The sequence below is a fragment of the Trichomycterus rosablanca genome, chromosome 13 (genome assembly GCF_030014385.1).
Source record: "Trichomycterus rosablanca isolate fTriRos1 chromosome 13, fTriRos1.hap1, whole genome shotgun sequence".
NCBI classification, from domain to species: domain Eukaryota; kingdom Metazoa; phylum Chordata; class Actinopteri; order Siluriformes; family Trichomycteridae; genus Trichomycterus; species Trichomycterus rosablanca.
In genome coordinates this window covers 3,723,322-4,011,679 of record NC_086000.1, presented here as the reverse complement: position 1 = coordinate 4,011,679, position 288,358 = coordinate 3,723,322, and the positions used below count along the sequence as shown (strand labels likewise).

Sequence of the window (288,358 nt, the reverse complement as noted above, 5' to 3'; positions counted from 1 at the left end):
TATTTTGAGGGAAGAATAAATTTACACTGTTATATAAGCTGCACACAGACTGCTTTTCATTGTGTCAAAGTGTCATTTTGTCAGTGTTGTCCCATGAAAAGATATACTTAAATATCTGCAGAAATGTGAGGGGTGTACTCACTTTTGTGATACACTGTATATATATATATATACGTATATATACAGTGTATCACAAAAGTGAGTACACCCCTCACATTTCTGCAAATATTTCATTATATCTTTTCATGGGACAACACTATAGACATGAAACTTGGATATAACTTAGAGTAGTCAGTGTACAGCTTGTATAGCAGTGTAGATTTACTGTCTTCTGAAAATAACTCAACACACAGCCATTAATGTCTAAATGGCTGGCAACATAAGTGAGTACACCCCACAGTGAACATGTCCAAATTGTGCCCAAATGTGTCGTTGTCCCTCCCTGGTGTCATGTGTCAAGGTCCCAGGTGTAAATGGGGAGCAGGGCTGTTAAATTTGGTGTTTTGGGTACAATTCTCTCATACTGGCCACTGGATATTCAACATGGCACCTCATGGCAAAGAACTCTCTGAGGATGTGAGAAATAGAATTGTTGCTCTCCACAAAGATGGCCTGGGCTATAAGAAGATTGCTAACACCCTGAAACTGAGCTACAGCATGGTGGCCAAGGTCATACAGCGGTTTTCCAGGACAGGTTCCACTCGAAACAGGCTTCGCCAGGGTCGACCAAAGAAGTTGAGTCCACGTGTTCGGCGTCATATCCAGAGGTTGGCTTTAAAAAATAGACACATGAGTGCTGCCAGCATTGCTGCAGAGGTTGAAGACGTGGGAGGTCAGCCTGTCAGTGCTCAGACCATACACCGCACACTGCATCAACTCAGTCTGCATTAGTCGTCATCCCAGAAGGAAGCTGACGCACAAGAAAGCCTGCAAACAGTTTGCTGAAAACAAGCAGTCCAAGAACATGGATTACTGGAATGCCCTGTGGTCTGACGAGACCAAGATAAACTTGTTTGGCTCAGATGGTGTCCAGCATGTGTGGCGGCGCCCTGGTGAGAAGTACCAAGACAACTGTATCTTGCCTACAGTCAAGCATGGTGGTGGTAGCATCATGGTCTTGGGCTGCATGAGTGTTGCTGGCACTGGGGAGCTGCGGTTCATTGAGGGAAACATGAATTCCAACATGTACTGTGACATTCTGAAACAGAGCATGATCCCCTCCCTTCAAAAACTGGGCCTCATGGCAGTTTTCCAACAGGATAACGACCCCAAACACAACCTCCAAGATGACAACTGCCTTGCTGAGGAAGCTGAAGGTAAAGGTGATGGACTAAACCCAATTGAGCACCTGTGGCGCATCCTCAAGTGGAAGGTGGAGGAGTTCAAGGTGTCTAACATCCACCAGCTCCGTGATGTCATCATGGAGGAGTGGAAGAGGATTCCAGTAGCAACCTGTGCAGCTCTGGTGAATTCCATGCCCAGGAGGGTTAAGGCAGTGCTGGATAATAATGGTGGTCACACAAAATATTGACACTTTGGGCACAATTTGGACATGTTCACTGTGGGGTGTACTCACTTATGTTGCCAGCCATTTAGACATTAATGGCTGTGTGTTGAGTTATTTTCAGAAGACAGTAAATCTTTACTGCTATACAAGTTGTACACTGACTACTCTAAGTTATATCCAAGTTTCATTTCTATAGTGTTGTCCCATGAAAAGATATAATAAAATATTTGCAGAAATGTGAGGGGTGTACTCACTTTTGTGATACACTGTATATATACAGTATATATATATATATATATATATATATACAGGGGTTGGACAAAATAACTGAAACACCTGGTTTTAGACCACAATAATTTATTAGTATGGTGTAGGGCCTCCTTTTGCGGCCAATACAGCGTCAATTGGTCTTGGAAATGACATATACAAGTCCTGCACAGTGGTCAGAGGGATTTTAAGCCATTCTTCTTGCAGGATAGTGGCCAGGTCACTACGTGATGCTGGTGGAGGAAAACATTTCCTGACTCGCTTCTCCAAAACACCCCAAAGTGGCTCAATAATATTTAGATCACTTTCATGTTCATTAAACCAATCTTTCACCAGTCTTGCTGTGTGTATTGGTGCATTGTCATCCTGATACACGGCACCACCTTCAGGATACAATGTTTGAACCATTGGATGCACATGGTCCTCCAGAATGGTTCGGTAGTCCTTGGCAGTGACGCGCCCATCTAGCACAAGTATTGGGCCAAGGGAATGCCATGATATGGCAGCCCAAACCATCACTGATCCACCCCCATGCTTCACTCTGGGCATGCAACAGTCTGGGTGGTACGCTTCTTTGGGGCTTCTCCACACCGTAACTCTCCCGGATGTGGGGAAAACAGTAAAGGTGGACTCATCAGAGAACAATACATGTTTCACATTGTCCACAGCCCAAGATTTGCGCTCCTTGCACCATTGAAACCGACGTTTGGCATTGGTACGAGTGACCAAAGGTTTGGCTATAGCAGCCCGGCCGTGTATATCGACCCTGTGGAGCTCCCGACGGACAGTTCTGGTGGAAACAGGAGAGTTGAGGTGCACATTTAATTCTGCCGTGATTTGGGCAGCCGTGGTTTTATGTTTTTTGGATACAATCCGGGTTAGCACCCGAACATCCCTTTCAGACAGCTTCCTCTTGCGTCCACAGTTAATCCTGGTGGATGTGGTTTGTCCTTCTTGGTGGTATGCTGACATTACCCTGGATACCGTGGCTCTTGATACATCACAAAGACTTGCTGTCTTGGTCACAGATGCGCCAGCAAGACGTGCACCAACAATTTGTCCTCTTTTGAACTCTGGTATGTCACCCATAATGTTGTGTGCATTGCAATATTTTGAGCAAAACTGTGCTCTTACCCTGCTAATTGAACCTTCACACTCTGCTCTTACTGGTGCAATGTGCAATTAATGAAGATTGGCCACCAGACTGGTCCAATTTAGCCATGAAACCTCCCACACTAAAATGACAGGTGTTTCAGTTATTTTGTCCAACCCCTGTATATATACTGTATATATATATATATATATATATATATATATATATATATATATATATATATATATATATATATATATACAGTGTATCACAAAAGTGAGTACACCCCTCACATTTCTGCAAATATTTCATTATATCTTTTCATGGGACAACACTATAGACATGAAACTTGGATATAACTTAGAGTAGTCAGTGTACAACTTGTATAGCAGTGTAGATTTACTGTCTTCTGAAAATAACTCAACACACAGCCATTAATGTCTAAATGGCTGGCAACATAAGTGAGTACACCCCACAGTGAACATGTCCAAATTGTGCCCAAAGTGTCAATATTTTGTGTGACCACCATTATTATCCAGCACTGCCTTAACCCTCCTGGGCATGGAATTCACCAGAGCTGCACAGGTTGCTACTGGAATCCTATTCCACTCCTCCATGATGACATCACGGAGCTGGTGGATGTTAGACACCTTGAACTCCTCCACCTTCCACTTGAGGATGCGCCACAGGTGCTCAATTGGGTTTAGTCCATCACCTTTACCTTCAGCTTCCTCAGCAAGGCAGTTGTCATCTTGGAGGTTGTGTTTGGGGTCGTTATCCTGTTGGAAAACTGCCATGAGGCCCAGTTTTCGAAGGGAGGGGATCATGCTCTGTTTCAGAATGTCACAGTACATGTTGGAATTCATGTTTCCCTCAATGAACTGCAGCTCCCCAGTGCCAGCAACACTCATGCAGCCCAAGACCATGATGCTACCACCACCATGCTTGACTGTAGGCAAGATACAGTTGTCTTGGTACTTCTCACCAGGGCGCCGCCACACATGCTGGACACCATCTGAGCCAAACAAGTTTATCTTGGTCTCGTCAGACCACAGGGCATTCCAGTAATCCATGTTCTTGGACTGCTTGTCTTCAGCAAACTGTTTGCGGGCTTTCTTGTGCGTCAGCTTCCTTCTGGGATGACGACCATGTAGACCGAGTTGATGCAGTGTGCGGCGTATGGTCTGAGCACTGACAGGCTGACCTCCCATGTCTTCAACCTCTGCAGCAATGCTGGCAGCACTCATGTGTCTATTTTTTAAAGCCAACCTCGGGATATGACGCCGAACACGTGGACTCAACTCCTTTGGTCGACCCTGGCGAAGCCTGTTCCGAGTGGAACCTGTCCTGGAAAACCGCTGTATGACCTTGGCCACCATGCTGTAGCTCAGTTTCAGGGTGTTAGCAATCTTCTTATAGCCCAGGCCATCTTTGTGGAGAGCAACAATTCTATTTCTCACATCCTCAGAGAGTTCTTTGCCATGAGGTGCCATGTTGAATATCCAGTGGCCAGTATGAGAGAATTGTACCCAAAACACCAAATTTAACAGCCCTGCTCCCCATTTACACCTGGGACCTTGACACATGACACCAGGGAGGGACAATGACACATTTGGGCACAATTTGGACATGTTCACTGTGGGGTGTACTCACTTATGTTGCCAGCTATTTAGACATTAATGGCTGTGTGTTGAGTTATTTTCAGAAGACAGTAAATCTACACTGCTATACAAGCTGTACACTGACTACTCTAAGTTATATCCAAGTTTCATGTCTATAGTGTTGTCCCATGAAAAGATATAATGAAATATTTGCAGAAATGTGAGGGGTGTACTCACTTTTGTGATACACTGTATATGTATGTATATATATATATATATATATATATATATATATATATATATATATATATATATATATATATATATATATATATATATATACTGTGTGTATATATATATATATATATATATATATATATATATATATATATATATATATATATATATATACACACAGTGTATCACAAAAGTGAGTACACCCCTCACATTTCTGCAGATATTTAAGTATATATTTTCATGGGACAACACTGACAAAATGACACTTTGACACAATGAAAAGTAGTCTGTGTGCAGCTTATATAACAGTGTAAATTTATTCTTCCTTCAAAATAACTCAATATACAGCCATTAATGTCTAAACCACCGGCAACAAAAGTGAGTACACCCCTTAGTGAAAGTTCCTGAAGTGTCAATATTTTGTGTGGCCACCATTATTTCCCAAAACTGCCTTAACTCTCCTGGGCATGGAGTTTACCAGAGCTTCACAGGTTGCCACTGGAATGCTTTTCCACTCCTCCATGACGACATCACGGAGCTGGCGGATATTCGAGACTTTGCGCTCCTCCACCTTCCGCTTGAGGATGCCTCAAAGATGTTCTATTGGGTTTAGGTCTGGAGACATGCTTGGCCAGTCCATCACCTTTACCCTCAGCATCTTCAATAAAGCAGTGGTCGTCTTAGAGGTGTGTTTGGGGTCATTATCATGCTGGAACACTGCCCTGCGACCCAGTTTCCGGAGGGAGGGGATCATGCTCTGCTTCAGTATTTCACAGTACATATTGGAGTTCATGTGTCCCTCAATGAAATGTAACTCCCCAACACCTGCTGCACTCATGCAGCCCCAGACCATGGCATTCCCACCACCATGCTTGACTGTAGGCATGACACACTTATCTTTGTACTCCTCACCTGATTGCCGCCGCACATGCTTGAGACCATCTGAACCAAACAAATTAATCTTGGTCTCATCAGACCATAGGACATGGTTCCAGTAATCCATGTCCTTTGTTGACATGTCTTCAGCAAACTGTTTGCGGGCTTTCTTGTGTAGAGACTTCAGAAGAGGCTTCCTTCTGGGGTGACAGCCATGCAGACCAATTTGATGTAGTGTGCGGCGTATGGTCTGAGCACTGACAGGCTGACCCCCCACCTTTTCAATCTCTGCAGCAATGCTGACAGCACTCCTGCGCCTATCTTTCAAAGACAGCAGTTGGATGTGACGCTGAGCACGTGCACTCAGCTTCTTTGGACGACCAACGCGAGGTCTGTTCTGAGTGGACCCTGCTCTTTTAAAATGCTAGATGATCTTGGCCACTGTGCTGCAGCTCAGTTTCAGGGTGTTGGCAATCTTCTTGTAGCCTTGGCCATCTTCATGTAGCGCAACAATTCGTCTTTTAAGATCCTCAGAGAGTTCTTTGCCATGAGGTGCCATGTTGGAACTTTCAGTGACCAGTATGAGAGAGTGTGAGAGCTGTACTACTAAATTGAACACACCTGCTCCCTATGCACACCTGAGACCTAGTAACACTAACAAATCACATGACATTTTGGAGGGAAAATGACAAGCAGTGCTCAATTTGGACATTTAGGGGTGTAGTCTCTTAGGGGTGTACTCACTTTTGTTGCCGGTGGTTTAGACATTAATGGCTGTGTATTGAGTTATTTTGAGGGAAGAATAAATTTACACTGTTATATAAGCTGCACACAGACTATTTTTCATTGTGTCAAAGTGTCATTTTGTCAGTGTTGTCCCATGAAAAGATATACTTAAATATCTGCAGAAATGTGAGGTGTGTACTCACTTTTGTGATACACTGTATATATACACACATATAAATGAACACACACACACACACACACACACACACATACAGTGTATCACAAAAGTGAGTACACCCCTCACATTTCTGCAGATATTTAAGTATATCTTTTCATGGGACAACACTGACAAAATGACACTTTGACACAATGAAAAGTAGTCTGTGTGCAGCTTATATAACAGTGTAAATTTATTCTTCCCTCAAAATAACTCAATATACAGCCATTAATGTCTAAACCACCGGCAACAAAAGTGAGTACACCCCTAAGAGACTACACCCCTAAATGTCCAAATTGAGCACTGCTTGTCATTTTCCCTGCAAAATGTCATGTGATTTGTTAGTGTTACTAGGTCTCAGGTGTGCATAGGGAGCAGGTGTGTTCAATTTAGTAGTACAGCTCTCACACTCTCTCATACTGGTCACTTGAAGTTCCAACATGGCACCTCATGGCAAAGAACTCTCTGAGGATCTTAAAAGACGAATTGTTGTGCTACATGAAGATGGCCAAGGCTACAAGAAGATTGCCAACACCCTGAAACTGAGCTGCAGCACAGTGGCCAAGATCATCCAGCGTTTTAAAAGAGCAGGGTCCACTCAGAACAGACCTCGCGTTGGTCGTCCAAAGAAGCTGAGTGCACGTGCTCAGCGTCACATCCAACTGCTGTCTTTGAAAGATAGGCGCAGGAGTGCTGTCAGCATTGCTGCAGAGATTGAAAAGGTGGGGGGTCAGCCTGTCAGTGCTCAGACCATACGTCGCACACTACATCAAATTGGTCTGCATGGCTGTCACCCCAGAAGGAAGCCTCTTCTGAAGTCTCTACACAAGAAAGCCCCCAAACAGTTTGCTGAAGACATGTCAACAAAGGACATGGATTACTGGAACCATGTCCTATGGTCTGATGGGACCAAGATTAATTTGTTTGGTTCAGATGGTCTCAAGCATGTGTGGCGGCAATCAGGTGAGGAGTACAAAGATAAGTGTGTCATGCCTACAGTCAAGCATGGTGGTGGGAATGCCATGGTCTGGGGCTGCATGAGTTCAGCAGGTGTTGGGGAGTTACATTTCATTGAGGGACACATGAACTCCAATATGTACTGTGAAATACTGAAGCAGAGCATGATCCCCTCCCTCCGGAAACTGGGTCGCAGGGCAGTGTTCCAGCATGATAATGACCCCAAACACACCTCTAAGACGACCACTGCTTTATTGAAGAGGCTGAGGGTAAAGGTGATGACTGGCCAAGCATGTCTCCAGACCTAAACCCAATAGAACATCTTTGGGGCATCCTCAAGCGGAAGGTGGAGGAGCGCAAAGTCTCGAATATCCGCCAGCTCCGTGATGTCGTCATGGAGGAGTGGAAAAGCATTCCAGTGGCAACCTGTGAAGCTCTGGTAAACTCCATGCCCAGGAGAGTTAAGGCAGTTCTGGGAAATAATGGTGGCCACACAAAATATTGACACTTCAGGAACTTTCACTAAGGGGTGTACTCACTTTTGTTGCCGGTGGTTTAGACATTAATGGCTGTATATTGAGTTATTTTGAGGGAAGAATAAATTTACACTGTTATATAAGCTGCACACAGACTACTTTTCATTGTGTCAAAGTGTCATTTTGTCAGTGTTGTCCCATGAAAAGATATAATAAAATATTTGCAGAAATGTGAGGGGTGTACTCACTTTTGTGATACACTGTATATATATATATATATATATATATATATATATATATATATATATACAGTGTATCACAAAAGTGAGTACACCCCTCACATTTCTGCAAATATTTCATTATATCTTTTCATGGGACAACACTATAGACATGAAACTTGGATATAACTTAGAGTAGTCAGTGTACAGCTTGTATAGCAGTGTAGATTTACTGTCTTCTGAAAATAACTCAACACACAGCCATTAATGTCTAAATGGCTGGCAACATAAGTGAGTACACCCCACAGTGAACATGTCCAAATTGTGCCCAAAGTGTCAATATTTTGTGTGACCACCATTATTATCCAGCACTGCCTTAACCCTCCTGGGCATGGAATTCACCAGAGCTGCACAGGTTGCTACTGGAATCCTCTTCCACTCCTCCATGATGACATCATGGAGCTGGTGGATGTTAGACACCTTGAACTCCTCCACCTTCCACTTGAGGATGCGCCACAGGTGCTCAATTGGGTTTAGTCCATCACCTTTACCTTCAGCTTCCTCAGCAAGGCAGTTGTCATCTTGGAGGTTGTGTTTGGGGTCGTTATCCTGTTGGAAAACTGCCATGAGTGCCAGTTTTCGAAGGGAGGGGATCATGCTCTGTTTCAGAATGTCACAGTACATGTTGGAATTCATGTTTCCCTCAATGAACCGCAGCTCCCCAGTGCCAGCAACACTCATGCAGCCCAAGACCATGATGCTACCACCACCATGCTTGACTGTAGGCAAGATACAGTTGTCTTGGTACTTCTCACCAGGGCGCCGCCACACATGCTGGACACCATCTGAGCCAAACAAGTTTATCTTGGTCTCGTCAGACCACAGGGCATTCCAGTAATCCATGTTCTCTGACTGCTTGTCTTCAGCAAACTGTTTGCGGGCTTTCTTGTGCGTCAGCTTCCTTCTGGGATGACGACCATGCAGACCGAGTTGATGCAGTGTGCGGCGTATGGTCTGAGCACTGACAGGCTGACCTCCCACGTCTTCAACCTCTGCAGCAATGCTGGCAGCACTCATGTGTCTATTTTTTAAAGCCAACCTCTGGATATGACGCCGAACACGTGGACTCAACTTCTTTGGTCAACCCTGGCGAAGCCTGTTCCGAGTGGAACCTGTCCTGGAAAACCGCTGTATGACCTTGGCCACCATGCTGTAGCTCAGTTTCAGGGTGTTAGCAATCTTCTTATAGCCCAGGCCATCTTTGTGGAGAGCAACAATTCTATTTCTCACATCCTCAGAGAGTTCTTTGCCATGAGGTGCCATGTTGAATTTCCAGTGGCCAGTATGAGAGAATTGTACCCAAAACACCAAATTTAACAGCCCTGCTCCCCATTTACACCTGGGACCTTGACACATGACACCAGGGAGGGACAACGACACATTTGGGCACAATTTGGACATGTTCACTGTGGGGTGTACTCACTTATGTTGCCAGCTATTTAGACATAAATGGCTGTGTGTTGAGTTATTTTCAGAAGACAGTAAATCTACACTGCTATACAAGCTGTACACTGACTACTCTAAGTTATATCCAAGTTTCATGTCTATAGTGTTGTCCCATGAAAAGATATAATGAAATATTTGCAGAAATGTGAGGGGTGTACTCACTTTTGTGATACACTGTATATATATATACAGTATATATATATATATATATATATATGCGTGTGTGTGTGTATATGTACAATATATGTATATATATATATGTGTGTGTGTGTGTATAGATGTAAATATATATATATATGTGTATTTTTTTTATATAGACACCCGTCTGTGTTCATCCAGACCGTGTCCCGGCAATTCGACCTGTGTTGAAACAGGCGAGGGTGGATTCCTCTGTATCTGTCCTCCCGGGTACACGGGCAAAAGCTGCCAGCTGAGGAACGGACCGTGCCTGACGAACGGGTAAAACGATCATGTTTTATTTTTTAATGTTTTATTTATTTTTTACTGTTTTTGCAGTAAATGAGGACCAAGTCCATACTAGTGCAGATGGTTTCTGACTTGTGGGATGAATTGGAATGTCGACTACAATTTAAATGCTATTTTTTGACTGAATGGGCTTCCCAAAAGAGTGGAGACTGTTTCAGCACTAAATGAGAACCAAGTTCATACTAATGCTGATTAAGGTTGTCAGATGCTAAGGTGTCCACATACTTCTGCACACATACTAAGACCATTTGGCCTGTCGACTCTCGTTTTCAGCTCCCCGTGTCAGAACGGCGGCACCTGCGTGGACCATAACGGCTCCGACGTTCGCCCGTCCTGCCGCTGTCCCCCCGGATTCACTGGAGATTTCTGCGAGATCGAAACAGACACGTGCGAGCCGAACCCGTGTCGGAACGGCGCCACGTGCAGGGATCACGGACGGACCTACACCTGCGTTTGCCCCCCTGCTTTCTCCGGCCCCGTGTGCAACGTCAGCCTGGTTTCATGCTCTGACAGGACCTGCGCCAACGGAGGCACCTGCTTAAACCAGACCGTCGGCCGGACCCGATGCGTCTGCCCGCCGGGCCTGACGGGACCCTGGTGCGACTTTCACGTCGTCAGGTTCAAACCTCCGAGCACCGGTCACCATCCCAAGCGGTACACTCTGCCGGCTCACGCCTTCGACAGGCTCCTGCGGTCCCCTCGGCGGGAGCTCCTGAAGGTCACCGTGAAGGAGACGGTGCATTCTTCCAGTCCGCTGATCACCCGCAGCCAGATCGTCTGCTTCGCCGTTCTGGGTCTGCTGACCTGCCTGGTGGTGTTGGGAACCACGGGCATCATCTTCTTCAATCGCTGCGAGTCTTGGCTGGCTAATGCCAAGTACAGCCAGCTGGTACGCCAGCAGAGGGACCTCCTAGGGGCCGAGGGTGGGGAGCGTCCCATAAACGTCATCCTGCCCGAGAAAATCAAGCTGAACAAATACGGGAAGCAGTACACCTCTATATAAGCCTGTTTATATGGAGATCCGTATCGTGCACGGAGTGTCATGCACCATTCAGCCAGCAGAGGTCGTTTTTTACACTGCTCCTGTCCCAACTTTTTTTTAACATGGTGTATTTATTACGTTAAGTGTGTGTGTGTGTGTGTGTGTGTGTGTGCAGAATCATTGCAGTTGGGGTTTGTAAGCAAACGATTCTTGACACGTCGGCTTTTGTATATAGAATCATACAAACTTCAGTTTCATAAAAGTTGGGACAGTGTGTAAGATGCTTATAAATATATAAACAGAAAGTAGGGATTTGAACATTTTACCCTCTGACACGTGTGCAGTAGCCGACCATATGATTCATATGGAGATCCGTATTGCGCGCTGATCAGCCAGCAGAGGTTGTATTTGCAGCATTTTTGAGGAATCTCTGGGAACTAGCCAATCATTCTCCCTTTAGTCGCCCAGCCTGCCGGTAGCAGAGCTGAAATTTGAACTCGCGAGTGTGCTAGTGTGTGCAGTAGTTGACCGCTTCTTCTTACTTGCATGAGGGGGGTTCATATGGAGATCCGTATCGTGTACGGAGAGTAATGCATCGATTTTTAGTCTTACTTCTCCCAACTTTTTTTAAACATGGCATGTTGTTTAATAATGCAAAACTTTAAACATGGTCTCTACAGTTATAATTAAATGAGGTTAAAAGGGATTTGTAAAGTATTTTGGGTTGTTTTATAAGAGTACTGTCCCAATTTGTTGTGGAATTGAGATTTATACAGTCCTGACAGCTCTGAATATAAATATAAACAGATGTGTTATCTATGGCAGAGCTGCCATTCATGAACCTTCTGTATGGAAGAACAGTATACCAAGATGCATCAGGTGGTGTAAGGAACACCAACCCTGGACCTCTGAGCAGCAAAGAAACGTAATACAATCTGATTATTTAGTTTCAGCTTGTCTTCTACATCTGGACAGATCTACGGACGCCTTCAGCGTGTTAAACATGAGGTCATTTTACAGGACAGGTGCACGGTGCAAACCTTTGTTCTTAATGAAGTTCTGTGTTGTAATTACCACAGCATGCACATTTAACTGTCAAGTTTATTTTGAGAAGCTATACAAATACCCAAGTCGGTTTGTTGAACATTACAAGGTGCGCAGTATAGCCAAAAGTATGTGGACACCTGATCAGAAGCTATTGGACGTCCTGTTTAAATCAAGCTTTGAAGCGTATCCCTGACTTATTATGACTGATGTATAAATTTGGTAGCAATGGGTGTGACAAACACCTGAACTTGAACCTGAATAATTACAAAGGGTGTCCAAATACTTTTGGTCATATAGTGTATATTTGGTTTGCTTTACTGGTTTGTATAGAGAAGGAAGAAATAAATATGGACATGAGAATTCCAGTAGGTGCATTGTGTATTTATGAAGAAACAGCCAGATGTTTTCCACAGCTGTAGCTGGAGGTTCAGACCATCTCCGAGACCTTGGTGATAGAAAGCTTGCTTGACTGTACACAGTCTTCAACATGCTCACGTCTTCTTTTTTTTGTTTGTTTCTTTTGTGTCTGGTGGGTTACCAATTAGAAGCTTGTGGGTTCATATCCCGGCTCTCTGGCATGCATTCACTGTTGGGCCCTTGAGCAAGGCCCTTTGTTGTCTCAGTTCCAGGGGACGTGACCATGCACGCTGACCTGGGGTCTTCCAAACAAGCTGGGATTTGCGAAGGAAGAATTTCAATGTGCTGTATGCTTATATATACTGTATGTATATATGACAAATGAAGGCGTTCCATCTGCCATGGGTTATCTTATTATTCTCCCTTGGTACATGGTAGAAAACCGCTGTTCCATGTACTTATTCCACTGTTCTGGTCTGCATTTAGGGATTTTTTGGGTTTGTTTTAATAGCGTTTGCAGCAAAATGATACTTTGCTGCCTCCTTGTGGCGCTGCTGGTGTGTCAACAAAAATACCTGATCATAAACCTGTTGGATATCCAATTCCTAAACCCTATTTTGCGTCCATATTTATATTAAATCACATTTATAAAAGCATTTAATTTTCTGCAAACGCTTTCTGCAATATTTTGGAATGTGTCTCTTGGAACTTGTGCTCATTCAGACCAAGGAGCGTTTGTAAAGTCATGTTATACTGTTAGAAGAAAGGCCTGGTTTGCAACCAACATTTCAATTCCAATGTACTGTGTTTAATGTTTCCCATTCAATTTTAAAACCTCCTTTTCCCAGCATACATCAGTGGATCATTTCTAAGCAAAATAAGTAATAAAGGATGTCACAAGGTTTGCAGGAGCAGCAACTGGACACGTTGATCATAGCTTTACCTGTGGGATGAAGATGGAAACCCTCTCTATCTACAAGTGACTGCTATGTCTACAGATCAGAACCCGTAGGTAAGCCTGGTAAGAAATGTTAGTAGGTCATCTGGCTGGGCTGGATGGCTACATGGACAACAATTGGCTGTTGTTCATACAGGGTGAGGAGCCGGGACCTCATAACCGATGCAATTACGACCTCTGCTGGCTGGGTGATGGCACCTGTACAGAGTCGAGGTATAATGCGTTGATCAGGGTGAGGCTCTCCGTACACAAAGCTGATCCGCATATGAACTCGGCCCTGTGCAGGTAAGAAGATAGTTTTGGGTCTTTTATGTAAATAAACACAAAAGGAGCTTAAATAAAATCACATTTTTGTAAAACATGGAGTGATTTGTTATCTATTATGCATCACACACATAAAAAAAAGTAATTCTACCTTTGCTTGGTCATTCAGTCCACCTGTTAACCAATTTTAATTGGTCTGGTGATGATACAGATGATGGCAGTTACAGGGTTGTAACAATTTCTGCCACTATTCTTTTCTGTGACTGAATTATTATCTGTTAACATGAACTACTGGAACAGTGCTCTCGTGCTAATCCAAAAACCAGGAGAAAACAAACTGCTGGAACAGAGCAGAAAGAGGCCTTTGCTCTGAAATGCCGACAGACATCAGCACATAATGCCAAGCTTGCTGGGCTGTAAACAGTGAATCCTGTGTTCCTGCAGCTTTTACTAAACAGCCGAGATGTGTTTGCTGTTTTTTGGATGACATCTGACCACCATCCAGACATAATTCCAGACAGGTGTGTTGTTTTTTAGTCTTGTGTTGTTAACAGCTGCTGGACAAGGAGAACTGACCATTTCTTTTCTCCGTCCAGCGACGGATTCCTACAGAGAGCTGAAACACGTACGGAGGATCACATCTTTCTTTCCTTTGACTAGAGATGTAACGATGCACCACAAGACAGTTAAAAATCAGTGCACATGTGACACGATTCGAATCGGTTATTCATTTCAGATGAATTGATATTCGGTTTAAACAGCAGAGGGCACTGGCGCTATATATATTTTTTTAAATAAAGGGACGTTCATTATTTAGATAAATAAAAGATGAGCACAAATACAATCTTTTATTTTATTTTAAAGAGAAATAATAAAAGGAAACTTTGTCATAATTTGTCTTCAATTTCATTTTGTTTAAAAAATCGGAGAAAAATTGTATCGTGAACCCAGTATCGTGAATTGTATCGCATCGTGGGTAGATGGTATCGATACATCCCAACCTTTGACACAGCCAGCAGTGTTAGCTGAGCACATGACCAGACTAACGGCTACTTAGTTACACTTGTTGTAGCCAGTGTAGCCTAGTGGTTAAGATACTGGACTAGTAATCCAAAGGTTGCTGGTTCAAGCCCCACCACTGCCAGGTTGCCACTGTTGGGCCCTTAAGCAAGGCCCTTAACCCTCAATTGCTTAGACAATATACTGTCACAGTAGTGTAAGTCTCTTTGGATAAAAGTGTCCGCTAAATGCTGAAAATGTAAATGTAAATATAACGGTTAACCCATCCTGGAGAACGTTAGCTGCTAAAAGGAAGTCGTATAGTGGTGGCTAATGTAGCTAAATGCTAAACCGCCTTCTTAAAACTGTTACACTTAAGTAAATCTCAAAAGTTTAGCTTTTTTTTTCTTCATAGCAATGCTAACTTAGCATTTCTAGCACCAAGGACAGGTCCAAATTCTATTGCATTCGATATTTGAGTCCCTAGATGGCGCAAGATATTAAAATTCGTTAATAAAAAAAACGTCCTCTCTTTAGCACTGACCTTAGCTAAACGTCTATCAAAAATGTTCTCGGTTTAGCCTTTCTGCTACATTTTTACCCATGTTTTCCTTCCAGATTTTGAAGTAGTTGGTTCAAAAGTGACCAAAATTGACCTTCATTCATTGTTTACCAGTGAAGTCCAGATTAAATTGAAGTGTTTACAGTCCAATTTTGAAGCTATTCATGGTGCTGCATCAAATTAGCCTTTTTTTTTTTTACCACTGTGCCTCAATAGTCTTTCTTTAATCTCAATGTAACCGTCGCCAATTCGAGTTTCACAGAGACCCGTACAGGTCTACTGTGCACTGAGAGCCACATTATGAATTTAATTCAATTCAGTTCAATTCAATTTGATCATTATGCTAGTACAGAGTTCTACAGAGTAATGAAATGCCGTCGAGCTGCTTCTCCAATACAGTGATAAAGAATTAAGAATATTCAAGACGTTTTAAGAAACTCAGAGACACAAAGACCACAGCCATGAATTTATTTATTTATTTATTAGGATTTTAACGTCATGTTTTACACTTTGGTTACATTCATGACAAAAAGGGTAGCTACTCATTACACAAGATTCATCAGTTCACAAGTTTAGTATTAAACACAGTCACGGACAGTTTTTGTGTCTCTAATTCACCTCACTTGCACACCTTGAACTGTGGGAGGAAACCGGAGCTCCCTGAGGAAACCCACGCGGACACGGAAAGAACATACAAACTCCACACAGAAAGGACTCAGACCACCCCACCTGGGGATCGAAACCAGGACCTTCTTGCTGTGAGGGGGCAATGCTACCCACTTAGCCACCATGTATAAGTTCCTCAAGAAGTCTGAAGGGTTTACTGAACATATATTAGTTCACAATACACACTTGTGGTGTAGAAAGCTCTTCAGTGTCATCTAACTTTGTTGATTTGATTGATAGCCATTGTCTTATCTATGCCCTTAGACATGGTTAGTTTGACCGCACACACTAAAAAATACATGGAAATGCGGTCTGTCTAAAATGCCCAGTTTTACATTAGAGAGAATCTGAATGGTGAGATGTTTTGTTTTGCATGATGTATGTGACACCGTCTAGAATCTAGCGAGCTTTACATTGGGCTGGTCGGTCTATGAGGTCATTAGAGAAAAGATTAAAGTGCTAGTAACCCACAGTGACCAGAGTCATTGAGGACCACTGTTATAACAGGGCCTTAGGTGGGACGCCCATATGTCCTTAACCGGCGAGAGTCAGGCTGCAAGCGTTCAGCCGCAGTGGTCGTGTAGGTTTGAAATCTGGAAAATAGTGGGCTTTCATATCCAGATACAAAGACTGAATAAAATCTGTTTGATTCCTTGATTGAATACTTCTTGATTGCAGTGTTTCTAAATTGTCCATGACTGTATATTTTGTATAATAAACTTGTGAACTGATGAATCTTGTGTAATGCGTTGCTACCGTTTCTGGCATGAATGTAACCAAAGTGTAAAACATTTTGTTAAAATCCTAGTAAATTAAATAAATAATTAATGTCTTGGATGACACACGATTCAACACAAGTCTCATCTTTTTAATTCCAGGATTTCAGCTTCAGATGGAGATGATGCTTCACTGATTCCTCACCCACGTGCTTCTACTTATGGACATATTTCTGCTCCAGCGTTCTCCGCACCATGTGGAAGAAGGTGAACACTCAACCCGCTTCAGGTCCTTGCTGAAATGTCTTCAGGAGTGTTTTAACTGTTGCACATGATTTTGGTTCAGTGTTGCTGCCCCCATACAGCCCTTAAATATCACATCCATGCTAGCCTTGTGTGTTAAGTTAATCCTATTCTTTTCTATTGTTTGATTTACTTCTTTTCTTTGCATAGCCCAAAATGTGACTGTAAAATGTGACTTAAATCTCTCAGTTGATTAATACACTACATGGCAAAAGTACATGGACTCAGTGCTAACAGGCTTTCCAGTATGTTTAAGCAGGACAGTGTTTTTAAAAACATGGTTTGATGAGTTTGATGTGGAGGAAGTCCAGTAGCCTGAAAAGAGACCTTAACTAGGGTGAACAGCCAATTGTGTTGTATTGGTAGTTTGTCCCATCAGGCCTGTTGGTTTCTCTCAAGACTTAAACCCACAACTACAACAGACTCGCTAAATAAACTGCTGCGCCAATCAGTTGCCCAATTTATGGTTACCCTTGCTTAGTATTTTCTAGTGGAGCCCCTGCAATGTGCATTCCTGCGGGCTGGTACGGGTGCCTACGCAGATTGGGGTGGGTCACGTGGACGTGGACAACTCCGTGTGGGAGCCCAACATTGGCAGGTGATAAGACACGGCTGGACACGTGTCAGAGGGGACGTGTTATGATCCGACTTTCCTTGATCACATGGGGTGTTATGCAAGCAGCACCGGATTCACAATCGGGAATCGGAAATGACTAGATTAAGGGATAAAGGAGGGGATATTGGAAAGAGAGTCAGAGACGATAGCTCATCTATTGCTGCTGTTTGAGTCGGTCATCTTCTAGACCTTCATCAGTGGTCACAGGATGCTGCCCACGTGGCGCTGTTGGCTGGGTATTTTTGGTTGGTGGACTATTCTCAGTCCAACAGTGACAGTGAGGTGTTTAAAAACTCCAGCAGTGCTGCTGTGTCTGATCCACTCATACCAGTACAACACACACTAACACACCACCACCATGTCAGTGTCACTGCAGTGCTGAGAATGATCCACCACCTAAATAATACCTGCTCTGTGGTGGTCCTGTAGGGGTCCTGACCATTAAAGAACAGCATGAAAGGCTAACATCATGCAGAGAAATAGATGAACTACAGTCAGTAATTGTAGAACTACAAAGTGCTTATATATGGGAAGTGAAGCTGATAAAATGGACAGTGAGTGTAGAAACAAGGAGGTGGTTTTAATGTTATGGCCGATCTGTGTATTTAAAGATCGGGAAATTCTGGAAAATGGAAACTTAAGTTATTAATGAAACCTGTAAAAAGAAAACCCAGACTGACCTCGTCCGCTCCGAAATGCGGTTAATTGTAGCAATCTGTGTCGGTGACCACCGGGGTCAAAACGTCCATCTGCTTTTAATCGCTTTTTGGAAAGTCTGTCAAATGTCACCCCCACTATCAGTGTTTCTCATAACAATGAACCCAGGTTGTGAGATCGGGTTACTCGTTTAGAGAAAAGAATTCAGGGTTTTCACCCCCAATGGAGCGTGATGTGCTGGGAAATGCTTACGAATAATGTAAAATAATCACTACGGGCCAGAAGTATGTTTTTTTTTCCAATTATTTTGGCAACGGGTCAATAAAGAATGCTTCCATGTTTCACTTCTCAGTGCCTCATTCAGCACTGTTTGAATGAATTGGAACGTTAACTGTACGTTTCTCAAATCTTGGTGCTTTATGAGAAGATTGGAGGCTGTTATAGCTGCAAAGAGGAGGGAAGGGGCCAAGTTCATACCAACACCATGGTTTTCGGAATAGGATTTTTAGTAAACTCATGGTCAGGTGTCTACATACTTTTGACATATAGTATACTGGACCCCCGCATCCCCCCCATTTATCTCCCAATCAATTCCAGTTCCTGATTGTGAATTCGCAGCCTCTTGCACAACCCCTGATCTGATCAAGGAGAACCGGATCACCACACGCCCTTTCCGATACATTTCCATTTGCAACCGCTTCTTGTCACCTACCAGTTTTGACTTAGCACACAAAGCTGTATTGCATATGGACAGCCTGGCTAAGCTCCATGTGATCCCTCTCCCCCCTTCCAATCTGCGCATTCACCTGGACCATCCTGGGAATTGCAAATCACAGGAGCAGAGGGAAAGGGCCCTGTTCCAGTTCGACCCTCCCTCCCTCAAGCACAGCCAACTGTGTGTGTGTGTGGATGCCCAGGCAGGTTGGTAGCTCTGCTGAGATTCGAACCCACAAGTTTGAACACTCCACAGTAGAGTGCTATCATGTTGCTGCTCCACACGAGCACCCGCTGCTATTCTACTACCTATGTCTCATACAAGAGTCTGCCATGTTTGCATTTGAGAGCAGTAAACACTGGACACGTATTGGTTACAGAATACTCTTGACTTTAGATTTTTGGAGCTCTGTTCTCCTCCTAGCATTGACGTTGAGTTGTTCTAAAGTCCCAACAACACTGCTGTACCTGCTACACTTCTAAAACACACTACCATATTAATATCACACTGGTGACAATGCAGTTCTGAGAGTGGTCCACAACCTAAACATTATCTGGTCAGTGGGGTCTTATGGGGGTCTTTTTTAACTGCTGAATGGGGTACTGGGAGTGGGAGTGGGAGTGACAGTGTACAGGGTAACAGATGGGCTACAGTTAGTAGTTCAAAACAACATTTAAAATAATGTAGCATTAATTAAAATGCATATATATATACACACACTGATCATTTGATCAGCTCCACTTACCATATAGAAGCACTTTGTAGTTCTACAATTACTGACTGTAGTCCATCTATTTCTTTACATACCTTTTAAGCCTGCTTTCATCCTGTTCTTCAATGGTCAGGACCACCACAGAGTAGGTATTATTTAGGTGGTGGATCATCCTCAGCACTGCAGTGACACTGACGTGGTGTTGGTGTGTTAGTGTGTGTTGTGCTGCTGGAGTTTTAAAAGAGTGTCCACTCACTGTCAACTCTATTAGACACTCCTACCTGGTTGGTCCACCTTGTAGATGTAAAGTCAGAGACGATCGCTCATCTATTGCTGCTGTTTGAGTTGGTCATCTTCTAGACCTTCATCAGTGGTCACAGGACGCTGCCCACAAATTGGTGTTGGCTGGGTATTTTAGGTTGGTGGACTATTCTCAGTCCAGCAGTGACAGTGAGGTGTTTATAAACTCCATCAGTGCTGCTGTGTCTGATCCACTCATACCAGCACAACACACACTAACACACCACCACCATGTCAGTGTCACTGCAGTGCTGAGAATCATCCTCCACCCAAATAATACCTGCTCTGTGGTGGTCCTGTGGGGGTCCTGTCCATTGAAGAAACAGAAACAAATGGACTACAGTCAGTAATTGTAGAACTACAAAGTGCTTCTATATGGTAAGTGGAGCTGATAAAATGGACAGTGAGCGTAGAAACAAGGAGGTGGTTTTAATGTTATGGCTGATCGGTGTATATATATAAATCGTTTGTATATTCTAGGTTGGCGTAGTCATTTTAAGATTCTTTCAAAGCCAAATACCATGAGAGAGCTCTGTGGGTATTAACATGATGGCGTGTTGATGGATGTGTTAACAAAGAAAACAGACAACCTTAACAGCAGCTCTCCTTTAAACAAAGATCCTTTATCAAACCTTCATGCTGCTACGCTAATGTTCACCTAAAGCTTTGATTATATGGGATAGTGCAAGCGTGTACAAGTTCACATACGCTTGAAAGGAACATGTAAGCTGATTAGCCAAAACATTAGGACCAACCACTGAAATACCTATTTAGTTCTATAGGGATTTGGTTTGAATTCACTTCACAGTGCCCTGTTCAGCACTGGTGGAATGAATTAGAATGTCAACTGTACGTTTCTCAAGTCTTGGAGCTTTACGAGAACATTGGATGCTGTTATAGCTGCAAAGAGAAGGGAAGGCGGCTAAACTAAAATGCCTATACACTCCTATCTGGTGCACATATTGATTATTTTAGGGCTACAGATATACTTTGTGGGTATACTGTTACTGACTGTAGCCCATCTGTTGCCCTGAACCCCATTCATCAGTTCAAAGGGACCCTCATGAGACCCCACTGACCAGATGATGTTTGAGTAGTCGACCAATCTTAGCACTGCAGTGACACCAGTTTGATAATAACATGGAAACCTATGGTTGTCTCTCAATGTAGTGTGTTTAAATGTAGCAGGTGCAGCTGTGTTGTTGGGATAATCGTTCCTACTAGAGATGGACGAGATGTCAGCGATTGCAAAGAACAAACTCAGTTTTCTCTAATGACGATGCTGCCGGTGCGAACGCAGGGCGATCAGCAATTCAGGCGACGCGAGGCAATAAATCGCTGCCAATCTGAGCATAGGGTAAGCCAATCCATCTTGTGACGTACAGACATTGAAGGACCTGCTGGTGACATCCTGGTACCAGATTTCACAGGACTTTATCAGATGTCTTGTAGAGTTCTACAATGTCATTTAACCTCATGGCATGGCCTCTGAATACCTTACTAGTAATTATGACTGACTGTAACTAACTGGTGACTTCTCTGTGCCCATATAAACATGGCTAGTTTGATAGGCTGCACCCATTACCAAGTACCAAGCCCAAAACATTATGACCACCTCCTTGTTTCTACACACACTGTCCATTTTATCAGCTCCACTTACCATATAGAAGCACTTTGTAGTTCTACAATTACTGACTGTAGTCCATCTGTTTCTCTACATGCTGTTCTTCAATGGTCAGGACCCCCACAGGACCACCACAGAGCAGGTATTATTTGGGTGGTGGATCATTCTCAGCACTGCAGTGACACTGACATGGTGGTGGTGTGTTAGTGTGTGTTGTGCTGGTATGAGTGGATCAGACACAGCAGCGCTGCTGGAGTTTTTTAAACACCTCACTGTCACTGCTGGACTGAGAATAGTCCACCAACCAAAAATATATCCAGCCAACAGAGGCCCGTGGGAAGCATCCTGTGACCACTGATGAAGGTCTAGAAGATGAACAACTCAAACAGCAGCAATAGATGAGCGATCGTCTCTGACTTTACATCTACAAGGTGGACCAACTAGGTAGGAGTGTCTAATAGAGTGAATAGTGAGTGGACATGGTATTTGAAAACTGCAGCAGCGCTGCTGTGTCTTGACTGTGGACGGTGTCACCCAAGTTTTCGCAGCTCCTAGTTTTTAATGGGAAGGTGGTTGTTGGTTGATCTGACCATCCAGACGGCTCTCAGCATACGGTGGTAGTTTGGGTTTTATCTCTGACCCTTAGGTGACCTGTTGCATGATACCTACACGGGGTAAATAAAAACGTAGAAGGCCGTAACTCAAAGTAAAGCCCGCAGGCTCGTGGTAATTACAGAAGAAGTGCTTCGCAGCGTGGGAGATCAACCCGAAGTGAGTGTGAGTAACATAGAGCAGTCGGGTTTCCGGCTGCTGGCTGACATCTGTCTCTGATTTACTCTCTCGGAATTTCGGACGCTGCTTGAGAACGAGTTTTCAGTTTTAGTGAGACACTATGTGGCTAAAAGTATGTGGATACGCTTCCAACTTTGTAGCAACTCATGTGAAGGTTTTCCTTTAGTAATTAGAAGAACAGTCTACATACTTTGATACCATAGGCTTGGTCTGTTTTCTTCAACAAAGGTCAGTCAGATTTGAAGCAGCTCTGGACAGTAACACCTCTGTCCTAAAAGAAAATCTCAAATCTGTGACGTCCATTGACCAAAGGTGTTGAGTTTCCAAAACAAGTGTCAATGTAGGGTCACTGAAGACATTCCTGTGTAAATAACTCATTTGTATGTAGCCCATGTTGACCCATTTAGCCTTTCCTGGCATTTCCCTGGCATTCTCTTGGCATTCAAGTTGGCTGGTTGAGCGTCTGCAGGGGCCGTATCTGGCAGGCATGGTAATGTGGTAGTACAGGGATTGAGCTGGCATTGCCATGAAGCTGAAGACCCACCAAGACTCAACAGGGGGCTTCATATTTTCACAGGGAGGTAATGAAATGGTAAAGGAAGCTGAAAACAAGGACCAGCAGGAACACAATAAGCGTTTTTACCCATTGGTACTGACCCATCGGCTTTTTTGTCCAGTATTGTTGCCTGACCATGTCGAATTCCATGTCTTGCTTCAAAATCTCTTCTTCACAATCGGACTATTTAGACTCCTTATTTGTCGCTTTGTGAAACCATTTACCATCAGTTACAGCTTCAAGTTCTCTGGATGGATCCCTACAAGCTTTGGACACTGATTTGGCAGTTTATCTCACTCTTCATGCCAGGATCTCTCAATCTCTCAGTGTCAGCTTGGATGGCAAGAGCCTGTGAACAGTCTTAAACTCCATCAACACCTGTAGAGAGACTTTCAGTCTAGGGGTCTCTTTGAAAACCTAGTGAGCTGCCTTGCTGCCTACTGCCTACGTAGTGAGATGCCTAAGTAGAGAGGATTGTTGGAGAAGTGAACAGGTGTTGGTTTTATTCATTGATAAATTGGCTTGTCAGTCCAATCTCGATGCCTGACCCCGTCTAAATTCCCACAGACATGCTTCAAAATCTCATGGAAAGCCTTAACACAAGGGTGTGATTGGGAGACCAACTCCATATTAATCCACATGGTTTTGGTCTTAATGTCCAGCCAGGTCAAGGTCAGAAGGTCAGGTGTCCACATACTTTTGGCTATGAGTGTCATTTCTCAGAACTGTGATCTCACCTCTGAAATACTGGGGCCGACTGAGGTAAAAATGGAGCGGAAGTCATTTCGGACCACAGGATCAGATAAGAAGAATCTGACATGTTTTCTCTTGGCGTGACATGCCGGTTGCTGCGATACAGGAACCCCGCTGCGCAGTTCATCCAAGGTAAACGGGAGTCGTGCACGGCTTTGATTTAGAAGAGGGTGGTGGTGGTGATGGGGTGGAGTGTTGCTGTTTAGCGTGATCGAGCTATCTAGGACTGTCTTGTAAAAAAATGTGACAGCCTTCACGGTGCTCCATCACTTGCGCTTCTGGATGTGTGCCATCCTAATAAGTATGCGGGAGGTGATCCACCCCCTCCAGCACCCAGCCTGGTCCTGCGCTGTCCTCGGATGAACCGCGCACGGCTGCCAAGAATGAAGCGCAGTTTATAGAGGCTAAATGGATTAGGAGTCATCCCTGAATTTCAGCAAGCAGAAAGAAGACTGTGGGGGGGCCCTAAAGGATGGTAAGCTTTTTTTTTTTTAATGGACTTCGCCTTGTGCTTCTGTGAGAAACTAAAATAAAGAGGAAAGGTACAAAGCCGGCAAAGAGTGGATAACGAGGAAAGCATATTAGGCAAGAGCGGATGGAAGGATTACTCGGTTGTGCGGGAGGAGTCCTCAGATGAACCCTGTGAGGGAGTGCGCTGGTGCTGACAGCTCGCAGTACATTCAGAATGTTGGACAAGCTAAAAGGATGCCAGGAGGTATGTTAGCGAAGTGGGAAAACATTTTCAGACGCTTCGTGTGCATGTGATGCGTCATCTGATGTGACCTAGTTCATAATTGCCATTTTTTACCCATAAATCTACCTTTATTACCCCATAATGATGAAATTTTCTCTTCACAAAAGCTGTAGCCTAGTGGTACAGGTACTTGATTAGTAATCCAAAGGTCACTGGTTCTAGCCCTACAACTGCCATTTTGCTGCTGTTGGGCCCTTGAGCAAGGCCCTCAACCCTCAATTGCTCAGACGGTATACCCTTTATTCAAGCTTTGGATCTCTCAGTGTCAGCTTGGTTCCTAAACTCAATCAACACCTGTAGAGAGGCTTTCATTCTAGGGGTCTGTCCGAAAACCTAGTGAGCTGCCTTGCTGCCTACTGCCCACCTGGGCAGCTGCCTAAGTAGAGAAGATTCTAATAAGACATCAAACTCATAAGGCAGATTATTTAGACGCACTAAAGATTACGTAATTGCAGTTTTCACTTACTAAGCTTAGACTGAGGTGACGGTTCAGTTAGCCGAGGCTAACTATATATACTATATATATATATATATATATATATATATATATATTGTTTATGCAATTTCTCCCCTTTTTCTCCCTTTTAGCGCATCCAATTGCGTCATGCTTCCTCTCCACCAATGCCGATCCCCGCTCTGATTGAGGAGAACGAAGCTAACCCACGCCCCCTCCAACACGTGGGCAGCAGCCGTATGCATTTTGTCACCTACACTTTTGACGAGTGCAATGCGGATCAGCACCATGTACGGAGAGACACACCCTGACAGCACTCTTTTCTCATCTCTGTGCAGGCGCCATCAATTAGCCAGCAGAGGTCGTAGTTGCATCAGTTATGACAGTGACCCTATCCGGCTTAATATCCCACCCCTATCTGAACAACAGGCCAATCGTTGTTCATGTGGCTGCCCTGCCCAGCCCAGCCGGCAGGCAGAATTGAGATTCGATACGATGTATTCAAGATCCCAGCTCTGGTGTTCAGCGTGTGTTTTACCACTGCACCACCTGAGCGGCCATATTTGTCATTTTTTGGTGAGAAAAGTCATGCCGCATTGAATGCTGGGATTGCCTTCACTGATAAGGAAGCATCGGACGCTCCATCGTTATTCAGTCAGATTAGAATAAGATTGCTTAGAATTAAGGCACCTCAGTAGGCAGCATTTTAAGGTATCTAAGAATTTAGACATGCCTTCTTCTCAGGAGTGTAGGATGACTAGGTTTTCGGACAGACCCGAGATCTTTGACCACTCACGGACTCCTAAAGCCACTCCAGTGTTATCGTGTTGAAAGGTGAACAGTCGTCTCAGTCTAAGCTTGAGTAAGCCCTAGTTTGCATTTAGGCTGCATTTCAGTCCTGCCACTAAGAATCAACCCCAGAACGTGATGCTGCCACCACCACATTTCACTCTAGACATGGTACTAGCCAGGTGATGTGCAAAGCCTAATACCATGATTTTTACTAGACAGAGTGCTTGCTCTTTGAGAGTCTTTGACATCCCTTGACGTGCCTTTCAGCAAACTCTGACTCAACGGTCGCTTCCGTCTTGTCTCTCTGCCACAAAGACCAGATTTACTGAGTGCTTCAGAGTCGCTTGTTCATCCGACAGGTTCTCCCATCTCTAGACTAATCCATCTCTAGCAGGAACAACAGTTACGCTTCAAACCACAAATTAATTAAATAAATAATTAATTAAAATGTGGATTTATTTTACAGAACTCACAAGCATATTGTTCTCTCAGTAATGGCAGATCTTGATGCAGCAAAGCTAATGAACCTAAATTAAACTACATCTGGCTGGGCAACTCCAAATAATACATTATTGAGTCTTTAGGTTGTGTTTCGTGATCACTTCTGTGGATCCTAAGGGTGGCCAAGTCTATAAAAAATATCCTTCTCATGTGGTAGATGCCATTCTTGAATATTTGACCATTTTGGTTTTTTCCATCTATTATATAAAAAAAAAAAAAACATATCTCAGGCGGTGCTTGTGACTTGGCCGGGTGTCCAGACAGACACAGTTGGTTGTGCTTGAGGGAGGGAGGTTGTTTGGTCTTCACTGCGTAAGTACAGTTGTGACCTTTTCTGTCTGGTTGAGGTGAATCCTACTGTTTGGTAGAGGAGTTGGCACAAGCAGCGGAGCAATACTTGGATATGGGATGTGTTGGCCTGCAGTTTTCATTGGGCAGGAGGTGGAGGTTAACAGTGCAATATGGGCGGTGGGGGGTTAAACATTTGAAGTGCACACAGCTTCATGTTTTAGAAATGACAACTAATAGGAGTCTAAATATAAAAAATACCAAATGTAACATATCAGTTCACAGATGTGAATTTAAATAATAGAATATTATTGAATGTGGTTTATTATTTGTTATTATGTGTGTTTATGATTTTCTGATTTGCCTAATGCCTTTAAGAGTAGAGCTTTTACTTCTCTACTTGAACAAAGCCAGTGGAACATGTTGGGGAAGTGGATTAATACTCAGAATCAGGAGCTCCATCTAGTGACCCATGTTGTTCTGGAGTGATACAAACGAAGTCAAAACTGTCTTTACACCTAAGGGACGTTTGGTAATAAGATTTTGCAAGAATCATTAAGATTTTAATGCAACACAGCCAACACTTTGCATAAAACAGTCTGGCTTATCTGTTTCATATGTGCATTGGGGGCCAAAAGTCTGAAACCACCATCGTTTTGCACTGTTCTTGAATTTCTCACTATTATTTTGTTTTCTCACAAATCTTAAAGCGCTGCAACATGTAAACTAAATAAAGGCCAAAGAAGACCTACACCCCACTGAGCATGCATTCATGGGTCATTAAAGACTGCACAAACTTGAGCGCATACTGTTATTACAGCAAAAGCAGTAACGTATCGAATACTAGAATAGAATGCCATATATACATATACGTATGTACAGTACAACGAAATTCTTTCTTTGCATATCCCAACAGTGGCTGCATGGCAGAGCTGGGATTGGAACTCTCAACTTTTCAGTTGATGGCTCAAAACCCTATCCATTAGGCTACCACTGCCCCAACATTAGGCTATCACTGTCCCCACATTAGACTATCACTGTCCCCACATTAGACTACCACTGTCCCAAAAGGGCAAGCCAAAGCCTAGAGGTTAAGGTACTGAACTAGTAATCGAAAGGTTGCTGGTTCAAGCCCCACTACTGCCAGGTTGCCACTGTTGAGCTCTTGAGCAAGGCCCTTAACCCTCAATTGCTTAAACAGTATACTGTCACAATACTGTAAGTCACTTTGGACAAAAGCGTCCGCTAAATGCCAAAAATGTAAACGTAAGATATATATTAGTTATGGATTATGGTGCACTATATGGCCAAAAGTATGTGGACGCCATTTGCTCGTTGGATTTCCCATCTTTCTTCTGGAAGGCTTTACCCAAGATGTTTGACTGTCTTTATCGGGAATTTGTGCCCATTTAGTCGAAAGAGAAATTGTGAGGTCAGTATACATAAACGTTGTCCATATATATTCTTGGCCCTTTGAGACGTCTACAGTAAGAAAGAATTTGCTTCTTGTACCATTGCTTAAGGCTCTCTTTCGTGACTAACTTCAAGGGACAGTTGGCTTCTCTCTTACATTTTTTATTAGGTTACTAAATTCTGCACTGCTCTGGTCTGCATTATCACTTGCCGATTATCAAACCCAATGCACTGACAGGAATGTCAGAAGCGTTTGTGTGGCTCTGTAGCTGTTTCACCTCAAGTGTTACTTTAAGCGTAACTGTTTTGCCTCTTTTGCTACTTGTAGTTCATTGTTGTTATACATATACACAATACAGAAAATACACAAACACATTTATGGTACAATGAGATGTTTTTCGGCTTATACAGCTGTATAGAGTGTTTGTTTTGAGTTTTTGTGCCGTTTCAGTGAGCTCAAACCAGTCAAGCCCTCTCCCCTTACCTTCAACTTATCAAATGGCTATTCCTGACCACAGAACTGCTGCTCACTAGATGTTTTTTGCACCATCGTGTGTTACATCATATTGATCCACTGGATTTTTCAGACCATGGTCTTTTGGAGTTTTGATCTAGGCCCATTCATATACCAGCTCAACAGGCACTAACAGCCACACCACTGTTAAAGTTACTCAGATCACTGAAGGTCCCAGTCTGTGGGTTTTTGCGTGGAGCTGCTGTCACATGCCCATCTGATTTGATAATTAGCTGCATGTTTAGTGATGTAGGCCTACCTTAGAAAGTAGACAATTTGTGTTGTATTTAATATGAATTTTTTTTTATTTTGGATAGAAAATGAGCGTACTAATAATGAAATCCTGTTCATGCTTTAATATATTTGAAATATGTAGGTTTGGGGGGGGGGGGGATGTTTTCTAGAATCCTTACCCCAAAACAGCCAGTGCGCATTTGATTATCCTAATGTTCATTAAGTGCGCACGCATTAGGATCCTTTTATTAAAGTAGTTTTATTCTGTCCATAAATGAAGAAATATTTGAGAATTGTTTTAATGGAATTTGTACAGTAATCTGGACTAAAGATGTGCGTAGTCGCTGCGGGGTCGGAGGCGGAGAAGAGGTTCATCCAAATCCTCTCGGGCGCGTATAAAAAGGCGAGTTCAGCGCGCTTCACATCCAGACATCCAGAGCTGGACTGATTCAGGAGAACAAACGCTCGATCGATCGATCGATTCGATCAGTTGTTCTGGCGGACCTGATGCACCATGGTCGACCTGATGAACACAATGATGGCGCTTAAAAACGCGGCGGTGTGCCTGGTTCTCCTGCCGCGCTTTCTATTCGCGGCGCTCATGCTGTGGCTGCTGGACTTCCAGTGCGTCAGGAACAAGCTTCTCCTCCGAACCCAGGATCCAAACCAGACTGACCAGGACGATCCACCTCTCTGCGTGTCCGACTCGAACCGCATGTTCAGCCTGGCGTCTCTCAAAGCCGTGTGGTACGGCTACAAGCTGGATCTGCTCAAATCGGCCCGAGTGGGACTCGAAGCTCCGAACAGCGAAGTGGTGCAGCTGGACGGATCGAAGCCCAGGCGCATCCTCGATTTCGCTAAAGACGCGCGGCCGCTTATTTTAAACTTCGGGAGCTGCACCTGACCCCCGTTCATGACGCGTCTCAAAGCGTTCCAGCGCGTTATTAAGCAGTACGTGGACATCGCAGACTCGTTACTGGTGTACATTGAGGAAGCTCACCCGTCTGACGGATGGGTGAGCACAGACGCGCCCTATCAGATTCCCAAGCACCGGTGTCTGGAGGATCGGCTGCGCGCCGCACAACTCATGAGCCAAGAAGTGCCCGAATGCGTGGTGGTCGCGGATAACATGGATAACTTGGCCAACGCAGCATACGGAGCTTATTTCGACCGACTTTACATCCTGCATGAGGGCAAGGTGGTGTACCAGGGTGGCAGGGGACCCGAGGGCTACCGGATCTCTGAGCTCAGGAACTGGCTCGATCAGTACAGAAACCAGATGAATGACGGTTCCTCTAATGTTATTATTCACATGTAATAATAGTTTTTAAATGCTGCTATGCCGAACGCGCAAAAACGCGTCTTTTATTTTCCAGATGCGCATTTATAAAATAGCACTCTAAAAAATGCCGGGGTAAATCAGATGGTTTTGGTTTACATTAGGGTGTTGATTTTGGGTTTATTAACTCCAGGCTGGGTTAAAAAAAACAATCTATGACCAACGGTGCACCAAACCACGGTTTCATCCAATTTGCGCATTTTTATCATTATACACAAACACATTAATGCATTAAAATTACGATTTACATCTCCTATAAGATGACATTTTTAAGACATAGAAAACTGAAAAAAGGACCACTCTAAAATATATTTTAATACATTTAATTAATACATATTTTTTCTTTAATATAGCCTACAAATAAATCAAGGCAAAACCCTTCCAAAAACAGTACACAAATAAAAAAAAGGAAAAATATATAAATACAAATATCTAAATATACAGACTTAATTTCTGTAGTGTTTATTTTATTTTATTTAATACACACCAAAAAACTAAGGCAAAAACCCCCCCATTTCATTACCCGCTAATTCCAATAGTTCAAAATCCTAAAATAACAAAGACAATTTTGTTAAACATCAGCTTCTAATCTAATATAATTTCTCTTAAAAATCAAAGACATTTTTGTGAGGTGTTTTGTAAAATGTATTCTTTTTTAATAACCGCGTTGTCCTGGCCAGGGTCGCGGCTACTCACGAACAATAGGTGCAAAGCAGTCCCTATACAGTATATTCACCCACTTGTATCCAGTGTTTACATTCCTCCGTAGATTCGGGAGGTGAAAGGAAACCCAAACAGATATAAAGAGAACATGCCCAAGTCCTGCAGGAATATATACATATATATAAATTTACAATCATTAATTACCCTAGAAATCGAATCCTAAGATAATGTGTGAGTGATGGACCATTCCCAACACGTCAATAACACTAACATAGTAATGACTGAGGAAGTGTTAGTTTTTTCTTTTGGTATGAGTGTAGCAGGTACAGCAGTGTTGTTGGGATTTTAAATACTGTTACTGTAAACTTCCTGGCCTTTTTATTAGAAACACATACCCTGAAGGACTTGTTGTATGTGTACTGTTAAGAGACCAGCTCATTGACACTGAGGTGTTCAAATCCTAACAACACTGCTGCACCTAACAGAACACTACATACTCTTTACTATGTCAATAATTTGTTTGTGTCATTGAGTGCTATGTAAGTAACATCTAGTCAAAGGGTCCAGTGGGGGTCACTTTTGAATGATTAAAAAGGGTACAGGGGGTGTAAAAGTGTAAAGAGCGACAGATGTCATTGTCAGTCGGTAATAAAGCTCATGTGTTGGTGTAGGTAGGTGTTGCTTATATGGCCTATGAAAATTAATATCAGACAAGTGTACCCAATAAAGTGCCCAGTACGTGTGTGTATTATGGCCATTCTTAATAGAATTCATTGGTAATGCTTGGAAAACTGTGAAGTAGCCCAGTTTGCACTGGTTTGTACTGGTCTAATTGACCTGCCCATGACTGATGGAATTAATATCAAGCAAATATTGAATATTACCCAGTTTGGTGTTTAATATTCCCCTCACCAGATACAGTGGGTTCTGGTTTTGGAAAAGCAACTTTAAAATTTACTTATTTTAGTGTGAACTGTCAATTTTATGTAGTTTTTGGAGGTTATTTTAGTCTATTTGTATTTGTTTTATTTTGTCTCTTTCTCTGTATTTTTATTTGGTTCTTACTTTTTTAATATAATGTTGTGTTATGTATGCTTTTCGATGTACAGCACTTTGGTCAACGTAAGTTGTTTTAAGAGTGCTTTATAAATAAAATTTACTTACTTACTTACTTACTAGCAAAATTCGATAGAGACATTAAACAATTAGCACAGATGCTAATAGCTCTGGGGGTATGTCCATATAAAAATAGCAGTAGGGATGTAAACAGGACTAATATTTATTTATTTTATTTTTTTAAATATATATGATCCATTGTCATTGATTCAGCAATTTAATTTCATCTAGTTCTCTCAATAATTCGGTCGTATTTTTAATTTTAAGTACTGCGCCTTTAAGGTCAATTGAGCTGAATTGTGCGGAACACTGTGACAGTACGAAATACAGCAAATTCACATTACACGTCTGTTTATGACAAAAATGTCATTCTAGAAGTTGAAGTTGAAGTTAAAATTAGATTATACGTAAATTACCCTCAATATTCGAGAAATAAAGAAACAAATCATGTTTAGTACTTCATACAAAAACGCAGCTTCACTTTAGGTACAATGGAACCTTCTAGAAAACTCCACAAGGTTCCTGGTCTCTTAATCTTAACAAACCAAATTCTCTGGTTACCGATTATTAACTTTAAATTTCATCATATCGACCCAACATGGCCCAACAAGCTGAACCCAGAAGCATTGCTATCAATACAATGTGACAAAAAGTAATCGGACACCTCTTCTTCTTTTCCTTGGCCTTTGTCCCGTTCGGTTGTGGGGTCGGCTCTTCGGCGTCGATTTGGCAAAATTTTTATGCCGGATGCCCTTCCTGACACAACCTTCCCTATTTTATCCAGGCTTGGGACCGGCACTACAATGCACTGGTTTGTGCATCTAGTGGCTAGGTATCTATAGGACAATTCAGTGTTTCCAATTAGCCTGGTGGCATGTTTTTGGACTGTGGGAGGAAACCGGAGCACCCGGAGGAAACCCACGCGGACCGCCCCACCTGGGGATCGAACCCAGGACCTTCTTGTTGTGAGGCGACAGTGCTACCCACTAAGCCACCATGCTAATAGGTGTACAAAATCAGTTCTGTAAAGTAATGGATATGCTTCCGAGGTCAGGACAACAGTTTGGGAATGACCCTTTCTTTGTCCAGCTTGACTGTTCCAGTGTGCTTTATGCAAGATCCGTAACAACATGGTTTCTTTTTAAAAAGAGCACAAATTTCATCAGCCTTCACAGACCAGTAAACTCCATTATACTGTAAAACCCACTGTCCAGTGGTCAAGTGTTTGCATACTTTACGCCCTATAGTGTTATAGTGTACATTTATAACAACCCAGCATTTTTTATTTTGATAATACACACCAAAAACTAGGGCAAAATAAATGTAATAACGTGCTATTTCTAATAGTATAAAGACAATAAAATATCCTAGAAAAAAGGCAACAAAGGCAATTTTTAAAAAAAAGCACAAATTCCAACAGACACACTCTTAAAGTGTTAAACAAAAAGCCTTCACAGACCAGTAAACTCCATTATACGGTAAATCCCACTGTCCAGTGGTCAAGTGTTCACATACTTTAGGCACTATAATGTTATAGTGTACATTAATAACAACCCAGCATTTTTTACTTTGATAATACACACCATAAACCAGGGCCGGCGCTAGGGGGGGGCTGAGGGGGGCATTGCCCCCCCAAATTGTGTCTTTGCCCCCCCAAGCACAATGCAAGCAACGGCTATTTTTAAAATTATCTCTGAACCAATCACAAAAATGCATTTTGTTTTACAGCGTGAAGATATTTCCTTGCTTATTCCTGATTGGCTCTTTGAGTCATATAAAAATCGGCAGACTGCCCCAAACAGTTCAGTTCGGCAGTATATGTTCTGTTAGTGTGAGCGAGAGGCAGGTATACTGGTAAACACTTTTTTTTTACAGAATTAGTATTCTTTTGTTTTCTTTATATTTTAATTTCCCAATAATATAAATATTCTCACTCATTCATATTTCCACGTTTGAATATTCTCAGTCTGTGTGTAGGTACATTTGTCAGCTTTGACTTAAATTTGTATTAAAGCCTTTCAAGAAATAGAGTTGTTCTATTAGTAATGGCAATTTAATTAAGGGGGCGTATTAAAATGAAATACAATTAGATAATCTTTTTTCTCCATTTACATAATCAACATGTATTTTTTAATCATTGGGTTTTAAGTTTAAGTTCGAAAACATGCATTTTTATTTCTTTACCTCATACATCACTTTAAGCCAGTATCAATAGCTTGGCTGTCATCATTCATGCACAAATCAAGCCTTGAATATATTTCTGGCTTCAAAAACATGACTATCAACATGCCCCCTCATTAGGTTTTACTGCCCCCTCCAAGCAAAGCAGTCCAGAACCGGGGCTGCCATAAACTAAGGCAAAAAAAAATAATTACGCACTATTTCTAATAGTACAACGACAACAAAACATCCTAGAAAAAAAGGCAACAAAGGCAAATTTTTTTTTTTTTAAAGCACAAATTCCAACAGACACACTGTTATAATGTTATACAGAAAGCCTGTACAGACCAGTACACGCCATTATATGGTAAAACCCACTGTCCAGTGGTCAAGTGTTCACATACTTTAGGCCATATGGTGTTATAGTGTACATTTATAACAACCCAGCATTTTTTAGAGTGAACACGTCTTTCTTTAATGTTGTTTTTTCCATGACAGTTTGTAGGGTTAATGTACCGTTGTTAATGTAACTGTTGCATATTTATTACGTTTAAGTGATGTGAATTAAATGTGTGTATTAACATTTGCGTCACGGTGTCGGTTACCGAGGTGGGTTCACTCTGTTCTCCTCTCGTATTATGGTGAAGGTCGGTTTTTAAAAGGTTCCTAACCAGAGAATCGACACTGATATTTGAAATACGGGAGGGAACAGAGGTGACACAGGTCCTCCAGAAATAATTTTGTAACTTATTCCTTTTTATCAAACACATTTTGTAATAAAAGTTATTGAGCTCTGTAGCATCCGGGATTTTTTTTTTTTTTTTTTGGTATTTGTCAAGTGAAAGTGAGTCAGTTTAAGACTGTGCTGTATATAATTATCACAATGGGGCAGTGGTTCAGTGGTTAAGGTGCTAGATTAGTGACCAGAAGGTTACTGGCTCAAGCTCTAAAGAAGCCATCGGCACTGTTGGGCCCCTGAGCAAGGTCCTTAGCTGTCAGTGGCTTGTATTTGGTCACAATTGTAAGTTGCACTAGGTAAAGCATGCCATAAATGTAACTCAGGGTTTGTTTATTTCTACTTTATCCAGTCATGTCCAATCGGAGAAAATCTGTCTTTCGTCACTACTGCCACCCCAACCCTGATCGAGGAGGGCCGAGGCTGTCACACACCCCTCTGACATTGGTCTTCTTTTTACCTGCTATAGGTGCACGTCTAACAGAGCACATTATTGCTTGCTGAGAGCCATGCACTTCTATCCATCCACCCCCGTTCTTCACCATTGTCCCTGTGCACAAAACAAGGTCAATAAAGACAATTGGACGAGTTTGGTGTAAAGAAACTATACAGACCACTGGCTGTTTTAACTCTGTTAAAGTGTTTTTCTGAATGGATAGGCATTATTTCCCACAGACACACTCCAAAATCTTGTGGAATGCCTTATGAAAAGAGTCAAGGCTGTCTTTACCTTAAAAACAGAGGGTGGTTATGCCACTATATTAGTGCCCATTGTTTTGGAATGCCGTGTCCACCTAGATCACTGTAAGGTCCGGATACGTCTGGCCCTATTGTGTGTGTGTCTGTGTCTGTGTGCGTGTTTGTGTGCGTGTGTGTGTGGTCTCAATCCTGGGTCTGACGTCTTACTCTGAACCCGTTTTCATCCATTTGAATTTAACTGTGTTATAAACAACAGAGGCCATAAATTTACCTGTGCAAGAAAACAATAATTAAACCACATAAGGTATTTATTTATAAGGATAACAAATATATTAAAATTAATATTGGAAAAAGTGTCGTCACTATATTAAAATGTTTTTATTGAATTTAAAGGTTACTATTAAATTAAATGAAAAATGTTGTATTGTACCTGGTTTAAAAAAATGCTGCCAACAAGCAGCAATCATGTTGATGGTAAAGGGGCTTCCCAATATTCTTATTAAACAACAGTAATGCATTTCTGCAAATTTCCCCCAAGCGTTAAGACAAATCAGAACAAACACTTTGAAATATGGTGGTGGGAGCATCATGATATGGGGGTCTCTTTGCAAACCACATGGTATTGGTGCATTATATGTCATTAAAGGAAAAAATAGAAGAAGCAGTGTAGCAGGACAGAGCTGAATTTCATCAGACGAGCTCTGGACGTTTTAACAAGACATTTAACACAAATGTAGAGCTGAAATAACCTTTTTTTGGAAATTGTTATAATGGGGCAAATTTAAGCTACAGTAGCTCGTCTGTTGGATCGTACCACACGGGCATCAATGAGCCGTGGCTGCCCATGACCCTGTCGCCGGTTTACCACTGTTCCTTCCTTGGACCACTTTTGATAGATACTGACCACTGCACACCGGGAACATCCCACAAGAGCTGCAGTTTTGGAGACGCTCTGACCCAGTCATCTAGCCATCACAGCTTGGCCCTTGTCAGACTCTCAAATCCTTACGCTTGTTAATTTTTCCTGCTTCTAACACATCAACTTTGATTATCTCTTTATCACAGCACCTGTTAGTAGTGGGTGGGATATATCAGGCAGCAAGTGAACATTTTATCCTCAGTGTTATTCATGTCACCCGTCAGTGGTCATAATGTTAGGCCTGGTCGGTGTATGTGTATATATATATATATATATATAATAAAAATAATTTTTGAGTTTGATGAAAGTGTTACTCATGGATTTTCTTGTGTACTGTAACAGTTGTCAGAACGATTACACGTGTTGATGCCGTTCAGTCTGTGTTTGTGTTTGTGCCGGGAACAGAACCTGAACCATTTTCGGATGCAGATGTCATTTCTCTAGGTGCACGAAGTGTGTGGTTTTTTTTCCCAGATTCACCACCGCACTTCACGGCTCTGTCTCACACCAAAACCTATCACTTTTCCCGTTGCCTGGTTACTGTTGGCCTGGTGAGGCTGAAAATCTTTTCTGACTCGCTGTTTCCTTTTCGGAGCCGACGAAGCTCCGGCAGCTATTCGTGTCTTTATAAAAAAGTATCAGGTTTTACTCATGATTTCATTCATATCACAGGTAGCAGGTTTATTTATACACGGTGTCCACCAGTCTCCAGCCACTTTCAGCCACTATACACTGATCAGCCATAACATTAAAACCACCTCCTTGTTTCTACACTCACTGTCCATTTCATCAGCTCCACTTACCATATAGAAGCACTTTGTAGACCTACAATTACTGACTGTAGTCCATCTGTTTCTCTGCTTACCTTTTTAGCCTGCTTTCACCCTGTTCTTCAATGGTCAGGACCCCCACAGGACCACTACAGAGCAGGTATTATTTAGGTGGTGGATCATTCTCAGCACTGCAGTGACACTGACATGGTGGTGGTGTGTTAGTGTGTGTTGTGCTGGTATGAGTGGATCAGACACAGCAGCGCTGCTGGAGTTTTTAAATACCGTGTCCACTCACTGTCAACTCTATTAGACACTCCTACCTAGTTGGTCCACCTTGTAGATGTAAAGTCAGAAACGATCGCTCATCTATTGCTGCTGTTTGAGTTGGTCATCTTCTAGATCTTCATCAGTGGTCACAGGACGCTGCCCACGGGGGGAGAATGATCCACCACTCAAATAATACCTGCTCTGTGGTGGTCCTGTGGGGGTCCTGACCATTGAAGAACAGCATGAAAGGGGGCTAACAAAGCATGCAGAGAAACAGATGGACTACAGTCAGTAATTGTAGAACTACAAAGTGGAGCTGATAAAATGGACAGTGAGTGTAGAAACAAGGTGGTTTTAATGTTATGGCTGATCTGTCTATATAATAGATCCTATACACCTGTAAGCAATGGGTGTGGCTAAAACACTTGAACTTGTAATAATTAGAAGAGCTATACATAAACTCTAGTCTATTTCTAATATATAGACTAGTCTACTGATGTTAGTCCATTAAGCTGTATACTTATTTGGTAAATGCTACTTGAAAACACTTTGTATAGTTTGAAGAGAGATCTAGTACAAGGGTTTTAAAATGTTCCGTGGCTCTGATAGGAGGCTCGGCGTCCGGTCGAGCTCTGATGCCGCAGCGCTGGCGTCATCACTGCCGATGCATTAATAACCATTGCTTCTCTGAGAACATCAAATCCGCTGCACTCGTTTTAGTGAAACCCAAAACATTCGCTCCCTTTGGCATTTACACCCGCTGAGTACAGAGAGTTTGGATTCTTAGGTGGATGGAACTGCTGCTTATGAGAGAAATGCTTTGATTGTGAGCTTTCTGGAGACTCTGAAATGACCAGAATACCCAAGAGATGTTATGTCCGAGGAAAAATGCCAAATATCTAGATTTAGATTCATTATTTAGGTTATACCTTAAATATATTATATAATTATTTTTTTTTCACAGTCAATAACTGAGAAACTGAATGCATGCTGGCCACCGAGGACCACAGACTAGCACGTGTGAAGCCACCTAGCTCTTCTTTTTAGTTGCACCACACAGAGGACCACGCTGTTTTCCAAATATTCCTTTACCGATTCAAGAATGTTGCCATGGCAATAAGGTGACACCACATTTCTTGCTCGAACAACCAATGCAACAAATGTGTTTCTAGCGTGCCCGGCCAGGCTTGGGCTAGTGCCCTAGACTTCTGTGCTGCTTGTAGTGCTTCTCTATCATAAAGATGTAAAAAGACAGAAATACTGCCACAATCCGCCCCTCTTCGCACAGTCACTGAGTTAAAAGACATGAATTAGTATGACTACTGTGACCCAAACAGTCACGTCATTCTGCATAGGTCTGTCGCTAAGGCTCAGGCTGTGATTGTTGATCTATGATATCTCACATATCTAATGTAATAAAACGACAGCGGATCTTTTTAGCCTGAATTCTAAGCCATACGGTGTCATAAATCTAACATTTATGTATATACACTGATCAGCCATAACATTAAAACCACCTCCTTGTTTCTACACTCACTGTCCACTTTATCAGCTCCACTTACCATATAGAAGCACTTTGTAGTTCTACAATTACTGACTGTAGTCCATCTGTTTCTCTACATGCTTTGTTAACCCCCTTTCACTCTGTTCTTCAATGGTCAGGACCCCCACAGGACCACCACAGAGCAGGTATTATTTAGGTGTGTTGGATGTTGGATCATTCTCAGCACTGCAGTGACACTGACATGGTGGTGGTGTGTTAGTGTGTGTTGTGCTGGTATGAGTGGATCAGACACAGCAGCGCTGCTGGAGTTTTTAAACACCTCACTGTCACTGCTGGACTGAGAATAGTCCACCGACCAAAAATATCCAGCCAACAGCGCCCCGTGGGCAGGGTCCTGTGACCACTGATGAAGGTCTAGAAGATGACCAACTCAAACAGCAGCAATAGATGAGCGATCGTCTCTGACTTTACATCTACAAGGTGGACCAACTAAGTAGGAGAGTCTGATAGAGTGGACAGTGAAAGGACACAGTGTTTAAAAACTCCAGCAGCGCTGCTGTGTCCGATCAACTCATACCAGCACAACACACACTAACACACCACCACCATGTCAGTGTCACTGCAGTGCTGAGAATGATCCACCACCTAAATAATACCTGCTCTGTGGTGGTCCTGTGGGGGTCCTGACCATTGAAGAACAGCATGAAAGGGGGCTAACAAAGCATGTAGAGAAACAGATGGACTACAGTCAGTAATTGTAGAACTACAAAGTGCTCCTATATGGTAAGTGGAGCTGATAAAAAATATTTATAAGGAGAAAGTTCATCTTTCTTGCTTGTTCCGCTTCACAAATTTAGTAGGTTTGGAAGAATTCACATCAAAAGCTCAAGTCGAACAGGATTAAAATCAGAGGTAGAGAAAATAAGCCTACATTGGTGTCGAATGAGGACACGGCACATCTCAACAGCTTGTTAGTTTGCAGGGTGGAGGGATGAGCAGGGATGAGCAGAGATGGGAGGCTGAATGTACCAGCTGATTTGATTCCTGTGTTGAGGCTGCAGGGAGGCTTTGCTTTGCCACCCAGACGCTCACCTCAGCTGAACCTGGTATCTAGAATCACCACAACACCACACTGCCCCCTGCAGACCAATCCCAGGCTCCTGGTCAAGAATAAATCTTAAAATAAAAGAAAACAACTGTTTTAACCCCCGTTAAAAAATTGAATACACATGGTTTTAGAACGGGGTGTCCAAAAACTAATGGTCACGTGTCCACATACTTCGGTCCATATAGCGTATGGAACTGTATGTACTCCAGAATCTTCTGGAAAGTCGTACAAGAGCAAAAAGGGTCATATTTGTTTACATGTACGTTCCAATTCATCCCAACAGGGTTCACTAATGTTCAACCACACTTAATTTATCAAACCATTGATGATTTAAAGGGTGTCTGCATACTTTTGACCATATACTATGTTTAGCTATGTAAAGTAGTCCTCTGGGATATCAAGCCATGTTAGGTTGACCACATCTCCCTGTTTTCATCTCTCTGTATTTCTTGATACCACACCCAACTCTACATGTGGGCATGAGACTCGAGCCACCTGGTCTCACGTAGCATCTGCCCACGGTTGCGGTCAGCATCAATCCTAACTTAGGAAGACCGGCTAAAATGTGGGCAGCGTTTAAAAAAGCATGACGAGACTCCAGAGGATTCTTACTTACTTACTTCATTTCTCTTCTAGGAGAGAGAGCAGCTTCTACCAAGCGTCAGATGTGTGGATGTACGAGGAACGCCAAGAACATGCGGGTTCATGATGGCAGCCACACCACGAAGGCTTCTCGCTGACCAGAAACCAAGCAGGTACCCAAAAACAAACACTTATTTATGTGGCATACCTTTATTTAGAGTTTTATCAATATGGAATCAAAATTAGAAAATGTACAGTGTAGTCAAAAGTATGTGGACACCCTGTGCATATGTTTTTTTTTATATATTATTTATTAGTGGGTAGGGCTTTGGGCTATTAACTGAAGGACTGAGAGTTCGAATCCTGGCTCTTGAGCAAGGCCCTTAACTCTCTCTGCTCCAGGGGCTCGGTACAATGGCTGACCCTGCGCTCTGACCCCAACTTCCACCAGCTTCGTCGTACTGTACAGCTGTATATGTATATACACTGATCAGCCATAACATTAAAACCACCTCCTTGTTTCTACACTCACTGTCCATTTTATCAGCTTCACTTACCATATAGAAGCACTTTGTAATTCTACAATTACTGATTGTAGTTCATCTATTTCTGTACATACCATTTTTAGCCTGCTTTCACCCTGTTCTTCAATGGTCAAGACCACCACAGGATCATCACAGAGCAGGTATTATTTAGGTGGTGGATCATTCTCAGCACTGCAGTGACACTGACATAGTGGTGGTGTGTTAGTGTGTGTTGTGCTGGTATGAGTGGATCAGACACAGTGTCCACTCACTGTCCACTCTATTAGACACTCCTACCTAGTTGGTCCACCTTGTAGATGTAAAGTCAGAGACGATCGCTCATCTATTGCTGCTGTTTGAGTTGGTCATCTTCTAGACCTTCAGATATTCTCAGTTCAGCAGTGACAGTGAGGTGTTTAAAAACTCCAGCAGGGCTGCTGTGTCTGATCCACTCATACCAGCACAACACACACTAACACACCACCACCATGCAAGTGAGGTGAACTGGAGATACAAAATCCTCCCTGACTGGAACTGATGAATCTTGTGTAACCAGTAGGGATGTAACGATGCACCACAAGACAGTTAATAACCGATTCAAAAATTCCACGATTCAAATCGATTTGACATTCACTTTAAACAGCAGAGGGCACTGGCGCTATACACCTCGCCTGGTTGACGTCACTCGCGATATACGCCTGGTTGCCAGATTCGGGGGTTTTCAGCCGAATTGGGCTTAATTCAAAATAGTTTTGACTCCAAACTCCAAAAACAAAAGACAACTCAAACAGTCTGATTAAAATATAAATCCACATAGACTTTTTATTTATTCTGTATAGATGTACACCAATGAAACCGAGTGAAGGCTCACAGATTTCGATGGCTGAGCGGTTCCACAAACCTTCCCAGGATTCGAACTAATAAACAAAAAAAATATGAGCTCTAGTCAGAAATCTAGAAGACTAGAAGGTTGTGCCACATGTTGCTTTTTCGTTCTGTACAGAGGACTTTTTCTTTACAAATACGTCTAAATATACTGTATAATACTACAGAGAAATAAAAGAATGGAAAACATTATGTACAGTATGAAATGTAGTATAGTACAGGTCGTATGTTAAAGGACACTTACCATGTTCAAATCAAATTCTGGGCTAGCTTATCAGTCATCTAAACATATTTATGTTTATATTTATATAATAGTACAGCAAATAGAGTCAATCAGAAGAACTAAACCATAAGGAAAGATCAGATTTTTGTGTGTTTTTTTTTATACACGACGTTCACACAGTAAAGCACAACAGTAACACAAATCAGAACCTGACATCATTAATTCTGAGCAGAAGTTCGTCTCTGGTGTGTTTGGTGGGTTTAGTATGGGTTTGGTATGTACAGAACTCATTCACGTTCATTGAAATATGAAACAATGATGAAAACAAATGAATGGTGTGGTACACTGTGTGGCCAAAAGTATGTGGACACCCCTTGTAATTATTAAAACCAGGTGTTTCAGGGATATAAATTGCACAACTATCTTCAATTTTGTCAGTTTATATATAAGGAGAGGACAAAACATCACTTCACTTCAGGTCAGCTAATATCCAGAAACCTTAAGGGTGAAGGAAGTGCCCCAATATGACTTTTGGAGTAGTTTGGAGGTTTTTTGCAGCCAGATGTTGCCAATCAAACCCAGTTGATTAGCTATCCAGGGCACTTTGAAGTGGCATCGCCAACTGCAGCCAGGGAGAAGCGTGCTGAATATGTGAGGAAGCAGAGGAAGGCCAAAGATATGACGACCTCTAATGGGAACCATTCAGGGAAGGCCCTTTCCTCTCCCACCATGTGCCCCTGGTCCAAGTGCTGAGGATTCCCAGTGGCCTGGACAAAACCCTGCCCTCCGTCCCACTTAATACCTTTGGGATGAATTGGAATGTCCGTTGCACAGCCGGGTCTTGACCGCAGAAATTCAAGGCTCCATGTTCCATATTGTTTAATATCCATAATACACTGATCAGCCATAATATTAAAACCACCTCCTTGTTTCTACACTCACTGTCCATTTTATCAGCTCCACTTACCATATAGAAGCACTTTGTAGTTCTACAATTACTGACTGTAGTCCATCTGTTTCTCTGCACAGTGAGTGTAGAAACAAAGACGTGGTTTTAATGTTATAGCTGATCGGTGTATATGGATATATGGAGGCTCCATATTCGCCATATTAATTCCCATGGTTTTGGAATGGGACGTCCATCAAGCTAATGGTCAGGTGTCCACATATTTTTGGCCACACAGCTTAAGCCCAAACAATGGAACACTGGATTTATTGTCATGTAAAGCATGCTGCGTTCACACGCACCTCTTCACCGGTTACGTACACAAGCATTCACATGTCACACAAACATCAAACAGCTTCAAGTTTTCAGGAAGTGCTTCTACACAGCCGAATAAAACAGACTTAAGGAAGGAACATTCAACACGTCGACCTCACACTGCTGTTTCATCATCGATGCGTCTACAGTAGTGAGGAACAGAGTGCACACCCATCTTCAGTTTTGTCAAGACGTGACTAAACATCACCAGGTCTTCAATCTTACGTCAAGTCAGGCGATATCCAGGAACCTTGAGGGTGAAGGAAGTGCGCCAATATGACTTTGCAGCCAGATGTCGTCAATTAAAGCCAGTTGATTAGCTAATCATCAGGACTACGATTCAATCTAAGGTCTGAGGGCACTTTGAAGCGACTTTGTAGCATCTTCCCAATCTTGAGCATCCACTTTAGTGGCCCATGCTTTACACCTCTTAGGTTTTTTGCCCCGTCTAAAAAATGGCGCCAATCAGAGGTTCAATAATAAATGCAATTCAGAATATCATATGGTAATTTTTAATTTCCAAAAAATAGAGGTTAGAAGTGTCTTTTAATCTGAAATTCCTAGGAAACGCATAGCGAACCCCCTTCAGAATGAACCGCATCCCAGGAGATATACCCACCTCTAGTGGCATGTTGGTCGCCTGTTTTAATAAACATCAGCAATTATCTCAAAGTCTGGAAAGTGTTATGAGGCCATTTTTAAATGGCATTAAGACACAGAGAACATTCTAGATAGTTGCCAGTCCTTCTAAGAGTCCCCGACCCAGCAAAATCAGAGAAATCACAAACCCAAAGGCTAAATGTTGATGTTTTAGAGTCTTGTTTTTATGGAAGGGTAGTGGACACAGTGATACCTAAAGAAACCTTGAGATGATTGGAACATGTCCTATGGACAAATGAGATTAATGGTTTGGTCAGAATGCACAGTGCCAAATAAAGCCAATAAGCACAAGAGAGAGTATAAAGAGGTAATGATTCGGGCGTGTTTTGCAGCCAGGACCTGGGCAGCTTGTTATCTATAAGCCTTCACGGTAGCTGAAACTTGGTTCAACCAGACCGCAATACCAAGCACACCGGCCGAAAAAACAACTGAAGAGCTGAGTTTTAATGTCACTGATGCCTTGTAGTGAGTGTTAGAGGAATACAGGGAGAATAGTGTGATCCTCTGTACATGCTGAGGCTCTCTGTAAGATTCCATCGCTGACCAGTTAAAGATGCAGCCAGGAGGAGAAGGCGTGTATTAGCCCGCAGCCCCGAACGAACAATTATAAAAATAATGTGATGATTATAAAATTGGTTTTAGGGTGTTTGGTACCGGATGCATTATTTATTATGTATTAAGACTCGATGACCAATCAGATTATGTTTTGTGATCATATTTAGATTTTAAAGTGAGTGATTATAATTGATTGATACCATTCATAGACTTTATGCATCCAGCGTTCAGAGCCTTATTTGTCACCCGCCAGTATAAAGGCACTCATGCCCTGGAAAGAGGGGCTGAAAAGGGTGCGTTTTTAATGTTTGGATAAAAAATTATAGACCCTCTGGGTTCAGAACACACAAGAACAAAATAAGAGACAGATAGTCTGAGAATACAACAAGAGAAGGGGGTATGCCAGTAGGTTTATGGCCAAATAGAATGTATTTGGCATTGTGACAGTAGCCTCTTTTGCTCTGCCCTCAGAAAGCACTTGGTGTTGTGAATAGAGCCTTTGAGCTGGTGACCAAAACAGCCTCTCTAGCGTCGCATCACATGGGTCCTCACGAGCTAAATACGCTACGTTTTATCTTCTCTTGATGGCTTTTCACCCAAGAATTGACAGCGCATTGGTTTGTTTGATAAAAGTATGATTAATTATTTTAAAATAAAAATGCTAGCTAGCTGCACTCACCAATTACTAATACATTCAATTACAATAGAGATTTTATATTCTAGTATTCATAATCTTTGTAATTCTAAGACTAGCTTTAGTTTCATGTAACATATTACATGTTACTGACCTTCCATAAATAACAGGTCTTTTCTTTGTGAGGTCTGTCAGTATGATAGAGACTGTCCACAGAGCTTAGTATAGCTTTCTTGATTAATCCGTGCCTCTGAGCCTAATTCGAACTTTTATAGAAATGATCCATGAATTGAAGTCTTGTGGTCTTTCCCACTGTGAAATATGGTGGTGGAAGCATCATGTTAAGGAATGTTTAAATCATGTTTGCTTCTCAAATGCTGGGACTGACAGTCTGGTCAGGATTTATATATAAAATATATAATACATGGTCCCTGCCAGAAAGCAAAAATTTGGAAGGAGGTTTAACTCTTGACTTGCTGGATATAACAAAGGTCTAACAAAGTCTCTGGTATTGCCAAAGAAAACTGATACCATTGCTTGAACCATTCATTTACCATCATGTGTGGTATCTTCAAATGGCGTAAGTAAACATTTATGATATCTGATGGTTTGGCACTGGCAATTAGGATTCCAAGACAAATGAAAGATCTAGTCTAGTAGATGGATGAAGAAAACTTCTCTAGATGTAATTTGTTCCCTCTAACCAGTCAATGTAGCACCACCCAGCAAGGTTTCTCAGGTACCTCCTGTCCCCCACTGACCCAATGAGCGAAGTACAGAACAGAAAAAAACAAGAATAAACCCAAAATCTCAATGCTGGCCTTGTACCTCCCAAATCTAAAAAACCTGAGCAGTCCACACCTCCGTTGAATGGGCTTCGTATTTGTTGGACTGAATGTAGGATCAGAAGAAGCAGAGAGGAAACTAGTGGGCATCGTGGCTGGTGATCATATCTTCAGCTCGACAGTGCGACTCCAAGGCTTTCGTGGTGTACGTGTCCTGAGGCAGGTCGGACTTGCGTCTTGCCAGCGGCCGCTCCCTCCGCTGCTCCCTCTGCATCTACGCCCCAAACGATATGAAGATAGGGTTAGAGATTCGAGAATGTAGAGACGTTTATGAGGACAGGACTTTGTTAAACTGGGTTAATGGAGTTAATGGAATCACCAATGTGTTTCTCCAGCATTTTCCCACTGTCATACAAAATGCTAAATGCATAATCTATTGCTGCCCATATGGAAAGCTTGCTTTTTATCATAACTCATCTGATTTGTGTAGGTAATTATTTGGCCAAGGGTTCAGATGTGCATTTGGTTTATTTCAGATGTTGATTTATAGTGAGAGTAATGAAGAGACGAGCTAGCGCGGCTATACAATAGGATTTCCATATGGACGTACTTTGCCACATACACTTGTGCTGATTTAGGGTTTGGAGTTACCTGAACGGCTCGCTCCTCTACTGTCTTTTTTAACATCTGAATATCGTCTATCGGCGGCCCGTCAGTCTCCATTTCTACCGGACTGTTTAGGCCGGAGGAATCGACATGTATAGGGAACTAGTGCAAAACGAAAGATAAGAAGGAAAACAACAGTGAGAGCAAAGAGAGGAAGAGAAGAAATATAAGAAACTATAAGTAGTTGCTAAAGAAAGAGGAAGAATTTGGTGATTGAGGTACTGGACTAGTAATCTGAGGGTTACTGGTTCAAGCCCAACCACCGCTAATTTGCCACTGTTGGGCCATCAAATCCAGCAAGACCTTTAACCCTCAATTGCTCAGATTGTATTTAGTCATAATTGCAAATGCTTTCATAAGGTTAAATCCTCTAAAATAGAGTAAAATGCCTTTATTTACCATATATACATATACACATGTACAGTACAATGAAATTCTTTCTTCGCATACCTGGGGTCAGAGTGCAGGGTCAGTCATTGTACAACACCCCTTGAGCTGAGACGGGTAAGGGCCTTGCTCAAGGGTCCAACAGTGGCAGCATGGCAGAGCTGGGATTCTAACCCTCAACCTTTTGATTGATAACCCAAGGCTCTACCCACTAGGCTACCACTGTCCCAAAGCTACATTGCTTAAAGAATGTGGACACAACTTCCAGTTACTGAGTTCAGGTCTTTTAGTCATACCCAGTGCTAACAGGTGTATAAATTTAATTTAGTATAATATATGATGACTTTATTATCTAAGACTTTTTATTGGCCTGTTCAGGACCCTGACCCCATTCAACAACGTTGGGTGATAATGCCACTAATGCCACTGATAGACTTAAAATGTTGCGGAATGCCAAAAGTCTAAAAACTCACGGTCAGGTACTTCAGGCTATTTAGCATACCCTGCAACCAGGTGGGACCGCCAGACTGCAGCGCTCAGGTAACTGTTTAGCATCTAAGTATTTTCTTGTTTTTTTCTCCACACAGGTATATGTTCAAAACTCATCAAATTTTGCAAAGTATCAGAAGAAACAGCTTGTGCAGGCTGGGATCCAGTGAGGAAATGAGTCGTATTTGCACCTTGGCCTGGAGCGTGGGCAGCAGAGAACTCAAGGTGTCATAAAGAGTCATAATTTGCTCAAGAATTGTGTAAAATCTATTTAAGAATTCCCCCTTAAATTTATATAATTTATATTTATAAAGGATTTTATTAAGTAAATCCGCTTATCCGCTATAGTTAACAGTAATATTAACTGGATTATAAAATTTTATTTATTCTGCTTTGTGTTTCATGCGGTATTCAACCACATTTTTTATGAATAATTATATTATTAAAAGAAGCCCAACCTGAGGGTTTGTTTTGGCAAGGTTCTCAATCTTAATCCAGGCCTCTTCCCGATCTTTTAACTTCGCTCTCTCTCTGGAAGAAAAAAAGCGAGTGAGTTTAACAAACGAACAGTTTAGATGTAACATGTTTGTAATGGTTTTTGTAAAGAGTCTGTACGTACTTATTCTTCTCTGCTCTGAACTGCTGTGTACAGTCATCAAATAGCTTTTGGTTCATCTCCATGAAGAGCTTCAGAGCATTGTAGATCAGGCCATGGATGGTCCTGCAGAGCAAAATGTGTTCGGTTTAGGATATTTGAACATACACAGCAACGAGGCAGCAAGTGCAGGATATTTAACCAACGTAGTAGTAACTAAATTAAAAATGAGTAAAATTTAAACGACATGAAAAACATTAAGAAAACATTAAAAAAGCAAATCACAAGTCAGAGAGATAGAACATGTACACATTTGACTGAGAAGGACAGCTACTCAATCCACCAGTGAGTGAGAACTCAAGCTTTAAAAAGTTACATCCAGGGTGGATTCCTGGCTGTATTCAAAAAGGCAACTACAATAAAAAGACTAGCCGAGTGCCCAGTAACAGCTAAGCAGGTTCAAGAATCAGATCTTCAGCCTGGTGTATCAGCTGGACAAAGAGCCTGGTTTATAAAGAGCACGACCGGCTGGATTGAATTAATGCTGAATGAGGTGCAGAGACTGCTCTTGAAGTGCCAATAAAAGAAACTGACACTGTCAGTCATCTGCGCCAGGCAACACAAACAATGGATCAAACTGAAAAATACTTAATTAATAAAATTGGTGGCAATCTGGTCCCACTGTGGTTTACAAGATGTAATGTAAAGCCTCCACAAGGGGGCGTTTGTGTACAAGTTCATTTTGTATTCATGTGCCTGTTAAATTTGTTTGTTTAATTATTATTATTTATCTCTGCGACCCATTTTTTTGGCTTGCGACCCACCCAAGGTTTGTGACCCTAAATAATTATTAATAATAGAAATGAACTACAAACAGTAACAGTTGTATAATGCAAGGTCCTAAAAGTGTCATTTTACTAAATAATAAATACATGTGTTTACATATCGCAATAGTTATGATATAAAGAATTACATGCACAACGATGGATTACAACCTTATTCTAACTGTAAAGCATGGTGGAGGGTGCGTCATGATTTGGGGCTGATTTGTAGTACCGCATATTGCAATATATGTGGATGTTCTTACTTGTTCCAGTGAGTCTTGGAGTTGCGGTACAGTGCTGGGAACATGATGGGTAAGATTTTTGCCGCGTTGTCACTGATGAGGCTCATGATGTACTCGTTGTTCCAGTAGTAAAGCGCTCTTTCTGCAACCTGCAGCACAGCAACAACAGAAAAATACATTATAATGTCTAAATAAGGGTGTAAAGCGGTACTGATTCATTGGTAGTACGTGATGACTGGGTACATTCAAAGAAATATCCTTTTTTAAAAGATTTTAGTCAGAAATATGCTGCCTGTGGTTCAGTTAGCAATTTAGCCATGACTTGCTAGCTCAAATGCTCTGCCTAGCTCAAACATGAATGTATTTTGTTCATTTATTGTGTTTCAGGCTTTATTAAAGTAATTTAACCATCTAAAATTTATTTTGTGAACCAAAATAAGTACTACAAGTATATAAATTTGTGGGCATTCTTACTAGCATGCTGAGTCACTGTTAGCACGTTTAGCTAAATTGCCTCTGGAAAACACTTAAAAATACACAAGCTTGCACCTTTTATACATTCTAATCTATTTACTGTCTATTAAGATGCATCTCTGTACAGTTGGCAGCTTAACGCAGCAGAGCAGTTGTGCTATTTATCATAATAGACCTTTTTCTTTCTTCTTGTAGCAAAATTGACGTAATAAATCTTTGCAGAAACCCTCAGCACATACAGAAGACTACACTACACTCTTTGTATTCCTCTGCTTCAAGTCGTATATGCTGACCAGACAGCAGGAGGCGTTGTTGTCCCAGCAAGGAGGTGAGTTTCAATCCAGACTTCCCTCCTTATACATACACACCCAGCTGTGTTTCTGTTAAGCTGTTGTTTGATATGTTGGGATTGATTATAATACGTGATAAAACGTGTGGTCAAAAGTATGTGGACACTTGAGCGTGTTGGACATTCCATATTAAAACCTTGAGCGTTAAGATACAGTTTCAATTCAGCCCGCCCTCCCTCCCTCCCTCATACAGACACACACGGCCAGCTGTGTTTTGGTTAAGCACCCGGCCACCCCGACTGGCACCGTCTCACCAGTGGTGGACTAGTGTAGACCAATCAGTGTCATGGGATGATGTGATGTCTTACCTGGAAGTGCGGGCTGGACACACACTTGGCCAGCTGCCGGAAAAGAGGCTCCATCACTTTAACGAACTCGGAAGGTTCAATCACATCGAGGATCTCCTCCAGCTCATTAAGGAACATTACCTCCTTTGGGCTGTGAGTCTTTGGCCAGTACTTCAACAGTGCCATCACTACCTGTAAATGCAGGATTTTAAGATTAGCCTATGTTTATGACCTTATATCATTAAACATATTATTAACAGTGAAATCTGATCATTTAGTGGACAGTCTGTTGAAATAAGGTCACTGATTTCACTCTGGGGCTTGGTGATTGATCTGGTGGTTAAAACCAAAAGCCACTATGACCGACCATGGTGCTGCTTTATTGGTGCTATTTTATTTCCATATACAATAAAACAAAACAAGTATTAAAGTACACCGATCAGCCATAACATTAAAACCACCTCCTTGTTTCTACACTCACTGTCCAGGTATTATTTAGGTGGTGGATCATTCTTAGCACTGCAGTGACACTGACATGGTGGTGCTGTGTTAGTGTGTGTTGTGATCAGATTTGGGAGTGTGTCTGTGGGAATTTTATGCCCATTTATTGAAAAGAGCATTTGTAAGATCAGGCACCCACAATTACTATCAATGTTCTTATTCATTACAAACATTTCTGATGTGGTTGAGCGGCTGCGTCTTTTGCTGAAATGTTGAAACCATGATTACAATGTTATCCATCTATTAAAAATGGATTGGAAACCCAATATTTAAGAGGGATGTCCAGACACTTTTGACTTTAGCCGGTATAAAGTGGACTTACCGGTTCAGTAAGTGTGCTGTCCTTCTCCAGGAACTGCACCACACAGTACGCCAGCTAGAAACAGTAAAGAAGAGTGTCATGGTTGGGGTGATAATAGCAGTAATATGCAAAACCTGGAACAAATGTCAAACAGACGAAGCCGAAAGCATGCTGTATCCTGTCAGACAACATAATGCGATACATAATTTCCTATCAGGCAGAAATAGCCTTGTTATCAATGTTCTCCTTTTGTCTTTTCATTTATGCGGGAACAGAAGAAAACTCTCCTCATTCATTCAATTATTAATATTTGTGTGTCAATGGTGTGATTAATGATGTTGCATGGTAGGTGGAGGACCGGAGTGTACGTACCTGTGGGTGGTAAACGCTAAGCGACTTTACTTTGTGTAAAGGCAATAAAACTTTCAACAGGAAAATCTTGTGCTCTTCTTTTAAAGGTAAGGCAAAACCATTGATTATACTGTTAAAGCAAAGACAACACAGAAACTAAGTTATTATATACACCGATCAGCCATAACATTAAAACCACCTCCTTGTTTCTACACTCACTGTCCATTTTATCAGCTCCACTTACCATATAGAAGCACTTTGTAGTTCTACAATTACTGACTGTAGTCCATCTGTTTCTCTGCATGCTTTGTTAGCCCCCTTTCATGCTGTTCTTCAATGGTCAGGACCCCCACAGGACCACCACAAAGCAGGTATTATTTAGGTGGTGGATCATTCTCAGCACTGCAGTGACACTGACATGGTGGTGGTGTGTTAGTGTGTGTTGTTCTGGTATAAGTTTTTAAACACCGTGTCCACTCACTGTCCACTCTATTAAACACTCCTACCTAGTTGGTCCACCTTGTAGATGTAAAGTCAGAGACGATCGCTCATCTATTGCTGCTGTTTGAGTCGGTCATCTTCTAGACCTTCATCAGTGGTCACAGGACGCTGTTGGCTGGATATTTTTGGTTGGTGGACTATTCTCAGTCCAGCAGGGACAGTGAGGTGTTTAAAAACTCCATCAGCATTGCTGTGTCTGATCCACTCATACCAGCACAACCCACATTAACACACCACCACCATGTCAGTGTCACTGCAGTGCTGAGAATGATCCACCACCTAAATAATACCTGCTCTGTGGTGGTCTTGTGGGGGTCCTGACCATTGAAGAACAGCATGAAAGGGGGCTAACAAAGCATGCAGAGAAACAGATGGATTACAGTCAGTAATTGTAAGTGGAGCTGATAAAATGGACAGTAAATGGTCAGAATCGTCTTTATAAAGCTTTACCTTCCTAGAATCTCCAGTAATTCCGCTATTCCATTGTGGTGCTCGGTTTCATAAATGAACCTGAAAAACAGAACAGATCAGCACGCGAAATTTATGATTTAAAAAAAACGCAGCAGAAAACGCATCACACTGACCTATAAAATATGTTATTAATTTGTTTCCTGATGTACGCTCGGAGTCCAAGAAACTTTCCGTATATGCGGTGCAGAGTCGTCTTCAGGAAGTCTCGTTCTCGAGGGTCTTCGCTGTCAAACAGCTCCAGAAGCTGCAATTCATGCAGTTCATAATTAATAAATCATGCCATAACACTTTCATCCATCACCAGATTGATTTTTGGTGTGTGACTGGGATATCTCACCTGCATTACGAACTTCAGGTCGATGTACTTCTTTGCGATGTTTGGTTGAAAGTCTGGTGATTCTAAAAATCTTAGGAAGAATTCGTAGACAAGCTAAGAGCAGGAGAAAAAAAACATAAAACAGTGTTTAATCCTCTTAAATTTTAATTTTTTGTTTTAAAGAGAAGCTCACATTATTAAAGATCACTACCAACATGACCATTTTCTGTTTCAGGATTTCGGGCCATGCTAGAAGAGCTGCCACAGCTATCCACATTGCCCAGTGGCAACTACTTGAACATCTTCTGGACCCCCACAGCTGCAAATAGTTTGACTGTCCATATGCCATACAGCTTCCCATGAGAGTCCATCAGTGGCAGAAAACAAATAGTGGGCATGTGATGGTCAGAGGTCAAGGGGTTGGTGCAAATGCCAAGTGGCCTCCCTTCATAAGGCCAGTGCATGATTTTAAATCCTCAGGCCACACCAGTGTGCACTGCTGACTGGAACATGTGCACCATTACATGTTCCTTTCTGGGTTTGATTGGAAAAAAGGGGGTAAACCAAAGGCTGATCACAGGTCATGGCTTTTAATCAGTTTTTTTTATCAAATACAAAATGTAGCCAAATTTAGACCTGTGGTTTTGGGAAATACCTGTAGGTGTGGCCAGGCTGCTTCCAGCGTAGGCTCGTCCTCTTCAGGGTCAAACTCTGCTCCAGTCGGGTTGGATGAGGGAGGTAACGTCCTAAACATGTTGATAGCAAACTAGATAGTGGGAGAAAATGTATTATCTGTGAGTGTAAATAAAAATATATATATATAACTGTACATACAATGTCTTGACTTTGTAACTTTAAATATGAACAAAAACTTATACTTATAAACGTTACCAAAGATTAGCAGAAAAATCATGACATGACCATGCATATAGACCCTTTTAATCAGGAAAACAACTAGTCAGAAGCATCTGGTGCACCACAAGACTGTCCAAGCACCCACACCGACTGAGGTACGAAAACAAAACATGCTATTGTAGCAAGCCGAGACTTCAGAGTGCAGATCGAGCTAATCAGTGAAGATCATCAAAGCTTCACAGAGGTTTTCTTTAGTCCTCTTTATCCTGACCAGAATAAAGCATTACACGTCATTTAAGACAAACCTAAATTCATCCTGTGTGACTCACCATGTGGACCACCTCCGGGTAGATGGGCTCAGTGATAACGTTGCATTTGTTGGTGATGTACTCCACCATCTCGCTCAGCGCCGCCCGCTTGACCTCCTTCCATTTCAGGTCGCTCAGGGGGTCGGAGGCGAAGTCGAAGAGCACGCAGCACTGTCGCAGCTTCTGGATAAACAGCTTCTCTTGCTCAGCTGGAGCCACATCTGAAAGAGCAGAAACCAGGAGGAATTGGAATTTTGTTTTATTTCAGTCCAAACTAGCAGTCAAAAAGTGTTTTAAAAAGTCACAAACTCTTACTGATTCAAAAGAAGATAAAATTAGACATGATCATTAATTATATCAATGAGCAATATTGAGAAAAATACAAGTTGGGAGTTTGAAATGATGGTAAAATACATGTACATATATTTTGGAATAACCATAGAACCACTGCCACAGTTGAGTATTAAGGCACTTTGTCCATGTACAAAAGTGAATGGTGGACCAAATTAAGATACGTTTATTAGGTAGGTGTACCTAATAAAATGGCTGGTAATGTATATCGTTTAGAGGTCTGTTCCAGAAAGCAGGATTTGTAAGTTATTCAAATTCTAGGTTCAAATATCTGTGATCTTTAAAGGATCTTTTTTCTTGTCAAATGACCTTCTGAAACCTCCCGTTACAGCCCATGACTTTAGACTTACATAAATGCAAATTGTGTCCTTACATAGTACTTTGGTATTGTTCAGTCTGGCTCAATACAGTGTTTTTCCAGGAAAATAAAAAGCCATAAATGTCAATGCAAATATACATAGAATAATAGCAGTAAATGAGCATTTAAATGATCATGTTGGCTTGGAAACAAGCAAAGTACAGACTAACAGGAAGTATGCTAAAGGCTACGTTTATTTACAGTACTAAAAATAGTTTCAGCTAGCAACTTCACTGTCAGTAGTTGAATTATATTTAATGAACTTCTGCAGCGCATGTGCATGATTTCTGTAGGCGTTAGTTAGTCTTCATTAGCCATGATTGGGAAAAGATACACCGATCAGCCATAACATTAAAACCACCTCCTTGTTTCTACACTCACTGTCCATTTTATCAGCTCCACTTACCATATAGGAGCACTTTGTAGTACTACAATTACTGACTGTAGTCCACCTGTTTCTCTGCATGGTGGACCAACTAGGTAGGAGTGTCTAATAGAGTGGACAGTGAGTGGACACTGTGTTTAAAAACTCCAGCAGTGCTGCTGTGTCTGATCCACTCATACCAGCACAACACACACTAACACACCACCACCATGTCAGTGTCACTGAAGTGCTGAGAATGATCCACCACCTAAATAATACCTGCTCTGTGGTGGTCCTGACCATTGAAGAACAGCATGAAAGGGGGCTAACAAGTATGTAGAGAAACAAATGGACTACAGTCAGTAATTGTAGAACTACAAAGTGCTTCTATATGGTAAGTGAAGCTGATAAAATAAACAGTGAGTGTAGAAACAAGAAATTAGACACTAAGTTTCTTTAAAAGTTCTTTAAAAAAAAAAACTAAACAGTTGAAGATTAAGATTTATGTATTTACAATTTTGCTAGCATTAAAAATGTTATGAGAATTTAATACCATTATATTTAAACGCACTAATAGCCACATTGTTGTTAGTCATTTATGTTTCTTTTCCAAAATGTACATTTAAAAAAGACAATCTTTTGAGGCTACAGTCTAAACTATTTAATTTGTATTGAAGTAAATTCCTAAAAATGAAATAAATGGTATATATCATTACTGATCTTTAATTAAGCTTTTCTTTAGGAGGAATTGGAAAATTTAAGAATGATTGATTCATTGTCTGTTTTAACACCACTTTATCCTTTTCAGAGTCGTAGTGGGTCTCAATCACTGGACGAAAGGTAGGAAACACCCTGGACAGGTCACCAGTTCATCGTAGAGCAAACACACACACACACACACACACTCATACCCAGGGCAATTTTGTATCTCCAATTCACCTCACTTGCACGTCTTTGGGAGGAAAGCCACACAGACACGAGGAGAACATGCAAACTCCACACGGAAAGGAATCAAATCCAGAACCTTCTCCCTATGAAGTGACTGCTGCATTATTTATAAATGTTTTCTAGCATTGGACAGTCAGAATGTTTTATAGATGAACTAATTAGGAAAATCTATTGCAAATAAATCATGCATTTTTACGAACCATTAGGGCCTTCCGGGGTATACAATAACTGACTGTATACATGTAATGCTCTGTATACTTTATCACCCTTCTGTATCCCTTTTCCTAATCAAAAGGAACCCTTCTGGTGATGGACCATTCTCAATACTTCAGTGACACCAAGTGACAAAGTATTAAGAGCAGAAGATGGGCTACAGCTAGTCATTGTATACCCAACAAACTATAACATGTAGGCGCCAGATACCAAGTGTACCTATTACAGTGATCCACGAACGCTAGAATTTTCTATTAGGAATTAGGTTTGGCTTTGAAAAAAGTATGTCTAAATATCTAATATGTAAATTTGTGATATTTTAAAAGATATAAATAAAATTAAACGCGTTAATTAAACGCACTAAACAATCAGGACGCAGCTAATGAGGTCCTAAAATGCCTGAACAAAAATTTGCGTTTGTGTTCATGTGGAGCTTTATTACACGACACATTTGAGATATTTCAACGTAAAAAACAACAATAAATGTTTTAGGACTAAATTAATCTATTTCTCTACACATGCGGTAAGTTTAATCTTTTATTTTAGTGCGGTTTGTTTGTTAGCTGTTAGCTCGCGTTGCTAACTAGCCGGTAGCTGTGTTTACAAAGTTGCTAACGTAAATGTGTGTAGCTTGAGACGCATTTTCCTTCTTTTTTAACTTTAATAAATTAATATACATTTTATAAGGATGGATATTTGTTGCTCCTCGTGTTCTTGTCATGTATTTCATTTGGAATGAGGAGTTGAAAGCATTAAGTTTGACACGCAAATTGTGGAAATCAAAAAGGGGGCAAATACTTTTGTGCGTTGCATGTCACTCTCTTAACAGTTAGTCATGGACATTTTACTGACTTCACTAATTATTTTACTAATTACAAATTTTGTGTGACTGTGACTGAATGATTAAAACACACACGACATAAAAAGCCTATACGTTTATTCTGGCTTTACTCAAAATCTGCACACAAAATATGATTGACTATAGATTACTATTGACTTCTCTGTGCCCATACAAATACGGTACTTTGTTTACACCCTATAAAAAAAGAACATTGCCAATTCTTTTATATTGATAACCGACCACAAATAGTCAACGGTTAACTGACAGTCCCATAAAATATTAAGCACATTGCCAAGTTTCATCTTAACAGGTTTTAATGCATTATTGATTAATAGACATTTAACTAAAATACAAAGTACATTTATTTACACTTAAGGCATTTGGCAAAACATCCCAGGTCACAACAGAGAACCTCAAACTGTCACCTTATGGTAAAATGATTTGTCTAACTGGTTAGATCTTTCAAAAGCAGTTCTGTCTGAATAAGCAAATTATAAACTTAATTTTATGATGAAGAAACTGAAACCAACAGTAATTTTAAGCTTTCACAAAAAGCTCAGTGTTGGTGGCTGTTCTATTTAAGGATATTTTGGTCCAGTGTTGCTTTGAGTCAGTGTGATTAGGCTTCCCATTTGCCTTATTTATTGTCCTAATAATCCTAAACAGACTGCCCAGTCTTGCTGCTGAACATCATCTTTATAACTCAATGTTAGCACCATCATATTATAATGGAGATGACGTTACATGGCTGAGGTTAACACCACACACAGCGCTACTCTAATAAACATTAAACTTTTTGACATTTAAATGACAATTCTTTTTGCTGACTCAACCATGAAGAGCCTTTAGAGGGCCACCTTAGATGGAACATGGGTGACGATGTGCACAGTCAAGCAAGCTTTACATTGGCATGGGCTTAATGGCTGCAGCAAATACTCTGAGCATTTGGACTACTTTGGGTTTGCTTTAGAATTTTGACAATGCAAATGATCACTGGTTTTTATTTGGTGCAGTCAAACTAGCCTTAATTATATTGGCACCAAGAAGTCATTTCACAATGGCATTTATATGCCAATTATGTTGCTGTATTTATATATTCATATTGGCTTTTTGGACAAAGTAGTTTGTGTTCCAATCATTCAGTCATAGAGTAAGAACAGCTGCAGAAATGAGTGAATATAATGCATTATAATGCATTGTTGCTTGTTCATGCATTAAGAGAAAGGGCCACACTGTGGTAGTGGGTGGCACGGTGGCTAAGTGGGTATCACTGTCGCCTCACAGCAAGAAAGTCCTGGGTTCGATCCCCAGGTGGGGCGGTCTGGGTCCTTTCTGTGTGAAGTTTGCATGTTCTCCCCGTGTCTGTGTGGGTTTCCTCCGGGAGCTCCGGTTTCCTCCAACAGTCCAAAGGACATGCAAGTGATGTGAACTGGAGACATTAAATTGTCCATGACTGTGTCTAATAATTCTTAAGGTAATGGACTAGAAATCAGAAGGTTGCTGGTTTAAACCACACCACTGCCAGGTTGCCACTGTTGGGCCCTTGAGCAAGGCCTTTAATTGCTTAGACTGTATACTGACACAACTGTAAGTCACTTTGGATAAAAACCCATTCAACCCTTCAAAACCTGTCTGTAGGAACCCTGCCAGTTCTAGCACTACTGGGATTTGAACAACCTCCCTATTAATGCCTGTGGTTTTGGAACAGGATGTCCAGAGTTGCCCACTCAACCATAAAGATCCTTTAGAGACCACTGTGTCGAGGCAGTATGGCTGTACTTGCCCATTTTCTCCACAACACCTTGGAGATTGTTACATATCCTTCTCCAGACAGGTGCTTTACTATGATTAGTTTCCTGTTTTGTTCTGAATGACCTTTTAACTTGATTAAGATTTGTTTTATGGACAGCCTCTGACCTACTGACAGACCTCACAAAGTGCTGGATGGACAGTTCATATTGCTTATATTGATCTTTCTGCACAGGCATTGACAAGCTAATTAAGTGAAGTAGGAGAGTGAAAGCTCATCTTCAGAAGGTGACAGTGAATTCAAACACGTGCAACATGCTCAAAAGTATGTGGACATCTGACCAAATGAAAATGAAATGAAAACCATGGACATTAATATGGAGGTGATATAAATCACAGTGGTGCTACCAAACTAGCAATCCCCGGGACTAGTCAAAATGCCACAAGTGCTGGAGGATTCACTGTCACACAGGGCACGGCTTGACTCCCTGTATGTAATATGGCTCCGTGTGGGAATCCACTGCTGGATGGTGAAAAGAAGCAGCTTATGGGCCGTGTGTCAGATCAGCCAGAATGGAAGTGGCGCAAGCCAAGCAAATAAGGAATTACAATAAAATGCAGAAATAAATGAACGCTCCAAGGTTGGATACTGGGGACAATCCAATTCATCCTAAAAGTGCACAGTGTGGTTGAGGAGCTTCTGTTCATCCAGCAACAGAAGTTCAGAAAGCTGGAGGTGTCTCCAGATATTTTTGGACATACAGTATCACTCATTTGAAATAACCACAGAGGACGAGGTTCTGGACGAGCAGGCTTGTTTTTAGTTTGAGTTGACCACCGTGTATACAAGCGCCACATGAGGTCGAGACCCTTTGATGTCATCACAATCGATACACTGTTGAATAACAGCATGAGTGACCAATGCTTGGGATGAACGACATCCACCATCCAACGTACCGTCCAGTAGAAACAATATGACCCAACCTTTGCTGAGCTTTGAGCTCTGATGCTACACTTGTGTGTTTTGGGGGGGGTTGGGCACAGGGTACTAAAACTGCCCCCCCCCTTTCCCTTTGTGCTTGTTTCCCGGCGCTTAGCTTGTAACACTTGACCACTTGTATCACCCACAAATACCAGCTAATTGAAACCATCAAAACCTCCAATTTCAGTCCAGTTCCTTCAACAGAACACGTAGCACCAGTGAACACAAGCTGTTGCTCCTAGACACGTCTAATCTAATTCTCTTCCAGTATAAAAACCCACTATGAGTATGAATCACCTACCTCTAAAGTGCATGAGGGCCACCGGCTGGAAAGGCCCGTTGGTATTGGGTGCATCCACGACCATCCTGCTTCCCGCTTTATCGCATGTCAACATGTACGCCGGAGCACCAGGCGGTCGGCTCAGGGCAAGGAAGCGGCCTCCATTTTAGCACAGAAAGCCGAGCAGAAAATGAAGCTCCCTGCTGCTGGAGGGGACCGGCTGGGCTGGTGATCTCAGAAGGGAACAGCGAGCTGATTGGTCGGCAGCAGCCGGGAAGCGCGCAGTCATCGGGGGGGTGTGTGAAAACGGGACACCATTGGGTAGAATAGGAGGGGGAGGCCTGGCTTGTCCGGGTGACTACTCCTCGGTTCATTTATAGAGCTCAGGTTCTTGTTTTTTTCTGAAGGCTGGGAACACTTCAGCACTGTTGCTTCAGCTGGTTGATGAAGATTGTGCTGGGATTTTTAAATGTCATTTTTTGGTGGTTGGATCTACTCTTGATTTTGAAATACTTCCTGAGTAGTAGGTCTGTCTTAGGTCTCGCTTAGGAATCACTTTTTAACCCATAGAGAGAGAGATGGATGGATGGATGGATGGATGGATGGATGGATAAAGGATGGACAAAGGATGGACAGACAGAGGATGGACGGACGGACAAATAGATAGATGGGTTGATGGATGGATGGATAGATAGATAGACAGACAGATAGATAGTTTATATTTTCTAAGGAAAATTATTGATGGAGCTACTAGAGAAAACAAAGAGAAAAAATAAATGAATCTTAGTGGATTTGGCTTGGGTTGTTGTGTAGTGAGTTGGAGGGTAATAAATATTTTTGCAATGCAACGTTGGTGTTTTGTAGAGAACAATAAGTTCAGAAATACTGTAAAACTTGTGTGTAACACCTGTTTATTATGATATAAACTATATTAAGCCCCTGTACAGCCTTTTACACTCCTCCCCTGCATTTCTTCTCACACTGTATCTTGCATTCTCATTGGCTGTTCGACATAGCACTCATTGCCAGTCGGGAAACACCCATTCAGATATCTGACATGCTAGATATCTCGATCCGGTCGCTGAGCGCTCGGCGAGCCGGTCGGATCGAGTTGTTGGGTAGTTCACACTTAGCGATTAAGAGCCGAGTTTTGATCGCCGCGCTAACGCCGAGTTGCTCCCGAGCCAGCAAATCTAGCGCCAACCAGTCGCCGAGCGAAAATCAGGGCAAAAATCGTGGAGTGTCAACTAGGCATAACCAGGGTCCTTGCATAGCGTTAAAGATCCCACCCACATATTAGTCCGGTCTCTCCCACCCAGCAGACTGATAGGCAATTTTGTCTGCTGCAGGCACTGCCAATTGTGTCTGCTAGATACCGCTAGAATAGAATAAAGAAAAAGCTTTCTGCCGCTTAGGTGATGCAGTGATCTAATGGCGAGGACACCACTTCTGAGGTCTCGGTTGCAAATAAAGGCACAGAAAAAAAGTGCCAGAACAAGTGAAATTCCAAAACATGTTTAATTGCCATAACATTTCATCCATCTTCATTGTCTGTTTAACTCTTTAGGGCCTTATGCAGGTGTCACAGCAACTAGTGTTTGGTCCTGCACACTACCCTGAGTCTTTGGGATCTGGGTTCTAATCTGGCTGTTGGTCGCCGCTCCTCATCCTCAATTCATCTTTCTAAAATGCAGAAGAGCAAATAAGCATTCAGCACTCGTGTGCTCTTCAGTATATCTGAGTTATTAATATCATGCTTTATTGTTTCTGTATTGCTGTATTCAATGAAAATAAAGAGTTGATTTCCTTTCCCCATACAGATTGTGTTTGTTCTTTGCATTTACATTTACAGCATTTAGCAGATTGACTTACACATGTGATTTACTTTCTTACTCCTAGTACAAGAACACAAATCTGCTGAAACCCTGTTGGAACACAATATTAGTAGAATAGAAGGGTTTTAGAGACTTTTAAAGACTAAATACCTAAATAAAACCATGTGAATTGAATTGTGGCTTGAATGGTGCGTAGTACAGAACAGTGATTAATAAGTGAAATAATAATAATAATAATGAATAATAATAAATGAGTTAAATAGCAGGTTGTGGGTCCAATGTGGGTGTGGTGATCCAGCTGTACTTGATCACCACAATCAGGCATTGGAAATGACTACATTGGGAGACTCTCAAACAAGTGTCTCTCAGGAACCCCTGGTTTTAAACTTGCAACACATTTAAAACAGTCAATATATTTTGAATACCTTTACTGTATTTCTTTACCACCTTCACCCTGGTTAAAAAAGGGTTACAAATAAATGCGTTAACAATAAATTGCATCACCACACCAACTTTTTTACTTCTTAAATAATAAACAAATCACAGATTTGACACAAATCAGTTTTTAATAGCTGAACATCCTTGCTTTGTGAAGTGTACCTCAAACAGAAAATTAAAACGTAATTAATAACACAGCTTTTCATTAGGTCATAAGGTCCAACATCAGGGCCTGACCACACAAATAATCTTTTAATTAAACTGGGAAAAAGACACACAGACCACACAGACACACTACGGTATAGTGGAGGGTTTTACTCCATATAAATGCCCACAGTTTTGTATTTGGATGACGAGTCATGTGCTGACTCATGGTCAACTGTCCATACTTTCAGGCATCAATTAAAAAGCATTAAAACAACTTATATAGTGTCTCTGAATTTGCTATCCCTGTATATAAATTAGTTAGGGTCAGGATACAGTGTTTTCTTCACACCTTCCAAAACCTTAAATGAGTTAGACTGTGATGCCTTGTAATAGGTTGGCGCCAAGTCCCGGATGTAGGTTCATGTCACTGTCCAAGTCATGTGACCTGATATGAGAGTTAAATTTAATCATACCTGCCAATCCTGCACAGTCAGCCAATGCCTTATTATTAATAAATAATTGTTCTATGTGTGTAGAACTTAACGTATTACTCCATATTCTAATTAATAATAACAATACAACACACTAGAACCTACATAAATGTTTATCCAGGGAATCTATCATGTTTTTAGTTAGTAGTAAACAGTGTGGTGAAGTGAAAGTATCTAGTGTTTAGCTTAGATGAAAAATGACTAACAGGAGAAGTGTTTGTTTCACATTTTATGTCACCCAATAATGAATTACACTGAGTGTAAACACTGCATCCATGTAAATCAGTTCCCAGTTTAATTTATTTGAGGTGTAGGGTATAATTTCAGAGTCAATCAAGTTTATTAGGGTCAGCAATGACATAACATACAAAACATAGTGTATATGTAATATACTGTACATTATGATAAGGCATATGTAGTTTTGTTTGGTTTGTTTTGAACAAAATCAACATTGTCCTGTTCAAACCAGCAATTGCTCAGTATTCGGCAGCATCTTGGACTAGCAATGAACAAACAGGTTCAGTAATACAATATGTAAGAAATAATATGAATAGAATAGTGTTGCTTTTGTAAATCATACAATTACTTGACCATATTATTATGTAATCCCCAGGTGGGGCGGTCCGGGTCCTTTCTCTGTGGAGTTTGCATGTTCTCCCCGTGTCTACATGGGTTTCCTCCAGGAGCTCCGGTTTCCTCCCACAGTCCAAAGACATGCAAGTGAGTTAAATTGGAAATACTATATTGTCCGTGACTGTGTTTGACATTAAACTTGTGAACTGATGAATCTTGTGTAATAAGTAACTACGGTTTCTGTCATTAATGTAACCAAAGAGTGTAAAACATGACGTTAAAATCCTAATAAATAAATAAATAAATATTTCGTTGCTTGATTGTCACTGACCAGAAGATGTGTTTTGAACACAACCAAAATTGTCCTGTTCAAACCAGCAATTGCTTAGTATTTGGCAGCATCTTGGACCAGCAACGAACAAACAGGGTCAGTAATACAATATGTAAGAAATAATACGAATAGAATAGTGTTGCTTTTTTAAAACCATACAATTACTAAATTATATTTCATTTAATCATCCTTTATGCAAAAGAATTGGAATCTATTAGACTCGGTTCGGATTAGACTCATTTAAGAACGACACATTCTGTGAGGTAAATGTGATTTATGAATATTCACCACAAAATCATCAAAACAGTAGTAATTTGTGATTAAAATATAATAATTATCATAATTATGTGTAAACTGGGTGCATTTAAATGTTAAAATCTTTATATTTTGCTTAAATGAGGTACCGAACGCACTGCAGTAATTCAGGGTGGGGTGACTGGTTTGGTTTGCAATGCATTTTGGGTAATGTAGTTTATTTCTCGTTTCCAACCGTGTTAAGAAGCTGAAGTTAAACTACAACTCCCATCAACCTTTGCACAGATTAAAGGCGTGGATTGGGCTAGTTGTCATCAGTCTGCCGGTGAGACAGTTGTTTGGAGGAGACGGTGACAGCGCAGTTTTATTGTTCAACCCGCGGCTACTGAAGCCTTTTCAGGAGGAAAATGTCTGACGGTGGAGGAGGAGAAGACAGCGGCGGCACGATGGAGGTTTCTGCCGCCGTTCAGACCGTCGCCGACACGTCTGTTTTGCAGAAACACATCCGCAAGCTTGTGCCTCTGCTGCTGGAAGATGGCGGCGAGGTTCCAGCCTCTCTGGAAACCGCCCTGGAGGAGAAGAGCTCTGTGGAGCAGATGAAGAAATTCCTGTCAGACCATCAGATTCACACCATCTTAGTGGAGCGCAGTTGTCTGAAAGGTCCGTTTTATATCGTTTGTATATTTATCATATATTCAGCTATTTTTTTAGACTGACCAAGGTCGCGGTGACTGGTGCCAACCGGACACACACTGCCAATCCACCTGAGAGTGGCACACTTAGGCATACACATTCACTTACACCTAGTTCCCTAGCAGGGCGAGCCATAGCCTAGTCATTAAGGTACAGGACTAGTAATCGGAAGGTTGCTGGTTCAAGCCCCACCACAGCTGCTGTTGGGCCCTTGAGCAAGGCCCTTAACCCTCAATTGCTCAGACTGCATACTGTAACTGTAATGTAACTGTAAGGTCTAGGACTAGTAATCAGAAGGTTGCTGGTTCAAACCCCACCACTGCTGCTGTTGGGCCCTTGAGCAAGGCCCTTAACTTAATTACTCGTGGAATGTCAAGAGGTAGGGACGTTGTAGCCTAGTGGTTAAGGTACTGCACTAGTAATCAGAAGGTCGCTGGTTCAAGCCCCACCACTGCCAGGTTGCTGCTGTTGGGCCCTTGAGCATACTGTAACTGTACTGTAAGTCGCTTTGGATAAAGGCGTCTGCCAAATGCCGAAAATGTAAATGTAGGGGGCGGCTCGTTGGGTAGCACTGTCGCCTCACGGCAAGGAGGTTCTGGGTTCGATTCCCAGGCTTAGCCGTCGGGATTTTTTCTGTGTGGAGTTTGCATGTTCTCCCCGTGTCTGTGTGGGTTTCCTCAGGGAGCTCCGGTTTCCTCCCACAGTCCGTTGTCTGTGTTAGTTTGCCTAAATGTCGGCTAAAGGACAATGACGGTCCCAAAATTTACCCGAAATACCAAATGTTACCTTCTTCTGAAGAGTCTGACCAAGGTGCTCGCTGAATGTCCAGAGTTACACTGTCCAACTATTATTATCCATTGTACATAAAGCTTATGGTTACCTGGCAACCAGGACACGGTACACCTGAGTGATACAGATATGGTGAAAGAACTGTGCTGTCATATTGATGCATTTATGCATTTATCTGACCTTCAACTTGTTTATCGCCTGTAGCAGTGGGCCACGCCTTGGACGGATCAGTGTTGTATAGCATTAGCTTATGATCAGGTCTTTTAGAGCTTGTGTGCCAGACTGCATAAACGTAGCTTTGTAGACTTAAGGGATGTGAACTTTAGGCTTTATTGTTTACTGCCCTGGGTAGTGTCTAATGGAAGCCAGAGAGAACACAGACTTATTTGTAGACAGAAATGAACAAAAAAATTAATAATTTCAGCAATAAATATGTGACATGCACGCTGCTACTAATGTCAACATAACTGACTAGCTTGGTTAGCACAGTGGTGTTTATAAATACAAGGACTGAGCTTACCAGCTACGCAGAGTCTTTAGGTTTTGATTTCCTCTGAACTGTTTCTGTGTTGTGTATTGGAGTAGCTCTCATATGAACAGAACAACAACAGTGATTTCTACTCAGGCACTTCAGTGGCCGTCATCAGGACCCGATCAGCAGCCACATCCTGATTGGTTGATGGATGAAAAGCTGCTTGATGTCTGTGTTGTTCCAACAGTACTGTTGTACTCGGTGGTGAAGGTACAGGGCCGTTTATCAGAAAGTCACCACTGCTAAATGGCCACTGTTGGACTCCTTGGTTGCTTTAATTATGCATTCATACTTCCTTTGGAGAAAAGCGGCTACCACATGCCTGAAATGGAAGTGCACTGTTGTTCAAAGTGCGCTCACTAACACACAACTCTACTAGTCTGATGCAAACAGTTTGTTTATTCTAGTTAAATTTCATGTTGTGTTGATTTTCATCTGCTGATTTTTAATACAGAATTTGTTTCATGAGGGTTCAGAAGTGTTTAAATAATGCCAGATTTTTACATTTAGTGCTTTAATGAATGGAATAAACTGTATAATGTTTTACTGTGATTGTTTTTTTTACAGAGGATGTTGGAGACGAGGGGGAGGAAGAGAAGGAATGCATTTCCTACAACATCAGCATTGACATTCGCTATGGAATTAAATCCAACAGGTAATTCATTCACGTTCTCATTCATTTTTATTCCAGTATGTTGTAAGGTCTATTCAAAATGCATGTCTGACTCTGACTCTATGCTTTGCCTTTTTCAGCCTGGCTTTTATCAAGAGGACCGGCGTCATCGATGCCGACAAGCCCATTTCGACTCAGGTCCGTGTCCTGACCCTCAGCGAAGACTCCCCCTATGAGACCCTGCACTCGTTCATCAGCAACGCAGTGGCACCGTTCTTCAAATCGTACATCCGGGAGTCCGGTAAAGCTGACCGGTACGATCAGACATCAACATTAAACCATTAAGGATGACATATAGACCAAGTCATACACACACGGTGCCAGAATAACCCAGCAATACCAGATAAAAGGAAAATATCTATTACGATTAAATACATACTAATAGAACACCCCAAATACACCAAGGACAGACAACAAGTTGTAGCCAAGCGGTTAAGGTACTGGACTACTAATCAAAAGGTTACTGGTTTAGGTGCCCAGGTGGTGCAACGGGATATTACGCTAGCACACCAGTGCCGAGATTCTGAACACCGCAGTTCAAGTCTCGGCGGCTCTGCTACCGGTCAGTTGGTGTCCATCTAGCGGGCACAATTGGCAGTGCCTGCAACAGACACAGATTGACCACCGTCTTCTGAGTTGGGGAAATGACCGGACTAACTTGGTGGGGTCTTTAAATGCTGTGCAAGGTCCCTGGTTAGCGGATAGAGGCGTCTGTGTGGAAGCACAGACGTAAAGTAGGGGTCCGCTAGGACTGCGCGCGCGTTGGAGGGCATGTAAGCAGTCACCCAAGATTACAACACTGTTGCATTTTATAATTAATTTAGGGATGGAGACAAGATGGCTCCCTCTGTGGAGAAGAAGATCGCCGAGCTCGAGATGGGTCTGTTGCACCTCCAGCAAAACATCGAGATCCCAGAGATCAGCCTGCTCATCCATCCAATCCTCGCCAACATCGCCAAGCAGTGCTATGAACGGGGAGAGAAGCCCAAGGTCACTGACTTCGGTGACAAAGTAGAAGATCCCACCTTTCTCAACCAGCTACAATCCGGGGTCAACCGCTGGATCCGAGAGATTCAGAAGGTACGATCGTCCACCAGCGCCCATCAGCTCGTGCATCCGACATTACTGCTGGTGAATGTCTGGACCTTGTTTTTTTTTTTTTCTTCCTTCAGGTAACCAAACTGGACCGAGATCCCGCTTCTGGAACAGCGCTGCAGGAAATCAGCTTCTGGCTCAACCTCGAACGCGCTCTCAATCGCATTCAGGAGAAGAGGGAGAGCCCCGAGGTCCTGCTCACGCTGGACATTCTGAAGCACGGCAAACGGTTTCACGCCACCGTCAGCTTCGACACAGACACCGGTAACGTTTCATCCATGCAAGAACGTTGTTGGCTCTGGGTAGCACCGTCACCTCTGTTGTGGGAATTCAGAATAACACTTAAAGCTTGACACAGTAAACTGGAGTAATAGTAAAAGCAAAAAAAATATTTATTACTCAGCTGAGGACCCATCTCATAATGCAAACACACACAGGCCTTTACAAGAGAGAAGGGTGGATACTGTCCTCCCAACAGACACCCAGGAAAACGTAAAGATCAAGTTATCTACGATAGATGTCGCATTGGACACAGACTTACACACTCCTACTTGATAAAGGGGGAGGATGACCCACAATGTGAATCCTGCCAATTACCCATCACGATTAAACACATACTAACTGAGTGCCCTAAATACCGAAGGGAAAGACAAAAATTCTCAATAGCTGGAACAATGAAAGACATTAGAAAAACAGAAAAACTTCATTACAATCACTAAATTAGGAATATACATACACTTGAGGACAAAATTATTAGCCCCCCTATGAAAAATTCATTGTTTTAAATGTATTTCCCAAGTACTGTTAAATAGAGCAAATAACTTTTAACACAGCCTTTTCAAACATCCCAGTTTTATTTTGAATGATTAAATCATTTTACTTTGCCTACAGAAATTAAATTATTTCACAAAATCAAAAACTACCACGGCCAAAATTATTAGCCTCCCTGATGCTAATAGTCAGTTGTGTATCCTTTTTGCTGGATAACAGCCTGCAGTCGTTTACTGTAGTTTTCAACAAGTCTCTGACACATCTCCTGAGGAATCCCAGCCCATTCTTCTTTGGCAAATCTCCCTAGCTCCTCCAGATTTGATGGCCTTCTGGCATGAATCTTCTTCTTCAGTTCACCCCACAGATTTTCAATGGGATTCAAGTCAGGGCTTTGTGCAGGCCAGTCAATAACGTTCACTTTGGTCTTCTGGAGGTAGTTCTTCACCAGGAGCGATGTATGTTTTGGGTCGTTGTCATGTTGGAAGAGAAAGCGACGACCCAGACCAAGTTTTGCTGCTGACTGCTTAAGGTTTTCTTTCAAAATATTCACATATCCTTCTTTCCTCATGATTCTTTCCACCTTGACAAGATTCCCAGGTCCAGATGCACTGAAACATCCCCACAGCATAATACTCCCACCACCGTGTTTCACTGTGGGGACGGTGTTCTTTGGGTGATAAGCCTCCCCCTTTTTCCTCCAAACATAAGCAATGTCTCTATGGCCAAAGAGCTCTACTTTTGTCTCATCTGACCAAAGGACATGCTTCCAGTATGCATAATCTTTCTCCAGGTTGTCCTTAGCATACTTCAGTCTGGCTTGAAGGTGTCTTTTCTGCAGGAGTGGAGTTTTTCTTGGTCTGCAACCTCGCAATTCATTCCTGTGCAGGGCTCTAGTGATTGTCTTTTTTGAGACAATTATTCCTGACCTGGCTAAGTCGTTCACTAGTGTCTTGGCAGTTGTTCTGGGGTCTTTAGACACATCTCTCACTAGTTTTCTTTCCAGGGTCTTTGATATCTTGCGCTTCCTACCTCTGCCAGGCTTGTTCTGAATTGTGTGGCTCTCTTTGAATTTTTTAATAATACTTCTCACTCCAGTTCTTGACACTTGGAAACGCTGTGATAACTTTGTATATCCTTCTCCTGCTTTGTAAGCATCGATGATTCTTTTTCTCAAGTCTAAACTGATTTCTTTTGTTTTTGGCATGATGCTTTCTCAAGTGACAGCTCAAATGCTTACTGAAGCTTTTATACTGTGTGTAAATTGGGAGATAACCCTCAGCTGTGACTTGATTTAACGAGCTTTTATCATTACAAAGTTAAAGCACACCATTGCACAGCAGTGGTTTGTGCTATGGCTCAATAAAAAAGTCAGTTCTTAAGGGGGCTAATAATATTGACCCCGGTGATTTTTGTTTCTTTTGAAATAGTTCTGTTATAGTAAGCAAATAAAAATAATTTATGCTTTCTAAAGAAAACTAGTATGTTTAGAAATGCTATCTTAAAAAATCCCTGCTCTGTTATAAAATGACTTTGGGAAATTTTTAAATAACTTTAAATTTCATAGGGGGGCTAATAATTTTGTCCTCAAGTGTATATCAGACACTACGTAACGGATACAAAGCACCCACATAAACCTTTCCTGCCGTGAATGTGACTCACAAGACTCACGTTCTCCCGGTGTCCTTATTTATACTCCCTTTACTGACCCCTCGGGCTAACTCTGCTCTGCAACCCAACTCAAGGCCAACTTCCCACACCAAACTTGTTTATCGTTAAATGTTCTACAAGAGTGGTCAGTTTGTTAAGAACCGTGTGTGTGGGTGTGTGTCAAGGTCAGTATCAGTCTTTGGAATTCTGAAACCTTCAAAAAGTCACTTTTATTCCTGTTAATTGGACTTAGAAAGCAGAAACCTATGAGTTTAATGTAAATAACTATTAAAATATAAAGTTTCCAGTCACACCTCACAGCAAGAAGGTACTGGGTTCGATTCCCAGGTGGAGAGGTCCGGGTCCTTTCGGTGTTGAGGTTTTTTGGAGCCCCGGTTTACTTTTACAGTCCAAATATGTGCAAGTGAGGTGAATTAGAGATACAAAATTGTCCATGACTGTGTCTAACAACTGATGAACTAACTACCTGTCCTGTCGTGACTGTAACCGAGACGAGTAACTACCTGTCCTGTCATGACTGTAACCGAGACGAGTAACTACCTGTCCTGTCGTGACTGTAACCGAGACGAGTAACTACCTGTCCTGTCGTGACTGTAACCGAGACGAGTAACTACCTGTCCTGTCGTGACTGTAACCGAGACGAGTAACTACCTGTCCTGTCATGACTGTAACCGAGACGAGTAACTACCTGTCCTGTCGTGACTGTAACCGAGACGAGTAACTACCTGTCCTGTCATGACTGTAACCGAGACGAGTAACTACCTGTCCTGTCGTGACTGTAACCGAGACGAGTAACTACCCGTCCTGTCATGACTGTAACCGAGACGAGTAACTACCTGTCCTGTCATGACTGTAACCGAGACGAGTAACTACCTGTCCTGTCATGACTGTAACCGAGACGAGTAACTACCTGTCCTTTCATGACTGTAACCGAGACGAGTAACCGAGACGAGTAACTACCCGTCCTGTCATGACTGTAACCAAGACGAGTAACTACCTGTCCTTTCATGACTGTAACCGAGACGAGTAACTACCCGTCCTGTCATGACTGTAACCGAGACGAGTAACTACCTGTCCTGTCATGACTGTAACCGAGACGAGTAACTACCTGTCCTGTCATGACTGTAACCGAGACGAGTAACTACCCGTCCTGTCATGACTGTAACCGAGACGAGTAACTACCTGTCCTGTCACGACTGTAACCGAGACGAGTAACTACCTGTCCTGTCATGACTGTAACCGAGACGAGTAACCGAGACGAGTAACTACCCGTCCTGTCATGACTGTAACCGAGACGAGTAACTACCTGTCCTGTCATGACTGTAACCGAGACGAGTAACTACCTGTCCTGTCATGACTGTAACCGAGACGAGTAACTACCCGTCCTGTCATGACTGTAACCGAGACGAGTAACTACCTGTCCTGTCATGACTGTAACCGAGACGAGTAACTACCCGTCCTGTCATGACTGTAACCGAGACGAGTAACTACCTGTCCTGTCATGACTGTAACCGAGACGAGTAACTACCTGTCCTGTCATGACTGTAACCGAGACGAGTAACTACCCGTCCTGTCACGACTGTAACCGAGACGAGTAACTACCTGTCCTGTCACGACTGTAACCGAGACGAGTAACTACCTGTCCTGTCATGACTGTAACCGAGACGAGTAACTACCTGTCCTGTCATGACTGTAACCGAGACGAGTAACTACCTGTCCTGTCATGACTGTAACCGAGACGAGTAACTACCTGTCCTGTCATGACTGTAACCGAGACGAGTAACTACCCGTCCTGTCATGACTGTAACCGAGACGAGTAACTACCTGTCCTGTCATGACTGTAACCGAGACGAGTAACTACCTGTCCTGTCATGACTGTAACCGAGACGAGTAACTACCCGTCCTGTCATGACTGTAACCGAGACGAGTAACTACCTGTCCTGTCATGACTGTAACCGAGACGAGTAACTACCTGTCCTGTCGTGACTGTAACCGAGACGAGTAACTACCCATCCTGTCATGACTGTAACCGAGACGAGTAACTACCTGTCCTGTCATGACTGTAACCGAGACGAGTAACTACCTGTCCTGTCACGACTGTGACCGAGACGAATAACTACCTGTCCTGTCATGACTGTAACCGAGACGAGTAACTACCCGTCCTGTCATGACTAACCGAGACTAGTAACTACCCGTCCTGTCATGACTGTAACCGAGACGAGTAACTACCCGTCCTGTCATGACTGTAACCGAGACGAGTAACTACCTGTCCTGTCATGACTGTAACCGAGACGAGTAACTACCTGTCCTGTCATGACTGTAACCGAGACGAGTAACTACCTGTCCTGTCATGACTGTAACCGAGACGAGTAACTACCTGTCCTGTCATGACTGTAACCGAGACGAGTAACTACCTGTCCTGTCATGACTGTAACCGAGACGAGTAACTACCCGTCCTGTCATGACTGTAACCGAGACGAGTAACTACCTGTCCTGTCATGACTGTAACCGAGACGAGTAACTACCCGTCCTGTCATGACTGTAACCGAGACGAGTAACTACCTGTCCTGTCACGACTGTAACCGAGACGAGTAACTACCTGTCCTGTCATGACTGTAACCGAGACGAGTAACTACCTGTCCTGTCATGACTGTAACCGAGACGAGTAACTACCTGTCCTGTCATGACTGTAACCGAGACGAGTAACTACCTGTCCTGTCATGACTGTAACCGAGACGAGTAACTACCTGTCCTGTCATGACTGTAACCGAGACGAGTAACTACCTGTCCTGTCATGACTGTAACCGAGACGAGTAACCGAGACGAGTAACTACCCGTCCTGTCATGACTGTAACCGAGACGAGTAACTACCTGTCCTGTCATGACTGTAACCGAGACGAGTAACCGAGACGAGTAACTACCCGTCCTGTCATGACTGTAACCGAGACGAGTAACTACCTGTCCTGTCATGACTGTAACCGAGACGAGTAACCGAGACGAGTAACTACCCGTCCTGTCATGACTGTAACCAAGACGAGTAACTACCTGTCCTTTCATGACTGTAACCGAGACGAGTAACTACCCGTCCTGTCATGACTGTAACCGAGACGAGTAACTACCTGTCCTGTCATGACTGTAACCGAGACGAGTAACTACCTGTCCTGTCATGACTGTAACCGAGACGAGTAACTACCTGTCCTGTCATGACTGTAACCGAGACGAGTAACTACCCGTCCTGTCATGACTGTAACCGAGACGAGTAACTACCTGTCCTGTCATGACTGTAACCGAGACGAGTAACTACCCGTCCTGTCATGACTGTAACCGAGACGAGTAACTACCTGTCCTGTCATGACTGTAACCGAGACGAGTAACTACCTGTCCTGTCATGACTGTAACCGAGACGAGTAACTACCCATCCTGTCATGACTGTAACCGAGACGAGTAACTACCTGTCCTGTCATGACTGTGACCGAGACGAGTAACTACCTGTCCTGTCGTGACTGTAACCGAGACGAGTAACTACCCGTCCTGTCATGACTGTAACCGAGACTAGTAACTACCCGTCCTGTCATGACTGTAACCGAGACTAGTAACTACCCGTCCTGTCATGACTGTAACCGAGACGAGTAACTACCTGTCCTGTCACGACTGTAACCGAGACGAGTAACTACCTGTCCTGTCATGTTTCACTGTGGGGACGGTGTTCTTTGGGTGATAAGCCTCCCCCTTTTTCCTCCAAACATAAGCAATGTCTCTATGGCCAAAGAGCTCTACTTTTGTCTCATCTGACCAAAGGACATGCTTCCAGTATGCATAATCTTTCTCCAGGTTGTCCTTAGCATACTTCAGTCTGGCTTGAAGGTGTCTTTTCTGCAGGAGTGGAGTTTTTCTTGGTCTGCAACCTCGCAATTCATTCCTGTGCAGGGCTCTAGTGATTGTCTTTTTTGAGACAATTATTCCTGACCTGGCTAAGTCGTTCACTAGTGTCTTGGCAGTTGTTCTGGGGTCTTTAGACACATCTCTCACTAGTTTTCTTTCCAGGGTCTTTGATATCTTGCGCTTCCTACCTCTGCCAGGCTTGTTCTGAATTGTGTGGCTCTCTTTGAATTTTTTAATAATACTTCTCACTCCAGTTCTTGACACTTGGAAACGCTGTGATAACTTTGTATATCCTTCTCCTGCTTTGTAAGCATCGATGATTCTTTTTCTCAAGTCTAAACTGATTTCTTTTGTTTTTGGCATGATGCTTTCTCAAGTGACAGCTCAAATGCTTACTGAAGCTTTTATACTGTGTGTAAATTGGGAGATAACCCTCAGCTGTGACTTGATTTAACGAGCTTTTATCATTACAAAGTTAAAGCACACCATTGCACAGCAGTGGTTTGTGCTATGGCTCAATAAAAAAGTCAGTTCTTAAGGGGGCTAATAATATTGACCCCGGTGATTTTTGTTTCTTTTGAAATAGTTCTGTTATAGTAAGCAAATAAAAATAATTTATGCTTTCTAAAGAAAACTAGTATGTTTAGAAATGCTATCTTAAAAAATCCCTGCTCTGTTATAAAATGACTTTGGGAAATTTTTAAATAACTTTAAATTTCATAGGGGGGCTAATAATTTTGTCCTCAAGTGTATATCAGACACTACGTAACGGATACAAAGCACCCACATAAACCTTTCCTGCCGTGAATGTGACTCACAAGACTCACGTTCTCCCGGTGTCCTTATTTATACTCCCTTTACTGACCCCTCGGGCTAACTCTGCTCTGCAACCCAACTCAAGGCCAACTTCCCACACCAAACTTGTTTATCGTTAAATGTTCTACAAGAGTGGTCAGTTTGTTAAGAACCGTGTGTGTGGGTGTGTGTCAAGGTCAGTATCAGTCTTTGGAATTCTGAAACCTTCAAAAAGTCACTTTTATTCCTGTTAATTGGACTTAGAAAGCAGAAACCTATGAGTTTAATGTAAATAACTATTAAAATATAAAGTTTCCAGTCACACCTCACAGCAAGAAGGTACTGGGTTCGATTCCCAGGTGGAGAGGTCCGGGTCCTTTCGGTGTTGAGGTTTTTTGGAGCCCCGGTTTACTTTTACAGTCCAAATATGTGCAAGTGAGGTGAATTAGAGATACAAAATTGTCCATGACTGTGTCTAACAACTGATGAACTAACTACCTGTCCTGTCGTGACTGTAACCGAGACGAGTAACTACCTGTCCTGTCATGACTGTAACCGAGACGAGTAACTACCTGTCCTGTCGTGACTGTAACCGAGACGAGTAACTACCTGTCCTGTCGTGACTGTAACCGAGACGAGTAACTACCTGTCCTGTCGTGACTGTAACCGAGACGAGTAACTACCTGTCCTGTCATGACTGTAACCGAGACGAGTAACTACCTGTCCTGTCATGACTGTAACCGAGACGAGTAACTACCTGTCCTGTCGTGACTGTAACCGAGACGAGTAACTACCCGTCCTGTCATGACTGTAACCGAGACGAGTAACTACCTGTCCTGTCATGACTGTAACCGAGACGAGTAACTACCTGTCCTGTCATGACTGTAACCGAGACGAGTAACTACCTGTCCTTTCATGACTGTAACCGAGACGAGTAACCGAGACGAGTAACTACCCGTCCTGTCATGACTGTAACCAAGACGAGTAACTACCTGTCCTTTCATGACTGTAACCGAGACGAGTAACTACCCGTCCTGTCATGACTGTAACCGAGACGAGTAACTACCTGTCCTGTCATGACTGTAACCGAGACGAGTAACTACCTGTCCTGTCATGACTGTAACCGAGACGAGTAACTACCCGTCCTGTCATGACTGTAACCGAGACGAGTAACTACCTGTCCTGTCACGACTGTAACCGAGACGAGTAACTACCTGTCCTGTCATGACTGTAACCGAGACGAGTAACCGAGACGAGTAACTACCCGTCCTGTCATGACTGTAACCGAGACGAGTAACTACCTGTCCTGTCATGACTGTAACCGAGACGAGTAACTACCTGTCCTGTCATGACTGTAACCGAGACGAGTAACTACCCGTCCTGTCATGACTGTAACCGAGACGAGTAACTACCTGTCCTGTCATGACTGTAACCGAGACGAGTAACTACCCGTCCTGTCATGACTGTAACCGAGACGAGTAACTACCTGTCCTGTCATGACTGTAACCGAGACGAGTAACTACCTGTCCTGTCATGACTGTAACCGAGACGAGTAACTACCCGTCCTGTCACGACTGTAACCGAGACGAGTAACTACCTGTCCTGTCACGACTGTAACCGAGACGAGTAACTACCTGTCCTGTCATGACTGTAACCGAGACGAGTAACTACCTGTCCTGTCATGACTGTAACCGAGACGAGTAACTACCTGTCCTGTCATGACTGTAACCGAGACGAGTAACTACCTGTCCTGTCATGACTGTAACCGAGACGAGTAACTACCCGTCCTGTCATGACTGTAACCGAGACGAGTAACTACCTGTCCTGTCATGACTGTAACCGAGACGAGTAACTACCTGTCCTGTCATGACTGTAACCGAGACGAGTAACTACCCGTCCTGTCATGACTGTAACCGAGACGAGTAACTACCTGTCCTGTCATGACTGTAACCGAGACGAGTAACTACCTGTCCTGTCGTGACTGTAACCGAGACGAGTAACTACCCATCCTGTCATGACTGTAACCGAGACGAGTAACTACCTGTCCTGTCATGACTGTAACCGAGACGAGTAACTACCTGTCCTGTCACGACTGTGACCGAGACGAATAACTACCTGTCCTGTCATGACTGTAACCGAGACGAGTAACTACCCGTCCTGTCATGACTGTAACCGAGACTAGTAACTACCCGTCCTGTCATGACTGTAACCGAGACGAGTAACTACCCGTCCTGTCATGACTGTAACCGAGACGAGTAACTACCTGTCCTGTCATGACTGTAACCGAGACGAGTAACTACCTGTCCTGTCATGACTGTAACCGAGACGAGTAACTACCTGTCCTGTCATGACTGTAACCGAGACGAGTAACTACCTGTCCTGTCATGACTGTAACCGAGACGAGTAACTACCTGTCCTGTCATGACTGTAACCGAGACGAGTAACTACCCGTCCTGTCATGACTGTAACCGAGACGAGTAACTACCCGTCCTGTCATGACTGTAACCGAGACGAGTAACTACCCGTCCTGTCATGACTGTAACCGAGACGAGTAACTACCTGTCCTGTCACGACTGTAACCGAGACGAGTAACTACCTGTCCTGTCATGACTGTAACCGAGACGAGTAACTACCTGTCCTGTCATGACTGTAACCGAGACGAGTAACTACCTGTCCTGTCATGACTGTAACCGAGACGAGTAACTACCTGTCCTGTCATGACTGTAACCGAGACGAGTAACTACCTGTCCTGTCATGACTGTAACCGAGACGAGTAACCGAGACGAGTAACTACCCGTCCTGTCATGACTGTAACCGAGACGAGTAACTACCTGTCCTGTCATGACTGTAACCGAGACGAGTAACCGAGACGAGTAACTACCCGTCCTGTCATGACTGTAACCGAGACGAGTAACTACCTGTCCTGTCATGACTGTAACCGAGACGAGTAACCGAGACGAGTAACTACCCGTCCTGTCATGACTGTAACCGAGACGAGTAACTACCTGTCCTGTCATGACTGTAACCGAGACGAGTAACTACCCATCCTGTCATGACTGTAACCGAGACGAGTAACTACCTGTCCTGTCGTGACTGTAACCGAGACGAGTAACTACCCATCCTGTCATGACTGTAACCGAGACGAGTAACTACCTGTCCTGTCATGACTGTAACCGAGACGAGTAACTACCTGTCCTGTCACGACTGTGACCGAGACGAGTAACTACCTGTCCTGTCATGACTGTAACCGAGACGAGTAACTACCCGTCCTGTCATGACTGTAACCGAGACTAGTAACTACCCGTCCTGTCATGACTTTAACCGAGACGAGTAACTACCCGTCCTGTCACGACTGTAACCGAGACGAGTAACTACCTGTCCTGTCACGACTGTAACCGAGACGAGTAACTACCTGTCCTGTCATGACTGTAACCGAGACGAGTAACTACCTGTCCTGTCATGACTGTAACCGAGACGAGTAACTACCTGTCCTGTCATGACTGTAACCGAGACGAGTAACTACCTGTCCTGTCATGACTGTAACCGAGACGAGTAACTACCTGTCCTGTCATGACTGTAACCGAGACGAGTAACTACCTGTCCTGTCATGACTGTAACCGAGACGAGTAACTACCTGTCCTGTCATGACTGTAACCGAGACGAGTAACTACCCGTCCTGTCATGACTGTAACCGAGACGAGTAACTACCTGTCCTGTCATGACTGTAACCGAGACGAGTAACTACCCGTCCTGTCATGACTGTAACCGAGACGAGTAACTACCTGTCCTGTCATGACTGTAACCGAGACGAGTAACTACCTGTCCTGTCATGACTGTAACCAAGACGAGTAACTACCTGTCCTTTCATGACTGTAACCGAGACGAGTAACCGAGACGAGTAACTACCCGTCCTGTCATGACTGTAACCGAGACGAGTAACTACCTGTCCTGTCATGACTGTAACCGAGACGAGTAACTACCCGTCCTGTCATGACTGTAACCGAGACGAGTAACTACCCGTCCTGTCATGACTGTAACCGAGACGAGTAACTACCCGTCCTGTCATGACTGTAACCGAGACGAGTAACTACCCGTCCTGTCATGACTGTAACCGAGACGAGTAACTACCTGTCCTGTCATGACTGTAACCGAGACGAGTAACTACCTGTCCTGTCACGACTGTAACCGAGACGAGTAACTACCTGTCCTGTCATGACTGTAACCGAGACGAGTAACTACCTGTCCTGTCATGACTGTAACCGAGACGAGTAACTACCTGTCCTGTCATGACTGTAACCGAGACGAGTAACTACCCATCCTGTCATGACTGTAACCGAGACGAGTAACTACCTGTCCTGTCATGACTGTGACCGAGACGAGTAACTACCTGTCCTGTCGTGACTGTAACCGAGACGAGTAACTACCCGTCCTGTCATGACTGTAACCGAGACTAGTAACTACCCGTCCTGTCATGACTGTAACCGAGACTAGTAACTACCCGTCCTGTCATGACTGTAACCGAGACGAGTAACTACCTGTCCTGTCATGACTGTAACCGAGACGAGTAACTACCCGTCCTGTCATGACTGTAACCGAGACGAGTAACTACCCATCCTGTCATGACTGTAACCGAGACGAGTAACTACCCATCCTGTCATGACTGTAACCGAGACGAGTAACTACCTGTCCTGTCATGACTGTAACCGAGACGAGTAACTACCCGTCCTGTCATGACTGTAACCATGTAAAACATGAGGTTAAAATCCTAATAAATTAAACATTGTGCTCTCTGGTTTCCCTCCAGGTCTGAAGCAGGCCGTGGAGACGGTGAACGACTACAACCCTCTGATGAAGGACTTTCCGCTCAACGACCTCCTATCGGCCACGGAGCTGGACAAAATCCGCCAGGCCTTGGTGGCCATCTTCACACATCTCCGCAAGATCCGAAACACCAAGTATCCCATCCAGCGGGCCCTGCGTTTGGTCGAGGCCATTTCCCGCGACCTCAGCGCCCAGCTCCTGAAAGTGCTCGGCACTCGGAAGCTCATGCACGTAGCCTATGAAGAATTTGAAAAGGTGCCGGTCATCACAAAACCGATTTTAATGATCTTCCATCAGAGCACGGAGCGCTTGTGTTGATGTTCTTTATTTCGTGAGCAGGTCATGGTGGCGTGCTTCGAGGTGTTCCAGACCTGGGAGGACGAGTACGAGAAGCTTCAGGTGCTCCTGAGGGACATCGTGAAGAGGAAGAGGGAGGAGAACCTCAAGATGGTGTGGCGGCTCAGCCCCGCCCACAGGAAGCTGCAGTCCCGTCTGGATCACATGAGGCGCTTCAGAAGGCAGCATGAGCAGCTCAGAGCGGTCATCGTGCGCGTGCTCAGACCTCAGGTGAGGAATTATACCACTTGGGATGGGGTGGCTCGGTGGGTAGCACTGTCGCCTCACAGCAAGAAGGTCCTGGGTTCGATTCCCAGGTGGTGCAGTCCGGGTCCCTTCTGTGTAGAGTTTGCATGTTCTCCCAGTGTCTGCGTGGGTTTTCCACCGGGAGCTCTGGTTTCCTCCCACACTAAAATCACTACTTATTGTTTTGTACTTGCAGGTGTCCGCCGTGGCCCAGCACGGTCAGGGCGAGGCTGTGGAACCCCCTGACATGAAAGTGACCGAGGTCCTGTTCGACGCCGCGGACGCCAACGCCATCGAGGAGGTGAACCTGGCCTACGAGAACGTCAAGGAGGTGGACGGACTGGACGTCTCGAAGGAGGGCGTGGAGGCCTGGGAGGCGGCCATGAAGCGCTACGACGAGCGCATCGACCGCGTCGAGACCCGCATCACGGCCCGCCTGCGCGACCAGCTGGGCACCGCCAAGAACGCCAACGAGATGTTCCGCATCTTCTCCCGCTTCAACGCGCTCTTCGTGCGCCCGCACATCCGCGGCGCCATCCGCGAGTACCAGACGCAGCTCATCCAGCGCGTCAAGGACGACATCGAGTCCCTGCACGACAAGTTCAAAGTGCAGTACCCTCAGAGCCAGTCCTGTAAGATGAGCCACGTGCGCGACCTGCCCCCCGTGTCCGGCTCCATCATCTGGGCCAAGCAGATCGACCGCCAGCTCACGGCGTACATGAAGCGCGTGGAGGACGTCCTCGGGAAGGGCTGGGAGAATCACGTCGAGGGGCTGAAGCTCAAGCAGGACGGCGACAGCTTCCGGGCCAAACTCAACACCCAGGAGATCTTCGACGACTGGGCGCGCAAAGTTCAGCAGCGCAACCTCGGCGTCTCCGGGCGCATCTTCACCATCGAGAGCAGCCGCGCGCGCGGCCGCACGGGCACCGTCCTGAAACTCAAAGTCAACTTCCTGCCCGAGATCATAACCCTGTCCAAGGAGGTCCGGAACCTGAAGTGGCTCAGCTTCCGCGTACCTCTGGCCATCGTCAACAAAGCGCACCAGGCCAACCAGCTCTACCCGTTCGCCATCTCGCTCATCGAGAGCGTTCGCACCTACGAGCGCACCTGCGAGAAGGTTGAGGAAAGGATCTCCATTTCGCCTTTGGTGGCTGGACTCAAGAGGGAGGTCCAGGCGCTCGTCACGGAGGGCATCGCGCTAGTCTGGGAGTCCTATAAACTCGACCCCTACGTGCAGCGCCTGGCGGAAACGGTTTTTAACTTCCAAGAGAAGGTTCGTTGTTCGTTGGTTGACCTTTTCCACGGTGAATATCGTGGCTGAATCGAGAGCGGGCGCTAAGATTCATTTGATGTCGCTCTGTCCTCTAGGTGGACGACCTTCTGCTGATCGAGGAGAAGATAGACCTGGAGGTTCGCTCTCTGGAAACCTGCATGTACGACCATAAGACCTTCTCAGAGATCCTTAACCGTGTTCAGAAGGCTGTCGATGACCTGAACCTGCACTCCTATTCCAATCTGCCCATATGGGTCAACAAACTGGACATTGAGGTGAGCTCCGTCTGTTCCACGAACACGTTAGACTGTGTTGACCGGCTTCTCTTCACTGTTTGCATCCTTGTCCCTGTGTTGTAGATTGAACGGGTCCTTGGAGTCCGTCTGCAGGCTGGCTTGAAGGCTTGGACCCAGGTGCTCAGGGGTCAAATGGAAGACAAGGCCGACGTGGACATGGACACTGAAGCTCCACAAGTCAGCCACAAGCCTGGAGGAGAACCAAAGATCAAGGTGGGACACGTTCTATGTTTACAGGCCCAGATAATCAGGATGGGAGGGTGTAAGTATATACCATCCCCAAAATGCCTATTGCAGTTCCTCTGCCACTTGCACCACCCCTGCTCTGGCCAAGGAGAGCTGCAGGTTATCAGTGCCCCCTATGACATTGCTTCTTTTTCATGTGTATTGCGACTGGACAGTCATGCTACGCTCTATGTGAATCACCCACCATATGTGCCGTTGCCCCAAGCGACCCACAATTTGTCCATAACTTTTCACACGACCCAGGCAACACAATGCATCTTACCCTCTGTGTACAAGATGTAACATTAAACCACCCCAAGGGGGCGTTCGTGTACACTCACTCACTTTCTTAACCGCGTATCCAATCAGGGTCGCGGGGGTGGGTTACAGGAAGAACATGCAAACTCCGCACAGAAAGGACCCAGGACCTTCTTGCTGTGAGGCGACAGTGCTACCCACCGAGCCGCCGTGCCGCCCCGTTCGTGTACAAGTTTATTTAATTATTGTTTTTATCTGCAACCCTTTTTTTGACTCATGACCCACCGAAGGGTCACAACCCAGATCGTATTTTGCAGAGGCAGCAAGTAAACCCCATCTGACCTCCCCTACCTCTAAAAACGCCAATTGTCTGTTGGTTTTCTGGCCAGGTCTGTTGAACTGCTAGGATTCCAGCTCGAGCACGTTCTGATTCAGTACCTCACCAAACACCCGTATGAAGCTAAATTATGACCCGTGCACTTGTAGGTCTTCAAAAAAAAATGCTATCATTGTCCCTGCTCAGTTCACTTGATTGAAATCAGCACCTAATGAGCGTTCATGTTTTACAGCTCTTGGTCACTGTTGTTACTATTAGCTTGATTGGTGCATTGACTAAATATGTTTCCACCTTAAGAACTCTTAAGTGTTTCTTTCATCCACATCCTCTCACATTCCTGTTTAGACCTGTTCTCGTCTGGAGCTCGCATCCGGTTCTGCATGACTGCATGACTGCATTTTTAATATGTACTTCTCGTGTGTGTATGTTTCTGTGGAACAGAACGTGGTCCATGAGCTGAGGATCACAAACCAGGTCATCTACCTGAACCCTCCTATCGAAGACTGCCGGTACAAACTGTTCCAGGAGATGTTTGCCTGGAAGATGGTCATTCTCTCCCTACCAAGGATCCAGAGTCAAAGATACCAGGTGGGTCTTTCTTGCATGCACAAGGCTGGACAAGCCATACGAACACTGGCCAACACACCAGACTAGCCTAGGTATGTGTGTTTGCAGGCAACACAAAGGTAGCTGGCTTTCTCTAGGGGGTAGAGTGGTACCATATGAGTGCCATACCCTCTTCAGACCCTACACACATTCTACCTATCCCAGGTGATTTCTCTTCCCTCATGAATACAGTAGCTGACCATTTTCCTCCCCTGAGCAGGTTGGTGTCCACTACGAGCTCTCCGAGGAGGAGAAGTTCTACAGGAACGCTTTAACACGGATGCCAGACGGGCCATCGGCGCTCGAAGAGTCCTATAACAGCGTCAAGGACATCGTCTTCGAGGTGGAGCAGTACGTCAAGGTGAGGCGCATCCTCCTCCTCCGAGGAGCCGAGTGTAAACGTCGCGTACACGTCAGCCCAGCTGGATCTCCACAATCTGTCCTCTGATTCCAGGTGTGGCTGCAGTACCAGTGTCTGTGGGACATGCAGCCCGAGAACATCTACAACCGCCTGGGAGAGGACCTCAATAAGTGGCAGGCTCTGTTGGTTCAGATCCGCAAAGCGAGAGGAACCTTCGACAACGCCGAGACCAGGAAGGATTTCGGCCCAGTCATCATTGACTACGGCAAGGTAACTTCATTCAGAGTCTTTTCTATTTCAGTGCAGTGTTTTAAACACCAGTTTGGAATAATTCTTAACCCTTGCGATGTAAAATTCAGGTCCAGTCAAAGGTCAACCTGAAATATGACTCCTGGCATAAGGAGGTGCTCAGCAAATTCGGACAAATGCTCGGCCAAAACATGCAGGACTTCCACTCCCAGATCTCCAAGGTACCTCGGTCTCACCTTTTCCTGCTTGTTCCATGTTATTTGTAAGGTTCTCTTCTTCAGCCATTCATTCGTGTACTTGAACGTTACAGTCTCGCCAAGAGCTGGAGCAGCACTCGGTGGATACAGCCAGCACCTCTGATGCCGTCACCTTCATCACGTACGTCCAGGCCCTGAAGCGCAAGATCAAGCAGTTCGAAAAGAATGTTGATGTAAGTACAACCACATCTGCCAACTGGTCATCTTGCTCCACATTTGCATGTTCTCCCCGTTCCTCTGGGAGCTCTGGTTTCCTCCCACAGTCCAAAAACATGGTCAGGTTAATTGGAGACACTAAATTGCCCTATAGGTGAATGGGTGTGTGTGTATTTGTATCTGCCCTGCGATGGACTGGCGCCCCGTCCAGGGTATTACTGTGTGCCTTGCACCCATTGAAAAGCTGCGATAGGCTCCAGCACCCCTTCCCCGCGACCCTGATTGGATAAGCGGTTAAGACGGTGAGTAAGTGAATTTGTCTTCCACTGCTGTGGATCCCTGATTGCGCTCAAGGTGCCCTCCGACGTGTGCGCAGTCCTAGAGGACCTCTTCTGTACACCCGTGCTTCGGCACAGGCATCTATATCCAAGGTACTTGCACAGCGTTTGAAGACCCCACCCACTTAGTCCAATTAGTCCGGTCGTTTCCCACACAGCAGACTCAATGGCCAATTTTGTCCGCTGCATATAAATGCCGAAATTCGAAACTGGGTATTCAGGATCTTGGGGCTAGTGGAATATCCCGCTGCGCCACCTGGGCACCCTGTTTTGTTTTTTTAATACATTAAACCAGTGTCCCCAACCACTGGGCTGCACAGAAAGAATTAATAATTAGAGATCGCTAGATCACTGCTTCTATTTCGGGTGTTATTGTCTTATTGTCACCCCTGGTTGGAAGCAGCGTCTCGTTGCAGCGAAAAAAGCTCATTTTACACCGTTTGTGAGCAATATTATTAAATCCTCCCTTCCCACTGGTCCGTAATTTGACTGTTATTCCACACAAACACAGATTTCTCTCATATTCGCACTTTGATGACGTTGTACCGCACTTGTGTCGTCCGTTTAGCTCTTCCGCAACGGCCAGCGTCTCCTGGAGAAGCAGCGCTTCCAGTTCCCTCCCTCTTGGCTCTACATCGACAACATCGAGGGCGAATGGGGAGCGTTCAGCGACATCATGAAACGAAAGGACACCGCCATCCAACAGCAAGTGGCCAACCTGCAGATGAAGATCGTCCAGGAGGACCGGGCTGTCGAGAACCGTACGTCGGATCTGCTCACGGACTGGGAGAAGACCAAACCGGTTGCTGTAAGTTCGGGCCGAATCTTGTAAACACGTGTTTGATTTTTATTTTTTCATTTGACCAAAAGTAACACGAATATCAATTCTTCTTATGTACAGGGGAACCTTCGGCCAGAGGAAGCTCTCCAGTCGCTCACCATCTATGAGGGCAAGTTTGGCCGGCTGAAGGACGACAGGGAGAAGTGTGCCAAGGCTAAAGAAGCCCTGGAGTTGACAGACACCGGGCTGCTGAGTGGCAGCGAGGAGAGAGTACAGGTGAGGTTCCATTCTAAGAGTAATTCACCAGTGAAACAGTGGAATTAAATGCCTTTTATAGCATTCCTGACTTGTAACGTTTATTCTATTTGGAAAACTTGATGCTGTAATTGCTGAGCATATTAAAAATGTGAGTGTGTGGTTCCCCAGGTCGCACTGGAAGAGCTGCAAGATCTGAAGGGCGTGTGGTCTGAGCTCTCCAAGGTCTGGGAACAAATCGATCAGATGAAGGAGCAGCCGTGGGTTTCCGTGCAGCCACGCAAGGTGAGGCTTCATATTTTTCATTAACCGATTTCTCATCAGCTGACAGCATCGCTGGGATTCGAACCCGGATCTCAGTAGTGGTGGGCTAGCGTAATATATCTAACATTTAAAATTTCTCATTTATAATTTTGCTCTAATATTTTTTAGCTGCGTCAAAACTTGGACGCCCTGCTGAACCAGCTGAAGAACTTCCCGGCACGCCTGCGTCAATACGCGTCCTACGAATACGTCCAGAGGCTGCTCAAAGGCTACATGAAGGTCAGTCATTTGAAAATCGGAATTAAAAACAGAATTAGGACCTTATAAATCCTTCCCATCTTGTTGGACCTTGTTGTGAATGTTCTTGTGCTTGGATCCGAAGGTGAACATGTTGGTGATCGAGCTGAAATCAGAGGCTCTGAAGGACCGGCACTGGAAGCAGCTGATGAAGCGCCTGCACGTTAACTGGGTGCTCTCCGAGCTGACCCTGGGCCAGATCTGGGACGTGGACCTGCAGAGGAACGAGATGGTGGTGAAGGACGTGCTGCTGGTCGCGCAGGGAGAGATGGCCCTGGAGGAGTTCCTCAAACAGGTCCTGAGAGTCTTAATAAATGGTTTCTGGTTGTGACAGGAAGCCTTACATTTAGAACGATTGTAACTGTAGTTCCTGATTGTGGTGCTTCACAGATTCGAGAAGTCTGGAATTCCTACGAGCTCGACTTGGTCAACTATCAGAACAAGTGTCGTCTGATTCGTGGATGGGACGACCTGTTCAACAAGGTCAAGGAGCACATCAACAGCGTGTCAGCCATGAAGCTGTCTCCGTACTACAAGGTGGGCTGGTTATCACCCCTATTTCTGTAATGTACTTAAATGAGATGTAGTGGACATTCGTGCTTCGAGGTGTGCGCCAAAAATGACATATGACAATAGCATGGTTTTGCATTTTCTTCCCAATTTAGTCGTATCCAATTACCCAATTGCATTACGCTTCCTCTCTACTGACCCAAGAGAGCCGTGACTAACACACGCCCCCTCCGACACATGTGCGGTACCGACTCCACGAGGCAAATTCATATGTGGATCAGCTTTGTGCACAGAGACACACACCCTGATCCCGTTATCCCCCGTCTCTGTGCAGCGCCATCGATCAGCCAGCAGAGGTCGTAATTGCATCAGTTATGAGGTCCCTATCCGGCTCCCTGCCTGGATGAACAACAGCCAAACGTTGTTCATATAGCAGCCCAGCCGGATTCCAGAGCTGAGTTTCGATACGATGTATTTTACCGCTGCGCCACCTGAGCGGCATGAATGATGCACTTCTGAGCTGACAGGAGTCACTCATTAAGTATTTGCATATGTGTTAATGTAAAGCACACACGCCTCTATCGACACACATGAGCCTGGCCTTTGCACTGGCCTGCTACAGAATTTAGGACAACTGGGCTGTTCACAGACATTTCACTGACTTTTAACCTCCTGTGTTTACTGTAGGTGTTTGAGGAAGATGCCCTGAGCTGGGAGGACAAGCTGAACCGCATCATGGCTCTGTTCGACGTCTGGATAGACGTCCAGAGGCGCTGGGTCTACCTGGAGGGGATTTTTACCGGCAGCGCCGACATCAAGCATCTCCTACCAGTTGAGACACAGAGGTTCCAGAGGTGAGCGAAACCTGGATGAATAACTGGCCCATTTGTACAGTTTAATCTAGGAATGAACAATTTTCTAAACTGAAATTGTTTTTTCTTCTCTTATAGCATCAGCACAGAGTTCCTGGCTCTGATGAAGAAGGTCACAAAGTCCCCTCTGGTCATGGACGTCCTAAACATCCAGGGGGTCCAGCGATCTCTGGAGAGGCTGGCAGACCTCCTAGGGAAGATCCAAAAAGCCCTTGGAGAATATCTGGAAAGAGAGCGCTCATCATTCCCCAGGTTTGGTGGTTTTTATGGCTCTTCTTCTGCACTTTGATGTCTCTCGGGTCGTACGTGTGTAAATAAGCTGCGTTCGCAGGTTCTACTTCGTTGGTGACGAGGATCTTCTGGAGATCATTGGTAACAGCAAGAATGTGGCCAAACTGCAGAAGCACTTCAAGAAGATGTTTGCTGGGGTGTCGAGCATCCTGCTGAACGAAGACAACACCGAAGTCCTGGGCATCTCGTCCCGAGAGGGAGAGGAGGTAAACTAAACTTTTTTTTATTGATGGCTGGGGTGTCTGAACGGTCTAGCCATCAGGACTCTCGGCGTCAGCAGTCCAGACTTGGATAATACAAAAAGGGTTGTGTCAGGAAGGGCATTCCTTGTAAAAAACAGTGCCAGATCTGCTATGCTGACCAGTATTATGCACAGTTGTGACTCTGGTGGGAGGAGTAAATGATTTTATGCACCTTTTAGCAATAAATACGTCTCAAACGACTCAATATTTGGCAATAGTGTATGTTTCTATGAGGGTGCTTTACTCTGGTCAGGGTTGCTGTGTCAGGCAGGAACACCTTGGACAGAAAACTAATTTACTGCAGGGCTTTGGCCATCCCCACCCCCAGACATAGACAATCTTGTCTTTGTAAATGCCCGGCTGGTTGATGGCACCTCTTAGAATCAGACTCGCTAGCTCAGCGCGTCTACGAAAGTGATATTTCAGAGATAAAGGGTCTGTTCGAAAACCTAGTGACCTCTCTACTTAGACACATTTACGTCATCCTACTTGCTCCTGAGAAGAAGGCATGACTAAATTCTTAGATACCTTAAAATGCTGCCTCCTAAGGCGCCTTATTTCTTAACGATAATATAACTGAATAATGATGCTGCATGTGATGAGACGTTAGCTGGTGTGCTAGCGGGTTGTTCCACCTCAGCCCGTAAGTTAGTAAGCTAAAACTGCAGTGACATAAGTAGTGCGTCTAAATAATCTGCCTTATGAGTTTGACGTCTTATTAGAATCCTTTCTACTTAGGCAGCTGCCCAGGTAGGCAGTAGGCAGCAAAGCAGCTCACTGGGTTTTTAAACGGACCCAATGTCATTAGTCAAAGAGACTGGGCTTGTCTTTTAGTGTATTATGTTGAACAGCTTGACCAGGTAGGAGCTAAAAAAAGCTTTTTTTTAAAGCACCTCGTCTGTTTTTAGGTCCTCTACAAGACACCCGTGTCCATCACGGAACACCCGAAGATCAACGAGTGGCTGACCCTGGTGGAGAAGGAAATGCGGGTCACCCTGGCCAAACTGTTGGCCGAGTCCGTCACAGAAGTGGGCGCGCTCAGCAAAGACACCGGCATCGATCTCGCCAACTACATCGACTGGATCGACCGATACCAGGTAACTAGCCCATCAGACTAGTTAGATGTGGGCAGAAAGGTGATGCCCTGTGCATCGTTGGTGTTGATTTACAATGCGTTTGCCTCTAGGCCCAGCTGGTGGTCCTGTCCGCTCAGATCGACTGGTCTGAGAATGTAGAGACGGCTCTGACCACCATCGCAGGAGGAGACGACATGGCTCCTCTGCAGGCTGTGCTGACCAACGTGAAGGCCACGCTGAACCTGCTGGCCGACACCGTGCTCATGGAGCAGCCTCCCATCCGCAGGAAGAAGCTGGAGCACTTGGTAAGGATGCTTGTGTGCGCACATACAGGCCATGGCCACTATAAATGTAGACGTACTAAAATATATTTGTCCGTGTTTAGATCACAGAGCTCGTGCACCAAAGGGACGTGACCCGAACCCTCATCAAGAACAAGATCGACAACCCCAAATCTTTCGAGTGGCTGAGCCAGATGCGCTTCTACTTCGACCCCAAGCAGACGGACGTGCTGCAGCAGCTCTCCATCCAGATGGCCAATGCCAAGTTCAACTACGGCTTCGAGTACCTGGGTGTGCAGGAGAAGCTGGTACAGACTCCCCTCACAGACCGGTGCTACCTCACCATGACTCAGGCTCTGGAGGCTCGACTCGGAGGATCTCCCTTCGGTCAGTCTGCTAGTTAAGAACTCTTTTTAAAAATGAAGCTTCTGTAGATGCAGCTGTTAATATTCTATGAATTGTCTCTGCTGTTTGTCAGGTCCTGCTGGAACAGGAAAGACTGAGTCGGTCAAGGCTCTTGGCCACCAGCTTGGACGCTTTGTCCTGGTCTTCAACTGCGATGAGACCTTTGATTTCCAGGTACTCTTTCTGGTCTTACTCCTGAGCTATCTCTGACCGCTCATCGCCTGTTGGCATTTTTAAACTTGAGCTGACCTTTAGATGCCCAGCAAATGCCATTCCTCTAACTAATTCGTTCGGTCTGTGTTCAGGCGATGGGCCGGATCTTCGTCGGCCTGTGCCAGGTCGGAGCCTGGGGCTGCTTCGACGAGTTCAACAGACTGGAGGAGAGGATGCTGTCTGCCGTTTCCCAGCAGGTTCAGTATATTCAGGTGGCCCTGAGGGAGCACAGCAACCCCAACCGAGACCACAGTACGTACCCTTTCTGTGTGGAGTTTGCATGTTCTCCCAGTGTCATAATGAAATTTCATGACAGATCTGTTTTGTTTTTTGTTGGTTCTTGACCTTGACAAAAAACACTGTTCCATGTGTTTACATAATGGACTGTTGTTTGTAGAGAGGAACCTAGGAACCATAAATGTTTTGAAAGCTGGTGGCTTGGTGTAAAGTCAGATTAGCCCTATTTATATGGACACAAGCTATAGTCTATATATCAGTGTCATGGTCAATATTTGTATTTTATTTTCATAAAATTTAATTTATTTATTATTTTTGTATTTTATTCTATTTTTTTATTCAATATTTTTATTTGATTTTAAATGTAATTTAATTAATTCATGTATTATTATTTTTATGTATTTTAATCTACTTTTTATATAGTTAGTATTTTATTTTATTTTATATTCAATTATTTTATTTTATTTATTATTGTTTTTGTATTTTATTCTACTTTTTATATAGTTAATATTTTTTATTTTATTGTAAATTAAATTATTTTATTTATTATTATTATTATTATTATTGTATTTTATTCTACATTTTATAGTCAATATTTTTATTTTAAATTAAATTTTATTTCATTTATTATTATTATTATTGTATTTTATTCTACTTTTTTATATAGTCAATATTTCTATTTTAAATTAAATTAAATTTTTATTTATTATTATTACTTGAGTATTTTATTCTACTTTTTATATAGTCAATATTTTAATTTATTTATAATTATTTTCTTTATAGTTATTTGTTTTATTTAATTCTACTTATTTGTATAATATATAATAATAGTGTTATAAAAACAAACAAACAGTGTTTCTATTCTATTTTTAGGCATGCCCGTGACCACAGAGCTGCTGAACAAACAGGTGAAGGTGAGCCCCGAAATGGCCATCTTCATCACCATGAACCCCGGCTACGCAGGCCGCTCCAACCTGCCCGACAATCTGAAGAAACTCTTCCGCAGTCTGGCCATGACCAAGCCTGACCGCCAGCTGATCGCCCAGGTCATGCTGTACTCGCAAGGCTTCCGCACTGCCGAGACCCTGGCCAAGAAGATCGTCCCCTTCTTCAAGTACGCACTCTTCCTGAGCGTTATCTTTTAACTCTGCTGATTTTGTTTGTTCTTCATTTTGTATTTTTTTTTATTCTTCGTTCAGGCTGTGTGACGAGCAGCTGTCCTCTCAGTCTCACTACGACTTCGGGCTGCGAGCTCTGAAGAGCGTGCTGATCAGCTCCGGCAACGTGAAGAGAGAGCGCATCCAGAGAATCAAGCGGGAGAAGTGCGAGCGCGGCGAGGACGTGGATGAGAACGAGATCGCCGAGAACCTTCCAGAGCAGGAGGTAACCAGGGGTCGTTTCTCACACGATCTCTCTTTATGACCTTTCGTCCGAACGTGTGTTCATCGGGTCGCCCTCTGTTGACCAGATCCTGATCCAGAGTGTGTGTGAGACCATGGTGCCCAAGCTAGTGGCGGAGGACATCCCGCTGCTCTTCAGCCTGCTGTCGGACGTCTTCCCCGGCGTGCAGTACATGCGGGGCGAGATGACCGCTCTGAGGGAGGAGCTGAAGAAGGTCTGCGCTGAGATGTATCTCACATACGGAGACGGAGACGAGGTCGGCAGCATGTGGGTGGAGAAGGTAAATCTTCTTGCTGTATTATTTGCTCTCAGTATTTTTAATCTTGTAGCTTGTGGAACTGTTTTAGATTTGAAATGTTCTCCTAACCATTGCTAGGATTGCTACATGAGCTGAAACAAGCTCAACTACGATCTGTGGTGGGGGCAAACGTTTTGTCCACACTGGGTTTTACAACTGTGGCGTCACAACTGGAAGGTTCTGGTATGGTATGGACACAGTATCTTTACAGCAGCATCCTTCTTCTATTCTCAGGTCCTGCAGCTGTACCAGATCACCCAGATCAACCACGGCCTGATGATGGTGGGTCCGTCAGGCAGCGGCAAGACCATGGCCTGGCGTGTGCTGCTCAAAGCCCTGGAAAGACTGGAGGGCTTGGAGGGGGTGGCCCATATCATCGACCCCAAAGCCATCAGCAAAGATCACCTGTACGGAACGCTGGACCCCAACACCCGCGAATGGACGGACGGCCTGTTCACCCACGTGCTCAGGAAGTGAGTCGGGTTGATTCCGAAAGAAGGTGGTTTATGATCTTTGATTGAGAGTTTCGATAGTGTATGAACCGTGTGTGTTTTTCTCCAGGATAATTGATAACGTGCGTGGTGAGCTGCAGAAACGTCAGTGGATCATCTTCGACGGTGACGTGGATCCTGAGTGGGTCGAGAACCTGAACTCGGTCCTGGATGACAACAAGCTGCTGACTCTGCCCAACGGAGAACGTCTCAGCCTGCCTCCCAACGTACAAAAATGTCACTGTTTTGGGGAACAAAATGCTTTTGAAGCTGCACTACGTGGCCAAAAGTATGTGGACACCCATCCTAATTAAGAAGAAGAAAGAGGAAAAATATATATATCATATATACATGTACACGTGTACAGTACAGTCAAATTCTTAGGGGTCTTGTTTAACGGCCCAACAGTGGCTGGATTTGAACCAACAGTCTTCCAATTGATAGCCCAAAGCTCTATCCACTAGGCTACAACTGTCTCTCATTATGCAGGTTAGGTGTTCCAGCCACGCCCTTTAAAAGGAAGTGGGGTTAAATAGTTGCAAGTTTACATCAACACCCAAGATGTAAAAATATGTCCAACAAGCTTGTGTCCACATACTTTTGCCCACAGTGCATATATTTTACTAAGCTTCTGGGGTGGCTTGGTGGGTAGCACTGTCGCCCTCCAGGTCCTTTATGTGTAAAGTCTGCATGTTCTCCCCGTGTCTGTGTGGGTTTCCTCCGGGTGCTCAGGTTTCCTCCCACAGTCCAAAGACGTGCACTGAGGTGAACTGGAGATACAACATCGTCCATGATGTTTATATGCTCTGTTATCTGTCCAGGTGCGCATCATGTTCGAGGTCCAGGACCTGAAATACGCCACGCTGGCCACCGTGTCGCGCTGCGGTATGGTGTGGTTCAGCGAGGACGTCCTCAGCACCGACATGATCTTCGGCAACTTCCTCGCCCGCCTGCGCAGCATCCCGCTGGACGAGGGCGAGGACGAGGCTCAGCGCATGCGCAAGGGCACCGAGGACGAAGGAGATGAGGCGGCCTCGCCCATGCTGCAGGTACACCCCTTGCTTGTAATGATTCGGCTCACTTTGGCTGCATGTCAGACCTTGATTTTTGACCCTTCTTTGCCTGGCAGATCCAGAGAGACGCCGCGGCCATCCTTCAGCCCTACTTCACCTCCACCGGTTTGGTGATCAAGGCTCTAGAGCATGCCTCCAAGATGGAGCACATCATGGACTTCACGCGTCTGCGCTGCATGGGCTCGCTGTTTTCCATGCTGCACCAGGCCTGCAGGAACGTCGCCCTGTACAACAACAACCACCCCGACTTCCCGATGCCTGTGGACCAGCTGGAAAAGTACATGCAGGTGGGTGCTTAGACACATCAGGTCTGTCTGAAAACCTAGTTAGCTGCCTTGCTGCCTACTCCCTACCTGGGCAGCTGCCTAATTAGAGAGGATTCTAATAAGACGTTGACTTATAAGGCAGATTATTTAGACGCACTACTTAGATAGAGATCACGTCGCTTACTAAGCTAACACAGTTAGCCTCAGGCCATTCAAACCAACAGGCTGAGGCAGTACAACCCTGGCCGCTAGCATGCCAGCTAACGTCATCCTCCGTGTACCGAAAACAGTTAAATTGTCACTGACAAGCCTGAATTTGCAAATAAATGACACCTGCGCACCTTTATACAAATTTCAAAAGAACTCTGTTGGTTGCTCCTCATTCATGCCGCACTGAATGCTGGGATTGCCTTCAGCACTAAGGAAGCCTCAGACGCTTCCTCTTTATGTAGTCAGTTCATCACAATTAAGGCACCTTACTATAGTATAGTATAATAGTATATAGTATAATAATAATAGTATACATTAGTATCGTTTATAGTAAAATAATAGGCAGCAATTTAAGGTATATAAGAATTTAGACATGCCTTCTTCTCTGGAGTGTAGGATGACCTAAAGTGCATCTATCTAGAGGGATCACTCGGTTTTCGGACACCCCCCCCAGACCACCCCCAGTCCATTATTCCCCCCGACAGACTCAGGCTACTTGTGCCTATTAAGTAACTGACCAGATTCAAACCTGGGTTTCCACAATATCAGACAAGCACTTCACACCACAGCACCACCAAGCACCCGAACTGAATATGGATTCCAGCCGAGGAACTGACCTCCTCTCTCTTCTCTAACCCTTTACAGAAATACCTGATCTATGCGGTTCTCTGGTCCTTCTCTGGAGACGGCAAGCTGAAGATGAGGGCGGAGCTCGGAGAATACATTCGCCGCATCACAACCGTGCCCCTCCCGTCCGCGCCCAACGTGCCGATCATCGATTATGAGGTGAGCTTTTTTGGACCCTGTATGTGGTAGGGTTTTACAGTGTGACCATCCTACTCAGATTAGCGCCCAGATAAAGAGTCACTTATAGTTTCTCACAGACAAGCGCACTGCATAGAGAGTCACACTATGCTCTGTGTTAATCATCCACCTTCCAGTAGCGGTCGCATTTCTCAGGCATGGCTAATTTGATTCCTAGCCAGGTTGATAGCACTTCTGAAGCTCTCTGTAATTTTATACAAGCGCATTAGACCTATATATGTATACAACATTCTGGTATAGAGCCCATAGTGTGGAAGTGTTATTGGCTGGAATTTGGTATGGAGTTTAACATCTCTTGTGGCTTCTCCGTTTCCCAGGTGTCCATCACGGGCGAGTGGCAGTCATGGCAAGGCAAGGTGCCTCAGATTGAGGTGGAAACGCACAAGGTGGCATCACCCGACGTGGTGGTGCCCACGCTGGACACGGTGCGGCACGAGGCTCTGCTGTACACCTGGCTGGCTGAGCACAAGCCTCTGGTACTGTGTGGCCCTCCAGGATCAGGAAAAACCATGACTCTCTTCAGCGCCCTCCGCGCCCTGCCGGACATGGAGGTCAATAATTAATTCATTATTAATGAATTAATTCAGTTAAATGATGAAATGAATGCTGGGTTGTGTGTAGTACGCTCACGTACGTGTCTCGTCTCCCCACAGGTTGTCGGTTTGAACTTCTCCAGTGCCACCACTCCAGAGCTGCTCCTGAAGACCTTCGATCACTACTGCGAGTACCGGCGTACGCCCAACGGCGTCGTGCTGGCGCCCGTGCAGCTGGGCAAGTGGCTGGTGCTCTTCTGTGACGAGATCAACCTGCCTGACATGGACAAGTACGGCACACAGAGAGTCATCTCCTTCATCAGACAGGTACGGGCCGAACTCCGCGCATGTTCTGTTCACACGTACGTTAGATGGCCAAAAGTATGTGCGCACCTGACTGTGAGCTGTATCGCCAGGAAATTATAAGAATAAATATACATGAAAATTCACTTTAAAATTGAGCAAAGTGTTCACATACTTTTGGCCGCTTGGTTTATACAGACTTTTTTGTGGTTTTTTTGTTCATTGTGGACCTTTTCTTTGCAGATGGTGGAACACGGTGGATTCTACCGCACCTCCGATCAGACTTGGGTGAAACTGGAGAGGATCCAGTTTGTCGGTGCCTGTAACCCTCCGACAGACCCCGGAAGGAAGCCGCTCTCTCACAGGTTTGCTCGTTTTGTTTTCTTTTCTTTCTATGTTCAATTAAGCGTATCATTTTCCTTAAACTTAACTCTGATTGTCTGCATGTTTTAGGTTCCTGCGGCACGTCCCGGTGGTGTACGTGGACTACCCGGGTCCCGCCTCCCTTACGCAGATCTACGGCACCTTCAACAGGGCCATGCTCCGCCTCATTCCCTCGCTGCGTACCTACGCCGAGCCGCTCACCGCCGCCATGGTGGAGTTTTACACCATGTCTCAGGTTTGTGCACAGTGAACACGGGTGCTGATGCTTAACTGGCCACTTTATTGGAAACACCTACTCCAACCGAGCCTTTTCTCTGTACAGGAGCGGTTCACTCAGGACACCCAGCCCCACTATATCTACTCTCCCAGAGAGATGACTCGCTGGGTGAGAGGCATCTTCGAAGCCCTGCGGCCCCTCGAGACCCTGCCCGTCGAGGGACTGATCCGCATCTGGGCCCACGAGGCTCTGCGCCTCTTCCAGGACAGGTGGGCCTAAATAAAACTCTGTATTCACACCAATCACAGCACCATTGTGTCTTTTAACCTTGCTAATTGTGGAGGTTTTTGATCGTAGTTGTTGCTTTCCTCTTACAGGCTGGTGGAGGATGAGGAGAGACGCTGGACTGATGAGAACATCGACAGCGTGGCTCTGAAGCACTTCCCTAACGTTAACAAAGACAAAGCTCTCATCCGGCCCATACTCTACAGCAACTGGCTCTCAAAGGTGAGATGCCTGATTTTAATCACGATATAGGTGAAGGCTTTAATATATTTGAGGTCCTTAGTTTGGTTTGCTAGATGCCTGGTCTGTACCACTGGGGTAAAGTGCCATGTCTAAGTTTAATCTCCAAAATGCCTGCAAGCAAGTCTAACCATAACTGGCTTGAGTTTGTATTAGATTAATGGTGATGGCTACATTTATTTAGAAAGAACTACTTTGATGACTGTGGGGATTTGGCACAGTTTAACCCCAGATGCCCTTCCTGACGCAGCCCTCGTTGTTTTCATCCGGGCTTTGGACCAGCACCTCTCGGAGGATAGTCTAATGGGCCATACCCTTCAATCCCACACATAACCAATAATATCTGTGTAGACTCCTGACTGGCTGATAGCACCACTGCACCATCTGAGTGCCTTACATTGGTTAAAACTAATGTTCTCTGTGGTGTCCTTGAATTTAATGCATTGTGCAGCAGTTTAATGCGCTAACATGCTTGCCCACCACCCCAGAGACCTGAATTCAAGTCTAAGCAGTGCTGCCGACCTGGTCAAGTGCTCAACAGACACATTTGTCTGGGAAATTGACTTGATAATTTGTAATAATATAATTTTTAAAGGGAACCCTTTCGTGTGAATAACGACACACTGCAATTTTGTCTAGCAGCTCTTAAATCTGTATCTTAGGGTTTTTTTCCTTTCTGTTTTTACCACTTAAACTACTAAGGGGATCAATAAAGTCTTATCTCATCGTATCAATCTGTCATTCGTCTTTAGGACTACATCCCAGTCGAGCAGGAGGAGCTGCGCGATTACGTCAAGGCTCGTCTCAAGGTCTTCTACGAGGAGGAGCTGGACGTTCCTCTGGTGCTCTTTAATGAGGTCCTGGACCACGTACTGAGAATTGACAGGTAAAAAAAATACAGCCCATATTTTTTCTAGCCATTCAACACATTTCCTCATTGGCATCCACACACTTACATTTTTTTTAAATGATCTGTGCAGAATCTTCCGACAGCCGCAGGGGCATCTTCTCCTGATCGGTGTCAGCGGTGCAGGAAAGACCACGCTGTCACGTTTCGTGGCCTGGATGAACGGCTTGAGTGTCTATCAGATCAAGGTCAGTTCAGTTTGTAAAAATGGTGCCAGATTTTGTACAATAATTAAACATATTGCTGTGGTACGTTGAGAATTCCTGATGACACGGTAACCGTGACTATGCTTCCACAGGTCCACAGGAAGTACACGGGCGAGGACTTCGACGAGGACCTGCGAACCGTCCTGCGTCGATCCGGGTGCAAGAACGAGAAGATCGCGTTCATCATGGACGAGTCCAACGTGCTGGACTCGGGCTTCCTGGAGCGCATGAACACGCTGCTGGCCAACGGCGAGGTGAGGTTCAGCCAAGCTAGCAGTCAAATTCTGTAGTGCTCTCAGATCAGGTCAGGAACCATGCTCTTACCAGCCACACCGCTAACTGTTGTGCAGGTACCCGGTCTGTTCGAGGGCGACGAATACGCAACACTGATGACCCAGTGTAAGGAAGGGGCTCAGAAGGAGGGCCTGATGCTGGACACTCATGAAGAGCTGTACAAGTGGTTCACCAGCCAGGTGATCAGGAACCTGCACGTGGTTTTCACCATGAATCCTTCATCAGAGGGCCTGAAGGACAGAGCCGCCACCTCTCCAGCTTTGTTCAACAGGTTCTGTATTCATTGTTTATTGTATTTTTGTGTAAGCTGGTGCTTAGTGTGTTGCAACATTGAATATGACTTGGCAGATAAGATCACTGGGGCCTCACACATAATTATAACGGTCACATGTGTAACAGTCCTGTTAGTTTAGTGCATTGCAGTATGCCAATGGCATAGCTAGATCAGGTTTAGTCAAACCCTGGGTGCCAAAAATGGGTCAGTAGAACTTGTACAGGGCAGTTGTAACCTAGCAGATAAGGTAATGGACTAGTAATCAGAAGGTCAGGATTCAAACCCCCACCACTGCTAGTTTGCCACTACTGGGCCCTTGAGCAAGGCCCTTAACCCTCAGTTGCTTAGACTATACATACTGTAAGTCGCTTTGGATAAAAACATCCCATAAATGCCAGAAATGTAAATCTAAATGTACACCATCGCCCCCTTGTGGAGGCTTTATGTTACAACTACAACCGTAGTGGAACCATTTAGGAGGTGCACTTGTCAGTGCGGTCTCAGTACTGGTCCCAAGCCCGGATAGAAATGTGAGGTTTGCATCTAGAAGGCAAACTGGTGTAGAAATCATGCCAAATCATGTGTGCAGACCAGAATGATCCCATATTACTCCTCTAATTAAGTGTTCCTCTTCTTCAGGTGTGTGCTGAACTGGTTCGGAGACTGGTCCACTGAGGCGCTTTACCAAGTGGGCAAAGAGTTCACCAGTAAGATGGACCTGGAGAAGCCCAACTACAAAGTGCCAGATTACATGCCTACCGTGTACGACAAGCTGCCCCAAATTCCCACCCACCGCGAGGCTATCATCAACGGCTGTGTGTTCGTACACCAGACGCTCCATCAGGTAACAGCTGGAAGGAATTTATTTACTTGTTCCCCACTCTTAGCATTGTGTCTGTGATGACCTTGATAAAATTATTATCTGTCCACTAGGCTAATAACCGGCTGGCGAAGCGCGGCGGGCGCACCATGGCCATCACCCCGCGTCACTATCTGGACTTCATCAACCACTACGCCGACCTGTTCAACGAGAAACGCAGCGAGCTCGAAGAGCAGCAGATGCACCTCAACGTCGGTCTGCGCAAAATCAAGGAGACGGTGGATCAGGTGAACTAGCACTGCACTATTATGACGTTGGCAGGCTAATCCGCTAGCACACCAGCGCAGAGATTCTGACCTCCTGGGTTCGAATCTCAGGCCTGCTACCGGTCAGCTGGGTGCCCCCTAGCAGGCACAGTTGGCTAATGCGTGCAGCAGACAAAATTGGCCTCCAGTCTGCTGGGTGGGAAAGGACTGGAATAATAAGGGGTGGGATTATCAATGCTGTGTGTGGACCTTGGTTGCCCAGGGAGCCTGTACAGAAAGTGCAGAGATCAGGGTGTGGCTCTCTGTATGCAAGGTCGACCAAATTCACAAATCCACTGAAGTATGGGAGAATATTAAGGGATTGGGGGACATCGGAGGAAGTGTGTGTCAGGCAATTATATACACCCTACTTGGACACTGTTGGGTACCCTAGCAACGGATTGGCTACACTAAATTGGGAGAAATAGGGGAAAAATGCATTGAAAACAAATAATAAAATTTTTCCTGTTCTGAAGCAACTACTTGATTAACCAAAACTTGTTCATTTTCAGATTTATCACATGATCTTGGTTCTGTCTGTTAGGTCGAGGAGCTGCGCCGGGATCTGAGGATCAAGAGCCAGGAACTGGAAGTGAAGAACGCAGCTGCCAACGACAAGCTGAAGAAGATGGTCAAAGACCAGCAGGAGGCCGAAAAGAAGAAGGCAAAAAATGCTTGCTGAACTCTCGTTGTGGCTTGTTTTTTTATTTTAATGGTTTGCAGTACTGTGACTTAATGCTGGCGTTTTGATTGGCAGGTTATGAGTCAGGAGATCCAAGAAGCCGTCTACAAGCAGCAGGAAGTCATCAAGGACAAGCAGCTGAGAGTCAAACAAGACCTGGACCAGGTGGAGCCTGCTGTCATCGAGGCCCAAAATGGTATGACCGGCTCAGATCAAGCTCTGTGTTTTATTTTTTGTAATGAATGGAGCAACTGAGCGTATTCTTGTTGCGTCTTCTAAATATAAATGTATATGAAGGTCATGTGATCACTTCGGTTCTCCTGTCTGATTTCCAGCTAGTTTCCTTGTGCACTTTGCTACCTTGTTCTGGCGTGTCACTGCTGTCTTCGCTAACTCTTACGGTCTTCTTTTCATGCCTCGTTTTTTTTCTCCTTCAACGCACCTCTTTTCCTGCCGCCGTTGACCGGTAGCCGTTAAGTCTATTAAGAAGCAGCATCTGGTGGAGGTGAGATCCATGGCCAACCCGCCGGCGGCGGTCAAGCTGGCTCTGGAGTCCATCTGCCTGCTGCTGGGCGAGAGCACCACCGACTGGAAGCAGATCCGCTCCATCATAATGCGCGAGAACTTCATTCCCACTATCGTTAACTTTTCTGCCGACGAGATCAGGTGACCGCAGCGCGCGGCGTGGGGTCGCAGCCCAGCGGGTTCGAGAGAGACGCGCTCGTCGCATTCATAATTTGTACAGCCAAGATCTGTTTGCATTATGGGTATTTTAGGGTCTAATCGGATTAGTTAATTGGTTTCCTCTCTGACTAAACGAAAAGCGTCTCTCTCTCGCCTTGTGGCTGTTCGGCTCCCGGCGCCCGTCGCTCCCATCATTCCCGCATGGTTTTAAATCCATGTCCTCCCTTTCTCCACCCCCTCCCTCCCCACCCCTTTCCCCGTATCATTCCTCTCCTCAGCCGTCAGCTCTATAAAGAAGCAGCATCTTGTCGAAGTGCGTGCCATGGCCAACCCACCCGCCGCCGTTAAACTGGCGCTAGAGTCTATCTGCCTCCTGCTGGGGGAGGAGACTAATGACTGGAAAAAGATTAGACAAGTTATTATCAGAGACAATTTCATCTCCAGCATAGTCAACTTTGTCTCGGAGGACATGAGGTATTGTTTCTATTCATATCTGACATCGCACCGTTACACAGTGATTTTGCTTGCCCAAATATGAGTAATTTAAATTAACTGCTTTCTGGGATTCAATGATGAGATCCAAGTTTAAGGTTCGTATCGCTGTAGCAACCGCTCAAGTAAGTTTTATAAGTAACATCTGTGTCAATATGTAAAAAGCAAGTTTCATAAGTGGGTCAGAACGACCCTTACCTCCAAGTGAGCAGAAAAATACGTTTCCTAAGTGGGCTGAAGGATGAGGTGACAGTCACCACAGTCATAATCCAATACAACAGTATAGCCAAAAGAATGTGGACACACTCACTGTTTCTGAGTGCCAAGTTAGGTCTGCTAGGTAGCAGCCAAACTGGACAACTTGGCTTGTTTAATAGCTGGGATCACTGCGCAGTGAGTCAAGGGATTAAAGGCCTTGCTCAAGGGCCCAGCAGTGGCTGCATTGTGAATGATAGCCCAAGTATATTCGGCAAGTGCTGGTTCATTTGTCTCCAGCTTTAGTTCTGAGCCTGACAACTTCGAAAACCTGCTGTCTGCATCAGTATTAGTGGTGTGAATCCAGTTTTACAGTTAAGCTGTACTTAAATTTGGCTTTCTCTTTCTCCAGGCAGCCCAAACTGTGGTGGATCTGATTGGCTAAGTCAAAAATATCATGTATTCAATTCCCAGCTGCAGTTGGTTCCACAGAAATATATAATAAATATTATTAAATCAGATATAACCAATTCCCTCATTCCTTCCCTACATACATCCCTTCACATCCCATCTATTTGTGAAATGAATATTTAAGCCAAATCTGAAATCTGCCGTATGCTAACTATGTTTTCTTTTTTTTATCGGGACACAGCGACAGTATCCGTGAAAAGATGAAGAAGAACTACATGTCCAACCCCAGTTACAACTACGAGCAGGTCAACAGGGCCTCGCTAGCATGTGGGCCTATGGTCAAGTGGGCCATCGCTCAGGTCAGTTCAAACTGTGTTTCCTCTCGCCCCCAGCCCACCAGTATACCCTTAAGGCCAAATCTGCTTAGATGCATGTAATTGTTCAGCCGAAGCGACTTTTAAAGGTGATACTCTCATGTATGTGCAGCTGAACTACGCAGACGTGCTGAAACGGGTGGAGCCTCTGAGAAACGAACTGCAGAAGCTGGAGGACGACGCCACGGACAACAAGACCAAGGCTGAAGAGGTGGAGCAGATGATCCGGGACCTGGAGGCCAGCATCGCCCGCTACAAGGAGGAGTACGCAGTGCTCATCTCCGAGGCTCAGGCCATCAAGGCCGACCTGGCTGCCGTCGAGGCCAAGGTGGGTCCCTTCTTTCTTCTGGAGTTTTTGAGACTAGCATCCTGTTGAGCGTTGATTGTAGTTTTAGGGACTGGTTTAAATCTATATATGCGCATGCTGTGAATGACCACAGGTGAACCGCAGCACAGCGCTGCTGAAGAGCCTGTCTGCTGAGAGGGATCGCTGGGAGAAGACCAGCGAGACGTTCAAGAACCAGATGTCCACCATCGCCGGCGACTGCCTGCTCTCCGCCGCCTTCATCGCCTATGCTGGCTACTTCGACCAGCAGATGAGACAGAACCTGTTCACCACCTGGTCCCACCACCTCCAGCAGGCCAACATCCAGGTGAACCAGCTTTTATTTGATTAGATGTGGTCATTTAGTTCTTTAATAATCGTTGAGTCACGTTGCTAACCTTTGATGTTCTGTCTTTCAGTTCCGGACAGACATCGCCAGGACTGAATACTTGTCCAATGCTGACGAGAGGCTGCGCTGGCAGGCCAACTCGCTGCCTGCTGACGATCTCTGCACTGAAAATGCTATCATGCTCAAGAGATTTAACAGGTCAGTAGCAGTGGACAGTTAGGAGAGCCACAACCATCAAAAGTGACGGCAACCATATTTACCATTTATAGCACTTACACTTACATTGTTGTACAAGTTCCATGCACGTGTCGTCAATCAGCTACACATACTAGCCGAGCAGAACACAATCCTACAATGGGGATTCAACCCGAACCCATACTCAACCCTGTGCTTTAGGAATATAAACCAAGTGCATAAACCATCTCATGATTCTGAACATTAAAGTCACATAGTTTCAAATATGTGATGTACTTATTTGTTTTTCCCTCCCCAGGTATCCGTTGATCATCGATCCCTCAGGTCAGGCCACAGAGTTCATCATGAACGAGTACAAAGATCGAAAGATCACACGAACAAGTTTCCTGGACGACGCCTTCAGAAAGAACCTGGAAAGCGCGTTGAGATTTGGTAACCCTCTGCTTGTGCAGGTAAGATGGCCTGCGGTGTGCGTGACCTTCTCATGTGGCAGAAGCAGTTAGTAGCTCAGGGGACAAACAAACACAATTGAATGCATACTGGAGCATCAGCATTTGTCAAGAATAGTATCATATAAAAGAATTATGGGAATTCTTTGATGTGAATGTAATTCAAAGCACCAAATAACATTAGTTAGACTACCAGATTTGTCCAAGACTTTCAAAATCTCAGCGGTGCTATCAACCCGACCAGTTATCTGACAGACACAGTATGCCATGTCTTAAGGAGGTGGACTGACGGACTCCTCATTGCCTTTTTCAAGGCACCAGCAAGAGTGGTGGATGAGTTGCGGAGGGCACAACATGACTCTCCATATTCAGTCTGGCTCTGTGCAAAGTGGCAGCCGGTGTCAAAGGAAGCACGTGATGGTCTGGGGCTTTCCCCTCCCCCCAATAAATCGATAATGGGCGCAATACAGTGAGACAATTTGGACAGGATGTCAGTCTATCACAGAGCCTCTGCCATTCTTTAGACATAGCCGAATATGTCAGTATGTAGACACCTGACTGGCAGATAGCACCCCTGGAACCCTGGATTCCAGCAGTGCAAATTACTTCTGTGCAATAAATATTTGTAAATATTTATCTCAATGGTCTTTCCCTGCTGGAATGCAGGTGGTACTGTCCACAGTCTAGCAAGCTTAATGCAGTAATGCAGTCTTCTCTTATATAGACTGTAAAACTATCAAAATAGATGCCTTAAAAATTAAGGTTGTTTTTTACCTCCTTCCCTTTTTTTGTCAGGATGTGGAAAGCTACGACCCCATCCTGAACCCCGTGCTGAACAGAGAGGTGCGCAGAACCGGCGGGCGTGTCCTCATCACTCTCGGAGACCAGGACATCGACTTGTCTCCTTCCTTCGTCATCTTCCTTTCCACCAGAGACCCGACGGCAAGTGCTCGCAGTTTCTCGTTAAGCCGACTGTACGGACAGGACCGTGACGCACAGCTCTTACAGTTTCTTACGTTTCATTAAACAGGTGGAGTTCCCGCCGGACCTGTGCTCACGTGTGACCTTCGTGAACTTCACGGTGACCAGAAGCAGTTTGCAGAGTCAGTGCCTGAACGAGGTTCTGAAGGCAGAGCGGCCGGACGTGGACGAGAAGCGCTCCGACCTGCTCAAACTTCAGGGTAAGAATCGTCGGGTCGAATCTCAGCTCTGCTACCGGCAGGTTGGACGCCTACACGAACAATGATTGGCTCGTTCGCATAGCTGATGCAATTACGACCTCTGCTGGCTGATTGGTGCCTGCACCGAGACGGTGGATAATGGGATCAGGGTGTGTCTCTCCGTACACAAAGCTGATCCACATATGAACTCGCCTCATGCAGGTGAAAAGATGCAGTCGGTACTGCACACTTGTCGGAGGGGGCATGTGTCAGTCATGGCTCTCCTCAGTCAGAGAAAGGAAGCGTAATGCAATCGGGTAATTGGATACGACTAAATTGGGAGGAGTCATGAGTAACATAAGAGATTAATTATGTCGTCATCTTGATTGATTGAGGTCTAACTCAAATCTGATTTTGTTCAGGCGAGTTCCAGTTGCGTCTGCGTCAGCTGGAGAAGTCCCTCCTGCAGGCGCTCAACGAGGTCAAGGGTCGCATCCTGGACGACGACACCATCATCACCACGCTGGAGAACCTGAAGAAGGAGGCGGCCGAAGTGACCCGGAAGGTGGAGGAAACCGACATCGTCATGCAGGAGGTGGAGACCGTGTCACAGCAGTACCTGTCCCTGTCCACCGCCTGCAGCAGCATCTACTTCACCATGGAGTCTCTCAATCAGGTCAGACTGCACATCTGTACTGGATAAACGCTGAGCACTCAGCTCTGACTGATGGACAGTTCTGTAAACGTCGCTTTCCCTGTTGCAGATGCACTTCCTGTACCAGTACTCTCTCCACTTTTTCCTGGACATCTACCACACCGTCCTGTATGAGAACGCCAACCTGAAGACTGTCAGTGACCACACGCAGCGCCTGTCCCTCATCACCAAAGATCTGTTCCAGGCGAGTTGCTCTTCATCTACGTATTCTACCATATTTTACAGCTAATCTGAACTAAAGTCGTATGTGTCGCTCTTGCACAGGTTGCCTTTAACAGAGTCGCCCGTGGGATGCTGCACCAGGATCACATCACATTCGCCATGTTGCTGGCCAGGATCAACCTGAAAGGCATAACCAGGTAATCCCACCATCCCACACTGAGAGACTGGGGGAAATATTTTCTCACCTTGGTACCGGTACTGACCTGCTGTAAACGTTCTGCCTTCCAGCGAGCCGTCTTATGATCCAGAGTTTCAGCACTACCTGCGCGGAAAGGAGATCGTCCTGTCGGGCACCACTGTGCCCAAAGTGAAGGGTCTGAGCACGGAGCAAAGCGAGGCCATGGTGCGCCTCAGCCGGCTGCCCGTCTTCAAAGACCTGGTGGCAAAAGTTCAGGCTGATGAGGTGAGTAGATCTATCTATCTATCTATCTATCTATCTATCTATCTATCTATCTATCTATCTATCTATCTATCTATCTATCTATCTCTGTTTGTAAGGATGATACAGTGGTACATTCTACGGGACCACAGAACGCATTAACTGAGACATCATTATGGAAAAAAAATACCTTAAAACTCAGCATCTTTTTAACTCGACGCCACTCCCAGAACCAGTTGACGTTTGACGTTGAGTTTAAAAGGCGTTGAGTTTTAAGGTATTTTTCCCCATAAGGACGTATGGGAAACCTGTTAATGTGTTCTGTGGTCCCGTGGAGCTGCAGATATTTTAAGCAAATGTAAAATAATGGGGTTGTTTTTGACATGAGTTTAGGGGACGCCGAGTTACAAGGTACGCCTGTACGTCTAATTTTTGGAAGTGCTGGGTTGCCGACATTAGAGCTAAAGGTGGCACAATCAGTTACTTTCTATGTAGATGATATGAGTGTGGCATAAACTTCTTCTTCCTCGGTCTTTGTCCCGTTCGGTTGCGGGGTCGGCTCTCGGTGGATCATGATCCGCATAGATTTGGCACAATTTTTACGCCGGATGCCCTTCCTGACACGACCCTCCCTATTTTATCCGGTTTCCAATTACCCTGGTGGCATGTTTTTGGACTGTGTGAGGAAACCGGAGGAAACCCACGCGGACACGGGGAGAACATGCAAACTCCGCACAGAAAGGACCCGGACCGCCCCACCTGGGGATCGAACCCAGGACCTTCTTGCTTTGAGGCGACAGTGCTACCCACTAAGCCACCTTGCATGAGTGTGGCAAAAACATTTAATCACTGACAAATTCAAGGATTTAATTATGTGCTGAGGGCGCTCGGGTGGCGCACTGGTCTAACGTGCTAGCATACCACTGAGAAGCAGAGCTACCGACCTGGCCGGGCGGCCACACAAACACAGTTTGAGGGCAAGACGGTCGGACACTGTCTCTTGTTGCTGCCGCTCTGATATGAGAGGGGAGGATGGTGTAAGTCGCATAGAGCTTAGTGTGGCTCTCTGTACATGATGTGGCTCTGTGTGGTTACCCAGCACCAATCAGCGACCGTGTCTCATCGCCTGTTGGACACTTGTTGGAGGGGTTGTGGAAGCAGTAATTAATTCACAATTGGAAAATTGGAAATTCTTCAGATTGATGAGCACAATCTTGGGCGGTTCTGTTGGCTGTGCCAGAGGAAGGGAGGGTGGGTTGTCTGGTTGATGGGCCTCTGTTGCCGTTGTACAATTGCAACCTCTGATCTGCTGTGAGGTTGTGGCATCTGTACTTAGTGATAAATGGTTTGCTGTGTCTGAGGTTGTGCCAAATGGTGTCTGCTCTCCCCGGCCAGCAGGGGGTGGTGCAAGCGGCAAGAGCGTTCACAACCATTGGGGGAATTGGTGATGACTCAACTGGGAGATAAGGATAGGATGATTATTCTGTAAAATTCTATAAACTGAAATTTGTTCTCTGTGTGCTCCAGCAAATCTTCATGTGGCTGGAGAGCAGTTCCCCGGAGCTGTCTGTTCCATACCTCTGGGCGGAGGAGAAGCCAACCAGTAAGTCAGAAGTCCCATCTTCACTGAATCGTTTTCAGATCCATCAGTCGGACATGATGTTGAACCGTGTTGTTTTGTGTCCGTGGTGTTTTCAGCTCCTATCGGCCAGGCTGTGCACCAGCTGCTGCTCATCCAGGCTTTCCGACCGGACCGTATGCTGGCCATGTCGTCCATCTTCGTATCCAAGGTGATGGGAGAGAGCTTCATGTCCATTATCGAGCAGCCGTTGGACCTGGGCAACATCGTGGACAGTGAGGTAAAGACTGGATTTGATTTGATTAGATTTTTCACGTTTGTTTATTGATGGATGTCAGTGTGTTTTTTAAAGTTCTTGGTGTAATTCGGTTGTTTTCTTGTTCCAGGTGAAGCCAGGAACTCCGGTGCTCATGTGCTCGGTGCCTGGTTACGACGCCAGCGGCCTGGTCCGAGATCTGGCTGCCGAGCAGAACAAGCACATCACCTCCATCTCCATCGGTGAGAAACGTTCCCCCATAAACCAGCACTAGTGTTCTCAGAATGATCAGCGATTCATCAACCTTGCTTCATATTCTTCACAGGTTCTGCTGAGGGCTTTAACAAGGCTGACCGAGACATCAACACTGCTGTCAAGTCTGGAAGGTAAACCAGGGTGTTTTTTTTTATTTTTATTTATTTTATTTTTTTATTTCGCCGTTTTGATATGATTAACGTGACTGGTCATTTTTTAATGTGGGTTTTTTTCTGTGTTGGCACTTAGGTGGGTGATGTTGGAGAACGTACATCTGGCTCCTGCTTGGCTCATGCAGCTGGAGAAGAAGCTGCACTCCATGCAGCCTCACGCCAGCTTCCGTCTCTTCCTCACTATGGAGATCAACCCCAAGGTCAGTCGCTTCAATCCGAACGAATGTCCGAATACCGAACTGATTCTGATGACCTGCCTGATTTAACGGGCGATCGGTGGGTAGCGCTGTCGCCTCACAGCAAGAAGGTCCTGGGTTTGATTTCCAGGTGGAGCGTGGAACATGTGAACTAACACCGTAATCCAGGGGTGTCCAAACTTTTCTTGTTAGGGGCCGCATTTAAAATAATGTGGTGCTCAGTTGGTGCAGCGGTAAAAAACACACCAACACACCAGCACACCAGAGCTGACATTTCGAACTCGTCAGTTTGTGCTAATGTTTGGGCTGATCGGTGTAACCACTGAATGTTGTTAATGACGCGTGTACTGAAGCGACGCTCTTTCTGTATCACACAGGTCCCGGTGAACTTGTTGCGTGCTGGTCGGATCTTTGTGTTCGAACCGCCTCCGGGTGTGAAGGCCAACATGCTGAGGACTTTCAGCAGCATCCCAGTGGCTCGCATGTGCAAGGTGAACGACGTCAATCACTGAGAGTTTTTACCTTTTAAGGCTCCGTTACATCAGGTTCTTGAGTGTGTAATTTTTTGCATTCGTTTATTTGAATGGTCTTCGGGGTGACGTGTATTTACAACTTTAGATGAGGGTGCTCTGCTATGTTGTGAGTTTAGTTGTGAATGAGTGATACTGTGTCATATTTATCTGTAATATTTTACTAAGATTCTACATTCTGTCCTACAGGCTCCGAACGAGCGTGCACGGCTGTACTTCCTCCTGGCCTGGTTCCACGCCATCATCCAGGAACGTCTGCGCTACGCACCGCTCGGCTGGTCCAAGAAATACGAGTTCGGCGAGTCCGACCTGCGCTCGGCGTGCGACACCGTCGACACCTGGCTGGACGACACCGCCAAGGTTCAAATCAGTGCATTTTTATTTTCTAACCTTGATACTCATTAGTTAGAAGGGGTGTCCCAATATTTGTGTATTGTATCCATGGATGTATTTATTACCCTGTTGTATTTATTTGCTGTCTCTTCGTTACAGGGTCGGCAGAACATCTCCCCGGATAAGATCCCATGGGCGGCGCTCAAGACCCTGATGGCCCAGTCCATCTACGGTGGCCGCATCGACAACGAGTTCGACCAGCGCCTCCTCAACACCTTCCTGGAGCGCATCTTCACCACCGGCAGCTTCGACAGCGAGTTCAAGCTGGCTCTCAAAGTGGACGGCCACAAGGACATCAAAATGCCGGACGGCATTCGGTCAGTGCATCCGTCTCGAGATCCGTTTCGAAATATAAGGACACCTTGGATAAATCAGTGTTCTTTTCATTACTCCTGTTTATGTGCAGGCGTGAGGAGTTCGTGCACTGGGTGGAGATGCTTCCAGACACTCAGACTCCATCCTGGCTGGGTTTGCCAAGCAACGCCGAGAAGGTTCTGCTCACCACTCAGGGTATGATCATGTTTCAGCCTTTGTTCTGATTGCAAATGTCCTGACCTGACCAACTAAAAACACAACCAGAGAAACCATTTGATCAGGTGGTCAATACCAGAACGGGCCTTTATCAAACTGTCGGGTGTGGCTAAAACACCAGAACACAATAATTAGAGGTGTCTACTTATTTTTTTTATCCCGATTGAAGCTACTAGAGTATGCTGTCTACATGGTGTACACTACATGTCCAAAAGTTTGTGGACACCACGAACATGAGCGTGATTAGTTCCTGCCACCTACCCCGCCCTCATTCATGAACGTGCCCTCCTTCCCTGCCGTCCACAGGCATTGACATGATGGGTAAGCTGCTCAAAATGCAGATGCTGGAGGACGAGGACGACCTGGCCTACGAGACGGAGAAGAAGCAGCGCACCACGTCCACCTCGGACGCTCAGCCGGCGTGGATGAGGACGCTGCGCACCACCGCGTGCAACTGGCTCCAGCTCATCCCGCTGTCCGTGAATCCGCTCAAACGCACGGTGGAGAACATCAAGGTGGGTTCCACCACACCAGAACCTTTTTCTGTTGAGACAGACTTGTGCACAGAGCACGGAAACTACATTTCTTTTTGTTTTGTTTGCGTGTGTAGGATCCTCTGTTCCGCTTCTTCGAGCGAGAGGTGAAGATGGGCTCCCGAATGTTGCAGGACGTGCGCCAGGACCTCACCGACGTCGTCGGGGTGTGTGAGGGCAAGAAGAAGCAGACCAACGACCTCCGAACGCTGATCAACGACCTTGTCAAAGGTTGGTTCTCATAACTATCGACTTTATGCCCTAAACACGTACATGTACGACAATCTATAGCAATATCCAAGACTATGAGAGAGAATTCTAAGCAAGCAAAATTAATTCCTTTACATTCCTTAATTTCTTGAAAAATTGGTCTAAAACAGGGTTTTTCAAACTATTTTTCAATCATCCAACGTTTAGTCCATGATTTTATTTTTAGTGACCCAGGCAACACAAGAAATGCATCTAATTTCCTCCACAAGGGGGCGTTCGCATACAAATTTCAGTTTATGTGCCTGTTAAAATCCGTTTGTTTACATTTACATTTTAGGCATTCAGCAGACACTCTTACAGAAGTGCTTCCATAGTAGACATTACCATACTTTAGTTTAAGTAGACATTTAGTAGAACGCATCTAAACACAGCTCACAATAAAGCATATTCTGATCGAATGCCCCAAATACACCAGCGAGAGAGACAACAGCTACAAATACCTGGAACTGTTAAAGAAACCAACCAAGAAAAACACAAGAACAATCCTAAACTTCCTGGTAGAAACAAAAACGAAAACAAAAATGTAAAAGGACCAATAGAAACAAGGAAAAAATGACGTAACACCCATCATGCCATAAATAACACAATCATGTGTATAAAGTGGCGTAAAACCCAAATAAATAAAAGAACGCACCAAAAAAAGCAACATACTAAAATGACACTTGACAGTGGCTATAGGCTGATATGAAAATGACCTGCTCTCCCTGCTGTGAATATAATGATACTGTAAACTCAAAGTATAACATCTTAATTCACAAATTAGTCAGCTATCAAATAAAAGCTTGTGTGAGTTTTCTGTTCCATCATAAATGCTCAACAAAAAATAAATAAAGGTGCCCAGATGGCGCAGCAGGATATTTCAGTATCATATCAGCGCTGAGATTCTGAACTCGGCGTTGCCACCAGTCGGCTGCGTCATGAGGATGAGCGGACTATGTTGGTGGAAAAAGAAATAGCATAGGTGGAAAAAGAAGGGGTCTGCGCACGAGTCAGAGGAGGCGTGAGCAGAAAATCATGCTGTCAGGGATCGAGAGAAAAATGAGAGAAAATGTATAAATAAATAGAAAAATTTGATGTTTTTTAATGAGTTCGTGGTAAAAATCATGGACAAAATTTGGGTTGCTTGATAAAAAGTTTGAACAACTCTGCTGTATTGGATTATAACCATGACCGTTAAGGTTTGTTTTGATTAAATACGTCCACGTTACACCTAGTTGTGCTTCATGAATGCTTTAAATATTCGTATACTGATTCACATCTGTATTTCTTTCATGCTGTAATATTGTAGTGTGATTAAAATAAAACCTGAAATGTCGAATGGGGTCCAAAAATAGAAACAGACTTTCAAATATGCTGTTTATGCATTTGCATACGCCGATGGTTCCATGGCGTTTAAAAGTGTTCCAGTGGTGACTAAAGCTCTCTTGATTTTGCACAGGCATTCTGCCCCGTAGCTGGTGCCGCTACACCGTCCCCACCTCCATGACCGTGATCCAGTGGGTGGCCGACTTCAGCGAGCGCATCAAACAGCTGCAGGAGATCTCGCAGGCGGCGGCCAGCGGCGGCGCCAAGGAGCTCAAGGTAAGTCGCTGGCTATCATGTTATGTTACTTTGAAATGTGTATCAGAGCGTAAGCGGGCCCTAAAATGTATTAAACTTTATTATTATTCTTATTATTTCCTTTCGAAATGATGCCAGAAGTCCATTTAATGTTTAATGTAACTGTTGCCATGTTATACGTTCTCTAGAACATCCACGTGAACCTGGGCAGCCTGTTTGTTCCTGAAGCCTACATCACCGCCACCCGCCAGTTCGTGGCTCAGGTTAACAGCTGGTCTCTGGAGGAGCTGGCCCTGGAGGTCCACGTCACCACTGCACAGGGAGCAGCGCTGGACGCCTGCAGCTTCGGAATCAAGGGTGAGCGCCAGCACGTGTGTATTGAAGTTTGAAAAACCCTGATGTAGACTTTGTAGGCAAGCAAATCTAACCTGCTCAGGCTGCGCTTTAAGTCTAGGTCTATTGTTGTGGTTATTATTATTATTATTATTATTATTATTATTACTGTAGCAGTGATGAGTCCCACTGCCTTAGGCTGCGTGCACATAACCTTTTGTGAAACTGCCTGTGCGTCGGCTGTGCCATTGTTTCCTACAGAGTGAGGCGGAGCCGCTAACCTTGTCGCTGCGCTACCTCAAGCCTTGCACATACCGCCCACATTTACCGCTAGCTGCTCGGCTCAAACTTCAGTCTGACCGAACTTTGACTCTGTTTGCTTCTGACCTTTTTAAACCAGACAGATTGCACAACTAGCAGAAAGCAGTTTTAACGCGGATCATATGAAGGCATAAACGCTGCAGTGGGAGTCAATGGAGCAGTGGTGTAACTACAGGGGGGGCAGGGGGGGGGGCAGGTGCACTGGGGCCCATGGCAGGGACTGGGGCCCTCCATGACATGAACTCAACCACCCACCTCACTGCTCCTCCATTGGCTGCATGTATTATGCATGTATTATGGCAAGCCAGACAAGAAATATATAGCAAACACTGTGTATATGGAATAAAACAGATTCCACATTAACATCCATTGATTTTGGAATGGAACGTCCGAACAAAACCATGTGGCCGTTGTCATACAGTTTAATTAAAGCCGGATGAATAAACTGTTCTGCAAGTGTGTTTATTATTTTCCTTCTCTCCCCACACAGGTCTGAAACTGCAGGGGGCCACTTGCGCCAACAACAAGCTGTCTCTGTCTGCCTCCATCTCCACCGAGCTGCCGCTCACACAGCTGCGCTGGATCAAGCAGAGCAACCTAGAAAAGAGGAACATGGTCCGGAAACTTGAGGCCTTTTATTAATATTATTATTTGTTTTTCTTACATAAACCGTGTTCATATTAAGTCTGCATTTCTTCTCTGTCTGCAGGTCACTCTGCCCGTCTATCTGAACTTCACTCGTACTGATCTCATCTTCACCGTGGACTTCGACATCGCCACCAAAGAAGATCCGCACCACTTTTACGAGCGGGGTGTGGCCATCCTGTGCACCGAGTAAACTCTCGCTCGGGTTCAATCTACTATAACCGAGATCAAGGTTCTTCATAATTTACAATGTAACCCAGTACCTTTGAACGTATATCTAACATTAGAACTGTAACTAACAGTAAGCGTATCTATAATAATAATAATCAGTAACTGATAGATAATGAGATTAGAGATTAGAAAGTAAAGGAAGTGTTGTTAGACGGATTGTGCACTGGTGTTCGATTGGAAGCATGACGGGGGTTTTAATAGAAGGAAGCTGTATGTGTTTTAAAGACGGAACAATGAACGTTGATTAAAGTTTTGCATGTCAGATGGTTTAAAATTAACACATTGCGTCGCTTGTTTCTTCATTTTCATTTCAAGCATACTTAAATGCAAGCTTAACAATAAAAAGGCTTAAGGAAACAACACGTACAGTGTCATTTAATTGTAATTTCTGTTTATTACTACTAATAATGTGTCCATATACACCGATCAGCCATAGCATTAAAACCACCTCCTTGTTTTTACACTCACTGTCCAATTTATCAGCTCCACTTACCATATAGGAGCACTTTGTAGTTCTACAATTACTGACTGTAGTCCATCTGTTTCTCTGCATGCTTTGTTAGCCTCCTTTCACTCTGTTCTTCAATGGTCAGGACTCTCCCAGGACCACCACAGAGCAGGTATTATTTAGGTGGTGGATCATTCTCAGCACTGCAGTTATACTGACATGGTGCTGGTATGAGTGGATAAGACACCACAATGCTGATGGAGATTTAAAATGCCGTGTCCACTCACTGTCCACTCTATTAGACACTCCTACCTAGTTGGTCCACCTTGTAGATGTAAAGTCAGAGACGATGGAATGGACAGTGAGTGTAGAAACAAGGATTTTATTGGTATTAATGATCGGTGTACATACATACATACATTTATGGCCAAGAGTATGTGGACACTTCTTCTGTTGTTCTATTGACTGTAATGGTTTCAGCCACACACTACTCTACCCACAGGTGTATAAAACAAAGACTTGGCAACCACGTTGCACACCTCGTGAAGGATTAAATGTCAGTTGCAAGCCATCCATTTATAAGGCCATCCACAATCTTGTGGTAAGAATTTCCAGAAAATTAAAGGCTTTTGGGATATTTTATTCATCAGTGTCCATATTATTGTGAAATGAGATGTCAAACATATTTATGGTCAAGTGTCCACATACTTTTGGCCATATAATGTATACACATGCAGAAATGCACAGATTATGGATCCAACTACTCAAGTACACTCATTTAATAGATGACCCCACATTAATGTACAGTGTATCACAGAAGTGAGTACACCCCTCACATTTCTGCAGATATTTAAGTATATCTTTTCATGGGACAACACTGACAAAATGACACTTTGACACAATGAAAAGTAGTCTGTGTGCAGCTTATATAACAGTGTAAATTTATTCTTCCCTCAAAATAACTCAATATACAGCCATTAATGTCTAAACCACCGGCAACAAAAGTGAGTACACCCCTAAGAGACTACACCCCTAAATGTCCAAATTGAGCACTGCTTGTCATTTTCCCTCCAAAATGTCATGTGATTTGTTAGTGTTACTAGGTCTCAGGTGTGCATAGGGAGCAGGTGTGTTCAATTTAGTAGTACAGCTCTCACACTCTCTCATACTGGTCACTGAAAGTTCCAACATGGCACCTCATGGCAAAGAACTCTCTGAGGATCTTAAAAGACGAATTGTTGCGCTACATGAAGATGGCCAAGGCTTCAAGAAGATTGCCAACACCCTGAAACTGAGCTGCAGCACAGTGGCCAAGATCATCCAGCGTTTTAAAAGAGCAGGGTCCACTCAGAACAGACCTCGCGTTGGTCGTCCAAAGAAGCTGAGTGCACGTGCTCAGCGTCACATCCAACTGCTGTCTTTGAAAGATAGGCGCAGGAGTGCTGTCAGCATTGCTGCAGAGATTGAAAAGGTGGGGGGTCAGCCTGTCAGTGCTCAGACCATACGCCGCACACTACATCAAATTGGTCTGCATGGCTGTCACCCCAGAAGGAAGCCTCTTCTGAAGTCTCTACACAAGAAAGCCCTCAAACAGTTTGCTGAAGACATGTCAACAAAGGACATGGATTACTGGAACCATGTCCTATGGTCTGATGAGACCAAGATTAATTTGTTTGGTTCAGATGGTCTCAAGCATGTGTGGCGGCAATCAGGTGAGGAGTACAAAGATAAGTGTGTCATGCCTACAGTCAAGCATGGTGGTGGGAATGCCATGGTCTGGGGCTGCATGAGTGCAGCAGGTGTTGGGGAGTTACATTTCATTGAGGGACACATGAACTCCAATATGTACTGTGAAATACTGAAGCAGAGCATGATCCCCTCCCTCCGGAATCTGGGTCGCAGGGCAGTGTTCCAGCATGATAATGACCCCAAACACACCTCTAAGACGACCACTGCTTTATTGAAGAGGCTGAGGGTAAAGGTGATGGACTGGCCAAGCATGTCTCCAGACCTAAACCCAATAGAACATCTTTGGGGCATCCTCAAGCGGAAGGTGGAGGAGCGCAAAGTCTCGAATATCCGCCAGCTCCGTGATGTCATCATGGAGGAGTGGAAAAGCATTCCAGTGGCAACCTGTGAAGCTCTGGTAAACTCCATGCCCAGGAGAGTTAAGGCAGTTCTGGGAAATAATGGTGGCCACACAAAATATTGACACTTCAGGAACTTTCACTAAGGGGTGTACTCACTTTTGTTGCCGGTGGTTTAGACATTAATGGCTGTATATTGAGTTATTTTGAGGGAAGAATAAATTTACACTGTTATATAAGCTGCACACAGACTACTTTTCATTGTGTCAAAGTGTCATTTTGTCAGTGTTGTCCCATGAAAAGATATACTTAAATATCTGCAGAAATGTGAGGGGTGTACTCACTTCTGTGATACACTGTATATAGAGTCTATGGGAGGTAATCAAGGCTGTATTTGGAACACAGCCTCTGTACACATCGCAGTGTAAAGCAGTGAGGATTAGCAAATTTAGATATTTGATCTCTCACACACACACACACACTCCTCACCATAATGTGACAGTTTGGATTGTTCAGAAAAGAACTTAATACAAGTTTATGTAAACCTGGACACCATAAAGAAAGATTTTGAAGTCTTTTTGTGTGATTTGTCAAGTATTTATTATTTTTTTGAATGCTAGTTGTGTATTTTATGTGCAAGTGCTTTTTTTCTTTTTTTTACAAGAAAAGTGCATAATTCAAAACCTCTAATTAAATAATTCAGTAGAAAAGTGCTGCTGACCTGAATAACCCAGTACTGCACATTTTAATATTCACCCTGTTTCACAATACGTTGTATGATGATTTTGCCTTGGACACAGTGATCATATTTGTAGTGCACATTCCAGGATCCATGATGAAAGCCTTGTTTCATTCCTAGAGGGAGAAAAAAAAATCATTAGCACAGGAAATTCCTACATTTGTTTTTAATGCTGATTTTAATTTACAAATCAATTTCAATCACCTCTGTGATAATGCTGTCGGTCTCCATTTGAGTAGTGATGCACTGCTTCTTCCTCTGAGTGCGCTCCTCACTATCACCCAAGGGGTAGAACTTCCTCTTCGAAAGTGTTCCAGGAAGACCTGCGCTCTCAATGATCCCAACCATTAGTTGACAAGTTGTCTGTGTATCTAATACCATTGCAGGAAATTCCAATGGTGGTTTAGGGTTTGCAGGCAGCCCAGCATTGGCATATTCCTCAGCCCTTATGGTAAAGGTATTCAGCTCTGAGTCACTTAATGACTTCATCTGGACGTCAGAGTGATACAGTAATGAGGTTTCCTCTCTCGGTCCTACTCTTTTTACCTCTTTGAGCAAGGGTGGAGGATTGGGGGCAGCTCTGCGACCTCTTCCCTTCATCCGGAAGCCTCCGTGCTTCTGTCGTTTTGGGACGTCCCCGGAAGAAGCGGAGTCTTCTGAGCTTCCATCATAAGGATCCAGAGGCTGGAAAGAAGAGCAAGGAATTACAGTTTAGAAGTAACAGATTGTACAGCCAGATTGTTAATTTAATCCAGTTTAAATTCCGGCTTACTTGTGGACAGTAGCGTCCAAATGTTTTTTGTGGTAGAATGGTCCTCTTGGGAGCTGGACAAACCTGAAATGACTAACACCAGTTCTGGTCATTGGGTATCCTGTTATGCCTTTGTAAATAATGCTTATGCATTATGCATACAGCCCAATCCATTGTAGAGCACATACAAAACAATGTAATTTCAATAAATACCCTATATGGCCAAAAGTATGTGGACACCCAAACCTATTGCTACCAGGCGTAAAAAAATCCATTACATGCTTAAAATCTGGCACGGTGGCTCAGTGGGTAACGCTGTCGCTTCACAGCAAGAAGGTCCTGGGTTCGATCCCCAGGTGGGGTGGTCGGGGTCCTTTCTGTGTGGAGTTTGCTTGTTCTCCCTGTGTCTGTGTAGCTTTCCTCCGGGAGCTCCGGTCTCCTCCCACAGTCCAAAGACGTGCAACCAGGTTGATTGGAGATACTAAATTGTTTGATATTGAACGTGTGAACTGATCAATCTTGTGTAACGAGTAACTACCGTTTCTGTCATGAATGTAACTGCAGTGTGTAAAACATGATGTTAAATGATGATGGTCCTCATGACCAGTTTAGAAGGCTACCTTACTGCTGGCATCAGACCACCTTGGGCTTGCATCCGATTCGGAGTCTGAACTGGAATCCACTTTACACATCTCCTGGTAGAAAACAGCCATGTTTAGACTTAAACCAGACTATATACAGTAGTAGTGACCCATCGACCCAGTAATGGGTGAGTGTGTACCATATATTTGAAGGCCAGTCTGTCGACAGTATCTGGGTCTTTCTGGACACATATTTGCTTCCAAATCCCTTTGAGGACAGTGGATAGAAACAAAGCACCAAGTCAGCACAGATATAATAAGACAATGTTGCTTATATTACAGAAATAGTAGTCTTTTAGGTATGTATGGGCTGCTGGTGGAGGTCCAGTACCTGGAGCAGGAGCAGGTCGACGGCGGGGTTGTTTGGTGGACATGGCAGCACATGGACTGAATGCTTTGCTTCTACAGCTACATTAATGGCTGCTCATTATCACTGCTATTTAACCTCAAGTCACAACCAAACGTCGCTAATTGGAAAATGTGAGTAATTCTGCTTTTCTACAAAGTGAAGTTCAGTTTTAAGGACTAATTGAAGACTTTCAAGAGTCGGAAAGTTAGGTTATTCATCACAGACGACGTTAAGTCACGGTATTCCGCACAGTTTGACATTTCGATGTTTTTTGCATCATGACTATTAGTCTTGTTTTCCAGAGTGATGTATTATGCATCTTCACGTTTAATTTGCTCAATTTTGACCACTTAAATTAAAAACAAATGCGTATATTTAATGACTGTCTTGCTGTACGGAACACTGATAGTGTTAACAGAAATCCATACAGCGCTGGTTTGTTTACATCAGAGTTCCAGTTAAATAGGCTTCTTACAAGTTACATGATCATCAAATTGGCTTTATTTAGGGAAAACAAACCCATATTGCAGTGGTATGTATTTTAAATTACCCACATTAACATTAAATGGGTGCAATGCCCTTATCTGTCATATACTGTGTGAGTGGTACTTGTCCTGAAAGCTGACGTCAGAGTGCAGGGTCAGCCATTGTCTGGTGTACCTGGAGCTGACAGGATTAAGGGCCTTGCTCAAGAGCCCAACAGAGCTGGCATTTAAACCCACAACCTTCTTATTAATAGCCCAAAGCTCTACCCACTAGGCAACCACTGTCCCACTTTAATATACAGTTGAAGCCAAATTTACATAGACTTGTATGGACACACAGTCACTTAGATTAGTAGGTAGAGATTAGGGCTGTCAGTGGAAAGGTTGAGAGATAAAATCCCAGCCATGCAGCCACTGTTGGACCCTTGAGCAAGGCCTTTAACACTCTCTGCTCCAGGAGTTCCGTACAATGACTGAGCCTGTGCTCTGACCCCAACTTCCAAACAAGCTGGCATACGCAAAGAAAGAATTTTGTTGTACTGTACACCTGTATATGTATATATGGCAATTAAAGGCGTTCTATTCTATATTATATTGTAAAGCAGAAAGACATATCTGTGCCCAAATAAATAGGGCTGCTTTGACTCCACCCATTACAGTACATGGAATAGCGGCCCTCTGCAAAGGCCAAGAAGAAAGCACAAACTGTCCCCTTATGCTAAATGGAAATTACATTGCACTGTCAAAACCCCAAAGTCAGATCTGCCATGAATTATTACCTTGGTGGGCCATGGTTTACTCATGCAGTGACTGAGTTTCCTCTAAAATGCATTTTTTAATCAGTAAGATAATGGTTTGGGTGTCTACCTGATGAAATGGGTACAGCAACACTAGTCCCTATTTGTAAAGGCACAGAGGAGACACTAGGTTCTAGGTTTGTTAATAATTCATCAGAGTAATTTTAAATAATGAATATAATTATGATTATTAGTAGTATTATCATAGCTACATTTAAATATAATACTAACATCAGTGCCAGAGTTCTAACAAAGATAATCCATTTGGCAGTTTTAAATATTTCTCTTTGTTCTGATCTGGTGATTTAGAAGTAGCAGATAAGTTTGCGCTTAAGTGATGTGTGATTCACTGAAGTGGTGATTCCAAATTCAGCCCTACGGCTGTTTTTTAATTTAATTAAACACCTAGAGAACTCAAGGAAGACAAGCACAGGGGCTCTTCTCTGTATTAACATCCATATAGTGGAATACATTTCTCATGTCTGTGTTCTTAGACTATTGTACTCATTTATTTAATGTCTGATTTTATGACAGCTTTATTCTGGTCAGGGTTGCGGTGAGTGCAGTGCATTGGACGAAAGGTAGGAAACACTCAATCACAGGACAAACACACCCACACACACAGCTGGGGCAATTTTGTATCTCCAGTTAACCTGACTGCATGTTTTTGTACTGTGGGTGGAAACCCATGCAAACTCCACACAGAAAGGACCCAGATTGCTTCACCTGGGAATGGAACACAGGACCTTCTTGCTGTGAGGTGACAGTGCTAGTGACCGAGCCACTCTATTTGTACTTTAATGAAATGTTTACTGAGGAAGCTCGGCTCAGTGGGTAGCACTGTCGCCACACAGCAAGAAGGTCCTGGGTTCCATTCCCAGGTGGAGCGGTCCGGGTCCTTTCTGTGTGGGTTTCCTCCGGGAGCTCCAGTTTCCTCCTACAGTCTAAAGATTGGAGATACGATATTGTCCGTGACTGTGTTCGATATTAACCTTGTGAGCTGTCATGAATGTAACTAAAGTGTGTAAAACATGACGTTAACATTTACATTTTCAGAATTTAGCGGACGCTTTTATCCAAAGCGACTTGCATTACTGTGACTGTATATAGTCTAAGCAATTAAGGGTTAAGGGCCTTGCTCAAGGGCCCAACAGCAGCAACCTGGCAGTGGTGAGGCTTGAACCAGCAGCCTTCTGGTTACTAGTCCAGTACCTTAACCACTAGGCTACATTGTGATTCTAATAAATAAATAAATAAATAAATACTGAGTAAGCTCTGTTTAAAGAGCATCTTTTAAACGCTGGAAATGTAAATGTGCTGCTTAGTGACATGTCTTTCTAGTTTAGGGCTCCCAGGACCCCACACTCTGAGTTTGAGACCCGCTGCGTTCCACAATAAAACATGCACCCGCTATATCCTGTGTGCCTGACGACAGCGCGCATGCGCAAGGCGTAAGATCCGGACCTGGGGAAGGATGAATGCAAATTTCAAAGATGGCGGCGGAGGGAGGAGGGAAGGAGATGAACGAAATTAAAACTCAGTTCACCACCCGAGAAGGCGCGTACAAACTCCTCACTCACTCCGAGTACAGCCGCCCTAACCGGGTGCCTTTCAATTCGCAGGGTTCGAACCCCGTCAAAGTGTCTTTCGTGAACGTCAACGACCAGTCGGGTAACGGCGACAGGATCTGCTTCAATGTGGGCCGGGAGCTTTACTTCTACATCTATAAAGGAGTCCGGAAGGTAAACAGCAGCCCGTCTGCGCTTCTCTCACTAGTACCGCCGCGCTCCTCTCTCACTTTTAACTGCCCGTGCGTGTTACTTTCACAGTGTGCCAGCTTCACCCCGCGCCCGCTGCCAGCTTTCCGTGTTTTTAGCCCTTTGACATGTTAGCATGTTGCTAAGTGGCTAGCTTGCTACACTGTTGTTATGGCATGCACAGCTAACTTGCTAGTCACTTTGTTTTAAGCACCCGTTTTCCGACACAGCCCGCCTCCTTTGAAACGATTGGCTGCGCGACTCGTATTGAAGACGCAGCGTCCAATCAGGGAGCCGGATTTCAGGGAAAAGCCCTGGCGTTCGGCTGAATACGGGCTGGTAATAAAACTGTACTGTTAGCGTGTTTGCTATTCAGTTTTTTTTAAGCCAACCGACAAGCTGTCGGGCCTGCGTGCACCCGTTATACGACGCAGGGCTATTCTATCCCATTTAGTGATTAATTAAAGCTTTGTTTGATGTTTTTAGTGCTGAAGCGTTTGCAGCTAAGCTGTTGTTATGGCAGGTTGATAAACACAGCAGGCGAGTTAATGTGAAATGGCTGTAATTTAAAGCTATAATGCGCAAAGCTGTACACGCGTAGCTTAGAAAGCAATCAAGACTAGATCTGGGCAGTTTTAAGTGTTATAAGATATTATCTGTTGATGTTTACCCCATCCCATCAGCACTGTGATTCAGAAGTGTAAGGCCCAGCCTGGTGCAGCTGAAGTTGGGCAGGGCGATATGTCAATAAGGGGCTTTGTAGTACTCAGTTTCCTGCTTTGATCATGTTAATCTTGTTTTAAAAAGTACAATATGAATCTGTTAAGAGTCTGTTTAAGGTTATACAAGCTGACAGGGGCAATAAAAGCATATAACATATACAATTACCTTACATCCGTCTCATCTGTTTCATCTTAACAATATCTATCCTCTAGTTGCAAGTGTGACACATTATGCAGATAGTTCCAGTGTAATGCATGACATCACTGTTACTCTGTTACTCAAAGGAAAGTAGAACAATGTCTGATTTCATTGGGTTAGATGTTAGTTTGTCCTGTAGTGTGTTGGTGTGTGCTCATGAGTGTTCTTGAATGTGATTGTGCATGCCTCAGTTTTTCCAAGTTCATCTTTAGATGTTTGTCTGAATGCAAAAGTTTGTCATTGTAATTAATAACCTCATTGTGTTTGTAATTGGCTGCTGTTGTACCAACAGTTAAGGCACTGGACTGACAGGTTGACCAAAGCTCTTAGCTCTCAATTTCTTAGATTGTTTTTGGTCACAGTTGTAAGTTGCTTTGGGTAATAAAAGTGTCTGGTAATAATAACAATAATAATAATAATGATGATATTTAGTAGTAAAACAGGGCTCTGAGCACTGTCGCCTCACACCCAGCAGGTCCTGGGTTCGATTCCCAGTTGAAGCGGTCCGGGTCCTTTCTGTGTGGTTTGCATGTTCTCCCATGTCTGTGTGGGTTTCCTTCCACAGTACAAAGACATGCAGTGAGGTGAACTAGAGATACAAAACTGTCCATGACTGTGTTTGACATTAAACTTGTGAACTGATGAATCTTGTGTAATGAGTAACTACCGTTCCTGTCATGAATGTAACCAAAGTGTAAAACATGACGTTAAAATCCTAATAAAATAAAGATAAACAAATAACCACACTTGTATTAAGACAAACTACTTTTCTGTTTTCATGGGGTTGAATATTAGTTTGTCCTCTAGTTTGTTGGTGTCTGATCATGAGTGTCTGCTCTTGTATGTGATTGTGCATGCCTCAGTTTGTCAAGTTAATCTTTTTAATTGTAATTTAAAGGTTTTTAATTGTAATTAATACATCATTGTATTTGTAATTGGCTGTTGTACCAACAGTTAAGGCACTGGACTGTCAGGTTGCCACTTTTGGGTCCTTGAGCAAAGCCCTTAGCTCTCAATTTATTAGATTGTTGTTGGTCAAAATTAGAAGTGTCTGCTAAACACCATATAATAATAATAAATACAATAATATTTAGTAGTAAAGGAGGGCTCGGTGGGTAGCACTGTCGGGTTCGATTCCCAGTTGGAGCGGTCCGGGTCCTTTCTGTGTGGAGTTTGCATGTTCTCCCCGTGTCTGCGTGGATTTCCTCCAGTAGCTTTGGTTTCCTCCCACAGTCCAAAGACGTGCCTTTGTTCGATATAACCATGTGAACTGATGAACCTTGTGGATGTGTGTTATTTGTATTCCATCTGTATCCGTATGACTGGTTTATGCTTCATCAGAGCAGCCTGGAGCTTTCAGGTTCTATCAAAAGGTTTGTTGCTGTCTATCGGTAGTGTAGTAAACAGGCAGAACATGTTACTCAATCACAATGCTTATTTGAGGACAAAAAAAACAATGTTGGGCAAGATGTTTTGAAGAATGCAGCAGATCTGGGTCTGTTAGAACGACTTCCTAAACACTGACTCCACTGGACACGGCTCAGCTGCACAGACTTTAAATAGAAAAGTGCCTCTGACCCAGGGCAAAATGTGTCTGTGCGTGGAGAAAATTGAACAATGTGTTTACTCGTGCTGTTCCGCTGCTCTGATTGTGCATTCACGACAGCGTAACTGGCTAATCTGTGCACGCCACATGACTTTGTAAAACTAAGAATAGTATAGTGCACACTACAGGACTAGCTGCAAGTGTTGTTTTTTAATCACTAAGATCTGCGGCTCGGTGGGTAGCACTGTCGCCTCACAGCAAGAAGGTCCTGGGTTTGATTCCCAAGTGGAGCGGTCTTGTGTAATTACAGATGGGTTTAAGGTTTCTTCTGCGGTAACTGCCCTGACAGGAACCTGTACTGATAGAACTGAAGGAATTGTTGACATTTTACCCAAACATAATCACACTTCCTCTACCTTGATCAGGATAAAGCAGGTTATTTACTTATCGCCTCACAAATTGAGCTTCACATTAACAAGCTTATAATGAGTGTTGGCCTGTTACAGTTTCATTTTTGAGATTGCTTCGTCAGAGTAAGGGTCGAAGTCTTTTGTCTTTCCTTCCTCTTCTCGGTGTAAGGAAGTGACCCCCTGAAGGAGAGTCACACCAGGATTTTGCGTCTTTTGTAGTCCCTGGTTCCTCTAATATGCCTTTTCTGTGTGTCTGTTGATCCACAGGCTGCTGACTTAAGTAAACCAATAGACAAGAGGATATACAAAGGAACACAACCCACCTGCCATGACTTTAACCACCTCACTGCCACGGCCGAGAGCGTCTCGCTGCTCGTGGGCTTCTCGGCCGGACAGGTGCAGCTCATCGACCCCATCAAGAAAGAGACGAGCAAGCTCTTCAATGAAGAGGTGAGTGAGTGAGTGAGTGAGTGAGTGAGTGAGTGAGTGAGTGTGTGAGTGAGTGAGTGAGTGAGTGAGTGAGTGAGTGAGTGAGTGAGTGAGTGAGTGAGTGAGTGAGTGAGTGAGTGAGTGAGTGTGTGTGTGTGTGTGTGTGTGTGTGTGTGTGTGTGTGTGTGTGTGTGTGTGTGTGTGTGTGTGTGTGTGTGTGTGTGTGTGTGTGTGTGTGTGTGTGTGTGTGTGTTGTAGCCATCTAACTGTTGTTTCTGATTATATATATACACATACACTGACCAGGCATAACATTATGAGCACTGACCGGTGAAGTGAATAACACTGATTATCTCTTCATCACGGCACCTGTTCGTGGGGGGGATATATTAGGCAGCAAGTGAACATTTTATCCTCAAAGTTGATGTTAGAAGCAGTAAAAATGACTGAGTCAGAGCATCTCCAAAACTGCAGCTCTTGTAGGGTGTTCACGATCTGCACTGGTCAGTATCTATCAAAAGTGGTAAACCGGCGACAGGGTCGTGGGCGGCCAAGGCTCATTGATGCACGTGTGGTCCGATCCAACAGATGAGCTCCTGTCGCTCAGATTGCTGAAGCAGTTGATGCTGGTTCTTATAGAAAGGTGTCAGAATACACAGAGCATCACAGTTTGTTGTGTATGGGGCTGCACAGCCACAGACCAGTTGGGTGCCCATGATGGCCTGGGGAACACACGGCACCAGGATGCACTATGGGAAGAAGGCAAGCCGACGGAGGCAGTGTGATGCTTTGGGCGACGTTCTGCTGGGAAACCTCGGGTCCTGCCATCCGTGTGGATGTTACTTTGACACGTCCCACCTACCTAAGCATTGTTACAGACCATGTACACGCTTTCCCCCAGGTAGGGCGGTCTGAGTCCTTTCTGTGTGGAGTTAAGCATGTTCTCCGGTGTTTTTGTGGGTTTCTTCCGGGTGCTCCGGTTTCCTCACACAGTCCAAAGACACACAAGTGAGGTGAATTGGAGATACAAAATCGTCCATGACTGTGTTTGATATTAAACTTGTGAACTGATGAATCGTGTGTAAGCTGTAACTACCCGTCCTGTTATGAATGTAACCAAAGTGTAAAACATGTTAAAATCTTAGTAAAATTAATATAAATAAATAAAAGTAACTCCTGTGATTGTATAACCAGCCTAACTTATTTTCTCCTCTTTCTCATTCCCTCCCATCGTCACCGCTCACTCAAAACTCAGAGACTCATAGACAAATCCAGAGTGACGTGTGTGAAATGGGTTCCCGGCTCCGAGAGCCTCTTCCTCGTCGCCCATTCCAGCGGGAACATGTACCTGTACAACGTGGAGCACGCGTGTGGCACCACGGCGCCGCACTACCAGCTGCTCAAGCAGGGCGAGAGCTACACCGTGCACACGTGCAAGAGCAAGTCGACGCGCAACCCTCTGCTGAAGTGGACTGTAGGCGAGGGCGCGCTGAACGAGTTCGCCTTTTCGCCCGACGGCAAGTTCGTGGCGTGCGCGAGCCAGGACGGCTTCTTGCGCGTGTTCCACTTCGACGGGGCCGAGCTGCACGGGACCATGCGCAGCTACTTCGGCGGCCTGCTGTGTGTGTGCTGGAGCCCGGACGGCCGATACGTGGTGGCGGGCGGCGAGGACGACCTGGTGACGGTCTGGTCGTTCGGCGAGCGGCGAGTAGTGGCACGTGGGCACGGCCACAAGTCCTGGGTGAGCGTGGTGGCCTTTGACCACTACACCACCAGCGTAGAGGAGAGCGAGCCTAACGAGTTCAGCGGCAGCGACGACGACCTGCAGGAGCAGGCACTCACGGGTCGCGAGCGCACCAACAGCACGCACTCGCGCCTCTCCAAGAGAAACTCCACAGACGGACGGCCGCTCAGCGTCACCTACCGTTTCGGATCTGTAGGACAGGACACTCAGCTGTGCCTGTGGGACTTGACGGAGGACATTTTGTTCCCACATTTACCCCTGTCCCGCACCAGGACGCACACGAACGTCATGAACGCCACAAGTCTGCCCGTCTCGGGGAACGGCGGAGGAGGGGGGAACGGCGGAGGAGGGGAAAGCGGCGGCGGCGGCGGAGGAGGAGGAGGTGGCGGGACGATAATCACGAGCGTCAACAACCCCAGTGCCAACGGAAGCAGCAGCAGCGGCAACAACAGCGGTGGCAACACGCCGGGCAACTCGGCGCCCGCGCCCTTACCGCGCTCCAACAGCCTGCCGCACTCCGCCGCCTCCAGCGGCAACGCCAACAGCAAGAGCGGGACGATGGACAGCGCCAACGCCGTGGTCAGCAAGTTCGCCACGCTGGCGCTGCACGAGCGGAAGGAGCGGCACCACGAGAAGGAGCACAAGCGCAACCACAGCATGGGCCACATCAGCAGCAAGAGCAGCGACAAGCTGCACCTGCTGGCCAAGACGGGCAGAACCGACGCAGCCAAGACGCTGGGCACGCAGCTGTGCCCGCGCATGGAGGACGTGCCGCTGCTCGAGCCGCTCATCTGCAAGAAGATAGCGCACGAGAGGCTGACCGTACTTATCTTTCTAGAGGACTGCATAGTCACGGCGTGTCAGGAGGGCTTTATTTGCACGTGGGCCAGACCCGGGAAAGTGGTGAGTCGTTCTCTAGTGTTCCTGACGCCGTCTCATTAAGTGCTCTTTTATTTTTTTACTCTAGCAAAGCTAAATGTTCAGTTTGAAGCTCATTATCTATTTTCTCTCTGTGTTTTTGTGTCCACATGGCACCCCAGCACAAGTCAGGGCAGGACAAAGCAAAGTTTATTTATATAGCACTGTGCTGTACAGGCTCGGTATGCAATGTAACATAAAATACGTCTCAAAGTTTTGTTTTAATGACATTTCAGAACACTGTCACCCCCTCACAGCAAGAAGGTCCTGGGTTCGATCCCCAGCTGTTTGCATGTTCTGCCTGTGTTTGTGTGGGTTTCCTCCTACAGTCCAAAAACGTTCAAGTGAGGTGATTCGGAGATACAAAATTGTCCCCGACTGTGTTTGATACTGAATTTGAACTGATGAATCTTGCGTCACCATAAAATCCTGATCAATAATGAATAAGTACAAAAGACTGCGGCCGCTCTATTACCATACACAGATTTACTTTCTGGATAAACCTTAGATCATTTTGTTATGTGTATATTGGTGGATTTACACTGATCAGCCATAACATTAAAACCACCTCCTTGTTTCTACACTCACTGTCCACTTTATCAGCTCTACTTACCATATAGAAGCACTTTGTAGTTCTACAATTACTGACTGTAGTCCATCTGTATAATCTTTAATGATCAGGACCCCCATAGACAGGTATTATTTAGGTGGTGGATCATTCTCAGCACTGCAGTGACACTGACATGGTGGTGGTGTGTTAGTGTGTGTTGTGCTGGTATGAGTGGAGTTTTTAAATACCGTGTCCACTCACTGTCCACTCTATTAGACACTCCTACCTAGTCGGTCCACCTTGTAGATGTAAAGTCAGAGACGATCGCTCATCTATTGCTGCCGTTTGAGTCGTCGTCTTCTAGACCTTCATCAGTGGCACAGGACGCTGTTGGCTGGATATTTTTGGTTGATGGACTATTCTCAGTCCAGCAGTGACAGTGAGGTGTTTAAAAACTCCTTCAGCACTCATACCAGCACAACACACACTAACACACCACCACCATGTCAGTGTCACTGCAGTGCTGAGAATGATCCACCACCTAAATAATACCTGCTCTGTGGGGGTCCTGACCATTGAAGAACAGCATGAAAGGGGGCTAACAAAGCATGCAGAGAAACAGATGGACTACAGTCAGTAATTGTAGAATTACAAAGTGCTTCTATATGGTAAGTGGAGCTGATAAAATGGACAGTGAGTGTAGAAACAAGGAGGTGGTTTTAATGTTATGGCTGATCGGTGTATATGTTACACCGCAGGTTGTGCTGTTGCTTCTTACGGCCGAGCTGCTCGTCTTCTAGATACAAAAGAAACATCCTCACGTGCATCAAAAATAAACCTTATGGACTGTAAAGTTTAAATCGTGTCTTTGTAATTTTGCCCAGTTTTAGTAAAATGATTGCAGCTAAGCTGTAGGAGAATGAATTCAGCACTGCTGCTCAAATGAGGGGCCGTAAGAAATCAGGCGTTCATTGAAGTTTCATGAGATGCATTAGCATGACTTATTTCTCCAGTGAAGTGGCACAGCAGAGCCGCCACAGCGGATACAGTCGGTCCCACTTTCGACAGGCACGTAATAAAAGGGTTCTGTTGCTGATGAATGGATCTTCTCGGCTACATTAGCGTTACCCAGTCGGCCTGGTGTCTATTTTGTATTCGCATTTGTGTTTAATGATGTTAAACCAGCGCTCCAGTCTCTGGTACTTAAGTGAGGCATTTATATCGCTGTAATTTACCGTGTTAATGTTCCAATATCTATATTTAATTTTCTTTATATTTAGATCAGAATAGAACACTTTTATTTGTCATTTATACAGGAGTACAGTACAACGAACTCTTTCTTCGCATAGCCCAGCTTGATTGAAAGCTGTCAGAGCGCAGGGTCAGACATTGCACGGCATCCCTGGAGCCGAGAGGATTAAGGGCCTTGCTGGGATTCGAACTCTCCACCTTTCAATTGCCCAAAGCCCTACCCACTAGGCTACCACTGCCCCTAATTGTCCAGTGCTGTATTTAATGACATTGCTTATATTAGTTTATTAGAATTTGGCCCATCAAGCATTTGAATTTTCTTTCTACTTTTACTTCCACAACACGGGTTTAGAAAAGCACATTCGCTAGATGATTTGCTAGCTGTTAAATATAGGATTAACAATATAAATAGGTGTTATTTTATTATTATTAATATCATAGGGTACGAGCCCACTACCAGTTAAATTCAGGGATCCTAGCTGTTGTGAGGTGTCGGTGCGCTCTCAGTGCCGGTCCCAAGCCCGGATAAAATAAGGAGGGTTTTTTTTTTTCAGGAAGGGTATAAAACTGGGTTAAATGTTTATAATTTTGCTAATTAATATAAACAGAATTTGGTGCCTGTACAGAAGTGAGATCAGTGCATGAGACTGGCCTCGTACGCGAATCCACCAAAACAGAAGCGAATTAGAAGCGGTCGGTGGGCTACACATTCCTCGGAGAGAGCGTGTTTTGGGATAATGAACCCTCGTTCGTATACATTCGGGATTCCCAGCAGTGTATGAGAAAATGCATTAATAAAATAATACAAACAGAATTTTAGAATGAGGATAAATCAATCCTTGCTGTATAAACGTGTGTAAATGCTGTATTACTAAATGTGCTCTAACATGAATGTGTTTCTTTTCCAGGGTTTGTCGTCATCCCAAAATCAAGCCAACTCTCCGAGTGGAACAGTAGTATAGCCACAATGTTTCTGCTGCTAAGAAGCGTGCATCAGACCCAAACGTCACGCTCAGAGCCCCGTGCTGCTCTTCACGTTCCCACCTTCTGTTCTTTTTCTTTCTTTTCCTTCACATTTTGCGTTTTCCGTTTCTTGGCCTCTCACGTGGTCTCTTGCACTGTGGACACGCCGATACTGTGCACAAATCGTCACCGCGTGGTGGAGTGACGACGGGACTGCGATCGTACCGGTGGCGAGATTTCTTTCCTTTTTTTTTTTTTTTTAAAGCTGTGTATTTATTTTTCCTCAGTTTCTTTCCCTGTTGATTTTCCTTTTGGGATTCTGGAGCGTGACGACAGTGAGAAAATCCAATCGGATAAAGCAGGGGTTAACGAGAATCAAAATCAAAGTAACTTTGCTTCCATTTAAATTCCTCTTCCCCGAGGTTTCTGTTCTTTTTCATATGGAATAGATTCTCCCCGTTAAGGACTTTGCACTGATTTTATTTTGGTTTCTCAGTTTTTGTAATTACTCTAAAGGATTTAACAATAGAATGATTCGGGGATGGCCTTGACGCACTCGGCTTTAATATCCTCTGTCTTGAAATTTGAACCTGAAAAGCTGGATGCTGCAATCGTAGTTTTTGTTTCTTTTTTTTTTTTTTTTTTAAAGAAATTGTTTGCACTTAATAGTTTATTAGAAGAGAATGGCTTTACATTTTTGTGTGCAAGGACTCACAGGCCGGTCTATGGTGGAGAAATATGAAATGATTAAAAAAAAACTTTGTATCTATTGAGCATTTATTTTAATATTGTTTCAGATTAAAATCAGCTTTGTATTATATGTATAATATTGTAATTCAGTGATTAATGAGGCAAAAGCAAATGATCAGTACTACTCTAGTGGACGTTTTGTCATTCTTAAAGGAAATAGTGATATTTCTAGAGCGGAGAAATATACATATTGATAATATAAAAAATGACATATGCAGATTTCTGCTATTTTTCCCCCCTTTTATTTCTTGTATAAACTTTGTCCAGATGTATTTTGATATAGGAGATTTATGTGTCGAAAGGCTCGAGAGTCTTTGAGCAGACGTGTTAAATGTTATGAATTCACGATTGCGTTCTTGTCGCCGAGCGGAGCAGAACTCTTAACGTACGAAGCTCAGGAAGTCTGGCAGACCTAAACAATTCCAACAAGACCACAAGAGTTCGTGTTTTGCTTAGCAGCACTCGCAGCAGCGACGCTATTTCCCATAACGCTAATAACCCCCGCCCATTAGGAATCCAGAATCAATCCAGTAGGTTCGGAGCTTATTAGTACATCCTCACTATGTGATCACAGTTAACGTTTTAATGTACTTTTGTGACTACCAGTCATTGTTAATGCACCGTACAGTGAATTAACACTAACCGGGAAGAGCAAGCAGGCTACAGTGCTCATTATTTTATGTTGTTAACATTTTACAGTTCACGTTTTGTTCTTCATTAAAAAAAACGTTCATGGATGTTCATGTCTTTGGCCTTTGATTGTTACTCCTGTCTGGTTGATTGATTTATTTATCTATCCTAACTGGAGACGCATTTAATTTTAAACATGATTTATTACTCAGACTTTTATACAGTGGGTTGGCCACCAAACGTTGTCATTGTGTTCTTATTCGATTGATAAAGGATCCCTACACTGACGAGATTGAAGTCGGAAGAATCTGTCTGGTGACTCTGAATGCTGCCTGAGCTCTTATTCTATTCAATGAAAGTGGCTGCGTCTCAAATCTTCATACACATTTCTGTATTTCCCATTAGTGCACTTCAGATATGGTGCTGTTTTGAGATCTATATCCACACAGATAACATCAGTTACATATGATTTAGTTTCTTGTTATTTAGATAAACATGGTGGACTGAAAAAATGGCTGTTTTGGGGTTTTTTCTTTTTAAAGAATGACGTTAAACTGCACTGTAGTTTTACTCTCTGAAGAAATCTCTGTACAGGATGTAAAAGTTGAAGGATTTTGCAGCTTACTGTGAGAAAGGATGCAAAAACTGACAACACGCCTGCAAGGGAACTGAATAAAATGGTAAGTCTACTCCTGAACAGTTCTTTTTTTTTTTTTTTTTTTTAGGACTTGGCTTGTTTAGCTTTGATTATTGTGTTGTGTTAAACTTGTCAGTCTTTTTAGTCGATTTTACCACTGTACATTAATTAAAGGTGCGAGCGATGTCTGTCTGATTGTACAGACAGGTGGTAAAACATCTAGTGGGACAGTTGATAACTTTTCTGTGGACCAGTAATACTCCATCCATCCCACACCCACCTGCATCTCCACTTGTCTAGAAAAGCTTTTCCCAAGGTTTGGACTGTGTCTGTGGGAATATGTGCCCGTTCTGTTAAAACAGCATTGACAAGGTCAGGCACAACTTTGAGTCTACCCAAAGGTCCCGGGCACTAAACCTGCTTTGGGGTTACAGCGTCCTTTCCCAAACTGATGCTACAAAAGAAATACTGGCTGGAAGGCAGGACTACCCGGGTCAGGATGTCAATCCATTGCAAGGTTTTGACATCCCCTTCCCCTCAGACACAGCCAATCGTGTCTGTGTAAACAGCTGATATTTGACCACGGACAACAGATCTCTGTGTCACACTAGTGCCTGAGAAAAATAAATCTATTTTTTCAGTTGGATTACTGTAGTGTTTGCTTAAGACCCCCCCCCACACACACACATTTCATAAATATGTGTGGTTTATCCTCTCCCTAAAACTCACACATACACAGATAACGATTTTCATCATGTTTTCCCCTCATTTTCACAGTACATTATCAGTACGTACATTTCCAGCTCTCATGACTAATCATGACCTCTAATGAGGTTAATACATTATTAGAAAGATAACTGGTTCAACCAACCAATAGAAAAGACTAATGAAGCTGTTGAGTTTGTGAGCTGCACGAATTACTTTCTATTTGTTTTTAGAAATGCAAATGAAAATATTCCTCTATTCGATCTGTAATTTAATTACAATTATTGCATTTCATTTATTTGTGGTAAGTTTAATACAGCCATGTTTATCTACTAATCATTTATTTGCTACAAACATCCTCCAGGTGTTTTGCCAGTGGTTGTATAGCCTGTGACCCTATTTTAGATCAATCACAATCCAGACGCAGTACACGGGTACCTCTAGAACACATCATCTATGTACAGTCTGTGCTCCCTGTAGCCGAAATGTTACGTATGTTCATTACATTTATCTAAACTTTTGCATATGTAGCAGAAATCACATTTTCCTACTTCAACAGCTTCAACACCTGGAGGTCGTAAGTGACTTAATTCCAATTTCCCACTCCGCCAATCAGAGGCAAGATGCAACATATTAAAGATTTGGATTGGGTTTCCCATCTGGGCTCAATACAGCTTAAAAAGTCAAACATATTAAGAGTTATTTCTACGGAACAAAACCTGTTAATTAACACCTGACATCAACTCGGAAGTCGTTCTCAGGCCTGGAGGTAAAATCACTTGAAGAAAGGCGTCTCTCTAAGGTCGGACATTTTACTGCTATCATTTACATTCGAGCATTCAGTTGTCAGTTGAGCAGCAGCGGAGTCTCGGGCTGGACTTCAGTATCCTCCTCCTTTCCTTTCAAGTGGAGGTATGTAGTAGCTCTTTAAGTTTGAGCGGTGTGGCTCTTCCCTGGGCTGTAATAAAAATAAAAAGGTTATGAGTGGTCATGGCACAAACTTAAAAAGCCGTTCATGCACTAGAGTTACTAGTCGCTGTAACTTTGTAGCATTTTTAAGGAATATATACAGGTTTCATTTTTTACTTGTCTGTCTAGAAGGTCCTGGGTTCGATTCCCAGGTGGGGCGTTCCGGGTCCTTTCTGTGTGGAGTTTGCATGTTCTCACCGTGTCTGCGTGGGTTTCCTCCGGGAGCTCCGGTTTCCTCCCACAGTCCAAAGACATGCAAGTGAGGTGAATTAGAGACACAAAATTGTCCATGACTGTGTTTGACGTGACCTTGTGAGCTGATGAATCTTGTGTAATGAGTAACTACCGTTCCTGTCATGAATGTAACCAGAGTGTAAAACATGACGTTAAAATCCTAATACACAAACGGACAAACTTGTCTGTCTATAGATTCCTGACCAGCCTGTCGGGAAATGGCACTGCTGTGGATTCGAACCCTGGGGTCCCAGTGGTGGTGGGATAGCGTAATTTACCACTGCGCCACCACAGCACCTCCCAGTGTCGTCACCTAATTAACTACGTAACTGGAGCACACTTCTTTGTAAGAACATTTCAGTTCTTTTAAAAGTTTACTACAGGCTTTCTGAACATTTGCTAGGTTGAAAATATGATTAAAGCAATTTTGTTACGTTAGAGATAAATTGACTCTAGTCAAGTTGGTGAATTCTCTGTGCCCATATACACTGCTCACAAAAATTAGGGAATATTTCAAAATGAATATGAAGCGATAAAAGAAAAAGAAGCATTTAAATTTTTTTTTAATTAAACAAGAACATCAGAAAAGCAAACGACAAGTCAAAGAAAGTTGTTTGATTATGCAAACCAACTTTTATTTCATTGGTGAAAATGCACTATAAAAAAGGCGAGGATCCCACAAGAACTGCTGGACAGTCTGATCCTGTCCATGCCCCATCGCTGTCGGTGTGTTTTGGCAGTCTTGGGTGACCATACACCCTACTGAACAGTCAATGTGTGGCACTCTCGTCCAGTTTGACATGCTTCTGTTCACCCCCACCAATACGTCACTTGCTACTCAATCACGATAACTGAGTTTGCATCTCATTTGCATAATCGAACAACTTTCTTTGACTTGTCGTTTCCTTTTCTGATTTTCTTGTTTAATAAAAAAAAATCAAATGCTTCTTTTTTTTTTTAATCGCTTCATATTCAATTTGAAATATCCCCTAATTTTTGTGAGCAGTATAGTTAGTTTTCCATTAATAAGTACATGGTACAACAGGACTTGTTCATTTCGTTTTCATCAACTGTGTTATCTTGGTCAGTTCATCACAGGGCCTCGAACATCCCTCAAGACACGGTCAATTCTGTCTGTGTAGATGTCTGGCTGGCTGAGCTTTGAATCCGAGTTAAAATCTCAGTGGTGGTGGGATCGTATAATAGACAGCTGTTGTGGCTTAGGTGTTTAACCCTACATTCAACTGTCACAGTGTATACAGTTATTGGGATATAAATGTACATAGTTATAGGGTGTAATTTTAACCCTGTACTACACAGTGGTATATACATTATATATACATATATACATTACAATGTATACGAAAAACTGGTTTGCCTTTCCATTACTGATAGTGTCTACCTTTGTGAAGTGAGAATGGCACTTTTTGGAGTTGATGGCTGGCAGCAGCACTCTGTGTGGTAGAGCCAAAGTGTGCAGACCGGACACGGAGTACGGCACTTTAGGTGAAGGAATCGCTACATTCAGCTTCGGCAGCTCCAAGGGGTAACGAGGCACCATGCCTCTGCTGAAAGGGTCGACCACGTGCTTCATCTGCTGCTGGACAGAAGAAACCTGATCAAATCACTTACCTGCTCTAAATTCATCGTCTTTATGTCTTATCCTTTACCAACGTTCTTAAAGAAATGTAAAAGGTTGGTCAAGTGCTACTTGCGAGATAGTTGTACGTTTTGAGGGTTTGCGGTGACCTGACGTACCTGACGTCTTCCCTGACGAGCGATGCGCCACAGTTGCTCCATGGATGCTGGAGTCGTGCTGGCTTGTGTTTCTACACCTCCTATGGTCCTCTGCAGCGCTCTCCTCTCGGCCATCCTGAAGAGAAAGCAACACACGATGAATTCCGGTCGGTAACTGAGACGCTCCCATTCTCCCAACTGATTTCTAAATGTAGAGCGTTCTATGTGTGCATGAGTACAAGGTTTAGTGTACAAAGCTGTAAGCATGAGTATGAACTGTAAGCCCAGAATCACTGGCGTGATGCAGTAACACACCCCGGACAATCTAATCACCCCCCCCCCAGGTGTTGACACCTGACTGGCCAATAGCACAGCTGGTGATTTGAAACCTGGATCATGCTATGCCACCCATGCACCACACGTAATGAGCAGTGGGCAGAATGGGCAGAAGAATCACCTGGTCTAAAGCTACAGGTACAGGTTTAAATGCTCCTATATTTGGGGGTCGGCACAGCAGATCATTCTGGTCTGCATGCCTAATTTGGCAGTTTTTACACTGCATGCTTCCTGAGTCAACTCTCACTGGCACCGAGAACATACGGTGCACCTCCCAATGGCTAGGCAGTTCGGCCATCCTCCCCTCTCAGACGTAGCCAATCATGTCTCTGCAGATGCCAGATTATATTATGAATGACTATTACAATAAACTATTCACCAAAATACCATTTAAATACCACCTAAAGTGGGCAAAAGAGTGTAATTGTTCTACTTACCGCTGCTCTGTAAAGCAGACATGCTGCAGCGCTGTACGAGCACTTAAACGTTTATCTGGATCGTAAGCCAACATCTGGTAAAGCAGAGCTAGGCTAAGTTCAGAGCAGCGCGGAATCAGCTGACCGAGCCCGCGGCCTTTCTGAGGCACGAAATCAAAGTGCATCATACGAGACCTTAGTAATAATGAGATAAAAAAAAACAAGCGTATTAGAGAGGAACTGAATCTGATCATTAGAAAACTTGTTAATAGAAAACATGTAAGTTAAGTATTTTAACAGGAGGCCTGCAAGCATGTAATATTTAAATCCAAATCAAGCAAGGAATATAACAACATACAAACAAACTGACTACTGATTTCTAGCTGTTATATATCATAAATAATCATACCAGTATCTAGTTTATTTACTAATATCCATCTTTTTCCTAGAAAATGTATGTTGATACAAACTCACTGCTTGAACTTTTGAAGAACCAAGCTGTCTGGTGTGCCTAAAACACCGTGGATCCTGGCCACCTGATCCATCTCATTATTCCCTGGAAACAAAGGTTTCAAGCTAGAAGACAAATAAGAACAACTGAATGGTTAGAAAAATATTTCTGGACAGTTTGCTAGCGATTTTTAACGTTTACATTAATACAACATACAGACCTGAGCATTTCAAAGAAGACGCAGCCTGCGCTCCACATGTCCATTTTGAGCGAGTAGTAGCCGTCGGTGAGCAGACATTCTGGAGCTCTGTACCACCGAGTGGATATGTATTCTGTATGAGGAGGCTTGGAATACACGCTCCGACAGGAACCGAAATCTGCCAGTTTCAGGACGTCATTCTATGGTTAAAACACGTCATGAGTCTTTTTGGAAGGGGGTGCATCGTGAACTTGAGAAGATATTGAAGGTCCAATTAACCTTTTGTCCTGCTCTTTTTCTGTTGAACTATGATACAGACTCTGTGCTTGAGTGTAAAACAAGACATCTATTTTTCATTTTAGTATCTCTTGATAAGAAATGTATTTTACTATTATGGTCCTCAAGTTCCATCTGTTAGTTTCTGGCTAAACCAGGTTACAACACTGGAGCAACTGACATATAACTTGCATCAGAACCTATCTTGAATTGTCTTAAACTGCTAATCTTATTCATCCATTCTATTATTTAGTATTTTGTTTTTGTTTTTTTGCTGTGTCATGTATATTGGTAATTATTAGCCTGTATGTCCAAAGATAACTGTACTTGTGAACCTGACTATGTGCAAATAAAATAAAAAAAATAAAAAATAAATAAATAAAAAAACACATCATGAGTAAGGTCACCATGGGTTATTTGAAAAGCAATGTATTTCATTCTTAAAGATCAAAGCTGTGGGGTCAATATCATGATGCTCCCGCCTCTGTATTGTACTGAGGTATGGTGTTCTAGGGATTATACATGCAATCGTATTGCTGGTGGCAACTTTTTTTTTTTTTTTTGCTTTTTCCTTTCTTTGTCTTAGCCTGAGAGCACTTTGGGAAATTTTGTGCACCTGCCCAGAATGTGGGCACTGTTGTGGTTCCGTTCCGTTACCTTTCTGCTTCAAGATCAAATCTGTTGTACTGATTTGGTATCTGTTGCATAAAAGGTTCTCAACCAATAGCGACACCTTATTGAATGAAAGCGGGTGTAAATTTTTATGAGAACTTTATTTATAAATTTAGTGTCTGTACTTTTAATACCAGGTCATTTGTTTTGCTTGTGAGTACATGCTTTTTTCATATGTTGATGTTGTTTGATTTCCAGTTTTATCACCGCTTATGCTGCTCTGGGTCGCAGTGGGTCCAGTTTTCCCTGAATCGCTAAAAGCCTTGGCCACCCCTCTCCTCAGACAGCCAATCATGTCTGTATGTAGATGCCTGATGGGTCGACAGCACCGCTGAGGACTTGAACCCTGAATTCCAGTGGTAGTGGGGCTAGCATGGATTGGCATCGTGTTTGGGGTGTGTTGCCTCATTGCACTCGGTGATTCCAGACTCATGTCTGTGATTCATGAAAATTTGTTTTTTTAAACCATTTGCAGGAACCTTTAAGGAATCATTTGTGCTCATATACGAATATTCTAGGTACATGGTTATAAACACACTTCATATTTTTGACTTCTTTGAGGTTTTTACTTACTTTAATTAAAATATTCTCTGGTTTCACATCTCTGTGGAAAATCCCATTGCTTAAAAAAAAAAAACCGAAAAATTAAGAGAACAGCTTTATACATTTTGTTATTACATTATTATTTTTGACTGGGTGATGAGTAAATAATTTGCATATTGAAGTCTAAGCATTATCAGTACTAGATTTGAAGACAGTAACTATGCATGACTTAGAGAAAAGCAGTTAATCAAAGGACCTACCTGTGCATGTGATCTAGAGCCTTACAGAGCTGATACATGTAATGTTTTGCTTTGCTTTCAGGTAAAGGATGCTGCCTTCCTACAGTGGTATGAAAATAAAACAATACCAAATTTATAAACGCAGGAACTTTAACTGAAAAGGAAATCTAGTAACGTCTGTTCTGAGAGAAGCTGTGTTAGTGAAACTGCTTAATCTTCACCCAACAAACAGAAGAACCAGTTTGCTATTATGGAATACCTCTAATTAGCTCATAGATGTTCATCTCCATAAGCTCACATATTAAGCAGAGAGACTTCGTTTCCTGGTCACTGAGAAAGAACAAAAAACATTGGGCTTGGTAATTTCTTCGGCATATGTGATTACAGTGTTTAGTTAATTTATTTGAGAAGTATATATTTTTTAGAATTTGTTATATACTTACTAAACTAGTTCTTGGAGCTGCAGTATGTTAGGATGTAGACTGAGTCTCTTCATTGCTTGGACCTCACGGAGGTTGTATGCCTGTTCCAGGCTGAGTGAGAGGGTAATTGAGCCAAACAATTAGTAAACACTAGTAAAGTCATTTTTAATTATTTATTTTGGATGTGACAATAGTTGTATTTGGAGATTCGATGGCTAATTTACGTAAAACTAACTAATAATCCAAAATAATATTCAGCCCTGAATGACTAAGAGCTTGAGAGGCTTTTGGAATGGGGTTCTACTCGAGGGCTAAAATCCACCACAAGAGGACGATATTAGCAAAGTTAACAGTTAGTTGTTTTTCTATATATGTATATATATATATATATATATATATATATACTATATATATACTATGTATATACTATGTATGTATATATATACTGTGTATATATATATATATATATATATATATATATACTGTGTATATATATATATATATATATACTGTGTATATATATATATATATATATATATATATATATATATATATATACTGTGTATATGTATATATATACTGTATATATGTATATATATACAGTACAAGCCAAAAGTTTGGACACACCTCATTCCTGTGGTTTTTCTTAATTTTTTTAAATTTTCTACATTGTACATTGATACTAAAGACGTCCAAACTATGAAGGAACACATATGGAATTATGTAGTAAACAAAAGAGTGTTAAACAAACCAGAATATGTTTTATATTTTAGATTCTTCAAAGTAGCATCTTTTGCTTTAATGACAGATTTGCGCACACTTTGAAATTTTCTCAACCAGCTTTATTAGGTCTCCACCTGGAACGGTTTTCAATGAATGTTTGTGCCTTGTCTAGAGTGAATTTTTGGAATTTGTTGCTTTTTTAATGTGTTTGAGACCATCAGTTGGGTTGTGCAGAGGTAGAGTTGGTAAAATATAAAACATATTCTGGTTTGTTTAACACTTTTTGGTTCACTACATAATTCTTCATAGTTTGGACGTCTTCAGTATTAATCTACAATGTAGAAAATAAAAATAATCAAGAAAAAACATTGAAGAGAAGGTGTGTCCCAACTTTTGACTGGTGTGTCCAAACATTTGGCCTGTACTGTATATATATGTATATATATATATATATATATATATATATATATATATATATATATACAGTATATATACATATATACACACACACACTGTATATAGTGTGCCTTGATATTAATGATCCATTCAGAAAAAAAGGAGCTTATTCTAATGAGCAAACCTTTTTTCTACATTAAAACAAACAATTGTGGGCTGAAATGTTTGGCTATCTAAATAGTTCACCTGTATTAATGACAGGAGGTCTTGTAGTCCAAAAATCGACTTCTCACTCAAGCATAAACAAGTGTTTACTGGCTAGTCATAATTGGGGTCTGTGGCATAGCTTTAGATGGTCATCTATTTTTTAGATTTTAAAAAAGGGCCAATAGAAACGTAATATATCACCTTTGACGCTAAACTCATCACTCAATGTTTCAAGTAGTAAACAGACTGTCTAACCAGGTGCTCCGGTTTCCTCCCACAGTCCAGAGACATGCAAGTGAGGTGAACTGGAGATATTAAATTGTCCATGACTGTGTTTCACATTAAAGTTGTGAACTGATGAATCTTGTGTAATGAGTAACTACCGTTTCCTGTCATGAATGTAACCAAAGTGTAAAACATGACGTTAAAATCCTAATAAACAAATAAACAATAGTTTTATTTTATTATAGTATACAGCCAAATTTCTGATAATAGTTCTAATAATATTTTGAAAAGTTATAAAGAAAAAAAAAGTGCTTAATATCAGCAAGGAAACCAATTAAGTAATAATATATTTGCCCTAATCTAATCTAAATAGTCGTTTTTATTAAAACAAATGTGGTTCGTTGATTTATTTTCCCCTCTATATCCTTAAAGTGCTTCACATCAACAAAATAACAAGCTTTTTAAGTGATAAAAACGCATAATTTTTGCATGATTGCCAAATTGTCCGTAACATATGAGAAGGGTGACACATGTGACCTCTCACTGCCTAGGTCAGGGAGCAGTGCGCCCCAGTGCTGCTGGTGTAAGGGACTGCACCAGTTCTGAACCAGTTCTTCAGTACAGAACTGTTATAACCTCTTATAACCTGTGTAATTACCTGTTAATGCTCTGCTTCATGCTTTTACACGCATATTGCTTTCCGTCCTTCAGGTTTTGCACCTTCATCACTTCAGAAAATGTGCCTTCTCCGATTTTCTTGATTATTTTGTAATCTAATGACAAAGAAAGCGTTTATTAACATACTAACATACAGAATCTGGTTTATTGTTTTGTGTATGCGGACGCGCTGTTTAGATTAGCTCGGTAGCTAGCTAGCTAGCGCGAGAGACTGACTAGACCGAGAGGCTAACTGGCTAACAAACCGCCAAACCTCTGTTTTCATATTGGACCTTTTTGTCACCACTTACTATTCATTCTTCTGACAAATAAGCTTCCAAATGTTCACATTGCGCCGGCTACACTGTTACAATTATGTCTTTATCACGAGTAAAAGCGAGTTTTTGTGTTTAACCGAACCCGCTTTAACCGTCGCCATATTAGCGCTGGCTACTGTAACCCTGGTAACCGCGCGCGCCCGAACCCTGACCCGCGCGCCCCCTGCTGCCACTGCAAAAACTTTTGCACCACAGATGCATCCACACACACACATCCACATGCACACACGGATTTATCCTTACTTTTACTGCAAATACAACATGCATACAGGCCAGGAGCCACCAGGCCACGATCTAATAACATTTTTGCACATATATTTAACATATAAACACTGACATTTGCATTGCAAAAAGTCAGGACCGCTGGAGATGGTGCACAGTGGCTTACCTTTCTTAGAGAGGACACTGCTGATCTTCAGCTCTAATTTAGAGCTTTTATGTTCGCTCTCAGTCGCATGCATTGCAAACCTGATCGCAAAGCTTTCCTTTATTGTCCCTAACAGCTTTTTTCCCTCTCAAAGACACTCCCAGTTCCAATTCCTAGCTCAGTTCCAACGCATTACCTAAATAATAATAATAATAACAGATTTTTATCACCTGCATAAATACTCAACCTTGTGTTTTTGTTCACATTTAACGTATTTTACGCTTTATTCTTTACTTGTTTAATCTTTTCCTTCTATTTATAAAACAGCAAGCTTCTAACAAAACAGCTAATATATAATTATAAAATAAAACCAAACGCATCTATATATTAATCAATACCTCTTTTCTCATATATAACATTTAAGTGTTTGTTTTTTAATGTCTGGTCTTTATCAGGCGCGGCTGAATGATTTCTAACGATGAGCAATAGACGAGTCATCTGAACGAATCTTTCTAGTGTACCGACTCGTCTTCCTCAAAAGAATATCAGGTGATTTTATTTACTTATTAAGATTTTAACGTCATGTTTTACACTTTGGTTACATTCATGACAGGACAGGTAATTACCGGTTACACAAGTTTAATGCCAAACACAGACATGGACAATTTGTATCTCACTCGCACGTCTTTGGACTGTGGGAGGAAACCGGAGCTCCCGGAGGAAAGCCACGCAGACATGGGGAGAACATGCAAACTCATTTACATTTAGATTTTCAGCATTCAGCAGATGCTTTTATTCAAAGCGACTTACAGTCTAACCCTCTACAATTGAGGGTTAAGGGCCTTGCTCAAGGGCCCAACAGTTGCAACCTGACAGTGGTGGGGCTTGAACCAGCAACATTTTGCTTACTAGTCCAGTACCTTAACCACTAGGCTACAAAATCCACACAGAAAGGACCGGACTGTTCCACCTGGGGATCGAACCCAGGACTTTCTTACTGTGAGGCGACAGTGCCACCCAAAAATATATAAAAAGATTTCAAACAGTTTACAATCAAAGCAATTTAGGGTTAAGGTTCTTGCTCAAGGGCACAATAGTGGCAACCTGGCAGTGGTGGGGCTTGAACCAGCAACCTTCTGATTACTGACTGGTCCAGTATATTAACCACTAGGTTACAACTGCCTTAATTATGATTATTATGTTAATAATGATTATTATATTTATTACTTTATGTACAATATGATATGTCTTGAGCTGGATGAATCAATGAGCTTCTGAATCGACTCTTTGGTGTCGATTCTAAAAATGAATCATTTGTCACAGCGTGAGCGACAACACGGCCGCCTCCTCCAGGCGTCTGAAACGCGTTTCGCCTTTTCCATTAGCAGCACCGAGAAAACAAACAGGCTTCCGTAAAACTGTAGCGCATGCGCCGTTCTGGTTAGTACACACTGGCGTTGAGTGCAGTGAAGTTTGAGTTGGATTGACTCGATGACAGGATGAAAGGCAGATTTAATACCGTGGATATCAGAGCTGTGATCGCCGAGCTCAATGCCAAGTAAGAATAGATTTGCATTTTATTAATGGCACTAAGAGAAAGAGAGTTTTGGGGAGTTTTTAAGCCTAGCTAGCTAGCAATCAGGACAGAGCTGCACATGTTCTGATTACATATTTACAATCTGATCACAACCTGATCACATGGTCGATCATCTTCTGCTTACATATGTCTTACACAGGGCTTTAACCTGACCACACCTGTTAAAGTCGCAGTCCAAAGTTTAGCCGTGGTTGGAAAGGGCTTGACTATCATGCAACTGAACCTTCTCAGCCAATGCGTGATTAAAGCAAACCCATCTCTGTATAAAGTCATTTTCTTATATAAGCTTTACTCTGGTAGGTCTTTAAAAGGTGCCTGGAAACCGGAGTACCCAGAGGAAACCTGTGCAGCTCTTACAGTCAGTAACTGAGAGCAAGGATCGAACCTATGTCCTCAGGACCCATTTGGCTGTGCCCTACCTTGTGTGTCGCCTTGTGTGTAGCCTAATGGTTAAGGTACTGGACTAGTAATCAAAAGGTTGCTGGTTCAAGCCCCAAGTCACTTTTGGGCTCCTGAGCAAGGCCCCTAAACCTCAATTGCTTAGACAGTATACTGTCACAGAACTGTAAGTCCGGAGTACCGAGAGAACCTGTGCAGACATTCATACAGCTCTTAAAGCTCCTACAGTCAGTGTCTAAGAGCAAGGATCGAACCCAAGTCCTCAGGACCCATTTGGATGTGCCCTACCCTGTCTGTCACTTTAGGCAGAATGTGAATTGCACATCCAAATCATAAACAGACTTGCATACATAAATCCAGGTTTTAAAATATGGCAGTTGTAGCCTAGTGGTTAAGGTACTGGACTAGTAATCAAAAGGTCGCTGGTTCAAGCCAGGTTGTCACTGTTGGGCTCTTAAACAAGGCCCTTAACCCTCAATTGCTTAGATTGTATAATTCGCTTTGGATAAAAGTGTCCGCGAAATGTCAAATGTAAATGTAATTACTTTCGATTTAGGTACTGGACTAATAATCGGGTGGTCGGTGGTTCTATCCCCACCACTTTTTCACAAATTTAGGCATTGTGCTTTTTGTGCTTATGATTGTTCAAAGATAAGCTTTAAGAAGAACCTGGTTGAATCTGACATCACTGGTAACTTCTGTTCTCTAGTTTATTATTGAATGCTCTGTTGTAACTTTAAAATCCCAGTGCACATTATAAATAAATATAAAGACTTGATCACACTAGAGCAGACACTTCTGCTAGTATTCAAAATGTACTTTAGATGGATATTCACTATATATCATCTATTATTTTGACTCAAAATGATCTTTTGTTTCACTGCAGCTATGTGGGAATGCGAGTGTACAATGTCTACGACATCGACACCAAGACCTACCTCATTCGCCTCCAGAAGTAAGTAACTACAGCGTTTTGGGGATGTACATGATGCTGAAAGCTCTTTCATCTCACTTAACTAATAAATTATATTTACTTGAGTATTGTACACCTGTTTGTTAGCTTGTTGGACATCCATTTCCAGCATTAACATGGAAATAATTACATTGTTAATTCGTGACCACAATATGCTTAATTTGAGGGCAGTTGTAGCTCAGTGGTTAAGGTACTGGACGAGTAATTGAAAGGTCGCTGGTTCAAGCCCAACCACTGCCAGGTTATCACTGTTGGGCCCTTGAATAAGGCACTTAGCCCTCAATTGTTTTGACAGTGTACAGTCACAGTACTGTTACTGTAAGTCGCTTTGGATAAAAGTGTTAAATACTGAAATGAACTGTTAAGATTGAACCGTAGTCCAATTGTGCTGAGCTGGAGCTCCTTATTGATGCCTGTGTTTTAGATTGGGATGTCCAACAAGCATATCATCCAGTGTCCACAAAACTATAACTTTTGGCAGATATAGCTGCTGAAAGCTTGTTTTCCTTACTGCACCTATTCTTGTTTCTTTTTTTTCTTTTTTTTTTTGTACAAGATGATTGGTGCTTTTTGTTTCTAACTTGTTTTTTTTAGGCCGGACAGCAAAGCGGTCTTGCTGATAGAGTCTGGTATACGGATTCACTCCACAGAATTCGAATGGCCCAAAAATGTCATGCCGTCCGGTTTTGCCATGAAAGTAAGTAGCGTTATTAATTTTGTTCCATCAGTGTAAAGCGTTTTATATTCAACTGTTTTGATTGATTGAGGGTTTTTATTTCCTTTAGTGTCGCAAACACCTGAAATCCAGGAGACTGGTGCATGTCAAACAGCTGGGTGTGGACAGAATAGTGGACCTTCAGTTCGGCTCAGAGGAAGCTGCTTACCACCTCATCGTTGAGTTGTACGACAGGGTAAGAGAACCTGGGGATCGTTTTAACCTTGGTTAGAGAACATTTGGGCCAGTATGTAATTTTTGACTAGGATTAGTTTCTTGGATTTAATGCCTGCAGAAATGTAGACAGTAGGAATGTAGGATTAATAACCCGTTCAGAACATTTCTGGGTATAAAAAACTACTCGTAGCAGGTTTTTTGGGGTATTTCACCCTCAACAGTGCAAAATATAGATGAACGATTCTTTCTGTGGTTTATGTTTTCAGGGAAACATAATCCTGACGGATCACGAGTTCACAATTCTGAACCTGCTGCGCTTCCGCACTGCCGAAGCAGAGGACGTGAAGATCGCGGTGAGAGAGAGATACCCCATAGAGAACGCCAGGCCTCCAGAACCCCTCATCAGTCTCGAGAGGTAAAAGGGAATCTTCATCTGAACTAAGTGGATGAGAATGTTTGTTCACTCTTGATGGATCTCGGCACCACCGCCACGTACTTGCTGTGTGTGTACGTGTATCTGTGTAGACATACTGAGTGTTCATGTGCTTTTATTCTTTAGGCTGGAAGAGATTTTAGCTAAAGCTCAGAGTGGAGAGCAAATCAAAAGAATCCTGAATCCTCACCTGCGTGAGTCTTTATATTACTCTGCACAGTCTTACATTTTACAGTGTTACAGTTTATACAGTCTTACAGTTTATACAATGTTGGTCAGTATCAGTAGCATCACTACAGGTAGTAACCAGTTCATGGTGTAGCTTTTAAATCAAGTAGCAGATTTATATCGTCTCACCATCTATAATAACAGGAATTTGATGACATTTTATAAACCTAAAAAAGTAAGAATGAAAACAGTGAGAACAGCAACATAAAAATATTAAGTAAATTCATTTAATACTATAATGTAGCTCAGATATATTTATAATTCCTATTATTCTTCTTCTTCTTCTTCTTCTTCTTTCGGCTTATTCCCTTTTTCAGGGGTCGCCACAGCGAGTCATCCTCATGATCGCTCATTGATTTGGCACAATTTTTACGCCGGATGCCCTTCCTGACACAACCCTCCCTAATTTATCCGGGCTTGGGACCGGCACTACAATGCACTAGTGCATCTAGCGGCTAGGTATCTATAGGACAATTCAGTGTTTCCAATTAACCTGGTGGCATGTTTTTTTTTGGACTGTGGGAGGAAACCGGAGTACCCGGAGGAAACCCACGCGGACACGGGGAGAACATGCAAACTCCGCACAGAAAGGACCCGGACCGCCCCGCCTGGGGATTGAACCCAGGACCTTCTTGTTGTGAGGCGACAGTGCTACCCACTAAGCCACCGTGCCGCCAATTCCTATTATTATTATTGAGTATTATTTACTTTTTTATATTTTTAATTATTATGGTTTGTGAATTATTATTATTATTTTCATAAATCATAAACATAAATTACAGAAATTGTTTCTACTATTAGTATGAACACCTACAAATAATATTAATAATAATAATAACAGTTTCAGAAGTGTTTAATAATGTTAAAAATGTATTGTAATAATTAAACAAATTGTATTTATGTATAATTGTTATAATAGTTATAATAATAATAGTAATATGTATAAGTATATATAACAATAATAAGTATGTATAATAATAATAATAATATGTATAAGTATGTATAATAATAATTATAAGTATGTTTAAGTATATATAACAATAATAAGTATGTATAATAATAATAATATGTATAAGTATGTATATGTATAAATATATATAATAATAATAAGTATGTAAATATATAAGTATATATAATAATAATACTATGAATAATACTACTAATAATACGTATATACAGTTGGATCAGTGGTAGGCTAGTGGGTAGAGCTTTGGGCTATCAGTTAAAAGGTTCAGAGTTCAAATCCCAGCTCTGCCATTCAGCCACTATTGGGCCCTTGAGTAAGGCCCTTAATTCTGTCTGCTCCAGGGGTGCCATACAATGGCTGACCCTGTGCTCTGATCTCAGCATCCTAATGAGCTGGGAACTGTACACGTGTAGCTTTATATATAACATATAAAAGCAGTTTACTCATTATAATTGTTGTTATTATTATTATTATTATTATTACACTAAGCACATATTTAAGGAGCTTGTCAAATAATGCCCACGTTGAGTTCTTTTTTTTTTCTTAATGGCTTTTTCTTTTCTCTTCTCAGCATATGGAGGCACTCTTATTGAACACTGCCTCATGCAGGTCGGCCTGTCTGGTCTTTTAAAAATGGACAGTCATTTTACCCTGACTGAAGGTTTGCTTTCTGTTTTTTTTTCTGTTTCTGTAGATTGTATTATTGAATTACTCTTTAACAAGTAATATTTGAGCATCATGAATAGATTTTTAAAAAATCAAATCATCTCATTTTCCACAGCTGGCCCAAAACTTCTGGAGGCTTTACAGCTGGCAGAGAGTTACATGGAGGAAGCTGCAAACTTCACAGGAAAGGTTGGAATAAATAATGAAAATAACAGCTATTTGTTATGTAGCTGTTATGTGTTTGTTAAGTGTTGGGTTGACGTTCGCTGTACAATTGTGTGGTGTTTTTTTTTAGGGTTACATCGTTCAGAAAATAGAAAAGAAGCCGAGCATGAATCCGGAACAGCCACACGAGGAGCTGCTCACGTAGGATCATCATTTTTTCTATTAATGACTTAAAACAGGGTCTCTGTAGGTCATAAAGCCTTAATGGTCTGAAAGTGTATTAATTTATGGAATTAATAAGTAATCAGCTTGAACTCTGTGGTTGAGATACAGACCTAGACCTTGGTGGGTCACTGGTTCAGGTCACATCACCACCAAGTGGCCACAGGTCTGCTCCTCTCAGTTGCTTGTATTGTAATTTATCTTTATTCAGATAAAATGCAGTTGTAGCCTAGCGGTTAAGGTACTGAACTAGTAATCAGAAGGTCGCTGCTGTTGGGCCCTTAAGCAAGGCCCTTAACCCTCAATCACCCAGACTGTATATTGTAACAGTACTGTAAGTCACTTTGGATAAAGGCGTTTGCTAAATGCCAAAAATATAAACATTGTGCAAAAGATCAGTTCGGTGGCATCACTGTGCCACTCATATACCACCATTTACTGTTCATGTATCTATCAAGGCTCCCTGTAGAATCTCTGTAAATCTCCAAGTCTTCTTTAGGTATGAAGAATTTCACCCATTTCTTTTCGCCCAGCATTCGAAGAGCCCACATGTCGAGTTTGCGTCTTTTGATAAGGTTTGTGTGTTTTTATTTAACAATTTAAGCTTAAAACGTTCGTTCACACAATAATAATAATAATAATAATAATAATAATAATAATAATAATTTAAATTTGTACCTGTCCACATGATCCTAAGGGTCCAAATAATAAAAGACGCATATTTTAATATCTTATTTATACTGACAGGCCGTTGACGAGTTTTTCTCCAAGATGGAGAGTCAGAAAATTGACATAAAGGCTTTGCAGCAGGAGAAACAAGCCCTTAAGAAGCTGGACAACGTGAGAAAGGACCACGAGCAGCGTTTGGAGGCGCTTCATCAGGCTCAGGTGAGTCACAGAAACAAACGTGACCCTCGGAGCCCCCACCCTGGTTGAGGAGAGCCGCACTGGACCTCGAGCAGCCATAAAGAACCCATTCCACCGTTCTCTTCCTTGTCTGTGTGGGCGACTGGCCGGTCGATAGCACAGCTGGGATGAACCCGAGAGCCTGAAGACCACTTTTATGGATTCTTATTAGACAGATTTAATGTATGGAGGATCACGCTTTCCTCCTCATACTCCTCTGTCACTTCGCATCCTTCCTGGCCAAGCAGAAGGCATATAAAACTGGAACTTGTGTGTCTAACCATATAACTAACCGACGATATTTATCGTAACTCCGTCTGTCACGTTTTGTTGCTTCAGAAATACTGTTTGCCGGTACTGTATACTCAGCAGCTCCGCCCGTTGTTTTGCAGGAGGTGGACCGCTTGAAGGGCGAGCTGGTGGAAATGAATCTCCCGATCGTAGAGCGAGCTCTTCAGGTGGTGTGCAGCGCCCTGGCCAATCAGGTGGACTGGGCCGAGATCAACCTCATCGTCAAAGAAGCTCAGGAGGCCGGAGACCCTGTGGCCTGTGCCATCAAAGAGCTGAAACTACAAACCAACCACATCACCATGCTGCTCAAGTACGTTCACATTAAAAAGCATTTATATCTGCCTTCAGTTTTATTCGTATCAAGCTGAAAAACAAAACACGTCTCTTGTCTTGCAGGAACCCGTATGTAGGCTCAGAGGAAGCAGAGGAGGAGGAAGAGATGATAGAAGATACTAAAGAGGGATCAAAGCAGCCGAAGGGAAAAAAGAATAAGAATAAAGACAAAGGACAGAAAGGCAAAGTCCAGAGAAACAAACCCGTCCTGGTGGACGTGGACCTCAGTCTGTCTGCTTACGCCAACGCAAAAAAGTGAGTAATGAGTCCCGGTCAGTGTGAACGACCTGATTCATTAGAGAGTGTTATTTTACTTTTTGTTTTTTTCAGGTATTATGACCATAAGCGAAGTGCTGCCAAGAAGGAGCAGAAAACAGTGGAAGCAGCTGAGAAGGTAAAACATTTGGACAGAACTTCCAGTTGTCTGATGCTGTTTTTTTTTCCTGGATTTTTCCCGTTTATCTCCCAGTCTAATGGTCCAACCTTCCCTCCATTAAACACGTCCAATCTGTTGGACCGCTGTGCCACTCTAGAGCTCGGGGAACTATTTAATATGTAGAAATTATTTAATTGTGTTTATTTTTATCTCAAGGCCTTCAAGTCTGCGGAGAAAAAGACCAAACAAACTCTCAAGGAAGTCCAGACAGTGACGACGATTCAGAAGGCCAGAAAAGTCTACTGGTGAGTTAAAAAATTGACTTTCAGCTGCCAGAGCCTATAATAGGACTTGAAATTCAATGGTTGTTCAATTTATTTTACAGTTAAGCTCCAGTTGCTGTAATATACGCGAGTCACGGGCTTGATCAGGCCTTGCTAGTCTTGGTATTTCCTTTACTCAACATAAATTTGTCACAACTCTTATTCAAACAACCTCTTAAGACAAGAGCTGTGATATTTATATGCATTTCTATCTTGTTTTTACCCTGTTTATTGTCTAGTACAAAAGTGTCTACTAATGTGGACAACAGGTCTAAGTTAAGCAGAATGAGGAACAAGGCATAAAGTGAAAACGTAGCGTCCCCATATGTGACCGCAGGGTCTCAAGAGGCTTAGAAAACATCCAAAATCTTTAAAATTAATGTTCCAGAAATAGGCTTACTGTTTGACGTAGTTCTCTTTCAAAGAGATTAGCAGCTCAGCTAGCCACGGATAGGTGAAACCCTGTCCGACCTTCCACCCACAGACAAGCCACTTGTTTCTGTTGGCAGAGCCAGATTGGTGGTGTGCTAGTGCATTAGACTTCTAAATGGTCAAGCTTAGCAAAGGTTTGTTTTTGATGTAGTAGTAGTTTATTCCCAACAGTTTCCAGGTTAAACTCACTAGTTCCTCCAGATGTATTACATTAAATAATAACAACAAAATCTGGGCTTGTATGACTTTGTGTTTTGTCACCAGGTTTGAGAAGTTCCTGTGGTTCATCAGCTCAGAGAATTATCTCATCATTGCCGGACGGGACCAACAACAGAACGAGATGATAGTGAAACGGTACTTGCGTCCAGGTACACAGGCTTTATTAGAGGTATATATATGTATTTTTTTTTACATTTGTTTTGTTTGTGTAGATTAATGATGTGGATCTTTACTTAGGGGACATTTATGTCCATGCTGACCTTCATGGAGCCACAAGTTGTGTCATCAAGAATCCATCTGGTAAGGGGGTTTTACATGTTGTTATATAGTGTTGGGTTTGCTGTTACAGTGGTCACATAAGTACCCACACCAACGGGCAACGTTTTGAATTCTTAACACAATCTACAGCTGTATGTGCGACCCTGTGTTGAATAACAGATTTGATTGATTGAGTTTGCAGTTTAAAAACAGAAAAAGCAAATAAAAAAACACAAATATCTGAAGACAGAACGAGCAGGGTGCAATAAAAAGAGCGGGCAGTTAAGCGCAGGGGGTCACTCTGTTATGTCCTTGGCTTGTGTGGCAGCCTGTGCCACTGGAAACATTGCACACTTTGATGGATACAATCACTCTGGAAATAAGCTATAAACAGTCTGGCCTTTAAAACAGGACACTGATCCAGACTCACCAGGAACTGCTGAAATAAGTATGTGGACACCTGAGCACGAATATGTTGAACATTCTGTTCCATAACCAAGGGCAGCAGTATAGAGTCGCCTGTCCTGCTCTGGGAAGGCTTCAGTAAGCAGAGCATTTGTGAGGACTGGCTAGCAGTCGACATTCCAGTTCATCCCAGTAGCGCTCAGTGCAGTTGAGTTCTGGGCTCTTTCACTCATGGAGGATGGAGGTCCCATGGTTGCCCTTGGCTGCTCAACGGGGGCTTTTGGTCTGTTGGCTATTGTAAAAAAAACGCTATATGAAGTATTGAATCACTGAGCTCTGCTTTGGTTCCAGGTGAGCCGGTTCCTCCACGTACGCTGACCGAGGCCGGGACGATGGCTGCGTGTTACAGCGCTGCATGGGACGCCAAAGTGATCACCAGTGCTTGGTGGGTCCATCATAACCAGGTGAGACTGGACGTTCTATTTAATATGAGCGTGTTATATTTTGTATTACGTGCACTATGGCAGAAAGTATGTGGACACCCAGTGAGGCCTTATTCTGTGTTTATGTGCAAACTCATGGCTAAGAGCTGTTTATGTTTAAAATTAATTATATAAAATAAGGCTTGAGCTTTATATTAAAGATAGAGCATGAATGTGCCCCTATAAGTCCATAAAGACATGTGTAGAGGCCTTTACAAAGCCCTGATCCCTTTAAATGCTTTTTAACTGAACTGGCACAAATTCCCACATGCTGCAATATCTGCAAAGAGCTTATGGTCAGACGTCCACATACTGACGTCCATACAGTGTATCAAAACACCTAAATCTTGAAGTTTGAGATGCTCATGATGTGCATTTCTTGCTTGCTACAGGTTTCCAAGACTGCTCCGACAGGAGAGTACTTAACTACAGGAAGCTTCATGATCAGAGGTACGCACAGGACTAGAATTCAATCTCCCTTCCAAATTTCAGAGGACACTGAGCAACCCGTACAGATAATGACGTGACTAAGGTTAAAGAACTCTAGAGAGTTCTTCATCAAACCTGAGTGATCGGACAAGAGAGGCAGAACGACAGCAACCCAACATCCCTATGACCTAGAACCTCCAAGCTCTGCGCCAGTGTCAGGGACTCAGTTTATTGGGTTGAAGCCCTTACACATGGAAGATGGAATGGATGGAATGCCTTTATTTGTCATGTACACCCTGCTTATTTGGAAGCGCAGGGTCAGTCGTTGTACGGCAGGATTGAAACCCACAATCTTCTAGCTGGTAACCCACAGCTCTATCCACTAGTCTCACTGTCACATGACCAATCTGGTAGACTTAGACCTACCAGATTGGTCATGTGACGGATCACAGATCCCCCACCCCCCCCTGTATCATTAAGCTCGGTGGGTAGCACTGTTGCCTCACAGCAAGAAGGACCCGAGTTCAAATCCCAGGTGATGCGGTCCGGTTCCTTTCTGTGTGGAGTTGGCATGTTCTCCCCTTCTCTGTGTCTGTGTGGGTTTCCTTCAGGAGCTCCAGTTTCCTCCCACAGTCCAAGACAAAAACTACCTGTACTGTCATGAATTATTTACGTTTCACTCTTTTCCTTTAGGAAAGAAAAACTTCTTACCACCATCATATCTCATTATGGGCTTTGGATTTCTCTTTAAGGTAGGAGTTAAAACCACTAGATATATATATATATCAAGTTTGAACATCAGCTCTGCTGTCAGCCAGCCGGGCGCGTTCACAAACATGATTGGCTGTGTCTGAGGGAGGGTGGTTGGCCGTGTCTGCTGGATTCTTCATTACTGCTGCTATCGCTTGGTTCTTTTTGTGCTGTAGGTGGATGAGCAGAGTGTGTTTAGACACCGGGGAGAGAGGAAGGTCAAAACTCTGGACGAGGACGTTGACGATGTGACCTCCAGTACTGCCGAGCTGCTCGAGGAAGGAGAAGAGCTGATAGGTCTGTATTAAGTGTATGAGGGTATAAGGGTGGCCTTGATCAAGGGCCCACCATTGGTAACTTGGAAGTGGTGGAGCTGCAACCAATGAGCAATGACCCAAACTAAATAGAATCATCTAAGAGTCTCCAAAACTTGCAAAACCAAATCAGTGCCAGTGGTTTTGGACTGAGCTATTCAACAAGCTAATGGTCAGGTGTCTACGTACATTTGGACATTTAGTAGACCTACTAAACTACCCCAATTATCTTCCAATGTAGTCCTAGCCAGTTCCCCAATTTGCCTGCCTCTTGCATCTTCTCATCCTGGGCCAAAAATGTCACAAGGCCCTTTAAGGTCTGACACAAAATATACTAAAATATGTGGCAATCTGGTCCCACTGTGGTTTACAAGCTGTAACGTAATGCCTCCACTTTATTTTGAACCCGGGTTTGTAACGAGCTCCATCTTTCCAGGTGAAGACAGCGGGAACGAAGGAAAGGCTGAAGGAGAAGACGTACCTGAGGAGGACTGCAGGATGGAGGAAGATGAGGAAGACGAAGAGAACGTGGAAGCTGAGGAGAAGCTGAGTGATGGACAGCCTGAGTCTGTAAAGCAGGAGGAGGAAGAGGATGAGGATGAGGAGGGCGTACAGGAGGAAGAGAAGAGTGAGGAAGAGGAGAATGCAGAGAGTTGCTTTCCGGACACCAACATCTCGCTCACACACCTTCAGGTTAACAGGTGAAATTAGCAGCAGTAATGAAGTCCTGTCTACATATTTATGAACTATCTAAACAAACAGTTTGAGGAAGGCCCCTAACTACTTCAGCCCTACTCTTTGGGATGAATTGGAATGTCTGTAGTGAGCCAGGCCTTCATGTCCAATCAGTGCCTGACCTCACAAAAAGCTGTTTTAACTAAATGAGCACAAATTTTCATAGGCAACTTCATTCTATATTGTACAATGTATGTACACTCATGGTTTAGGATATAGGGCAGGATATCCAACAAGCTCATAGTCAGGTGTCCACATGGGTAACACTGTTCACAGTCAAGTGTGCTTCATCTCACCATTTAAAAGTTGCAGCCGTATGTACGCTATATGGCCAAATGTATGTGGACACCTAGTCATTTCTATTTTCATAGCTATTCTTTCTGAACATGGGGCATTTTATGGAGTTTGGGTCTAGTTTGCCGCCATAACAGGCTTTGCTTTTTTTCCAAGATTTTGGAGAGTGTCTGTGGAAATTTCTGCCCATTCTGTCAAGAAAGCTTTGCAGGGTCTGGGACTGATATATGTGATATATGATATATGATTTTATACACCTGTTAGCAATGTGTGTGGCTAAATCTCCTAGTAACTAGGACTGGTGTCCACATACTTATGGCTATGTAGTCAAATTCACAGACGTTTTAGAATGTTCTGCACCAAACCAATCATTTGTTTTGCTCTTTTTATTGCAGGGGAGTCTCCGGTGCTGGTTTCAAGCAGGACGTCTCCAAACAGGTATGATATACCACAAAGTAGAGCTTTTCGAGTAGCTGCTTCATCCTGATCAGAGTCGCAGGGTGTCCGGAGCCAGCCACGATCACTGGGGATACCACCTGACACCCCAACCCAGTTTTACACTCCCCTGTTTGGTATTCGGTACTCTCACATAGGGGGTCACATAGAGTGTAGCGTGGCTCTCTGTAAGTGATACGGCTCTTTGTGGGAACCCAACACTCACAGGTGAAAAGAAGCAGTCACAGGGTAGATGGAACTGATCTGTATCTGACGTCCAACAATTCCATGTTAGGCCAATTAGTGAACAAAAGCCAAAACTGTTAGCCTAATTTAGAAAATATATAAGCGGGATAAAGCAGTGTGAACAGGTTGCTGTGGGTGCTGCGGAGCCCCCGAGTCAACCACAAAACCGACATGAAAAAACTTCTACCAATCGATACACCATATAGCCAAAAGTATGTGGACACTCTTACATTATTCCTAGCAGAGCCACTGATCTGGTTGAGCATCCACACCGTGTTTAAAGGAGGGAAGGTCAGACAGAGTTTCTTCCCACTGTGATGTGTGATCTCCTGGACTGGTCCGTGTACCTGCATGAATGTGACGGGGAGGGAGGGTCACATGGAGCTTAGCGTGGCTTTCTGCACACAGATCAGAAGCCGCCACAGATCAGACACGTGTCGGAGAGGGCGTATGGTGGTCCGGCTCTCTTGTTTAGCTCTGAGATTAGAATGTAGACACTTGTGTTCATGATGATTGGCATCACAATATTATCTCCTCCTTACAGGACAACACGGCACCACAGGGCAAGAAGTACATCAGCGCCAAGCAGAGAAGGTAAAAACTACTACATACACTTACATACACTGGGCACTGGTTCAAGCCCCACCACTGCTAGGTTGCCACTGTTGGGCCCTTGAGCAAGGCTCTTAACCCTCGATTGCTTAGACAATATACTGTCACAGTACTTTGGATAAAAGCTTCTGCTAAATGCCGTAAATGTAAATGTGCAGTCAAACTAGCCCAGTTTACACGGGCACCTTACTGGGCGTGTACATAGTAATCATGTCATGCCACACCATGCCACCACAGTCAAAATCAGCTGATGGATGAATGTGTTTGTTTGCTGTGAAAGAATGAACGTCTAGACGTTTGGTCCGTCTTCAAATTCGAGTTCTTTTGGCACTGATGCAGATTGACATGACTGCATGTCGTTGTGCAGGGAAATGAAGAAGAGGCAGAGACTGGATAGCAATGAGCAACAGGAAGAACCTGAGCCTAAAAAAGAGGAGAACCAAGCTTCCTCAGTGACCAATCAGAGCTCCAAGAACGCTGGGAGCACTCAGCCGCTGAAGAGAGGACAGAAGGTTAGATCGTACGTTTATTTCCAGTGATGTGAAGTGTGGAATACAGTAGGCGAAAGGAGAAAACCATTTTGGGGACTGGGGTTCTTTTTTTATAGGCAGGCTTTACAAATGACCCAATTTTAATTGTCATGTCTGTGCTCTTTAGAACAAGCTGAAGAAAATCAAGGACAAGTACAAAGACCAGGACGAGGAGGACCGAGAGCTGATGATGAAGCTGCTTGGTGTGAGTGGTGTTGCTTTTTTGTTTATCAGTACCAGTTAGTAACGGCTTCTTCGTTCCAGTAACGCGTTCTTGAACCTTCCAGAATGAAAATCTTTTTTTTGCACAGTCGGCAGGTTCTAATAAGGAAGAGAAAGGTAAGAAGGGGAAGAAGGGTAAAGAGGAGATGGTGAAGCGGGTTCCTCCTAAACCTGCCCAGAAACCTAAAGCTGCTGCCAACGTGGTGAAGAAAGCCGACCAGCCTGGAGCAGAAGGAAGTCCAGCAGGAGAAGACCACGCCGAACAGGACGACAAGGTAAGCGGGTTCATTTACTTTTTACCCTTGTTAAAATGTACTCCAGCTATCCCTGATTACTGAGTTCTGGGGTTTCAGCCACACCCATTGTGCCCAACTTGGTTCCCATTATTAATTTACATTTTTAGTAGACGCCTTTATCCAAAGCGACTTGCATTACAGATACAGTATACCATCTGAGCAGCTGAGAGTTGCTCAAGGACCCAACAGCAGCAACCTGGCAGTTGTGGGGCTTGAACCAGCGACCTTCTGATTACTAGTCCAGTACCTTAACCACTATGCTACGGCTTGCCTAATTCAACATGACTGTCCCCCCGTACACAGAGCAAAGGTCCGTGATGCCAACGTTTGATGAGTTGGGTGTGCAGAAACTCCAGTGCCCTGCAACTCAGTCACACGTCACATATTCATTGGAATGAATCAGAATTCCAACTGTGAGCCAGGCCTTCTGTCCAACTTCCATGTCACCAATCTTACAAATGTTATTATTGGCATAATGGGCGAAGCAAATTCGCACAGACAGGCTGTTATGTTATATAGTTTTGGAATAGTCATCAAGCTCATGGTCAGATGTCCACATACTTTTGGCTATATAGTATACAGGTGTAAAGATTTGCCTTTTTGACTGTAACTGGAGTGATATGAGATGTTGATAGGCTGATACTATTTAAGCACACCCAAAGCTAATTTTGTGCCACATAGTGTGTAACTATACCATTAGTGTTGCACTTACTGGATGTTATTTAGTGTGATTTGGAACACGGCCTGTTTTAGTCACTGCAAGGCGCTTATCAGCTTGCAAAATGAAAACTGAGCTTGGTCCCACATTCTGCCTACAAGCTTGCATTAATACACTGCTGTTGTTTTTTTTGCCCCGCAGGAGGCAGAGGATCTGGATCAGGAGAACCCTGGAGCAGAGGTAACAACCTACCTCACATTCACGTTCAGTTCTGGTGACCAGATCACATGACCAGGCGATTGTGATTGGATTATGAACCGATTACTCAAACCACTTTCAGAGGTCAAAAGAAAGGAATTGTTACACACACTTGATTTTGGAGGCACGTTGACCCCCAAAATGCCACCCTGTTGTGCAAATCTCTGACAACTTTGCCTCTCTGACCATCCTCCTCTCACTGTATGGTGGCGGCATGTTCATGTAGTGCTCGGTTTGTGTAGGCACCATAAGACGAAACCCCATCTAGCTTTCCTCCTTTAGTCCAGACAGCTGGTGGGCTGAAGAATCAGACAGCTGGACCACCTGAGCGCCAGTCGGCTTCTTCTTCTCTCACAGTAGGGAGAGCCACACTATACTCCATGTGTACTTCCACCACCAGACAGCAGGAGTGGCTGTTGCATCAGAAATCAGAGACTATGGAGCAAATTGCATGTATTTTACTCAGTAGATTAAAAATCTAGTGTGTACATACAGTGTATCTAATGAAGTGTGTGTTGTGTTTGTAGGAAGGTGAAAACTTTCTTGACTCTCTGACCGGCCAGCCTCATCCAGACGATGTGCTGATGTTTGCGGTGCCAGTGTGTGCCCCATACACCGCCCTCTCAAACTACAAGTACGTATCGGGTTTCTCTTCACCTGTAATAACTGAGACGGGTCTGAGTACTGAGCACTGTACTACCAACGACCTCAATTATTTACTAAATTATTGTAAATGATCAAATATTCTGTGTCCTTTAACGTCGAGCTTTAAGTTTTATTATCTCCTCAGGCACAAAGTGAAATTAACTCCAGGAACCCAGAAGAAGGGAAAAGGTAAAAAAAACACAAAACATTCACACTTTTATTTTAAAGCTGCAGTGTAAGACTTATACTGTATACACATATTATACTATACTTTATATACTCTGTACAAGCACTATACTAAAGTTACTATATAGTGATATAGTAGTGTTATATATAAGGGCAGTGATAGCTCAGTGGTTAAGGTACTGGACTAGTCAACAGAGGGTTGCCGGTTCAAGCCCCACCAAGTTGCCACTGTTGGGTCCTTGAGCAAGACCCTTAACCCTCAATTGCTCATCGTGTTTAGTGTGATGCATGTGGAAATTGTAAGTCGCTTTGGATAAAAGCGTCTGCTAAATGCTTAAAATGTAAAATGTAAATATAGTGTGTATATATTTTTATATTTATAGTAAAGTAGCATGTAGTTTAGTATAGTATGTGTGTGTGTGTGTGTGTGTGTATATATATATATATTTATTACACACACACTATACACTATATGTACACTTTATTACACTATACTATATACGACAAATATATATATATACACACATTTTTACACTGTATACACACAAACTATACTACACTATATATAGTACAAATATACACACGCACTATAATATATGATATACTACTATTTCATTAATACACACACTACTACACTATACTATATACTATTTAGTGCTATATATATATACTGTATATATATAACACTACACTAAACTATATACTACAAATACACACTATGATATACTGTACTTTATACTTCTATAATATACTGTATATACGTATATGTATATATATATATATATATATATATATATATACTGTATGTATATATAAACTGTATATGTACTGTATATGTATACACACACACTACACTATATACTACAAGTATACACACAATATAATATACTTTACTATATACTGCTATTTTATATACACACACACACTACACTGTATACTACTAGGGTTATATATACATATTGAACTTTGGTATGGATGCTGACAGCACAGTAGATCCTGACCCTTTGCCTTTTTTTGCCAGCTGCCCGGACCGCTGTGTTCAGCTTCATGCGTGCCAGGGAAACCAGCGCCCGAGAGAAAGATCTTTTCCGCAGCGTTAAGGTACTCACATCTCAGACACCTACATGCTCGAACCCAAAATCATTCGGCGTTCTTAATTCGGGACGGTCTCTTAGCGTTACTCTTTGTTACTCCTTTCAGGACACGGATCTGTCAAGAAATGTGCCTGGCAAGGTGAAAGTATCTGCCCCCAACCTTTTGGCTGCAAAGAAGAAGTAAAATTTTGGACTGATTGTGTAAACGATTGTATTTTAGAACCACGTTAGATCGATTTCTGTTCCGTTTGTATATATATATATCACGTCGGATTAAAAAAAGGATCTCAGTTCATTTTATATTAATGATTTATTTGCCACAAAAATACATCCTTCTGCTACGTCTATTCAGCAACTTGAAAAGCGCAAAACAAATTCTGTAAGAATAAAAAGAGAGAAAAAATACACTGATCGAAGATAATCAACACAATAAAGAAGTGGTTACATTCCAAAATGGTATGTCGCCATTCAAAACACAGATTGTTGTTATTTTATTTATTCCTTATTCATGAAATACCTTTCCAAGAGCTGTTTTCCCATGCTTCCCAAATCCCTTCAATTCAATCCAATAAGCAACATGTGTGTGTTACTGAAGCTAAATATGATCTCAAATACATTCACAATCACAACTAGTCTATACACCTGATTTAAAAAATAACTGTACAAAGGAATTCCATTCAGATTTACAGTATTAGTGAATTCTAGTATGGTAAAAAGCACAGGGTGAAAACAGAGGACGCTTGTATGACCGGTATTTTCTCTAGAAAGATGTAGCTGTAAGTCTAGACAAGGCGGGTTCGAACCGACGTCTCTCTGCTCGGCCAAGCCACTAAGGAAACACGACAGTCTGATATTTCTAGTATTACTGTGACTTAAACTCATACTTCTAAAACAACTAATTATTCAATGGGACTAAATGGGGTAATCAGAAGGTTGCTGGTTCAAGCCCCCACCACTGCCAGGTTGCTGCTGTTGGGCCCTTGAGCAATCCCTTTACCCTCAATTGCTTAGACTGTATACTGTTACACTACTGTAAGTCATTTTGGATAAAAGCGTCCGCTAAATGTATATTAATAATTAAATTGACAGTGTAGAAAGTTCACCGCAGCAAGTGAAGAGTGCATGGAACAGTGGTCCCTTGCCAAGGTCAGTAGTCAAATGCAAACATTCAGTCACACAGAATAAAAAAAAAAAAAAAAACATCTGGAATGAAACAAAAGTATTGGGACACCCCCCCTTCTAATCACGGAATTCATGGGTTTCAGGCACGACAGTTTCTAACAGATGAAATAACCCAGTATATAAATGAAATATATGATTTTAACTTTGCAGCAACAGTTTAGGGAAGGCCCTTTCCTGTGCACTAACCTGTAAACTGTACGCATTTTCCTATATGCGTCAATTCAACAGACTGGACACGATCAAACACCTGGGACTCCTCGTGTGTCCATGGTCGACCTGCTTCCACTCGTTGGTGGCCGCACAGTACAGCAGAAAATCTTGGTTTGAGCCCTGACCCTAGTCCGGCTGAAAAGCTCTGGAATTAGTTCAATATGAGTGACTGAATGGGCACAGATTCCCACAGGCACACTTCAAAGCCTTGTGAGAAGCCTTCTCAAAAGAGTGGCTGCTGTTCTAGCTGAAAGGATCCCACAGAGGTCGCTATTTTAATACCTTTTGGTCATGTTCGGGTGTCCGAATACTTTTGGCTATTTAGTATACAAGGGGGGTTAACTTAGGGGTAAACTAGTGATCCAAAAAGCAAGTAAATAAACAACTTTATTTATTATTGAATGTAGGATGCTTAGCCAACTAGCGCTCAGACTCCAATTGACCCGTGCGTAGTCTGTGCGTCTGAGCTCTGCCCGCCTCAAGCAAGCCTCCCTGCGGATAAGCGCCAGCTGCCGTTCCACCGTCCACCACTAAATCAGGGAAGAGCGCACGCGCGTGTCCGTGATTTCTAGGAGCCTTCGGTGTTAACTGTGCCGATTCTCTGGTGGACGATGTGAAGCAGATGTTTGGGCAGACAGTCCCACATGCTCTCCAGCTGCTGTCTGTACTGCACAACGGCCTCCATGCAGCACCTACACAGGAAACAAACAACAGGATCGATTCACGGCACTGTCGCCTCACAGCAAGAAGGTCCTGGGTTCGATTCCCAGGTGGAACGGTCTGGTTTCCTCCCACAGTTTGAGTTGTAAGTGTGGCATCGTGATGGCGGTTGGTGCTGAACTCTTACCTGAGCAGTGATTTGGGCTGAACGCTGAAGATCAGTAACTCGTTGCTGTGCGACTGTTGAGAGGACAAAAACATCATAGTTTTTTGGGTAAGTAACCTTCAACCAATCACGTTCATTTGTGATGTTTTAATGTTGTGTTGTGGTACTTATTTCTGATTGGACGCTAAAACTACAGAATCACTTTGTTGTTCAGCCTTATTGTAATGTGTTAAAATCCACTTTTTATTTAAACTGAATAGGCTGGGCACCTGGGTGGAGCATTATTGACCCACTGTGGAGAGTCATCAACCTGGCTGGGCGTCCACACAGACACAACTTGAGGGACGTGCTTGAGGGACGGAGGGTCGGACAAGGTCCGATATGCGATTGCCTCCTCGATAGCTGTTATTCTAGCTGAAAAGACCAAACCTAGTGAGCTGCCTTGCTGCCTACTGCCTACCTGGGCAGCTGCCTCAGTAGAGGATTCTAATAAGACATCAAACTCAGTCTGATTTCAGCAGTCGTAGACCTGGATGGGTGTCCACACAGACACAATTTGAGGGGCGTGCCTAAGGGACAAGGTCAGATATGCGATGGCCTTCTCTATAGCTGTTATCCTACCTGAAAAGATTACACAGAGGGTCTGTTTAGAAACCTAGTGAGCTGCCTTGCTGCCTATTGCCTACATGGGCAGCTGCCTCAGTAGAGGATTCTAACCCACTGTGGAGAGTCTGATTTCAGCATTTGTAGACCTGGCTGGGCGTCCACACAGACACAATTTGAGGGGCGTGCCTAAGGGACGAGGTCCGATGTGCGATTGCCTCTTTGATAGCTGTTATTCTAGCTGAAAAGATCACATAGAGGGTCTGTTCGAAAACCTAGTGAGCTGCCTTGCTGCCTACTGTCTACCTGGGCAGCTGCCTCAGTAGAGGTTTCTAACCCACTGTGGAAAGTCTGATTTCAGCAGTCGTAGACCTGGCTGGGCATCCACACAGACTTAACTTGTGGGACGTGCCTGAGGGACGAGGTCCGATATTCGATAGCCTTCTTGATAGCTGGTAAAAACCGTGATGGTAAAAAACATATTTTTTTATTACTGTACATGCACCAAAGCTAAACAGGACTCACTGCTTGCTGATGGGAGAGAAGATTATTGGCGCAGCCTCCGAACACAAGGACCTCCCCGTCCGGACCGGCGCACGCCGTGTGCCACAGTCTACATGGAAACAGAACGTAACCTGTAAACGATACACATTTTCCTATATGCGTCTATTCAACAGACTGGACGCGATCACACACCTGGGACTCCTCGTGTGTCCGTGGTCGACCTGCTTCCACTCGTTAGTGGCCGCACAGTACAGCCAGGCGTCACCTGCAGGAATAAAAACACTCAGGATGTAGCGAACACACACCGGTATCGAGAGTCAGCGGCGCCTGATACTCACTCAGCGTTTCTCTGTTTGTGGTGAAGCCGCCGAACAGGAAGACGTGGTCGGAGGACACGGGGACGAAGGAGTGCCAGGAGCGGCCCACCGGACCGTGCTGAGGTACAGACCTGGAAACGGGTGCAGAATGAATTTAGCTTCACACACAGCAGATTAGGAATTGATTCAATGACAATAATGGTATCAATAGTAGAACGATCAATCACTTTGTTCCACTCTGTCCACAGTCAAGCTAGCTTTATATCACCATGGGCTCAGAGGCGCCCATGCAAAAAAAATCCCCTGCATCTAAATTGGCATCTAAACTATAGTAAGCACAGATACACGGCTAATTACATGGGCCAAAAATGCAGAAGCAGGGTCACCGCAGCCTCTACAACCATGGCAATGTAGAGCTCACTCGACTGTGGACAGTGACATCTATGATCCAGCTGTTTCTGATTCATAAAACTTGCATGGGTGCATTCAAACTAGCCCTATTTATTTGGACCCATCGCCCATTATCATCACTAACCAGGACTTAAACATTAATGCCACAAAGTAACACTGTAAAACTTGATAAACTGAATGGAAAATGGCCAATTTAGTCATATCCAAGTATCCGATCACATTATCGCTACTTCTGCTTCTGCTGCTGCTGACCTTCACTCCTGACTGAGTAGGGCCGCACCAATACACAAGTGGTGCTCAGTGGTTAAAGCACCAGACTAATAATTAGAAGGTTGCCGGTTCTAGCCTCACTACAGCCAAGTTGTCACTGTTAGGCCCCTAACCCTCATTTACATTTTCAGCATTTAGCAGACACCTTTATCCAAAGTGACTTACAGTACTGTGACGGTATACAATCTGAGCAATTAAGGGTTAAGGGCCCTTGAGCAAGGCCCTGAGCAACTTGGCAGTGGTGAGTCTTGAACCAGCAACCATTTGATTACTAGTCCAGTACCCTAACCACTAGGCTACGGCTTGCCTCGATTGCTCATATTGTATAAAAAGTGTCCGCTAAATGGCACAAATGGAAATGGAGGGTTCATACGGAGATCTGTATCGCGCACTGAGAGTCACACACCGATCCCCATTATCCCCGGTCTCAATCAGTCAAAGCAGGCGGCATCAATCGGTCAGCAGAGGTCGTAGCCGCTTTAGTTATGAGAAGTCCCCTCTGGCATTCCCACCCTTCAGATGAGCCAGTAATTGTCCGTAAAGGCGCCCGGCCCGGCCCACTGTGGTGTACAACATAAACCCTCCACAAGAAAGCGTTTTTAATGTATTATTATTTTTCTCTGCAACCCAATTTTTGACTCGCGACCCTTTCCAGGGTTTGGAAAACCCTGATCTACACGGTGCCGAGTTGTGTTTCTATAAGCACTTTATTCAACACCTACGGCTCAATAAATAAAGAACAGGCAACATAAACGTATGGAATTACTGAACAAAACGGAACGGAGAACTTCGTGTGTATGTGTTCCAGCTCACATTTCACTCCACTCCCAGGTGTCCAGGTTGATGTAGTACAGATCATTCAGACGATGATCCTGTCAGAGAGATGTGCTCCGTATTAATGCATATCGTCCTCCAAATTAAATATAAATTAATATTCATAAATGACTAAGATACGAGAGATCTTCATGAAGATTCTGCACTTATATAAACTTTATTTATTAAGAATTTCAAAAACAAATGACACCACTTCTCTACAGTCACCTTCCAGCCACTGATGCACCGCTGCTTTCACATCATCATCACATGATCACATTAGTTCCCTTAAAGCTTCTTTGAGTGTCCAAAAAAGTGGAAATCAGATGGAGCTAAATCTGAACTATAAGCTCTCTCAGACACGACTGATTATTACTCCTCCCACCCTCACCGTTTCTAACCACAATATAAAAGTGCGGAAACTTTTTGAAGATCCCTCGTATATCCAAATAATAAATAGTAAAATATCGTCCTCACCAAATATCGTCCTCCAAAAACATAACCTCTGTTTCCCAGAGTAGCACAAGCGTGAGCCGCCCGCGGGGTAGGACCGTTTCCCTGTGGAGAGTAAAATATTCGATTGAACGTTTCCCTGGAAGAAGGTCCTGGGTTCGATTCCCAGGTCAATCGAGTTTGCATGTTCTCCCCATGTCTGTGTGGGTTTCCTCCAGGAGCCACAGTCAGTTTTTGTATCTCCAGTTCACCTCACTTGCACGTCTTTGGACTGTCGGAGGAAACCCACACAGACACGAGGAGAACATGCAAACTCCACACAGAAAGGACCCGGGGAATCCTGCTCCACCTTGGAGTCGAACCCAGGACCTTCTTGCCGTGAGGCGACAGTGCTACCCACCGAGCCACCCACTTGGGATTTTGATTATTCAGCAAGGTAATCAACGTTGGCCACCTTTGTGTCTGGTTGACTCCAGGTTGACGTTTCTAGGTTGAGAACGTGAATGTGGTTGTTCCAGCCTCGTCCTTGGTGGTGACCCTAGAACAGAACGCGGTTTTAAATCTCGCTACAATTTCCGGAACTAAAATAAAACTAAAAGCTCTTTAGTCGCCCACCATGAGCGAATTCTCGTCTAATTCGAACGTTCCTCGATGGCCCGCCGGTGCCACGTAGCCGTATCCACCAAAAAACACCAACCTGTATAATAAAGAAAAATCAATAATCATGTCATATAAACCATTCTTCAACTTCAAGGTCGCTTTTACTTACATGTGGACATGGGACATTATTGTTTCTTATTTAGTCCATCTAATATGTACAGGTTGGTTTTTAGCCAAGAACATGGGTTGCAGAGAGAAATAGTAGTAATTAAATAATAAATAAACGAATTTTAACTGGCACATAATGCCCCCTTGTGGAGGCTTTACGTTACATCTTATAAACCACAGTTGGACCAGATTGTCACTATTTTTATTAACCATATTTCATTTTGATACATTGGTAGTGTTGTCTGAGTAAAAATCATGGACAAAATGTGGGTCACTTAAAAAATAAAAAAAACCCTGGTTTAGTATATCCTGTTAATGCTAGATTCTTATTTTATTTTTATTTACTGGTATCTTATGTAAAATGACTGAAGCCTCAATTAACAATTGATGTGTAATCATCATACAGACCTGTTCTTGTATACCCAGCATCCCAGTTTGTCTTTAGCCGTCGGAGCCAAACCCTTCAGGTCCTTCATCCTCTCCCAGCAGAAGCTGGAGGCCCTCAGAGGGAGACGATAAATCTGAAAAATGCAACACAACAATCGAAACAAGGCGAGCAGGTTAGTCTACCAAACTAGTCAGGCTACTGTGGGAAGGTTTGAAGACGTTGGTCAGAAATCTAGGTTCATTATGAGCTTTTAACCATCAGTTGCTTTAATTAAATAAAATAAATGTATGAACTGGAGATCGGATCCTGGTAAATTTTAGCAGGGCCACGAGAATACCTGCGTGTTCATGTAAAATGCCTCAAAGGTTTTGGTTTGATTACAGATGGTACAAATGTCGTTTTAGCACGTTAGAAGCAACTGAGAATCAGATTCTGGTAAATTTAAGCAAGGGCCCAGAGGGGACTGTGTTGCTTTTGTGTTCATTTGTATTTTTTGTTTATTTTCTCACATCATTATAACACTGAACTAAAAAAGTATATAAAATAGAAATGACTTTGCCTAATGTGTCATATTTATCTACAGAACAATGTGGATTGGGATCCTGTACGGTATCCTGTATGGAAACAAACCTACCCGCAAACCACCGTAATGCGGTGACGCTGTATCTTACCCAGTTAGTATTCCCTCTAGCATGATGGCCTCCAAAGAGATACAGAACGCCCTCCACGCATACGCCGCAGCTTCCCGACATCGGCTGAGGAAGGTCCCCTCCCGACACCTGCCTTCTCCTACGAGTGTAACAACAGGTCATTATTTTCGGGTTTCTTTTCGTGTGTCTGTTTACAGGTATAAAATATATCAGGTGCGCTTTTACCATCTTCTGGTTTCCATGTCGAATATCCAGATTTCATGCCTCGGCAGGTACAAATCGGAGAAGCCTGGTGCTTCAGCGTTCTGTAGAACAGAGGTTCATGTATTTCACAGACAAGTACTTATATTTACTGGATGTTTTACAAGCCATATCATAGTGACAGGTTGTAACTACTGTATTTCTGGTGCTGTGCACAGTGTCAGCCTTCCTGTCCTGACCTAACAACTCTATAACTATTGGTCAAAAGTATGTGGACACCCCTCGTTAGCCACATTAGTTACAACTTTATATTAATGTGCATGTCCAACAAGCTAATGGTCAGGTGTCCACATACTTCTGGCTTTTAAATGCTAGTGTATTTAGTGGTAAATAATCAGTAGGTGTGTCCACATTCTTTTGGCCCTACAGCGTTAGAATTATACATATATATCTTCAGTAACATCATCATCCTGGTCAGGGTTGCAACAACAACAACAACCTGGTAATGATGGAGCTTGAACCGACAACCTTCTGATTACTAGTCTAGTACCTTAACCCACTAGGCTACAACGTCCCTCAAATGAATGAGAAAGTTGCAAGGTGGGAGTACAGTTTGGAAAGTATAACCACTGATCACATAGAATCAGATTCATTCCCTTACATCCAGCGGGAACCTAAAGTAGTGCAATTCACCTACTGGCATGCTGTTGGAAAGTGTGAGTGGCTACGTGCTCACCTTATACCCTCCCCAGACATACATGCAGTTCCTGTCCATCACAGCCACATGGCCGCTGCGCTCAGCTGGGGCGTCCGAGATAAACTCAGAATCAGCCTCTTCTTCAGCGGGCAGGTCCAGCTCTCCTGCACCTTCCTGTGCAACCCAGTCAAAAGCCTCGTCATCGTTGTCCTCTTCATCCTCAGCGTCTTCCTCCACTTCCTGGAGGACCTGCAGGTCTCTGTCTTCCTCCATCTCTCCCAGCACTGAATAAAAAAATAACTGCTTATGGTAATGCCAGTCTTAAAACTATATGGCGAGATGTTAGCATAGGTGGGTTCACTGTGTCTTGAGATACAACTCTGCCTGTGCCTGTACGGCATACGCCAAGAGAACAGTACAAGCCTGAATGCTTGACCTACTACATTAAGGGGTCTGGTGGATCAATGTTGGGGTCATTTTGCTGCAGTGGTTTTGACACAGCCCTTGCAAGTCCAGTCCTTGTTTGTAACCCTTTGGCCTGTAAAACTGCAAAATCTCAACTAAGTTGAACAGCTATAGGGATACTAGACATCACCACCACCACCACCATCATCAATACTTACAGATTATACAGGTAGGGATATTTCGTGGTGACTTAATACTTTCTCCTTTAACCTGTCACACAGTGCAGAAGAAGCCTGATATGCATAAAAAGAACGACTTTCGAAATAAATGATCGTGTGTTAATGCAGACAGACACCAATGTACACACAGGTTTGTTACTATTAGCAGCTAAACACAAACAAAACATCATCTTGCTAACGTCGTCACTACAAACATCTCTCAGAATTATTATTTATTCATGCAAAAATACTCACGTGAATTAGTGTTACTATGTATTTATTCCTTTATTAGTTTAAACCGCAATGTTTTGCAAATGCTAGCAAGAAGAGATCTTACGTCGCCATGTTGGTAGGGTATGTCAACATGTGACGAACCGTTCATGAACGAGTCGACTCTTGAATCAAAGTGATGAGCCGACTCAAAATTAGAGCCGGTGGTTTTTGCTGTAATATTCAGTAATGACTATAAAAGTTTATATACATTTATTTGATATGTTTTATGAAATTTAAAGCCCAAATGACTAATAAATAAACTATTAATTAATTCAGTCATCAGACCTCAGTACTCAGATTTCTACTCACATACACACGGTAAATTTGGATTTATGTTTATTTTATATAATATTATACACATGTACACATGGTGAATCTGGATTTATGCATCCATTTTTCTTGTTACTGCATTTATTTTAATTTTATATAATATTAAACACGCATACACATGGTAAATCTGCATTTATTTATCAGTTTTCTTGTCACTGCATTTAATTTATTTTTATATATTATTAATAAATCTGGATTTATTTTTCAATTTATCTTGTCATTGCATTTATTTGTATTTAATATAATATTATACACACGTACACACTGTAAATCTGGATTTATTTTTCTATTTGTCTTGTCACTGCTTTATTCCCTTGAAATAGAAAGTTTACTTACGCTTCCATTTTGGGGTATTTCAATGATTTTTGCAGCAGTTCTTTTTCTGTCAGTATATGATTGAAATATTTTGACCAAGCAGATTTACAGAAAACTCTGTCTGCAGAAGCAGATCTCTTGTTTTCCATATCACTACATTAAATAGCTGTTGTGTATATATTTGACCCAGCAAATATTCAGAAAATCTACAGTAAACTTATTAAATTGATGTAAGTAAAGTTTTATGATCTGCTACTTGGGACATTGGTCTTATTATGGGTTAATTTACTTTTGGGTAAGTTAAATGACATTATAGAACTTTCTACAACATTTTACCACAAAACAATCCACGTTGCTCTCTCTCTCTCTCTCTCTCTCTCTCTCTCTCTCTCTCTCTCTCTCTCTCTCTCAAGATTCAAGATTCAAAGTAGCTTTATTGGCATGAATGTAAAAAAAAAAAATACAATATTGCCAAAGCATTACAACGATAATAACAGAATTACAAAAGAAGCAATATATGACAATAAAACAATAAATAATAAAAGTGAGTACAGATAAAATAAAAATAAACAATAAAAGTATTTTAGCAAAAATACTTTGTAAAAATACTCTCTCTCTCTGTGTGTGTGTGTGTGTGTGTGTGTGTGTGTGTGTGTGTGTGTGTGTGTGTGTGTGTGTGTGAGTGACAGATTGTAATATTTTAATATGAGATTGTAATATAGTGCCACAGTTCTTACTGTGTATATACAGCTGTATATTTTAGTTTATTGCTTTTTTTTAAATATGCTCAATTGTTTAAATTCTATATACACCCTAAATGTGTTGAATAATTTTGTGTTGAATAAAAAAACCCAACAACTTATTTTGATAGCGTGTAGTAACAGTAAAGCTATTTTGCGCATGCGCAGATGGACAGGGCTCAGCGCGGGAGAGTTGTTCTGGTAAACAGTGGAGAAGCTCGTTTCTCTATAGTGTCATCAGCGCTTATTTCACCTAAAATTTGTTTCCCGGAAGAAATTAAGGCTACAAATATGTCAGAATTTAGAAGATAAAGGCTTCATGTTAAAGGGAAAACAAGCGTTTTGTTGGACGATGCTAGTGTTGTTTGCTAACTCCAGGCTTCAGGAAGGCTAGCAGCTGCTGTTCCTGTGGTGTTTATGATTCATGTCGGTTAAAGTCACTTCATTTAGCAGCTTTCTGTTATAAACAGTATTTGTAAATATTCTCAGTGGATTTATGAACTAATTAAATGTCATTATCTGGCCGAAAGTGATTCATTAGGCTTATTAGTCCCTCTGTGCAGCACCGGTTGTTCCTTGCTTGTGTTGTTCGATTAATCGGATCAGCGATGAAGTTGCAGTGCGATGTGGAAGTGATTAATCGGATGCTGCCTACATTTGGCATGAGGAATAAAGGCAGAGGATGCAGAGCTGTGCTGTCTATCGGTAAACATGTGGACAAAACAAGCCAGCGTACCAATGTTTACTTACTGATCTGCACAGCCAAAGACAGATCTGGATCCAAGTACAAGGTTAGTGTTCTAATCATCAGATCGATACTGATGGGCTATTAGTTTAGGGTCAGAGCTGTTTAGTTGTATCACTTTGACAGTGATTTCACAGGCTAAAATGAGCATAAGCACATGGACACATTTCCAGACAGACAGACAGATAGATAGAGTGAAATTATTGTTAGTTTAACAAGCAAAAGAAGAAAAACGAATACAAATAAAGTAAGTAAGTTATAGCAACTGTACAACGTGCATATATAAAATATATGGTATGCAAAAACGTATGTGCAAATTGTGCATCTGGTACATTAATAATAGAAGCAGTAGTGTATCTATTCTTATAAACAATATATACAGATAAGTATAACTGTAGGAATAAAGATAATGTTGTAGTTATAAATATATACATTATATCGATTATGGGTATATTCATAGGCAATTTATGGGTTATATTGTCTATAAATATACTCATAATCGATATAATGTATATATTTATAACTATAACAATATATTTCTCTTCTTTTGCTTGTTATTTCTACACAATATAATAACTCTGAAGACTGAAAACTTGGTTCCAATGTAAAGGTTTTGTTACAGGTGCTTAGATCAAAATCTAGCTGATCTCACTACTGTAAATAAGGTTGAACTGACCGGCTTGTTTACTTTCAGCCTGCTCCCAAGAACCATTCTCTTCACTTTAATCTTTACCACTCACCAATAAAAACAGGACAGACTGCCTGTGCTAAATGGCTTGAATCTTAGGGTCTACTTGTCTACTTTAGTGTTTAGTTTTTGACCAAGTACGCTGTTGGCTGGATTCATGAGGCCTAGAGTTTGCCATGATGTATCTAAACCCTTGTGGTGGGTGCACTTGTAACTAAAAAGTGGTCACTGGAGTGAAATTAATTCAGTGATGATGATGATGATGATGATGGTGCATCCCTAGACTTTGTGTGTATAAAATTAAAATGCCGTTTCAGAGATATATATATATATTAACTATGACATACACTAAATATAATCTGAACATTCAAAACCATGCATGTTTGCACAGATCGGTAATGATTAATTTCATATTCATTTGAATAACTATTTTCTGTTTTCTGTTTCTCTCTGCCTGAAAAGCTAAAGGAGAATATAGAGAAGTTCTTCACAGGCTTCGTAGAAGAAGGGAAAGCTACGGTTCGACTCAAAGAACCTGCTGTGGATGTCTGCATGAGCAAGGTAACGCCGTTGGCATGTGTACTGCGAATGGACAGTTGTTCGCTTTACACTTGCACATGTGTTCAATATTTTGGGCATGTTTAAAAGCCTTGCTGCTACCATAGGTGCAAATCTTTGTTCTTTTTGGGAACAGTAGTCTGACATGAGTCTTGTAGAAGTGACGTGTGTTCTGTACTGCACCAGTTGTGACAGCAGTTTTCTCTAGAGGGCTGATTAAGTGATCAATAAGCAATTATATTTATTTTTCTATTTTATATAATATAATACACACATACTTAAGGAAGATCTGGATTTATTAATCAGTTTTTCTCGTCACTGCATTTATTTCAGGCTGATGCCAACAGCTTGAAAAACTTCCTCTCAGCTGCTCGGCTGGCACACCAGGGAGGCGACACGGACAGCCTCACCCTCTCTACCCTGACCCCAGTCCGTGCCAGAGACGTGGAGAAACCCAAAAAGAAGCTCACCATTACGTCCAAAAAGGACTACCCCCTCACGTCCAGCTTCCCGTATTCCCTGGAGCAGCTGCAGGTCTCTTACTGCAAGCTCTCCCGGGTGGACATGCGCATGCTGACTCTGAAATCGCTCCGGATACTCGACCTCAGCAACAACCACATCAAGAAGCTCCCGGCTACCATCGGCGACCTCGGCTGCCTGGCCGAACTCGTACTCCACAACAACCACTTGGAGAGTTTTAGTGAAGCGCTCTGCCAGTCAACGCTGCAGAAATCTCTGCAGCATCTGGACCTGAGTCAGAACCGCTTACAGCTGCTGCCCGCTTGCTTTTGCAAGCTGCACGAGCTGGTGACCCTTAAAGTGGACCACAACAAGCTTGTGAAGCTGCCGTTTCACGTCGGCCGGCTCAACAAGCTGCGTTTCCTTTCCGCTGCCCATAATCAGCTGTCGGTGCTGCCCGGAGACTTTCGCAAGCTGTCGCTGGAGAACTTGGACCTGTTCGGGAACCCGTTCGCTCAGCCTAATCCGCTGGACCACAGCATCCAGCTCACGTTCCCCCTCACACTGCAGGAGCTGGGCTCCAGAGCTGTACTCAACCACAGGTAAGACCACTGTGTTTTAAACTCTTCTGCAATTTTTTAATGTATAGTGTTTGGTATTCACACCTCACCAAATAAAGAATACATATTTTAAAGTCTGTAGTAAAGCCTTGCCATGTCGTTCTGTGTGCTTGTGTTAGTCAGGCGAAAACTGATGCTCTTTCTCGTTCGTTCCATCGCATTTCATAGAATCCCCTACGGACCTCATCTCATTCCCTTCCACCTGTGCGACGAGCTGGAACTGGCGAAGGCGTGCGACTGCGGCCGCACCTGCGTGAACTTGTACATCCAGACGGCGGTGAGCATGAACCTGCACCTCGTCTCTCTCACCGTGGTGCTGGTGGATGACATGGGGGGCACGGAGGCTCCCATCCAGCGCTATTTCTGCTCGCTCACGTGTTACTGCCAGTTCCTGGACGGCTGCGTGCAGAGAGGCTTGAGATGAGGATGATTGACAGAATGGCCAAATACTTTTGATTCTGTTGGCACTGGTACAATAACAGCAGTGTTCACTCATTAATGCTTCATTAATGCATGTTTTTTTTTTTTTTTTTATTAACTTCACACTGATAAAAACCCACAGTAAAGGTGCTGAAAACTAAATCACACTCAATTTTAAGGTGGAATGATGTTCTACATTAAGAGTTTTTTAAATGTGTCTGTTCTGTGTTTGTCAATTTTGTTATTTTGCTCTGGGCTTAATGTATTATAAAATAAATAAAAATGTACTTTACTCACACAGTTTAATCCTAGTTTGTGAATTAGAGAGCATCACTGGACTAACATTCACCTGGTCGACCAGAGAGGCGTTTGGCGTTTGTAAATGTATGTGTTTAAAATTGTGTGATACAATTCAGACATTAAACAAACAAAATGATTAACTGGAACTGACCTACTCCACCCACACTTAGTCAAAAGTTTACAAACGCTTGTAAGCAAATTTTAAGCCGGGGACTGACTGGAATACATTTTTTAGTAAAAAAAAAAAATAAGCTTCACATAGTTTGACTTTTTCTCCATTCTGGATTTTTCCAGTTGTGAATCCGCTGCTGCTGGCGCGACCCCTAATCTGATCGAGGAGCGCCAGATCAGTGCTTCCTCCGACACATGTCCGATCTGCGGCCACTTTTTAGCACCTGGCAGTGTCGGGTTCCCACACAGTGTTATCGAGTATGGAGACTCGGCCCCAACGTGCCAGTCCTGGAGGTCTCGTATCGCAGCGACAGCAGTAAGAGATTCCCATTCTGATCTTCCCCTTCTCAAACACGGCTGATTGCGTTTGTGTGGATGCTCACTCAGCCAGATCAGTGATTCGCGCCACCCAAGCGCTCTTTTATTGTGTTTTATTGTGCATTTTACCCCATTTTTCTCCCAATTCAGTGTAGTCAGTCTGCTGCTGGGGACCCCTATTGGTGCTCTAGGAGGGGGGTGACTTGACTGACGCACATTCCCTCTGATGTGTGCGCAGTCTACCGATCCCTTCTTATACACCCACACCTTGGTGGATTTGTGCACGGAGAGCTACGCCCCGACCTCCACTGTGCAAGCGCCCTGGGCAGCCAGGCTCCTTTCACAGCCCACCCCTCTCTTAAATCCGGTCATTTCCCACCCTAGCAGACTGGAGGCCAATTTGTCTGCTGCATATGCCTGCTAGAGGGTGCCCAGCTGACCGGTATGTATGAATATGATTTGCTAGTGTAAAAGGTTTTATAATGTCTTTTACCTTTGTGGCATGACTTGTCATCTCTTTAAGTAAGTTATGATTGGTGATATCTGGTGACTTCTCTGTGCCCATAAAAGTGTATGTAAACTTTTGACTTTAACTATATCTTCTACAGATTTCTATTGCTGTGTTGTTAGTCAAGCTCAAACCAAAGCGAGTTCTGGAAGGAGAGGGCAGCAGTGGTAGTGTGATCACTAATGACCACCTCACTACCATCACTGGTTTTCTCTCTCAGGATGACGGGCATATTTATACTCTGCTCGGAAGACTGAATTTTATCCACCTGTTCCTGACGAGCTGCACTTTTAATGTCTTTGTGTCCTGGTGTATAATGTACATGTTCATTTTCTGCTAATGCTTCAGTCTCCACAGGGCGGGTCTGTAGAGTAGAATCGGCTTCGATCGGCCCACTGTTGACAGCTGTAAGTTCCACCTCGCAGCAGGATAGACCGGACGGCTCATTTGCATCGTCCCCCGGTGGCACGACTTCCTGTCCTCGCTGCTCTGCGACACTGATCTCAGGTTGTGCCAAGTTCTCTGTTTCGTGTGTAGGATGATGCTGTGTGCCATTTTTTGATATTACAGGTGCCACATCAGATTGTTCTGTGGATTCAACGTCTGAGCCATGGACCTCCTGCAAAAGAAGTTCAAGATGATCGTACTTATGTAATAAGCTATTATTATTATTAAGGGAAACGTCCACATTAATGAAGATCTTACACTTGCAGAGTACTTCTTGTGTAAGATCATCTTAAAAATGACATTACTGTTTTAAATGGGGTAAAAATGACCTGTAATGTGGCAACTTAATATCCACATTACTCACTCACTCACTCGCTCTCTTAACCAACTCGCTTATCCACCTAGGGTTGCTGGAGCCTATCCCAGCATTTCAATGGGCACAAGGCACACAGTAACACCCTGGACAGAGCGCCAGTCCATCGCAGGGCAGACACACACACACACACACATTCACCTATTCCGGAAACTAGAATCTAACATAAAAAAGGGCTTACATTTTTTTTAAATTCAGTGGCAACTGCACGCCTCTTACCTCGTCTTTTAAAATGCAATCTTCTGTTGTACAGTTTTCCGTCTCCGTCTTGGTTTGATGCTCACAGGACACACAACAGACGTCTGCACCGATTTCTGGCCCATTCATGGTCTTGGACTTTGGTCCTGGTGTATCATCGTTGGTTCTTTCACATGTAAGAGTTTTATCAGTTTCAGCTGACATTAAGACATCAGGATTAGATGCAAAGTCTGTTTTACAGCAGTCGACCTCTTTGCGAGAAAACTTAAGCTCACTTTCTTCATGAGCAGGACCATCGTCCAAAGCCTGTCCATCGCAACTGATAACTGAGATCTTCTGCTCGTTCTGTTTATCTGAGTCGGCTTCGGTGTCCGTTTTGCTTTTGACCTCACTAGAACAGAATTGAAGCCCCTTTGCTGCCTGAACCATCCTGTCTACTAAAGGCTGTGCTTCACAACTGTAAGCAGAGATCTTCAGCTCATCCGGTGCGTCTGTTCTAATTAAACTTGAGGGCTCAGGGTTAAGTTCAAAGTCCATCGCACGATTTTTGACCTCAACAGAAGAGATCTGAGACTCTGGTTCTCCGTGGACAGGCATGTCCCCAAAAAGCTGTACTTGTTCTTTGACCAGTTCTTCTTTGTATACAATTTCGTCAGCTTTATCTGCACTCTCTGTTTCATTGTCAAGTAGATTTCCCCATGGACTACAAGGAAATGGCTCCTTAGATGGCTTAACAGGTAGTGTGATGGTAAGCTGTTTTTTAGCCTTGTTAAACTTGGCGTCTCCTCGGTCATCGTCCACAGGATAGGACAACTCCAGTTCCAGTTTGTAGGCTGGCTTTCGTGACTCCAGGGTGAGAGTTTTCTCAGTCACGTCTAGGTCAACATCCGCTGCTGACTTAAGAAGTGGCAGGTCTATAGTAATGATTATCTCTTTCGGGCGTGGACTTGGAGCAGAGTCTCTGGTGCTTCGATAGTCCTGAAGGTCCACCATTGATCTGTATTTGATGGTGTAGTTTGGTTGCGTGGGCAATGAAGAATCTTTGGTAGTGCTTGGATCAGCTTGCATAGGCACTGTGGGCAGGCTGGGATTTTCATTGTGCACAGTTTCTGGGTAAGGTATTGGAAAAGTGTCTTCAGGAGAGTTACCGCAGTGACCAGGGATTGGCTTTCGAATCACAGCGGCATGAGGTACGCCTTTGTATTGCATTTTTAAGAACTTGGTGTTGGCTTTGTCCAGTTTAACGTTGAAGGCATCCTCCACCCCTTGTACGGCCGTGTCGTTGACGAGTTTCATAAATCTCGGGTCCTTGCCTGCTATGTGAAGTGTGTCCGGATGAAAAACGACATCATATATGGTGCACTTCTTTCCCTTGTTGTCCCTGTCCGGTCTTCCAGGTGTTAGGCTGTAAGGCAGTGACCACTGCTGCCCAACCTGGCCGTTTTCAGCTCTTCTGGGTACACAGGTTGGTTTGTTAATCAAAGTATTGGAGCAGATGTTGATGAAACACTTCTCTTTCCCATCTACACTGGTCTTTAGCACATGATGGGGTTTGGGGTGGATAAATTTGACCTCCATGCCCCTCTCCTGCTCAAGCTGGGCGATTTCCTCCTCATATTTCCTCTTGTTTTCAGGGTTTGAAATCTCCTCAGCATATTCATGTAGCATCTCACGAAATTTTTCATCCTTTAGGGCTTTACTTAAACGTTCTACCTCCTCTGTAGTCATTTCAAGTTCTTTTAGTTTGGTTCCGAACTCCATACTGGTTTACACACAGAACTACTAAGCTATTCCACAGGGTGCCGATTAAATAACTTTTAAGACGGTAAAAATGACCTTTACTGTACTGTATTTCGTATTATTGTATATAAACATACATAAAGTTGGTTTAATTATTATTAAATGGCTTATTAATAGTTTATATATAGTGTATATTTAGTTTAAAAGCGCATGCTAAGTTATAGCCTTCTCCAGCAGCCAATGTTGTCGTATCCATGGCAACCCGACACCCGACGATCTTTAGCGTCGCTGCGTTCGGCTTTCTTCGGTTTTCTGAATCACGTGGTTTTGTTTACAAAGTAAAGCAACGGCACCGAAGCTCGTTTTATAAATATCATATAGTGATATTTATAATTTTTATTTAACTTATTAGATTAAAAGAAAAATAACTTCATTAATTTGTAATTAAATTTTATTTATATATTTTAAATAAACGTTATTACTTTGTTAAAACTGTTTAGTCGGTACCTGCTTCAGTAGCTAGCTCTGTGTCTGTAAGAACTGAGTGAGCTTAAACTGACCAAAAAAGCTATCTTTGTGATTATACTGAGATTTAACTGAGATTTAAACCTCCTCTGTACATTTTAAATATAATTATAATTAGGAGATTGACTGGATCATGCAATTACTTTTGTTTTTAGAAACCAACTGCATTTATTTAACAGAGAAAGAAATAATGCAAACCACATTTAATGTTAGTCCATGGTTTTGTGTCCATGATGCCACTTTTAAAGCTAGCAGAAGTGTATATTTCAAAGTCAAAGTGAACTTTGTCATTCAGACTATACAACTAGGAGTGCACAGCTGAAAGAGATTGCGTTTCTCAAGCTCCAATGTGCAAAATATGAAAAAAGAGAGCATATAAAAGACAAAATATACATTAACCTTAAAAAAAATATACGGTAAGTAAAAAATACTGCACAGACATCGTAGACAGACATAAAATACACGTAAAGTAAAGTACAAAATAGACAGTCTAAGTGTGACCAGGTATGTTGTGTGTGCTGTTATAGGGAGTTGAGGGAATATATACTGTATCTCCCTGATTAAACTTTCTCTTGGATCTAATTAATATTTATAATATTAAAACGAACTACTAATTAATTAATAATTGTAATAATTAAATATTAATACTTAAAAAAAGTTAAGTATTACATACAGAAATGGGGCCATTTGAAAACGTCACTGGGTATTACGTCACGAGGTAAACGCCCCTTACGCACTCTCCGCACCCCACGCAAATTCACGAACCACCCTCGTGACGTAGGTCAGCTTCGTGAATCGGAGCATGCGTAGTGAGGTAGTAGTTGTTTTGATGCTACCTGCTTTTGATTTTGTGCTTCTAAATGTCAACAGATCAGCATCTATAGTTCAGTTTAAATAAACAAGATAAATATATTCGGTCTACATTAAAATGGACATATTTATTCACCAGACAAGCACAACTAGGTGGTATAAATGAGCTATTTGCTTGGTGGGGATACGCCATGATCCTAACGTTTCACCTCAGAAGAGAGGAGAAAGTTAAGAAATCTGAGCGCTTTAAACACCTGAATTCATCTGCAGCCTCTCTGAGAGCAGCTACTTACAAACAGGTACGTGTTACAATATTAATATAGTGGAGAATTATAAATATAGAGCGTTGTTAGTTTAGCGGCTAAGCTAACAAGTACCGATATTAACTCACAGCTGTAATGTCTTTCGTGTAGTTAATGTACTACACACTTTATTGTATATATTTCATCATATTTATTCCTCTGTAGTTATTTAAAGTTCTTTTAGTTAGGTTCCGAACTCCACAATGGCTTACTCACATACAGCTACCAAGCTACTCTACAGGGTACTGCCTAAACGACTTTAAGAACAACTTTCGGTATGTGTTGTATTCCATATCATTGTATTTAAACACACATAAAGTTCGTTTCGTTATTATTATTAAATAGTTGATTCATTCCAAAGCTTTCTTCAGCAGAAACCGAGCAGCCGATGTTGTCGTATGCATGGCAACCCGACACCCGCCGATCTTTGGCGTCGCTGCGTTCGGCTTTCTTCGGTTTTCTGAATCACGTGGTTTTGTTTACAAAGTAAACTTCATAATTTAAGATTTTACCTTCCTAAAAGCCTTTAGTTCTTACCTGCTGCAGTAGATAGCTCTGTGTCTGTAAGAACTCTATTATGGAGTCTGGAACGAACCGAATGAGCTTAAACTGACCAAAAAAAGCTTTATTTGTGATTGTTCTAGGATTAAAACCCCTAGAACAAGTGCAATATGTCCACTTCAGTTACTCACAATGCCTTTTGACTGTACTCAATAATATAAAACATTAGTAGCAGTACAGACAGGCACATCCGCACCTTTTGGACATTAATCTGCACATTTTCTTATATTTTCTTATATTTGCACTGTGGCAAATTTATAATTTTATAACTTTATAATTTATGTTTTACTATTTGTTTGTACTATTACTTTTGACTTTTGATTTATGTAACTTGCTACTGAGTCCTTAACTTTCTTCATCTCCATCCATCCATCCATTATTTCCATCCATCCATCCATATCCATCCATCCGTAACATTTAAACATGCTTCATGTTTGGGGTTGTTGTCATATTTAGTTTCTTGCAGATTCATCACTACATTTATGTTTTCTTTGATGATTTGTATTGCCTGAATAGCAGGTGTGGGTGAATTGATCCATATATCGATAGAATGGGGCTATTTTACAGCAGTAAATAAAAAAATTATGTATGTTTTAAAACATTTGTTCTCCAGTAATAATTTTGTGTACTTAATTTTTTGTAAGCCAGAGAAGTGCAGTGAAAGGTGGACAATTAATTTTGTTAATATATTATTGTATATGATTGTATGAAACACCTAAATAACCTGGTAACTAAAGTTATTTCAATCATTTTGTGTATTAAGACACTTGTACTAGTTTTTACTCTTTTGTAGCAGTGAAAGCTGGAGAAGCAGAAGCGAAATGAGAGCAAACCATAACGAGACGAGCTCAGCAAGGATGCCGGGGAGCGTTATTTGGATAAATGATCATCTGTTAACGGCAACGATGAGCTAAGCTGGTTGTGCAACCGTGTTGCGCTTGTAGCTGTAAATGTTTGTATCGTTCACAAATAAAGTACATATATTGAAATGTTACCTAACTGTACTTGATTATTGTCCTGATTTGCACACACTCTTAAAGACAACAGATCTTTAGTCGAGACGATGGTTCATTCGCATGCTTAAAGGCTTCTTTGCGTTATGCAATGGGTCTTTAATGCAAAAATCTGCCTGATCTGTGCCTGCAATCAGACTGAGACATGAAATGTTGACACGAAATCTATTAGTTTGTGTTATTGTTTGATTAAGTAAAGAGTATTACTGGAAACGTGCATACCAATCAGGCAGAAATTACACCTGCATTGTACAGCTATTTACGCTGACATATAGGCTTATAAATACGTACAATATGTGGTCCTGATGATATCATCAGAGACAGAAATAATGCAAAGCACATTTAATGTTAGTCCATGGTTTTGTGTCCTTGATGACACTCTTAGCTCTAATTAACATTTATAATAATTAAATATTATTACTTACAAAAAAAATGGGGCAATTTTTATGATAGAATAGTGTAAATGATTTGAACGTAAATTAAGCGTTACGCACTTTACGCGTCCTACGCAAACTCGCACTTACGCCAAAATCCTACGTAGGGTCGCGCATGCGCAGTGAAGCTCCCTGCGTTTTTTGTGTTTTGCGCCTTGTTTTTAACTTTGTGCTTATATATTGTGCTAATATAATCAGATCAGATCCTCTAATGATACATTTAAACCAACAAGGACAAACATGTTCGGTCTACAATTAAAACGGACGCGTTTATTCACCCGACAAGCACAACCACGTTAGTTATCCGCTCGGTGGTAACGTTTCATTCAGAAGTGACGAGAAATTAAAGCACCAGAAAGAAGAAATCTGAGCTTTAAACTCCTGAATTCATCTGTAGACATTTTGAGAGCAGCTGCTTACAAACAGGTCCGTGTTACATTATTAATATGATGGAGAATTATAAATACAGAGCGCTACAAGTACAGGTGTTACGGAGAATTCAGTTCCCCCTGTTTCCCCATTAACGCGCATGTGCAAAAATCATGACGTTTTTTTCAGTCGCTTCGTTGAGCGTCGGTTTATTTGGAATATGTGTTTATAGCGGTATGTTCTTTTTACATTTCATGTTGTATGTTAGGTAGTTTGTGATTAAATACATACTTTAAAGTATTGAATGAACTACTGTCAGAGGTTTTATTGCTCCACCGCAAGTCAGAGGTTTTCACACTGCTGTCTTCAGCCTTGCTGTCAAACAACTAGAATTAACGTGTCAGATTTATTTGTAAATAAATCCTAATACAGGACATGCTCTTATTCACACACTAGTTTAAGGTTACTCATCTCAGCTGCACTACCATTTACTTTCAAAAATAGTTTCATTCATGGTGATCTCTCGTTCATTTAAACTTCACAAACTGCATCCATGTGATTTAAAATTAACAAACAGTATGTAGAACAAGTTTAACCTATAGATCAGTCCATTACACTAACAACACAGGGGGGGAACACATTTACCTGGAGACCTGGGGAATATGGTTCCCCACATGTATATTACTGTGTGATGATTCTTTTTTTTTTTATTGCAAACTACAGGCACACACACATTTTAAGAACAAAATATTTGTATTAGAAATTAGTGTTAAACTAAATTATGCATATATTACAATTATGCAAATATATAATAAAGAAATCCACCTCAATGCAAATTAAAACTTAAATACTTGAAAAACTAACATATTTATAGCTTAATAAAAATATATATATTTTAAACTAAATAAAATAAAATCTGACATGTGCAAATTTATTTGGGGATGGTGCCCTGGGATTGACTAGCATCACATCCATAGTGCACTCCTGCCGTACGTCCAGTTTCCCCAGGAACAGTTCTGGATCCTCCACGGCCATGACCAGGATAAAGCAGTTACTAAACAGAAATGAATGATTAATTTACTATCTACTTTATAAATAAACTAAAAGAGCAACATAAAATAAAATACAGCAACAAGCAAACTTTTTAGAAATAACATCCCAGTTAACCTTGGTCTAATCTTCAGTACATGCCGGACAATGAAGGTCTTCCTCTACTGGTGGGTTGCCAACACATGACTGGTGGTACCAAAGAAATAGTAATAATGCCTTAATTTTATTGGCTTTTTCATTGCACCATGCTATTATATATGTACAGTGTATCACAAAAGTGAGTACACCCCTCACATTTCTGCAGATATTTAAGTATATCTTTTCATGGGACAACACTGACAAAATGACACTTTGACACAATGAAAAGTAGTCTGTGTGCAGCTTATATAACAGTGTAAATTTATTCTTCCCTCAAAATAACTCAATATACAGCCATTAATGTCTAAACCACCGGCAACAAAAGTGAGTACACCCCTAAGAGACTACACCCCTAAATGTCCAAATTGAGCACTGCTTGTCATTTTCCCTCCAAAATGTCATGTGATTTGTTAGTGTTACTAGGTCTCAGGTGTGCATAGGGAGCAGGTGTGTTCAATTTAGTAGTACAGCTCTCACACTCTCTCATACTGGTCACTGAAAGTTCCAACATGGCACCTCATGGCAAAGAACTCTCTGAGGATCTTAAAAGACGAATTGTTGCGCTACATGAAGATGGCCAAGGCTACAAGAAGATTGCCAACACCCTGAAACTGAGCTGCAGCACAGTGGCCAAGATCATCCAGCGTTTTAAAAGAGCAGGGTCCACTCAGAACAGACCTCGCGTTGGTCGTCCAAAGAAGCTGAGTGCACATGCTCAGCGTCACAACCAACTGCTGTCTTTGAAAGATAGGCGCAGGAGTGCTGTCAGCATTGCTGCAGAGATTGAAAAGGTGGGGGGTCAGCCTGTCAGTGCTCAGACCATACGCCGCACACTACATCAAATTGGTCTGCATGGCTGTCACCCCAGAAGGAAGCCTCTTCTGAAGTCTCTACACAAGAAAGCCCGCAAACAGTTTGCTGAAGACATGTCAACAAAGGACATGGATTACTGGAACCATGTCCTATGGTCTGATGAGACCAAGATTAATTTGTTTGGTTCAGATGGTCTCAAGCATGTGTGGCGGCAATCAGGTGAGGAGTACAAAGATAAGTGTGTCATGCCTACAGTCAAGCATGGTGGTGGGAATGCCATGGTCTGGGGCTGCATGAGTGCAGCAGGTGTTGGGGAGTTACATTTCATTGAGGGACACATGAACTCCAATATGTACTGTGAAATACTGAAGCAGAGCATGATCCCCTCCCTCCGGAAACTGGGTTGCAGGGCAGTGTTTCAGCATGATAATGACCCCAAACACACCTCTAAGACGACCACTGCTTTATTGAAGAGGCTGAGGGTAAAGGTGATGGACTGGCCAAGCATGTCTCCAGACCTAAACCCAATAGAACATCTTTGGGGCATCCTCAAGCGGAAGGTGGAGGAGCGCAAAGTCTCGAATATCCGCCAGCTCCGTGATGTCGTCATGGAGGAGTGGAAAAGCATTCCAGTGGCAACCTGTGAAGCTCTGGTAAACTCCATGCCCAGGAGAGTTAAGGCAGTTCTGGGAAATAATGGTGGCCACACAAAATATTGACACTTCAGGAACTTTCACTAAGGGGTGTACTCACTTTTGTTGCCGGTGGTTTAGACATTAATGGCTGTATATTGAGTTATTTTGAGGGAAGAATAAATTTACACTGTTATATAAGCTGCACACAGACTACTTTTCATTGTGTCAAAGTGTCATTTTGTCAGTGTTGTCCCATGAAAAGATATACTTAAATATCTGCAGAAATGTGAGGGGTGTACTCACTTTTGTGATACACTGTATGTCCTTGACTTTCCCTCTGGGATTAATAAAGTGATCTATCTATTATAGCCTGTGATGGATGTGACAGATGGTACCACCAGTCATGTGTTGGCAACCCACCAGTAGAGGAAGACCTTCATTGTCTGGCATGTACTGAAGATTAGACCAAGGTTAACTGGGATGTTATTTCTAAAAAGTTTGCTTGTTGCTGTATTTTATTTTATGTTGCTCTTTTAGTTTATTTATAAAGTAGATAGTAAATTAATCATTCATTTCTGTTTAGTAACTGCTTTATCCTGGTCATGGCCGTGGAGGATCCAGAACTGTTCCTGGGGAAACTGGACGTACGGCAGGAGTGCACTATGGATGTGATGCTAGTCAATCCCAGGGCACCATCCCAGATTTTATTTTATTTCGTTTAAAAATATATATATTTCTATTAAGCTATAAATATGTATTTAAGTTTTAATTTGCATTGAGGTGGATTTCTTTATTATATATTTGCATAATTGTAATATATGCATAATTTAGTTTAACACTAATTTCTAATACAGATATTTTGTTCTTAAAATGTGTGTGTGCCTGTAGTTTGCATTAAAAAAAAAAAGAATCATCACAGTGATATACATGTGGGGAACCATATTCTCCAGGTCTTCAGGTAAATGTGTTCCCCCCCTGTGTTGTTAGTGTAATGGACTGATCTATAGGTTAAACTTGTTCTACATAATAACAACAGTTAAATACATCACCAGCATCACTGTAGTGTTTTATAATTACACACACAGTGATATACATGTGGGGAACCATTTTTTCCAGGTCTCCAGGTAAATGTGTTCCCCCCTGTGTTGTTAGTATAATGGACTGATCTATAGGTTAAACTTGTTCTACATAATAACAACAGTTAAATACATCACCAGCATCACTGTAGTGTTTTATAATTACACACACAGTGATATACATGTGGGGAACCATATTCCCCAGGTCTCCAGGTAAATGTGTTAACCCCCTGTGTTGTTAGTATAATGGACTGATCTATAGGTTAAACTTGTTCTACATAATAACAACAGTGAAATACATCACCAGCATCACTGTAGTGTTTTATAATTACACACACAGTGATATACATGTGGGGAACCATATTCTCCAGGTAAATGTGTTCCCCCCTGTGTTGTTAGTGTAATGGATTGATCTATAGGTTAAACTTGTTCTACATAATAACAACAGTTAACATCACCAGCATCACTGTAGTGTTTTATAATTACACACACAGTAATATACATGTGGGGAACCATATTCCCCAGGTCTCCAGGTAAATGTGTTCCCCCCTGTGTTGTTAGTGTAATGGATTGATCTATAGGTTAAACTTGTTCTACATAATAACAACAGTTAACATCACCAGCATCACTGTAGTGTTTTATAATTACACACACAGTGATATACATGTGGGGAACCATATTCCCCAGGTCTCCAGGTAAATGTGTTCCCCCCTGTGTTTTAGTATAATGGATTGATCTATAGGTTAAACTTGTTCTACATAATAACAACAGTTAACATCACCAGCATCACTGTAGTGTTTTATAATTACACACACAGTAATATACATGTGGGGAACCATATTCCCCAGGTCTCCAGGTAAATGTGTTCCCCCCTGTGTTGTTAGTATAATGGACTGATCTATAGGTTAAACTTGTTCTACATACTGTTTGTTAATTTTAAAATCACATGGATGCAGTTTGTGAAGTTTAAATGAACGAGAGAGATCACCATAAATGAAACTATTCTTGAAAGTAAATGGTAGTGCAGCTGAGATGAATAACCTTAAACTAGTGTGTGAATAAGAGCATGTCCTGTATTAGGATTTATTTACAAATAAATCTGACACGTTAATTCTAGTTGTTTGACAGCAAGGCTGAAGACAGCAGTGTGAAAACCTCTGACTTGCGGTGGAGCAATAAAACCTCTGACAGTAGTTCACTCAGTACTTTAAAGTATGTATTTAATCACAAACTACCTAACATACAACATGAAATGTGAAAAGAACATACCGCTATAAACACATATTCCAAATAAACCGACGCTCAACGAAGCGACTGAAAAAAACGTCATGATTTTTGCACATGCGCGTTAAAGGGGAAACAGGGGGAACTGAATTCTCCGTAACACCGGTGCTGTTGAGTTTGGTTATTAACTATCAGCTGTAATGTCTCTTGTTTAGTTAATCTACTGCACACGGTGCACACACAAGTCTAAAGCCCACATTGTAGTGAGGATCCGTTTAACTATGCACATTTATTCGCAACATACACACACATTCATGCTTCCAACCCGTTACATGCGCATTCTCTTATTATTCTACCGTCATTATCTTACATAGTCATACTGCCACCTTCTAATATACTAATATACTACACAACCCTAGTGGAAAAGAATGGACTTCAAAATAAACTGAGACTTACAGTATATAGTGTACTATAAATAAACTAGCAAATGCCTGTACTTATTTCAAACGTGTTAAAATGTATAAATGTCAAACTTTAATCACTTGAATCAAATCATAGCAGGTAAACTTTTATCATATTTTTTAAAAATGATTAAATAGTATACTTTTAATTAATACACTAACATGAAGTATACTTTAGTTACATTCAAGTTTCATTTAATTTAATATTCTAAAATACTTGTGTGTAATAAGATCATTATTTTAAACAACTGCTTAAATGTATTTTTATAAAGTTACTTATTGGTACGATAGTAAAACGTTTTTACAATGTTTGCTATATAATAGTTTTTAAATATATTTCCGTTTCAATTTTGTTCCAGCATCGAGGAACCATTGAGAGCATCCTAAGTAACTGTTGCTCCTGCTGCTTTTAAGTGGTCCTGAATCTGTCTTTCACAATTATCTAGACCACTCTACCTTACATTACAAAATGGTACAAATAAATAAATACATAAATCAGTCACGTGGCACCATTGACATATTGTGCTTGTTTTTGCATTATCACAAGATACTGAGCTTGTAGATATTTTACTCCATAGTTTTAATGACTTTGTGTGAATCTCTTGGCCTGAAGAATGTTGTCCTTTGCTCCACAGGTCATCTCAGTTTGGGTGGTAAACATGAAATGAGGCTCTGAAACGTTTTGGCATGGCTCGCAATGAAGTCCACACATAACCTGTAAGAATATCATTTGTTAAATATCATTTATATTAATATTTTTAACATACAAGGATGTGAAAGTTTTTGCCCTCCTTTTACACAGTTCTGTAGTTGTATTTGGACAAAGTCTGCAGGAACATTTAATAATTTCTTCGATGTGCAAGGCATACTGTTCAGTGACAATTTTGTGGACACCTGACCAAAAACTTTATTTATTTTGCTCCAAAACCATGGGCCTATGAAAGTGGCCTCTTCTTTAAGTGGCTGAAATAGCCTCCACCCTGGAAATTTAAGTCCACCAACGTCGGATGAGAATTCCAATTAATCCCAAATGTGTAAACTTGGGTTGAGGTCAAGGCTCTGTGCAGGCCGTTGTAGTTTCTGCATATTTTGACCATATTGTGTATTTACTGCTAATTAACTCTTGTAAAGATATTCTGATCAATGGCACTGGCAGTAAATTAAGACAATAGTACTTAGAATAGAATAGAATAGAATAGAATGCCTTTATTGTCATTGCACAGTGCTTAATGAAATTTTTGAGCATCTCCTTGATGGTACATGTACAGTGTATCACAAAAGTGAGTACACCCCTCACATTTCTGCAGATATTTAAGTATATCTTTTCATGGGACAACACTGACAAAATGACACTTTGACACAATGAAAAGTAGTCTGTGTGCAGCTTATATAACAGTGTAAATTTATTCTTCCCTCAAAATAACTCAATATACAGCCATTAATGTCTAAACCACCGGCAACAAAAGTGAGTACACCCCTAAGAGACTACACCCCTAAATGTCCAAATTGAGCACTGCTTGTCATTTTCCCTCCAAAATGTCATGTGATTTGTTAGTGTTACTAGGTCTCAGGTGTGCATAGGGAGCAGGTGTGTTCAATTTAGTAGTACAGCTCTCACACTCTCTCATACTGGTCACTGAAAGTTCCAACATGGCACCTCATGGCAAAGAACTCTCTGAGGATCTTAAAAGACGAATTGTTGCGCTACATGAAGATGGCCAAGTCTACAAGAAGATTGCCAACACCCTGAAACTGAGCTGCAGCACAGTGGCCAAGATCATCCAGCGTTTTCAAAGAGCAGGGTCCACTCAGAACAGACCTCGTGTTGGTCGTCCAAAGAAGCTGAGTGCACGTGCTCAGCGTCACATCCAACTGCTGTCTTTGAAAGATAGGCGCAGGAGTGCTGTCAGCATTGCTGCAGAGATTGAAAAGGCGGGGGGTCAGCCTGTCAGTGCTCAGACCATACGCCGCACACTACATCAAATTGGTCTGCATGGCTGTCACCCCAGAAGGAAGCCTCTTCTGAAGTCTCTACACAAGAAAGCCCGCAAACAGTTTGCTGAAGACATGTCAACAAAGGACATGGATTACTGGAACCATGTCCTATGGTCTGATGAGACCAAGATTAATTTGTTTGGTTCAGATGGTCTCAAGCATGTGTGGCGGCAATCAGGTGAGGAGTACAAAGATAAGTGTGTCATGCCTACAGTCAAGCATGGTGGTGGGAATGCCATGGTCTGGGGCTGCATGAGTGCAGCAGGTGTTGGGGAGTTACATTTCATTGAGGGACACATGAACTCCAATATGTACTGTGAAATACTGAAGCAGAGCATGATCCCCTCCCTCCGGAAACTGGGTCGCAGGGCAGTGTTCCAGCATGATAATGACCCCAAACACACCTCTAAGACGGCCACTGCTTTATTGAAGAGGCTGAGGGTAAAGGTGATGGACTGGCCAAGCATGTCTCCAGACCTAAACCCAATAGAACATCTTTGGGGCATCCTCAACCGGAAGGTGGAGGAGCGCAAAGTCTCGAATATCCGCCAGCTCTGTGATGTCATCATGGAGGAGTGGAAAAGCACTCCAGTGGCAACCTGTGAAGCTCTGGTAAACTCCATGCCCAGGAGAGTTAAGGCAGTTCTGGGAAATAATGGTGGCCACACAAAATATTGACACTTCAGGAAGTTTCACTAAGGGGTGTACTCACTTTTGTTGCCGGTGGTTTAGACATTAATGGCTGTATATTGAGTTATTTTGAGGGAAGAATAAATTTACACTGTTATATAAGCTGCACACAGACTACTTTTCATTGTGTCAAAGTGTCATTTTGTCAGTGTTGTCCCATGAAAAGATATACTTAAATATCTGCAGAAATGTGAGGGGTGTACTCACTTTTGTGATACACTGTATGTACACACAGACAAAAAAATACTTACCGTATTAGAGAGTATGGCTGGGTCTGGAAAACTAGAGCATCATTGCAATGGCCCTACAAAGCAAATTCAGACATCTGAAACTAGAGTGCAGCTTATCAACAGCACGATAATGATTTGCTTTTTTATTCTATCAACATATTACATTTATGATTGTAAAATAATTAATAATAAATTATGTTTTTATTAGATGATGCCGTACGTGACTTACAGAATCTAACAGAAGGATGTAATCATGACTTCCGCCGAACACGATAACATCAGAATCCCGTCCCACACAAGCAGTGTGCCACAGCCTGTCAAAAAAAGGTACAAGATGATCGCTGTGTTGTTGTTATAATTAGAAAAAAGAAAAGTGATGTCATTGAGTTTAAACGGTACCATGATTCTTTTGACTTTAACTGTTTAATATGTTCAGCATCTGTTGTTCTTTTACCGTGGTTTGTCCATGTTTGAATGCTTTATCTCTGTCCATGTGTTTGTCTTCAGATCAAATATCCAACCATCACCTACAGAGAGTCATCACATGGTGTCAGAAACATCTACAGAAGAATGACTGGGGGTAAAGAATAATGTACTCGATTTCCCCAGGTGTGTTTACTTTCTTTTTTATTAATTTTTGGCACTTTGTACCCCAAACCAGTTTTCTTCTGTGTCTAAATCATCTAAAGTATGTGGACACCTGACTCATAAGCTTGCTGGAAATCCCATTGCAAAATTATGGGCCTTAATACTAAATGGCTACACTCATTTGAAAGGGCTTTTCATACAAGTATGTCTGCAGGAATTTGTGCCTTTTTAGGCATTCATAAGGTCAGGCACTGATTTTGGGCAGGGAAGCCCTTGCCTGCAATCAACGTTTCATTTACTTATTAATCTATTTACCACTGGTCTTATTAATTGGGCAAAAGGTCCGGCACCGGGCAGACACGCACATTCTCTCACAGTTAGGGCATTTTTAGTAGCTCCAATTAGCCTGACTGCATATCTCTGGACTTGTGGGAGGAAACCCACACGGACACAGGGAGAACATGCGTACTCTACACAGAAAGTACCCTGGCACTCTGGTTTGGGAATCAAACCCAGGTCCTTCTTGCTGTAAAGTAACAGCACCTGTCATTAGCTGCCATTGTGCCGCCCCATTCAAGGTTCCAATTCATCCTAATGGTGTGTAATTAAAGGGGCAGTTATAGCCTAGTGGTTAAGGTACTGGACTAGTAATCAAAAGGTCACTAGTTCAAGCCCCACCACTGCCTGGTTGTCACTGTTGGGCCCTTGAGCAAGGCCCTTAACCCTCAATTGCTCAGACTGTATACTGTGACAGTGCTTTAAGTCGCCTTGAATAAAAGCATCTGCTAAATGCCGAAAATGTAGTTAGGTTTAGGTCAAAGCCTAAAAAAGTCTTTCTCTACCTTACTTTGAGCACAGGGGTGCAGTCATGGTGAAAGCATATATGCTTTTTTAAAACTGATTTAAAAATGAATACACCTGAGCTCAAAAAATTAACATTAAAGATTAAGTTTGTCATGCACATGCAGTACTTTTTGGCCTTAGAACTGGGTTCCAATTATTCAAAAGAAGCCTAAGTTAGCTTTGGATATTTTGATTGTAACTGTGAGCTCTGTGCCATCAAGCCAGTATAGTTATAGAGCCTTCAGTACCGACTGAATTAGACACTGAATATAATAACATTGTTCTTTATGTGATGATATTTTACAGAAGCGACTCACTCATGGGTCGGCAGTCCACACTGAGTCCACCAAACAGAAAGAGCGAGGAGTCGGACACGGCGTTTATCGTATGCCATGAGCGGCCCAAGGGGAGTGTGCTGGAAGGTACGCTAAGAAGCAACAAGAGACACGGGACAGCATGAAAAAATACAGTGAGAAGAAAACAGGTGTTTTGGGTTTGGTTTTTTTTTGGGTTTATATATACACTTTAAATTGAGACTCAAAATGCAATTTGACTTTGTACCTATAAACAATATGTATAAATAAAAATAAACAAGCTTGTTTAGAAAAGTTAAACCAGGGTGGTGCATCGGTCTAATGTGCCAGCAGAACAAAGCAGTCTGTGTCTCAATATAGCCAACGATCTGGCTAAGTTGTTTGGCGGATGGACGGTTAGGTCTCTTTCTGCTGTCGCTGCAATATGCACGAGTTTGGGGGAGTCCCATGATGCATGGCGAGGCTCTATGTACCCAGTATGTCTCTGTGTGGGAACCCATGACTGGCAGGTGATAAGAAGCGGCATGTCGATGGCTCATGATCCCAAGAACACATAACACAGTACAGTATGGACGTGGGAGCATCATGATATGGTGCTCCTTCTATGGCATGGTCACCTACTGACTTGAATTCCAATACAAATGAATAAATGTAGACCTTGGAGAGCCCATCTGAAGGACTCTAGTAGCCTTGGAAGATTAAAAACCATTTGTGGAGGGGAGGAAATCAAAATTGAACCACAGTGCTGCACAAAGCAGCCTCAGTCTAATCCATAGGAAACTAATTTGTGTGTATTGATGCACATTTTGTTTAGAAGTACAAAGTCAGAAGGCATTGCTGAATTTGCTCTTGTATAACAAGCAATTTAAAGGGGCACGTCCATGCAAAATACGTCTAAAAAGTGAGCTACTGCTAATACATCTGAATCTTACATTTCAGACCAAGTCCACGTGTCCAGATCCAGACAATGAATATCACATGTTCTTGTCTCCTGTCAAACACGTAAAGCAACATTCACCAAGATTCACCAACATCTCTTCTGTTAGAACTGTTATGCTCAAGTCCTCATCAAGTTCCTCACCTTTATTCGTCCACCACATACGAACCCTTTGTTGCCGATAGTGGCGCTGGCGTGGGCAGCCCGCGGCGCAGGGGTCTGCCCCTTCAACAAGGAATATTTATCAGTCAGCTTTAAACTAACTTACATCCACACATGGATGATTTGTAAGCCGTCTAAATAATATTTACCAACGTGTGTGGCTCATTCCAGCTGTTTGTTTCCGGATCAAACACGTGAACTTCATTATTCCATCCCCAAAATACGTCTTCAGCCTTAATTGCAGAACAATGATGTGAAATACATAAATACTTACATACATACATACAGTACTGCTACAATTGTGATCTTTGCTGGCTCTGCTGGCAATGTTCAGCAACAGAGGTGACATATGATCGGCTAATTGGAACGATTAGATTGGGAGGAAAATTGGGGGACCAGTTCTGTCACTGGTCAGAAATTAAACTATATACTGTATATATATAGTTTAATTTCTGACCAGTGACAGAACTGACAGAATATATACAGTGTATCACAAAAGTGAGTACACCCCTCACATTTCTGCAGATATTTAAATATATCTTTTCATGGGACAACACTGACAAAATGATACTTTGACACAATGAAAAGTAGTCTGTGTGCAGCTTATATAACAGTGTAAATTTATTCTTTCCTCAAAATAACTCAATATACAGCCATTAATGTCTAAACCACCGGCAACAAAAGTGAGTACACCCCTTAGTGAAAGTTCCTGAAGTGTCAATATTTTGTGTGGCCACCATTATTTCCCAGAACTGCCTTAACTCTCCTGGGCATGGAGTTTACCAGAGCTTCACAGGTTGCCACTGGAATGCTTTTCCACTCCTCCATGACGACATCACGGAGCTGGCGGATATTCGAGACTTTGCGCTCCTCCACCTTCCGCTTGAGGATGCCCCAAAGATGTTCTATTGGGTTTAGGTCTGGAGACATGCTTGGCCAGTCCATCACCTTTACCCTCAGCCTCTTCAATAAAGCAGTGGTTGTCTTAGAGGTGTGTTTGGGGTCATTATCATGCTGGAACACTGCCCTGCGACCCAGTTTCCGGAGGGAGGGGATCATGCTCTGCTTCAGTATTTCACAGTACATATTGTTCATGTGTCCCTCAATGAAATGTAACTCCCCAACACCTGCTGCACTCATGCAGCCCCAGACCATGGCATTCCCACCACCATGCTTGACTGTAGGCATGACACACTTATCTTTGTACTCCTCACCTGATTGCCGCCACACATGCTTGAGACCATCTGAACCAAACAAATGAATCTTGGTCTCATCAGACCATAGGACATGGTTCCAGTAATCCATGTCCTTTGTTGACATGTCTTCAGCAAACTGTTTGCGGGCTTTCTTGTGTAGAGACTTCAGAAGAGGCTTCCTTCTGGGGTGACAGCCATGCAGACCAATTTGATGTAGTGTGCGGCGTATGGTCTGAGCACTGACAGGCTGACCCCCCACCTTTTCAATCTCTGCAGCAATGCTGACAGCACTCCTGCGCCTATCTTTCAAAGACAACAGTTGGATGTGACGCTGAGCACGTGCACTCAGCTTCTTTGGACGACCAACGCGAGTCTGTTCTGAGTGGACCCTGCTCTTTTAAAACGCTGGATGATTTTGGCCACTGTGCTGCAGCTCAGTTTCAGGGTGTTGGCAATCTTCTTGTAGCCTTGGCCATCTTCATGTAGCACAACAATTCGTCTTTTAAGATCCTCAGAGAGTTCTTTGCCATGAGGTGCCATGTTGGAACTTTCAGTGACCAGTATGAGAGAGTGTGAGAGCTGTACTACTAAATTGAACACACCTGCTCCCTATGCACACCTGAGACCTAGTAACACTAACAAATCACATGACATTTTGGAGGGAAAATGACAAGCAGTGCTCAATTTGGACATTTAGGGGTGTAGTCTCTTAGGGGTGTACTCACTTTTGTTGCCGGTGGTTTAGACATTAATGGCTGTATATTGAGTTATTTTGAGGGAAGAATAAATTTACACTGTTATATAAGCTGCACACAGACTACTTTTCATTGTGTCAAAGTGTCATTTTGTCAGTGTTGTCCCATGAAAAGATATACTTAAATATCTGCAGAAATGTGAGGGGTGTACTCACTTTTGTGATACACTGTATATATTATTATTATTATTATGACCACTGACAGGTGAAGTGAATAACACTGATTATCTCTTCATCGCGGCACCTGTTAGTTGGTGGGATATATTAAGCAACGAGTGAACATTTTATCATTAAAGTTGATGAAAAATGGGCGAGCGTGAGGATTTGAGGGCCAAATTGTGATGGCTAGACGACTGGGTCAGAGCATCTCCAAAACTGCAGCTCTTGTGGGGTGTTCCCGGTCTGCAGTGGTCAGTATAAATCAAAAGTGGTCCAAGGAGGGAACAGTGGTAAACCGGCGACAGGGTCATGGGCGGCCAAGGCTCATTGATGCACGTGGGGAGCGAAGGCTGGCTCGTGGTCCGATCCAACAGACGAGTTAATGCTGGTTCTTATAGAAAGGTGTCAGAATACACAGAGCATCACAGTTGCAGGGCTGTTTTGGCAGCAAAAGGGGGACCAACACAATATTAGGAAGGTGGTCATAATGTTATGCCTGATCAGTGTGTGTGTGTGTGTGTGTGTATATATATATATATATATATATATATATATATATATATATATATGTATTTCAGAAAGGCCTTTGTTGGAATATCAGAGGAAATACCCAGGAAGACTCGTCCACGATGAAGGTCCTGGAGTCTGTGATTTCACCGAGCAATTTGTGACCGTATCCACCAAAGTAAACGATCCTGGTAAAGAAGCAACTTTCATTCATTCATTTACTGTCAGTCATTCATTCATTAACAGTATTAGAGTCGTGCTCTTACCTTCCTCTGTGAACCCAGCAGGAAAGCTTATCTCGGGGGGATGGGCGGGACCCTGAGCAGCGATTTAACCTCCTCCATGAATACCTACCGTCGTGGAGATGGACTGAGTAGTGCTGGAACAACACAAACACCCCAAGATTCACACCAGAGCACCAGACTGTGGTTTGTTCTTCAGGACTCATGAGTGGATGAGTGGATACGACCCACGCTGGTTACCTCGTTGGTCTGCCCGTCATCACCGCATCCTCCGAATATGTACATGTGTCCATTCAGAATGCAGCCGCACGAGCCGGACATGGACGGAGGAAGCTCGCCACACGTGCCACACCTCTTCCTGCGAAATACACGTCGGGCCATGTGTTATTCAGGTCATTGTACAGTTCATCCTACACTATATGGACAAAAGTATTTGAACACCTGATTATGAGCTTGTCAGACTCATTTCAAAATACTGTGACCTTCTCACAAGACTTGGGAGTACGTCTGTGGGAATTTGTGCCCATTCTGTTTCAAGTGATGTTCCAGTTCATTCCAAAGCTGTGCAGCTGGGCTGACATCACGGCTCTGTTTATAGATCACGGTGGGTAGCACTGTCGCCTCACAGCAAGAAGGTCCTGGGTTCGATTCCCAGGTAAATCGGTCGGGGTGCTTTCTGTGTAATTTGCGTGTTCTCCTGTGTCTACATGGGGAAACCCACGCAGACACGGGGAGAACATGCAAATCCACACGGAAAGGACCCAGACTGCTCCACCTGGGAATCGAAACCAGAACCTTCTTGCTGTGAGGCGACAGTGCTACCCACCGTGCTTTTGTCCATATAGTGTATGTGAATGGTGATATTGATTTTTGGCTTCCTTAGATCATTAAGCATCATCAACTGTCATAGTGTCACCAATTTTGCCTTATTCTGATTATTTGAATGTCTAATATTCCACACACGTAAATATTAGCTGTCAGAGATTAAACTACACTGATAATTACTACGACTATTATTTATTTTTACGTTGTTTGCATATTTAATAAAAATGTGGTTGTTTTTATGTTCACATTGTGCTGTCGTCTCACATTCTTATTTACAGTGGTGTCCTGTTTGAATGCTTTCATTATGAGAAATGTGTAACCAACCGCTTTCCAGTCTGTGCACTACAGAACCAACGGTGAAGCTGTGTTTCGTATTTCATAACTCATACATACCATAAACCAGCGTCCAGGTCATAGAGCCAGATCTCATCGTTCGGGAGGAACACCTCATCATCAGCGACAGACTGAAAAACAATAAAACATGAGAACAGGGGGAGGACTGCAGAAACAGGTCGCCTTGTGGCTGATATTACTTCTGAATAGTGTCTTATATTTTACAGTATAAGGTACACAGTTAAAGCCAAATGTTTATGTAAAATGCAGGCATATATTTACATTTGTAGCATTTAGTGGAGGCTTTTATCCAAAGCGACTTACAATTATGACTGAATACAGTTTGAGCAATTGAGGATTAAGAGACCCAACAGTGGCAACTTGCTGGTGGTGGGGCTTGAACCAGTGACCTTCTGATTACTAGTCCAGTACCTTAACCACTGAGTTATCACTGCCCATAGACCCCTTCATTTACCAGACATTTTTATTATTTAAAATATTTCCTCCCTGAAATATCTGCATGTCACGCCGCATTACTTCAAGTCCCAGGGTGGCACGGTGGCTAAGTGGGTAGCACTGTCGCCTGGGTCCTTTCTGTGTGGAGTTTGCATGTTCTCCTCGTGTACGTGTGGGTTTCCTCCGGGTGCTCCGGTTTTCTCCCACAGTCCAAAGACATGCAAGTGAGGTGAACTGGAGCTAATAAATTCTCCATGATTTTGTTCAATATAACCTTGAGAACTGATGAATCTTGTGTAATGAGTAACTACCGTTCCTGTCATGAATGTAACCAAAAGTGTAAAACATGACGTTAAAATCCTAATAAAGAAACAAAGTACAAGTCCCATTCGACATGTGTCCAGTCTGTGACCGCTTCTTGTCACCTACTAATGTTGTTTAGAGCCACATGTGACCAATATGGAGCCAAATATTACCTAGACATATTTTTAATGGGTGCAGTCAAGTCACTAGCAAATATAATTTAGAATTACTTTTAAATGACATTTAATACAACATTAATAAACTAAATTTTGTAATGATTTTCAGTCACAACAAAGTATGTTTTGATCGTTCAGTCAGAAAAAGAACAGCTGCAGTAAATCTGCAATACCAAAATTCCCATGATATACATACAGTACGTGTCCCTTACAAGTGTATATAAACTTTATACTTTTACATGTACACACTTTATATAAACAGTAGAAATGACCAGTTCCTGGACCCTGTCCCTACGTTACAGTCTGGTGTCTGTACTCACCACATAACCTCCCCAAACAAACAAACCGTTCCCAGAAATGACCGCGGTGTGTCCACTCCTCTCCTGAGCCACTAAATCTGTGTTTGATGTGGCCATTAGGTTTACAGATTCTTTGGGAAATGAATCAGCTTTTAAAGGTTTGGATTCCAGTACAGATGTTGTTTACCACAGTCCACACTGTAGCTCATATAACCCAGACGGAACGACTTAAAGTAAAACACACACTAATGACCAGAGGTTTTCACACATCTGTATCCCATCGTTCTTTTGCTTTAATATGGAACTGGATTTGTCCAATTAATTAGACCCACCTCGATCCTGACCAATTAATCATAGACAATAAATAAATAAATTACTAAACTTTGGGGGTATACAATAACTGACTGTAGCCCACCTGTTGCTCTGAACTCACCTGTTGTACCCCATTTATCAATCTAAAGACACCCCTTCCCCACTCTGACCCTTCCCAGCACCACAATAACACAAACATATTAATGACACGGACATAATGGATGTAGCAGGTGCAGCAGTGTTGTTAGGATTTATAAAGCCAACAGCTTCCTATAGAAAAAAACATTAAACACACAAATGTGTGCATGAAAAAACAGCTCTGGTCTCTTAATTCCTATAGTCCTAACAACACCACTGCACCTGCTACTCTCATACCAGAACACACAGACACACACAACCATGTTTTTTGTCATTGCAGTGCTGAGTATCATCCACCACCCGAATGTCATCTGTTCACTGATGGTCCTATGGGGAGGAGGTGGAAGGGATGTGGAAGACCCCCGTCTTCTTAGTGATTGATAAATGAAGTACATAGGGTGACAATGTAGGGTATTTTCAATACATTTCATTACATTATTAATCAATAACATATTTAATGTGTTTTCGCTATTTGTGATGCAATATGTATGTGTGTGTATTTTATTAAACATAGTTAGTTATAGTTAGTGATATTTCCTATGTGTCTAGACTTTAGGGACACCCTGTAAAGTGATTACATTCTCCCCAAGTTCATCTGTAAAGTATATATAGATTTATATGTATATCTTGTAAAATAATAAGCTAACACACGCACTTCATTGTCTTCATTGTTTTATTTGTTATTAACAAGGCTTATTTTGTGAGCTTGAATCAAGGTTTTGATAAAAAAAAATACGGTGCAAGGACTTTTATTTTGAAATGCAGCGGGGAGCTTTATTTTGTTAACCGGAATTCGATCGGTAAAGAAGCGGAAGTGGAATTTTAGCGCCAACCGATGAACATGGACGCGCGGAGGCTGAAGACAAAAGTTACCGCGGCGTTTAAAATGCGCGGATTAATGCTGAGACCGTATGTTTTTATATTTTATTTATTATAGTTATACATTTATATGAAGTTATGACGTTTATTTAGCTTAGAGTTGTCTTGGAAATACATTTATGGAGCGTTTCTGAGGTGGAGCCGAAAAAAACGTCAACAAACAGTCCTGCTGACGTCACGCAGACCTCCGTGTTCACCCGTGCAGGATCATGTAGAGGAAGAGGAATGCCTCATCTACATGATCATATATATATTGTGTTTATATATATATATGAACTCATACACACATAGTACATATAAACATATGTACTATAGTAATGTGCCTATATTATATATATACACCTATAGTATAGTACTATATTATATATATATATATATACAGTGTATCACAAAAGTGAGTACACCCCTCACATTTCTGCAAATATTTTATTATATCTTTTCATGGGACAACACTATAGAACTAAAACTTGGATATAACTTAGAGTAGTCAGTGTACAACTTGTATAGCAGTGTAGATTTACTGTCTTCTGAAAATAACTCAACACACAGCCATTAATGTCTAAATAGCTGGCAACATAAGTGAGTACACCCCACAGTGAACATGTCCAAATTGTGCCCAAAGTGTCAATATTTTGTGTGACCACCATTATTATCCAGCACTGCCTTAACCCTCCTGGGCATGGAATTCACCAGAGCTGCACAGGTTGCTACTGGAATCCTCTTCCACTCCTCCATGATGACATCACGGAGCTGGTGGATGTTAGACACCTTGAACTCCTCCACCTTCCACTTGAGGATGTGCCACAGGTGCTCAATTGGGTTTAGTCCATCACCTTTACCTTCAGCTTCCTCAGCAAGGCAGTTGTCATCTTGGAGGTTGTGTTTGGGGTCGTTATCCTGTTGGAAAACTGCCATGAGGCCCAGTTTTCGAAGGGAGGGGATCATGCTCTGTTTCAGAATGTCACAGTACATGTTGGAATTCATGTTTCCCTCAATGAACTGCAGCTCCCCAGTGCCAGCAACACTCATGCAGCCCAAGACCATGATGCTACCACCACCATGCTTGACTGTAGGCAATATACAGTTGTCTTGGTACTTCTCACCAGGGCGCCGCCACACATGCTGGACACCATCTGAGCCAAACAAGTTTATCTTGGTCTCGTCAGACCACAGGGCATTCCAGTAATCCATGTTCTTGGACTGCTTGTCTTCAGCAAACTGTTTGCTGGCTTTCTTGTGCGTCAGCTTCCTTCTGGGATGACGACCATGCAGACCGAGTTGATGCAGTGTGCGGCGTATGGTCTGAGCACTGACAGGCTGACCTCCCACGTCTTCAACCTCTGCAGCAATGCTGGCAGCACTCATGTGTCTATTTTTTAAAGCCAACCTCTGGATATGACGCCGAACACGTGGACTCAACTTCTTTGGTCGACCCTGGCGAAGCCTGTTCCGAGTGGAACCTGTCCTGGAAAACCGCTGTATGACCTTGGCCACCATGCTGTAGCTCAGTTTCAGGGTGTTAGCAATCTTCTTATAGCCCAGGCCATCTTTGTGGAAAGCAACAATTCTATTTCTCACATCCTCAGAGAGTTCTTTGCCATGAGGTGCCATGTTGAATATCCAGTGGCCAGTATGAGAGAATTGTACCCAAAACACCAAATTTAACAGCCCTGCTCCCCATTTACACCTGGGACCTTGACACATGACACCAGGGAGGGACAACGACACATTTGGGCACAATTTGGACATGTTCACTGTGGGGTGTACTCACTTATGTTGCCAGCTATTTAGACATTAATGGCTGTGTGTTGAGTTATTTTCAGAAGACAGTAAATCTACACTGCTATACAAGCTGTACACTGACTACTCTAAGTTATATCCAAGTTTCATGTCTATAGTGTTGTCCCATGAAAAGATATAATGAAATATTTGCAGAAATGTGAGGGGTGTACTCACTTTTGTGATACACTGTATATATATATATATATATATAAAAACATATAAACATATGTTTATATGTACTATAATAATGTGTATATATATTACACACACACACACACACACATATATATATATAGTATACTAAATATATGTTATATATGGGTCATCACATCAATAGTGTCTCCAATAACCTTGGTCACTTGTCTACATGTGTCAAAACATCTGTGAGAAATCTTGGTGTTATCTTTGACTCTGACCTCCGATTTGATAAACAAATCAACTCTGTGGTAAGGAATAGCTTCTTCCAGCTCAGAAATATTGCGAAGATTAAGCCTTTTCTCTGCTATTCTGACCTGGAAAAAGTTATTCATGCATTCATTTCTGCAAGAATTGACTACTGTAATTCTCTGTATATTGGGATTAGTCAGTCTCTGTTGCGGCGCTTGCAGGTAGTCCAGAATGCAGCAGCAAGGTTACTGACTAATACCAAGAAAAGAAACCATATTACACCCGTCCTTGCCTCACTACATTGGCTGCCTGTTCAGCACAGGATTCATTTTAAAGTGCTTTTATTTGTTTTTAAAGCGCTTAATGGTCAAGCCCCGGCTTATCTCAGTGGTATGCTTTCTCCCGCAACCGCACAGCGATCTTTAAGATCAGCCACTCAGAATTTGTTGACTGTTCTTAGGGCTCGTTTGAAGCTAAAAGGTGATCGTGCATTTGCAGTTTATGCTCCGAGGCTATGGAACACTCTACCTCCTAATATTCGACAAGCACCTTCGGCCGCTGTTTTTAAATCACTCCTAAAAACATACCTTTATAAGCTGGCATTTGAACAGTGAGGAGCTGTGTTAATTTTAATTGTTTAGTCTATTTTTATCTGTTTTATTTTGTCTCTTACTCTGTATTTTTATTTGGTTCTTACTTTTTTAATATAATGTTGTGTTATGTATGCTTATTCGATGTACAGCACTTTGGTCAACGTAAGTTGTTTTAAGAGTGCTTTATAAATAAAATTTACTTACTTACTTACTTACTATATATTATATATAGTATAATACAGCGGAATGTATATACTGTATATATGTACACACAGTATATATATATATATATATATATATACACACACTCACACACGTATGTACTATAGTAATACTATAGTATTATATATAGTATAGCACTATATACAGTGTATCACAAAAGTGAGTACACCCCTCACATTTCTGCAAATATTTCATTATATCTTTTCATGGGACAACACTATAGACATGAAACTTGGATATAACTTAGAGTAGTCAGTGTACAGCTTGTATAGCAGTGTAGATTTACTGTCTTCTGAAAATAACTCAACACACAGCCATTAATGTCTAAATAGCTGCAACATAAGTGAGTACACCCCACAGTGAACATGTCCAAATTGTGCCCAAATGTGTCGTTGTCCCTCCCTGGTGTCATGTGTCAAGGTCCCAGGTGTAAATGGGGAGCAGGGCTGTTAAATTTGGTGTTTTGGGTACAATTCTCTCATACTGGCCACTGGATATTCAACATGGCACCTCATGGCAAAGAACTCTCTGAGGATGTGAGAAATAGAATTGTTGCTCTCCACAAAGATGGCCTGGGCTATAAGAAGATTGCTAACACCCTGAAACTGAGCTACAGCATGGTGGCCAAGGTCATACAGCGGTTTTCCAGGACAGGTTCCACTCGGAACAGGCTTCGCCAGGGTCGACCAAAGAAGTCGAGTCCACGTGTTCGGCGTCATATCCAGAGGTTGGCTTTAAAAAATAGACACATGAGTGCTGCCAGCATTGCTGCAGAGGTTGAAGACGTGGGAGGTCAGCCTGTCAGTGCTCAGACCATACGCAGCACACTGCATCAACTCGGTCTGCATGGTCGTCATCCCAGAAGGAAGCTGACGCACAAGAAAGCCAGCAAACAGTTTGCTGAAGACAAGCAGTCCAAGAACATGGATTACTGGAATGCCCTGTGGTCTGACGAGACCAAGATAAACTTGTTTGGCTCAGATGGTGTCCAGCATGTGTGGCGGCGCCCTGGTGAGAAGTACCAAGACAACTGTATCTTGCCTACAGTCAAGTATGGTGGTGGTAGCATCATGGTCTTGGGCTGCATGAGTGTTGCTGGCACTGGGGAGCTGCAGTTCATTGAGGGAAACATGAATTTCAACATGTACTGTGACATTCTGAAACAGAGCATGATCCCCTCCCTTCGAAAACTGGGCCTCATGGCAGTTTTCCAACACGATAACGACCCCAAACACAACCTCCAAGATGACAACTGCCTTGCTGAGGAAGCTGAAGGTAAAGGTGATGGACTAAACCCAATTGAGCACCTGTGGCGCATCCTCAAGTGGAAGGTGGAGGAGTTCAAGGTGTCTAACATCCACCAGCTCCGTGATGTCATCATGGAGGAGTGGAAGAGGATTCCAGTAGCAACCTGTGCAGCTCTGGTGAATTCCATGCCCAGGAGGGTTAAGGCAGTGCTGGATAATAATGGTGGTCACACAAAATATTGACACTTTGGGCACAATTTGGACATGTTCACTGTGGGGTGTACTCACTTATGTTGCCAGCCATTTAGACATTAATGGCTGTGTGTTGAGTTATTTTCAGAAGACAGTAAATCTACACTGCTATACAAGTTGTACACTGACTACTCTAAGTTATATCCAAGTTTCATGTCTATAGTGTTGTCCCATGAAAAGATATAATAAAATATTTGCAGAAATGTGAGGGGTGTACTCACTTTTGTGATACACTGTATATATATAATATGGTATGCTATATTATATATAGTATAACACAGCTGAAAGTATATACTGTATATATGTGTGTGTGTATATATATATATATATATATAATAACTATATATATATATATAGTGTACTACATATATTACACAAAGTACAGAACAATGAAATGCAGCATACAAAATTCCTGGGAACTTTGGTGGTATTCAATATCTGACTGTAGCCTATATGTTGCTGTGTATGCTGTCACACGCTGTACCCCATTTATCATTCAAAAGACCCCCCTCTGACCATTCCCAGCACCACAGCAGACAGGGTTAAGGGCCTTGCTCGAGGGCCCAACAGTGTCTGCATGGCAGCGCCTGGGTCTGAACCAACCACCTTCAGACTGATAGCCTTGGTTACCACTGTCACTGTAGGTGATGCTGAATGTAAATGATGACTCTGTGTGTGTGTGTGTGTGTGTGTTTTGTTTCCAGTGAGGCCAGTAAATATCTGCTGGAGGTTTTGGAGTCTGTCGGTGAAAGTGAACTGGACGATGTCATCGAGCGGATCCTGGATGCGGTTGAAAAACAGCCACGTAAGAACCGACTGTTATGTTTTCCCATGATTCTTTGTTACTGTTAATAAATCTCACATCTGTATGTGTTTCAGTGCCCTCCAGCATGATCGAGCTCTCGGTGGCTGAGACAGCTGTGCAGGACTGCAGTCAGTCATGTGATGAGACCATGTAAGATCGTCATTCTATGTTTGTTTAGGTACACTTTGGCCAAAAGTGGTCTGGTGTTTAGAGGGAATTCCTACAGAAGTCGAGTGTCCACACACTTTTGGCCACATAGTAAAACATGATGTTAACTAATATTACTTAAGCGCTGAGAACTGTAACCTAATCAGTGATCTCTTGTGTCTAGAGACAAAGTTTTTAACATCATTGGAGCTTTCGACGTGCCCAGATTTATTTACAGCACCGAACGAAAGAAATTCATACCGTAAGTGTTTATATTTACATTTACATCAATCAGCCATAACATTAAAACCACCTCCTTGTTTCTACACTCACTGTCCATTTTATCAGCTCCACTTACCATATAGAAGCACTTTGTAGTTCTACAATTACTGACTGTAGTCCATCTGTTTCTCTGCATGCTTTGTTACCCCCTTTCACTCTGTTCTTCAATGGTCAGGACCCCCACAGGACCACCACAGAGCAGGTATTATTTAGGTGGTGGATCATTCTCAGCACTGCAGTGACACTGACATGGTGGTGGTGTGTTAGTGTGTGTTGTGCTGGTATGAGTGGATAAGAGTTTTTAAACACCTCACTGTCACTGCTGGACTGAGAATAGTCCACCAACCAAAAACATCCAGCCAACAGCGCCCCGTGGGCAGCGTCCTGTGACCACTGATGAAGGTCTAGAAGATGACCGACTCAAACAGGAGCAACAAATGAGCGATCGTCTCTGACTTTACATCTACAAGGTGGACCAACCAGGTAGGAGTGTCTAATAGAGTGGACAGTGAGTGGACACTGTCTGATCCACTCATGTCAGTGTCACTGCAGTGCTGAGAATGACCCAACACCTAAAGAAGAACAGGGTGAAAGCAGGCTAAGTAAGCATGCAGAGAAACAGATGGACTACAGTCAGTAATTGTAGAACTACAAAGTGCTTGTATATGGTAAGTGGAGCTGATAAAATGGACAGTGAGTGTAGAAACAAGGAGGTGGTTTTAATGTTATTGGCTGATCAGTGTATAAAGTAATATTGCAAAGTATAAGAGACGCCGTGTGGTCGCTCTCCTACAGTATTAGCATGACCAGCCACCCGGCTCCCAGCGTGTGCGGACAGGCCAGGGACAAGGCCGAGCTCTTCAGAGAACGTTACACCATCCTACAGCAGGTGAGACTGTTTATTTTCTGAAAGCAAAAATCCAAAGCAAATTCAGCCTACACAGTCAAGAACACATGAATTTTTTATACGGACTTTTGCGGCAGGTTAATGATCAAAAATGTGCTTATAATACACCCCAAGAAACACTACTGGAAGTCTTGTAAATAGCCCTTGACTCATACATAATTGAAAGTAGGTGGGTAAACTTTTAATGTGCTGTGCAAGCAAAACTGTTTGAGATGGGTTTTTAATAGTTTGCTACAAATGTTGTTTGCTTCTTTTTACTCTAAAATATGTCATTTGTCAAAACACAGACGAGTATTTTTTGTATTTGAGACGGAGCCTCACACCGTGGCTGGATGTTCTAGGTTTACATTTTACTATTAAGGAAGCTGTGCTGTTTTTCATTTATTGTATCATTTAATTTATGAGTGAAATGTAATAACTGCAGTGAAACGTGGCTCTTTTCTTTAACAATTAAGCACATTTTCCCGTGGATTTAGTAGGGCCCTAACCATGAGGTTTACCGTGCAATTAAAGTGAAACAAAGCTGTTTGTTGGGTGAATATTGCGATCAAACAGCAATTGCTTCATTATAGGTGCTGTTTGCCAACTAGGGGTCGGCTGAGTGATACAGGTATGGTAAAAAATAATGTGCTGCTATTAGATATAATGTTGCATTGAACTAAAGATCAGACCAGATTTCAAAATTGGAAAAAGCCCAACACTGCTGCGTCCCCTCAACCTGGTTGTTCACACCGTCAGCTTACGTTTACGTTTTCGGCATTTAGCAGACGCCTTTATCCAGAGCGACTTACATTACAGTTACAGTCTGAGCAATTGAGGGTTAAGGGCCTTGCTCAGGGGCCCAACATCAGCAACCTGGCAGTGGTGGGGCTTGTGACCTTCTGATTACTAGTCCAGTACCTTAACCACTAGGGTACAACTTCTAATTATGACTTAAATGAGCTAATATTCAGATACATCTATAACATGGCTTGCAAGAGCTCACAAAACCAAATCAAAACGAGTTTAATGACTTACTTAGTAGTTTGAACACGTTTGGGTTCAAGGGAAGTCAAATGCAGAATAACAGCACAGTTAGAGCTTTCACAACCAATCAGATTGCTCATTTAATTATTCTATTCTTATATTGAAGTATATTGAATTAAAAATAAAGCTGAATATTTTACGTTCTCATGATTAGCGGACACATCGACACGAGCTCTTCACTCCACCAGTGATCGGCTCGGCTGCAGCTGAAGGGAGGAATAGATTCCAGGTAAGGTGACGCTGCTGGTTGTTTTACACGTGTATGTACTGAACCTGTACTGGTTTATTAGAGGGACAGAGCAGGTTGGATCTCAGGGAGGTGAGCTTGAGAAGGTCGGGGCATGTGCAGAGCAGGGATGAGAGTTTGGTGCTGAGGAGAGGAAGGCCATTCACCGTTAAGGAAACCTCAGATGCTCCATTGGTATTCAGTCAGATTATCGTTTAGAAATAAGGCACCTCAGTTGGAGCATTTTAAGGTATCTAAGAATTTAGACATGCCTTCTTCTCGAGAGCGTAGGATGACATAAAATGCGTCTATGTAGAGAGATTGCTAGGTTTTTAGACAGACCCTGTGTGTGTGTGTGTGTGTGTTAGAACCATATGTGTACATATGAAGGTCTAATTCTCCAGTGTTTTGCTTTTCCTTGTAGTTGAAGACCGTTGAGGCTCTCTTAGGGAGCACAGCTAAAATGGGTGAAGTTATCGTCCTTGGAATGGTCACACAGCTCAAAGAGGTATTTCTGTTCCACTTAAAACAGGCTTCACACCCCTGTGATGGTTTTCTAACAGAGTTTGGAGTGTGTCTGTAGGAATTTGCGCCCATTTAGTTAAACAAGCAATTATAGTTCAGACACTGATGTTAGACGGGAAGGAGTTTGATGATGAGAGATTCCGAGCTCCCTGGTTCGATTCTCGGCTCTGCTACCGGTCGGCTGGTCACCCTCTAGCAGGTGCAGTTGGCCTCCAGTCCGCTGGATAGGAAAAGACCGCCCTAATAAGAGGTGGGGTGTTTAACGCTGTGTAAGGACCTTGGTTGGCCAGGGCGCCTGTACAGAAAGTGGAGGAGAGCAGAGATCGGGGCGTGGCTCTCCGTACGCGAACCTCACCTCACTGGCAAATCCACCGAAGTACAGGGGAATAAGAAGGGATTGGTGTCAGGCGAATATACACCCTCCTTGAATGCCGTCAGGGTCCCCAGCAGTGGATTGGCTACGCTGAATTGGGAGAAAAAGGGGGGAAATGCATAAAAAAGTTGAACAGTTCAAATTCAGTAAGCCTGTGCCCACTGTACCCTCAGGTTCCTTTTTTTGGCTGATAAGAGCAGAGCCCTGCATGACCTACAGTCACATGTTGCAGCAAATAATTGATTTTATGTACTTGTTACGTATTGCTGTGCATAAAACACATTGAACTCTGTAATTACAAAGGCTGTCTGTATACTTTTGGCACAGTGTGTGTGTCCAAATCCACTGATTTCCTTTTTTCTCTCTCTCTCTTTTTCTTAGGGCAAGTTTTTCCTAGAGGACCAGACTGGCTCAGTGCAGTTAAACCTTTCGAAGGCAATATCCTTTCACTGCTCTGTACAAAGCAGATTTAATCCAGTCCAGTCATAAAAGTGATTATAATGTGATTAAGTCCCCATGATGTGTTTATACTGTAATGAGATGCTATAAGCTGGTCTGTACACACTTTCATGCCTTGACCAGTTTCTCACCAGTTCCACAGCGGCCTGTACACCGAGTCCTGCTTCGTCCTGGCTGAGGGTGAGTTCTGCGTATACGCTAATATACACACTAAAGCTCAATTTGTGGCTCTGAGGGGTGAAAGTCGTTTCACACAGTGTTTAAACATTAGTCAGCAGTCAGTAGAAACGAGTCCAGTGTGTAGTTGTATTGATTCGCTTTAATAAAAAAAATTTAATGTCAAATAATAGGAGGTAAACACACACCACAAATTAATCATAGTCATTATTTATTGCTCACTGGTGGTTGACAAAAGCTTTGAGACATCTTTGCCCACCCGCTACCCCTTTTTCGTGTTTTGTCCCCCAATTTAGATGCATTCAGTTTCCCATTACACTGAAAATACTACAGATGGTTTCAGAATGAAATTTCAAGCAAGCTCACGGTCGAGTGTCTACATGCTTCTGGCCATATAGTGTACCAGAATGTTAACTAGAACGAGAACTGCTTTCTTCCCTCTATTTCTAGTTATATAGTTATAATTGAGTCGTTTCCACATCCCCTGTTGTTACTTCCACCGCCACTTGCTCTGGCCCCTTTTTTACCTCATAGAAGTGGAGTCTTAAAGAATCTTACTGTATCATGTACAGTGAGTCACAGCTCTGCTCTGTCAGTCATCCACCCTTCATATAGGTGTCTGAACCAGCCAGCAGAGGTCGCCTTTGCAGCAGCAACAGGGAACCTCGTCAGCCTACTTTCCTCAGGCCTGTTGTACAACTGGTGAGGTCAATAGCACAGCTGAGATTCTAACTTGAAAGCTCAAGATCTCCGTGGTGGTGGCCTAGCACAATTGAGCACCACAGTGTTAAGGACTTGTTGTGCATTTTCTCCCTTTTTTTCCCCCATTTTTAGCTATTTGCGTTATGCTTCCTCTCTACTGGAGCTGACCCCCACCCCTGATTGAGGAGAGCGAACTGACGCACGCCCCCCCGACACGTGAGCACTACCCGACTGCATCTTTTCACCTGCACGAGGCGAGTTCTCATGCCGATCAACCTTGTGCACGGAGAACCACACCCTGATCAGCATTATTCCTCTACTCTGTCAGCAGAGGTCGTAACTGCATCAGTTATGAGCTCCCTATCCGGCTTCCTACCTGGATGAACAACAGCCATACGTTTTCATATAGCCGCCCAGCCCAGCCGGATGGCAGAGCTGAGATTCGATATGATGTATTTGAAATCCCAGCTCTGGTGTGCTAGTGCCGGTGATAAGGACTTTTGCTGGTGTCTATACAAATAGGACTAGTTTGACTGCACCCATTAAAACGACATGGAACATTAGTATTATGCCAAAGCCTCAAAGAAATCCTGAACTGTCATTCTGCATCTTAATTTTCATGTTTTTGAAAAGGGGTATCCAACAAGCTCATGGTCAGGTGTCCACATACTTTTGGCCAGATTTGTGTATCATTAACTAATAAGCCATTGTTCTGCTTTTGTTTGCTGCAGGATGGTATGAGGATTCGATTTTCCATGTTAATGCTTTTGGGTTTCCTCCGATTGAGCCGTCGTCTACCACCAGGTGAGCATAAAAACCTGAACATGTTTCCACTACATTCAGCGTGCATGATCCTGTCCTGTGTTCCTGATCTGATCCCCTTGACTTTATATTTTCATATTTATATTAACTCAAAGAAATAGTAATTGTCACATGTGAACAATCCCTCTGGCTTATCTAGTTGTTTTTGCCATATTGCAGTTAACTTATGGAATGAAGTCACAGGTGGGGTTGCCAGATTTATCAACACTCTTGGTTTAAAAAAAATAATTTTCTCCCTACCTGCTACCTGCTACTGTTTAATGATGTATTAGATGGTTAAAATTGTGAGCTCCTTAGTCGACTGCTTAGATGAGTCCATGGTTAATAAGTGTTAGCACCAGGGTGTCTCTTTTTGTGCACACCTTTAAGCAAGTTCATTTGAGACTTTTCTATTCTTTTCCAGAGCGTATTACGGCAACGTGAACTTCTTCGGTGGCCCGTCCTCCACGGCGGTTAAGGCCTCCGCCAAGCTGAAGCAGCTGGAGGAGGACAACGAGGATGCCATGTTTGTTATCGTTTCTGACCTGTGGCTGGACAGCGTGGAGGTCCTGGAGAAGATCCAGACCATGTTTTCAGGTCTGCTGCATTCCTCCGATCGATGTTTGTGGTTGTCCGCGGTGGTTTCTGTCATGAGGAATTGCCGTTCACTGGATGTGCAGGTGTATTTGGTAGTTTATAAATAGCAGGGCGTAAATAGGGGGGTGGGGTATGTGGACGTAAGCCATAGTTTAGTGGTTAAGGAACTGGACTAGTAATCAGAAGGTTGCTGGTTCAAGCCCCACCACTGCCAGGTTGCTGCTCTTGGGCCCTTAACCCTCAATTGCTCAGACTGTACACTGTAATTTAATACAGTGAAAATGTAAATGTAAATGGACGTGAGTGAGGTCTCAAGGTGGATTGGCATCCTGTTCGGGGTGTGTTACTGCAGTGCACCCAGTGATTCTGGACCCACAGCAACCCAGACCAGCTGCTTCGACTTGGTCAGAGATGCCGTGGGTCTGGTTTTAACAGGAAACTTTAGACACAGGCGGTAATTTCAATCTATCACAGGGCTTCAGCCATCCCCTTTTCTTAACATAGCCAGATATGTCTGTGCAGATGCCCGGCTGGCTGATAGCACCACTGTGCTTGAAACCCGGGTCTCAGCGGTGGAAGGCTAGCACAATAGGTCGCTGCCCCTCCCTTAAATATGGTATTACAGGATCAGTTACATGTTTATAGAGTTTCTATCTTTCTGTCACAGGATATTCGTCGATGCCTCCAACATGCTTCATCTTCTGTGGGAACTTCTCCTCCGCCCCGTATGGCAAGAATCAGGTCAAGTCACTTAAAGGTGAGGTCTTTAAAAGCTTGATTTGTCTTTCATGTCCTTCATAGGCATACATTGTATTTATTTATTTATACAGTTACATGGGTTTAAGCCAGCAAGTCAAAACAATTACATCACCAGGACGGGGGTTTGGGTTAAACCAGCCCTACTGCTAGAGCACTGATCTGTAAAATGCGATCATCCGAAACGGCGAGGGTTTATATGTGGGTTTTTTTGTGTTTCAGAGTCATTAAAAGCACTAGCTGATCTGATTTGCGAACATCCCAACATCCACAACAGGTAAGATCCTAATTTTTACATCGAGTCAACTCAAAATTCTTCCCGATTGAGCAGAACAGTGCTGACCTGTGACCGTGATGTTGCTCGTTTGCAGTAATTTATATTATAATAAAATTATAATTTGATTGCTCATATCATACATTTTTACGCTGCGCTGTCATGTTTTTCTGTCAATGCAGCAGCCGCTTTGTGTTCGTTCCTGGCCCTGAAGACCCTGGACCCAGCACTATTCTACCCAGGTAAGGCGTCATACTCTGTGTTATTTTATTAAAAACATTCCGGCATAATTAAATGTCCAGTGCCATATTTGAATAGTCACAATTTAAAAGCGTGATCTGTTAGGGAAGTCTCAGGTGTTGTGGCAGTTTTAATCAACTCCTCAACTCCAAATAAAAATGACATGGAACAGTTGTCACTTGTCAAGGTTGGAAAGAAAACCCATAGGCTTATATGAAATCTGTCCACGTGGTCGGATGTAATCCAAGATCCACCAGCTGTTTACAGTCGAGCAAGCTTTACATTGCCATGTGTGTGCTGTTCTGTTGCACATGCTGTCTAGCTTTAAGTAAACTTTAAACATGAACCTCATTGCTTATGCTGTATGTTTTTCAGACCTCCTTTGGCTGAACACATCACTGAGGAATTTAGACAGCGCGTCCCTTTCTCCGTCTTCACCACAAACCCGTGCAGGTATGAATCTGTTCCTTTTATTTTTTATGTTTAGACATTTTTGTATTTACAATTGCAGCATTTAGCTGATACTTTTAGGTAGAGCGACTTGCAGTAAAGATTTCTAATCTCCACGCTTAAAGCACAATTTTATTACGAATAGAGGTGGGCTTACGAATGGAGGTGGTTTACAAATAGAAGTGGTTTACGAGTACAGGTGTGTTACAAATAGAGGTGGTTTACGAGTACAGGTGTGTTACAAATAGAGGTGGTTTAAAAATACAGGTGTGTTACAAAAACGAGTGGAATACAAATGGGGTGGTAAATGGGAATGGGTGGGTTAGGAATAGAGGTGGGTTATGAATACAGGTGTGTTACAAAAATGGGTGGGATATGAATGGGGTGGTAAATGAAAATGGGTGGGTTACGAATAGAGGTGTTATGAAAACGGGTGGGATACGAATGGGGGTGGTAAATGAAAATAGATGGGTTACGAATAGAGGTGGGTTACGAAAATGGGTGGGTTATGAATAGGGGTGGTATATGAAAAAACAGGTGGGTTATGAATAGAGGTGGGTTATAAAATGGGTGGGTAATGAAAACAGGTGGGTTACTAAAATGGGTGTGTGCCATAAAAACTGAAAACAGGTGTTTTTTTTTTTTTGTTTGTTTTTTTTTGTTTTTTTTGTGCATTTTTTTTTTGCATTTTTTTTTTTTTTTGCGTTTTTACCCCAATTTTCCCCCAGTTTAGTCATATCCAAGTACCCGATTGCATTATGCTACATAAACAATAACAGCAACAAATAAAGAAACAGCTGTCACTCATTAATTAAATGTATTTTATATAGTGTTTTTGATTTGTGGCAGAATTGTATCAGCTGACTGCAGGACACATTTTAGGTCCCAAAAATAGGACAAGTCCGGTAAAAAGAGGACGTGTGGTCACCCGATTATAATTATTATTATTGTCATGTCAGGATCCAGTACTGCAGTCAGGAGATAGTGGTGATCCGAGAAGACCTGGTCAACAAGATGTGTAGGAACTGTGTGAGGCTCCCCAGCAGCAACCTGGACATCCCAAATCACGTGAGTCCCTTTTACTCTGAATCAAGAATCTGTCAACAGTCACCCTGTTACCACCCGCAGTCTCATTGTTAACACCCACTGTTTAATTGCACTGCCCAAACTCACTGTTACTGCCCTTCCATTACTGACTGTACTGCTCATCCTGCTCATTACCTGTTCCCGCCCACTTTCACTCAGCTTCTTCGCCCACCCTTATCAGTTTTACCTGGTACCGCCCACTATCACCCACAATTGCCCACTATCACCCACTTGACTGTTCCCACCCATTCGTTCATCATCCAGAGCTACTGCCCTCCTTATGGACTGTTACCGCCCACTACCAGTGCTACTGCCCCTCCTGTATGACTGTTCCCGCCCACTTTCACTGTTTGTCTGCCCACCCTTATTAATGTTACTTGTTACCGCCCATCGCCCAGTGCTTCCACCCTCTCTTTCACTTTCATTGTTACCTGTTACTGCTCATCATCACTTGGTGTTACTGCCCTCCTTTAAGACTGTTACCTCCCACTGTCACTCAGTGTCCCCACCCACTTTTATTAGCTGTACCACCTATAGTCACTTAGTGTTAGACTGTCAGTTAGACTGAATTTGAGGAAACTGTTTGCAGCGTTGACCGTTTATATTATCTTGTGTTTTTATAGTTTGTGAAGACCATCTTGTCGCAGGGTCATTTGACTCCACTTCCTCTCTACGTCAGTCCGGTGTATTGGGCGTACGACTACGCCCTGCGTGTCTATCCTGTACCTGACGTCATTGTCTTCGCTGATAAATACGACCCCTTCAGCATCTCCAACACAGAATGTCTCTCTGTTAACCCGGTAACTCACCTACTGGTTACTCATGATGCGTACGTTACTTTTACTACACTAATTTTAGATCAGTAATTTTTAATAGCAACCAATTTGTTATCTACTTGCACAGGGCTCTTTTCCAAGAAGTGGATTTTCCTTCAAGGTGTACTATCCATCAAACAAAACGGTGGAGGACAGGTATTCAACTTTAATTCTTATTATTTATTCTATAAAAATATTCAGTCACTCAGGCAGTACAGAGGTCTAATGTTCTAGCTTCCACCGCTGACGACCATTTAGGCGCCTAGTCTGTCATTATTGGCTTTTTGTTTGTAGGGTAGAGGGGGTTCTGGTCTTGGTCAATCGAATATGCTCTCTGTACACTATACTGTGCTCTGTGAGAAGTATTTGGGTGGCACAGCAGTCTTATGACTTAGGAAGGGCAGGCTGTATAGGGAGTCACTTCGTTGTCGCTGCAACTTTGATGCCTACTGGCTGATCGTGAAGCATCATGTGTTCTCTATATTTTAAAACTCTCTATACAGTCGAACCTCAATTTAACGGATTTACCAGACAAAATCTGGAAAATCGAATGTCCGGTCCGATTGATATTCCTGTGGGAAGCAAAACAAGACCAGTAGTTCAGTAATCGTCTGCTAGCTGGCACACATCTCTCTGTTTACATGGGCTTTATTTTGTCAGGAGGCTCACTTTGTTCCTGCTTTTTTCTCAGTGTTTTAGGCTTCATTTTTGCAAGTTCTAGCGCTTAGTTATGCACCAGCGCTGCTCCAGTAGCCACCAGCAGTGCTTCAGACTCGGAATAATAGAAACCAAGAGCCACATTGTGATGGCTAGACGACTGGGTCAGAGCATCTCCAAGACTGCAGCTCTTGTGGGGTGTTCCCAGTCTGCAGTGGTCAGTATCTATCAAAAGTGGTTCAAGGAAGGAACAGTGGTAAACCGGCGACAGGGTCATGGGGGGCCAAAGCTCGTTGATGCATGTGGGGAGTGAAGACTGTAGCTCAAATTGCTGAAGAAGTTCTGATAGAAAGGTGCCAGAATACACAGTGCATCACAGTTTGTTGCTTATGGGGCTGCAAAAGGGGGACACAATATTTATACATAAACATTAAAAAACGTGGCTGGGGAGGCAATCAGTAATGGTGCCCAACACTAATCCCTGAGTGAACCCATATCAATCGGGCAGCCACTACCCATGTGTAGTCAGGGTCGGGATCTGCAGCAGCAGAACTATGTAACTGGATATGACTAGACTGTGAGACAAAAGAAAATGCATTAATAGAATAATAACAATGAAGCAGTTATTGAAGATGAATGTTTTTTTTTTTGTCTTTACAGCAAATTACAAGGACTTTGAAAGGACGCCGAGCATTTGGAGCGTGTGGTGACAGATTTATTATGCTTGTAAGAGACTCTAAGAGAGAAAAGTGTAAAGTGAGTGTAATGAATGTTTTCCTGTATTTTGTTTGTAATCTCTGTATGTGTATATATCTGAATACATTCTCATTTTGTAGTCAAATTAAAGTATTTTAGAAAAAAAAAACCTTTCTTTTTCTTTTTTATAGATTACTTGAATGCATTTATGGGCTGTCAGTGGGGAATAGCTGCACATTTGTTATCTAGTGATCATCGTGCACTTGTTATGGACATTTATGCACACTTACTCGTTTAAAATCACACATTTGGGAAGAAAATTGGGTTTCAGCCACCGCATCCATCAGATGTAGCCAATCACGACTGTATGTAGGTGCCCGGTCATCCAATAGCAACGATGGGGATTCTAACCCCAGAAGACATTAACAATTACAGCTGCTTCTGAGTGTTGAAGCTACACTATATGGCTAAAGGTATGTAAGGGTCTGATTCCAATAACAGTGGCATTGTTACGGAGTTGCATCCCGTCTGGGCTATAAATTTTAGCTTTGTCATGAAGAAAGAAATTATGTGGTTAAAACAGGCTGATTTGTGGATGCTAATCAATCAACCATCACTAACGTTAGGTATAATAACTACGTTACTTGGCAAGTTAGTTGGCCACACATTCACACAGCACATCAAAGTGTCAGTTATTGTAGCGATTCACGTGTAGCGTTGTAGACTGTATTAGCTTTGACTTATTGCTTATTCATATTATATCCTGTATAGCTGTACTTGCTTATAATAAGCATCCAATAGCAGCAATAGGGATTCAAACCCTGGTTCCCATTAATAGCGGGCTAGCGTAATTTACCTTTGTGCCACCCGAGTGCCCTTTTGCTTCAGATATCAAGAGATTGAACCCGCTGCGTGCTTCACGAGAGCCGTTAGGTTCTCTTGTATCTCAGAGGATTAGACATTTCACTGTTTAAATTTGTCTTTATTTCCAGTGCAGATTCTGTGAAGTGGAAACTGTGAGCGGATTAAGGTTCAGTAGCTGAAGTCTGCACACCAGGGCTTTACATCTGCTTAGCGTCTTGAATTAGATAAACATGCACGCGGGCCGCAGGACAAATTGAAACAGAAGTTTTAGGTTGAGCTACAAAAACAGATTATTCACTGGGTTTTGGACAGCATATCTTTCTCATTCAATTAAAGTTGAATTCAGCTCTGAATTTCTAGTGGCTGTCGAAACTGGTCATTGGTTGTAATGTAATACAACCAGCATTCATTTAAAAAAGTCCAGCATTCAAATTGGTGGCAGTTAAATAGAGTTTTCTACCCCAGCAAAGCTACAAATATTCTAGACATGGCACCCAACCATCTAAATAACACTGAATATAAATTACACTAAATATAAATAACACTATAAAATACACTGAAATAACATTAAATATAAATAACACTGAATATAAATAACACTAAATATAAATAACACTAAATATAATTAAGTTCTGAATATAAATAACAGTAAATATAAATAACACTAAATATAATTTAGTTCTGAATATAAAAAAGACTAAATAACAGTAAATATAAATAACATTAAATATAATTTAGTTCTGAATATAAATAAGACTAAATATAAAATATTAAATATAAATAACACAATATAAATAACAGTAAATATAAATAACTTTAAATATAATTTAGTTCTGAATATAAATAAGACTAAATATAAATAACATTAAATATAAATAAGACTAAATATAAATAACATTAAATATAAATAAGACTAAATATAAATAACATTATATATAAATAACATTAAATATAAATAATACTAAATATAAATAACACTAAATAATAATAACATTAAATATAAATAACACTAAATAATAATAACACTAAATAATAATAACACTAGATATAAATAACATTAAATATAAATAACACTAAATATAAATAACATTAAATATAAATAACATTAAATATAAATAACACTAAATATAAATAACATTAAATATAAATAACATTAAATATAAATAACAGTAAATATAAATAACATTAAATATAAATAACACTAAATATAAATAACATTAAATATAAATAACACTGTACAAAATTGATCGAAGTTACTAAAACAGGTAGCAGACGTTAGTCGGATGTAAACAGACGTAAAGTTTGGAAAGCAGACACACATCATGCATTGCTCAGGAAGTCGATATAGGAGAAGAACAGAAAACATCACAACGCATAGATTTCTGTTGATACGATTATGGTTGTACTTTATTAAATCGTTATTTCTGCCATTACAATACACTACCCAACCCCCCCCCCCCCCCCCCCCATATACCCACACACAATGTTCAGTTCAACACAGATTTATTTAGTGTAGGTCAGTTCTCATCAGATCAGTTAAAAATGAACTCAGTTGCGTGATTAAATTGATAAAGATTTCAGACACTGGTTATATGCAGGGGCGACTCGGTGCTCCACGTACACGCGTGCTAATCACGGCGCCAAACGCCACGACAGCAAGATTTATGAGTCGGACCCACAAACGAGCCGAGGGAATTACAAAGTGAATGCGAAGCAGCAAAGGGAAATTAACTTAAAGTTTTAATGGCTTGTTTAAAGCTGTTACAGCAGGCAACACTAAGTGGGTTCGACTGTAGATGGTCACTCAGGAGAGAGAGAGGGAGAGAGGGAGGGAGAGGGAGATTTACATCAGCAGTAAATTAATACACAGAAAAGATTGTACTTCTTAATTTCTGCACGGCTGTCAGGAACAGCGGGCACGTTTCACTCACGACTCCAGTAAGAACTTAGATTGTGCTCTCTGGGTGAATGGGGTGTTATTAGGGCCGTCAGTCTGAGCCTCAAGGGAAGAAAAATATTAGTAATACATTAGGAAAGAAGATTTTTATGTGATGATGATGTGAAGTTGACTATGTAGAAAAGTACACAGATGTCATTTGTTTTTTAAATCCTTAATAAATAAAGTTAAAAGTGCAAAACATTTATTGAAGATTTAAAGAACCAGAGTCCAGTTGTAAATCAAATTAATTCCTGGAATGACAACTGAGGAGGGCTTTGCACCACCGTCCACCAGAGGGTGCTCTTCACAGTTCATGAAGGTCAAGGTGCACTCAGCCATGTGCTTTCACTGAAGAGTGATTGTGCTTCTGTTCTACAGATCCAGGTGAGAATAAAGCACTACACACTGAATGTGAATTTGTTCTCCAGGTGTAAGATGATGTTCTTACATATGTGGACAGTTGGAGAAGTTTGGTTTAACCCTTTAATGGTCTCACCAGGAACATGACACACGTCAACCAAGCAGATCTGGTTCGAACAGGATTATTTAAATACAGCTTATTATTACCCAAGTATTTAGACTCTAAGTAAGCTCAACCAAACCAAACCAGGTTAAACAGAGCATTAAAGGCTTACATGTTCCCAAGCACTGATTTTTAGACTCATGTTGTGGTATAAACCGATCAGCCATAACATTAAAACCACTCACTGTCCATGTTATCAGCTCCACTTACCATATAGAAGCACTTTGTAGTTCTACAATTACTGACTGTAGTCCATCTGTTTCTCTACATGCTTTGTTAGCCCCCTTTCATGCTGTTCTTCAATGGTCAGGACCCCCACAGGACCACCACAGAGCAGGTATTATTTAGGTGGTGGATCATTCTCAGCACTGCAGTGACACTGACATGGTGGTGGTGTGTTAGTGTGTGTTGTGCTGGTATGAGTGGATCAGACACAGCAGCGCTGCTGGAGTTTTTAAATACCGTGTCCACTCACTGTCCACTCTATTAGACACTCCTACCTGGTTGGTCCACCTTGTAGATGTAAAGTCAGAAACGATCGCTCATCTATTGCTGCTGTTTGAGTTGGTCATCTTCTAGACCTTCATCAGTGGACACAGGACGCTCGCTGCCCACGGGGCGCTGTTGGCTGGATATTTTTGGTTAATGGACGATTCTCAGTCCAGCAGTGACAGTGAGGTGTTTAAAAACTCTGATCCACTCATACCAGCACAACACACACTAACACACCACCACCATGTCAGTATCACTGCAGTGCTCTGAATGATCCACCACCTAAATAATACCTGCTCTGTGGTGGTCCTGTGGGGGTCCTGACCATTGAAGAACAGCATGAACTGGGGTGACAAAGCATGCAGAGAAACAGATGGACTACAGTCAGTAATTGTAGAACTACAAAGTGCTTCTATATGGTAAGTGGAGCTGATTAAATGGACAGTGAGTGTAGAAACGTATGAATGGACGTTCTAGTATTAATTCATAATTAGAAGCGTTTCATGAACCCTGTGCTGCTGCTGCTTGTGTTGTTGTGGAGTAATGATATATCTGCTACTCTGGAGCTTTGACTAAATGAGCTAAACTGTTCAGGCCTGATATTGTGGTGACACGGCGGAGCCGGTTTGATTTATCGTTCGAGCGTGCTCGGGTGAAATAGATTTCAATTTTTCTAATTTGTTCATGGCTCATTAAAGCGTCCTGCCTCTCCAGTATAAGTAGCAGATACTGGTGATTATTGCTAATTAGCCCGAGTTGAACTGATGCACGTGTCCAGCTAGCTTAGCATATGTACAGATGAGAGTTTGGGCTGGGGCTTGTGAGGTAAACCAGGGTGGAGACCCAACAGTGGCAACCTGGCAGTGGTCGGGCTTGAACCAGCAACCATCCGATTATTAGTCCAGTACCTTAATCGCTAGTAATTATATTTACATTTGACATTTAGCAAACAACATACAGCACTGTGACAGTGTACAGCCTAAGCAATTGAGAGTTAAGGGCCTTGTTTAAGGGCCCAACAGTGGCAACCTGGCAGCAGTGGGGCTTGAACCAATGACCATTTGATTATTAGTCAGGTACCTTAATCGCTAGTAATTATGTTTACATTTGACATTTAGCAGACGCTGTTTATCCAAGACAACATACAGCACTGTGACAGTGTACAGCCTAAGCAATTAAGAGTTAAGGGCCTTGCTTAAGGGCCCAACATTGGAAACCTGGCAGCAGTGGGGCTTGAACCAGCGACCATCCGATTATTAGTCCAGACAGAAGCATCCTTTTTACAAATGAAGGGCATTCGTAGCCTAGCGATTGTTTTGGATAAATGTGTCTGCTAAATGTCAAATGTAAATGGCAATACTAGCAATTAAGGTACTGGACAAGTAATCAGATGGTCATTGGTTCTAGCCCCACCCTTAAGCAAGGCCCTTAACACTCAATTGCTTAGGCTGCACACTGTCACAGCTGTATGTTGTTTTGGATAATACGTCTGCTAAATGTCAACACTAGCAATTAAGGTACTGGACTAATAATCGGATGGTCATTTGTTTAAGCCCCACTGCTGCCAGGTTGCTCTTAACTCTATGTTTCTTAGGCTGTATATTGTATCAGTGCTGTATGTTGTTTTGTATAAAAGCAGATGCTAAATGTCAATACTAGCGATTAAGTTACTGGACTAATAATCGGATGGTTGCTGGTTCAAGCCCCACTGCTGCCAGGTTGCCACTGTTGGGCCATTAAGCAAGGCCCTTAACTCTCAGTTGCTTTGGCTGTACACTGTCACAGTGCTGTATGTTGTTTTGTATAACAGCGTCTGCTAAATGTCAATATTAGTGATTAAGGTACTGGACTAATAATCAAATGGTCATTGGTTCAAGCCCCACTGCTGCCAGGTTGCCACTGTTGGGCCCTTAAGCAAGGCCCTTAGTTCTCAAATGCTTAGGCTGCTTTTTAGGGTCAGGCACTTCCTCGCTAAGGTCTTCAATAGGGTTGAGGTCGGGTCTCTGCACTGGTCATTAAAGTTCTAAACAAGCGTACAAGAATATAAATTCATATTATTGATTCAACACCGAATGATGAGGACATGGGAGTGTTTTTATATTAGCCAATCCAACTGCTGGTGTGAGTAAATGAGGGAAAATAATTGGAATAATAAAAAAATAGACAAGCATTAGAAAAACATTGGCAGCAAACCTTTATGTTGTGCTTTTAAATTCATGCAGTCAAATTAGCCCTGTTTATATGGGCAAATATTGATTTACCGTAGGCGTAACTTAGATGTCTGTGGCCAAATCAATAGGACTAATAGGACTCACTTTTGGCAAGGAGTCTGAATTCCAATTATTCAGTCCATTTTATCAGCTCCACTTACCATATAGAAGCACTTTGTAGTTCTACAGTTACTGACTGTAGTCCATCTGTTTCTCTGCATGCTTTGTTAGCCCCCTTTCACTCAGTTCTTTAATGGTCAGGACCACCACAGAGCAGGTATTATTTAGGTGTTGGATCATTCTCAGCACTGCAGTGACACTGACATGGTGGTGGTGTGTTAGTGTGTGTTGTGCTGGTATTAGTGGATCAGACACAGCAGCGCTGCTGGAGATTTTAAACACCTCACTGTCACTGCTGGACTGAGAATAGTCCACCAACCAAAAATATCCAGCCAACAGCGCCCCGTGGGCAGCGTCCTGTGACCACTGATGAAGGTCTAGAAGATGACCAACTCCAACAGCACCGATAGATGAGCGATCGTCTCTGACTTTACATCTACAAGGTGGACCAGCTAGGTAGGAGTGTCTAATAGAGTGGACAGTGAGTGGACACGGTATTTAAAAACCTCAGCAGCGCTGCTGTGTCTGATCCACTCATACCAGCACAACACACACTAACACACCACCACCATGTCAGTGTCACTGCAGTGCTGAGAATGATCCACCACCTAAATAATACCTGCTCTGTGGTGATCCTGTGGGGGAACTGACCATTGAAGAACAGCATGAAAGGGGGCTGCCTAAGCATGCAGAGAAACAGATGGACTACAGTCAGTAATTGTAGAACTACAAAGTGCTTCTATATGGTAAGTGGAGCTGATGAAATGGACAGTGAGTGTAGAAACAAGGAGGTGGTTTTAATGTTATGGCTGATGGGTGTAAATTCCTATTATTGATGCTGGCAATGGGTGTGGTTGGAACAGCCGAACTTTTGGTGCCCCTTATGAGCTTGCAGTGCTGTGACAACACAGCGAATGTTTATTTTCTCATCTCTCTCTCTGCGATGTGATGTGATCGGTACTTAGCATTTTGAAATTGGTTAATTATGATTCAGGCTAAATTGATTTTTTAATGAAACTCTACAGGCGTAATATCGCTCCTGTAGCTTGATTGAAACCAGAAATGAACATCTGGTGCTTTGCTGGATAAAGAATTCTACATCCCATAGAAAACACATACAGTGTTGTAAAACGTTGTTCTCTCATTTCATCATGGGTGTTAATATTAACCTAATATCTCAGCTTTGTGGCTGTTACAGTCTTTTCTGTAAGCCCATTCAGTCAGAAGATTATTGTGTGCTCAGACTCTGTTCTTGGCCACTGGTGTTCTGTGAAGGAGTGTGGTAGGTTTACCAAGTGTTGGAGGCTTGCAAGAAGAACAGAAGCTCAAAAATCCAGGTTTCAAGTTTTATATTTATACAACGCGTTAAAATAAAACCACAGCTGGTTGCTATAAGTAACCCTATTGACGTCAGTCTACAAAAAGGCTGTTACGGCCGCTCAGGTGGCGCAGCGGTAAAAACACACGCTGGAACCAGAGCTGGGATCTCGAATACATCGTATCGAATCTCAGCTCTGCCTGCCGGCTAAGGATGAGCGGCCACATGAACAAAGATTGGCCTGTTGTTCAGAAATGGGCGGGACTAAGCCGGATGGGGTCTCTCTCTCTCATAACTGGTGCAATTACGACCTCTGCTGGCTGATTGATGGCGCCTGTAAACAGTAAAAAACAAAAAAGAGTCGACTCAGAAGACTTGACTCACTTTTAATCTCATGAATGCTGAAGGTACAATATTGCCAAAGCAGCTGCAAACAGTAATAAACAATATATAAAAGAAACAGTGGTAATAAACATATTAAAAATACACTGGCAGATAGACAGATATAAATACTGATAAAATCTATAGAACCTCAAGTAAACAGTAATAAACAATAATAAACAACTAGAGCATGAGTCTATAATACTGCACTAATTCCAGTGAGACTAGATTGTTCTATTAGAGGTCAGCTGTCGTCTCTCAGCTTGTGCCAGGCTGTTACAAACTATGCTGCTATCAGCCTCAACAGCCTCTTTTCTCCTAATAACCAACCCAGTTTCTCTGTGTTCTTCATCTAGAGAAACTCCAGAGAAAAGCTACTGATTTTGCTGTAGAATGGATTTCTGATTGAGTCGTATTTGGAACATTGTGTTATGAAGTGCATGTCACAGTGAGAACACTGTCTGGACTCTTTCTGTGTCCACCACTGTCCCGTTTCGATGGCCAGACCGTGAATGTTGAGTCTGTACTTGGTGTTTTTCCACTGTCTGTTGTCTTTGATATCAGTCAGGTAATAATGGTCAGCTAGCACTGAAGTTTGCTGTGTTGTTTTGTGGTTTCAGTCCAGTGTGTGATGTGTTTTTGTTGTTGGTTGGTTGATGAGGTAATTGTTATAAGTCTCTCTCTATTTAACCACAACCTCCTTTCATGGGGACCAGCCTGCCTCATAGTTATTTTCTCATACCATTTTTGTTTTCTTTGTGCTTGGTTGCGCACTTATCTTCACAAACAGTGCAGGTTACAGAAAAATGGCGCAAACTGGCTACTGATGAATGAAAACTTTTTAGATTAGCGGTGCTTTAGGCGGGCTGAAGCGTAGCTATGGTAACAAACATTAAATTAAAGAAACAGTGGCCACATTTCATGTTAATCCTATTGACCTGTTTGAATGAGGCACAATCTACCAGCGTGCACTGTGTGATCGACTGGTCTTGGGTATTGGGCAGCCCTGTTCTACATCAACAAATTAATAATCATAAATTAATGTATGTATATTTGTGACCCACCATATCTTCCAAAAAACCCAATTAATAAAGAACTTTCCTATAAGGGATCAATAAAGTATCTCTCTCTCTCTCTCTCTCTCTCTCTCTCTCTCTCTATCTCTCTCTCTCTCTCTCTCTCTCTCTCTATCTGTTTATCTAAAATAATTTAAACATATTTTAGAAAAGGAAGTGAGTATAAATAATTAACTTGGAGAAAAACAGCAGCTGCATAATTAATAGAATTTTAAGACCCAAGTGTATAAAAACTGCATGATTATAAATTAAATAAATGTAAAAATTGTACCTATTATTTGGCCAAATGAGGCGGCGCGGTGGCTCGGTGGGTAGCACTGTCATCTCACAGCAAGAAGGTCCTGGGTTCGATCCCCAGGTGGGGCGGTCCGGGTCCTTTCTGTGTGGAGTTTGCATGTTCTCCCCGTGTCTGTGTGGGTTTCGTCCGGGTGCTCCGGTTTCCTCCCACAGTCAAAAGACATTGTGAACTGATGAATCTTGTGTAATGAGTAACTATTGTTTGTTCCTGTCATGAATGTAACCAAAAGTGTAAAACATGACGTTAAAATCCTAATAGACAAACAAACAAACATTCGGCCAAATGTATGTGGACACCTTATCTAGCATCTCATTCCTCTACAGTGGACACCAGGGTGTATTTCTGGACCTGCGTTAATCCAGACCAGGAAGACGCTTAGTGAGAATTATTGACTTTATTTTCTTTCCACATTTCAAAACCATAAAGAGTTGGCTACTTTTATTATCTCTAGATATAAATCAATGTGTCTTGCACTCAGTGCCACTGCGACCCTGATCCGATCGATTCGACTTTTAAAGATAAACGAATTGTAATTTTCTTTCCCTCGTTTTAATCTGTTGTGAAAATGTGGAGTCGACTCTCGGAATCGATTCCATCCGTTCCCAACATCTGGGCTCGGAATGGGAGTCGACTCTGAGTATTCGGTGAATCGAATAGCCCGCTCACGCACGCCGTTGACGTCGTCGGACGCGACTGTGCGGCTCTGGCGCATCTCACCGCCCTCGGAATCGATTTCATTCACGCGTTTGTTTGCGGCGAGCTTTATTTAGCCGGCTTTAGAGGGATCCGGTGGATTTCCACGCAGCTGGGGTGGGGAAAAAAAACCGGGATGAATGGACATCAGTAGGCTGATCGCGGTCGCATCTCATCTGCTTTCCCGTCGAGTCTCGCGGTGCCTTTTTCTGTTCGGTCTCCGATTAAATGCAGAGATGCGGAGGGTGGATTCTTCGTGACATTCCACGAATCTTCCACAGATTGATGCGTTTTGGAATACACATCAGATGCCAGCACATAGGTGTATAAGAGAACTTGCATGAACGGCGAAATCTACGTGCCAGTCTGCCCCACACCCCCCACTGGATCTGTGGATCGCATTAATCACCATGAATCGGATTTTATTCCGACTGTGATTCCTGTGAGGTCGTTTGCACCGAGGATGCCAGAATGAATGCAGACACATCAGACACGTCTGTGCTAGGGAAGGTCGGATGCTTCCATCCCTCCCATCCCTCCCATCATTCATGATCTGGGATTTGTCGCTGAATTGCGGGCGCGTTTTGCGCACATCGGCGCGTTTTGCGCACATCGGCGCGTCTCCGTCCTACATGAAGCCTTTCAGCACCGAGGCAAAGCAAGCATTAATACACTGGACATGTTGACACACGCATCAAGATGGATGTAGTTTGTGCTCTCCTCTGGCTACTGGCCGTGTTTTTCAAGGGGATCCACAGCCAGGGGGTGTACGGTAAGATCAGACTAGATCACATCAGATCAGACCAAAGCTAAATGATTAATGCCAGATCTCTTATTTTTATTTTAAATGCCATCATTTGTCCTCAAGCGGTGCGAGAAAAGCCAGAGAAAAGTCGACCAGTGACATCACTGTGTCTGTCATGTTGGAAGAGACCAGTCCCTGAATTAAAGCCCAGAAATTAAGTGGTCACGTAGAGTGAACATGATTACAATTACAATTGTAACTGTACAATTACAAACAATAATAAACTGATAGACAAGCAGTCTAGATACATACTCATTAAAATACTAATAAATACTATTTAATACTAATATATATGCATAATTTAATACTAATAACCTTGAATTGATAAGACTATATCAACACCCGTCCTAATTATTATTATTATTATTATATTGAGTTCAATTTTCTTTAGTGCAGTTGTACCCGAGTGGTTAAGGTACTGAATTAGTAATCAAAAAGTCACTGGTTCAAGCTGCTCCACTGCCAGGTTGCTGCTCTTGGGCCCCTGAGCAAGGCCCTCAATTGCTCAGACTGTATACTGTCACACTACTGGATAAAGGCATATGCTAAATCCCGAAAATGCTTGTAACCCACTAAACAGTGTGACTGTTCCTCTTTAATACAACAGCTGACATGACCTTGTCTCGCGACAGCGTCTGTTAAGCGCACGTTGATTCTCGGTGGACCCCCAACACGCCTAATTAACAACGCCTACAATTAACACTTACCTCAAAACACAGCCGTTGCTGTCTGCTGGAATGAATGGTCGAAAGATTATTCATCGCCGTTGTGATCGCGGCCTCTGCTGGCTGGTCAGTGGTGCCTGCACAGAGATGGGGAATAATGGAGAGTAGTGCGTGACACTGTATGTGTTACCTATGTGATCCCTGTGTGAATCCGCCTCGTGTGAGTGAAAAGAAAGGGTCGACTACTGCACACGTGTCGGAGAGGGCGTGTGTTAAGTCAAGAATAGGAGAAACTTCTATAGACTTTCTATATAACAAAGCCGCCACCATCGTACTTCACTGTAGACGTGATGTTCTTGGGATCAAACATGCAACCTTAATGACTACAAACACGGTTATACTATACAGAGTGGTTTATTTTGGGCCGTTGCCGTCACCATTGCTTGGGGGACAAATACCTGATGACTTCTCTGTGACCATATAAATATTGTTAATTGGAAATTGATCTGCTTGGCTTTACTCCCACTCACAAACATGCAGAACATGCTAAAGTTTTGCGGTTATACTTTAGTCCAGTCCAGTTATTATTCTGTCCATGTCTGTGCTTTTTTATTTAGCAGAGTGGTTTGTTGTGGGCTGTGATTGTTGTTCCTGCTGCTCTCAGGTCATCCTGCAACTCTTTTAATTGTCTGTTTGCTCCGTTCTCAGCCTCCTTGTCATCGGTTTTAAGATATTGTGACACACCTCTTGTCTGTTGTAATCTGGGATTTTTAGGCTAACTGCTGTGTGGTTGAATCATTTTGCCCTGGAGAACTTCAGGCAGCTCTTTCACCCTCACTGTGAATGAAATAACACTTGTTGCGTGAGCTCGTTCCAGCCGATGGCACCGGCCTACCAGCATGACCTCCTGATTCCTGATTAGTGTTAATGGTTGTAAAATAAATAATCAAATAGTAGATTAAAGGTTAACGGTCGAGCTGGGGTTATATGGAAGAAATCAAATTATTAAATTAAACTCAATTACCAATTTAGTTTGGTTATTCGGTTGAATAACTAACTAAAGGGGGCATTTACTTTTAATAAATCCTCCGATAATTAAAATCAGGAGTAGTTAAAACTGTCAGGCCGGGCGCCTATACGGACAACTGGAAGAGGTAAGGACCTTCCCCAAACTAGTGCCTAGAGGTAGAAAGAAGTAGGTAGCATATAACTTTATGTTCATTTTGTCGCTTAATCTGTAGTGCGCATTTCTATTCCTGTCCACTAGGTGGTAATCTGTGCATTTCTATTCATAAGGATTAATGTAACTCCTTATTTATAAATAATTCCAGATATTTACCATGCTTGCACTGTCTGAACTTGAACCTATCCAATTCCCCTGAGCACTCGCTGGCTAGTAAGACCGTAAAGTTGCTTGCGTCTTCTTGACACCAGCCAGCAGCTGATTCCTGCATTAGAACAAATTGAGATCCCGGCCGTCTTACCCTACCAGACGGTAGAAATCGCAGTCGCAGCGGCTTTCCCGTGACCGGTTGTGTCTGTGGTTGTGTTGTGTCCTACCAGTTCAGCTGGAAGGACGGAATAAACTGGCGCATTCACTGAAAAATTTATACAGCCGGACTGATGACTGGCGAGGTGAATATGTACTGACCACCAGGGGGCATCACAGATAGCCGGCTGAACATTTCATTTATGTTTGAATTTCAGCCACAGAAATGCGCCAGTGACTACATTTCCCAGACTCCTTTGCACTGCTTAGCTAATGAATTTGCCTAAGTGTGTAGTGTGTAGTTATGGGTGTTTTTAGCCAGAAGAATTGTAAAAACAGTTTAGGGAAGGCTTTTTCTGTGGTAGCTTAACTACACAAATGCATTTGTTTGATATGTTTAATATGAAAGACCCCATTAAACACTTTTTTGAGGACCTGGATTGTCAAATGCAAGCCAAAATGTCTCAATCAGTATCAGTGCCTAGTTTCACAAACCCTTTTTGATTAAATGGGACATACAGTGTATCACAAAAGTGAGTACACCCCTCACATTTCTGCAAATATTTCATTATATCTTTTCATGGGACAACACTATAGACATGAAACTTGGATATAACTTAGAGTAGTCAGTGTACAGCTTGTATAGCAGTGTAGATTTACTGTCTTCTGAAAATAACTCAACACACAGCCATTAATGTCTAAATAGCTGCAACATAAGTGAGTACACCCCACAGTGAACATGTCCAAATTGTGCCCAAATGTGTCGTTGTCCCTCCCTGTTGTCATGTGTCAAGGTCCCAGGTGTAAATGGGGAGCAGGGCTGTTAAATTTGGTGTTTTGGGTACAATTCTCTCATACTGGCCACTGGATATTCAACATGGCACCTCATGGCAAAGAACTCTCTGAGGATGTGAGAAATAGAATTGTTGCTCTCCACAAAGATGGCCTGGGCTATAAGAAGATTGCTAACACCCTGAAACTGAGCTACAGCATGGTGGCCAAGGTCATACAGCGGTTTTCCAGGACAGGTTCCACTCGGAACAGGCTTCGCCAGGGTCGACCAAAGAAGTTGAGTCCACGTGTTCGGCGTCATATCCAGAGGTCGGCTTTAAAAAATAGACACATGAGTGCTGCCAGCATTGCTGCAGAGGTTGAAGACGTGGGAGGTCAGCCTGTCAGTGCTCAGACCATACGCCGCACACTGCATCAACTCGGTCTGCATGGTCGTCATCCCAGAAGGAAGCTGACGCACAAGAAAGCCCACAAACAGTTTGCTGAAGACAAGCAGTCCAAGAACATGGATTACTGGAATGCCCTGTGGTCTGACGAGACCAAGATAAACTTGTTTGGCTCAGATGGTGTCCAGCATGTGTGGCGGCACCCTGGTGAGAAGTACCAAGACAACTGTATCTTGCCTACAGTCAAGCATGGTGGTGGTAGCATCATGGTCTTGGGCTGCATGAGTGTTGCTGGCACTGGGGAGCTGCAGTTCATTGAGGGAAACATGAATTCCAACATGTACTGTGACATTCTGAAACAGAGCATGATCCCCTCCCTTCAAAAACTGGCAGTTTTCCAACAGGATAACGACCCCAAACACAACCTCCAAGATGACAACTGCCTTGCTGAGGAAGCTGAAGGTAAAGGTGATGGACTAAACCCAATTGAGCACCTGTGGCGCATCCTCAAGTGGAAGGTGGAGGAGTTCAAGGTGTCTAACATCCACCAGCGCCGTGATGTCATCATGGAGGAGTGGAAGAGGATTCCAGTAGCAACCTGTGCAGCTCTGGTGAATTCCATGCCCAGGAGGGTTAAGGCAGTGCTGGATAATAATGGTGGTCACACAAAATATTGACACTTTGGGCACAATTTGGACATGTTCACTGTGGGGTGTACTCACTTATGTTGCAGCTATTTAGACATTAATGGCTGTGTGTTGTTATTTTCAGAAGACAGTAAATCTACACTGCTATACAAGTTGTACACTGACTACTCTAAGTTATATCCAAGTTTTATTTCTATAGTGTTGTCCCATGAAAAGATATAATAAAATATTTGCAAATATTACTCACTTTTGTGATACACTGTAACTCCCACGAGCACACTTTAAAATCTTTTCAATAGCTTTCTAGATGAATTATTCTCCATATTTGTGCCAGTGATATTGAATCATGCTCAGGTGTCCACATACTTTTAGCCACATACCTAAACGATCTTGAGCTCACGAACCCTGGTGGTGCTGTCGACCTGCCCTGCTTGAACGGGCTTTGCCGCTTCGTAGAGCTGCCTGCCATCAATCGTACATCGTGCTAGTCTCGGCTCTCCCCGGCCAGTTTTTTTCTCTCCCAATTTTGCATTGTCAGTTTGTCTTCTGCTGCTGGTGGATGCCCGATTCCGGTCGAGGTGGGTATACTGCTGCTCACCCCTCCTCCGACCCGCATGCAGCCCTTCGCGGAACCCTTTTTCATCTATGCACTCTGCACAGGCGTCTCTATCCGCCAGTCAGGGTCCTTACACAGCGTTTGAAGACCCCACCCACGTAGTTCGGTCATCCCGCCCAGGCAGAACCGTGTCTGCTGCAGGCACTGCCAATTATGCTCGAAAGGTGGCAACGTTCAGAATGTTGGCGCTGGTGTAATAGGGCAATATCCCACTGCGCCAACTGGGCACCTAGCCATTTTTCTTTTAACCAGGAGGGTACAGGGGTGCACTGAAAGGCCAGTCCCCAGAGTACAAGCGAAAACCTCTGAATCTTCATTTTCACTCTGAATATTTGCAAATTGTGACCGATTTCCTTTAACAGTTTGACTCATTTGAGGTTTATGAGATGAAAATGACCTTTAAATTGCACATTCGTGGCTAAATTGCCGGACCGAGGTGTAGAATCGACGGCCAAGACGCCGAATGTTCATTTTTTTGTCCATTATCCTCATCGCTGCAGTTACGACTCCAACAATCAGAGCTCGGCGTACAGCGATGGCGCTGCTGATAAAGAAATTGGAACATTTTTTTTACTCTACAGCACTAAGAATCCAGGAGCTTTTATGTTCTTTATGTTTTTTTATTTGCAGCCTACATGTTTCCTGTTTGCGAACCTCAAAAGCGGTTTAATGAGCGAAAGCCGAGCTCTTGAAAAATAATTGTGTTCCCCGCGCGATCTTGTGGGATTTCATAAAGGCTGAGCGTGCACTTCCTAGGAGCTTATTTATACTCCGGCAATTTGTTTTCATTCCAGATTCGTTTAGTGAATCCGGGACTTGTTGAGGTGTTTTTTTTTCCTAGTGTAGATGGTGAATATTTTATAGTCGGGTTACGTGATGCAACGTAATGCAATATTGCAAACGGAGCCATAACAGGACTTTACCAACATGCAACTTAATTTACATTTTTACATTACATTTTCAGCATTTAGCAGATGCTTTTATCCAAAGCGACTTACACAATGAGCAATTGAGGGTTAAGGGCCTTGCTCAAGGACCCAACAGTGGCAACTTGGTGGTGGCGGGGCTTGAACCGGCAACCTTCTGTTTACTAGTCCAGTACCTTAACCACTGAGCTATCACTGGCCACTATTTAATCCTATTGCGAACCTATTTAATTTAATCCTTTTATTAAAAATACAAACAATAATCTACCCTACACTCACTGACTGACCACTGTATTAACAACACTATACACTGGCACCTTGAGTATGTTGAGTTTAAAAGGCGTTGAGTTTCAAGGTATTTTTTCCCATAAGGATGTATGGGAAACCTGTTAATGAGTGCCATAGTCTCATCAGCCATAACATTAAAACCACCTCCTTGTTTCTACACTCACTGTCCATTTTATCAGCTCCACTTACGTAGTTCTACAATTACTGATTGTAGTCCGCCTGTTTCTCTACATGCCTTTTTAACCTGCTTTCATGCTGTTCTTTAATGGTCAGGACCCCCACAGGTATTATTTGGGTGGTGGATCATTCTCATTCTCAGCACTGCAGTGACATGGTGGTGGTGTGTTAGTGTGTGTTGTGCTGTGTTATGTCCACTCACTGTCCACTCTATTAGACACTCCTACCTAGTTGGTCCACCTTGTAGATGTAAAGTCAGAGATGATCGCTCATCTATTGCTGCTGTTTGAGTTGTTCATCTTCTAGACCTTTTTCTAGATCAGTGGTCACAGGATGCTGCCCACAGGGCGCTGTTGGCTGGATATTTTAGGTTGGTGGACTATTCTCAGTCCAGCAGTGACAGTGAGGTGTTTAACAACTCCATCAGTGCTGCTGTGTCTTATACAAAGAACTACAAAGTGCTTCTATATGGTAAGTGGAGCTGATAAAATGGACAGTGAGTGTAGAAACAAGGAGGTGGTTTTAATGTTATGGCTGATCAGTGTATTTTAGGCTAATGTAAAATCATCAGATTTGATTTGGATCTGGAGACTGGGAGGGGCGATGAAAGGAGACTGAATTAACTCTCATCAGTTTTTAGTCACATGTAAAATGTGGGGTTCCAATCCTGTGTGCTATTGGCCGACGGGCGTCCACACAGACACAGACACGATTGGCTGCCCTAACCTCTCTCAGTGTCAGTCTCAAGTCTGGACAAAACATCAGGTATTAACAAAGCCTTGCTGCACACAGAGCTGCCGTTCACTGGATGTTTTTTGGCAAGATCATAGGAAAGGCTTACTTGAATGATTTCCCTTGCTTGGCTTTGGAGTAAATGGGCACAAATTCCCACAGACACTCTAAAACATGATCTTATCATAGTGGTAGCAAATTTTATTAAAGTATGTTTTTGGAATGGAACGTCCAATGAGCTAATGATCAGGTGTCCACATACTTTTGATCATACAATATATCACACTGGTAATTTCCTCAGCTAACAAAGTTTCCTGACGTTTCCTGACGTTGGGAATAATTAGCATGCAGCCCGAACAGCCGTTTTGCAGATTCCCATTTCCTTTACGAGCCATTTCTTCACCAGTTGTGTTCGCTACCAGGAGACCACTTCATGTTTTGCTTTCTAAAGCAGAAATCATTATCTGTGTAAACTCAAAAGCAATGGGTGTAAACAAAGCTCGTTACTGGCAGAACGGGGCGGCGCTGCCAATACGGGTCGGAACCAGAGAGGAGAAATATCGCACGGTTCTTGTTGGTTGGCCGGTGAGCGTTAGAGGGATGTCTAACGTCCAACATCCCATTAAAAATGAACAGACATCACATGGCTTCTTTTTGGATTTGAATCTTGTCCGAAATCTGCGCCTGACACCCGTTTTTGGAACTAGATATGACTATAGGGCTCCATGCATCTGCTAGACTTTTCCAGCCTCCACGCCAAGCCTCCAACTTGTCAAACCATGGCCTTCCCTAACTGTTCAAGATCTTTGAGGTTGGCCGGGCACCCAACAGGCATCGTTGGCTGTGTCTGTCGGAGAAAGGGTTGGACGGGTTTTTATTAATTAAACTTATTGGCACTTCAACCTTATAAGGTAAGCTGTAGCCTAGTGGTTAAGGTACTGGACTACAAGCCCCACCACTGCCAGGTTGCTGCTGTTGGGCATGGGTAGAGGATTCCCACAAGGCATAGCGTGACCAACTATATGGTATGGCGTCTGTTTAGGTCACGTCACTGGAGGTTTTCAGTCCATTTACTACAGTTCCTGAGATTGAGGAACCGGCGCATTTATACATGTAAATACGCCACCCCAGTTCGGTTCTCATATTGTGGCTTTTGTAAATCCGGGGTTGCGGTCTTAACAACTGGGCTTTACTTTATCCTCAGGAACAGGAACAGATCTAAAGTTGCACAGCAACCCCAGAAATGGCTCCAAATTAAATAAGACAGCAGCTCGATGTCCATAATCACATTCTAGAAGGGTATCTAAGTACAATTTATCAGCTCCACTGACCATATTGGAGCACTTTGTAGTTCTACAATTACTGACTGTAGTCCATCTGTGTCTCTGCATGCTTTGTTAGCCCCCTTTCATGCTGTTCTTCAATGGTCAGGACCCCCACAGGACCACCACAGAGTAGGTATTATTTAGGTGGTGGATGATTGTCAGCACTGCAGTGACACTGACATGGTGGTGGTGTGTTAGTGTGTGTTGTGCTGGTATGAGTGGATCAGACACAGCAGCGCTGCTGGAGTTTTTAAATACCGTGTCCACTCACTGTCCCTGCTGGACTGAGAATAGTCCACCAACCTAAAATATCCAGCCAACAGTGTCCTGTGAGCAGCGTCCTAGATCAGTGACTACTGATCTAGAAGAAGGTCTAGAAGATGACCGACTCAAACAGCAGCAATAGATGAGCGATCGTCTCTGACTTTACATCTACAAGGTGGACCAACTAGGTAGGAGAGTCTAATAGAGTGGACAGTGAGTGGACACGGGATTTAAAAACTTACCACCACCATGTCAGTGTCACTGCAGTGCTGACAATCATCCACCACCTAAATAATACCTGCTCTGTGGTGGTCCTGTGGGGGTCCTGACCATTGAAGAACAGCATGAAAGGGGGCTAACAAAGCGTGCAGAGAAACAGATGGACTACAGTCAGTAATTGTAGAACTACAAAGTGCTTCTATATGGTAAGTGGAGCTGATAAAATGGACAGTGAGTGTAGAAACAAGGCTTGGTGCGTTGGAACAGGTTGTCGCCTACTTAGTTCTAGACTCGTCTCGAGGGATTTAAAAAAGTTAGGACTCCCGGAAACTTGATGTGTTACTTGTTCAGGTCTGTCCGGCTTTATTATCGACGTCTCTTGGGAATCTGCTGTGCTGTTTCTTTGTTTAATATAATAAAAATACAATAATTAAATCTAAGGTGTACTATTAGAAAACGAAGTGCCTCGGGAGAACACAGGATTTAGGAAAGTTAATACTCATCCTGCCTTTGACAAAATGCGACACTGTTTCCTAATGATACTCTATTATTTAAGTACTTTTATCTATAAATAGTGTGTGTACGTTACGTAAGCACATTTGCTGGCTAAAGGATTTGCATTCGGGCTTTGGTACCCACGATGCAGTTCAGCCGTGAGCCGTAACCGATGACTCATTGCCTTGGAAGTCTGATATAAAATAAATATCATGAGGACTAAGAACACGTGTGCAGATGTTCTCTGCCTGTTATACATTTACGAACATCTGTGCCTACTAGATCTGTCAGTAGTAGAGATGCAACAGGGCCATTTACCTCATGCTGATACCTTAAACTGATACTGACTGTAACAACTTCTTAATATTTGCATATATATTCCACTTTGTAAAACTGATTTTTCCCAGTTTGCCTCCTAATCTCGTCATATCCAGTTACCCTTTAGTGCTGCAGGCCTCCAGTGCTGACCGAGGATCACACGCCCCCTCTGACATACAGTATGTGCAGTATGTGTATTTAATACTTGCAACAGGCAGCTTCATGTGGAGATCCGTATCGCGCACGGAGAGTCACGCACCCATCCCCATGACCCCCCTGTCTCTGTGTAGACACCATCAATCAACCAGCAGCGGTTATAGGAATCCAGACTGAGGAATCCGACTGGCATTTCCGCCCTGAGATGAGCCAGTCATCGTCCTTATAGGTGCCCGGCCTGCAGGTAGCACAGCTGAGACTTTAACTCACAAGTCTGCGCCACACAAGCGCCCACAATTCCACTTTTTTTTTAAATATATTTTTTGTTTTATGCATTTTCTCCCCTTTTTTTCCTTATAGTGCGTCCAATTGCCTGATTGCGCCATGCTTCCTCTCCACCAATGCCGATCCCTGCTCTGATTGAGGAGAACGAAGCTAACCCATGCCCTCTCTGACACGTGGGCAGCAGCCGCATGCATCTTGTCACCTACACTTTGACGAGTGCTATGCGGATCAGCACTGTGTACGGAGAGACACACCCTGACAGCACTCTTTACCTGCCCGTGTGCAGGCACCATCAATCAGCCAGCAGAGGTCGTAATTGCATTAGTTATGAGAGAGACCGTATCCATCCAATCGTTGTTCATGTGGCTGCTCAGCCCAGCCGGCAGGACGAGCTGAGACTTGATACGATGTATTCGAGATCCCAGCTCTGGTGTTCCAGAGTTTGTTTTCACCCCTGCGCCACCTGAGCCGTCACAATTCCACTTTTAAATGATTCCATTTTGCTACTCCACAGCCCAGTAGAGATCGTCTTTTTGTTTGAAGAGTGGCAAAAATACAGATATTGGTAGGGCACCAATAGGAACTCTGAAAATCCTCTCCCAGCCCCAGCTCATCACCCTCACAGGGGTATTAACAGTGTCGGCTGTGTGCGGGTAGGTGCCAGGTTGGCTGAGATTTAATCCGTGTGAACACCCAGGACCCTTCAGACGGGAGCAGTTGGGATGCCATGTGCGTTAGAGTGATTATCAGACGGCCAGCGGCTCGCTCCGTCCAATCAGGGCTGTTATCGCCTTCCGCCCATGTCTCATTAGAGTGATAGTGCCAACTGGAGCTGGACGATAAAAGTGTGATTAAAGTCGGTTTCTCTGGAACGAGGTCACAGGAAGTGTTTAGCAATTAAAATAGAATCGTCTGCAGATGCAGGGTAAAGTCCAGGAGGTCCAGTCTTCATTTCCATTAATGGATCATCTGGTTCTCATGTTTTAATAGTGGTGTGTACACAGACACAGTCATACAGGAACAGGAAGGGACCTTCCACAAACTGGTGCCAAAGGTTTGAAATATATTATTTAGCTTATAGATTTGATTTTAGACAACTGTTAGACAGGATTGTGTGCTACTCTGCATAGACGTACTGCATTAGACAAAGACTGACAGTGCAGTGGGGAACTGGCAATCCATCCATTCATCCATCCATCCATCCATCCATCCATTCCTCCATCCATTTAACCCAACAATCCATTGCTTCATCCATCCATCTATCCATCACCCAACAGTCCATTCCCTGTCCATCCGTTTATTCATCCATCCAGTCCTTCATCCAACAATCCATTCCCCATCCATCCATCCATCCATTTATTCATTCAGTCTTTTACCCAACAATCCATCCATCCATCTATCTTTCACCCAACAATCCATACACCCATTCAGTCTTTTACCCAACAATTCATCCATCCATCCATCCATCCATCCATCCATCTTTCACCCAACTATCCATCCCTTCATCCATCCAGTCTTTTACCCAACAATTTATTGCTTGATTCATCCATCCAGACTTTCACCAAACAATCCATCCATCTATCCATCCATCCATCCATCCATCCAGTCTTTCACCCAACAATCCATTCCCCATCCATCCATCCACTGCTTCATCCATTCATGTATGTATATACAGTGCCTTGCAAAAGTATTCAGCCCCCTTGAACTTTTCAACCTTTTGCCACATTTCAGGCTTCAAACATAACGATATGAAATTGTAATTTTTTGTGAAGAATCAACAACAAGTGGGACACAATCGTGAAGTGGAACGAAATTTATTGGATATTTTAAACTTTTTTTTGAAATAAAAAACTAAAAAGTGGGGCGTGCAATATTATTCAGCCCCTTTACTTTCAGTGCAGCAAACTCACTCCAGAAGTTCAGTGAGGATCTCTGAATGATCCAATGTTGACCTAAATGACTGATGGTGATAAATAGAATCCACCTGTGTGTAATCAAGTCTCCGTATAAATGCACCTGCTCTGTGACAGTCTCAGAGTTCTGTTTAAAGCGCAGAGAGCATCATGAAGACCAAGGAACACACCAGGCAGGTCCGAGATACTGTTGTGGAGAAGTTTAAAGCCGGATTTGGATACAAAAAGATTTCCCAAGCTTTAAACATCTCAAGGAGCACTGTGCAAGCGATCATATTGAAATGGAAGGAGTATCAGACCACTGCAAATCTACCAAGACCCGGCCGTCCCTCTAAACTTTCAGCTCAAACAAGGAGAAGACTGATCAGAGATGCAGCCAAGAGGCCCATGATCACTCTGAATGAACTGCAGAGATCTACAGCTGAGGTGGGAGACTGTCCATAGGACACAATCAGTCGTACACTGCACAAATCTGGCCTTTATGGAAGAGTGGCAAGAAGAAAGCCATTTCTCAAAGATATCTATAAAAAGTCACCTGGGAGACACACCAAACATGTGGAAGAAGGCGCTCTGGTCAGAGGAAACCAAAATCGAACTTTTTGGCCACAATGCAAAACGTTATGTTTGGCGTAAAAGCAACACAGCTCATCACCCTGAACACACCATCCCCACTGTCAAACATGGTGGTGGCAGCATCATGGTTTGGGCCTGCTTTTCTTCAGCAGGGACAGGGAAGATGGTTAAAATTGATGGGAAGATGGATGGAGCCAAATACAGGACCATTCTGGAAGAAAACCTGTTGCAGTCTGCAAAAGACCTGAGACTGGGACGGAGATTTATCTTCCAACAAGACAATGATCCAAAACATAAAGCAAAATCTACAATGGAATGGTTCACAAATAAACGTATCCAGGTGTTAGAATGGCCAAGTCAAAGTCCAGACCTGAATCCCATCGAGAATCTGTGGAAAGAGCTGAAAACTGCTGTTCACAAACGCTCTCCATCCAACCTCACTGAGCTCGAGCTGTTTTGCAAGGAAGAATGGGCAAAAATGTCTGTCTCTCGATGTGCAAAACTGATAGAGACATACCCCAAGCGACTTGCAGCTGTAATCGCAGCAAAAGGTGGCGCTACAAAGTATTAACGCAAGGGGGCTGAATAATATTGCACGCCCCACTTTTCAGTTTTTTATTTCTAAAAAAAGTTTAAAATATCCAATAAATTTCGTTCCACTTCACGATTGTGTCCCACTTGTTGTTGATTCTTCACAAAAAATTACAATTTCATATCGTTATGTTTGAAGCCTGAAATGTGGCAAAAGGTTGAAAAGTTCAAGGGGGCTGAATACTTTTGCAAGGCACTGTATATATATAGGATGGCTGACCACTGTATGACATCCCACTCTAAAACCATGAGTGATAATCTGCATTCCCCCAGCAGGGACACATTATTATGACATTATCACGCTACAATAATAAGTACTAATAAGTATTTTTTTCACCAGGGTCCATTTGCTTATACTCAATTACGATGGTTTAGCTCACATCTCAGATCACAACAACTGATGGTGCTGCTGCTTCAGTGCTTGAGTGAAGATTTATAGCAGTGAAAGACTCGTTTCATCACCGTGCCCCTGTGCAAGGTCCTTAACTCCACTGACTTCATTTGGGATGAACTGGAATGTCAGTTATGAGCCAGGACATAGAATAGGGGGTGACTCCAAATGAATTCCCGTGCTTTTAAAACGGGACGTCCGACAAACTCGTGGTCATGCGCTCACTTCTAGGGCGGAGATCGTTATTTTAACAAGCCGTACATGCTTACCAAACGCATTGAAAAACAGTTCAGTTTCCTGAGCTGCTCGCTGGACCAGGCATCGCAGCCTCTCAAAAAAAAACTCAATCAGTCTCCAGAGTGGACTGGGCAATTATGTTTCCATCACTTGGTTTGATTGATCCAAACTGGAAACCACAACCGGTGAGCCAAGAGCTGTTTTCCCGTCCAGCATCAGCAGCGTTCCAGGAAAAGTACAGGGTGTCGTTTCTTCCGGGAAATGATGCTGTGGAAAAACGTCCTTACAAATTTGTGCTATGGGACCCCATTTTCCAAAAAAAGTTGGGGCTGTGGTTTGTTCATTCTCCTGAACCGCCTGGGTCTCATTTTTTAATGGAACAGGAAGGGACCTTCCACAAACTGTTGCCATACAGTTGGAGATATATCATTTATTTTATGGATTTGATTTTATACAGCTGTTAGCAATGAGTGTGCGCCAGTCTGCAATCCTTCTTGGCCAGCATAGATGTTGTGCATTAGGCGCATCCATCCAACCCACCAATCCATCCATTCACCCATCCATTTACTCACCCAGCCATTCATCAATTCATCCAACCCACCCATTCATCAATTCATCCAACCCATCCATTCATCCAACCCACCCATTTATCCATCATCCACCCACCCATCCATTCATCCACCCACCCAATCACCAATTCAGCCAATTCATCTATTCACCCATTCATCAATTCATCCAACCCACCCATTCACCCATCCATTTACTCACCCAGCCATTCATCAATTCATCCAACCCACTTATTCATCAATCGATTTAACTCTCCCTGACTCTCTGACCGCGAATAAAAAATGTCATTGTACTGTTCACGTGTATATGTAAAAATGATGAAGCCCTTCTTCTTAATTTTGAATTCCTCACCCCCTTTGCGGCTACAACAGCCTCCACCTCTTTTTGGAAGGCTTAAGAGATCGTACCAAACTGTTGCTACCATGTTGGAAGCAGGAAATTGATGATTGATGAATTTCTACACCTGTAGAACTCCAACTCATTTTCCATCATTCATTTGTAATCCTTGTTAAAAATGATCATGATGCCACCTCCAGCGATTCTTAAAGATCTGCACGGGTTCTTACAATACAAGCAGGAGAACATCAGCATCAACATCAGTCTCATGAAGGAAAAGGGGGGACTCGATTTTTCTAAAAATAGAATAAAAGTAGGCCAGGGCACAGCAGCATGTGGCACACAGGGGAATGTACTTTTGGTTTATGGCTTTAGTTTGGGCATCTGAAATACTCGTTAGGGTCGTTTGTCGTGGGTTTGTGGACTTTATTTTTGGTTCGTCAGTTTCTGTTTCAGTCGGTTTTGGCACGGCAGACGGGGAAATGTAAATTTGGAGCATGTTAAATGACTTTCGACAGCTACTTCTAGACGAGTCTTTGTTAAATCTCTGGTAAAGAGACTCCCAGATTGCGGCACATGTGAAGTGAATGTAAATTGAATGATATTAAAGGCTAGCAGTCCACTTTATGGCCGCTAGGTAGCACTGTAGGCCACTACAGACTAAAACTGCATCAATTTCATCAACAGACATTGGGCATAATGAGGTCTCTGAAGACGTGCTTAGACATGTTTGGTGTTGAGTAACTCCTGCAGAGGTCAGACGCCAAACCTCAACTCTACTGAACACTCTCTGACCCCACGAACACTCTCTTGACTGAATGGACGCACTCTAAAATCTCAGAGAAAACCTTTCCTAGAGAGTGGAGGCTGTTATAGCAGCGAAGGGGGGATTGATGGATGAATGGATGGATGGCTGGATAAGTTGATTGATGGGTGGCTGGGAGGATGGATGGATGGATTGGTGGATTGATGGTGTTGAGTAACTCCTGTAGTGGTCAGACCCCAAACCTCAACCCTATTGAACACTCTCTGACCTCTCAAACGCTCTCTTGACTTAATGGACGCACTCCAAAATCTCAAGGAAAGCTTTCCCTCGAGAGTGGAGACTGTTATAGCAGCGAAGGGGGGAGCCAACTCCATTCTAATCTGGATCCCCAGAAGTAGAAGATTAATTGGCTTTGCTAAATTGGTGGACAAATGCAATGATTCTTAGCTGTGTTTACGATAATGGACTAGTAATCAGAAGGTTGCCTGTTCAAGCCCCAGCACCACCCAGTTGCTACTGTTGGGCTCTTGCTTGCTTTGGTTGTAAAGCATAAACGTAGCATGTGATTGCTGATGGTGACGATGATAGTAACGGTGTCTTTGCTCTCTCTTCCCCGTTCCCCGTGTTTTGCAGCGCCTCCAGCTGTTCGTATCATTCACTCTGGCCACGCCTGTAACGTGGAGGAGGAGCGCTACAGCGAGAGGGTGTACACCATCCGTGAGGGCGAGACGCTGGAGTTGGCCTGCCTGGTCTCAGGACATCCACGGCCACAGGTGAGCAACGTCCTACGTTTATTCCTCGATTAATATCAGACCCCAAGTGTGCACATAAGTCTTAAAATGTCTTAATGAACCTGCCGGACAAACTGCACTTCTGAACGTCCCTGTTACTCCATTTTAAGCAGAGGATGGTTGATTGATAGATAGCTGGATGTGAGGATGGATGGATGGATGGGAGGATGGATGGATGGGAGGATGGATAGATGTATGGGAGGATGAATAGATGGATGTGAGGATGGATGGGTGTATGGATGGATGGATGGGAGGATGGATGGGTGTATGGATGGATGGATGGGAGGATGGGTAAATGGATGGATTGATTGATGGATAGATGTATGGGAGGATGGATAGATGGATGTAAGAATGGATTGGTGTATGGATGGATGTGAGGATGGATGGGTGTATGGATGGATGGGAGGATGGATAGATGGATGTGAGGATGGATGGGTGTATGGGTACATGGATGGATTGATGGATGGCTGGATGGGTTGATTGATGGATAGATGGTTGTATGGATGGATGGGAGGATAGATGGATGGGAGGACCGATGGGAGGATAGATGGATGGATGGGAGGATAGATGGTTGTATGGATGGATGGGAGGATAGATGGATGGGAGGATAGATGGATGGGAGGGTGGGTGGGTTGATGACTTTCCTAGGTCAGGACACCCTGGCTCACAGTCAGTGTTCCAATTTATCCCAACTGATTACTTTTATCAAAAATTTTGATTTATTTTGACGCTTTATGCAAACTTACGTTTTTGTGTTTATAAGAAAAAGGATCAGGATCAGGGATGCAGCAGGACTTGATGTGTGGGTATATTTAGAAACACTGGCGTCTTCCTGGGTAGTTTCTTCAAAAATAAACAGTAACGATTTTACTGTACATTGTAAAAATCAATGACTCGTTGGTTTAAAGGCGTGAAGTACCCAGCTAGAAAATGACATTAAGTGCCCATCTATAGTTTCTTCCCCCGAGTGAAGAGGGAGGGAACCACACAGCGATTATACTTCCTCCTCCTCCTCTTCATCATCTCATCATCTCACTCTCTTCCCCTCAGAAAGAGCTAATCATGAGTCACGAGCGAGCCAGTTGATAACGTTTAAAGGAACCTGAGAACCGCCGGCTATTTAATCCACCCCACGAGGACGGAGGATTTTAGCTGGGTTTGATCGGAGGTGTTTCCTCCTCCCCGCTCCACTGTGCATGATGAACAGGGGTGTTGTTGGTATGTAGGTCACCCACACAGGAAGTCTCACTGAGGGCTGTAAAGGACCAACGAGTGAATGGACGATTTGCTTCTCTTGTCTGGCTGGTTGGCCGACTCTGATCTTTCCTCTCTCGGTGCTGCCTGAATCCTACCAACTTCTGGAGGAAATACACTCTATATGGCCAAAAGTATGTGGACGCCTGACTTTGAGCTTGACAAAACCATGATCGTTAATACGGAGATGACCTCCAGAAGAGTGGAGGCTTTTCGACATATTCTGTCTTGTAGCCATTCTTGTAGTCTTCTGTAGAGCCACGCACCGATCCCCACGCTCCTCCACTTCTGCACAGGTGCCTTGGTCAACCAGGGTGCCCACACAGCATTAAAGACCCCACCCCCTTTCAGTCCATTTTTTCCCACCCAGCAGACTTTTAGTGGCCACAGCAAGGGGGCGCCCAGCCGACTGGTAGCAGAGCCGAGATTCGAACTGGGAACAGGTGACTTGTCAGACCATGATACTGATTTCACTGAGCATCCATTCAGGGCAGCCTGAGCCCTGAGACTACAGTGGCGTTTCTGGATGTTGTTGACGTATGTCTGTTATGCATAGTACAGTATAGTGGTGTCTAGGAGATCTGGATCTGCAGGATGTTGGGAAGTCCTTTTGTGAGGTCAGGCAATGATACTGGTCAAAAGGTCCTGGCTGGCAATCGACGTTCCATTTAATCCCAAAGCTGTTCATTTGGGTTGGCGACAGGGCTTTCCTCATACCCTGGAGTTCCTCCAAAGGGAACTCATCATCACAAACTCATCTACCTAAAACACCTAAACCTGGTATATAAGAGGGTGCCCACGTTGTGCCAGCGTCCTGACCAGAAAGTATGACTCAGTGTTGCTGTGGCAATAAGGTGACACTGCATTCGGTCGTCCCTCCATCAGACACTGTCAACTAAGTCTGCTTAGGGCCTGACCAGGGCGTGACAGGGCTGGTAGCATCACAGAGACCTGAACCCATGTCTCAGTGGTGGTAGGGTAGCAGAATAGACTCCTGCGCCACCCCTTGAGTACACAATTCCTGGCACCCTTCCTCCAGTTGGGTACTACTGTCCTCACCAGACATTAGGATCACTGTCCAGAGGAAACCCACTTAGGTATGCTGGTCCTCACAACGCTCCTGGCCAGATGCAGACGTCCCAAAAAAAAATCTTTACCATCTCCCTGTGCCAGACAGCCGTCCTTGTGTTCCTCGAGACGACCGCTGTCACTTCCTCAATAAACGTCACCCTGAATTGCTTTAAATTGCTAAAACACATAAAGAGCGCTCTTCTCACGCTCCATTTATTTTGATTGCCGCCCTAAACGATTCACAGAGAACGTTTCATGTACCGTTCACCTTTCGCTGACCCGTCGTGATGAAAAAGCAATTCTGTAAAATACTTTTTATAGACTTTAGCTTAGCATTAAAGGCAGTCAACCCACAAGGACTGACAGGCGAGCTAAGCTGAGAAGAACTGAGAAGATTGCACATACTGGGCCAGCAGCATTTTGGCCCCCCTGCTACCCTTGTTATGGACTCTACGCTCTTTCCTTCTGGCTCCTGAACACACTACTGCCCACACTGCTTCTCAGGTCAGATGATCAGAAAAGACAAAGATTATAGTTGACTGGATTGAACAATTCATTAGCACGATAGTATATTAGCAGAAGAACGAAGAACAGAACTGTGGGCCTCCCTTAATACTACTCTAATCACGTTACAGTTTCAGCACCTCCTCTATAGCTTGGGTGTAAGCCGTTCTGTAGTAACCCATTGTTCCGTATTTTGCTTACAACATCCTGCAACAGCTTAACGCAGTCAACCCACAAGGACTGACAGGCGAGCTAATCTGAGCCAGAACTGAGAAGATCATCAAAGCCATCGCACATACAGGATAAGCAGCATTTTGGGCCCCTGCTACCCTTATTATGGACTCTACGCTCTTTCCTTCTGACTCCTGACACATTACTGCTCACACTGCTCCTCCTCCTTATATGATTTGTCGTGGAAGAATAAGGTCAGATGATCAAAGAAGACAACAGCAGACTTACAGCAGTATTTTAGCAGAAGAATGAAGAACAGATCTGTGAGCCTCTCTTTACACTACTGTAGTCATGTTACAGTTTCAGCACTTCTTCTGAAGCTTGGGTGTAAGCCGTTCTGTAGTAACCTATTGTTCCCTATCTTGCTTACAACATCCTGCAACAGCTTAAAGACAGACATGTTGCTTATCTCTGTACTTTCCACTCCATCCATGCTTGCTCAAGCAACAATATGACTATTATTCGGATTAATACTAATATTCAGATTATACCAGGCATAAAATCTAACCTTCAACTACAGATTCCACCACTTTAACCAGGTCAGTTGGGGTTGTAACGGTATACACCAGGTTTAGGGTCTTGCAGGGCTTTTTAGATCCATTTCCCCCAAGATACTTGTGCTGTGCAGCATTTCCAATCAGTCCTGGCCAGATTGCCACCAATAATTTGATGCCACCGCCACCGTATTTTGTATGTGTGCTTATGCTTTGACATGGTGTGTTTTTGTATCTACAGCCACATTCCCCACATAACCTCAGTTTGATCTCCAGTAGCCCTTGTGTTGGTCTGTACCAGATACCGGCACCAATGAGTATTGGCCGCCCAACACTCGGCCTGTGTTTTGTGGTTTGTCGGTCCTGTCACTGTGGCTAGGTACTTATCAAAGCTCCCTGTGATCACCCCTTCCTGTTCTGCTGTAAAGTAATCATGTAATACAAGGCAGGAAGACTCTGGAACCTTTATGTTCTTGTCATCCTTGGCCCAGAAAACACAATGTTCAATTTTTTATACATATTCCCCCCCATATTTCTTCCAATTTATTGTAGCCAGTTAGTCTTCCGCTGCTGGGGACCCCAATGGCGTCCAAGGAGGGTGTATTCGCCTGACACATGGTCCCTCCGACATGTGCCCTCAGACACCACCCCCTTTCAGTCGTTTTTTTCTCACCCAGCAGATTTTTAGTGGCCAATTTTGTCTGCTACAGCCACTGCCAATTGTGCCAATTCGAAAAAAAAAATTTCAATCCTGATGCTGGTGTGCCAGTGGAATATCCCACTGCCCCACCTGGGCACCACAGTGATTATTTTTTATTAAACACTGGGAACGGGTGACTGGTCAGACCATGATGCATCCATTCAGGGCAGCCTGAGCCCAGAGATGACAGGGGCGTTTCTAGATGTTGTTGATGTATGTCTGTTAAGCATAGTACAGAGTAAAGATCTAGGGTAATGTACATTTAGTTGTGGATTTCAGCCCTACCTTTCACTCTTCATGATTTCTCTGGATCCTTTAAATGTTTGATGATGACATGCACTGTAGATGGTAAAATACCTAAAGTCTATGTACAATATGTCACAGTTTTATAGCTATAAATTGAGATTGGTTTGGTCAGTGGGGTGATTTTCTACATACTACACAGAGGGTTAATCCATGTTCTTCCCCATGTGTTGTTTTCCCAGGTTCGATGGACTAAGACAGCGGGCAGCGCATCCGATCGCTTCCACGACTCCACCGTGTTCAACGAGACGCTGCGCATTAATAACATCCAGAGGCACCAGGGCGGGCGCTACTACTGCAAGGCTGAGAACGGCCTCGGCATCCCCGCCATCAAGTCCATCCGGGTGGACGTCTACTGTGAGTCGATACCTGAATAATCACTTTCTGTTGGTCACACACCAGGTTACTCAGTTAACCAACTATTTAACTGAACACAGCCAGGCTTGATTTAAGCCAGTCCTTTAGAATAGAAATCTCTGTCTGTCTGTCTGTCTGTCTGTCTGTCTGTCTGTCTGTCTGTCTGTCTGTCTGCCTGCCTGCCTGCCTGCCTGCCTGTCTGTCTATCTGTGTTCTTGTCTGCCTGTCTGTCTTTCAATCTGTCTGTCTGTCTGTCTGTCTATCTGTCTGTCTGTCTGTCTGTCTGTCTGTCTGTCTTCTTGTCTGCCTGTCTGTTTTTTAATATGTCTGTCTCCCTGCTTATCTGTCTGTCTGTCTATTTGTTTGTATGTCAGCCTGCCTTTTTGTCTATCTATCTATCTATCTATCTATCTATCTATCTATCTATCTATCTATCTATCTATCTATCTATCTGTCTGTCTGCCTGTTTGTTCATCTGTCTGTTTATTTGTCTGCCTGTCTGTCTATCTATTTGTCTGTCTATCTGCCTGCCTGCCTGCCTGTCCGCCTGTCTGCCTGCCTGTCCATCAGCCTTTCTGTCTGTCTGTCTGTCTGTCTGTCTGTCTGTCTGTCTGTCTGTCTGCCTGCCTGCCTGCCTGCCTGCCTGCCTATCTATTTATCTGTCTGTTTGGCTATCTGTCTGTCTGTTGGTCTTTCTATCTGATTGCTTGCCTGTCTGCCTGGGTATCGGCTTGTCTCTCTGTCTGTCTGTCTGTCTGTCTGTCTGTCTGTCTGTCTGTCTGTCTCTGTTTGTCTGCCTGTCTGACTATCTATATGTTTATCTATCTGTCTGCCGGCCTGCCTGACTATCAGCCTTTCTGTCTCTCTCTTTTGTCTCTCTCTTGCTCTGTCTATGTATGTATGTATGTCAATCTATCTGTCTGCCTGTCTATTTGCCTATCTATCTAGTTGGCGTTTGGCAAGTGTAGCTTTATTTGGGCCGATCTTTGAAACAGAATCAGAGTAAAATGTAAATGTATGTATAAAAAAGTACATGCAGAGTAAAGGTGAAGAGTCCAGAGCAGAGGTCAGAACACAAGCAGACAGAATCATTTCACTTATGAGTCCTACAGATGCTACTAACCGCCCAATATTAATAATATCAGTATCAATAACGCCCAGTAATGCTGTTAATCAGCTTCACCAATGAAAATGAAAATACAAATTTAATGTACAAAGGTAATCAATTAATCAATTAGCTCGGTTGGCTTCTTCTTCTGATTCTCTGTGTGTGTGTGTGTGTGTGTGTGTGTGTGTGGCTGTGCTGTATTTAAATGCCCTGCAAAATTAAAGATGATGAGCCAAAATGACTTGGAGCCAGAGGGCAGATCGGTGTTGTTATGCATCAACATTAAAGACAGAAGCTCAGAGCAGAAGACTCGGGACGTGTTTAGATCAGGCAGAAAATGTAAACACTCACCGTGTTGGATATTTTATAAGCTACGTCAATGATCCAGATAGGGTTTGTGGGTATACACTTACTGACTGTAGCCCACGTGTTGATCCCCTTCGTTAGACACGTATAGTGGCCAATAGTGGCCATCGACCGGCTGAAATCGCCAAGGCTGGAATTATTTGCCGGTTATTCGGCTGCACGTTGATCTGAACGTTTCTTTTCCGTTGCAGATCTGGATGATCCGGTGGTGACGGTACACCAGAGCATAGGAGAATCAAAGGAACAGTTCTACTACGAGAGGACGGTCTTCCTCCGCTGCGCCGCCAACTCCAACCCCCCGGTCCGCTACAGCTGGAGACGCGGGCGCGAGTTTCTGTCCCAGGGTTCCGACAAGGGCGTGGAAATCTACGAGCCCTTCTTCACACAGGTTGGTGTTTAGACGTTCTCCCTACTGTCCGATCTTTTAATTATAGATGCACAGACAGTAAATCTATATGAAAAGTGGCGCCGTCCATAAAAATACTGACATTTCTCAATATTAATGTGGAATTTTAGGTTTTTAACATTTTGCAGCCATTCAGCCTCCACTATTTTGTCCCATAATCTCTACAATTGATTTATAGGTGAACTATGTGGCCAAAAGTATCTTAATTTGTCCAGTAAGCATTGAGCATCAATTCTATATAATAATAAAATATCCCAAGTTATCCCTTGAATGGAAAGTCCTTTTCTGTTTCTCTTTAAGTCAGTCCACCTTAAAATAGACCTTCTTGTCCAACATCAGTGTCTGACCTTACAAACGCTCTTCTGTGTTCACACTACAGGGAGAGACGAAGATTCTCAAGCTGAAAAACCTTCGACCTCAGGACTACGCCAGCTACACGTGCATCGCCTCGGTGCGCAACGTCTGTGGCATCCCTGACAAGAGCGTGGTGTTCCAGCTCACCAACACAACCGGTAGGTGTTCCTCACATGCTCCTCCACGTTCCACTTGTCCTCCAGGGCTGAAACTGACCCTAAATGACAACAGTTTTACAGTCCAGTCCATCAGTTATCCATGATCAACTGATTACAGAATCTGAGAATCATTTACATCATTACTTAGCAACCAGGACACAGAGTAATACAGGTGGTAAAATTACCTTGCTGTTAGAACGTGCTGTGTTTCAACCAATCAGGTCGCAGGGTTAGAACCACCTGTTACATAATATACTGTATACCAAACCATCCGAAACCAACTATGCTCACCACATGTCTCATATTATATAACAGGTGGTTCTAACCCTGCAATCTGATTGGTCGAAAAACAGCAAGTTCTAACAGCAGGGTAATTTTACCACACCTGTATTATTCTGTGTCCTAGTTGCTAGGTAACAGAAATGGTTCTCAGCTTCTGCAAACTGGACTTTAAACTCAGTGCTTTGTTTGAATCCCTCTTTGAATCATCAGGCTTTAAATCTATTGTACAGTTTGTAATATGTTTTTGTTATCATCCACTTGAGGGCGCTAATGTAGCGATAAATTGTGCCAGCCCTAAGCTGTGCTATCGGCCGGTCAGGGGTGTACATACAGGCGTGATTGGCTGTGTCCGCGTCTTGTTGTCCTGTCTGTGTTGCATTGCTGAACTGCGCCCAGTGCTTCCGACGAAGCCGGACCCATCACGACCCTGCTCTGTCCTAGTCAGATAGATCGTATCGAATCGCAGCTCTGCCATCCGGATTATCCTGAACAACGATTGACCTGTTGTTCATATAGGGGTGGGGTAGTAGTTAGCCGGATAGGGTCCCCTCGTAACTGATGCAGCTACCTCTGCTGGCTGATTGATGCCGCCTGCAAAGGGAGTGCATCTCTCCGTACATGGTGCTGATCCGCATTAGCACTCGCCTAATGTAGGTGAAAAGATGCATACGGCTGCTGCCCACGTGTCGGAGGGGGCGTGGGTTAGCTTCGTTCTTCTCAAATCAGAGCAGGAATTGGCATGGGTCGAGAGGAAGCGTGACGCAATCGGGCGATTGGACGCACTAAAAGTTGGGAGAAAAAGCCAAGCATGTCTGTGTGGACGCCTGTCCGGCTGATGGCACAAAAGACCAATGTGCTGCCTGAGAGTTGAGCTGCCACTGGTTTGCAGATAGGAACTGGGAACGACTAGACTGGGGGGAAAAGGAAAAAAGAGTTACAGAAAATAAATACAGTAGATCAATAAATAAACGAAAGCAGTCAGACTTTAATCCAAGAGAAAAAGCGGCTTTTATGGATTCTTTTTATGCGTTCTTTGGAAAGGCTGTCGTACCTGATTCAGGTTTTCGCTCCCCGTGTGTCTCGCGGTCCTAATTAAAAGCTGTTAGACTGAAGCTTAGTCAGCAGGTGTCTGGATTATTAAGTGGATTATCTGCATAAATGAATTATACGCTCGTCTATGCTGGAGTCCGGTGTTTAGCATTAGAACGACTGTCTGCGATGACAGCCTTGTTTTCTTTGTCATTTTGTTAAAGACTCTGCAGGGCGACACGGTGGGTAGCACTGTCGCCTCACGGCGAGAATGTCCTGTGTTCGATCCCCGGGTGGAGTTTGCATGTTCTCCCTGTGTCTGGGTTTCCTCCAACAGTCCCACAGTCACAAGAGCTGACATCTCAGATTTGTGGGTTCGTATCTCAGCTCTGCTACCGGCAGGCTGGGCGCCAACACGAACAATGATTGTCTTGTTCTTTAGGGAGGGGATTCCTCGTAACTGATGGGTGATTGATGGAGACGAGGAATAATAGAGATTAGTGCGTGACTCTCCATTCGCAAGACTGATCCACATATGAAATCGTCTCGTGCAAGTGAAAAGATGGTCAGCTAGTGCACATGTGTCAGAGGGGGTGTGTGTTAGTCTCGCTCTCCTCGGTCCATAAAAAGGAAGAGTAATGCAATCAGGTAATTGGATACGACTAAATTGGGAGGAAAATTAGGGCAAAAAATGGTACTTTTCTGTAGTTAGTACAGAATAGTGGATTGAAACACAGCCCCAGATGGATGAGGGAACTTCACCTACACTATACGGACACAGTCTAAATAATAGTAGTGCGTCTAAATAATCTACCTTATGAGTTTGATGTCAGGCGGCACGGTGGCTCAGTGGGTAGCACTGTCGCCTCACAGCGGGGCGGTCCGGGTCCTTTCTCTGCGGAATTTGCATGTTCTCCCCGTGTCTGCGTGGGTTTCCTCCGGGAGCTCCGGTTTCCTACCTCAGTCCAAAAACATGCAGCCAGGTTAATTGGAGACACTGAATTGCCCTATAGGTGAATGGGTGTGTGTGTGTCTGCCCTGTGATGGACTGGCACCCCGTCCAGGGTGTTACTGTGTGCCTTGCGCCCATTGAAAAGCAAGGATAGGCTCCAGCACCCTAATTGAATAAGCAGTTAAGACAGTGAGTGAGTGAGTTTGATGTCTTATTAGAATCATTACTACTTAGGCAGCTCCCTAGGTAGGCAGTAGGCAACAAGGCAGCTCACTAGGTTTTAGACAGACCCAGAGGTCAGTCTGTTTTACTATCATTTGTTTTTGAAATGGGACGTCCGACAAGCTCATGGTCAGGTGTCCAAATACTTTTGGCTATATAGTGTAACGTTAATTGCTACTGCTCTCTAGTGGGGCATTATTCTTGTTTGTGGCCTTTTATCCTACAGTACCAACTGTATTCACCTACGCTTCCATTCTTCCCCCCAGCATCTCCCACCATTAAGCTCCTGGTGGAGGACCCGATAGTGGTGAACCCCGGCCAGACGGTGACGCTGGTGTGCGTGAGCACGGGCGGAGAGCCGACTCCGGCCCTGACGTGGGTACGGAACAGCGAAGAGCTTCCCGGTAGGAGCGTGTTGAAGGGCGGAACCCTGACCATCCCCGCCATCAGCGTCGAGGAGGCCGGAGTCTACAGCTGCGCGGCCAGCAACAACGTGGGCAACCCGGCTAAGAAGTCCACCAACATCGTCGTCAGAGGTACGTGCACCCGGGTTTCGTCCATAATGTTATTTTCTGTTTGTATCCTATTAGAAAACAATAAAAAATAATTATGGCTGGTCATTAAAACAGCACTAAAACAACAAACCCAGAAAAGTAAAAACATCCCTACAGTTTTACCCTCTAAAAGCAGTAAAACGTGTCCAGTGTTTGCTGACCCAGCTACAGGATCCCTCTTGAATCTCAGGAGAGCTCCTGAGGGCTGTACATCATTCAGTCCGAGTCCATAAATGCACACAGACCGGCCCCGGTGCTGTAAAAGATATACAGCAAATGATGGTAGATGCCGATGCCAACGTTCCTGCCCCGAAGTGACCTAAAGTGACTTATTTTTTTCATTAAGGGAAGAAATGCAGTGAAGAAGATGATGTGGCATGGCGTTCAGTTTGATGAAACACTGACTCACCGGGGTATCGATCTGTATCTTGTTCTAAGCTGCTTCTTCTCTAGTACATAGAGGATGCTGATGCTCGTCTGGGAGGCTGAACTTCCTCCTCACAGACGTGGTTTTCACTTTGTCTAAGCTGGCCTGGTTTATCGTCGTCTAGAATGTGTCTTCATGCTGCTTTTTCAATTTTGACCCGATCCGAATCCAACTTTTCAGTCATATGATGCATTGTGGGGACCACAGGACCTCTTGGTTGCTTTTCCTCCTGTGGTTGGGGACCACGTTGCACTAACAGCAATAACCTTCCCACTCGGATATGCCCAGGTTGTGGATTTATGTTGTTGAACATCATCCAGTTCCAAGCCACGTGTTTGGTCAGTTAGAAACCCCTGTTCTGTATTAAGCCTCACATCAAGTTCCAGAAGTTTCTTCAGCGGCTTGGGCTACTACAGTGACCGACTGAGTCAAATCACAACATTTACAAAGCAAACAAAAACTCATAACCCAACAACGTTAATGGAGAACACAGTTACATCACTAGGAATGCAGCATTTTTAAAACGCTTCATTAAGAAAAACAAAAAAACATAAAAAACGCAGCATTAACTGAAATAAAAAACATTTAAAAAATACTGCATTAACTAAACTTAAAAATCTTTTTAAAATGCTGCATTAATTAAAATGAAAAACACTTAGAAAATGCTGCATTAACTTAAACAGAAAACTTTTCAGAAACGCTACATTAACTAAAACAAAAAACTTTTAAAAAATGCTGTAAAAAATGTTTTTATATCAGTTAATGCAGCGTTTTTTAAATGTTTTTATATCAGTTAATGCAGCGTTTTTTAATGTTTTTTATATCAGTTAATGCAGCGTTTTTTTAATGTTTTTTATATCAGTTAATGCAGCGTTTTTTAAATGTTTCGTTTTCATTTTAAGTAATGCAGCATTTTTAAAATGTTTTTTTGTTAATGCAGCATTTTTTTAAAATGTTTTTTTAGTTAATGCTGCATTTTAAAATGTTTTTTTAATTAATGCTGCATTTAAAAAATGTTTTTTAGTTAATGCAGCGTTTTTTAAAATGTTTTTTAGTTAATGCTGCATTTTTTAAATGTTTTTTTGTTTCAGTTAATATAGCCTTTTTAAAATGTTTTTTAGTTAATGCTGCATTTTTAAAATGTTTTGTAGTTAATGCTGCATTTTTTAAATGTTTTTTTGTTTCAGTTAATATAGCCTTTTTAAAATGTTTTTTAGTTAATGCAGCATTTTTTTTAAAATGTTTTTTTAGTTAATGCTGCATTTTTTAAATGTTTTTTTGTTTTAATGAATGCTGCGTTTTTAAAATGTTTTTTAATTTATGCTGCGTTTTTTAAATGTTTTTTGTTTTAATGAATGCTGCGTTTTTAAAACTTTTTTTTGTTTTTAATTAATGCTGCGTTTTTTTAATGTTTTTTGTTTTTAATTAATGCTGCGTTTTGTTAAATGCTACATTCCTGGTGATGTTGTGTTCTTAGTTTTTGTTTATTCTGTAATGGTTGTGATGCGACTCCTCAGGCTACCTTTAAAGTTGCTGTAAGAACTGCAGCAGAACTAATTCTCGAATGTGCGCACTTACTTGCGTTATATAACGTTATATATTTATGTATATTACAGCAATAAAAGTTGTGCAGGTACTGCTGAGCCGGCACACTGCTGCAAATTCAGCTTTTTATTTATTCATGTTGGAGATCATCAACTCTCATATAAGGTGCCAATCGTGAGGCAATGAAAACCAGTGTCTGTTACTGTCTGTCACTATCTACCCTCCCCCTGTCACTGTTACTCATATTTTTACTCATTCTGTGTATGGACATTTTATAATAATTACACTATACTACATGGTCAATTTGGTCATTACATTTGGTCATTTTCTTACTCCATGTCTCATTCAGCTCTCAGAAAAGGCCGTTTCTGGATCACGCCCGACCCGTACCACAACGACGACAACATCCAGATTGGGCGCGAGGTGAAGATCTCGTGTCAGGTGGAGGGCACCCCGTCCGAGGAGCTGATCTTCAGCTGGCTGAAGAACGGCAGAGCTCTGCGCAGCTCGGAGCGCATGGTCATCACGCAGACCGAACCCGAGGTCACGCCCGGGACCACCAACCTGGACATCATCGACCTGAAGTTCACCGATTTCGGCACCTACACCTGCGTGGCGTCACTGAAGAACGGGGGCATACCCGAAATTAGCATCGACGTTAACATCTCGTCCACCACAGGTGAGGCCGTGTATTTGTGGTCGTCATGGTTACTTTAACCAAGCAGTGTTGACCTGAATGATGCTGTATTGCTAAAAGTATCTGGACACCTGACTGGGCTTGTTGGATGGCCTACACTCATTCTTCAGAGAAAGTTTATATTTATGGGCGTCCACATACTTTTAACCATATGTATTATGGCTAGCAGGACTAGTTTTACAAATACATATGAAATGCAATAAACAATATATGGAAAAGTGGTCTTTTTCCAAGGTGTAGTGGAAAACTTATGAAGAACCACCAAGAACACTTCAGTCATACATAAAAAGCTAATAGAACTGGGTGTCACTGTCCACAGTCAAGCAAGCATTGTAGATGGTTGGACCCACTGCGACCCTGACCAGGATAAAGCTTGTTTAATTAATAAAAAAACATTCCCCTTTTTCTTAGTGCCCCCGAGTCTGACGGTCCCTCGAGGGAAGTCCTTGTTGGTGGTGCAGGAGAACGAGACGGTGGAGCTGCAGTGTCTGGTGTCGGGTAAACCCAAGCCTATAATTCTGTGGTCCCGCGCCGACCAGGAGGTGCCCATGCCCGACGGCAGCATGCAGTCCGAGAGCTACGACGGCGTCCTGCGCATCGTAAACGTGTCGCGGGAAATGAGCGGCACGTACCGCTGCCAGACCAGCCAGTACAACGGCTTCAACGTCAAACCCAGAGAGGCCACCGTCGAGCTCACCGTCCAGTGTGAGTTCACGTTCCAAGTTCACGTTTAGCTAATTAACCTTAATGCTCTGCATAATACTATGGTTATATATATATATATATATACTGTATATACACTTTGATAGTAAAATTATGTATGTATATATATATATACTGTAGTTTGATATTAATATATATTTATATATACTTTGATATTTATATATATATTTATTTATATCTATATCTATCTATATACAGTATATGTACTTTGATAGTAATAAAATGTATGTATGTTTATATAATATATATGTATGTGTGTACTTATATATACACATACATTTTTGCTTAGTGAATTGCACACACTGCGACCCTGACCAGGATAAAGTGGTGGTAAAGCAGACAATTAATGAAAGAATCGTATGTTATATTATTGATTGTTTACACCCTTTAGGAATGGGTGTGGCTACAATATATAAAATAAATGAAATAAAAACCACGCCTTAAAATGTTCTTCTTTTATTAGGCCTCGATTTTTGCCTTGTTGCAATATTGTGAGCTTATAGGCTAGACGGACACACCCACACTCTGGTCATTCCTAGTGGACGAACCTGAATTCCTTCTCTAGTCCTGCATCATCTGCAGGGGGCGTGAAGGAAGAGCAGGGAACCAACGTGTATTGAATCGGAAAGTAAAAGAGCAGGAGGAGAAGAGGAAGTCGGAGTGATCAGAGAGGAAATGACCGAGTGGGAGGTAGTGATAAGTGAGGCGACGACGAGACGATGAGACGATGAGAGGAGGATTTTGTTGGGTCTCATTCAGCTCTGGAGTTTCACGTTGGCGCTGTACTGCTGTACTGGTAGCGAGATGAATGCCAGGCGCTTCCCTGCGTCCTTTTTTTTCTCTCCGGAGGGAGACGTTAGTGCCTCGCTGGTGTCCGCTGAGTCACTTCTGGAGTATTTTTTCTGGAGCGTTTCCTCGAGATTCATCATTCTGACGGTTTGAGCTGCTCCGCCAATTCTGCCGCAGGTAGCGAACCAGCACATAAGCTGAGCCACTTCATCATGTAGCATGAAGGCTGCACGACCAAACGGGAACCAATTTGCTCTGCCCGTACTGGGATGGGAAAGTGTTTAAACGACCGTGGAGGCGCTGGGATTCTGAGTCTCAGTTCTGCTGCCGGTCAGCTGGGCGCCCTCTACCAGGCACAATTGGCCACTAAATCTGCTGGGTGGGAAAAAGGCCAGACTAAAAAGGGGGCGGGGTCTTTACACCTTTTCAGGTGTGTATTGAGTTTGTAAGGTTTATCCACAGTACTGTGATGGTATACAGTCTGAGCGATTGAGGGTTAAGGGCCTTGCTCAAGGGCCCAACAGTGGCAACCTGGCAACGAGCAACCCTTTGATTACTAGTCCAGTACCTTGACCACTAGGCTACAACTTGTAGGCCACACTTTATCTGTACTTCCTACCCTAGACATGGCCTTTTGTGTCTGTTAAGTGCTCGTCCAGCTAATAACCTAATCCACTTATTATGCATACCACCTTAAAACTTAACCCACTTATTATGTATACCACCTTAAAAGCTAACCCACTTATTATGTATACCCCCTTAAAACCTAACCCACTTATTATGCATACCACCTTAAAACTTAACCCACTTATTATGTATACCACCTTAAAAGCTAACCCACTTATTATGTATACCCCCTTAAAACCTAACCCACTTATTATGTATACCATCTTAAAATCTAACCCACTCATTATGTATACACTCTTAAAATCTAACCCACTTATTATGTATACACTCTTAAAATCTAACCCACTCATTATGCATACCACCTTAAAACCTAACCCACTCATTATGTATACCGCCTTAAAATCTAACTCACTTATTATGTATACCGCCTTAAAACCTAACCCACTCATTATGCATACCACCTTAAAATCTAACCCACACATTATGTATACCCTCTTAAAATCTAACCCACTCATTATGTATACACTCTTAAAATCTAACCCACTTATTATGTATACACTCTTAAAATCTAACCCACACATTATGTATACCCTCTTAAAATCTAACCCACTCATTATGTATACACTCTTAAAATCTAACCCACTTATTATGCATACCACCTTAAAACCTAACCCACTCATTATGTATACCGCCTTAAAATCTAACCCACTCATTATGTATACCGCCTTAAAATCTAACTCACTTATTATGTATACCACCTTAAAATCTAACTCACTTATTATGTATACCACCTTAAAATCTAACTCACTTATTATGCATACCACCTTAAAATCTAACTCACTTGTTATGCATACCACCTTAAAATCTAACTCACTTATTATGCATACCACCTTAAAATCTAACTCACTCTAACTAACTCTTACTTATTATATATACAACTGCGCCCGCCGTTCGAGCATCCTGCCTACCATCTTTGAGTATTTTTGAGTATTTTAAAGTAACGCACCCGAACCCAATTATCCTGCGCCCAAGTTTTCACATGCCTCTTGTGAACAAACTGGTGTGGGGGGGTTAATTGGATCCGTTCCCCGAACGCCCCGGCCCTTCGCCCACAACAGCAATTAAAACTCACGCGCAGCTTGACCCGGATCAACCCCGAGACTCGGGAATCAGAGGATCAGAAACTCATTACAGAAACCAGACGACAGAAATACAGCCGACCGGCACGTAAAGGTCAACCGCCGCGCTCTCGCCCGCCTGCCGCTCCACGCCGGACTGATCGAGGACGGACGAGGGGGTGGGGGGGGTGAGTGAAGAGGCACTCCAACACGATCTTTCACTTGCTTTCATTTTCTCTCTGCGCTCTTCGTACTGTTCAGGACCGGGAGTTTAGGATCTTTTATTAGGACGTGACATTTAACACCTGGTACCGTAGTTATTAACACAGGCCGGGAGGCGGGAGTACTAATCCTGCCAAAATGTTAGATTTCTGCAACAAATCACTTAAGACACCTGACGTACACTCTCACACCTATTTTATTTATGCATTTTTGTTTTAATTGAGCATAGCCAATTAGTCTTCTGAACCTAGGGGCCCCGATCATGTCCAAGGAGGGCTCCCTCCGACACGTGTGCAGTCCACTGACCCCTTTTTATTCGACGCTATTTTTGTGAATTTGCACGTGAGGCCAGTCTCGCACATGGAGAGTCACTCACTGATCTCCACATTCCTCCACTTCTATATAGGCGCCTCGGGAAACTAACCAGGGTCCTTACACATAGTCAAAGACCCCGCCCCTTTTTTTGTCCATTCTTTTTTTACCCTGCAGACTAATGACATTTACATTTTTACGTTTACATTTTCGGCATTTAGCAGACGCTTTTATCCAAAGCGACTTACATTACAGTTACAGTATACAGTCTGAGCAATTAAGGGTTAAGGGCCTTGCTCAAGGGCCAAACAGCAGCAACCTGGCAGTTGTGAGGCTTGAACCAGCAACCTTCTGATTACTAGTCCAGTGCCTTAACCACTAGGCTACAACTTGCCAGAATGACGAATTTTGTCTGTTGCAGTCACCAGGCAATTGTGCCTGCTAGGGGGCGGTGCGCTGCGGCAGATTTCTTGATTGGCTAACATCTGGGAAGATCAGGGGGTTTCCTTGTCACTGCCACAGCGTCAGGGTTTCTGTTTCATTTAAACTTCAGATTTTTCACCTTAACGTAGCACAAACAGCTAAACAAGGCTAAACTGACTAACCAACTCACTTCTCACTCCGGCAAACGAGTGATTCATACCAGATGGATGTTTTAGTTAATTGTTGGTAAAAAACAATCCTTGCGAGCTTATTCATTTATTTATATATTTATTTTTATGCATTTTTCTCCCAATTTAGTGTAGTAAATTTGTCCTCTGCTGCTTTTGCAGTCGAGGTGGGTATATCGCTGCTCACGCCTCCTCCGACCCACGCACAGCCCTTAACGGAACCCTTTTCCACCCATGCATTCTGCACATGCACCTCTATCCACCAATCAGGGTCCTTACACAGCGTTTGAAGACCCCGCCCACATACTCCGGTCATCCCTCCCTGCAGGCACTGCCAATTATGCCCGCTAGATGGCGCCCAGCCAACCGGTGGCAACGCCTAGTACTAACCGATGAGTTTGGAATCTCTGTGCTGGTGTGCTAGCGGAATATCCCGCTGCTCCACCTGAACGTCCCCTTGCAAGCTTTTTAAATGCATGGTTTGATGAGTTTGGTGAGCCCCGACCTGGACCAGGCCACCGGTGTTGTGGGTAAAGTTCCAATTTATGATTTAATGAATTAATAAAAGGGGGACACAGTGGCTCGGTGGGTAGCACTGTCGCCTCACAGCGAGAAGGTTTCTGGGTTTGATTCCCAGGTAGAGCGGTCAGGGTCGTTTCTGTGTGGGGTTTGCATGTTCTCTCCGTGTCTGCGTGGGTTTCTTCCCACAGTCCAAAGATAAGCAGTCAGGTTAATTGGAGATACTAAAATTGCCACTCATTATAAGTGTGTGTGTGTGTTTCGTTGGTGTTCGTTTTAACTTTATTGACTGTCCCATTTTACCGGAATGTGACCTCGGAGTGAGGTCAGGGGTTCTTGCTGTTTGAAGTATTTTATTTGGCAACTCATTTGCTTTATAGAAATGTAGCAGAGATCCATAACGAATCTAAAAGGAACTCTTAAGGTAGACTTCAGAATTTTAGCTGGTGTCCCAAATGACTTCACTTCCCCCTAAATAGGGGCTATTTGAGCGAGCAGCAGGGAGCTCTGAGATCCCGGTGAGATTTTATTACCCGAGTCATAACGTCGTCTATGTAACTATTAAAAAGATTCGTGTCAATGTTGGTTTTTAAAGTGCCAGCAGATGATTTTATTTTCCTTCATGCAGAACCACATTGGAAGCGAAGTGGCTCGTTCTGAGCATGGAAAAACGAAGCCGCCAGAATAAAACATGCTCCAAGTATAATATTCTGTCCGCTGGTTTTGACTGGCTGGGTTGAAACCTTAATGGAGCGTGCAGTGATGCTAGTAGCCTTCTGAGACCTTTAGAGAACGGACTCTGGCCTGAAGCTCACTTGATGCACGCTTCACTGCCTGAATCACTCGCTCGGCTAATATGTTGACAGCGTTCTGTCCTGCAACAGATGCCTGAGCGTATTTTTCACATCGCTCTTTGTTAGCCATGCAGCGTTTACGCTGGACCTTACTTAAGACAAATATCTGGCAACCACAACTGGTACTTTACTAAATTTTTATTGTGTCGTTTATAACCGACTTGAGTAAAACCCAACTCAATTATTATGTATACGCCTTAAAACCTAATCCAGTTATTATGTATACCACCTTAAAAGCTAACCCAATTATTATGTATACCACCTTAAAACTTAACCCCCTTATTATGTATACCACCTTAAAACCTAATCCACTTATAATGTATACCCACTTATTATGTATACCACCTTAAATCTTAATCCATTTATTATGTATACCCCCTTAAAACCTAACCCACTTATTATGGATACCCCCTTAAAACCTAACCCACTTATTATGGATACCCCCTTAAAACCTAACCCACTTATTATGGATACCCCCTTAAAACCTAACCCACTTATTATGTATACCCCCTTAAAACCTAACCCACTTATTATGGATACCCCCTTAAAACCTAACCCACTTATTATGTACACACCCTTAAAATCTAACCCACTTATTATGGATACCACCTTAAAATCTAACCCACTTATTATGGATACCACCTTAAAATCTAACCCACTTATTATGTATACCCCCTTAAAGCATCAGCATCTAGCTTCTGTTGTTCCTCTAGCATTAGCATCTAGCTTCTGTTGTTCCTCTAGCATTAGCTTCTAGCTTCTGTTATTCCTCTAGCATTAGCATCTAGCTTCTGTTGTTCCTCTAGCATTAGCATCTAGCTTCTGTTGTTCCTCTAGCATTAGCATCTAGCTTCTGTCGTTCCTCTAGACTTAGCTTCTAGCTTCTGTTATTCCTCTAGCATTAGCATCTAGCTTCTGTTGTTAATCTAGCTTCTGTTGTTCCTCTAGCATTAGCATCTAGCTTCTGCCACATTTAGGTGAAGCTACCACACACTGCGTGTCCTACATCGTCCTCTCTGAATAAAGCTCTACTTTATTACATTGAAAGCTAAATAGCCGCGTTTACTTTGATGCACGATCCGGCGTGTAACTTTTTGAACCCCGGCTAATCGCTCCCTGTAATGTACTCTCTGGAACAGGAACTACCTGCCCCCCCCTTCCTAAAAGTTTGTGTCCTTGTAATGTGTTCTGTAATGTAGAGCTGAGAGTGGAGATGAACATCAGGTAATATCAGGTCAGCCAGTGAAAACTGCATTAGCTGGAAATGCTGGTTTTATGGCTGCCATCGTGTCTGCCGGGCCAGAAAAAAAAAATCAATAAATAAACCAAAGTGGTGTGGTGTGGTGTGGTGCTGTACAGTGTGGTGTGGTACGGTGTGGTGTGGTGTGGTACAGTGTGGTGTGGTACTGTGTGGTGCGGTGTGGTGCGGTACAGTGCGGTACAGTGTGGTGCGGTGCAGTGTGGTGCGGTGCAGTGTGGTGCGGTACAGTGTGGTGCGGTGTGGTGCGGTGTGGTGCGGTGTGGTGTGGTGCAGTGTGGTGTGGTACAGTGCGGTGTGGTACGGTGTGGTGTGGTGTGGTACAGTGTGGTGTGGTACTGTGTGGTGCGGTGTGGTGCGGTACAGTGTGGTGCGGTGCAGTGTGGTGTGGTGCAGTGTGGTGCGGTACAGTGTGGTGCAGTGCGGTGTGGTGCAGTGCGGTGTGGTGCAGTGTGGTGCGGTGCAGTGTGGTGTGGTACAGTGCGGTGTGGTGCGGTGTGGTGTGGTGTGGTGTGGTACAGTGCGGTGTGGTGTAGTGTTGCTTGCAGGTCCATAATATATTGTACTTAAATTTTATTGCTGGTGGAACCACCACACCAATGTATTTGTATTCTTTGTTTTGGTAGATCCGCCGGCGGTGGAGCCGGTGTACACCGAGCTGCGGCAGGGCCTGGGCCGGGCGTTCACGCTGAACTGCAGGGTCCTGCGCGCCCACCCGTCCCGCGTTCTGAAGTACGAGTGGAAGCTAGGTACTCGCTTGCTGACCGTGGGCCAGTTAGACACGCGGGACGACACCGACTACAACGTCAAGGCTTTAAACCGCGAGGGCTACGGCGCCTACACCTGCGACGTCAGTAACGAGGCCGGTGTCGGCCGCTGCACCTTCTTTGTTAGCGGTGAGTACATGATCCAGTTATTACTACTTATTTATATTTAGTGTTATTTATATTTAATGTTATTTATATTTAGTGTTATTTATATTTAGTGTTCTTATTATTTAGTGTTATTTATATTTAGTGTTCTTATTATTTAGTGTTATTTATATTTAATGTTATTTATATTTAGTGTTATTTATATTTAGTGTTAATGTTATTTATATTTAATGTTATTTATATTTAGTGTTATTTATATTTAGTGTTATTTATATTTAGTGTTATTTATATTTAGTGTTATTTATATTTAATGTTATTTATATTTAGTGTTATTTATATTTAGTGTTCTTAATATTTAGTGTTATTTATATTTAGTGTTCTTATTATTTAGTGTTATTTATATTTAGTGTTCTTATTATTTAGTGTTATTTATATTTAGTGTTCTTATTATTTAGTGTTATTTATATTTAGTGTTCTTATTATTTAGTGTTATTTATATTTAATGTTATTTATATTTAGTGTTATTTATATTTAGTGTTATTTATATTTAATGTTATTTATATTTAGTGTTATTTATATTTAGTGTTATTTTAGTGTATTTAATAGTTTTTATTATTTAATAATCCAGAAGAGTGAATGCTTTTGTAGCCATGGTCAGGTGTCCACATATTTATGGCTACATGGTTTATTTTACTGACACCGTTTTTCAGTTTTTGGCTTTAAAGATTGAGGGCTCACAGCCAACCCTGGCAGTGATGAAACACACCTGTCGTGGTCACATCAGAGCAGTTTGTTTTTGATTTCATGCCATTTTTAAAGTGGACTCGACACATTCCAGATTCTGTTTTTTGGTGTCTAGCTAGCTAGTTCCGCTTAGCGCTTCTCATTGGTGCACTTTTCACGGTTGTGAATATTCATAGCTGAAATCCCAGCTGGTAGGTGAGGCGGCCTGGAACAGAACGTAATGTGGGATGTGATGAGCTGCCTGCTGTCCGGTGCATAGGTTATTGTTGGAGACGTTTCAACTTTGGTTGTTTATTTTCCGTGCAGCAAAAAAGCTAAATGATTTTTTTATATTGATTTTAGTGAGCCAAAAAAATCCACTCTGGCATGATTGCAGATCTCACGATGAAAGATGTCAAAAATCACTGGGCTAGAAGCTAAAGGTATACTTGTGCACTCAACTTTTTTGGGAGGATTTTTTGGTAGAGAGCACAAATTGATAAACACTAAACATGTGTACTAACAACACTCAATATAAACACTAAATATAAGCACAAAATATAAATAAAATTCAATATAAACACTAAATATAAACACTAAATATAAATAAAATTCAATTTAAACACAAATTTACACATTTACATTTACATTTTCAGCATTTAGCAGACGCTTTTATCCAAAGCGACTCACACGATGAGCAATTGAGGGTTAAAGGCCTTGCTCAGGGACCCAACAGTGGTAACTTGGTGGTGGCGGGGCTTGAACCGGCAACCTTCTGTTTACTAGTCCAGTACCTTAACCACTGAGCTATCACTGGCCCTAAACACAAAATATAAATAAAATGAAATATAAAAAATTAAATATAAATAACATTATAAAATAAATACACTGAATTAACATTAAATATAAATAACACTATATAATATAAATAACACTATATAATATAAATAACTAAATATAAATAACACTAAATATAAATAACACTATATAATCAAAATAAATAATGAAACAGGCGAGGAGATCAGATGTGTAGATGTGTAGCAGAAGTGGCATAAGGAATATAGGCTTATTATTATTTTTATATATATATTCAATATGATGTATATAAAATGTGTGTTGCCCACCAGACTGGCTTTTGTCCTCCGTTGTTGCCCATAGCAACCCAGATGAAAGAGCTGAACTGAAGATCAATGAAACTGTGAAAGTGTTTTTCGTTAATAATTAAATCTCTTGTGGTTCTGTATGTTTTAGGAAAGGCGTTTGCACCCGAGTTCTACTATGACACGTACAACGCTCTGTGGCAGAGCAAGCCCCGAACGTACGGTTTCAGACTCCAGTGGACACAGATGAACCCCGGCGCAGTGGACCAAATCGTGGCGTATCGAATTGGGATCAAACAGGTTAGATCCTTGCGTTTATATCATGGTGTTGTTCTAAATAGACATGGACGTCTGTTGCATTTTTTGAAAGCTGCATGAAACATCCACGGTAATGTAGACCTGCTTGATAATGGTAGTAAGTAATTCAGTTTGTACAAGTAATGATTGTGACTACTAAAAAAGGGTGGCAACTTTAGGTTGGATTTAAGGTAGTTTGCATCGATAGACTGTTGGGGACAAAAACGTTCTGTAGCTGGAAAGCCTTGCTAATAGGTATTTGACAGGTGATGTAAAACCAAGGTGGATTGTGGGTTTAGCTGGGATTTTGGAGGTATTCAGTGGTCAAGTCTGTCATATATTGAACCTGGAGCATCATATTTCCGCATCGCTTTTTTCTTTATCAAATGGTGCAATCCTTCATAAATATTAAACAGCTACAGCATTAAAATGCAACATTTACGTCAATGCAGTTATAATATTAATCCAAAAACGTAATTACTTAAGTAAATGAAACAGACAAAAGTACAGCATGTCTTACAGGTGGGTTACAAATACAGGAGTGTTACGAATAGAGGTGGGTTACGAATAAAAGTGGGCTATGAAAAGAGGTTGGTTAAAAATAGAGATTGGTTAAAAATAGAGGTGGATTTCGATAACAGGTGGATTACGATAACGGGTGGGTTACCAATAGAGGTGGGCTATGAAAACAGGTGGGTTACAAATACAGGTAAGTTTAAAAAAACAGGTGGATAATGAATAGAGGTGGGTTTTCAAAAAGAGGTGGATTATAAAAAGAGGTGGGTTATGTAAAGAGGTCGGTTTTGAAAAGAGGTGGGTTTTCATAACCACCTCTATTCAAAACCCACCTGTTTTCACAGCCCACCTCTATTTGAAAACCCACCTCTATTCATTTTCCACCTGTTTTTGAAACCCACATCTATTCGTAATCCACCTTTATTCAAAACCCACCTGTTTTTTGTTTTTTTAAAATAAAAATCCCTCGTTCTCAGCTAATATACATCCAAAAATGAAAACAACTGCATCAACTGACTGCAGTAAACAAGGAACAAACTACAGTCAAAATGTATCAAAAAAAGTGTTTCTGTTTATTTTTATTTACCATATTTTGGCGATATTTTGGTTTTTAAAAACAAGGACACTTGGTCTGGGGAAGGAGGGGGGGTAATTTCATGTCATTGGTGGCACCATGGCAATGAGTATGGGGTTTAAATATTTGATAAATGCATGAACAAATGCCTTTATGGGCAGACAACCATATTCATTTCCAAACAAATATAAAATTAATAAAATATATAAATATGTAAATTAAAATTCCTTTATTTCCTTAGTTTTTGTTGATGAGTTGCGCAGTTGTATCAGCTGATTTATTTGGAGTGTTTTTAACTTTTTTTTTTTTTTTTTTCAGTAAATTTTTTTAATAATTATTTTTACTTGCTCCCATCAGTAGAAACCCCCCAGTAAGGTGTGTCCTCTAGTGCTTGCTGAGCAATTTTGACAGCATGCGGTGCCATCACGGTGTTGATAAGAGCCTCCGTGTTAGAACGTGCGCGTGGAAATTTTCACGACTTTCACAGATTTTTGTGATGCTTTGTGGTGTGAAATGGGGTCTGTATGGCATTTCACACCTGTCAGCCAGGAGCATGGATCTGAGGGTACGGTGGGCACAGGCTTACTGAAACCTCCTGGGGAATATATATTTATATTTGCTGCTTTGACCTCCAGCTGCGTGTTTTAAGATGCTTTTCTCGGCAGCAAATAAAAAGACAGTTCTGCTCAGGGAACTGCCGCACACTGGATGTGTTTTTTTTGTTTGTTTTGAAATGTTATAGCTTATTGTTAACATTACCCAAAAAAGCATTACAAATCCAGTGCTGCTATTATTTCCGAGACATTTCTATTCCATTCTCTTTGTGCTGCTTTACTCTGGGTTTTAACCTATAAAAGCTCCATTGCATAAATAAATAGTATTTTTGTTCATTTGGGAGTAACATGAGTTACGGTACATCGTCCAGCATCGTGTTGTGCGTGTTCTAAGATGCTTTTCTGCTCGGCAGCAAATAAAAAGCCAGTTCTTCTTGAAAAACTTCCGCTTACTGGATGTTGTTTTGTGTTGAAATGTTATAGTTTTAGCTAAATTTTTTGAAGCTTATTGTTAATGTTACCTGAAAAGCTTTACAAAGTCAGTGCTGTTGTCATTTCCGAGACATTTCCATTCCAAATCTTTTTGTGCTGCCTTACTCTTGGTTCATCCTATAAAAGCACCAATACATAAATAATACGTTTTTTTTTTTATAATTTAGAAGTAATCTAAGTTTTCAACCTGTGCAAAGGTGCGGTACGTCCGTCCAGAATTGTGTTCCATGTTTTAAGATGATTTTGTGCTTAGCAGTAAATAAAAATCCAGTTCTGCTCGGAGAACTTCTGCTCACTGGATGTTGTTTTGTGTTGATATGTTATACTTTCAGCTTAATTAGCTAATTTAGCTTTTTAATGTTAATTGTTCATAGTTCTATTGACATTTCCAAGACATTTTAATTTCATTCCAAATCTCCTTGTGCTGCCCTTCTCTTGGTTCATCCTGAAAAAAGAACTGCCGCTTACTGGATGTTTTTTTTCTTTAGTATTTTATGTTTACTGTTAACAGGCATGACCTAAAAAGCTTTGCAAATCCAGTGCTGGTTTCTATCCTAGGTCTCTTTGTGCTGCGTAAATCTTGGCTCATCCTATAAAAGCTAAGCTTTAATGCATAAATAAAAAGTATTTTTTTAATGAGACGGTGCGGTACGTCTGTTCATGCTATATTCCTGTTATTCTAATATATTAAAATATGAGTGTGGCTTGTGAGACTGGCTTTCGTCCCTCCTTGTGACCCACAGTGGCCCAGATAATAAACTCGAACAAGATCAATAATTGCCGGGGTCTTTAGTTCTTGTGGTTATTATTTCGAACGTCGTTATTTTAAACACATTCAAACACCATTAGGAGACTCCGGCTGTAATTGCGGCGAAAACCAATTGACGTCCTTCGCCTCCGTCGTGTTTATTCTGCAGGGCTAATATTTGCGGAAGAGCTTAAGATGATGATCTCCTGCGCCGTAGTGTTTTGTCTGGGTGGACGTGGCAGCGCTAAGCGGCGTGTCATTTACCAGTTCACGTTGTGTCGGCGTGACAGGGCGATCCGTCACCGTCTCCTTCACGCCGTCGAGGCTCGACGAGAGAGACGCCGAGCACAGTCGGTTATAACGACATCATGCGGCGTGATTCATTCCTTGTCAGGTTCGCCGACCACCAGTGGTCAACGTCAGAGGGAGCCTTTCTATTTTATAACATTCTTTATTATTCTGTCTTACACCTATACACCGATCAGCCATAACATTAAAACCACCTCCTTGTTTCTACACTCACTGTCTATTTTATCGGCTCCACTTACCATATAGAAGCACTTTGTAGTTCTACAATTACTGACTGTAGTCCATCTGTTTCTCTGCATGCTTTGTTAGCCCCCTTTCATGCTGTTCAGGGCTCTCCCAGGACCACCACAGAGCAGGTATTATTTAGGTGGTGGATGATTCTCAGCAATGCAGTGACACTGACATGGTGGTGGTGTGTTAGTGTGTGTTGTGCTTGAAAGGGGGCTAACAAAGCATGCAGAGAAACAGATGGACTACAGTCAGTAATTGTAGAACTACAAAGTGCTTCTATATGGTAAGTGGAGCTGATAAAATGGACAGTGAGTGTAGAAACAAGGAGGTGGTTTTAATGTTTTGGCTGATCGGTGTATATTTACCCTAAACAATAATGTTCATCTGGTAATATTAATTTGACTCACTCCCCAGTGTGTTTTTATTTAAATTAAGCTTTGTACTTTTCCCTTTAGCCAAAAATAGCTAACAGTTAGCTGACACCAGTGATAGTTGACGACCTGAATGATTCCGTTTGACAGATCTAATCATTTGCTGCAGGACGTCCTTGGAAAACATCTGTTCAGAAAGCTTTAGTGCTGCTGGTTTACCAGCTGTCTGATTAATTGCCCTCCACCTTATTTTTAGAGTATCAATATCCACATGGTTACCTAGATAAACTAAAACTAGACCATGTTACGGGTTTGGCGGCTTATTCTAAGTTCACATTCCACTCTTAGAACTTGATCTCTTGTAATCGGGAGTCTTTTTTAAGTCCTTGATTGGCGATAGGGGGCCACACACTACAACACACATCTACCACCTGGAGAAATCACAGATGAGTCTATCTGGTCTACCAAAACCTGATCGCAACACTTTTCACACTACATGAGTAGTTGCTGAGTCGCTGACAGGTCCAGATATGTAGCATGCTAGATATTTTTCTTGAGTCTGCGAGCGATGTCTAAGTAGTGCATCTAAATAATCTGCCTTCTATAATTTTCCCTAGGTAGGCAGTAGGCAGCAAGGCAGCTCACTAGGTTTTTAGACAGACCCCATATGGCTAAAAGAATCATGTTGGAATGGGGTGGGCCCTTTCTCAAACTTAAGGTAAAAGTAGCAATTGCTCAGCCTAGTGGTTAAGGTACTAGACTAGCAATCAAAAGGTCACTGGTTCAAGTCTCACCACTGCCAGGTTGCCACTGTTGGGCCCTTGAGCAAGGCCTTCAACCTTCAACTGCTTGGACAATATACTGTCACAACTGCAAGTTGCTTGGATAAAAGCGTCTGCTTAATGCCGTAAATGTAAATGGTTGAGATACTGGCCTAGTAATCTGATGGTTGCTGGTTCAAGTCCCACCACCACAAGTTGATACTGTTGTGCTACTTTTCAAGGCCCTTAGCCCTCAACTACCTGCCTTGTATTCAGCATTTTTACTGTTTTTACCTTTTAGAATTGATTTTATGCACCTGGCTTCCACAAGGAAGCATCCCTCCAAGGCCGATCCAGACCCCCCACTGTTCAGATGTTTACACACACACACACACACACACACACAAACCTTCACAAAGCCTTTTTAACTCTTGAAATCTCTATTAAGTAAAATGACAGGAAAATAAAAGACTTTTGTTTCTGTGGACGGCAGGAAAAAAAATCGGTTCCTTTTGAACATCCAGCGCGTTGTTCCCTGTTTGCGAAGCGTCGGCTGTAATTGCCTTGTAATTGTTTTTTCTCCAAAACAGACGAGCCAGACGATTCCTTTGGGCCCGAAGCGTTAAAAAGTTCTTGTATTTTTGCCACACCTATTGTTAATCGTTCTTTGAGCTTAGTTTGGGGAAGGCCATGTAATGTTTCAGCTGAACAAGGTCCATAGAGATCTAGCAGGTAAACACGAGAGTCCAAACTCTGAGGGATCTTCTAAAAGTTTCCTTACTTTTATATTTCCATTGGGAGCGGTGAGGGTGGGACGGGAGGAAGGAGTAATCGGTTGTGTCTGAGAGACTGAGAGATGCTTATAGTCCGATTTCCACCTTTTTGGACGCTCAAATAAGCTTTAAGGGGAAGAAGATTTTCATGTGATGATGTGAAAGCAACGGCGCATCAGTGGCTACGAGCTCAACCGAAAACGTTTTTTGCTGATGGAATTAAACAGTTGGTTTGACGCTGCAAACATACATCGGAAGGCGACGATGTAGAAAAGTGATGTACTTTATTCTTGAAATTCTTTTATGAATAAAAACAGTTAATAAAGTGCGGAAACTTTCTGAAGATCCCTCGTACAACCCTACTGAACATCACTGGGATAAATTGGCACTTCCCATCCAAAATCAGTGTCTGTCCTCAATTCATGAGTGTTTCTTTAGGCACCCGTATTCTTTACGAGCTGTGCTGGGTGCCCCCTAGTGGTCACAATTGACAGTGTCTGAAGCCGACAAAATTGGCCACTAGTCTGCGGCGGGATCTTCGATGCTGTGTAAGGACCATGTTTAGAAGCCTGAGGCACCTGTACAGAGGTGGAGGAATGTGGAAATCGGCGCATGACTCCACTGAAATACGGGCGAATAAGAAGGGGTTCGTGGACTACGAATGCGCCGGAGGGAAGATGTGTCAGGCTAAATATACCCTTTTTGGACACTATCGGGGTCCCTATCAGCGGGGGACTGATTGGCTTCACTAAATAATATTAATATTGCAAAAAAGGTTTTATTATACAAGTTAAAATGCTTTATAAATAAGCCGCTCAGGTGGCGCAGCGGTAAAAACACACGCTGGAACCAGAGCTGGGATCTCGAATACATCGTATCGAATCTCGGCTCTGCCTGCCGGCTAAGGCTGAGTGGCCACATGAACAACGAATGGCCTGTTGTTCGGATATGGGCGGGACTAAGCCGGATGGGGTCTCTCTCATGACTGGTGCAATTACGACCTTTGCTGGCTGATTGATGGTGCCTGCACAGAGACGGGAAAAGAGTGCTCTCAGGGTGTGTCTCTCCGTACACAACACTGAGCTGCACCGCACTCGTCAAGATGCATACGGCTGCTGCCTACGTGTCGGAGGGGGCGTGGGTTAGCTTCGTTCTCCTCAATCAGAACAGGGATCGGCATTGGTGAAGAGAAAGCATGGCGCAATCGGGCAGTTGGACGCGCTTAAAAGTTAGAAAATGCATAAAGAAAAATATTGAAATGGTGCACTCACCATCCTATGGGCACAAATTCCCACAGAGAGGCTTTGTCTCTAAAATGTGGATGCTGTTGTAGGGGGCAACGTGTTACTTATCAAACTGCAGACGCCTTTTGTGGTTAAAGTACTGGACTGTTGAGAGATCAGAAGGTTGAGGGTTCAATCACCACCACTAAGTTTGCCACTATTGGGTGATTAAGCAGGGCCTTTAACCAGACGTTTCTTGGATTGCATTACTGCATCATTGGGACGTTGCTTTGGATAAAAGCGCCCGCCAGACGCCCTCATATGGAATACTAATGAGCGTATTTACCCCTCCTGTATGTTTCTTCCTGCTGTACCGCTCAGCAAACGCTCTACAGCCTCCGTTTCATTTTTTTCCTCCCCGACTTTTCCTCTTGTTCTCCCTCTTTACACGACACGGTCTGCCGAGCGTCGTCATGAATAAAAAGTGGCTGCGGTTACCACGGCAACAAGGCATTTTACCTCCAGTCCGCGATGCATTGTACGCCGCAGGATGCAAAAAGGACAGAAAGGAGCGAGAGGAGTCGGATTAGAAGTTTTTTTTTTTTTTTTTGATGAATTATCTGGCTGTTTGGAAAGATGAAAACGCAGTCACGATTCACAATCTACCCCAACACGTGGGGCGTCGTTTTTTTATCTGAGCGGATGAAACTGAGCCTCCCAGACCAGGAGAGCGCATGTTTTAAGGGGCATGTTGTGCATTAAGGTTTAATTCATACACGTCCATTTGTCAAGCTGTTGAAAGGTCAGGGTTAAGGTTTCAGATGTGAAGCTTTACAGCTTTAGTTTGACTTGCTTGTTTGACACCAAGCTTCTCACGATACAGCTGAACCTCGGTTCTCGAACCTCTCTCGTCTCGGACAGTTGGGTCTCTTTATTGTCATTGCTCAATACAGGTACAGGGCAAAGAAATGCACCACCTCCTTGTTTCTACACTCACTGTCCATGTTATCAGCTCCACTTACCATATAGAAGCACTTTGTAGTTCTACAATTACTGACTGTAGTCCATCTGTTTCTCTGCATGCTTTGTTAGCCCCCTTTCATGCTGTTCTTTAATGGTCAGGACCCCCACAGGACCACCACAGAGCAGGTATTATTTAGGTGGTGGATCATTCTCAGCACTGCAGTGACACTGACATGGTGGTGGTGTGTTAGTGTGTGTTGTGCTGGTATGAGTGGATCAGACACAGCAGCGCTGCTGGAGTTTTTAAACACCTCACTGTCACTGCTGGACCAACCGAAAACATCCAGACAACAGTGCCCCGTGGGCAGCGTCCTGTGACCGCTGATGAAGGTCTAGAAGATGACCGACTCAAACTCGTTGAGGCTCCCTAGTGGGCCACGACCGCCTGGTTGAGAACCACCGACTTTGCTTACACTTCAGTAGGGGGTTGGATGTGGGGTTTAGTTGTTTATTCTCCTAGAAGTAAAAGTTGCTAAACCGTAAGTGGTCCTAAACTCAAACCTTTTAAAGATTTACCGCATCAACGTGCAACCTTTTGATTTATTCATAAAGGATTTCATAATGGAGGAAGGAAGTCGTTCCTCTATCATACCCCCACGATGTCTTCCCGTCCCGTAAGATCCGCAGGCGTGGAATTAAAATCCGCACCGAAGCAATAAAAGTAATTGAATTTGGAGATGGAAATCTCGTTTTAGGAAACGAAGAAAGTCCCGGTGGGAATGCGGACGACTTCTGTGAGGTGGCGCCGCCTCACCTACGTTCTTTTCCTCAGCTCTGCTGCGGGACGCCGCATAGGCTTCGAGGCTCAAGAAGCCCGCTGGGAAAATCTGAATGCTCGAGATCGACGGCCGTTGAGCTTGCATTGTTTGTTGTTGCATTTGTATATATATACACAAATGCAACAACAAACAATGCAAGCTCAACGGCCGTCGATCTCGAGCATTCAGATTTTCCCAGCGGGCTATATTATATTTGTTCGTACGTTAAGTTGAAAAAGATTGTTTGTTACACAAAATGTTCGCGTGGTAAACCGTTCGTAACTCAAGGGTCGACTGTATATCTGTATTTCCTCCAGAATTTCATTAAAGTTTGTATTCGTAATATAACTGTGGCCTAAAACTAATGAGTGAAGGCTGATGTTTTAACTCCACCGTGAGCTCAAGAAACGGCTTTTAAACAGTATAATAACTTCTCTGTCACAACAGACGTGTTAATGGGTGGATATAATTACACTAATTACAATCATTTCCTCTAAAATATTAAACTGCTTTAATAAAATTGCTTTTTGATTGCCTGCAGTTAAAACTACAATTAAAACTTGCATACACGTGTTAGGGGAGTGTGTCTTATCAGTCCAGGGATTTTTAACTTTATCTTTGTCTTTGTTCAGAGCAATAAAATCTAAATTAAATTTATTTTATTCAATTTGTTTAGATTTGTGGGATCCAGCAAACCACATTATTAATTCAGTGCTGCAGAAGCTTCTATGATTTCCATAACATTAAAACCACCTCCTTGTTTCTACACTCACTGTCCATTTTATCAGCTCCACTTACCATATAGAAGCACTTTGTAGTTCTACAATTACTGACTGTAGTCCATCTGTATAATCTTTAATGATCAGGACCACCACAGAGCAGGTATTATTTAGGTGGTGGATCATTCTCAGCACTGCAGTGAAACTGACATGGTGGTGGTGTGTTAGTATGTGTTGTGCTGGTATAAGTTTTTAAATACAGTGTCCACTCACTGTCCACTCTATTAGACACTCCTACCTAGTTGGTCCACCTTGTAGATGTAAAGTCACTGCAGTGCTGAGAATGATCCACCACCTAAATAATACCTGCTCTGTAGTGGTCCTGTGGGGGTACTGACCATTAAGAACAGGGTGAAAGGGGGCTAACAAAGCATGCAGAGAAACAGATGGACTACAGTCAGTAATTGTAGTGCTTCTATATGGTAAGGGGAGCTGATAAAATGGACAGTGAGTGTAGAAACAAGGAGGTGGTTTTAATGTTATGGCTGATCGGTGTACATATACACATGTACAGTACATTAAAATTCTTTCTTCGTGTATTCCAGCTTGTTTTGGAAGCTGGGGTCAAAGCTGGGGTCAGCTGCGGACAGGGTCAGGGGCCTTGCTCAAGACGTGCTTTTCCTATGCAAATGTATATAAACTTTTAGACACATTAAAAAAGCTACAAATTAAAATGATAGCCCAAAATGTTGGGGTTGCACTGTCACCTCACAGCAAGAAGGTCCTGGGTTCGATTCCCAGGTGGGAGCAGTCCGGGTCCTTTCTGTGTGGAGTTTGCATGTTCTCCCCGTGTCTGTGTGGGTTTCCTCCGGAAGCTCCGGTTTCCTCCCACAGTCCAATGATGTGCAATTGAAGTGAATTGAGATACCCGTCCCGTCATGAATGTAACCAAACTGTAAAACATAAATCCTAATAAATAAATGTAATAATAGCCTTTTTGTTTGTTTTTACTTTAGAACGTAATTCATTTTCTACATTATTTTCTATAGTTGGGACATTCGCGGTGGTGGGAGCAGGAGATCCCCATGGAGGGTGCCATTCAGAAAGGCGAGCTCCTCACCTACAACCTGACTGAGCTGATAAAACCCGAGGCCTACCAGGTGCGCCTCACTCCCATCACCCGTCTGGGAGAAGGAGACTCCACCGATAGGATCATCCGCTACACTGGTACAGCGACCTGCGTTATTAAAAAATATTCTTATCTTCTGAACATCTCATTCCATAGCATGAAGCATAATCTGTCCTGTTGGTGCATTTGTCCTGGAAAACATCATCATCAGACGTCATGTTTAGTGCTATTTGGAGACCATCATTTTGATATTGTTGTTAATGCTGACTGCTTGTTACTGTAGTGCTAAAACATTTGGATGATTTAATGCGAGCTAAATGTGGACACTAGAACAAGCTCTTGGAATCCTGCCATTCAGTCAAAGTCAAGAGTTTAAATAGTCATGAGTGGGAAAACATGTAATTAAAAAGGGACTGCAATGTTCTGCTAATACTTTTTGACCCGTACTGTATTCAATTGAAATTTCCGATCCAACAGACGAGCTACTGTAGCACAGATAGCTGAAGAAGTTAATGCTGGTTCTAATACAAAGGTGTCAGAATACACAGTAGTTCATCGCAGTTTGTTGCGTATGGGGCTGCATAGCCGCAGACCAGTCAGGGTGCCCATGCTGACCCCTGTGCACCGCCGAAAGCGCCAACAATGGGCACGTGAGCATCGGAACTGGACCACGTTTTCTTTTACATCACGTGGATGGCCAGGTGCATGTGAGTCGCTTACCTGAGGAACACACGGCACCAGGATGCACTATGGGAAGAAGGCGAGCCGGTGGAGGCAGTGTGATGCTTTGGGCAATGCTCTGCTGGGAAACCTTGGGTCCTGCCATCCATGTGGATGTTACTTCGACACGTACCACCTACCTAAGCATTGTTACAGACCGTGTTCACCCTTTCATGGAAATGGTATTCTCTGATATCTGTGGCCTCTTTCAGCAGGATGATGCGCCCTACCACATCAACAATGAGGAGCAACAGTTTGAGGTGTTGACTTGGCCTCCGAATTCCCCGGATCTCAATCCAATCGAGCATCTGTGGGACGTGCTGGACAAACAAGTCCGATCCATGGAGGCCCCACCTCACAACTTACAGGAGTTAAAGGATCTGCTGCTAACATCTTGGTGCCATATACCACAGCGCAGCTTCAGGGGTCTAGTGGAGTCCATGCCTCGACGGGTCAGGGCTGTTTTGACAGGAAAATATTAGAAAGGTGGTCATAATGTTATGCCTGATCGGTGTGTATATACCGTATATGACAAAAAGACTGGACAAGGATATAAGCGGCATGCTTGAATCGTTCTGATGTTAAAAACTATGAATCGGCATTATCTGGTCGGGTTAGCAACATGAGCACATTATCACATGGTTTCATACGTCTTGCCATGGTGGACACACATCTCCAGAAATACATACACATTAGCTCTGTGGGTTAAGTTTTGGATCATGAGGTACGTTGGAGACATGACAAGATATGAGCTGAGTATCATAAAGCCATAGGAGGGTTTAACAGGTTTAGATGACAAAAAGAAGAGGACAGAACCTTGAGGGACTCCCTATGGCGAAGTTCCTCTCTATTGTGAAGAAGGCTAAGCATTTGCTGAGCCTTCTTAACCAGGTTGGGGACCCCTCTGTTCAGTGCCCAGGTGACGTCGGCTATAATGACTGTGTGTTTACATTGACATTCTTGGCTTCTATTTTATACACATTTCTGAGTTTGTTAACTAGCGTTGTTTGCCCCACATCAGCAGCAGGATTGTGTCCCAAATCGCATACTACATGGTAAACAGGATTAAAAATAGTAATGATACTAATGGTTGTGTACTAATTTGTCATGTATCTAGCAGAGTTTGATGTGGATTGGGATGCAGCAACAGATGCTGGTAAGCTAACAGCACTGCTGTAAAGTGGATGTCAGAACTAAAGACAACTTGTGTTATTTTAGTGTATAGTATTATATAGTATAGTATAGGGGAACTACACCCTCACAATGCAATCCTTTATCTGGGGTTCCCCAAGGTTCAGTACTTGGTCCGCTACTTTTTCCTCATCAAAACCTTGTTAAACACATGGCCTCCCATGACTTTATGGTACTAAGTTTGACAGTCGACGCAGCACTGTTTTGACTCGTGGCCTTCTGACGATGCGTATTATCAGATCAATGGCTTTTCAATGGATGCAAAGAACCAGGAGTTTTTCTTCAGCCCTTTCTCTCAGTATGTCTCAGTGTTTCAGTAATGCAGTGAAAATCTTTTTACCATCCCTCACCCATTAATCCACCCCCCGATTCCCTCCGTGCTAAAAGTCAATGATGCTAAAACCTTTTTCTCTTTTTCACATCACACCCCAGAGACAAACAATAATCTTCCAATAGTCCTCCTCTGTCCTTTATTATAGAGTAATAATAAGCTCTTGAGTGTAGCCGAGCCAGACCTGATTCTTTTTTTGGTTAACGTTGTTTTCTCCTCTGATTTACAGCTCCTGTAAACCCTCACTGGAGTAAGTATCTTTTAAATGTCTTTAGCATCAATAAGCAGTTTAGAGTTTCACTTTTTTCACTTAGAAAAGCACTATTTTGAAAAATAGGTGGCATACACAAGCAGCGGTGTTTAGTGGGCGTGAAAAGTTACAGTTTTTAGACGCGGGCAGCCAAGCAAAGGAGGCCAAACATCTTTCAGAGCCTAATTCATTCTCTAGATTTATAAACCTTGTTCTAACACTTAATAACAATTGGTTTTCTTGAGCAGCAGTATGAGAACCAGTGGCGTCTGCTGGGGCACAGTAACCTCTGTATGGTCGCTCAATGGATCCAAACCCAAACGCGCCTCATTAATGACGTCACAACTGCTCACATTAATGTAAAGCAGGAGATGCAAAAGCGAGACTGGATTATGTCTGACGTCATCAATAACGTCATTAATCTCACACGACTGGTTAATTACCTAAGTATAAAGCAGGAATTTCCAAACTACAGCTCATTGGCATTTTTGAAACGGCTTGCGAGGTATTTTAGAAATAAAATTAAACTTGTCCTTTATTAAACGGGTTTTAAAAACTGTTTGAACTGGTTGAACTCTCGGTGTCGCTATCACATAAAACAAATCTATAATGTTCATCATCTTTCCCCCGACTCAAACCATTAACGATACACCAACATTAACATTCCTGGGATTTTGGATAAACGTGAGAATTTAAAGAAGTGTAATAATCTTCTCATTAGGATCATAAACTGGTGAGTGAAATCGGCAAAATCCTAATTTACACTAGTTAGTAATCAAGTATGTCTATTATATTTGACTTTTGTTAATACAAAAGAGTCTGTGGCCCATGTTTGCATATTATTTACTCCATTTGGCCCCCAACAAGAACAGTTTGGACACCCCTGCTATAGAGCATCACATCACATTACAAATCCAGAGTAGTCAAGCAGTATAAGATCATTTTGGTCTGCGACTGTAATAAAACGTCCAAATCAACATTTCAGAGCAGGAAACCCAAAGCTTTTTGTGTCATAACCTAGAGCCGAAATAATACCTATGTAATAATGCAAAATTCACTTATATATATTGATATTGATTGCTCAAAAAGAAAAGATGCACCACGATTTCTCATCTGGGTAAACGTGTCAATAACTTTTCTGTCAAAGTCCTCCAATACATGAATGAATTCATTCTCAATCTATTTTTTCACTTGAAAATATAACTCGTAATAAATAGTCGACTTGATTCATTAAATTGCCTGACAGAACTGTGATGACTGTGGCTTACCAAACGTTTAGACGTAGGCTTGTGCAAATCAAATTTTTATTGGCTGCCAACACGATTGTGGCCCACAGTTTATCAAGTGCAATGCAAATGTGCACTAGTGTTTTAAACCCTTTACTTGGTTAGACTAAACTAGGACTTCTAGGAGAAGTACTGGCCTTTACGTAACAGGAGTTTGTAATGTATCAGACAGCAAGATCGTTGTTATACGTAATAAAGGCGTAACAGTATTAGTTATGAAGAAATATATATTGAAATTAAGAGAAAAAAATATATAAAATTGAGCTAATTAATGTGTTTTAAACAGGCGAAGACTAAAATTAGGGCTGTGAAACGATTACAATTTTTTAATTGTGATTAATCACGAATAAAGAACCAAATTATTTGCAATTAATCGACTACAAAAACAACAAAACAAAATCTAAACATTAGTGCACAATTTTATTGCAAGAAAATGTAAAAATTGTAATAAAATTATAATAAAATTATTCAATCTAAATGATCTTTATCTTTATAAAGGAATTGGGCGGCACGGTGGCTCAGTAGGTAGCACTGTCGCCTCACAGCTAGAAGGTCCTGGGATCGATCCCCAGGTGGAGCGGTCCAGGTCCTTTCTGTGTGGAGTTTGCATGTTCTCTCCGTGTCTGCGTGGGTTTTCTCCGGGAGCTCCGGTTTCCTCCCACAGTCCAAAGACGTGCAAATGAGGTGAACTGGAGATACAAAATTGTCCATGACTGATGAATCTTGTGTAATGAGTAACTACCTGTCCTGTCATGAATGTAACCAAAGTGTGTAAAACATGAAGTTAAAATCCTAATAAATAAATAAATGATGAAGAAATTCATATAAACTATTTCCAGCATGTATAACATCAATTTGATCCATGTAATTAACTATTAACGGTCCATTGCAATCCATTTAACAACAGCGTTTGTAATGTTCTTATGACGTTTACAGTCCAAATTCCTCTCAAATTAATTATTTGTCTGTGGTCATTTTGGTCCACTGCCCCTTATCTTTTCTGGTCAGTTGGTAAATATTTGCTAAGACCACCTCTATAAGCTGTAGATCTTGCAGAAAAAAATTATATAATACTACTGTAGCTTTATGAAGGTTAATACCTGGACTGAGACGTGTCATCCTTTTCTAGGTAAATTTCACTGTGGCTTTGATGACGAAGCGATCTGCATGTTCACCCAAGACAAGACGGAGGAATTCGACTGGACGAGGCACAGCGCCTCCACCAGGGACACCAAATACACTCCCAACACTGGACCGAGCAGCGACCGCAGTGGCTCAAAGCAAGGTACACCTGCTCAATCGTGCGATAATACAGTCATGTGACAGCAGCGCCATGTCAAAACTACTGATGGTACCTTTGTGTACCGTGGTGCTTTTGATGTGACAAATACAACAACAGAAGCAATCAGAGAGAGGAGCGGGGGGCGCGATTACTTTTTCACTTAACTGTAACAGACACGGTCAACAAGGAAAGCCAGATGTGAAATTATGACATACTACCCATTAATCCACTAGGTGAAGGAGTACAGAGAGTCTAGCATGATCCTCCAGATGTGTTAGGGCTTTCTGTAAGACCCCCCCCCCCCCACACACACACACACACACACCCTCACACCCACACACACACAGCTGGAGGTCAGCACTAGTATGCAGCTATTCCCATCAGTGGAGAACTCACGATTGGGAATCGGACATGACTACAATGTGGCAAATACAAAATTGAATGAAGAACCTAGGTATCATGTTTACACCTTTCATGCTCTGTGCAGGTTATTATATGTACGTTGAGACGTCACGGCCTCGTCTGGAAGGAGACCAGGCTCGGCTGCTGACCCCGCTGTTCAGCGTCGCTCCGAAGAACCCGTACGGGAGCGTGGCTCACAATCCCACCTACTGCTTCAGCTTCTTCTACCACATGTACGGCAAGCATATAGGTAAGAAATGGGTGGGTTGTATTGTTTATACAGCATGTGGACATCTGACCTGGGGTTTGTAGGATATCCTGGTTTGAACGATGGCTTTGCACATTGAGTGGGCATGCTAGGTCTTGTAGTGAAGAATCATCTAGCGCCACCGTCGTCCGATCCACCATTGCAAGCTTCACGTTCCGTCATGCTGCCTTGCAGACAGACTGAAGTTTTTTTCATTTATTTCATGCTGTGTTCACGTCTGAGACAGACTCACTCTTAAGGAGCAGCGGTGACCCAGTCGCCGACCCACAGCGAGCTCGGAACCGCAATTTTCTGCTCGGTCAAACCGTCTGTCCTCCGAACTGGAACGAGTCAGGCCGACTCGACCTTGCGTCTGTGTCCTCTCATTGACTCTGTGTGTGTGTGTGTGGACCTGCTGAGAGTCTCGGGGTTAAAGAAGCTCTGAGTCGACTGCACAGCCAACAAAAAAAAGAATCCGGCGGTCTTAAATCATCAGCTTTTTTTGAGGGGGGGTGAAGCTGCACAGAGCACGAATTTTCCCCAAACAGGCTGACGCTTATTTTAGCACGACTGTTTTCACCACGTCAGTGAAAATAAAAGCACAAATTAAGTGTTATTTTTGTTTTTGCTCTGTGAAGGATCTCTCAATGCGTATTTGAGGCAGAAGAATCCCTCTGGCGAGGACAGTTCCGTCTGGACCCTGAGCGGAAACCAAGGGGACCGCTGGAGACAAGCTAGGGTGAACGTCCACCCTACGTCCGCCTTTCAGGTAACTCTGCGCCCCGCCCGTCTCCTGATTTATCAGGCTGGTCGTGAACATGTAGATTGTTCTAAACAGTGGTCACATGACTACGTGCTTGTTGTCTTTATAGACCTCAGTTTGTGAAATTAATTTATACACCCTGTAGCAAAGCATGGGTTCAGTAAAAATTAGCCTTGTCCACATACTTTTGGTCACAAATGCCACAACAGGAAAAGAACAGTGCATATAGATATACAGATATTTAAATGGAAGACTGTACTGTACTGTACTGGGTGTAACCAAAAGTATTTAGACACTTTTAATCTTCTATTTTTGGTGACTGAATAATTGGAACATGTACCATCGTCATGGGCTTAAACGCTGCAAAGCAAGAAAGTTGCCCCCCACCCCGTCCCCCGGTGAAACAGGGCACAGAAGTATCCTAGTGGGTAGAGCCACTCAGCCACTGTTGCCCCCCCCCCCTCGTGGTAAAACAGGGCACAGTAGAATCCCAGTGGGTAAAACTTTGGGCTACGAATCAGAAGATCATGGATTTGAATCCAGGCTCTGCCACTCAGCCACTGTTGCCCCCCCGTGGTGAAACAGGGCACAGTAGTATCCCAGTGGGTAGAGCTTTAGGCTACGAATCAGAAGATCATGGATTCAAATCCCGGCTCTGTCACTCAGCCACTGCTGGATCCATATACTGATTTTTAGGATATCCTGGTCCAAACGATGGGCTATAACAGCCTTTGATCTTTTGGAAAGGGGTTGTGGTCAGGGCTCTGTACAGAGGAAGGGTTGTCCACATTCTATTGGTGCACATTTTGATTTAGACAGGCAGTGCGTTCACGCTGTACATTCAAATGTAATTCGAATCCTGGCTCTGCCACTCAGCCACTGTTGGATCCATATACTTTTTGGCTTTGCCCTCTGACCCCAGTGTCCAAACAAGCTGGGTTACTACACACTAAAAGCTCAAAAGTGTCTGGACGCTCAAACGTAAAACTGTAGTCGTTATTATACTTAAACCGTGGCTTCTAAGGCTTGTGTCTGTGGGAATTTGTGCTCATTTAGTCCTCTGTGAAAGAAAAAAGCCATTTATTGGGGTTGGCATCAGGGCTCTGAACAGGCTTTTTGAATTCCAAACTATGTATTTACAGACCTTGATTTGTGCACAGGGTTCCAGTATTCTTAGAACAGTGAAGGGTCATAAAATTAGAAGCATGTACACGTTTAATATAAGTAATGTCATGCACGTTAGCAAATATGTGTAAATGTGTAAAAGGCACAGTCAAAGTAACCCTGTTTATAGGGTCACAGAGACGTCACTGTCTATAATGACCCACCAGGGATTAGGAGGCCATGCCGGAGAGTTGAATTCCATTCTAGAATTTTCTACGCCACCAAATGAATCGTTTAGAAGAACCTACAAAGATCTAAGACTGTCCATAATGAGTGTCCACAATCTTTCACTGGTTCTCCATCCCATTTCAGGAACCTTCCAGGCTGTTTGTGCAGAATCTGTCAACTTGTCGTGTTTTCTGTTCTTTCTCCCCCTAATTGATTGTGTAGATGGTTCTGGAGGGCGTCCGTGGCGCTGGCATCGAAGGAGACATTGCCATAGACGACGTGGCCATCGAGGAAGGAAAGTGTCAAGATCCACCTCCCAACAGCAGTGAGTAAATTACACACTAAATGCTGACACGGATATGAGCTAGACTGGCATTCCGTTCTAAAACTGTTGGCTTTATTACACACTGAGGTGCTAGGAAAGCTGGTACACCAGTGTAAAACCAGTGTAGGACTGCAGAAATGCGGGGCGTGGACTCCACGAGCTTGAGGAAATCATCTGTAGGAATGAACACCATACTTTTTCCACAGTGTTCCACAGTGCTGTGTTCAATAACGCCGTGATCTGGTGACCCCAACCTCAGATGAGTGTTCCTCTGTTTGGCATCTCTTAGCATGTGTGGTGGCACATTGAGAAGAGAAGAGCCCAAATCCATCAGAATGAATACAGGACATGAACGAATGTAATTCGTCATCAATGAGGCAGATACAGTATAGACGTATCAGGGTTCCCAATACCATAATGGATGCTCCAGTTTTTCTGGTGCTTCAGTGTATACCGTGGTTTAATAGCTTGTATTAGTCTGTGCAGGATATTTCCACAAAGGTGCGGAAATTCTGTGGGAATTTGTGCCCATTCAGTCATTTGTGAAAGAAAAAAGCTGTTCATTGAGGTTGACATCAGGGATCTGTAAAGGCCTCTGGAGTTCAAGTCTATTGATGGACCTTAGTAACTGAAGGTGGTCTACATACTTTTGGCAACACAGTGTAACTAATAAAGATGATATAAATATCTCAGGTATTGATTTGTGATGCTAATGCAGACACACTGACTCCTCCTGCATTAACGCTGCACATTATAATTGGTACAGTGTATAAAATATTAATTATTGATATATGCCAGTAGTTTGATGCTGATGTAGGCCAGTCGTAGACTTGTGTACCTACACCAGCCAGAAATTGAGTCTTACAGAGAGTCTCAGCAAGTAGGGAAGACCATGCTACTTTTTCTGTACTCTTCCACCATTCTTGCTGGAGCCCTGACCTGACCTTAGGGGGCACTGTTGCAACAGTAAGGTGGTGATCCCCCACCCAGCCTTCTTTCCCTTTGGATAAAAGCGCCATAAATGTCAATGTAAATGATATGATCAACTGATGCTCTAGCGGTTAAGGTACTGGACTAGTAAGCAGAAGGTTGCTGGTTTAAACCCCACCACTGCCAGGTTGCCACTGTTGGGCACTTAAGCAAGGCCATTAACCCTCAATTGCTTAGACTGTATACTGTAACACGTAAATGCAAATACTAGCTGGCTTGCTTTCCACTAGCCTGCTACTGCTGGGATCCAGGGTTCGAATCACCAGCTGTGCTATCAGCCAGTCAGGTGTCTACACACAGACACGATTGTCTGTGTCTAAGTGGTGGGGAATGGCCAAAGCCTCACAATGGATTGGCGCCCCATTCGGTGTCAGTTACTTGGATCAGTGGTTTTTTAAACCCTGGGTCACGAGCCAAAAATATGGGTCACAGAGAAAACTAATAATAATTAAATAAACAAATGTTAACAGGCACATAAGCAGGTAATAAACTTGTGGAGGCTTTACGTCCCATCTTGTAAACCACAGTGGGACCCAATTTTCCTCCCAATCTAGTCTATTGCATTATGCTTCCTCTTTACTGATGCTGATCTCCACTTCTGATTGAGGAGAGCGTGACTAACAAAAGCCCCCTCTGACACGTGTGCATCTTTTCACCTGCACAAGGCGAGTTCATATGCGAATCAGCTTTGTGTACGGTGAGCCACACCCTGATCCTCATTATCCCTTGACTCTGTGCAGTGCCATTAGTCAGCCAGCAGAGGTCGTAGTTGCACCAGTCCCGGTAAAACACACTAGCACACCAGAGCCGAGTTTCGAACCGATGAGTTCGAAATGTCAGCTCTGGTGTGCTAGTGTGTTTTACCGCTGCACCACGCCACTAACTTTACTTGAAAAACCCTGACTTAGATAGTGTTCATACTGGTATTTTTTTCATAGTACTGGTACTGAGTACAGAATGATGGATGAATGATGTGCCTGTCTGTTTCCTCTTCAGATCCTAGGTCCCTGACTCCTCCCACAGCAAAGCACTTAAACATACAGCTTAATAAATGCTTTATTGTTTCACATACATGGGTGAAACTACCCTAAATAACCTATATATGACTTAGATAGTGTTGGTACTGGGTTATTTATTATAGTACTGGTACTGAGTACAGAATGATGAATAAATCATGTGTCTATCTGTTTCCTCTTCAGATCCGAGGTCCCTGGCTCCCCCTACAGCGAATCATATATGGCAGCTTTGTCTCGCTCCGCTCCTGGTCCTGGTCGGCCGTCAGAGGTGACCGCGTTCCCGAGAGGTCCGATCCGACTGGCCCTCGCGGGATTCTGGCAGGCGGAACTGTCTGTAAACAACTACCAAAGATCCACCGGTCTGTGACAGAAAAAATACGATCCAGAAGGGTTTTCATTCGTAGGTAAACTTACACTGATCAGAACATCACGGGAGCCCAGACGGGTCAGGATTTAAACGCCTAGTAAAACCGCTGTGAACTGCCG

General features: G+C 43.0%; 14 protein-coding genes and 2 long non-coding RNA genes across 24 annotated transcripts in view; 10 read left to right on the top strand and 6 right to left on the bottom strand.

Annotated features, from left to right (window-relative positions):
• Positions 1-11,323, top strand: part of LOC134325642 (protein delta homolog 1) — a 14,969-nt gene extending 3,646 nt beyond the window's left edge. The window contains exons 4-5 of the mRNA XM_063007888.1: positions 9,999-10,140; positions 10,441-11,323. Coding sequence (XP_062863958.1) covers positions 9,999-10,140; positions 10,441-11,170 — 872 coding nt within the window. The 3' untranslated portion in view covers positions 11,171-11,323. The remainder of the gene's footprint in view (positions 1-9,998; positions 10,141-10,440) is intronic.
• Positions 11,324-29,222: 17,899 nt separating this feature from the next.
• dio3a (iodothyronine deiodinase 3a) lies at positions 29,223-30,014 on the top strand. The gene has a single exon (XM_063007314.1). It carries the CDS (start codon positions 29,223-29,225, stop codon positions 30,012-30,014), a length of 792 nt encoding a protein of 263 aa, XP_062863384.1.
• Positions 30,015-41,882: 11,868 nt separating this feature from the next.
• On the bottom strand, positions 41,883-60,279 carry ppp2r5ca (protein phosphatase 2, regulatory subunit B', gamma a). 2 transcript variants are annotated; one of them, XM_063006705.1, is made up of 14 exons: positions 60,115-60,279; positions 54,029-54,228; positions 53,500-53,610; positions 52,866-52,958; positions 52,642-52,772; positions 52,508-52,567; positions 51,578-51,686; positions 51,227-51,280; positions 50,425-50,595; positions 49,314-49,441; positions 48,251-48,352; positions 48,090-48,162; positions 46,741-46,857; positions 41,883-46,363 (listed from the first exon to the last, which is right to left on the bottom strand). In XM_063006705.1, exons 1-14 carry the CDS (start codon positions 60,206-60,208, stop codon positions 46,229-46,231), a joined length of 1,578 nt encoding a protein of 525 aa, XP_062862775.1. In that variant the 5' UTR covers positions 60,209-60,279; the 3' UTR covers positions 41,883-46,228. The 2 variants fall into 2 exon arrangements, with proteins under 2 accessions (XP_062862775.1, XP_062862776.1); XM_063006706.1 differs by lacking the exon at positions 46,741-46,857.
• A 4,207-nt stretch (positions 60,280-64,486) lies between these two features.
• Positions 64,487-114,675, top strand: dync1h1 (dynein, cytoplasmic 1, heavy chain 1). 2 transcript variants are annotated; one of them, XM_063007369.1, is made up of 78 exons: positions 64,487-64,823; positions 66,745-66,832; positions 66,931-67,104; positions 67,675-67,930; positions 68,023-68,209; positions 79,866-80,137; positions 80,222-80,449; positions 80,661-81,737; positions 81,833-82,012; positions 82,097-82,246; positions 83,295-83,441; positions 83,680-83,820; positions 83,914-84,090; positions 84,180-84,290; positions 84,380-84,499; positions 85,389-85,628; positions 85,722-85,877; positions 86,028-86,141; positions 86,289-86,399; positions 86,503-86,712; positions 86,808-86,954; positions 87,615-87,781; positions 87,878-88,051; positions 88,131-88,296; positions 89,241-89,429; positions 89,519-89,713; positions 89,794-90,076; positions 90,168-90,268; positions 90,400-90,559; positions 91,418-91,658; positions 91,744-91,927; positions 92,013-92,225; positions 92,478-92,716; positions 92,805-92,961; positions 93,556-93,783; positions 93,864-94,094; positions 94,929-95,069; positions 95,426-95,659; positions 95,762-95,968; positions 96,188-96,309; positions 96,398-96,563; positions 96,651-96,814; positions 96,923-97,052; positions 97,823-97,956; positions 98,051-98,165; positions 98,276-98,437; positions 98,534-98,748; positions 99,391-99,595; positions 99,685-99,858; positions 100,421-100,540; positions 100,634-100,754; positions 101,521-101,716; positions 102,582-102,699; positions 102,827-103,042; positions 103,155-103,367; positions 103,459-103,586; positions 103,882-104,035; positions 104,828-104,974; positions 105,063-105,213; positions 105,615-105,868; positions 105,957-106,091; positions 106,172-106,266; positions 106,358-106,532; positions 108,036-108,111; positions 108,207-108,367; positions 108,474-108,585; positions 108,669-108,729; positions 108,848-108,971; positions 109,346-109,459; positions 109,688-109,858; positions 109,991-110,208; positions 110,298-110,401; positions 110,729-110,937; positions 111,033-111,186; positions 112,664-112,806; positions 112,974-113,142; positions 113,930-114,054; positions 114,149-114,675. In XM_063007369.1, the coding sequence occupies exons 1-78, from the start codon at positions 64,571-64,573 to the stop codon at positions 114,275-114,277; spliced, it is 13,929 nt and encodes a 4,642-aa protein (XP_062863439.1). In that variant the 5' UTR covers positions 64,487-64,570; the 3' UTR covers positions 114,278-114,675. The 2 variants fall into 2 exon arrangements, with proteins under 2 accessions (XP_062863439.1, XP_062863438.1); XM_063007368.1 differs by lacking the exon at positions 101,521-101,716 and adding an exon at positions 101,029-101,224.
• A 2,772-nt stretch (positions 114,676-117,447) lies between these two features.
• On the bottom strand, positions 117,448-119,385 carry LOC134325836 (uncharacterized). The gene is made up of 6 exons (XM_063008075.1): positions 119,313-119,385; positions 119,122-119,189; positions 118,961-119,035; positions 118,362-118,433; positions 117,794-118,273; positions 117,448-117,705 (listed from the first exon to the last, which is right to left on the bottom strand). The coding sequence occupies exons 1-6, from the start codon at positions 119,353-119,355 to the stop codon at positions 117,700-117,702; spliced, it is 744 nt and encodes a 247-aa protein (XP_062864145.1). The 5' UTR covers positions 119,356-119,385; the 3' UTR covers positions 117,448-117,699.
• Positions 119,386-122,090: 2,705 nt separating this feature from the next.
• wdr20a (WD repeat domain 20a) lies at positions 122,091-132,588 on the top strand. Its single transcript, XM_063008072.1, has 4 exons — positions 122,091-122,354; positions 125,514-125,696; positions 126,931-128,322; positions 131,047-132,588. The coding sequence occupies exons 1-4, from the start codon at positions 122,091-122,093 to the stop codon at positions 131,098-131,100; spliced, it is 1,893 nt and encodes a 630-aa protein (XP_062864142.1). The 3' UTR covers positions 131,101-132,588.
• A 1,489-nt stretch (positions 132,589-134,077) lies between these two features.
• On the bottom strand, positions 134,078-142,983 carry LOC134325835 (MAPK/MAK/MRK overlapping kinase-like). Of its 2 annotated transcripts, none has more exons than XM_063008073.1 (12): positions 142,837-142,983; positions 142,527-142,641; positions 140,339-140,428; positions 140,155-140,225; positions 139,917-139,995; positions 139,687-139,735; positions 138,187-138,365; positions 137,990-138,091; positions 137,537-137,710; positions 136,785-136,899; positions 136,429-136,626; positions 134,078-134,781 (listed from the first exon to the last, which is right to left on the bottom strand). In XM_063008073.1, exons 1-12 carry the CDS (start codon positions 142,841-142,843, stop codon positions 134,704-134,706), a joined length of 1,257 nt encoding a protein of 418 aa, XP_062864143.1. In that variant the 5' UTR covers positions 142,844-142,983; the 3' UTR covers positions 134,078-134,703. The 2 variants fall into 2 exon arrangements, with proteins under 2 accessions (XP_062864143.1, XP_062864144.1); XM_063008074.1 differs by having other exon boundaries at positions 136,429-136,623.
• Positions 142,984-144,691: 1,708 nt separating this feature from the next.
• Positions 144,692-161,974, top strand: LOC134325570 (ribosome quality control complex subunit NEMF-like). The gene is made up of 32 exons (XM_063007815.1): positions 144,692-144,788; positions 146,113-146,181; positions 146,794-146,896; positions 146,985-147,110; positions 147,358-147,506; positions 147,651-147,718; positions 149,291-149,380; positions 149,501-149,574; positions 149,681-149,751; positions 150,272-150,347; positions 150,520-150,660; positions 151,071-151,279; positions 151,366-151,557; positions 151,633-151,696; positions 151,895-151,983; positions 152,698-152,801; positions 152,890-152,952; positions 153,667-153,779; positions 154,190-154,247; positions 154,920-154,978; positions 155,153-155,273; positions 155,727-155,991; positions 156,715-156,757; positions 157,545-157,594; positions 157,980-158,124; positions 158,270-158,347; positions 158,454-158,639; positions 159,520-159,558; positions 160,104-160,210; positions 160,367-160,410; positions 161,429-161,508; positions 161,608-161,974. The coding sequence occupies exons 1-32, from the start codon at positions 144,730-144,732 to the stop codon at positions 161,683-161,685; spliced, it is 3,213 nt and encodes a 1,070-aa protein (XP_062863885.1). The 5' UTR covers positions 144,692-144,729; the 3' UTR covers positions 161,686-161,974.
• A 1,288-nt stretch (positions 161,975-163,262) lies between these two features.
• Positions 163,263-170,790, bottom strand: klhdc2 (kelch domain containing 2). 3 transcript variants are annotated; one of them, XM_063007817.1, is made up of 14 exons: positions 170,673-170,790; positions 169,834-170,078; positions 169,122-169,201; positions 168,918-169,035; positions 168,267-168,379; positions 167,706-167,787; positions 167,545-167,628; positions 167,115-167,195; positions 166,638-166,696; positions 165,165-165,274; positions 165,019-165,091; positions 164,848-164,935; positions 163,741-163,793; positions 163,263-163,585 (listed from the first exon to the last, which is right to left on the bottom strand). In XM_063007817.1, exons 2-14 carry the CDS (start codon positions 170,065-170,067, stop codon positions 163,462-163,464), a joined length of 1,299 nt encoding a protein of 432 aa, XP_062863887.1. In that variant the 5' UTR covers positions 170,068-170,078; positions 170,673-170,790; the 3' UTR covers positions 163,263-163,461. The 3 variants fall into 3 exon arrangements, with proteins under 3 accessions (XP_062863887.1, XP_062863889.1, XP_062863888.1); XM_063007819.1 differs by lacking the exon at positions 170,673-170,790 and adding an exon at positions 170,418-170,434 and having other exon boundaries at positions 169,834-170,340; XM_063007818.1 differs by lacking the exon at positions 170,673-170,790 and having other exon boundaries at positions 169,834-170,400.
• A 1,462-nt stretch (positions 170,791-172,252) lies between these two features.
• On the top strand, positions 172,253-175,865 carry lrr1 (leucine rich repeat protein 1). Of its 2 annotated transcripts, XM_063007821.1 has the most exons (5): positions 172,484-172,501; positions 172,626-172,866; positions 173,971-174,069; positions 174,400-175,127; positions 175,314-175,865. In XM_063007821.1, the coding sequence occupies exons 2-5, from the start codon at positions 172,684-172,686 to the stop codon at positions 175,567-175,569; spliced, it is 1,266 nt and encodes a 421-aa protein (XP_062863891.1). In that variant the 5' UTR covers positions 172,484-172,501; positions 172,626-172,683; the 3' UTR covers positions 175,570-175,865. The 2 variants fall into 2 exon arrangements, with proteins under 2 accessions (XP_062863890.1, XP_062863891.1); XM_063007820.1 differs by having other exon boundaries at positions 172,253-172,866.
• On the bottom strand, positions 175,816-179,838 carry dnaaf2 (dynein axonemal assembly factor 2). The gene is made up of 2 exons (XM_063007816.1): positions 177,902-179,838; positions 175,816-177,481 (listed from the first exon to the last, which is right to left on the bottom strand). The coding sequence occupies exons 1-2, from the start codon at positions 179,639-179,641 to the stop codon at positions 176,981-176,983; spliced, it is 2,241 nt and encodes a 746-aa protein (XP_062863886.1). The 5' UTR covers positions 179,642-179,838; the 3' UTR covers positions 175,816-176,980.
• A 627-nt stretch (positions 179,839-180,465) lies between these two features.
• Positions 180,466-182,812, top strand: LOC134325581 (uncharacterized). Of its 2 annotated transcripts, XR_010014305.1 has the most exons (4): positions 180,466-180,561; positions 181,095-181,254; positions 181,442-181,532; positions 182,612-182,812. It is a non-coding gene; the product is annotated as an uncharacterized LOC134325581 (long non-coding RNA). The 2 variants fall into 2 exon arrangements; XR_010014304.1 differs by lacking the exon at positions 180,466-180,561 and having other exon boundaries at positions 180,968-181,254.
• A 795-nt stretch (positions 182,813-183,607) lies between these two features.
• Positions 183,608-187,094, top strand: LOC134325806 (uncharacterized). The gene is made up of 3 exons (XR_010014360.1): positions 183,608-183,868; positions 186,640-186,740; positions 186,854-187,094. It is a non-coding gene; the product is annotated as an uncharacterized LOC134325806 (long non-coding RNA).
• Positions 187,095-188,540: 1,446 nt separating this feature from the next.
• Positions 188,541-200,218, bottom strand: LOC134325041 (kelch domain-containing protein 1). Of its 2 annotated transcripts, XM_063007055.1 has the most exons (13): positions 200,062-200,218; positions 198,867-198,937; positions 197,889-198,006; positions 197,673-197,785; positions 197,510-197,594; positions 194,940-195,023; positions 194,773-194,853; positions 194,624-194,682; positions 193,695-193,804; positions 192,401-192,473; positions 192,176-192,260; positions 191,968-192,020; positions 188,541-189,746 (listed from the first exon to the last, which is right to left on the bottom strand). In XM_063007055.1, the coding sequence occupies exons 1-13, from the start codon at positions 200,155-200,157 to the stop codon at positions 189,668-189,670; spliced, it is 1,107 nt and encodes a 368-aa protein (XP_062863125.1). In that variant the 5' UTR covers positions 200,158-200,218; the 3' UTR covers positions 188,541-189,667. The 2 variants fall into 2 exon arrangements, with proteins under 2 accessions (XP_062863125.1, XP_062863126.1); XM_063007056.1 differs by lacking the exon at positions 188,541-189,746 and having other exon boundaries at positions 191,976-192,047.
• Positions 200,219-201,325: 1,107 nt separating this feature from the next.
• pole2 (polymerase (DNA directed), epsilon 2) lies at positions 201,326-218,011 on the top strand. The gene is made up of 19 exons (XM_063007282.1): positions 201,326-201,399; positions 206,557-206,657; positions 206,732-206,807; positions 206,989-207,066; positions 207,882-207,975; positions 209,174-209,248; positions 209,670-209,753; positions 210,525-210,581; positions 210,734-210,782; positions 212,213-212,285; positions 212,707-212,879; positions 213,547-213,636; positions 213,858-213,912; positions 214,092-214,151; positions 214,525-214,602; positions 215,559-215,667; positions 216,309-216,485; positions 216,589-216,656; positions 217,818-218,011. Exons 1-19 carry the CDS (start codon positions 201,326-201,328, stop codon positions 217,834-217,836), a joined length of 1,590 nt encoding a protein of 529 aa, XP_062863352.1. The 3' UTR covers positions 217,837-218,011.
• A 25,136-nt stretch (positions 218,012-243,147) lies between these two features.
• Positions 243,148-288,144, top strand: mdga2a (MAM domain containing glycosylphosphatidylinositol anchor 2a). Its single transcript, XM_063007887.1, has 17 exons — positions 243,148-243,223; positions 244,360-244,499; positions 249,257-249,431; positions 251,097-251,293; positions 251,691-251,823; positions 254,575-254,844; positions 257,184-257,513; positions 257,943-258,236; positions 265,191-265,460; positions 267,411-267,559; positions 277,658-277,835; positions 280,209-280,229; positions 282,645-282,800; positions 283,285-283,449; positions 284,085-284,215; positions 285,764-285,866; positions 288,056-288,144. Exons 1-17 carry the CDS (start codon positions 243,148-243,150, stop codon positions 288,142-288,144), a joined length of 2,877 nt encoding a protein of 958 aa, XP_062863957.1.
• The last annotated feature ends 214 nt before the right edge of the window (positions 288,145-288,358 follow it).

Bases quoted from the DNA above. Each gene is read 5' to 3' on its own strand.
- pole2 (XM_063007282.1), top strand. From the start codon at position 201,326: ATGAACATGGACGCGCGGAGGCTGAAGACAAAAGTTACCGCGGCGTTT. The intron at 207,976-209,173 runs GTGAGACTGTTT...TCTCATGATTAG, and splicing joins GTTACACCATCCTACAGCAG to CGGACACATCGACACGAGCT. The intron at 214,603-215,558 runs GTATGAATCTGT...TTGTCATGTCAG, and splicing joins TTCACCACAAACCCGTGCAG to GATCCAGTACTGCAGTCAGG.
- LOC134325836 (XM_063008075.1), bottom strand. From the start codon at position 119,355: ATGTCCACCAAACAACCCCGCCGTCGACCTGCTCCTGCTCCAG. The intron at 118,434-118,960 runs GTAGCCTTCTAA...AACTGGTGTTAG, and splicing joins GGTCTGATGCCAGCAGTAAG to TCATTTCAGGTTTGTCCAGC. The intron at 118,274-118,361 runs GTAAGCCGGAAT...TCTTCTTTCCAG, and splicing joins TTGGACGCTACTGTCCACAA to CCTCTGGATCCTTATGATGG.
- lrr1 (XM_063007820.1), top strand. From the start codon at position 172,684: ATGAAGTTGCAGTGCGATGTGGAAGTGATTAATCGGATGCTGCCTACA. The intron at 172,867-173,970 runs GTTAGTGTTCTA...CTGCCTGAAAAG, and splicing joins GATCTGGATCCAAGTACAAG to CTAAAGGAGAATATAGAGAA. The intron at 174,070-174,399 runs GTAACGCCGTTG...CATTTATTTCAG, and splicing joins TGGATGTCTGCATGAGCAAG to GCTGATGCCAACAGCTTGAA.
- LOC134325835 (XM_063008073.1), bottom strand. The intron at 138,366-139,686 runs GTAAGTAAAAAC...TTTTAACCATAG, and splicing joins CAGAGAATATTTTAATTAAA to AATGACGTCCTGAAACTGGC. The intron at 138,092-138,186 runs GTCTGTATGTTG...TTTGTCTTCTAG, and splicing joins GTCTTCTTTGAAATGCTCAG to CTTGAAACCTTTGTTTCCAG.
- klhdc2 (XM_063007817.1), bottom strand. From the start codon at position 170,067: ATGGAGGAAGACAGAGACCTGCAGGTCCTCCAGGAAGTGGAGGAAGAC. The intron at 168,380-168,917 runs GTAAGATACAGC...TGCATTTTTCAG, and splicing joins CTAGAGGGAATACTAACTGG to ATTTATCGTCTCCCTCTGAG. The intron at 167,196-167,544 runs GTGGCCAACGTT...TACTCTCCACAG, and splicing joins GGAGTCAACCAGACACAAAG to GGAAACGGTCCTACCCCGCG.
- LOC134325570 (XM_063007815.1), top strand. From the start codon at position 144,730: ATGAAAGGCAGATTTAATACCGTGGATATCAGAGCTGTGATCGCCGAG. The intron at 155,274-155,726 runs GTCTGTATTAAG...CCATCTTTCCAG, and splicing joins GGAAGGAGAAGAGCTGATAG to GTGAAGACAGCGGGAACGAA. The intron at 157,595-157,979 runs GTAAAAACTACT...GTCGTTGTGCAG, and splicing joins ATCAGCGCCAAGCAGAGAAG to GGAAATGAAGAAGAGGCAGA.
- wdr20a (XM_063008072.1), top strand. From the start codon at position 122,091: ATGCAAATTTCAAAGATGGCGGCGGAGGGAGGAGGGAAGGAGATGAAC. The intron at 125,697-126,930 runs GTGAGTGAGTGA...CTCAAAACTCAG, and splicing joins GCAAGCTCTTCAATGAAGAG to AGACTCATAGACAAATCCAG. The intron at 128,323-131,046 runs GTGAGTCGTTCT...TTTCTTTTCCAG, and splicing joins GGGCCAGACCCGGGAAAGTG to GGTTTGTCGTCATCCCAAAA.
- ppp2r5ca (XM_063006705.1), bottom strand. From the start codon at position 60,208: ATGTTGACATGCGATAAAGCGGGAAGCAGGATGGTCGTGGATGCACCC. The intron at 48,163-48,250 runs GTACGTACAGAC...TTTTTCTTCCAG, and splicing joins TTCAGAGCAGAGAAGAATAA to AGAGAGAGCGAAGTTAAAAG. The intron at 46,858-48,089 runs GTTGGGCTTCTT...GTTTTGCACTAG, and splicing joins TTGCCAAAACAAACCCTCAG to TTCCCTATACATGTCGATTC.
- dync1h1 (XM_063007369.1), top strand. From the start codon at position 64,571: ATGTCTGACGGTGGAGGAGGAGAAGACAGCGGCGGCACGATGGAGGTT. The intron at 83,821-83,913 runs GTGAGGCGCATC...CTCTGATTCCAG, and splicing joins AGGTGGAGCAGTACGTCAAG to GTGTGGCTGCAGTACCAGTG. The intron at 95,070-95,425 runs GTGAGCTTTTTT...TCCGTTTCCCAG, and splicing joins TGCCGATCATCGATTATGAG to GTGTCCATCACGGGCGAGTG.
- mdga2a (XM_063007887.1), top strand. From the start codon at position 243,148: ATGCCACCTCCAGCGATTCTTAAAGATCTGCACGGGTTCTTACAATAC. The intron at 251,824-254,574 runs GTAGGTGTTCCT...TCTTCCCCCCAG, and splicing joins CCAGCTCACCAACACAACCG to CATCTCCCACCATTAAGCTC. The intron at 265,461-267,410 runs GTGAGTACATGA...TGTATGTTTTAG, and splicing joins CTGCACCTTCTTTGTTAGCG to GAAAGGCGTTTGCACCCGAG.
- LOC134325041 (XM_063007055.1), bottom strand. From the start codon at position 200,157: ATGGCCACATCAAACACAGATTTAGTGGCTCAGGAGAGGAGTGGACAC. The intron at 198,007-198,866 runs GTATGTATGAGT...TGTATTTCGCAG, and splicing joins GACCTGGACGCTGGTTTATG to GAAGAGGTGTGGCACGTGTG. The intron at 189,747-191,967 runs GTAAGTATTTTT...ATATTCTTACAG, and splicing joins CAGCCATACTCTCTAATACG to GTTATGTGTGGACTTCATTG.
- dnaaf2 (XM_063007816.1), bottom strand. From the start codon at position 179,641: ATGGAGTTCGGAACCAAACTAAAAGAACTTGAAATGACTACAGAGGAG. The intron at 177,482-177,901 runs GTAAGAGGCGTG...CTTCTTTTGCAG, and splicing joins ATTGCATTTTAAAAGACGAG to GAGGTCCATGGCTCAGACGT.